The sequence below is a fragment of the Panthera tigris genome, chromosome F2 (assembly GCF_018350195.1).
Source record: "Panthera tigris isolate Pti1 chromosome F2, P.tigris_Pti1_mat1.1, whole genome shotgun sequence".
NCBI classification, from domain to species: Eukaryota; Metazoa; Chordata; class Mammalia; order Carnivora; family Felidae; genus Panthera; species Panthera tigris.
The window spans coordinates 16,240,436-16,528,793 of record NC_056676.1 but is presented as its reverse complement, the minus strand read 5'-3'; the positions used below and the strand labels follow the sequence as shown (position 1 = coordinate 16,528,793).

General features: G+C 37.9%; 3 protein-coding genes and 1 long non-coding RNA gene across 17 annotated transcripts in view; 3 read left to right on the top strand and 1 right to left on the bottom strand.

The window, feature by feature from the left end:
- Positions 1 to 102,726, top strand: part of PDE7A (phosphodiesterase 7A) — a 122,626-nt gene extending 19,900 nt beyond the window's left edge. For 2 of the 4 annotated variants that reach the window (XM_042972709.1, XM_042972710.1), the window contains exons 2-13: positions 42,759 to 42,819; positions 46,337 to 46,420; positions 72,399 to 72,550; positions 74,519 to 74,582; positions 85,245 to 85,340; positions 87,399 to 87,499; positions 92,017 to 92,148; positions 92,336 to 92,427; positions 94,367 to 94,511; positions 96,494 to 96,590; positions 97,273 to 97,353; positions 100,916 to 102,726. In XM_042972709.1, the coding sequence (XP_042828643.1) occupies positions 42,759 to 42,819; positions 46,337 to 46,420; positions 72,399 to 72,550; positions 74,519 to 74,582; positions 85,245 to 85,340; positions 87,399 to 87,499; positions 92,017 to 92,148; positions 92,336 to 92,427; positions 94,367 to 94,511; positions 96,494 to 96,590; positions 97,273 to 97,353; positions 100,916 to 101,124 (1,314 nt within the window). In that variant the 3' untranslated portion in view covers positions 101,125 to 102,726. Of the gene's footprint in view, positions 1 to 34,603; positions 34,679 to 42,758; positions 42,820 to 46,336; positions 46,421 to 72,398; positions 72,551 to 74,518; positions 74,583 to 85,244; positions 85,341 to 87,398; positions 87,500 to 92,016; positions 92,149 to 92,335; positions 92,428 to 94,366; positions 94,512 to 96,493; positions 96,591 to 97,071; positions 97,192 to 97,272; positions 97,356 to 100,915 lie in introns of those variants that run through there. The other 2 variants (XM_007085015.3, XR_006212801.1) reach the window with 2 other exon arrangements.
- Positions 102,727 to 111,791: 9,065 nt separating this feature from the next.
- Positions 111,792 to 174,568, bottom strand: MTFR1 (mitochondrial fission regulator 1). 8 transcript variants are annotated; one of them, XM_042972714.1, is made up of 9 exons: positions 173,708 to 173,789; positions 151,837 to 151,979; positions 146,533 to 146,638; positions 145,664 to 145,762; positions 134,863 to 134,978; positions 117,079 to 117,311; positions 115,149 to 115,407; positions 114,197 to 114,365; positions 111,792 to 113,229 (listed from the first exon to the last, which is right to left on the bottom strand). In XM_042972714.1, the coding sequence occupies exons 3-9, from the start codon at positions 146,557 to 146,559 to the stop codon at positions 113,161 to 113,163; spliced, it is 972 nt and encodes a 323-aa protein (XP_042828648.1). In that variant the 5' UTR covers positions 146,560 to 146,638; positions 151,837 to 151,979; positions 173,708 to 173,789; the 3' UTR covers positions 111,792 to 113,160. The 8 variants fall into 8 exon arrangements, with proteins under 8 accessions (XP_042828648.1, XP_042828647.1, XP_007085074.1 ...); XM_042972713.1 differs by lacking the exons at positions 146,533 to 146,638; positions 173,708 to 173,789 and adding an exon at positions 174,177 to 174,568; XM_007085012.3 differs by lacking the exon at positions 146,533 to 146,638.
- Positions 173,769 to 241,648, top strand: ARMC1 (armadillo repeat containing 1). 4 transcript variants are annotated; one of them, XR_006212802.1, is made up of 10 exons: positions 183,314 to 183,515; positions 188,760 to 188,980; positions 194,435 to 194,526; positions 208,414 to 208,603; positions 221,708 to 221,824; positions 221,908 to 221,982; positions 222,954 to 224,306; positions 235,077 to 235,113; positions 239,515 to 239,634; positions 241,262 to 241,648. XR_006212802.1 is itself a non-coding variant. In XM_042972719.1 (7 exons), the coding sequence occupies exons 2-7, from the start codon at positions 188,798 to 188,800 to the stop codon at positions 223,143 to 223,145; spliced, it is 849 nt and encodes a 282-aa protein (XP_042828653.1). In that variant the 5' UTR covers positions 173,769 to 173,851; positions 188,760 to 188,797; the 3' UTR covers positions 223,146 to 225,119. The 4 variants fall into 4 exon arrangements, 2 of the variants coding, with proteins under 2 accessions (XP_042828653.1, XP_007085073.2); XR_006212803.1 differs by lacking the exon at positions 235,077 to 235,113; XM_042972719.1 differs by lacking the exons at positions 183,314 to 183,515; positions 235,077 to 235,113; positions 239,515 to 239,634; positions 241,262 to 241,648 and adding an exon at positions 173,769 to 173,851 and having other exon boundaries at positions 222,954 to 225,119.
- Positions 241,649 to 249,857: 8,209 nt separating this feature from the next.
- On the top strand, positions 249,858 to 261,704 carry LOC122235003. Its single transcript, XR_006213049.1, has 4 exons — positions 249,858 to 250,380; positions 252,540 to 252,778; positions 261,342 to 261,477; positions 261,598 to 261,704. It is a non-coding gene; the product is annotated as an uncharacterized LOC122235003 (long non-coding RNA).
- Positions 261,705 to 288,358: the final 26,654 nt, after the last annotated feature.

Sequence of the window (288,358 nt, the reverse complement as noted above, 5' to 3'; positions counted from 1 at the left end):
TTGCTCTTTTAGTCTCATGCTGCCATGTCTGATCGTATGTCACCATATCTCTCTTTGGGATGAATCTCAAATTGTATTCCTGTAATTTCAGTTTATAGTCCCACCTACACCCTCCCCTTAAAATTCCACCTTCATCTTTATACTCTTTCTGAGCTGCCGCTGTGGTATGGAGCTATCTTAATCTCTAAATTTATGTAATCTTATTTAAAGATTCACTGAGGTTTAGAAAAGTTGCCCAAAGTAACACAACTGTAAATGGTGTTTCTGGGGTTTGAACTTAGATCTGTCTTTGACTAGAGCCCCTGTCTGCTGTACTGGAGTAGGCTGCTGAATGCTTTTTGGTGAGGGGGAGGTAAAAATAAAAAATTAGAATAGGAGCCCTCTCCATTTTGAATGGAAATAGCAGACACTTCGTATTTGTTTCTTTAAGAACTAGGTGATACTTGTTAAAAGGAATTCTAAAAAGAAACTTGAATTTTTTCTTTGGATTGAAGTTAATATGTGCTTATTATTTAAAAAATGGAATATATAAAAAAATACAAAGAAGAAAGAGGAAAGTAAACACTGTCTGTAATCCTATCACCCAGTGATAAATAGTTAACATTTTAGAACATTTTCATCCAATCGTTTTCTGTACCGATATAAAATACTGTAATGTCATTTTCATATACAAGTCTTTCTCTAAATTTTGAAACAATTTCCTGATGTAATTACTAGATCAGAGCATACTGTCAAATTTCTTTCCAGAAAGAAGTGATAAAGTGATACCAGTTTATATTTCCATGAGCAGCATATGAGTGCCTTTTCATAAGTTGCTGATATTTTTAGTTTCCATTTCTTGGATTTTTGTTGATATTAAACTTGTATTAGATGTTTATTAATTACCTGATACCTATCTTCTGTGACTTGTCTATATCCCTTGCCTATTTTTCTAGAGCTGAGAATGTGACATTGGAGGAAGAAATTTTATGCTTAGAAAAGTATATTGAAAATTAATGACTTGAAATCTTCTGGATGTACTACTGAAGCATGCTCACTGTTAAAAACTATCAGCACACAATCTCTCCCTCAAGTAAATATTTTAAATTTAGTGATACTTGGGCATCTGGGTGGCTCAGTCGGTTGGGTGTCCGATTTCAGCTCAGGTCATGATCTCACAGTTGGTGAGTTCGAGCCCCACATTGGGCTAGGTGCTGACAGCCCAGAGCCTGGAGCCTGTTTCAGATTCTGTGTCCCCCTCTTTCTCTGCCCCTCCCCTGCTCACGCTCTGTCCCTCTCTCTCTCTCTCTCTCTCAAAAACAAACATTAAAAAAATTAAAAAAAAATTAGTGATACTACCTCAAATTTTGTATTAATAAGAAAAATTGCACATAAGACCCATTTTACATAGCTTTTCTAAAATCTCAATTTTTAAAGATAATTTCTGTCTGATATTTAAAAGGTTTTTTAATGGTTTAAAATATTAACATAAAAAAGGACAATTGGAAGATAAAAGCAAAATATATATTACATGATATGTGCAACCAACCTTTTCATTTTTCCTTTGTTTCATAGTGAAAATTCTCCATTTTCAGAGAAAAACTTCCTGGAAGTGACCAAGAATTTTTGTGGTTGGCCCCAGCTCATTTCTAGTTGAGGGGTAGTTTTAATAACTGTCGAGGTTTCCACACTAATTTCCCCATCAGTGGCGTTTTTTACGTTTCTTTAGAGTAGGATTCAGGTGGTGGGCTATGAAAGAAAAACTATTGAAGATATAGAAATAAGACTTAGGACTTTTATTTATATTTATTTCTAACCTTACTTTCTATCCTAATTTTATTCATGTTGCATAGAGTACATAAAAGTAAATGTGTATAATTCATAAATAAATGCATTACAAGTTTGGAGACCACTACCTCAGAGCATCTGTCGATTGCTGTGAGTTCTTTTACACACACACACACACACACACACACACACACACACACATCCCCATATGTAAAATTTCAAAGGGTTCTTAGAGTCCATTTTCACCATGAGACCTATTTAACCATAACCTTCCTTGTCTCCTGAGTCTACTTTGCTGCAGCTTTTTGTCTAGCGATTTGACTTTATTAGCCAACTCTGATTTCAATCCTTAAGGTTGAAGCCCAGGATTAACTGTCAGAACAGCTGGCCTTGTACGCTGACCTGTCCTGACTTCAGTTTGATTAGACTGTGATCTCCTTAAGAGTGCACATTGCTTATTTAGCTGTGTTAAACCCAGTGCTTCACACAAAGTAGATACTCAGCAGATGTAAAAAGTGTGTTAGACCTTTATGAGGTCCTGTCTGTGACCCAGTGCTAGTGAGTCCAGCTTTCTGCTTTACTCACACTCCCTCCTCTCTCTGCCTTCCCACAGTGCGGCCTCACACCCTGCTGTGCAAGCTAGTCCATTCTGTCTTAAATCCTCTTAAACCATCTCAAGGTGGTCACTTTTAACTCTCTGATGACTAGAGGATTTGTGGAGAGCCTCTTGAAGTGGTATTGGTATTCATATCCCCTAATATAAAGCTGATAATGACATTGTCAGAGTGAGGGACTGGTTTCCAGCCTGTTTAGAACTTTATAAACGTCTCTGGATTTCTCCTGGGGCCTTGGTTGTGATAACAGGTTAGACCCCTGTTGTTGAATAACCAGATGACTATAGGCGGCCCTTATCTTCAATACTGTGTGGTACATAATCCTAGGTCAACATACCCTTTTTGTTTTTAGGATAAAAGTGTAGAACTATAGAGTACTACACCAAAAGAAACTGGTTGTAAAATTTTGCTTGTTAGAAACTGGGCTGGTTTGCTCTGGTGTAACACCAGGGATATCCAATAGAAATATAGTGTGGCCACATATGTAAATTAAAGTTCTCCTGGAGCCATATTTTAAACAATAAAATGAAACATGAGAAAGTTTTAATAAACTTGAGCAACTATATCCAAAATAATAACATGTAATCAGTGTTAAAATATGTTGATATATTTTTATATATTTTTGGAGAGCACATCTTGATTCTGACAAGCACTATTTCAAGTACTCTGTAGCTACAAGTGGCTAGTGATTCATTGAACAGTGTAGCTCTAGAAGTAATGTTTTGTGGTACATCTTGTTAGAGGGAGTCAGGGCCATCTCTTTTTAAATAATTAGACATATGTGTAGTTATAGTTTGTATAGTTCGGTACATTTCCCTTGTTCATACCTTTAATTATTAGGAAGCTTGGAAATCTCAAGATACTGTATAAATTAGCTGCACTTTTGGAGATACTGTATAGTTTCAAATATGAGAGGACAGCAAAGTTTTTAGCCGCTCTATTTTGCTTTCTTTGAGCTGGGCTGTTTCAATTTCTTGTGTTTTTTGGGGTGGGGGGAGGGGCTTTAATCTTAAAAGCTGTGCTTTTCATAGTGAAGCCACTTTCATCCTTCTTCAGAAAAGGCATAAAGCTTTTTGTTGGGTCAGTTTCCAGTATATCCCCTTACATGGAAACTTTGTTTTCTCTTAAGAAATACAAATATAAAAGATGAAGCAAAAAGTTTTTCTTTAAGTAGAAAAAGTTTATTGAGTTATATGAAGTCAGTCTTATTTAGCTAAGTTTCCTAGCTAGTAGTGCCCTTGAGGCATACGAATAGGTAGTTTTTCATTTATTAAAGAAAGAACACAATGGCTGGATTACAGACCAGGCCCTATGGATTTGAACTTTGGCCAGAGGATCCATTTTATACCAGTATGAAAGTGGATAGGATAAAGGTTCCTTAAATTTGGATTTCAAAATATTTAATTAACCAATTTAATTAAACAGTTTCAACCTTTGAAATTATCAAAGTAATTTAAACAGTACTTTTGGAAGTTTGAAAAAGAAAAGTTATAATCCCACCATGACATTGTTATTTTTATGTATTTACTGTGTTTACATACATATTTTAAGGTAGCTGTGATGAATCAGTATATTTAATTTTATAGCCTTTTGGAATGTATTTCTTTTAAAAGCATGCATTTGTAATGTCACTTAGTAATATAACGTTTTATTTTGTTGTGATATAATAGCCTGGAAATAGGTACAGGCTGGTGAAGTGATTCTATTCCATGAAGTAATACAGGAATCCATTTGTCATGGTTGTCTGTGAGTTGCTACCAATGCAAACTTAGGCCTTTGGGAAGGAGAAAGACCAGAAGTTCAGAGCTTTTTACTCTGGAGTTGATGAGGAGGAAGTTGTGGTATCTCTTCCACTCTGATGGCATTGGTGAGAACTTAGTCACAGGGCTCCATCTAGCTGTAAGGGAGGCACAAAAAGAGAACTGACATTGTTAGGAACATGCTGTACACAGCTTTTTTCATATTTTGGCGGGGGCAGGGGGGAGTTCTTTTGGATGGTGTTGTATAACTGGGATTACTGGTTCAAACAATATGAATATTTGAATAGAATTTTTATTTCTACATTACTTTTCTAAAGCAATCATTTCAGTACTTTGGAGATTGACCAGAGGCCAATTGTATAAAACTTTCAAAAGTGTTACACTGTTGAACTTCAAGTAAGAGAAATGGGAACCTGTGGCTTTCTAGCTTGGGACTACTCTCCACCCCACTGACCCAGCTTGATTGGCTTGGAGTTTGTGCCAGCAAGAAGCAAGGCATAAAGACCTCAATTTGAAGGGAGGGTCAGCTCTTTAGAGTGGCCAGTGGTGCCAGTGGCATTGTGTGTGATGAGAATTTTCAGAAGTGTGAGGGAGGGCCAATGGCTCCGCTTGCATGGCAGGGGCTTGCAGTACTATCTGAGGCAAACATTCCTGGTTGAGGCTGCACATAAGCACAGGAAAGACCTGGGAAGGCCCAAGGTATTCACATACTTTTGACTGACCCTGAAGTTGCTTGCATTCATGCACCTAGGAGACTTGAAAGGGCTCTAATGGAAAGGTAAACCTGGGGCAAACTTGAAAAAAGACTGAACTACAAATGAGTTTGTCTTACCCACACACATACCCATTGGCAAGGGGAGGAGCCTTAGTGGCTTGAGGTATTTGAAATAAACTCTGTCTCCTCACAAACTGACCCCTAAGTGATGCAAAGGGGTAACCTCTAGGAAGCTAGGCCTAAAAATAAAAACAATATATTTAAAATAAAAGTGAACAGAGAGATCAGTGACTTCATACCACAGGGAGACAGATTTTGCATATTTATTACCCTAGGCATGATACTAAACAAAATGAAAGAAGTAAACAAAACAGCAACAGTACCTTTAAGTGGGAAAAAGTAATCCTGAGTTGCTGTGTTTTATAAAATCTCTAGGTTTAACAGCAGCAACAAAATTACAGGCCATGTAAGGAACCAGTGATGTGTGAGTCCTGCACAGGAAAAAAAAAAAAAAAGCAGGAGAAAAGAATTGTCTCTGAATGTCCCCAAATTTGGATTTAATAAAGACTTCAACAATTATAAATTTGTTACAAGAACTAAAGGGAACCATGTTTAAATAAAGGGAATTACAACATCAGTAAGTTAACAAATGCAGGTTCTCCATAAGGGTATAGAACTAATTAAAACAATAACTAAACCCAAACAAGACAAAACAAAAGCCACTCTTGATACGATGTCATGAGAGGGTACTTCACCTCTGTAGTAGTCTTTCTCAAGACTTACAGCCTGAGTCTGATCATGAGAAGAAACAGACAAAGTACAACTCTGGATCATTCTATAGGAGCACCTGATCAGTACTCTTAATCTGTCAAGGTTATGAAAAACAAGGAAAAACTGAGAAATTATTACAGATCAGAGGAAACCAAGGAGATGTGATGACTGAATGCCACGTGGTATCCTGCATTGGATTCTGGAACAGAAAAAGGAAAAATTAGTGGAAAAACTGATGAAATCTGAATAAAGTCTGCAGTTTTGAACCAATGTTAATTTCTTACTTTTGACACATTGTACCATGCTTATGTAAGATATTAACATTAGGGAAAGCTGGGTGAAGCATAGGAACTCACTGTACTGTCTTTGCAACTTTTCTGTAAATAAATCTAAATTATTCCGAACTAAAAAGTTAAAAAATCAAATGGAAATTCTAGACTTGAAGAATGCAATGCCTGAAATGAAACATTCACTAGAGGGATTCAGCAATAGTTTTGAGGTGCCAATAAAAAGAATCAGCAAATTTAAAGGCCGACTAATAAATATGACTCAATATGAAAGGCAGAAAAATGAAGAAAAAGGAAGAAAGTCTTAGAGATCTATGGAACACATCAAGCATAGAACACATCTGTAATGGGAGCCCTAAATGCAGAGAGAGATAGAAAGGTACAGAAAATAGCCTTTTGGAAAATTTTCCAAATTTGATGAAAAACTTACTACATCCAGAAGTTCACTGAACTTTGGTAGGATAAATACAAAGAGACCTGTGCCTAGAAACAGGCTAGCCAATCTGTTAAAAGACAAAGGTAACATCTTGAATCAGCAAGAGAATAATAATTGGCTACATACAGTGGAGCATCAGTGTGATTAATTACTGCCTTCTCATCAGAAACACTGGAGGCTAGAATGGGATGACATATCCAAAGTGCTGAAAGAAAAATAAAAGTCTATGAATAATTCTATATTTAGCAAAACTATCTTTGAAAAATAAAGGTGAAATAAATATATTCATATGCAAAGACTGAGAATTTGTAACAAGCAGACCTGCCTTATAGGAAATACTAAAAGAAGGAAATTATACCAGATGGTAACTCAGATCCATAGGAAGAAAGGCAGACACTGGAAATGTAAATAAATATGTAGGTTAATATGAAAACTTTAAATACAGTTTTTCTCATTTCTTAAAAAATACTGGAATTCTATCTAAAAACAAATTTAGTATCTGTGACATTTCATTCTCCCCACCCCCACATGTTATAGGGCATTCATCCTTATTGTAAACAAATTGTTTGCACTGTTTGCCTTTTGGTCTGTAGGATCTCAAAATTTTGGGTGTCGGAACTCCTTTCCATTCTGAAAAGTTATTGAAGACTCCAGAGAGTTTTTGCTTAAATGGGCTTTATGTATTGATATTTTTTGTATTAGAAAATAAAATTGAGGGATCCCTGGGTGGCTCACTGGGTTTAATGTCTGGCTCTTGATTTCAGCTCAAGTCAGAATCCCAGGGTTATGTGATTGAGCCCCACATTGGGCTCCGTGCTGAGCTTGGAGCCTGCTTAAGATTCTTTTCTCCCTCTCTCTCTTCCCCTACTGTTTGTGCGCACATGCTCTCTCAAAAAGAAAGAAAAGAAAACTGAGAAAAAAGTCAAATTCTACTTATTTAAAAATGACAATACCAGTTCCATGTTAACATAAGTGTTTTTTAATGAAAAAAATTACATATGTATTTCAAAGTAAAAAAGATACAAGAATGGCATTGATTTTACACCTTTCAAATCTCATCAGTGTCTGGTTTAATAGAAGACCACTGGATTCTCGTATAGGCTTCTGCATTCAAGTTATTGAAATAAATTGATTTGGCAGAAGTATGTGAAGAAAATCTGGCCCCACTCAGATGTGGTTGGAAAAATGAGATGTCTAACAGTAGCCTTTAATTATAATTGTGGATATTTTTCTTTGATATGATGCCAGAACTCAAGAAGTGGTAGTTTTGTAAAAGTTAGTTGCAATGTGGAATCTGAAACATACATATCTGTGAATTTTTTTGATTCATTGTTTAAGCAGTATACTTTGATACATCAAAATTATCATTCCTGTTTATCTCTAAAGGATAATGGAACAAGTTCTGTCTGAAATAATTTGGGGAAAAAACTATTAAGATAATTGAGTATTGCATAAGAATGTTTTTTGAAATTTCTTTTATTAGTGTTTGAGATTTCTAAATTTAATGCCTTTTAGATGTTAGGGTTTAATTTAAATTACTGGCAGCTGGAATTGCAGATTATTATTATTATGTATTTAATTGAAAACCTAGTTATATGTAGCATCATCATCATCATTGTAAAAGTTACTATACCTCCTTATGGGAAAGCTAAATAATTCAGAAGGGTGTAAAATGTAATTAAAAGAAAACTCTCCTTTTGAATTCCCGAGAGATAAGCAATGTTAATAGTTTCTTGAATGTTTTTCCTGAAAATTTGTTCACATATAGGAATTGTGATATGTGTTATATATATTATATGTATACATATGAAAATCTTGTTAAGCAAATGGAATCATGTTTTCTGTAAATACATAAATCTTGGATATTTTTGTATTAGTATAATGTCATCCTTTTTTAATGACTGATTAATATATACATTACTAGATTGGTCATTAGGAAAAAAATTTTTAATAATGAAAGCACACCTTTTAAAATTCCTACTCAAATGTTGCTCCTGATCCTTTGTTGTCAGTTTTATTGCTCAAAAATAATAAAATCACTTGCAAACTGAAATTGCATGTCTTGCAAAGTATGTAGGTTTTATGATGTTCATGGATGTGATCTTAACTCCAAGATACAGACTAAGTTGAAAAAGAAAATTCTCAAGGATGACATACTAGCTGCTTTTAAGGGAGCTTAATTTGATTACAGTGACTTTTGATGCAAATGATTAGAGAAGGCTCCTAGGAAAAATGGATGAAGCCATTCAGTATTTCTGAAAACAAGATCTTTGTGATCCTCTCTAAAGAGAAAAACATGAAAGATGTGGTATGTTGTGTTATATAATTTTGTTGAAAAGATTACACTAAAAAATAAAGTCAACCCTTGATTTTTTTAGTCTAAGAAATTTGTGCATAGTTGAAATTATAACTTAAATCTTGTCAAATGTAAGATAACTTAAAACTTTTATTTTTTTTATTTTTCAAGTCAAAATCTTGAAAATCAATTATTTTTAATATTTACAATTACATTTTGGCCCTTAGTTTAAGAGAATTCATCTCAGGATCAGTTATGTTTAGAAAACTAGGAATTCATGAATTCCATAGAATGGATGTACTATATTTAATTTAATCATGTCTCTGCCAATCAGGATGTTTAGGCTCACGGTATTTGTGTGTGTGTGTGTGTGTCCATGTCTGTCTCTCTCTCTCTCTCTCTCTCTCTCTCTCTCTCTCTCTCTCTCTCTTACGGACAGTGCTTTAGATAATATCCTGTACATGTAGCTTTACATTCCCATGTGAGTGTGTCCATGGCATACATGTCTAGAAGGGGAAGGACTTGGGTCAAAAACTATGTGTGTTTACAATTTTGATATCCCTAAAAGGATTACATGAATTTACAATCTCACTACAAAACTCTGTATACACTTCCACAGTGTATTCCTTGTCCAAACCTTTTCTTGAATTAGCGCAGTGAGAATGTGTAGTGTGAGAGTTTGTACAGTGAGAGATGTGATGTTATTTAAATCTCTTTACTTCCTGAGATTTGGATATTCAGAGTGGGGACAGTCCAGATAATGAGGGGCTCATTTGAAAATTCACTGTAACCTGTTTAGTTCCTGAGCTGGGCAGGGAGAGTTTGAATAGCACAGATTACCTGTTGTCCTCACTGGTGCAGAGGTATTATCAGTCTCTGTAATCTTTGCCAGTGTGATAGGTTAAAATAAAAATGTCTCATTAGGTTTGTTTTGCTTCTCTTTAAATATAACTCATATTTTAATTTTAGTGGCATTTATATTTAAACATGTACCTTCCAGTTACCTTCTTATTGTATTACAAGAGTGATACTCCAATATTAGGAAAATAAAGACGTGTTATAGTATTATTTTATCTGATCTCTTCTAACTTTTTATGGTAAATTTTTATGTAGCAGTTTTGTATTTATGTAGTGAAATGTCTCATTTTCCCCTTATAAGGCTTTTGATTCTATGTCATAGTGTATTATCTTCTGTGTTTCAAGATAATAAATATATTCTTTCTTGTATTCTCCTACAGTCTTTTACATTTTTCTCATAATTCTATTTCCACAGTTAATTCCTCATGTTTTGATCTTTACTCCATCTGGAATTTATTGTAATGTAAGGAATAAGGCAGAGATCTAGTGTCTTTTCCTCCATTCACCATCCAGTTTCTCCTAAATCATTAATTAAATAATGTATGTTTTCCTTGTTTATTTTTTAAAATAGATTAAAACATTTTTTTTTAATTTTTAAAAAACTTTTATTGATATTTGAGAGAGAGACACAGAGAGAGTGCTCGCATGCCCACGAGTTGGGGAGGGCAGAGAGAGAGGGAGACACAGAAACCAAAGCCAGCTCCAGGCTCTGAGCTGTCAGCAGAGTCCCACGTGGGGCTCAAACTCACTAACTGTGAGATCATGTCCTGAGCCTAAGTCCGACACTTAACCGATTGAGCCACCCAGTCTATTTAAAATGCCACCTCTATCATATGTGAAAATTTTGCATCTACTTGGTCTGTTTCTGGATTCTAATTTTGTTTCATTGATCAGTCTGTTCATGTGCTAGGATTAAGCTTTTAATTATTATAGCTTAATAGCCTGTTTTAATGTTTTTTATTCCCTACTTGATTTTGCATATATGTTTATTATTCTAGAAGAACTTAATGACAGTCACAAACTCCCCTCTGCCCTCTCACTACCTATAAAATATCCTATTGGTATTTTTACTGGGATTGTTTGAATTTGTAGTTTGGGCAAATTGACCTTATTAGAATTAATCCAGAGTAAACAGCTAAGCGACTAGCGGTTGTGCTGGATATTCTTTTTGCCTCTTCAAATATGATCTTCACTTTCTCCATCTTGCTCTGTGCCCCAGCAGTCTGACCTCTGTGGAATGCATTTTCCAGGCTCTCTAGCCTCCTGGCTTCTTGTTGCATTTGGCCAGTAGAAGGTCTAGTAGGAGATGGGTGGGTAGGAGGAAAAAAGGTATATTTCCAAGCCTCTTACCCTATAGGGTTGTGATTGTCTCCCTAAGGCCACACCTTCCGTTGGGCTGGGTCCCCTCTCCCATGCTGAGAGCCCTCACCTCAGGTCTCGCAGTAAATTGTGGTAACAGCTCCCTGCTGTTGCTAGCCCTCTGTGCCATCATTTTCCTGTTGGGCGCCTGACTGATGAAACTGCTCTCCTCTTCCCCTTTCTCCTTCTCCTCACCCTCATTACTACTAATATTGAATCTCCTTATTCCAGTCTTCTTTGAGATCCTTCAGTAGAGATTAACATTTTCTTTATAAAGGCCTTTATCATTTGTTGTTATACCAGGGTTTACTTTTATTCCATTGGAATTATAAATAGAATCTTTTCTCTCATTATGTTTTCTAACTAATTAGATATAGGCAAACTATTGATTTTTTATGTTAAGTGTATGATTAGCTGTATACGGAGTTTTCTTATTGTTCCATATTTTTCCATATTATTGTTCCATAGTTTTTGAGTACCTTATTTCATAATCACCTGTAGACAATGCATCAGTTTCAAATCATGATAATTTTGCCTATTTTTTTCTTCATTAATATTATTTGGGAATGGTTATATTATTTAAATACATTTTTGGGCATCTATTGATGCTTAAAATGTTTTCCCTTTGATCTACTTCAGTATATTTTCTTAGAGATATGCTAATATTAACTTTCCCTTATGTTCTTGGGATAATTCTTACTTGGTTAAGATATATGATTCTCTTCAGGATTCTACTTGCTAATATTTTGTTTAGGACCTTTGCAACAATATGTCTTACTAAAAAATGATCTAGGGCTTTCTGTCCCCATCCAGTATCATGTTGTGGTAGCAGTACTTTTGTTTACATCATCCTAGTATTTTTAGAGGCAAGTTAGAAACAGTAAAGCAGCAAAGAAAAGAGATTTTACACACTGCACACAAACATCTTTAAAACATTGAGGAAGTTAGCTTGTTACCAGGGAAACCTGGCATCATACATTGCTATTATAAGGCTGTCTTTTGTATCAAAGTGGTACAAAGCACAGTTGTTACAAGACTTAAGATGTGTATGTAATGAAGTGGTGACATATAATACTATCTTTCACTTGACGTTTCATTTACTTTACCTCATCCTATGAAGAGAAAAGGGGTAGGTCTTTGCCCCATTTAATAGATGAGAAGGTTTAGATTCAGAGAGATTTCTGCTTCCCAGAGTTCATATGGCTAATAAGATTTACCTCTAGACTTAGAAAACAAATCTTGTGACACATGGTCAATGCTCCTTCATTATCTTTAGGAAAAGAGTCAATGCAAATCAGATCACATGTATATTTCAAAATAGGAGAGACCTTGGCTCAGATTTTATTTTCAAAGTGATTATGTGTGAAGAATTTAGCACTCTTATAATGCATATTATAATTCAGTTTATGACTACAACATCTTCTTGAAGTAGTCAGAGAATAGGTTCATAACTTAATACCCTAGATGGTAGCCAGAATCACCCAATTTAAAAACTGGAGCTACCTTCCAGTAGGTTTATATACAGCAAGGTTTATATAGACTCTTCCCAGACACAAGTGGAAGAAAAAATAGTGTGGCTTCATTTGCTCATGAACAAAAAATATTGAACTTTTTCCTCTTAAAAGCATGACTTATATTTTTTTCTTTATGACTGAGTTGATACATGTTTATGAAGGAAAATTTGGGGGGAAAAAAACAGGCAAAAATATAAAAATCCTCTGTAATCCTACCACCCAGAGCTAACAATGTGAATATATTGGTGTTGAGCTCAACAATTCTAGTATCTGTCTGTTTAAATATATTCTTTTTCTCTGCCTCTTACTGTGCATAATGTTTTATAGTCAGTTTTTTAATTTACATAGTAATTTTTCATATTATGAAATATTTTATAGCAATACTTCAGATGCTAGAGACTTTTTTCTAAATAAAGTCTTATTAGAAACCCAAATTTATGCAGTGTTTACTGGTAAAAATTTTTATATTACTTTTACTATGGGAATAAAAAGGTTGGTTTCATGAACAAAAAAATTTGAAAGAGTCTTGTATCCAGTGGTGTTCTTGTAAAATGCTTATTGCCTACAACTTGGATGAACCTAGAAAATATGCTAACTGAATAAGCCAGACACAAAAGATCATATGGTGTATGATTCCATTTGTATGAAATATCCTGGAATATATTTCCACAACGACAAGATTCCTTTGGGTCTGTGAAGGAGAAATAGATCTGATTTGTGGTGCTTGCTGATTTCTTGTAGTATGCTTACTATTACTGTGGTTGATTCAAAGCTACCAGTGCAATGTTACTGAATGAGTTGTTAGGAAGAGAGGTGCAGAGTTGGCTCTTCTGAGCCAATGAGAGCAGCCTCCTGCACACAACTGGTTTTACCAGCTAGAATATTTTTAGTTGCAGGTAGCAAAAAACTTAACTCCAGTGTGCTTAAACAGAAGATTTACCAGGAAGACTCAAGGTTGAGTGTTTCCAGGTTTGGTTAATTCAGCAGCTCAGCAGCAGCATCACTGACCCATATTCTTTCTTTCTGTTTTGCTATCTTCAGTATGTTGGAGTTGTCCTCACACCAGCTTTTATCATGGTTGCAAAGTGGCTTTAACAGTTCCATGTATTCAGACGTGACAACTTCCAGGGAAAGAGAAAGGCTGTCTCTTAACTTTTGTAGCATTTTAAGTGCACAAAACTCATCCCATGGGGCTTCTCTAGCAGATTTCCATCACACCTGATTGTTTCACATTGCCATTTTCAAACAGTCTCTGGTAAGCAGCGTGGAACCACTATGATTGATTTGGACCAGTCAGGGTCCACTCTTCAGGTCTGAGGCTGCAGCCACATACTCTGAAACATAGGGCTGCCTAGACATCTGAACAAAGCTCTGCTTCTTTAAGGAAGAAGCGGGGTAGATGTTGGTTATATAATCAACAGTGTCTGCTGCACATGGATTGGGGATGGCACTTCCAATTGTATTATCAGCCTCAATATTCATGTTTCTATTTTGATTGGTAAGGTTTTCCTTTATTCAGAAAAGTTGTGTTTACAGTATTCTTCCCACCTCATTCTGAGAGACCAGTATTACTCTGATACCAAAACCCAACAACAACAAAAAAACCCAAAAAACAAGGAGACTGTAGAACAATACCTGTTATGAATATGGACACAAAAATCCTAAACAATATACTGATTGAATATAGCAACATATAAAAAGAATTATACACTACAACCAAGTGGGATTCATCTCAGGAATGCAAGGTTGGCTTAACATCCAAAAATCAATTATTGTAATCCACCATGGCAACAGAACAATAAAAGCCACATGATCATCTCAATATTCAAAAATAGCACTTAACAAAATCCAACATCCTTTCCTAACAAAACACTCAGAAACCTAGGTATAGAAGTGAATTTCCTCAACCTGATAAAAGGCATCTATGAAAAACCCACAGCTAACATCATACTTGATGGTAAAAGACTGGTTGCTTTCCCTCATAAGAGCTGGAACAAGACAAGGATATCCACTCATGCTACTTCTGTTCAACATTATATTCAACCTAGAGGTTAGAACCTCTAGGTTCTAACCAGATCATTTAGGCAAGAAAAAAGAAACTCATCCAGATTGGAAAGAAAGAAGTAAAACTCTATTCACAGATGACATGATCTATATAGAAAATGCTAAGGAATCTACTAAAGAATTATTAGAACTAATAATATATTATTAATATACAAGATCAGTATACAAAGATTAGTTATGTTTCTGTACACTTGAGATGAACAACCCCAAAACAAACTTAAAACAATTCCATTTCTATAGCAGTAAAAGGAATAAAATACTTAGGAATAAATTTAACAAAAGGAAGTACAAAACTATTCTCTGAAAACTACAAAAGATTGTTTAAAGAAATTGAAGATCCAAAGAAATGGAAAAATACCTGATGTTCATAGATTAAAAGACCTTATATTGTTAAGGTGTCAGTACTCCTCAAGTGGATCTCCACATGCAACATAGTCTCTTTCAGAATCCCAACTGATTTCTCTGTAGAAATTGATAGGCTGACCTGACAATTTAAATGGAATTGCAAGGGACCAGAGTAATGAAAAACAATCTTAAAGAACAAAGCAGGAGGACTCATACTTTCTGATTTCAAAACTTCCTGCAAAGCACCAGTGATCAAGACAGCATGATACTGGCACTTATGGTCCTTAAGTACTTACCTCGGGGACATAGAGATCAGTGGAGTAGAACTGAGAGTCAAGGATCCATGTGTCTGTGGTCACTTGGTTTTTGACAGGAGTGACAAGCCCATTCAAGGGGGAAAGAATGGCCTTTTCAGTAATTGTGCTAGAACAACTGAATAGCCACACAGAAAAAGATGAAATTGATCTTTAGGACTTAAAATGGATCCAAGAACTAATTATAAGTACTAAAACTATAAAACTCTCAGAAGAAAAAACAGAGTAAATTTTTATGACCTTGAATTGGGCAATGGATTTTTAGATATGACACCAAAAGCATGAGCAACAAAAGAAAAAAATAGATGCCTTAGAATTCGTCAAAATTAAAAACATTTGGGGCACCCGGGTTGCTCAGTCGATTGAGTGTCCGACTCTTGATTTCAGCTCAGGTCATGATGCCAGAGTCGTGGGATCAAGCATGATCCCACGGATCCCATGGATCCCATGGATCCCATGGATCCATGCTCCATGCTGAGCATGGAGCCTGCTTGGGATTCTCTCTCTCTCTGTTCCTATCCCACACTTGCACGTGTGTGTGTGCTCTCTCTCTCTCTCTCTCAAAATAAAAGAAAAAAAAAGGTGTTTTTTTTTTAATTAAAAACTTTTGTGTTTCAAAGGACACTCAAGAAAGTTTTAGCCCACAAAATGGGAGAAAATAGTTGCAAACATACATCCAATTAGGGACTTACATCTAGACTATACAAGGAAGTCCTACAACTCAGTAATAAAAAAAGACAACTCAATTTAAAAAATGGGCCAAGGATCTAAATAGGTATTTTTCCAAACAAGATTTATAAATGACCGATAAGCATGGAAAGATGCTCCAGCATTTCCATCAGAGAAATGCAAATCAAAACCACAATGAGAGACAGAATAAAAAATCATAAGTGTTGGCAAGGATGTGGAGAAATCGGAACCCTCATACACTGCTGTTTGGAATGTAAAATGGTGCAGCCACTTTGGAAAACAGTTTGGCAGTTCTTCAGAATGCTAAACATAGAGTTACCAAATGACACAGCAATTTCACTTCTAAGGGAAATGAAAACAGGTCCACACAAAAACTTGAGCATTTATAGCAGCATTTTTCAAATAGCCAAAAAGTAGAAACAACCTAAATGTCTGCCACATGATGAGTAAATAAACAAAAGTGGTATATCCATACAGTAGAATGTTATTCAACCATAAAAAGGAATGAATTTCCGATACTTGTTATAACTTGGATGTACCTGGAAAACTTTTTGTTAAGTGAAATAAACCAGACGCAAAAGGTCACAGTGTGTTATTCCATTTATATGAAATGCCCAGAAAATGTATTTCCATAAGGAAAAAGCAGATTGATGTTTGCCAAGGGCTAGGGGGAAGGGAGAATGGAGAATAACTGCTTATGAGTATGAGGTTTCCTTTAGGATGATGAAATATTCTAAAATTAACAGTGATGATGGTTGTACATATCTGTAAGTATACTAAACACCATTGTGTTGTATATTTAAATGGGTGAATTGTATGGTTTGTGAACTATATCAAGAAAGCTGTTTAAAAAATGTTATCAGTATTTAAAGCTTCCCTTATGGTTTCAGAATACTTTTAAAGTAGTGATTCAGAAGTTTGAAGAAAAAAGTCCACAATTTTTGTTTCATGGTGGAGTCAGTCATAATTATCTAAAATTCTATCCATCTTCTTTGTCATGAATATAAAAGTTAGAAAAGTATGCCAGAATTGCCATAAGCATTTAAAATTAAACCGTCCCAATAGTTCTCTTACATGTTGATCTGTTAGTATAAAACTGCTTTGTTTTAGTGAAATATGTGAACAGATGCATGTGAGCTTTGCCTTGCATTTGTTTTTGGAGTTCAGTTGCTTTAGTAGAACACAGTTTTACATGAGGAATCATGCACAGGCCTAAATGAAAAAAGAAGGTCCATTCAGAGCCCAAACTTGGCTTATTAGTAACACGTATATAAAACATTCAGATATATGCAGAGAGATGCCAACTGATGGCCTACTTTAAGATTTGTGTAAATATATTTATAATTTATATCTAACTTATAATAGTTAACATTTTTTAATGTTTGCATATGTGTACTTTGTGAGAAATAATTATCATTAAAATTCACTCGTTTAAAGTGTACAGTGTGGTTTATTATATTCACACGGTTGTGCAGTATTGCACACCTTCACTACTGTCTAATTTCAGAATACTTGCATCACCTAAAAACCACCTGTTAGCAGTCACTCCCCACTGTCCCCTTCCCTAGCCCCTGGCAACTGCGCATCTGATCTCTATCTCTGTGTATTAACATACTGGATATGTGCATTATCAGTACTATAAATTTTAAATAGTTAAAAGTATCCAAGAATTATAATCAGTTTCAAGACAGTTTGAACATGTATGTTTTACAGTATTCACTTCAAATGATTAAAAATTCCATGTTTCTAATTTTATAATCAGTCAACTGATCAATCCCTTGTCAGATATTTAGAAAGTTTACAGTTTTTCACTGCTATAAACAGTGTTGTGATGAAAATCTTTGTAGCTTAAATCTTAATGCTTATCCATGATAATTTCCTTAAGATTAATTCCTAGAAGTGGTATATAGCTAGTTAAAATGTTAGGTTTAGGGGCGCCTGGGTGGCTCAGTCGGTTAAGCGTCCGACTTCAGCTCAGGTCACGATCTCACGGTTCGTGAGTTCGAGCCCCGCGTCGGGCTCTGGGCTGATGGCTCAGAGCCTGGAGCCTGTTTCAGATTCTGTGTCTCCCTCTCTCTGACCCTCCCCCATTCATGCTCTGTCTCTCTCTGTCTCAAAAATAAATAAAACGTTAAAAAAAAATTTTTTTTAAATGTTAGGTTTAGTTTTAAGTCTTGATACACGTTGCCAAATTACTTGCAAGAACGCTTATATCAATTTACACTCAAACAGTAATGTAAGAAAAAGGGACACCTGAGTGGCTCAGTTGGTAGATTGTCTGACTTCAGGTCATGATCTCACGGTTCATGGGTCCAGCCCCATATTGGCTCGCTGCTGTCAGCCTATCAGAGCCGGCTTCAGATCCTCTGTCCCCCTCTCTCTGCCCCTCCCCTGCTTGTGCTCTTCCCAAAATAAATAAATGTTTAAAAAACTCAAAAAGTTGTAAAGTGTAATAATACAATAAATAAATATTTTTATGTATAGGGTGATATCTGTCTCCCAATTAAATGTTGACTAATTTTGAAAATTGTTTTCTACTTGACACTTTAGAAGCTTTTCAGTGAACAAGTTATTTAAAAATCAACTGTTCTTGAAACATTGTCTCTCATAGCAAAGTTAGTATGGTAACAGTCTATATTCTATATATATATGGTACCAGAACTTATATTCTAGGTTCTAAACAAGAGACTCTTTAAGTATATTTTATTTGTCCATTGTAAACTGACTGGATTACATCTAACTGGTTCAAATTGTCCATAGAATTAAAACTTTCAACTCTATCCAATTATCTATTTTAGGTGTTGTTTTTTTTTTTTTTTTAAGTTTTCCCAGGAAATCTTGAAATAAGCCATACTAATAGCTAAAAGTGACTGGATTTTATTTTTGTCTTTATACAAATACATGTTGGAAGTGTCAAAACTGACATAACTTTCTGAGAGGGGGGAAATTTAGTCTAGATTGAGGAAATGAGTTGGGGACAAGTGTGGTGGCAATAATGTCTAGGCTGTGTTCAGGAAATCTTGAGTAATTGGTTGGAATTAGAATATGTATAGGGGGAAATGATATTAAAAGTTGTTTGTGCCATAAAATACAAATATTAAGTGGTTTTCTATATCTTCTTGGTAATAAAGCATGCTATAAGATAAGGAAAGATGTATGATAAAGTGCTGTGTTTGCAATTTGATGAGAGGGTTAAATGTTTTTGTGCTCTTTGGTGTGTCCCCCTTTTAACATTGATCATATAGGTTTTTTCTTAGATCAGTTTCTCTCTTTTTTTTTTTTTTTTAATTGATTTTTGAGAGGGAGGGGAGGGGCAGAGAGCGTGGGTCCTTAGCAGGCTCCATGCTGTCAGTACAGAGCCCATTGTGGGGCTTGATCTCACAAATTGTGAGATCCTGACCTGAGCTGAGATCAAGAGTTGGACGCTTGACGTCCGACTTCGGCTCAGGTCATGATCTCGCGGTCCGTGAGTTCGAGCCCCGCGTCGGGCTCTGTGCTGACAGCTCAGAGCCTGGAGCCTGTTTCAGATTCTGTGTCTCCCTCTCTCTGACCCTCCCCCGTTCATGCTCTGTCTCTCTCTGTCTCAAAAAAAATAAATAATCGTTAAAAAAAATTAAAAAAAAAAAAAAAACCAACTGAGCCACCCAGGTGTCCCATATCGGTTTTTCTTAGATCACCTAACACCTGCCCCCCCCCCCATCTTAGCAGCTTTTTAGAGAGATGATGGTATATTGAATGGGGCATCTCTCTTTCATAAGTGGGGGGGGGGGCGGCGGGGAGAGGAGGTTATGCATACACACACACCTTGTCTTGTTCCTCTGGCCAGTGGTTCCCAAATGATAATTGTGGGGCTTGATCTCACAAATTGTGAGATCCTGACCTGAGCTGAGATCAAGAGTTGGACGCTTGACGTCCGACTTCGGCTCAGGTCATGATCTCGCGGTCCGTGAGTTCGAGCCCCGCGTCGGGCTCTGTGCTGACAGCTCAGAGCCTGGAGCCTGTTTCAGATTCTGTGTCTCCCTCTCTCTGACCCTCCCCCGTTCATGCTCTGTCTCTCTCTGTCTCAAAAAAAATAAATAATCGTTAAAAAAAATTAAAAAAAAAAAAAAAAACCAACTGAGCCACCCAGGTGTCCCATATCGGTTTTTCTTAGATCACCTAACACCTGCCCCCCCCCCCCCATCTTAGCAGCTTTTTAGAGAGATGATGGTATATTGAATGGGGCATCTCTCTTTCATAAGTGGGGGGGGGGGGCGGCGGGGAGAGGAGGTTATGCATACACACACACCTTGTCTTGTTCCTCTGGCCAGTGGTTCCCAAATGATAATGGCAAATCCCAGGAGAATCTGGGATTTTGGCAAGGGACTCAGGAATATACATGTACTCAACACAGTAAACTTAAAAATATAAATCTCATGTATGTACTAGTGCTTTTCAAATATAAGGAGATACTGTTGTGATTAAGTAAAATTATTTAAACATAACTACTGAACTCACAATAATTTGTATTTTCTCAATCAGTGGATATGTTTTGCATTGTTTGCTGCAATAGCCAGGTGCAGCCACAAGAGGAGACACAGGAAAGGTTCAGGAGAAAAAACAGAGTTTATTATACTCAGAGATCCTAGAGACAGGAGACAGGGCACACCATGCAGGGCCACAGGGGAGAGCATTAGGCCACTGTCTCTGTTGGGGGTTCTCAGAGAAAGGCAGGGCATAGTGAACAGTTTTGGATTGGCAGATTTGAATAATTTGGGGCCTTGGGCATTTGGAGTGGTCCCTAGTTACCTAGTACCTGGCTCTGGGTGATTACTTTGGGGTACAAGGATCTGATGGAAGAGGTCTGGCTCTGGATAGTTTGCATATCAAGGGCATCCTCCTGGCTGGGCCCTTTGCTGTCTCCAAGAATTGACTAGCTCTAGGACTGGCAGTCTCTTCCCAGTCAGGAAGGTTTTCTTAAGACGTAGGACATCATAATATACAGATTTTCAAAAAATACACACAATACAGGCTATCAGAGAATTAACTTGTATCATGTGGGGGTTTGCAAAGTATTTGATACTTAAGGAAATTAAATACCATGTATGCCAGCCAGGTCTGATTTCTTAAAAGTAAAATTATGATTTAGACTCTGAACCACTTGGGCAAATTCCTGACTGGTTTAATATTGTGAGATGCAAGCCTGTTGTTCATGGAGGTGACTGCAAATGGACTATTGCCATTGGGTGGCAGCCGGCAAAAAGTTGAAAAGGAGAGAGCATTAGAGTATAACTTCTTTTACTTAATGATAAATTGTTTTGTTTTTTTAATATTCCTGACTGTTTCATATTGTAACTTAGAGAAACTGGTAATTTAAGTTAAGAGCTGGGTTGATAAACATAGGGAAAAGCCATTTTAAAGAATTTGAATCAAGTTTTGTATGCCTGAATATATTATCAAGCACTGGCTAAAGGGTGGTAGATGATTTTAAAAGGTTAGTAAATTTGAGTTAATAACTTCATTTAGTTAATAACTCTTCATATGTCACAGAATTTAATAAGAACACCTTGGTGTGAAATTCCTGCATTATCTTTCTGCATACCATAACTATCTGTTTTAATCCTAACTACAATTTGTGTCCAAGTACTTGCCTGTTTTTCAGGTGGAGGAAACGGAGACTTCCAGAATGTAACTTGTATCAAGACTCCGTGGGTAGGAAAGGTAGACCTCAGATTTAAATCTTTAATCACATAACCCTTGGGGTGCCTAGGTGGCTCAGTTGGTTAAGTGTCCGACTTCAGCTCAGGTCATGCTCTCAGGTCATCCGTGAGTTCGTGCTGACACCTCAGAGCCTGGAGCCTGCTTGGGATTCTGTGTCTTCCTTTCTCTCTCTGCCCCTCCCCCCCCCTCACACTCTGTCTCTTTCTGTCAAAATGAATAAACATTAAAAACATTAAAAAAATCTATGATCACATAACCCAAACTCTGCTCCTTTAGTCCAGTTTTTACAGGATACTTATTTGCATGAATTTCAGACTTAAGAGAATTCCAAACTTTAAGGAAAATTAGATATAGTTTTTTGTATGTAATTTTTTGTGTGCTAAAATGCACCTAACATGAAATTTACCATTTTAACCATTTTTGATTGTACCATTAAGTGGCATCAAGTACATTCACAGTGTTATTCAACCATCATCACTATCCATTTCCCAAACTTTTTCATCATGCCATACAGAAACTTAGTAGCCATCAAACAATAACTTGCTATTCCCCTTTCCCCCCCACTGGTGGTAACCTCTATAAAGAAAATATTTTTTAGTGAGAGTTTTGTTGGTGTTAGATAAGTTTTATATTTGTAGAATGTTGAGTATAAATGCATTTCTTTTGAATAAGTACTATGTAGTTCAATGCAAATTAAGTTATTTTTGTCCTTTTAATTCTTTGTCTATTCTATTTTAAACAAAGCATTATAATTATATATGCTAAGTACAGAAGCCTTAGTGTTCTCTTCATTTTATTAAATATAAACAATTGGTGTTTATTTAAGGGAAAGTGGCTCTTTTTTCTGAACCTTAGTAAACTTTTTTTGTACGTTGTTGTAGTTACAGCTCCTTAAGGTGGCATTAATTAATCTTAACTGCCTTCGCTGTCAGGTTCATCAGAAAGGTAGCAAATCCAAAACATGGCAATCTTTTTGCTAGCCTACATAAATTTGTATTCTGTTCTCCTAGCTGATGGTTGTCAAATTGCATATGGTTTGATTCAACCTATATCTTTAATGAACATAAAATGTAATATTGCCCATTGTGTATTACATTAGTAATAGTTACTATTGGTGCTTTGTACTTGGCCAGACCCTGTGCTTTGGTGGGTTTTTTTATTCCATACACCCGTGAGGTTGTGAATAATTCAAAGCTCAGGTTCACCCTCTCTACCTTGACCTTGAAGTGAAAGCCAGCTTCAGTACTCTGCTTACCTTTGTGCATTCCTGCTTTTACTTAGGTTTTGCCTGAGTGTTCCTTAAATTTCTTACCAGCTCATGGATTCATTGCAGTAGATATTTTCTATATTTTCCGCTATTTTCACTTTTCAGTGGTAGGATCTGTTCTCTGAACTAGTCCACTGTTGGAAATGAAAGTGATCTCAGAGACTTTGATAAGAGATTCATTCATTCTACCTTGTAAATAGTATAATAGAAACATGGATTTTGTCCTGGTTAGCTACTATTTACCTCAACGACTTCTTCCAAATCACTGTCAGTTACAGAACTAGATAGAAGTTTTAATATTAGCTGCTGTAACTTGCTTTCATCTACTAAAGGAGTGTAGACTAGGGAGAGCTAAACCAAAAATTCATTCTCTGGCCTAGGTCTGGAAGAAACTTTAAGCCCAAAAGATTTGGTTTGAGATTTGTTGAGCAGTGGCTTTCTTGTCACTTGATTTTTGTATTGTATTCAAAGCTGTTTCTTACTGGTTTTAACATTACTGAGATGTAAGAGAAAGGAATGTTATTTGCATATATGTGTGCTGGGGTGGGGCGGGGCACCAGGTAGCTGGGGGGTGGGTGCTATTTAATTTGAATTTTACCATTTATGAGATTTGGCCTTTTGCCCTCCCAGTCCTCTCCTGCTTGTGAGCCTTTAGATTTTGGTTTTAACCATCTTATCTCATTTGGTAATCCTACTATATGGTCTTGATTAGTAGATGACTACCCCCAAATCCCTTTCTCCAGCCCACCTCTCCTTCAAGGCCTTGAGACCCACAAGCCCAGCTACAGAAGGTATACTTCCATTTAGTTGTCCCTGGACCGCTTAACCCTTCACCGAAAGATTAAAGCTAATCAGTCTCTTGAATCTCATCATCTTTCTCCATTCCCATGACTATCCCCCTGTCCTAATCTAGGGCATCATCTCATTCTGGTTTAAGGCCTGGATTAAAAGCCTTCTTACGGATCTCTGGAAGACTGAAGTCCACTGTGCTAATCCATTCCACACACTGGGACCCAAAGTATTTTTTCCAGAATATAACTTATTCATCACTCTCCTATGTGAAATCTTTCAGTGCTCCTCCTTTATCCTTTGTGTACGATTCAGATTCCTTAATACCATTGACCAAAGTCTTTTATTACCTTTCTGGTCTCAGCCTCTTCACCACTCCCAACTTTACTTTATACTTTACCTGTATTAAACTTCTTTTGTGAGTGGGAGGGAGTAGATTTTGCTCCTCTTTTTGAAATTCAAGCTGAAGTACAATTTCTACTCAGTTTGAGGAGTTTTAACAAATGCATACACCCATGCAACTAATACTCCAAACGAGATACTGTACTTTGCAATCACCCCCAAAAATTCCTTTGTGCCTCTTTGCATCAGTTCCCCCCAGCCCCTGCTGTAGACAGTCCCTGTTGATTAGTTTTGCCTTTTCTAGAATGCACTTTTTTTTCCCTGATTTCTTTCACTATCACAGTGTTTTTGAGATTTATCCCTTTTACTGCATGCATGAATCAGTTTCATTTTGTTACTTAGTAGTGAGTAAGTAACCCATTGTATGGATATATCACAGTTCATTTATCCATTATCAGTTGACGGATACTTGCATCATTACCAATTTCGACTATTATGAATGAAGCCACTGTGAACATTCATGTTCAGGTCATTTTTTTGGACATACATTGGATTTGCGGAGTTCAAATTGCTGCACATCCATGCCATCACTAGGTATTGTCGGTCTTTTTAATTTTAGCCGTTCTTGTGGGTGTGTAGTGGTATCTTGTGGTTTCAGTTCTCATTTCTTTATTAAATATGTTCAGCATCTTTTCATGTGCATATTAGTTATTTATCTCCTATTGTGACTTATCTGTTGAAATCTTTAGCCTATACTTTTAATTGGGTTGTCTTCTGCTAAAGCTATGAATTTTTAATATCTATATAATATATTCCAGATACAAGTTCTTTGTCAGATATATGTCAAATTTATGTTGTTCCCCCCTCCAAATTTGCTTTATGTAATTAGGTGGATATAAATTAATGAACACAAACTTAAGGTATGTGTAACAATTTAACAGAACCTAGTGGTTTACAGGGTGACTGGGTGGGTCAGTTGGTTAAGTGTCCAACTCTTGATTTTGGTTCAGGCCATAATCTCATGGTTGTGAGATCAAACCCCACATTGGACTCCACACTGAGTGTGGATCCTGCTTGGGATTCTCTCTCTCCCTCTCTCTCTGCCCCCTCCCCGCTCATGCGCATACTCTCTCACAATAAATAAACATTAAAAAAAAGAAAAAGATACTCGACAATCAAAAAGAATGAAATCTTGCCATTTGCAACTATGTGGATGGAACTAGAGGGTATTATGCTAAGCGAAATTAGAGAAAGACAAATATCATATGACTTCACTCAATGAGGAATTTAAGATAAAAAATAGATGAACATAAGGGAAGGGAAGCAAAAATGATATAAAAACGGGGGGGGGGGGAACCAAACGTAAGAGACTCTTAAGTATAGAGAACAAAGGGTTGCTGGAGGGATTGTGGGAGGGGGGATGGGCTAAATGGGTAAGAGGCATTAAGGAATCTACTCCTGAAATTATTGTTACACTATATGCTAACTAACTTGGATATAAATTAAAAAATATTTACACAGATATAATGAGAAAATGCTCTTTTGACAAAGGAATAAAATATTGTTTTTAGAATATTTGAATTATGATTATTAGGGGCCATGAAAAATATAAGCAGACTATGATAAAATAAAAAACCTGGTGGTTTGCTTTTTCATATTTGAGCACTGTCTTTCAAAGAGCAGAAGTTTTTAGTTATAATGAAGTCCAATTAACATAAATTTTCTTTTATGATTACTGTTTTTGTATATAGAAATCTTTACTTAACCCAAGATGATGAGTATATTCTCATACTTTTTCTTAGAAATGTTTAGCCTTTATGTTTAAATGTGTGATCTGTGTTAATTTTTTACATAGTGAGAGATTGCATGTTGAGGTTCTTTTATTCTCATATGTTTATATGCTTTCTCCAATGCCATTTTTTGTTGGAAAGACTACATTTTCCTTTGAGTTACTTTGGCACCTTTGTTGAACATCAGTTGGCCACAAAAGTGTTGATCTGTTTCTGAACTCTGTTCAGTTCTATTGATTTTGTCTGTCTGCGTAATAACCACTATCTGGATAACTGTAGCTTTGAAAGGAGTCTTGAGATCAGGTAGTATAAGTCCTTCCATGTTTTGTTTTCGTTTTTCCAAAAAAACTTTTGGCTATTTTAGGTCTTTTGTATTTCCTTATAAGTTTAGAATGAGCTTGTCATATTCTCCCCCCTCTCCAAAAAAAAAAAAAAAAAAAGGAAAAAAAATAGCATGCTGAAATTTTAATTGGGATTGCCTTGAATTGATAGATCAACTGGGAAAATTGATGTCTTAACAATATTGAGCCTTTCAATCCATGTTTATTAGTTTACTAGGTATGCTGCCCAAACAAAACATCACAACTGGGTGGCTTACAACAACAGAGATTTATTCTCTCATAGTTCTAGAAGCTAGACATCACAAATTAAGATGTCAGCAGGGCCATGCTCTCTTTGAAGTCCCCAGGGGAAGAATCTTTCCATGCCTCCTCTGGTGGTTGCTGGCAATCCTTGGCATTCCGTGGCTTGTAGATGCATTATTTCAGTCTCTGCCTCCATCTTTATATGGCCTTCTCCCTGTGTAGTTGTATGTCCGTGTCCAAATTTCTCTCTCCTTATAAGATCACCAGTTATATTGGACTCAGAACTCATTCTAACCCGGTATGCCCTCATCTTAATTACATCTGCGGAGAACCTGTTTCCAAATAAGGTCACATTCACAGGTATCCAGAATTAGGACTTTGACATGTCTCTTGAGGGAACACAATTCAGTCCCACAACAACATATGGTATATTTGTCCATTTATGTAGCTCTTCTTTAATTTCTCTCAAAAATGTTTTAAATAGTTTACATTGTATAGCGCTTATTGCACACATTCTATTAAATTTGTCCCTAAGTATTTCATGTTTGTGGATGCTATTGGAAATAATATGTATTTGTTTGTTTGTTTGTTTGTTTTTTGAGAGAGAGAGAGAGTGAGTGAGCATGAGCAGGAGAAGGGCAGAAGGAGAGAGAATTCCCAGCAGGCTCCACACCAAGCACAGAGTCTGACCCAGGGCTCGATCCCATGACCATGAGATCATGACCTGAGCCGAAATCGAGAGTCAGACACCTAATTGACTGAGCCACCCAGGTGCCCTGGAAATAATATTTTTTAAATTTCATGTTGCAAACATTTTTCATTGGTATATAGAAATACAGCGATTTTTGTATATTGGTCTTATGTCTTGTGACTTTGGTAAATTTTAGTTCTAATAGGGTTTTTTTTGTAGAGTTTTTAGGATTTCTGCATAGGCAAACTGATTGTCCTGCAAATAAAGACAGATTTTCTTCTCCTTTCCAATTTGTATGCCATATGTTTCTTTTTCTTGTCTTAATGCATTAGCTATAACTTATAATACTATGTTGAAGTGGTAGAACAGACATCCTTGCCTTGTTCATGATGTTTGGGAAAAAGCATTGTTTTTTGTTGCTCAGTATGATAATGGTTGTAGATTTTTCATAGATCTTCATAAGGTGAGGAAATTTTTCATTTATTATATTATTAGTAGGAGTGTCTATCATAAATGGGTATTGAGTTTTGTTAAATGCTTTTTCTTTGTCAATTGAAGTGATTGTATGATTTTTTCTTTTAATATGTTGAATTACATTTAATTGTTTTTTCAAACATTAAGCCAATTTTGGATTCTTGGGATAATTTACCCTTAGTCATAATGCATTTCCTTTTTATATATTGTTGAATTTGATTTTCTAATGTTTTCTTAAAGACTCTTGTGTCTTATGAGGGGTTTCATCTGTGGTGTCTTTTTCTTATAATGTTTTTGGTTTTGGTATCAACTGATTTTCAGCAATTTTGTTGTCATATCTTGGTGTGGTTTTGTGTTTTTCCTATTTGAAGTTCATTGACCTTCTTTGATATTTGGATTGGTAGTTCTCATCAAATTTGGGAAATGTTTAGGTAATTTACACTGCTCTCTTTTTCTACTCTCTTTATTCTGCTGTTAAGCCCAACTGTGAATCTTTTAATTTAGATACTATATTTATCAGCTACAAATAGTCCATTTTTTTTAAGTTTTAATTTATTTTTTCATTGTTTGCATGTTTTCCTTTAAATCTTTGAAAATATTATATATAATAACATTTTAGAAATTATTTTCTACTAATTCCACCATCTTGATCATTTCTAGGTTTGTTTTTATGACTTTTTACCCCTTGGGTTGGGTTACCTTTTCCTGTTTATTCTCCTAATTTGTAATTTTGTCATTCTTAAAAGAGTGTTGAATTTTGATCTGGCAGACAGTTTTGTGTTACTTGCTGATCAGCCTGATCCTTTTCGGCATATTATGAGTTTTGTTAGTGTGGGTCTAGAATGGTGTTGTTCAATAAAATTTGCTGCATTGATGGACTAGTTTTGCCCTTCTCCTAAGGTAGGGCATTTCTGGGGTCTCTGTGGAATGTCCCAGATATTCTGTGAGAGCTCTTTACAGTGGTTGGTTGCGACTCATGTCTCCTTTAGTAGTTCTTCCCTTGGTTATTCTCCTGGCCTCATGGAATCTCATACTGTACATAACTAGCTTAATATTTAGCCAAGGAGTCAAGAAGATTCACTTTCAGAATTTTAGAGCCTATTTTCTTCACACTTTCCCTCTTTGGTACTCAACCTACAAATTTCAAGCACTTCAGCTTCCCTGAACTCCAGTGTCTGATTCAATTATAGTATTATGGAATCTTGGAATTGGCAGAGAGCATGAAGATCATTTGTCCTAGCCTGTCTCATAACCTCCTTGACAGAGGCTTGTTTGAGGCAGCTCTTCTCAATTTACATGGCTCAAGTTGTAGAAAGTTCTTAGATAGTAATATTGAATCAAATTCTATTTTCCACAAACTTACTGCATGTTAGTCTTATTTCTACCTTCTGTAATTTCACCAAAAAAAAAAAAAAAGCCAAACTGCCTAGATTATTTTACCTTATAGCTGTTTAATACCAATTCTGCCCCTCTTTATTTCTTTGCCAAAAGCATCTCCGTTCATAATACTGTTATCCCTTATGTATATTATTCTTATCTGCATTTTAAAATGCCATGTATGGGGTACCTGGGTAGCTCAGTTGGTTGACCATTTGACTCTTGATTTTGGCTCAGGTCATGATCTTAGGATCATAGGATTGAGCCCTGTGTCAGCCTCTTCACTGAGCATGGAACCTGCTTAAGATTCTGTCTACTTTCTGGCGCCTGGGTGACTCAGTCGGTTAAGCATCCGACTTCGGCTCCGATCATGGTCTTATGCTCTGTGAGTTCAAGCCCCATGTCGGGCTCTGTGCTGACAGCTCAGAGCATTGAGCCTGCTTCGGATTCTGTGTCTCTCTCTCTCTCTCTCTCTCTCTCTCTCTCTCTCTGTCCCCCATTCATGCTCTGTCTCTTTCTGTCTAAAAAATAAACATTAAAAACAATTTTTTAAAAAAAGATTCTCTCTCTACTTCTCCCTCGGCCCCTTCCCTGACTTGTACACTTGTACACATACTCTCCCTAAAATTTAAAAAAAAATTAAGATATAAGGGGTGCCTCAGTGGTTCAGTTGGTTAAGTGTCTGACTTTGGCTCAGGTCATGATCTTACAGTTTGTGAATCCAAGCCCCACATCGGACTCTCTGATGTCAGCACAGAGCCTGCTTCAGGTCCCTTGTCCCCCTCTCTTTCTGCCTCCCACTCACTCACACACGCACACTCTCAAAAAAATAAACATTTTTTAAAAAATAAATAAAAAATAAAATGCCATATATGTATGCATCTTCCAGTGTGATACTCAGACTGAACTCAGTCTCATAAAAGTGGTCTGTATTGAGAATAATGGAACATCCTCTATCTGGATACTTATTTGACTTTCAATGTCTCCTAAGATTGCCTTTAATTACTGTCTCTTATTTAGAGATTAAACATTCTGACTTTTTTTGTTATTTGTAATTAAGCATGCTGTTTTATCCTTTGCATTTATATGCAGATTTGATATGCATTTGTCTGATCTGCACCCCAATAAATGAACTGTGGAACTGGACGAGGTCAAAAGCAGAGTTCTGTTAGTTACCTCTAGAATTCTTCCACTAGTTTGATATCAAGTACTTAATCTCTGGGTATGTTTTAGCCAGCTAGGAGTCTGCCTAAATGTAGTGTGGGGCTCACATTGCTCTGTTTTTTTTTTAAGATTGCCACTAGAGACTTCATGTTCAGCTTTGCTGAAATTAAGGTGTCCCCTGTTTGTGACATTCTCCTGGTCTAATAATATACCAGTAGTCTTACACTTACAGCATGCACGTTGATGTTCTTTTTCTAAGTTCGTACTCTATAGATCTGCACTACTGTTTTTTCTTCTAAAAATTGCGACCACTTCTACTTTTCCATAATTTTTAATATATCATGAACAATGGTTCAATATGCAAATCTCAGTTCTTTTAGTATCATAAGACAATTGTCTGTAACAGAAGACTTGAATGTTTTGTAAAATGTCAGGGTGCTTTTACTGCTTCCTCCATACTCTAGGACTAATCGCATGCCCATTGTCATCAACTACTGAGATACTATGTAACAAAAAACTTAATTCGGAGCTGTAAATCAATATGATACAAAGGTCTTAATTTACTGGTAAAATTCCCATGTTACCATAGTTCTAAAGTATTTTTGTTATTGAAGCTTCATTTTTTGTCACTTTCATATCTCTTGAAATTCATACCATTTGAAGAAAAATAAGCCCTGATATGTGGATTTGAACAAAAAACCTGCTTTGACACATTATTTGCTATGAAAATTGGCTGGAATTCAAAATGATAAAAGCACAATTGGAAGGTTTTGACTATAGTGTTTATATTTTTCTATTATAAGTTTCGTTATAGTTTTCCACAGACACAACATTTGTATAAAGAACTCTGGGATAGGCTATTTCTGTCCATGAGAATCCAAAATTATAGACGCTGATGTCAATGCAGATGAGGGTAGCCTAATTTGGTTAAGGGAAGGACATGCTGAGTCTCTATATGGATAGCTAAAGGCTATTGCCAAGATTGACAGGTGTCCTGTGGGTGGCAGAGAGCCCCAGGGATAAAATTTGCACTTGGATTACTTCTCTAAAACACAATGATCAAAGTCAATGTCTTTTCTTTCTATTGATCACAGTTTTAAACTATTTTAAAATAGTCTGCCTTTAATACTTTGATTTTTCAGATATTAGCCCCAGAAAGTTAAAAAAAAATTATACTTTGTTCTTAAAGTATCAAATTCTGTTTTTGGAAGCTTAGTTGTATCCTGGGCCTTAATTTTTCTAGTATAGTCTGATTTTTTTGTTGTTGTTATCCTTCCATGTTTCACTAACGCTTTGGGGTGAGAAAAGTTCATGTAAAAGGTTACATGTGTCATTAGTGTAAAAGAGGTAGCTTTTTCTTTATGGAATAACTTACATGATTCAATCTGGAAAGATTAATATTTAGAAGAATTTTCTATGAAATAAACATAATGTAAAGGAATATTCATACTAATTTGATAGCAGCTTTTGCTTTTATTTCATCTTATTGAATTTTTTATTAAAAGAAGTCTTGTAACTTATAAATTAGTAGTAAATATCTCATATCTCACAAAAAGAAAAAAATTTAAACCTAATAGGTGCATGCCATTAAGAGTGTTAAGGGTACTGTTTTAAGAAAAAAATTACATTGCCTAAGATTTTTGTAAGATTTGAATGATGTACATGTATCATTAACAATGAAGGATCTATGGGTTTTTTTAGGCATAAATTCAATACTGTTTCTATTCAAATAGAGAATGTTCTAATTTGGGAGGCTTGTGTCCTGATTATCTCTGTATTTTACTGTTAGACATACAGTAGAAATTTAAGAAGAGGGTGCTGGGAAAACCACTTTAGGGAGCCAACCTATTCACTAGTGTGAACAATGAAAGCCAAGACCCTAGCTCTCCTAGGCCCTAGACAAGCACAGTGCAAGTTGCCCTCATAGATCCGTGTGACTTCAGTTAAGTCTTTTGTTGGGTTGAAGCTGGAGTGATTAGGTCAGTATCCTTCTTGGGTCTTAAATATCTAATTCTGATTTGGCAAAAATTTACTGAGAGCTGCTATAAGCGAAGTATTCTTGTATGACACTCTTGTAAGTCCTGTGAAGGTGAGGAGTAGAAGGGCCCACGAAGTGGTGACTTGCCCTGGCTCACTCAGCTCTTGGGAGTAAAGATGCAAAATAAACCCAGACTCTTGTCTCTAAGACTAGTAGAGTTTTGAGATGGTGGAAATAAACTCTTGACAGAAATTCACTTAAATGAGAGAACTGTTAGGACTGCCTTTATTACTGTCTTTTTTTTTTTTTTAATTCTGTATCTCAATTCTGATTCTTGCCTTTTTTTCCTGTTCGAGCCTTCCTTTGTAGACTAAATGAAAGTGCAGATTCTTGAGCTCACCGTTAACCAAAAAGACATTTATAAAAATATTTAAGTACTGTACTGAAAACAGCAATCTTGTATTTGCTTCTCAAAATTTGACTCTTTAAGTAGATGATTGGAAAGGAAGTATGAAAATGAGGTGTACTCCTGGACTGAGCATCACGGTGTTGGGCTAATTCAGAGTGTGCAGCATGGGCTAGAGTGGCAGATAATGACCTCAAGTCTGTGGTAGCCACTGGCGCAGGCTCCACGGCCCCTTACCCATGGCCACCAGCATTTCTCCTGAGACTCTGGTGAATACGCGTTCTGCTGCTCTGTCCTATCCCTGGGCATCCTTTCGGTTTGGTTACTGGAACCCTACTAGAATGCAGAGAGTAATGAAAGACCCTGACAATCTCATGTCACGCTTAGGTTCCTGACAAAAAAAGTCTTCTCCATTTGTTCAAGGATTGCATTACAGCTTGTTAGTTCAGTAGCAAGAAGAGATATACATAATGTATAAGGTAGAGTGAGAAATTTATGACCATGTGTTATAAACGGTTTCAATTTAGGAAAATTTTGATTTAGATCTGCTAATTTAATTTATGCTTCATTTTGACAGGTCTAGAATTAACTTTTCTTTTAAATAAACTCTTCGTACTGAGGATTGGATCATGAAAATAGCATTAGTATTTGACCCATTTGGGCTATTTCAAATATTTTAGAACCATCCTTTGTGTGGTGTTGACATGCAGATGCCTCTGTCTTGTCACGGACTGCAGTCTGGCAGTACTGTCACGTCCTCAGTATTTCTCCCGCCAGCCCCCTCTCTTCATCTCTACCACCCAGCCTAGGCTCATGTCCTCTCGCCTGGACCTCTGCAGTGGCCTGTTAACTGCCTGGCCAGCTCTACCCCACAGAGCTGTCCTTGACCAATACCTGCTGAAGCTCTTTAGGGTAGCTTTCAGGATGAAGACCAAACACCTTCACATGGCCTCCGCTTTCACTCGCCCTGGGTTCTAGCCGGCCCTGTTCTTGCCATCTCTTCTTACTGTGCTTTGTTTCATCAGTTCCTTGGCCATCATGTGTTGTGGTGTCTACACAGATCACTCTTCCTGTCCTCTTCATGTTCTTGCCCCTTCATTTCAGCTCAGGGACATTTCAGGAACTGTGGGAAGAAGACCCTCACCTCTCAATTAGGTCAGATCCAGGCTGTGTTGGCAGTTCTTACCTCCACTTCATTGTGGACACTTGTTACATGTGCAATTTTGCACTTATTTTTGTAGACTTTGGTTACAGGAGACTCTGACGAAACTGTAAGCTTCTCAAGGGCGGGAGCCATTTCTGTTTTCATTGGGTGATGATGCCCTTGGCATCTAGCACAGGGCCTGGTGCATAGGAGCAGCGTAGTAACTATTTGTAGAATACTTGGATGAAAGTTTCAGGAAAGACTTTCTCAGCAGTACTACCTGCAACCTGCTGGCTGCTATGAGGTCATGAAGGTGGATGAATATAGGCACACTTGGCTAATAGAGAGTTCACTCACCAGCCAAGAAAAGGCGACATGTACTGAAAAATATTGTAATTATAAACAAGATGGCATTTAGGACGTAGAGATAATATACTTTTAATTGTCTGAAAATGTGCTGTTAGACTGGCCTTTGTCAATAAATGCTAAATGAGTGAATTATAATGTTAAATAGGGCCGGCAATATTTATGAAAGACTCTAACATTCATAAAGTAATCCTAGCCCTAAAGGAAATAAAAAGTCAAACAAATTCAGTGTTAAAAGTTGAAAAGAAAGAATCAAATGCGTTAATATTTTTAAATGCCAGGACATTATACTTGTGAAGCTTGTCTATGTGAAAGAAATTAGGAAATTTTTTGTATTGCTAAGCATTTTTGGGAAGTTGTGTCAAAGCACTCTGTTTAGTATTCAGATGTAGAAGTCTTTGGGGGTAGCCCGAGACCTCTTCTGTCTACATTTTGTGAGACTTCTGTCTACATTTTGTGAGAGTGTCAGCTCTCACTAAGGTTTTTCCTTTCCTCTTCCAACATTACTTCTGCTCTCCCCCAACCCTGGGGTTGTGGCATTAAGCACGCGCTGGGTAGGAAGGCTGGCTGGCAGCGCCTTCTCAGAGGAGTCAGGTGATCGTTGTTTGAAGGCAGCTGCTTGAGGTTCAAGGCAGTCAGTGTCCCCTCTCTTCTGCCTCCGGACAGCTGGTTATTATCAAACTCATAATAAGTCTTCCTTACTCATTGCCTGCTGGAAGAGGAGGGAGATTATGCAGTGGGCTTTTGGTTGATCCAATGGGAATTACATTGATCTGGTGTCTGGCTGTGGTTCTTATCAAGTGGATCGCCTCTAAGGTAGGCCATCTTTATTTTTAGGATTGTGACGTTCATCATTAGTTTATATATTTGATTGGAATAGAATTACTATGAATTTCTTTTGCTTCAGTTTTTATTTTTCTGATTAAAAGAGCTATGAGTTTTACCTGTCAGCTGAAAAGCTTAATTGTGGTTAAGCATGTAATTTTTATTCTTCCCCCCACCTTATTCCTCCTTTTAAGGGCTTTTTATGGTATCATTCCTCGGTATTGAAGTAGCTTCCCTCAGTATCATCCCCTTAAAGAAGTTTTTATAGTTATAGAAATATACCTTTTAAGATTAAATAATTATTAAACAATTTATAGTTTTGGTATACATATTTTAAATACTTTTGGAGATAAGAATTTCCTAATACTTACGTTTAATGTATAGTTGTTAAGAATTTCTGAACAGTTAGGAACTTTTTAAACACTAAATAATAACCTCTCATGTTCTCTGTTAAAGTGTTACTGCTACTAAGATGTGTACCTAACTTATAATATGTTGGAAAAAATGTAAGATTTATTATGTGTCTGTTGTTTTTGAACTTGAATTCTGAGGATCAGGATTCAGAAATGCTTCCATCTAGACAAAAGTCTCAAACTAAAGTAGGAAATATTTAAGATGACACTATGTGAAATTATTTTTTCTATACTTGTCTAAAAATGATTATATCTTTCTTCCATCATGCAGCTTTTTTCTTCCTGTATTAAATTGAAGAATATTCACTTAAGATTTATAAGGCCTATCAGTATTTGCTGAGTAACACAAAGCTTCCATAAAGTTAAATTTCTTTTCCAACCAGGGTTTTAATCCTTGATACATAATTTTTCACATTTAAGCATAATGTTTTGAGCATAACTAACTGTCCCTTATGTGAAGTAGTCTTAGTGAATATGATTGAAGAAATCTCTTTTTAAAAAATCTCTTAAAAAAAAACAACAGTGTACTCAAATTTTTAAAATCCTTGTGTTTTGTAAGTTAAGAATTAATTTTGTTGCACTGACAGCTGTTTACTCATTGTTTTTAAAGGATTAGTTTACCAAGTTATTGAATGAAGGTCAAGTTAGTACTAATAACACGTTAATTGAGTTGTGGATGTTTTCAAAGACTTTTTACTTTTTTTCTAACCAGCAAAAAATTAAGTTTTTAAACAAAAAGAATGTTAACATTTTAAGTTTGTGTTATTTTTTGAAAAATATAATGTTTGCATAGTCCAGAAGAATGGGAAGGATACTAATTATTCAGTAGATCGATGCAGATAGACAAACACCAGCATGTTTCTCTAGCGCGTGTAAGATGAATATGCCCTTAAAAAGCTCATTTTACTACATCAGAGAAAACTGCTTTTAAAACTTTGACTGGACTTGCATCTTTTGTAGTCTGGTGCTGTTGTTTGGTAATGTTACCAAAAAACGTATTTAGTGCTACTGTTGATTGAGCCCTTTGACCAGTGGTTTACAAATCCACAAAACGGAGCCAACAAAACCTACCTTGTGAAGGTCTTGTATGGATTGACATTTTGTATGAAAGCACCTGTAACAGTTCCTCACCCACAGTAGGAGTCCAGCAAGTGTTAGTTAATGTATTATTACTTTTTCCATGTAAGGGAAATAAACATACTTTTGCACAGTAGATCATGTTAGTGGAAAACTTAAACAGGATAAAAACAGATAAAAATATCTTTGCTCGGTTTTTTAAAAGGTCTGTCTTTAAAAATTATGTATTAACTAATATTGGAACAATTTTTACACCTTTTGACATTCACGTCATAAGTCAGATCTTTGGTGGAAGAGAGATTCATCCTGATTTAAGATGAGCAAGTGTCTAACCGGACACTCAGAAGTCCTGTTGGCATGGCAGTGGATACTTTGGAACCTTAAAATTTAACTTGTTTATGCTGTGGCTGTCAGTTTCTGATTAGCTCAGCCTCGCCCATGTTTTGACCTATACTGGTTTGCTTTACAAGCTGTTCCCAGGATGGCTAAATTAGAAAAGTCACGAGTAGAAGCTTCTCAGTTATTTCCATTCACTGGTGAGGTGAGGTGGAAATGTGGATGATAGCTCAGAGTGTTTTATGACTGTCAGTGACACAGGATTTGGATTAACTTTGTTTTATTATTTTTATTAAAAATAGAATTTTACTAGCAGATGACTTTAAAATGGTAATCTTTAAAAAATATGTGTTACGTCTGTGCTGCAGTGTTGGTGTATAAAGCACTCATAACTATGGTTTAAAATAACTAATTCTAACATGCAAATCAAATTTTTATTGTTCTTCATGATTTACAGTATATTTTTCAAAAATGTGTTACTTTAGATTATTCTACCTCAATTGCTTAGTGAGAGAATTTAATAATATTTTTAATAATAATATTTTTAATCTTGGTCTGTGAGGAGATAAATGAATGAATTATCCCTGAGGATATATTTGTTGATGGGTTCAGATAGATATATTTTAAGGTCCATTCTTTAAAATTGTCTTATTTGAATTTATTTTATAAGAGTTATGTGTGGTTTAATGTAGCATTTAAACTATTTTTGGATAAAACTTAAATTAGTAATGAATAGAATAATTTGAATAATTTGTACTTCACCAAGTAATTTAACATATTTAAAATTCTATTCTTTTGCCAGGTTTTTATGATTAATATAGACCTTATCACTCTTATTTCTAAATTAATGCCTTTATAAATAAGTCTAAAGGGATTACCTTAAAAGAAATTTAGTATGCAATAGATATAATTTAGATTCTGTTAACTAACTAGTTTTTGACTTACATTATTTTAACAGAGAACTGATATTAGTCTTTCTCAGTCCTTATAATGAGATTTTACATTCCTAATTAGTGGCTGTTTTAGTAAATAGTCATCCTATATTAAAGAAGATAGTAAGGCCAGTCACTTTCCTAAAGAGGGCTGTTAGAGATAACAAGTTACAATTCGTTTTAACAACCTGTTTATCCAAGTTGTTATTGGACACTAGCAGGTTAATAGGTGATGGCCATGACAAGCATTCCATAGTGATATCTATAGTTTCATTAATATGTCCTGGCTGATAGAAATATTTATTTCCACATGTGTGCTCTCTAGTCTACTAGGTTTTCCTCTAATATGGTGGTATTAAGGGGAGGCCTGTAATCTAATAAGCTAAATGTCTTAGGGGAGGATCGACAGCAAGTATGAGAGGTGCCTTTTCATACCAAGTGATTACAGTGGCTGTTTGCTCCAGAATAAATAGTTTACCCTGAAACTGTTTTAATTTACACTGCAGTAGGCTTCCTTCGGATAGTACTCTGTTGGTAGAGGACACTTTAAGCATGATGCTGCTATGAGTGTATTCTGTATGATTTAGTCCCTTGGGATTTTAGATCAAGCTTTTTTTCTTTATAGCTTTCTTTGTAGTAGATTTTTATTTTACTTTTTACTTTTAATTTTATTTTGTGAATATATAATAACTGCACATGTTACAGAATTCAACAGGGGAGTCTAGGTGTCTCAGTCAGTTAAGCATCCAATTCTTGGTTTTAGCTCAGGTCATGATCTCACAGTTTTGTGGGTTCTAGCCTTACGTTGGGCTCCGTACTGTCAGCGCAGAGCCTGCTTGGGTTTCTCTGTCTCCCTCTCTGCCCTTCCCCCACTCAGCTGTCTCTGTCTCTCTCTCAAAAAAGAGAAAGAATTCAACAGATAAACATTGAAAAGTCCTCCTATCTCTGTCCCTCAGGCTCCCTGGAGATAATCAGTGTTAGAAATTAGAGATTTATCTTTGTTTGAAGCTTTTTTTGTTTTTGTAAGGATACCTGAAATTGTGTTAAGAGTTTAATTGACATTTTTCTCTTACATGATAAGCATTATAAGGAGATGATAATAATGATTTGGGGAATTATTTTGCAAACTAAATCCAAGTAAGGGCTATAGATAAAAGTAAATTTCTTTATAGTGATAGTGGTAAAAAGATTATTTTTCCTTGAGATTTCTAGGCATGTGTTCAGGAGTTGTAAATCTCATGCCAGAATTTTGTGAGGGAAGAAGATCATTAATCTGATTTGTAGAAATATCTCATTGCTTTAATGTTTATTACTTTGGTTAATGAAGTCAAGCATCTTGTGTTTATGGGCTTATTATTTCTTTTCCTGTGAATAATATGTTTATGTCCGACCTGTTTTCCACACTATTATTCATCACTTTCTAGTTGATTTGTAAGGCACTTTTTTGTTCCTTCCATTTTTGGATATAGTAGGAGGAAATTTGCCCTTTGTCATGTCTATTGAACTCATTTTGATCCATCTTTCATGACTTCTAGACATGTCTTGTAGATAAGTTAGAAAGGTCTTTCCAATAGGTGGTTTGATCAGTTTTTTTTTCTAGATTTTGAAATCTGTCTTTATATCAATTCTGGTATTCATGAGTTTATTCATCAACTTAATAAATTCACTAATTTATTTAGAATCTACTAAAAGCTACTGTTTTAGGGGTCAGGGGTACCATGGAAAATCAGACACAGTTGCTGCTCTTGTGGAGCTTCCATTTTAGAACGAGCAAACAAAGATAGCCATATACCAGCTAAGTGTCATACAGAGCAGGAAAGTAGGGCTATGGGAGAAGGTGGCTTTCAGGTGACTTTTGATTTGGTAGTCTTGGAATGCCTCTCTGGAGAGATGACATTTCATCTAGAACCTGAGAGATAAGAAGAGAACAGTGATGCAGTGATTCTGGACGAGAGAACAAGTATAAAGGCTGCATCTGTCTGTGGTGCAGTTGAGGAACAGCAAGGAATCCAGTGTGGCTGGGTCGTGGTGGTGAGGGTAGGTCAGAGGACACAAGGACCGAGAGGTAGGCAGAACACGGAGGCCTTTAGAAATCGGAGCTTGTGGCACAAAAACAGACACATAGACCAATGGAGTAGAATAGAAACCCCAGAACTAGACCCACAAACGTATGGCCAACTGATCTTTGACAAAGCAGGAAAGAACATCCAATGGAAAAAAGACAGTCTGTTTAACAAATGGTGCTGGGAGAACTGGACAGCAACATGCAGAAGATTGAAACTAGACCACTTTCTCACACCATTCACAAAAATAAATTCAAAATGGATAAAGGACCTGAATGTGAGACAGGAAACCATCAAAACCCTAGAGGAGAAAGCAGGAAAAGACCTCTCTGACCTCAGCCTCAGCAATTTCTTACTTGACACATCCCCAAAGGCAAGGGAATTAAAAGCAAAAATGAACTACTGGGACCTTATGAAGATAAAAAGCTTCTGCACAGCAAAGGAAACAACCAACAAAACTAAAAGGCAACCAACGAAATGGGAAAAGATATTTGCAAATGACATATCGGACAAAGGGCTAGTATACAAAATCTATAAAGAGCTCACCAAACTCCACACCCGAAAAACAAATAACCCAGTGAAGAAATGGGCAGAAAACATGAATAGACACTTCTCTAAAGAAGACATCCAGATGGCCAACAGGCACATGAAAAGATGCTCAACGTCGCTCCTCATCAAGGAAATACAAATCAAAACCTCATGCCAGTCAGATCCACACTCAGATATCACCTCACGCCAGTCAGAGTGGCCGACATGAACAAATCAGGAGACTATAGATGCTGGGGAGGATGTGGAGAAATGGGAACCCTCTTGCACTGTTGGTGGGAATGCAAATTGGTGCAGCCACTCTGGAAAGCAGTGTGGAGGTTCCTCAAAAAATTAAAAATAGACCTACCCTATGACCCAGCAGTTGCACTGCTAGGAATTTACCCAAGGGATACAGGAGTACTGATGCATAGGGGCACTTGTACCCCAATGTTTATAGCAGCACTCTCAACAATAGCTAAATTATGGAAAGAGCCTAAATGTCCATCAACTGATGAATGGATAAAGAAATTGTGGTTTATATACACAATGGAGTACTACGTGGCAATGAGAAAGAATGAAATATGGCCTTTGTAGCAACATGGATGAAACTGGAGAGTGTGATGCTAAGTGAAATAAGCCATGCAGAGAAAGACAGATACCATATGTTTTCACTCTTATGTGGATCCTGAGAAACTTAACAGAAACCCATGGGGGAGGGGAAGGGAAGAAAAAAAAAAAAGAGGTTAGAGTGGGAGAGAGCCAAAGCATAAGAGACTCTTGAAAACTGAGAACAAACTGAGGGTTGATGGGGGGTGGGAGGGAGGGGAGGGTGGGTGATGGGTATTGAGGAGGGCACCTTTTGGGATGAGCACTGGATGTTGTATGGAAACCAATTTGACAATAAACTTCACATATTGAAAAAAAAAAAAAAAAGAAATCAGAGCTTGGTGCTGGACTTTATTCCAAGTGTGTGGAGAACCATTGGAGGATTTTGAGCAGGTGCTGAGTTGTTTGCTATTGCTTCTGTGTGAAGAGTGGACTGGAGGCCAAGAGATGTATCAGAAAAACTAGTCAGCAGCCCACTGCAAGAGTCCAGGTGTAGAGGTGTTCTCACCTGAGATGGAAGGAAGAAGTAGGGATAGAGAAAGGGAGATGAGAGTGAAGGTAGTGTTGGCAGAACTCGCTGAGTGTATTTCAGCTCTTAAAATTTATTTTGTATTAATATATATATTTTAAATTTGTAATATTTGTTTTTTTTTTAATTTTTAAAAATGTTTATTTGTTCCTGAGAGAGACAGAGCATGAGCAGAGGAGGGGCAGAGAGAGAGGGAGACACAGAATCCGAAGCAGGCTCCAGGCTCTGAGCCCTCAGCACAGAGCCTGACGTGGGGCTCGAACTCACAAGCTGTGAGATCACAACCTGAACCAAAGTTGGACACTTAACCAACTGAGCCACCGAAGCACCCCCTGTTATTTTTTATAATAGTTTTATTGAAGTACAATTCACATATACCATACAATTCACCCATTTGAAGTATACAATTCAGTAATTTTCAGTGTATTCACAGAGTTGTGCAGTCATTAGCACAGATAATTTGAGAACATTTTCATTACCGTAGATAGAAACACAGTACCCATTAGCATTCACTCTCCATTTTTCCCCAGCTCTCCCAACTCTAGACAGCCACTAGGCTACTTTCTGCCTCTATGGATTTGCTTGTTTGGGACATTTCATATCAATAGTACCATACACTGTATGGTCCTTTGTGACTGGCTCTTCACTGTTCTCAAGGTTCATCTATGTTGTAGCATGTATCAGTACTTCATACCTTTTATATGTCTGAATAATACTTCGTTGGTCTAGATATGCCACATTTTATTAATCCATTCATTAGTTGCTGGATATCCAGGTTGTTTTTAGTTTGGGGCCATTATGAATAATGTTGCAAGATACATTGCCATATCTGTTTACTTTTTTAAATATATTTAAAAATTTTTTGTTTATTGTTTTAAAGATTCAGTGTTTTCTCAAATCTCTTTGAGTAAACTAATTACATTTTAAAAATTCTCAGGGCATCTGGTGGCTCAGTCATTTGAGTGTCTGACTCTTGATTTCAGCTCAGGTCATGATCTCCCAGTTTGTGAGATCAAGCCCCGTGTCAAACTCTGTGCTGACAGCACGGAGCCTGCTTAGGATTCTCTTTCCTTCTCACTCTTCCCCTCCCCCCACCAAAATAAATCAAGAAATATTTAAAAAATAAGAAAATAAAAAATTCTCTTACTTCTTGCTAGCCTCTGGGCCGTTAAGTTGGTTTTTCATTTTGTTTCGTTTATTTCTAGCTGATGGGTTTTTTTCAAATGATGATTCTTGTTTGCTTATTCATATGTGTTTAAATTAAGGGCATAGTAAATAGTTGGACCATATCTCTTCTTCAGTTCTGTCTACCTCTGCAAAATGTCTCTCACCAAGTGGGCTTATCTGACTCTGCCATTAACTTTCTACCTGGTGCGTGTTCCTTACTCTGTATTCACTTGTATGGTATTGCTTAATCATATTACAGTTGTCTTCCTCACAACTAGAGATTTTGAGAGCAGATGCCATATCTAATTTCACTTTGTATATTCAACTTCTTTTGCACAGTGCTTTACAAATAATAATGTCTGTTGAATTTCGTATAACATTACTTGTCATGCATTAAAAATGTATGTTTTTTTTTCCTAGAGGCGTGGAGCGATTTCCTATGACAGTTCTGATCAGACTGCATTGTACATTCGTATGCTAGGTAAGCATTATTTATTTTGTACCAATATCAGTTAATTTTGTTATCATCCAGTGTTATTTGAGATTGAGATAGCTTTCATTTGGTTACTTTTCATTACTATTTGCCAATAGAAATAATCTATTATTTTGAAGTTTAAAAGTCTCAAAACCAATATTGAATGTGATATAAATGAAGAGGCATTTTAGAGTAATTGAAAAATCTCTGGCTTAATAACTGGGACTCTATCTTTAGTACAAAATTTTAAATTGAATTCTAGGGGCGCGTGGGTGGCTTAGTCAGCTAAGCTTCTGACTCTTGATTTCAACTCAGGCCATGACCTCACAGTTGAAGAATTTGAGCCCTGTGTGGGGCTCTGTGCTGAGAGCACGGAGCCTGCTTGGGATTCTCTGTCTCCCTCTCTCTCTCTGCCTCTCCCCCACATGCACGCTCTCTTACCCCCCCCCACCCCCTCCCTCTCTCTCTCAAAATAAACATTGAAAAAAATTTTGAATTCTGAGCATTCTTCATAAAAAGTGTTTCAGATTTGTAGAGTTGCTAAATGCTAAAGAGATGTCCATGGACAAAAAGGAGGCCATGAAATACCTGATCACATAGTACTGTCACTGCATGAATTTTGTTGTCACGTGGCTGGCAAGGAAGACCATTTGTCTTTGTCCAGTGTCTGTTCCTAAATTTTTAATATATTCCTCAAGTCCGTAAGGTAAAATGAATTTAGATTATATGTGTATAATTTTCTTTCTCTCTCCCTCTCTTTGCCAGATTTCTCTCCTCATCCACACACTCGTCAATCCCTTCTACTTTAATTCATACTATTAAAAACATACTATTAAGATTCCAGGGACACCTGGGTGGCGCAGTTGGTTAAGCGTCCGACTCTTGATCTCGGCTCAGGTCACGATCTCACAGTTTGTGAGTTCAAGCCCTGCATCAGCCTCTGCACTGATGTTGCAGAGCCTGCCTGACATTCTGTCTCTCCTCTCTGACCCTCCCCCGCTTGTGCTCGTGTGCTCTCTCTCTCTCAAAATAAATAACAAACTTAAGATTCTAGTAGGCAGGTTTACTTTGCTTTTCTTAAAGGAGTCTTCCGTGACTCCTTTCCTCATGCTCAGAATTCCTCCCTCGACTTCTAAGATATTGAGCCATTCATGTTCTTCACCTTTTTCTGGTTTGTTTGTTTGCTTGCCTTTTTCACGAATCCTTTTTCTTCCTCTTAAGCCTAAGTGTTCTCCAGTGCCCCATTTTTGCTCTTCTTCCTTTTTTCCCCTCCTTAATTTACCTTGGATGTCTGCCTCAGCTCCATTCTGCTCTGGTACATATTTTTTTCCTCACGACTGTGTGACTTTTTCCTCCTTACAGTCTCCATCTCTCTCAGCAAACATGTTTAGGATTCTGCTCTCCTGAAAACAGACCTTTAGACTCATTTTTTTTTAAACTCTGTAGAACATTTCCACATGAGTGTAATATGTCTATTAAACAAAACATTTGTGTTGCCCAAGTCTGTTCATTTTTCAGTCTTTTGCCATCTCAGAACATGTAACTCCATTCTTCTGGTTGTCACATCAGAAACCTTCAGGTCCTTTTTGTCTCTTATTTCTTACCTACTCCATGTCTACTTTATCAGCAAATCCTCTTTGCTAATACCTTCAAAACATATCCAGAATTTCACCAGCCACTGCTGTTACCATCCCGATCTAAGCCATAGTTATTTTTTTTATTGTTAATTATAGTTGCATTGTTGTACATTAAACCTCCAGAACTTATCATGCACATCCCTTTGAATGACATCTCTCCATGCCCACCCCCCACCAAGCCATAGTTATTGCCTTGTTTCTTACGTTTGCTCCTTAGCCAGTCTCCCTGCCTCTTCCTCTGTGCCTCTTGTCAGTTATAGTCTATGTGGTCAAAGTGAACATTTTGAGACATAAGTTAAATCAGTCTCACTCCTCCCTTCAAAATCTTCTGATGGTTTTCTGTCTTAGATAGCCAGAGGTATTATGATGGTCCACAAAGGTCCTGCGTGATCCAGCCCTGCTACCTCTCTGACCTCACTTGACACTCACCTCACTCTAGTCATGCTGGCCTCTTTGCTTGACCTTGAACATACCCCTTCTCAGGATATTTTATTTGTTCTTCCTTGTGCCTGGAAACTTCTTCTTCTGGATAGCCACATGGCTCACTGCCTCACTTCCTTCAGGCTTCTCTGCTCAGATACCTCCTTTCCAATGAGGTTTTCTTTGACCACACTAGTAAGTCAGTCCTCCCCTACTTCTCCTTCCATATTCCTTTTTCTTGCTTTAGTTTTCTCCAGGTTAGTTATTGCCATCTTCCATAGAATGAAATTATTACTTGTTATGTTATTTGTCTCCATGAAAGCATACATTTCATGGAGACAGGGACTTTATGTGTTTTGGTCACTGGTATATTTGCAGTGCCTGACCTATAGTGGATGCTCAGTAAGAGCTTAGTTTGTTGCAGGGTGAAGGAATCCCCACGTGAGGAAGATGATTAATCATTGTGGGGTGAACTCAGATGACATGAGCCTTGTTGGAAATGATGGCCTTATTTAGAGAAACAACAAGTGAGCAGGAAGTCCCTCTAGGCAAGCAGAATTCAAGGGACTGAAGACCTAAAGGTTGTGCAGTTGGAGGCTGTGGAAGTATAGTGGGGAAAGTGCTGCCTTTGGAGCCCACAGAGCAAAGTTTAAATCCTGACTCACCCTTTACACTAGCTTTGTGGCATGAGCAGGCAACCTCTCACAGTCTCAGTATCTTCATCTGTAAAATGAGGACTAAGATTCCTACCTCTCAGAGTTGCTTAGAGAATTAAAATAATGCCTATAAGGAGCAGAGTGTCTGGTACACAGTTGCATTGGTTATTTTGCTCTATGGAGAAGTAGATCCGAAAGTCCTATAGACACATGTAGAAACAATTCTGGGCTTATAAAGGTTGAAGTTTAAGTTAAGACCCAACTAAAGGCCTTGGGTATATCCATAGTCAATGAGAAAAGAGAAAAGTTATATCAAATTAAACATTTATTGCAAAGTCTTTAACACTTTACTTTTCTGTACGTTTATAAAATTGTAAGGTACTTGAGAATAGGTAATATATTTTCTTTCATGTCTCTTATAGTCTATAGGATGGTGCTAGACACTTAATATTTTTCTTTCTGGATTTTTAAAGTTTTGTGCTGAGGATTTTTTAAACTCCTTGTGAATAATAAGATATCAGGTTGGATTGTTATATACTTGTCATGTTTTCAAATGCTAACTTTAAAATTTAGATTGTAATTATTATTATTGTAAGGGAAGATGAAAAAAAACCTCATCTAGCCTTACAACTCAATATTGAAAATTTGTAAACCCCTTCACATAAATCCACTCTCAACTACTTATTCCATATATATCACTAATGGGTCATTACTTGTGAGTATGATACCACATAAACCTTTGCTGCATATGGGAGCTTCTTCCCAGATGGCAGCCTTCTAAGCTTATGTTTTATTCTCGATTTTGTCCAGGAGATGTACGTGTAAGGAGTCGAGCAGGATTTGAATCAGAAAGAAGAGGTTCTCATCCATATATTGATTTTCGTATTTTTCATGGTGAGTGTTGGCATATATGGTATTTCTCTTAGGCTTTCAGTAAACTTCACATTTTCATAAAATTATATACTTTTTCAAAAGAAAAAGAATACAAAAAAACAGTATGTTTTGAATGTCTTAAAAACACTGGGTCATGATAAATGACACTTTATTTCTAGCTAATGTTAGTAAATGCTTAGAGACAATTAGAATTGGAAAGTATAAAATACGAAAGCTGATATAGTTTTTCTTCTTTCCAATTTAAATGTGAAATACTTTGGTACATTTTTTTTCTTTCATATAAGATATATATGTAATCTTTTAAGTTGTTTTATTCCAAATGTTTTGTCTTCACTACCCTAGATAAAATGTTTTTGTGCAAATGACATTTTGTAAGGTATTTTCATAGCTAACAACGTGTATACTGATTTATTTGAAAATACATCTCCAGGCTTAAAGGTTTTTGGTAGAATGCATATTTTGAAAACAAGTGTTGTGTGGGTCAGGCCCATAATGGAGAAAATGGAAAAAACAGAACTTCTAAAACCGTTAAACATTAAACACGTCTGGTTTTGGAGGAGTTCCATTTTTGGTAATATTGGATAAATTATTTGGATTAACACTCCAGTTTTAAAAATTAGAAAAACTGGACAAAGTGTGGAAGACATGTATTTGAGTGTATTGGAATGCTGGGAAGGCAGAAATGAACCTGGCATTCAGGCTACTTTTCCTCTGAGTAGCATCTACTGGTTCTGGGAAAGGTGGATGAGAAGCTGAGCAGAGCTTCTGATGGACACTTAAGGCTAGAAAAACAAAAACAGGTGTTAATACTCCACCAAGGTTGGAGCATCAGTCCTGGTAAACCCTTTATGCCATTGGAACCCCAAAGTGCTATCCCTTAGAAATAAATCTGGCTTTGAAATAGCTCAATCTGTGATTAGATTAAGGTAATCTGTGATTTGAGTACCACTAGCCACCTACTTGAAGTAAATGTTAATCTTTGGAGGAAGGTAACATTACCCTAAATCTCAAGTTAACTCTAAATTTTTCATAAAACACTGAATTAAAAATAAAAAGGCAAAAGGAGGTAAGACAGTGTGACCAAAAATGAAGAGGAAATGATAGAAACATCCACAGGAGATTCTAATAATGGAATTCTTTCACATGAGCTTCAAAATGACTATTATATTGATGGGAGAAAAAAAAAAGGAATGAGAATTTCAGTAGAGGACTGAAAATTGTGAAAAAAAGAATCAAATAGACATTTAAGAATGAAAAATAACATACCTTAAATAAGAACTCATTGGAGATGGTTTTAATAGCAAATAAGACCCCAAATTCAGAGAGAATTAGTGGACTGGAATATTAGGTCAAAAGGAAATCATTCAGAATGAAACACAATGAGGCAAAAGGTAGAAAATATGGAAAAGACGCATGGAATATGTTCTAGTTACCTATTGCTCTGTATCTGTCAAGACTTGTGGAGAATCTAAGATTTTACCTTATAATTGAACAAATAAGTTAGCCTATTACCGCTTCCTGGATGCTGACAGAAGACACAAGTCTCCTGGGTCAGAGGCAAAGGACTTCTTATTCATGGCACAGCAGGCAACATGAAAATCATATTGTGTCAGCTCCTCTAGCCCCACCACATCCCATAGTGGCAACCGGGAGGATTTTATGTGGATACTGTCACACAGTGAATTTTCATTACATCTGAGCAGTAATGAGCTTGGGGAGGATGCCCTTTTTACAGTAATACTTCTCTTTGTCCCAGAAAAAGATATTATTTATTCCTCAAGGTTGCTAGCTGCAAACACAACCCTGAGAAATGGCCCGGGTAAAAATTGGTCAGGTCTTGGCAGGAAGAATGTACAGGGACACTCAGAAGTATCCTCTGTGGAGGATTATCTCTCCCAAAAGTAACAAATGACTCCAAAACTTATTGGCATAAAGCAACTTTTTTTGTGTTCATGATTCTAAGGTTCAGGAATTTAGTCAGCATATCAGGTTCGATTTGTCTGTGATTCACAGTGCTTTGATTTTCAGCTGGGGTAGTTCAAACAGCTAGAGATGGCTGGGATGGCTCCACTAGCTCCATAGTCTGGGGCCTTGCTTTATCTCCACATGTCCCCTCCTGGAGCTGGAACATCTAAGATGACTTCTGCATTCTTGTATGTGATGCCAGGGTAGGGTAGCTGGTATTTCTGGGGCTGGCCAGCGTTTCTTTCTTTCCATAAATGGCAGTCTCAGGGTAGTTGGCCTTCTTCCATGGCAGCTGGCTTCACCCAGAGCAAGCATTCGAAAAGAGAGGAAGTATGGGAACACCTGGTCTCTGACCATGTGGGCATGGACACTGGCACATTTTCGTATTCTGTTGATCAGCTGTGTCACACAGCTTGCTCAGATTCGTGCACAGAGGACATAGACCCCACTTGTCAAAGAGAGTAAGGTTAAAAGTTTTTTAATCTTCTATCCTTAATCTGGCACAAAATGTGTTAAAAAGGTTATTAGGGTCCCAGGAGAGGAATGGGAAAATATAGCAGAAGTAGTCTTTGGAAAGGTAATGGCTGAAAAATCTCTAAAGCTTGATAAAACACATTAACGTACAGATTCAAGAAGCATTATGAATCTTAAGTACAGTAGCATTACAAGAAAACCACAGTAGATTAGCACAGTATAAGTAGAAACCAAAATCAAAGAGAAATGATTTCGCTCATATGTGAGCAAAAACAAATGACCAATGGGGGAGTAAAAAGAGAGGGAGGGAGGCAAACTAACAGACTGTTAGCTATAGAGAACAAACTGATGGTTACCAGAGGGGTGGTGGGTGTGAGTATGAGTGAAATAGGTGATGAGGATTAAGAAGGGCACTTGTTGTGATGAGCACTGAGTGTTGTGGGGAAGTGTTGAATCACTATATTGTACACCTGAAACTAATATTACACTGTATGTTAACTAACGAATTTAAATAGAAACACACACACACGCACACACACACATCTATATCTATCTATGTATATAGGGCATTTTAAACCTGAGAGTAAACTCTTTTCCAAAATGGAAAAGAAAAGGGGTGCCTGGCTGGCTCAGTCAGTAGAGCATGCAAGTATTGATCTCAGGATAGTGACTTCAAGCCCCACACTGGGCACGGAGCCTACTTAAAAAAAGAAAGAAAAAAGACATGCAAAATGGAAAAGTAAACCAAATAAATAAGTAAAAGTAGTGAGAACGGGAAATAAAAGTAGTGACAGAGAAAGAAAATCATTATCTTCAAAGGAGCAGCCATGAGATTGCCAGAAACAGATTCTGTTTCAACAGAAACTAAGAAGCTAGAAGACAAAGGAAAGTTAGCTTCAAAGTGATGGAAAAAAATAAATAACTATCAAACTAAAATTTCACCCACAAACTCTTCCAGGAATAAGAGAAAAAAGGACACACTTCACAACTTATTATAGGCCAGCATAATCTTGCTACTAAAACCTAGCAGGGATATGACAAGAATAGAAAATTACAGCCAGTATCACTCACGAATATAGATGAAAGTATAACATACTATCAAATTAAATCTGCAATTTTTAGGAAAAAGAATATATTTTGACCCAATTTCTATTTTCCCAGAAATATAAGATTGGCTTAACATTCAAAAACCAGACATTATAATTAGCCTTGTTATTAATAGAATAAAGGAGAAAAGTCACAGAAAGACCAATATATAAAGAATGTCATTTATCACCTTTTCTATTCAGTATTATTTTGGAGTCTCTAGCTAGTACTGTAATTTAAGAAAAAGAAATAAAAGGTATAAAGATTAGGAAAGAAGTATAAGTGTCACTATTTATGGATGACATGATTATGTACTTAGAAAACTATTAGGAGTAATAAGTGAGTTTGCAAATTTGAAGGGTGCAAAGTCAATATGTAGTTGTATTTCTGTAAAGCATCATTGGCAAAAATTGAAATAACAATTTAAATTTACATCAATGAAAGATCAAATATGTAGGGATCAGTCTAACAAGAGATGCATATGACTCTGCATAGGAAACTATAAGATATTATAGAGGAAAAGAAGACCTAAGTGAACAGAAGTATATACTATTGTTCATGGATTGGAAGATTGAATATATTTTAAAGATGGTAGTTTTTCTTGAATTGACCTGTAGATTTAGTGAAATCACAATAAAGATCCCAGCAGGGTTTTTTTTTTTTTTTTTCCCTTTGGTAGAATCGACACACTGTAAAACCTACATAAAGATTTAAAAAGCCCAGGGGCACCTGGCTGGCTCAGTGGGTGGAATGTGTGACTCTTGATCTCAGGATTGTGAGTTTGAGCCCTGCATTGGGTGTAGAGATTACTTGAAATAAAATCTTGAAAAAAAAAGAAAAAGCCCAAATTAGTCAAGACAATCAGAAAAAATAAGAACCATGTTATAGAAGTTTTATATTCCTCCCAGTTCTAAAGACTTGTTATAAACTATAGTTATAGTTAAGGTAGTGTGATATTGGTTCTCAAGGACTGAGAAATAGGCTAATGAAACATTGTAAATTTCAGAAACAGATGCACACATATTGGGGATGTTTGGTTACAAATGTAGTAATGTAGTGGAAAAGATTATCTTTTCAATAAATGGTCCTGCAGTTGGTGAGATCGAGCCCCAAATCAGGCTCTGCGCTGGGCTCTGGGATTCTCTCTCTCCCTCTCTCTCTGCCCCTCCCCCACTTGTGTGCACACTCTTTCTCTCTCTTTCAAATGAAATAAGCATTGAAAAAAAATTTTTTTAAATAAATGATGCTGAATCAATTGGCTACCCATATGGGAAATCACGAATCTTGACCCCTTATTCACATCATAACAAAAAAAAATCAAATTTGGGCGTATTTAGTTTTCCAAATTATACTGATAAGTCAAATAAAATGAGCAAGAAGAATTGATTTAGTGATGTAGATAGAGGTGGTGATAAGGGAAACCTGATGATTAAATGAATTTAAAAGAACAGGAAGATAGATGTAGCAAATACAGACAAGTGAAAGTCCTTTAGAGACTTTTCACTGCGAAGAAAAGGAAAGAGAGAGGCAGCTGTCAAGGGAAGTAGGATCACTAAAGACAGAAATTAATAGCAAGACTGGGAAACAAAAAGACCTGGACACCTGGAAGTTTTTTAAATTCTAAAATAAACGCTTGAGTCAAAGAGGAGATGAAATCTGATTTTGCAGACTATTAAAAAATGATCATTAAGACTACACATGAAAAAAACGGTGAAATTCAGTTAAAGCAGTGCTTATGGGAAAATTCATGGCATTAAAAATATTTACATTTATAAACAGGAAAAAATGGGGCACCTGAGTGGCTCAGTCAGTTAAGCACCCAACTTCGGCTCAGGTCATGATCTCACGGTTGGTAGGTTCGAGCTCTGCATCGGGCTCTGTGCTGACAGCTCAGAGCCTGGAGCCCGTTTCAGATTCTGTGTCTCCCTCTGTCTGCCCCTCTGCCACTTGCACTCTGTCTCTCGAATTGTCTCAAAAATAAATAAACATTTTAAATAAAACGTTTTAAATAAACAAATAAATAAATAAATACAGGAAAGAATGAAATAAGTGAATTAAATAGTCAAGTTCAAGAAGTTAGAAGAAGAATAACAAAGTACACCTAAGGAAGGATGAAGATAGCAGTTAGTAAAGATAAAAAACAGAAATTAATGAGTTAAAACCTAAAATAAAAATAAACTAAATAATTACTCTTTGCAACAAAATCGATAATGCCGGCTAACTCAGTCAAGGGATTAAATTAAGCTATGATGAATACTTAAAAACTAAGGGGAGGGGGGAATCCTTAACAGATACAAGGGAAATTAAGAATAAAAATAGACTGCTTAAGAATAATTCTGATTTGGGGCTCCTGGGTGGCTTCGTTGGTTGAACATCCAACTGACTCTTGATTTCAGCTCAGATTGTGATTCCAGCATCATGGGATCGAGCTCAGCATGGAGCCTGCTTGAGATTCTCTCTTTCCCTCTGCCCCTCTCCCCTGCTTGCTCGCTCTCTTTCTCTCTAAAATGAAAAAAAAAAAAAAGGAATAATTTTGATTAATTTTTTGTTTAAGAAAAAACATTTTTTAAATAAAAATGTTATTTATGTTAACATGGGTTTATTATATTTCTTTAAAAGACTATTTTTTAGAACAGTTTTGGGTTCAGAGCAAAACAGAGAGGAAGTATAGAGATTTACCACATACCCCCATACCACAGATGCATAGCTTCCTCTACTATCAACATCACCAACAAGTGTGATATATTGATTAGAATTGATGAATCTATATTGACACATCATAATCACCCAGAGTCCATTGTTTACATTAGAGTTCACTCTAGGTGTTGTACGTTCTATGGGTTTGGACAAATATGTAATGACACGTATCCATTGTTATATAGAGAATTTTTATTGCCCTAAAAATCCTTTGTGTTCCACCTATTTATCCCTCCTTTCCCCAACCATTAGCATCTAATGATCTTTTTACTTTATCAATTGCTTTGCCTTTTCCAGAATGTCATATACGTGGAAACATACAGTAGGTAACGATTAAGTGAATTTAAGAAAACAGGAAAACAGATGTAGCAAATACAGGCAGATTGTCTGTATTTTCAGATTGGCTTTTTTTAACATGAATAATACTCATTTTAGATTACTCCTTACCTTTTCATGACTTGATAGCTTCTTTCTTTTTAGCACTGAATAATATTCCATTGCCTGGATGTACCACAGTTTATTTCTCCCCTACCTACTGAAGGACGTCTTGGTTGCTTCCAGGTTTTGGCACTTACGAATAAAGCTGCTACAAACATCTATATGCAAGTTTTTGTGCAGATATAAGTTTTTGACTCCTTTGGATAAATACCAAGGAGTGTGATTGCTGGATTATATGGCAAAGAGTATGTTTAGTTTGGTTAGAAACTGCCAAACTGTCTTCCAGAGTGGCTGTACCACTTAGGATTCCTTCCAGTAATGAATGGGAATTTCTGTTGCTCCACATTCACATCAACGTTTGGTGTTGTGAGTATTCTGAATCTTAGCCTTTCAAATAAGTATGTAAAGGTATTTTGTTTTAATTTGAAATTTCCTGTGGGTCATCTTTTCATAGGCTGAATTTGCCATCTGTGTCTTCTTTGATGAGGTATCAAGGTTTTTGGCCCATTTCTTTAATCAAGTTGGTTATTTTCTTGTAGGACATTAAGAGTTCTTTGTGTACTATGGATAATAGTCCCTTATTAGATATGTCTTTTGTAACTATTTTCTCCCATCCTGTGGCTTGTCTTCTTATTCTCCTGACATTGTCTTGCAGAGCAGAAGTTTTTAATTTTAATCAAGTCCATCTAATCAATTTCTTTCATGGATCGTGCATGTCTTTGGTGTTGTTTCTAAAAGGCATTTCCATACCTAAGGTTGTCCAGATTTTCTTCTGTGTTATCTTCTAGGAGTTTTATAGTTTTTTATTTTATACATAAGTCTATCATCCATTTTGAATTAATTTTTGTGACGGGTGTAAGGTCTGTGTTATATTCATTTTTTTGCATATGGATGCCCAGTTGTTCCAGCACCATTTGTTGAAGAGACTTTCTTTGCTCTGTTGTATTGCTTTTGTTCCTTTGTCAGAGATCAGTTGGCTATTTTTATGTGGGTTTATTTCTGGGCTTTCTACTTTGTTCTACTGGTCTATTTGTCTGTTCTTTTGCCAGTACCACACTGTCTTGATTTTTGTAGCTGTATAGTAAGTCTGGAAGTTGGACAGTGTCAGGCTCCCAACTTTGTTCTTCTCCTTCAATAATGAGTTGTCTAGTCTGGGTCTTTTGCCTCTCCGTGTAAACTTTACAATCAATTTGTTGATATCCACAAAATAACTTACTGGATTTTGATTGGGATTGCATTGAAACTAAGGATCAAGTTGAGAAGAACTGACATCTTGACCATATTGAATCTTCCTATCCATGAACATAAAATATCTCCATTTATTTAGTTCTTTTTTTTATTTCTTCCCTCATGTAGATCTTGTATGTATTTTACTAGATTTATTAATAAGTATTTCATTTTGAGGGGTGCCAATGAAAATGGTATTGTGTTTTTCGTTTCAAATGCCATTTGTTTATTGCTGGTACATAGGAAAGCAATGAACTTTTCTATATTAACCTGTATCCTGCAACCTTGCTATAATAATTGCTTATTGGTTTCAGGAATTTTTTTGTTTATTTTTTCATGTACAGATAATCATTTCTTCTGTGAACAAAGAGGGTTTTCTTTCTTTCTCTCCAATCTGTATATGTTTTATTTTCTTTCTTATTGCATTAGCTAGGACTTATAATATGATGTTAAAAAGAATGGTGAGAGGAGACATCCTTGTCTTCTACCTAATCTTAGTGGGAAAATGTCAAGGTTCTTACCATTCAGTATTTTAGCTGTGGGTTTGTTTTTTGTTTTGTTTTTGTTTTTAAGAGGGTACATGCACGTGCACATGGGAGCAGGGGAAGGGCAGAGGGTTAAAGAGAATCTTTTTATTTTAAAATTTTATTTATTTTTATTTTTTTAGAGAAAGAGTACAAGTGGGGGAGAGGGGCAGAAGGAGGGAGAGAGAGTGAAGCAGGCTCTGCACTCAGCATGGAGCCCAATGTGGGGTTTGGTCCCATGACCCTGGGATCATGACCCAGGCCAAAATCGAGAGTCAGATGCTCAACCTACTGAGCCTTCCAGGCACCCCTAACTGTGGGGTTTTTATAGATATTCTTTATCAAGTTGAGAAAATTCCCAATATTCCTAGTTAACTTGAGAGGTTTTATCATGAAAGGGTGTTGGATTTTGTCAAATACTTTTAATGCATCTGTTGGTATGATCGTGTGTGTGTGTGTGTGTGTGTGTGTGTGTGTTTAAGTCTGTTGATGTGATGGATTACATTAATTTATTTTTTAATGTTGGACCAGCCTTGCATACGTGGTATAAATACCACTTGGTTGTAGTATATAGTTCTTTTAATACATTTTTGTATTTGACTTGCTAATATTTTGTTGAAGATTTTTGCACCTATATGCATAAGAGATACTGGTCTGTAGTTTTCTTAGAATGTTTGTGTCTGGTTTTACTATTAGAGTAATGCTAGCCTCATAGAGTGCATTAGAAGTATTCCCTCTGTTACCGTCTCCTGAAAGAGATTGTAGAGAATTGGTATAATTTCTTCCTTATGGGTTCAGTAGAATTCACCAGTGAACCATCTGGGCCTGATGTTTTCTGTTTTGGAAAGTTATTAATTATTAATTCCAATATTTTAATAAATATAGGCCTATTCAGATTGTCTATTCTTGTGTGAGTTGTGGCAGACATTTACTGTGGGGTTCTGGTCAGACCTGGAGGTAAATCTCACTAAATTGTTGGGATGCCCCATGACTGGGTCTCAGAATTGGTCACACTCAGCCTCCAGAAATTCATCAGTTATTCATCTGTGCTCCAGTAAATTGTTATTCTTTCTCATCATCTCTTGGTCTCTCACATCTTGAGGGAAGTGGTTTGCCCTGTGTCCTCACCTCTCTTACAGATCCTAGAAGAGTTCAGTCTGGTCAGCTTTTTATTTATTGTTAGGACAGAGTGGCAGCTTCCAAGCTTCTTATATATGGATACAGAAACTGGAAGTACTATTGTGTTATTTTTTAATGAAATGACAAACAAGTATTTACAAATTTCGTTTTAATTTCTATCATGGTGAATATCAGTAGCTGTAACTCATATAAGCGAGAGCTCTTTGGAGCAGTCAGTAATTTTAAGTGTAAAGGAGTTGTGAAAAGCAGCATGTTCGGGAAAGTTGCCCAAGAGTTACGTCAAATCATGAGGTCTAGAGATTTTACAGGCAAATTCTTCTGGATCTTTAGAAGACTGATGATTATTTTTAAGAAGAAAATACACTCTTATTGTACGTGTCTGTTAAAAAAAGTTTTTGAAAAAAAATTTAGCAAAAGAGATTCCAACAGCATAAAAGAACAATAGTCCAGTCTTAGTGGGTTTAAGGAAGAACGCAAGCATAATTCAATATCTAGATTTTGTGGGGGTGTTTTTTTTGTAACAATATATTGACAACATTGGTTGCTTCCAGGAAGAAATGGGTGATTGAGAAAATGAAAGAAAAAGAAGTGTTTTAACGTAGAGCCTTTTGAATTTTGATTCATGTGAATTTATTATCATTGAAAAGTTTAAATAAAATTATTTATGAATATTGTAATATTCATGAATTAGGATGTGAATAAGGATATCAGTAAAAAGGTTAATTCTGAATATTGATATTATAAAGAAAGGTGCAGTTATATTGGGAGTCTCTAGAATAACCCCTTATCTTTCACTGAATTTACTGAAATGGAGGATTTGAAACGTGTAATTAATATTGGGATTTTAAATAAGGACATAAGAGACCTTTTGGTTGGGAGAGTTGAAAGTACTCCCTAGTGGAATTAAAATAGGATCGATGACTTCTAATCATAACAAAGCCAAGAACAAATAATAAAAATTCTAAAGGACAAAACAAGAGTAGACCAAAGATATCAATGATAGTAATAAAGGTAAAGGATGAAATATACCTTCTAAGAGATGAGGAAGCTCAGATTAGGTAAAAAATGAAACCTAATGACAAACACTGGTTAAAAACAATATGAAGCAGTACCAAGCTTGAAGAGGTTACGTTGGGTTTGGAGATCTACACTTGTATCCTGATCTACTGATTTACAACGATTTAGGGTGGTGTCTCAGAATGTATGGAAGGGTGTCTTACAACTCTTGACCTCATCATGCTGCTGTTTACAAAAGGTGAAGACTCTAGGTTGGAAATTGACTGTCACTGTAGGGTCGGTCCTGTAGTTTCTGCAAAACAATATCTCTCTAAACCAAAAAGATGATACAATTTGGAGAATTCCTTTTTTTTTTCATAGAGAAGAAATGAATCATTGTTTCCTACTGGTATAGTAGCTATTGTTCATCACAGAGGTCAGAATTCTTAAAAGAAAAATCTTAATCTTATGTTTTATGAAATGTGATCTAATCAGAGAGTGAGCACATGCTCCTGCTATGACCTAAACCTCCCATGAGCCATTTTCAGGAGCCTTCTCTTCTTCAGACTTGGCAAAGGCACCTACCTGCTGTTAAGCAGCTCTCTGGGTTAAGTTTAAGCCTTCAGAGGGACTGAAGCATTTGAAAGACTTTAGTAATGTGTCCTCTCCCTTATGTATAATTAAAAATAAGATTTTGTTTTTCACAATGACATAACCTTGCGTGCTGAAATTAAAATAGTTTCTACATGCTCAGGTTGCAAACTTCTAGATAGATGTATTAAATGGATTGAAATTAGAATGTCTACAGCTCCTTAACTCCCCTCTTCTGTGTACCTCTGTGGTTGTAACTTAACCTCACTCTTAATTTTCCTGTTGTCAAATTCCTGTCTCTTTCTGCTCTTTCATTGCTTAAATCCAGTCTGCATTAAATTCCTTGTATTTTGTAACCAAAAATAGCTGCCATATTTCTTTCCTCTCTGTCCTCCTTATCTCTTATCCTACTTGATTCAGACCTTTATCACCACTGTCTGGGATTATTCTGGTATTATCTTAACCATTGTCCTTACTTTTAGGATTTATGTCTTGTAATATAACCCGTGCTCTGTACCCAAAGTCGGATCTTTCGAAAGAAAGGAAAAGCTTAAAATATAGGGGAAAAATGCATCACAGCAGGTAAAGACACATAATACACTATCAGCATATTAATTAAAACTTATTTTTTTGTCAGTTATTTTGTGTTCTATCTGTTGTATCTGTGAGGTGCTGATATTTAAGTGCTAGAATAGTTTTAACTCATTTCTGGATTATGACTTTCTCCATGTTGATATATTATCTTTACTACAATATATTATCTTTACTACAAGACATCTGCATTGCAATATTGAGCTTTTCTTTTAAGGTTTTTTTTGTACATACAGTTTATAATAAACAGTGTTTGGGTTTCCCCTCAAGATAGCTGGCCAGTTAGGGAACAATCCCAGGCTCCAAAGATAATAAGTAGGGCCTCAGCAATAATTTTTTTCTATAGGTATTACAGTTTTTCTGCCTTGAGTTTTTGTCATTTGGATTGTCTGTTATCATAAATCCTTCTCTTAGGGCCCCAGTATGATTTGTCATAGGCCTTATACAAGTTTTGACTTTGAGTCTTTCTGAAAGAGTATGAAGAAGCCACAGAAGAAAATCAGTTCAACACAGAAATACCTTAAATATGGAAACAATGTCCAGCCTCACTACCAATCAAACAAATTCCTATCAAATTTAGGAGCTTAAACTATCAGCTAAAGTGCTGATGATAGTTACTTTGTTAGAGACTCTAGGGGGCAATTCCTCGGTATGCATCAAGAATTTTAAACATTTTTTTCTTTGTTTTCACCACTGGAAATGTATGCAAAGGGAATAATCATTGGTAAATGTTAATGTATGTACAAAGATGTTCACTTTGGTTTTGTTTATAATAGGGAAGTGTATTAAATTGTGGTATTAGCGACTGAAATATTTAGGAGTAAAAGACCAGAATGTTTATAATCTACCCTCAGATGTTCAGAAGAAGAAACGTCCATGCACACTCTATGCAAATATTAAAGCAATGGAAAAAAATGTTAACAATGGCAAATCTGAGTAAAGGGTATTCCTTGTACTATTTTTAGTTTAGTTTACAACCTTTTGTATTTTATACCTGTATTTTGAAATGATCTCCAAACAAAAAAGGTTGGTAATTAAATTATATGTAAGCTTATTAAAAATGAAGGGTTTATAATCAGAATATATATGTTAATTAACTGGTATTGGACCAGTTCTGTGGTTGCTTATTACAGAACTGTGGGAATTCAAACTTTGGGAAGATGATTAAAAACTTACTTGTACTCATGTTACAGAGGGATTTTGATGGTCGCCAGTCGTCTTTGCCAAGAAGTGTTTCCCAAAGATCTGGTTTTAACCTGTAATCAGGGTTAGTCTGGCATGTTTATTGCAATGATTCTACTTTAATCAATAAATTCTCCTACATTTTTAAGTTAAATCTTTCCTGAAATGGATGTATCATACAGAAGCCTTGTTCTCAACTAGATTTTTTTCCTTTTTCTTTTGTCTCTAATGCTTTTAGTGGGCTGTTCATGCTAAGTTCTTTTGTGAATTTATCAGGTATTATCTTGGTTCTGTGGGGGAAGAAATCAAAAACTTTGCCCAGATATCATCTCTCACTGAAGAGATTTTTCTGAAGCAATCTTTTACCTTTGTTTTTGTTCTTATTAACTTCTGTGTTATATAGCACATAAGGTAATATGTATCATACATATGAAAATGTTGGTGCTAACACTTTTTTGAGACCCACTGACAAATTTCAGCTTTCATCCCATTCTTAAACGATCCCTAACTTTCAGACCTGTTCTGTCTGGGAGTTACTCCTACTAAGGTACAGATTTCTGGTCCTCCCATTTAAAAACTGATTCTTGATGTCCTTCATTCAACTAATTTGAACCTGTTTGGTCTCCCAGTTTTATGGTGTGAAAATTCTATGTTTGAGGCACCTAGTGACAATGAGCAATGTATAGCACTAACAAATTGGGAGGAAAAGATAAGGGGGGTGAGAAGGAGGGAGAGAGGAATTGTTTGATTAGAGAGAGCAAGGGGCTGATGGAGACATGGGGCTGACAGGAGAGTAGTTTCTGCTGAAACTGTGTGTCCCTGACATGAGCTCCTGTGCTCTGGAGCATCATTCCTTGATGTGATGGCTTCTCATGTTTCTGCTTTCACTCAGCTCTAAAGATCACCAGGAGACTCCTCATTTCACTTGCCTCCTTGTGAGTAAGGTGGCTTACTTTCAGTAGGCTGGATTAAAAGCCCCAAATATTCCTACAAATATTTTTCTATACCTGGTCTCTTGAAATACAATATTTTGAGTCTTCAGTTTATTGGACTTGATGAAATGAATTCTGTATTGACATTTTGTCAGAATTTGTCCCTCGTTTCCTCCTAAAATTGTATGTCCCTCTATTTAATAAGTTCTTTTAGTTACACCTTATTTTTAGCTTATATAATAAATACTAATATCTTTAAAATGTAAAAGAACTATTAAAACACTGCATGTGCACTCAGAAAATCGGGTGTGTCTTTTTAAAGATTCTGGGATGATTATCAACTAGTAACAGAAGCTGCCAGCTTGACAGTTACTTCTTTTCATGGAATTCACCAAAGCTTACTGACGTCATCCAGACTCGAAGGCACGGTCTCTCTGCCAATATCAGACAAGAAGTAATACAAGGAATATGGTTGTTGGGTTTTTTTTACAGCTTTTTTTTTCATGTCTACGCAAATGCAGTTTTTTCCATTTTCTTTTACTCCTGGCACATGGTAATGTTTCAGTCCATATAAATGTGTTTTACCCATTATCTTGAGCTTTTTATTCATTTTAGCACTTTACTCCACCCGATAATAGGGCAGCAAGGGAACTTGTCAGGATATTTATATTGTAGTCTAAAAGCTTTTAAATTTGTAGGCTTTTAGTCATAATTAGTTTTTTTTGTTCCTGGCCTCTGGCAGCTTCTGGCTAATAGTAGAGGGTGAATATAATTTTGTTGCATCAAATTGACTAAAACTGTATCTTCTACCAGTTAGATTTTATAGGGTCCTACTTATAGCTCTCTAAGTATGATCTGAACTATTAACCAGATTCAGGCTGGTTGCTGACTTTCTGTTGAATCAAATGTCTCATGTTGTCTTTATTGTAATGACTTTCTATGAAAAGATATAAAACGCCTTAAACTTTTTCTGAGATCCTCATGTGTGTTTGATTTGGGATTGTTTCCTGTCTTCCTAACAGGACTGTGTTAGACCTCAGTACCTGTTTTATACTGAGTTATATGATCAGAAAGAACATCTGTTTGTATGTGTTTTGAGTTTAAAAGCTTGGGTCTCACTAATTTTATTGTCTCAGATGATCTCAGTCTTTAATGTGTAATAACTCCCATACAAAGGTAGATCCTGTTATATTTGGTAGCTTTTTCTGCTTCTTCCCTTTAAGTGTAAAAGTTGTTGCTTGGTGTTTCCCTCAGCCATGACTTTGTCTTTGTTACAGAATTTTTCTCATTATCTTTCCTATTGTACCACCTGGCCAGTACTTTACTATTTACAAGCATATTTTCTTCAGCCATTATTTGTTTGATCTGCTAACACAGCTATTCATCACTTGTAATTTAGTCTCATTCCAAATGAAGGCAAGCCAGCCTCTACTTATAGCTGTGGTGTTGTAGACTGAGGTCATCTTTTGCTGAGGTTTCTGTTAAATTTTAGTTTGTTCCCAATCATTCATCTGTCTTGAAATCACATCTGTAATATGTAACATAAACAAACATGTCTATGATAGTTCACAGAGATATCACAAAAAACAATCTTATGTCTTTTTTCCCTGTCTTTTTCATCATGAATGTTCCTACTTCCAATCCCCTGTACCACATGCCTATATTTAAAAACCACTGATTTTTGTTTCTTTGTCTCAAGTTGATAGAACATTCTGTCCCCCAGATGTCTTCTCTAACTTCAAAGCATAAATTAGGGAGCTGATATGGAATGGACATTAATCTTAATACATTTTAATGGTCTAATTGTACCTAGGAGAACTGGGGGAATAGGAGATTCAACTTTAGGCTTTATTTTACCTGTTACACTTAAGTCTTTGTTCTTTCCTTTTTTTTTTTTTTTTTTTTTTTTTTTTTTTTTTGTCTGTCTTTCTCAGTTCACTAATAAGGTAATTAAAAATGTAATGAATAAGGAGCTATCTTCAAGTCCTGAGTTTGAACATAAGAGGGATCCAACATATCATATATCCCGTCTCTGAAGGGGGGAAATGCCTAATCCATAACAATAATAACAATAATCTTATAATCTTTTAAAAGAGTTTTATACCAATTATTTTATCCTGTCAAAGTGAACATTGAATTCCATAAACTAAGCTTATAAGAATTGCTTAAGGGAAAGAATATTGATTGTACAGCTTATTCTCATATTAACATTGATCTGGTTTTAGATTATGAGTAGCTCATTTATTTCTTTGATTTGCATTAAAGCTTGGACTGTTTATATATTCATTTTAAAATAATAACATTTTACATGCAAAATATGCATATTTTGAAATCTTTTAAATATGTGCATTTATTTCTATAGTACATAAAAGTATGCTGTGGTCTTCAGGATGAAGTATGCTATCATGAAGAATAAATTTGGTTTTGTTAAAATAAGTAGTGTGAGGTCATGTGTTTAAAAATATTTGAACTTGAGGGACGCCTGGGTGGCTCAGTCAGTTAAGCGTCCAACTTCAGCTCAGGTCATGATCTCATGGTTTGTGAGTTCAAGCCCCGTGTCAGGCTCTGTGCTGACAACGTAGAGCCTGGAGCCTGCTTCGGATTCTGTGACTCCTCTCTCTGCCCCTCCCATGCTCATGCTCTGTCTCTCTCTGTCTCTCAATAGACACTAAAAAAATTAAAAATATTTGAACTTGAAGCTAATACAGTGTTATAGGTCAATTATACCTTAACTAAAAACAAATTTGATATCTATGATAACTATAGCTATTAAGTGTTAATTGTTTATTCTTTCCCAAAAAAGACATATTGCAGGTATTATTTAATTTTTACAACAGTCCTGTGACGACTATTTTACAGTGAGGAAATGGTAAAGACCTTAAATAGCTTTCCTAATGTCACGAAACTAGTAGAAGTGGCAGAACTGGGATTTAGACTCAGGTGTGTAACTCCAAAGCTCATGGATTTATCTACTCTGCTGTACTGCCTCTGCATATCAGCATGTACTGCTCTACTAAAGGCCATTGCTTTATGCACCTAGCTATTTTCTTCCTCATTTATCCACACATGCCAAGTGTAGATGTTCTTCCAAGAAAATTTGTCCCATAGACACAGATAAGTAATTATTCAGTATTTTAACAATAACCTTTCAGATATGCAGATATGGCTTCTGGTGTGTGTGTGTGTGTGTGTGTGTGTGTGTGTGTGTGTGTGTGTGTGTGTTTAGGAAAATTAAAGGAGAGGTTAGAATATAGAATGCCTTCAGGTTTTTTTATTCCATTACCATTCCACATGACATTGCCCTAGACTACAGTTAAAACTGAATTTAAAAAACATTGTTTAAATAGTCTCCAAGGGTAATTCATGATTATATGCATCTAAGTGATTTTTAGGATTTTAAGGTGGCAGATATAGTGACTACAAGGCTCCCTCTTGTGGACCATTAAAGCAAGTAGCCGTCAAGTCTCAAGATCCAAAGCCTTTCCTGTTAAAAACCTCTTTTGTATAACAACTGTTGGTGACATCTTTTGCCATGCTACTTGAATGATAGAGAAGTGAGTCTGGGACTGTCAGGAGTACTACTGCTGAACATGTGTGATTCTCCGGCCCTTTTGTTTCCTTAACCTATTGCCTGTATCTCCTTTCTCCTTTCTAATATTAGGGGAAAACATTGTTTCTAAATTTGCCTGCTATCCCACATTTCATTTTTTTGGCTCAGAGAATCTAAGAATGGATGGCTGGAAGTAATTCCCATGATCATCAAGTAACAACACTCATTTAATTTTTTGGAAGTTGATTAGTTTGTTCATGGTCACATAGTGAGGTAATGTTATATTTTAGAAGAGAACCAACAGAGCTAACGGCTCTTTAATAGTAACTTGATTAATTCGCTGAGCCCTGTTGGCTTTCTAAGCTGGTTTGGAATGTAGGTAACCATGTAAACTAGAACAACCCTGGGACTTACAATAAATAGTCATGGCCTGGTGGAAGCTGGGCTTTAATAAAGACAATTTTAATCTACTGTGTATTATGCTTTGAAATAAATAATGGCACACCTCATGTTACAGAGAGAGCCTGTGACACTATTGGTAGTAGGGTCAGATTTTACATAATATGGTTAGAGGGTGAGCTTTTCAGTAACAGTCTGAATGAGGGTACTAGTCAAATTCTCAGTCACTCATTCCTGTTTCCAGTTCCCCATGTATTCTTTTTTATATATTCCTAAATGATATCTACTTATTCAACTTGATACTCTTTTTTTCTCTGTAGTGGTCTTTCCTTGTTTCAATATAAGACTTTTCCTTCTAATCGTTATAGGGAATCTGTGTATGTATGTGTGTAGAAGGGGGAAGAGTGGGAGGGAAGCAAACCTGAGGAAACTAAAAATTTCCATCTTAAAATGATCTCATCATGCTTTATCCTTGATTTATAGTTACTGATCCCTTAGATCATATTTTGGAAGCTATTCTAGGACAGTTTTGGAAGGCTCTCTCACTTTCTTTTAATGTTTACTTATTTTTGAGAGAGAGAGAGAGAGACAGCATGAGCGGGTGAGGGGCAGAGAGAGGGGGAGACACAGAATCTGAAGCAGGCTCCAGGCTCTGAGCTGTCAGCACAGAGTCCAACGCGGGGCTCAGACCCACAAACCGCCAGATCATGGCCTGCACTGCAGTAGGATGCTTAACCGACTGAGCCACCCAGGCGCACCTCTAATTTTCTTTTAGAAAACTTATTCTCCAGTTTGGCAGTGTGTTTTAGAAGCCATTGAAATGTGCTCCTATGTGTTTGTTCTACTTCTGAGGGTGTATTCCAAGGGAATCAACTAGGATATGTGGAAAGGTATAGTTATAAGAATGCTTATTACAGAATTGTAAGAAAAATAAAAGAAACAGCCCAGAAGCAAAAAGAGTAAGTAATTATGATAATTTCATACTTTGGAATAATGAGCACCTCACAGAAAAATGTTACTTCAAATTGATGAAAATTGTGACTGATTTTTTTTTTTTTTTTTTTAATTCTCAGGTTAGCTAACATACAGTGTAGTCTTGGCTTCAGGAGTGGAATCCGCTGATTCATCACTTACATATAACACCCAGTGCTCCTCCCAACAAGTGCCCTTCTCAATGCCCTTCACCCATTTTCCCCACCTCCCCACCCCCATCAACCCTCAGTTCTCTGTATTTAAGAGTCTCTTCTGGTTTGCTTCCCTCTCTGTTTTTATCTTGTTTTTCCTACCCTTCCCCCATGTTCATCTGTTAAGTGTCTCAAATTCCACATGAGTGAAATCATGTGATATCTGTCTGTCTCTGACTAAACTTATTTCGCTTAGCATAATATCCTCCAGTTCCATCCACGTTGTTGCAAATGGCAAGATTTCATTCTTTTTCATCACTGAGTAGTATTCCATTGTGTGTGTGTGTGTGTGTGTGTGTGTGTGTGTGTGTGTGTGTGTTTGTGTGTGTGTGTGTGTCTGTGTCACATATCACATTTTCTTTTTTTTTAATTAATAATTTTTTAATGTTTATTCACTTTTGAAAGACCGAGAGAGTGGGAGACACAGAATCTGAAGCAGGCTCCAGGCTCTTGAGCTGTCAGCACTGAGCCTGATGCAGGACTCGAATCCAGGAACTGAGATCATGACCTGAGCCACAGTTGGCCGCTTAACCAACTGAGGCACCAAGGCGCCCCTATACACCACATTTTCTTAATTCATTCATCAGGTGATGGACATTTAGGTTCTTTCCATAATTTGGCTATTGTTGAAAGTGCTGCTATAAACATTGGGGTACAAGTGCCCCTATGTATCAGCACTCCTGTATCCCTTGGGTAAATTCCTAGCAGTGCTATTGCTGGGTCATAGGATAGTTCTATTTTTAATTTTTTGAGGAACTTCTGTGCTGTCTTCCAGAGTGGCTGCACAAGTTTGCATTCCCACCAGCAGTGCAAGAGGGTTCCCATTTTTCCACATCCTCGCCAGCATTTGTTGTTTCCTGAGTTGTTAATTTTAGCCATTCTGACTGGTGTGAGATGGTATATCTCAGAGTGGTTTTGATTTGTATTTCCCTGATGATGAGTGTCATTGAGCATCTTTTCATGTGTCTGTTTGCCATCTGGACATCTTCTTTGGAAAGTGTCTGTTCATGTCTTCTGCCCTCTTCTTCACTGGATTATTTGTTTTCTTGGGTGTTGACTTTGATTTTTGATTTTTGATACCAGCCCTTTATCCAATCGATATGTCATTTGCAAATATCTTCTCCCATTCTGTCAGTTACTTTTTAGTCTTGTTGATTGTTTCCTTTGCAGTGCAGAAGCTTTTTATCTTGATGAGGTCCCAATAGTTCATTTTTTTGCTTTTATTTCCCTTGCCTTTGGAGACATGTCAAGTAAGAAATTGCTGCAGCCGAGGTCAAAGAGGTTGCAGTCTGTTTTGTCCTGTAGAATTTTGATGGTTTCCTGTCTCACATTTAGGTCTTTCATCCATTTTGAGTTTAATTTTATGGTGTAAGAAAGTGTGACTGAATTTTGTACCACTCACTTAAAAAATTAAATGAAGTGGGGCACCTGGGTGGCTCAGTCAGATAAGCATCGACTTCAGCTGAGGTCATGATCTCACGGCTCGTGAGTTCGAGCCCCACACCAGGCTTTGTGCTGACAGCTCAGAGCCTGGAGCCTGCTTCGGATTCTGCCTCCCTCTCTCTGCCCCTGCCCTGCTTGCACTCTGTCTCTGTTAATAAATAAACATTAAAATTTTTTTTGATTAAATGAAGCAATAGCCATAAAGAACAAATTGAACTCAGGGAATAGATAATAAGGCAGGATTAAAAAAAGTGGTTGAAACATGTACATTCAGAATCAAGAAAGAGTAGAAACAAGGGGTACCTGGGTGGCTCAGTCAGTTAAACATCTGACTCTTTGGCTCAAGTCATGATCTCACAGTTCATGAGATTGAACCATGCATGGAACTCTGTGCTGACAGCACAGAGCCTGCTTGGGATTTTCTCTCTCCCTGTCTCTCTGCCCCTCCCCTGCTTGCTTGCTCGCTCTCTCTCAAAATAAATATTTAGGAGAAAAACAATAGAAGCAAAAGTCCAAATATATCACAGAAATGAAGGCATTTGGTAGGACCAAAGGTGTAGAATATGCAGTAACCAAGATAATGAGCATAGGGGATAGAAATGAGAAAAGCAGTCTGCAGTCACACCACCCTGAGTGCACCCAATCTTGTCTGATCTCAGAAGCTAAGCAGGGTTGGGAAAAATAAGAAAGCAAACAAAACAAATAAATGATTAAAACGAATTGGAGAGGAAGTGAGATAGGTAAAGTCGTTTCAACATAACAGTTTAGTCTCTGAATAATAAAGCTAAAATAGTGGAATGCAATAAATATTTAGTGATACCATTCAAGAAAACTCTTCATAAGTAACAGAAGAGTTAAAATGACATATTGAAGGAGCACACCATGTATCAGGGGAAAATGATCCAGAATGGTTCACAGTGGGGTATATCTTAGCAAAGTCATTGGACTTTAAGATCAAGAGAGTTTCTGTGGGTGGCCATGGCAAAAGACCAAGTCACTAAAGGGGGGAAGTAAAGGGTTTGCCTCAGACTTTGCAAACCTCAATGCCAGAAGATAATGAATCAGTACTTTGAAATACACTCCAGGAAGGAAAATGAAAGACAAGAATTTATATTTAGTCAAGCTGTCTGTCAAATACAAAGACTACCATTCAAAGATACATTGTTTGTGAGATATATTATTATCATGAAAGAAAAAGTATATACTCCATCAACTAACAAACATTGGGAAAGGGAAAGTAGGATATAGAGTCATTTCCTTGCGTGTAATAACAAATATTAAAGGATGATGTCTTAAGCTGACAAATCAAGAAGTGGAAATATAAGCATATTTTACAAAATGAAGGTATTTTTTGTAAATTGTAAAGTTGTAGCAATGCTCTTCAGGGCAGTACTGGTTAAACAGATTATGGTTCATCCATATCATGAAATACTTGATAGCCTCATAAAAAAATGAGGAAGGTCTCTATGTATAGGGAAGGAGCACCAAGATAAAAAGCAAGATGTAGAACATATAATGGAATATATGGTACCATTTATGTAAAAGGAGTAGAAAAATAGTATATAAGGATTTCATACATTTGATCAAAAAACTCGGGAAAAATACACAAGAATCTTTAAGAAAAAAATTATCTTGGGGGAAGGCTTGGGAGGTGGTTGGATGGATGACTGGGTAGGGGTTAGGTTCGGGTTTGTTCTTTTTTTTTTTTTTAATGTTTATTTGTTTATTTTGAGAGAGAGCATGCACATGCATGAGTGGGTCAGGGGCAGAGAGAGAGAGAGGGGGAGGGAGAGAGAATCCCAAGCAGGCTCCACACTGTCAGCATGGAGCCTGATTTGGGGCTCAGACTCAAGAACACGAAATCATGACCTGAGCCAAAATCAAGAGTTGGATGCTTCACCAACTGAGCCACCCAGGCGCCCTTCCTTTTCATTTTTGAAGTGCAAATGCATTACATATTACTAATTAGACTAATGGAAATATCAAATATTCTCTTCCTCCTTCCCCCAAATTCTGGTCCCATATTGTCTTAAGCAAAGGTCTGAGGTAGTTTTAGCTGCTATCTCTACAAGGTGTCATGGAATTTTCATTCTTTCCAGAATGTAATCTTCTTAAGTAATCTTCCCCAGGCCTTCTAGGTGCAGAAAACACTGTTCTGTGATTGATTTGCTATTTCATCTGGACAGGTTCTCTGTCCTTTCTTAGGTTGTCTGCAAAATAATCAGTACTTATTAAGGCTGGTTCTGTCATTAAATGAAACTCTGTTTCTTATCCTTTGTGTAGGTTATTTATGGGATTGGTCTTGCTGGATGCATTGGGCTCCTATGAGTGAGCATTTCCCCTTGAGTTAGTGTCTAATATTCATTCTCAACTTAATATGGTCAAAACAGAACTCTTGATAACATGTACCACCTTTAGAACTCTATGAAATAGGAAGATACGAATTACATTTAGTTTTTGTTTTTTTCATTTAAGGAAAGTGAGACATTAAGAGGTTGTGACTTGTCAAAAATTACTCAGAAAATAGGAGTAAGGCAGGGGCAAGGAGGGTGCTGCCAGACTGCCAGATGTCTTAACCATTGATAATGTGAATCCTGCCTTGTTGATACGAGGATTTAGCATGGTGGACTGAGTTATTGGGGTTTTCCCCTCAAGTGAGGCTAATTTGTTTTTTGGTCCTTGTGCAGTTATGCTCCCAAAGAGATTCTCACACTTATTTCCAGGGTGCATGAGTTTGGATATATAATTGGAAAGCAGTGATGCTACTGTTATTAGTGTATACATGTATGCACACACATATATTCACATAGTGATTCAGTATAATTGCCAGTGACAAAACTGTTACCTTTTGTGATTTAAGATCACTTGAAGGGAATGCTCATGAAATCATGCTCATGACTTTGAACTCTTTTCCATAATGAATAGAAGACATTCTGCAACATTTTCTAGAAGTTTTCTAAATGCTTTGGTTCTAATGCATTAATTGTATTGCATTTCTACTTTGGTTTCTAAAGTTGTGTGTGTAAAATGGGGGCGATAGTCTTGTCATCTTCACAGGATTGTTGTGATTACTAACTGGGATAGCTTTTGTGAATGCGCTTTTGTAAAACTGTAAGGTGCCTTATCAAAACAGAGATGGTGGTGCTAGTATACGCTAATTAGTCTCACCTGTTCCTCATATGTTCCTACCATTCAACTCTGTCCCTTCCCGATTCACTCTTTTCTAAGAATAGGACTAAAAGGATCATATTAGACTTAAATTCGTGTACCTTAGCTTTTTCCCCCTCTGTGTTTCTTTTTCTGCACACGTTCATCTACGTAAAGACAATTTTGAATAATGTCATACACAGAATCTTACACTTAATAATTAAACAATAGAGATATAATAAAAACCTATGCGTAATAGTGTGGACACAGGCTTTGTAAACAGTTCTGTGTTTTAAAATCCACTTGTCCTATGTTGGCTGTGTGACCTTGGGCAGGTTACTTAATCTCTTGTAGACTCAGTGTTCTCATGTGTAAAAATGAATGATAATATTTATCTTTTGACATTGTTGCGGACTAAATGAGGTACTTTTTGCAAAGCACTTTGGAACATTGTTTTCACAGAACACTTAGTCTACCCTCATGTCCTCAAACATGCAAATTCTAGTTCAGACATAATCACTTGATTAGTAGTTTTACCATCTTTGTTGTACTCCTTTTAATGTAAGTTACATTGATAAAGATCAGAAATTTAACTCCACAGTTGCTCTAAAAACTTTCTATTTTAGATTCACTGGAATGAAAAATGAGTACATTATGAAAAATGTACATAACAGTGTATATTATTTTATTTCTGGCTTATGTGAGTATATGGGAGCCTGAAAACTCATCAGCTATTTCAAAACGAGGATCCATTTATTCATTATGTTTTACATATACCTAGCTGGTGCTATTATTAGCATTTGGAATAAAGAGATGAAAAATAAAAGTAGTTCTTGGCTACATTGGAGGTCACCATTTGTCAAAGGAGACAGGTAAATAAGTGGTTATAATCCAGTATCAGAAGTAGTCTGATAGAGGTCTGCACAGGGAGCTTTGAGAACCCAGAGGAGGCACCTCCCACTTCTACATGGGGAGTGTGCGTGCAGTCGTTCAGATGTGCCTCCCAGGGAAAATGACATCTGAGTCACATCTGGAACGAGCCAGAACCTGTAACATGAAGCCTTTTCTTCAGACTAAGGACGTGAATTCATTTTAAGATGATGTGGAGCCAGTGACTACTTTTATTTAAAGCAACATGAGGGGCGCCTGGGTGGCGCAGTCAGTTGGGCGTCCGACTTCGGCTCAGGTCACGATCTCACCATCAGTGAGTTCGGGCCCCATGTCAGGCTCTTGCTGACAGCTTGGAGCCTGGAGTCTGCTCTGGATTCTGTGTCTCCCTGTCTCTCTGCCCCTCCCCTGCTCATGCTGTCTCTCAAAAATTAAAAAAAATAATAATAAAGCAACATGAATGGATTGGGAATTTAGGATAACTACCTGGAAGCATACCTCCAAGCAGTGGCATCACATCAGTTTTATCATCATCTACATTGCAACCAGTTACTTAATATATCCAGCTCATGGATACGTTATCTCACTCAATCCAGCACCCTTTGAACTGCATATTAATTGCCATTATTCTATAGATATGAAAACACAGGGTAATACAGGTTAATAGAGGAGTTAGTGACTGGATGCATAAGGGAGAGTATGTTTGATCACCTGCCATTCTTCCTGGTGGGTTTAAGTTAACAGAAGTTAAGAGATGATAATTGTTGATCCTTAGTCTCCTTTTTCATGTGTTTTATATATTATGAGCATTTCACTGAATTTAGTTTGATTCTAGAGTTTAAAGATAACATGTGTTCCCTAGAAGATGGCTTTTAACCCAAGTCTGTTACTTTGTCTGGTACTTAAGGAAACTGGTTTGTTCTAACACTAGAGGAAAAAATGGTTGTGTTAAACTTGCTCTTCCTTAGAATTTTTCATCTTACAGGATTTTTGTCCCTATTCTTTAGAATTCTTAATAGAATATGTTACTTAATTTTCCAGTCCTTCTCCTTTTCCTCTAAATAAAATTATCTTAATATTTGAAATGATATCTCCTTAGGATTTGAGACATTGTAGTTGTGTAATTGTTAAATAATTCTCATATGTAACTGGGGACCTGGATTCTCAGTATGAAGGGTAGTTTGAAACTAGATTTTTGTCTTTCTTCATAATGTCTATCGAGTATATTCAAGCAATAGAATGAGAGGTGATAATTCTTCAGAGTTAAAAACAAAACAAAAAACCTGATTATTAATCCAGCCACATTCCTCATTAGCTTTCCAAATCCTGTCAAAATTGACCGTTTACCCCTTCATTTTTAGTTCTTTAGTTGAAAATACAAATGAAGTACTTCTCTCCTAGAAATGTGGTATAATGATTCGTTTTTTTAAAAAGGGTTTGTATGTAACTAGAAAGGAGTATAACAAAGATTGTGTGTGCACAGTTTCAACTTGCTATACTCACCTTTTACTTCTTTTATTTCAGCTCAATCTGAAATTGAAGTTTCTGTGTCTGCAAGAAATATCAGGAGGTTACTAAGTTTCCAGCGGTATCTTAGATCTTCTCGCTTTTTTCGCGGTACTACTGTTTCAAATTCTCTAAACATTTTAGATGATGATTATAATGGACAAGCCAAGGTGTGTATAACTTTTTCAAGAAAACATTGATTTTTGATAAGTTTCATGAAACCCTTTTTTTCCCATATGGGATTGACTTATTAGAACCTTTTTTTGTATGCAAAAATTAGTTAAGCCCATTATTCAGTTTTTCCTTTAGAGTGGGTGTTCATTTTATAATTAGGTATTACAGAGCAAGGGAGATCTCTGAAGTAACTAAAAGAATGAAAATGTTTTTGTTTATTGTAACAGTAAGTAACAAGTAGATCAGTAAACATTAAACTATAAGATCACACTGAATTTTAACTCTGGGAAGAATATTATGGCTATTCCGATCTAATGTCTATATGCTATACATAAAGAATCTATGACCTAAAGAGCATCAGGGACTGTTTGAGCTCACCCACTGTTTAGAGGTAAACCCAGCATAGGACATTAGGTCTCATGACTTATAGTCAAATGATTTTTTATAGTCTCTTGCATCACTGAGCTATTTTGAGGGTTTATACATTTTCTAATTAAACCCAGTGATTGTAAGCATTATTTATATAGTTTAAAAGAAATGTCTTAATGAAGGTGGAGCTCAGATGAGCTTGTTTTTGACCAAGTGAGAGTTTTTAATGATCTTACGTTTCTGATATTTTTAAAATTATTTTTTACCTAATATTTACAGGCCAGATTTTGTAAGTGTGTGTACATAGGGCTAAGGTACCTTCTTTACAATTACATTAAAGTGCAAAAAAATTGTTTCCCTGTTTGTGAAAGAAATCTATAGAAAAGTGTTCATGCTTTCTTTAAATTGTAAAAAGTTTACAGGTTCTGCTTTTTAACATGAAAATATCGGGGCACCTGGGTAGCTCAGTCGGTTAAACATCTGACTTCGGCTCAGGTCATGATCTCATAGTTCCTGGGTTTGAGCCTCCCGTCGGGCTCAGTGCTGACAGCTCAGAGCCTGGATCCTGCTTCAGATTCTGTGTCCCTCTCTCTCTCTGCCCCTCTCCCGCTTACACACGCACACATGCTCTCTCTCAAAAATAAACATTAAAAAAAATTAAAAATAAACAAAATGAGAATATTGATCTGTGTATGAGTGGTTGTTAGTACTATCAAATAATCACTATTAGTAAGAGTATTTCTTACGTCAATTTATTGATAGATGTGTACAACAGTGAACTTTCCACAAAAATTTCAGGTTACAAATATATAGTGTAAAAATATCATGAATTTGGTTTGGTTGTTGTGAGATTTATTTGCTCAACTGAAATACACATCAACTTAAATGTAATAAAGGCTATTAATTATTGTATAATGATATTTAAAGAATATAAATAAATACCTGTAAGTTGGGAGTGTTTTTTTTTTTTTTTAAGAAAAGGAATGACAAATAACTTAAGCATAGTGTAGTATAGATTCAAGTGCCTAGGTTCCAGAATCAGACCGCCTGAGTTAATTAATATCCCAGCTCTATTACTTTCTAGCTGAGCAAGTTAGTTACTTTTAGCCTGTTTCCCCATATATAAAGGAGGGTTAAAGACAACTCCTACTTCATAGTCTTGGTATGAATAGTAAGAGTAAGCAAAACACTTTTAACAGTACCTGGAATATAGTAAGTACTCAACTATTATAACTTATTTTTAAAATCTAATTTCTAGACCATGCCATGTATGAACCATATATGGCTCATGGTGTTAAATTATGTTAGAATTCTTGAAAAGTTCATGGGAGTATAGGAATGAATTGAAAGAAACAATAACCTTACTTGTACATTCATTAATTGGAATACAAAATATTTGGTTTTCCAAATGGAGATTACCCTTTGGACACTTTTTTGGAGCCAGTTGGAAAGGTCATGATTAAAAGGAGAATGATACTTTGAATTTCTTAAAGTAAATCACTTTCCATGTTCACTAACTTCACTATGGACTATCTGTAAAAGACAGACTGTTATTGAACTTAAATTACAGTAGGAATGTTTGGTTTTCATTTCAGTGTATGCTGGAAAAAGTTGGAAATTGGAATTTTGATATCTTTCTATTTGATAGACTAACAAATGGTAAGTGAAGAGTTTGACTTACTCAAATTAATGTGTACTCTAGATTGCTGCATCGATGGTACAGTTACTCGGGGGTTTATTGCTTTCATTTACTTAGGTTATGAGCCCTCTGCTGCCAACAGAACATCATTTTGTCCCTTCTTTAGTGACTGATCTATAAGCTCAAAGAATCACTCTCATAATTTTGTCTTTTCATTACTCTTGGTTAGCAGTAATCAAAAGTCATCATCATCATCATCATCATCACTTGGCCATCCATCCCTAATTAATGCTACTATTATAGATAACCCAAAGTGAAATTGTTACCTCATTATTTCGTTTCTCTGTTTTGGTTTCTTTTGGGTTGTGGTCATTTATAATGACATCTTCTGATATTGTATTTCAGCTTTGATAGCCACAGATATGTGGTAGATTAATGACATTTTAAAGATATCCTTTCTTTTAACTTCATGGTTCTCAGGCTTTTCTTTCTCTCTACACTTGAGAGATATGACATATGATCAACAGTGGTTCCCTATGACATGGCGTCTTCATGGTTGGGTGGAGATGAGCTTGTAGCTTCTTTAGGAGTCTTATCAGAATCTACAGAATATGAATGGTTTGAAAACACCAGGTGATTCTCATCTGTTTACCCCCTCCTGTGTTTTGTTTGGTTTTAGGGGCAAGGGTCATGTTTCCTTATTGTCTTTGGAACAGGATAAGGATTTCTTTTGAGAATCATTTTTATTTAGGGTAAAATTTTTGGCATAAAAAAATGGTACAGGTTATTCAACTAGACCGTACTTGTCTAAATATCTTTTTGCTTCTCTAAATATCCTTTTAATAAGTGAAACAGGGGGCTCCTGGGTAGTTTAGTTGGTTAAGCATCTCACTCAATTTCGGCTCAGGTCATGATCTCATGATTCATGAGATAGAGCCCCACAGTGGGCTCTGTGCTGACTGTGGAGCCTGCTTGGGATTCTCTCTCCCTCTCTCTTCCCCTCCTGCGCGCGCACACACACACACACACACACACACACACACTCTCTCTCTCTCTCTCTCTCTCTCTCTCAAAATAAATAAATAAACCTTAATAAAAGTAAAGTAGATTGGAAAGTACACTGAGAGGAAGCCACTTCTGAGTGTTTAGAATGAAGTGGGCCACCTGGGTGGCTCAGTCAATTGAACATCCAACTCGATTTCAGCTCAGGTTGTGATCCCAGGGTTGTGGGATCGAGCCCTGCACCAGGCTCCACTCTGAGCATGGAACTTGCTTGAGATTCTCTCTCTCCCTCTGCCTCCCCCTCCCCTGCTCATGCATTCACATTCTTTCTGTCTGTCTCTGTCTCTGTCTCTCTCTCTCTCTCTCTCTCTCAAATTAAAAAAAAAAAATTTTTTTTAGAGTGAATTAAATATGTAGTTCACTGCTACGTACTTTGAAATCGCCTTTTTGTTTTCTTTTTTTTCTTTGGAATGAAGCTCCTTTCATAAGGAAGCTAAATATGGGAAACGGGCAAGCAAGCAGATACAACTCTAGTCATCTTGAGAATCAATGTGGGTCTAGCTTTTTAGTATCACTACATTATTCCCTGTAAGCTGTGTGACCATGTAAAGTGAAAATAGCTTTGAGATCACCTTCTATTTGTCTGTACACTGTTGACAGAAAATAAATCGGACTGATCCTCAGCAAAATTGAAAAACAATGAATTCTGTTTTATCAGCACAGTCCCCCTCCTGCTTCCCTGCCATTTTGGGTTTTTTTTCCTTTTCTCTTTCTCTTCTACCTCTCCTTTGCCCTCGGGTGACTGTTTTCTGCCTTTCTCTGGCCCCACTTGGCATGTCCACACAGAAAATGCTCTAGTATCTTTACACAGTTGTCTTTCCCTTCAGCCTTCCCTTTTTAAAACATGTAGATGGCAAAATATCAGGTGACTCATCTTCTTCTAGATCTGGGAAATTCCTTTTTTCTAACTTAATATGAATATTACTTCAGTTATTACCCAAGATAAATGTAGATCAAGCCATGCCACCCTTCACACCTTCCAGGCTTAGCCTTCTATAAACTGTAATTGCTCCTCACCTACTGTTAGTCTGCTGGGACACTTTTACTCATTGAAATAGCTGTTTGTTCTCTAAATTCCATTTTTAAAAAGCACATATCTGCTAGTCAGGAGTCTTGGTGATGAAAGTAGAGTGAGGTTGAAAGTGTGGGATGGGCAGAATAGCTTTCATGTTAATCACCTCATTACTTTTTGTGAAGATGATGGCTGAACGATTTCTTCTTAGGGTTGGTTGTTAGCAGGTAACTACACACCTGTGATTTTACAGATGGTGATACACATATTCATGTAACGAGAGCCACCCAAAAGTTACAGGAATTCTATACATGAAGAGCGAATGGGCAAGAAAAATTTTTAAACTTTCATTATTTTATTAGAAATGCTTTCCTTTTAAAAGTGCTTAGCCAGAAATGAATTCTGGATAATATATATGTATGGTATCCAAGTGTATAGTTTTCCTTTGTTGCTTACCGATCCCGTGCTTTCTGTATTTCTTACTCTGGCAATTCACCAGATGACATAGTAGGGGGAACGCAGAGAAGAGGTAAAACTCAGTGATTCCCACCAAGACAAAGGGTCCCACCTTGTCCACTGCAAGGAGGAAAATACGTATCATCTGGTAGGATATATTTGGCATTCCTTTTATAGGAATGAGAGGTTGTGTGTAAAATAGCAAGATAGGGTTTGTCACCCCTGAGATCTACCTGGCATGTGAGGACCCTCATTGCCAGGTGTGTGTCATGGCAGCCTCATCCTCCTGGCTGCTGTCTGGAATCACATCTAAGAACTATCAATGACCCTTACATATACCTTGAGCAGTTCTATCTTTGGATACATGTTTATGAAGGAGGCTCTTCTATAAGCACAATTTTCTTTTCCAAGAAAGTGTTTCCATTTTTGTATAAAGTAAGTTCTTCTGTGAAAGAAGAACAGGTAAGCATTACTTGTTTTGAAATGTTTGACTTGTGTTCTTATTCACTGGTATTAAAATAGTCCGTTGGTATCTTAAAAACTAGAAATAAGAAACAATGTTACACGCAGTTTTCCAATTAGCTATGGGTAGTACACTTTGTTAGACTGGTTTTTGTCTGATTCTTTTAAAGTTCTTGGCGGAAGACATTATATGTATTGCAGATTGCCCGAATTCCAGAAGATATTTTACCATTAGATTGCAGCTTTCTTAAAACTTATTCAAGACCTAGAAATTGGTAATTTGTTTCATTAGGTTTGCAAAACAAGTTTGGGAGAATGCTATCATAGCCTAAACATACAGAATAAATATACATTCTTTTTTACTGAGATATAATTGACATATGATGTTATATTAGTCTCAGATGTACAACATAATGATTTGACATTTATATACATTACAAAAGATTACCACAGAAGTAGTTACCATCCGTCACCATAAAAAGTTATTACAATATTATCGCCTATATTCCCTATGCTGTACTTTACATCTCTGTGACGTATTTATTTTATAACTGGAATTTTGTACCTCTTAATCCCTTTCACCTGTTCTGCCCATTCCTCCACCTCCTTGGCAATCACGTTTGTTCTCTGTAAGTCTGTTTCTGTTGTTTTGTTTGTTCATTTGTTTTTTAGATTCCAGATATAAGCAAAATCATATGGTGTTTGTCTCTCTCTGTCTGAATTATTTTACTTAGCATAATGCCCTCTAGGTCCATCCATGTTATCACCAATGGCTGAGTAATGTGCCATTACAATAATGTTCCATTGTTTTGTGCTTTCAGCTCTCACATTTAGGTCTTGAGTCCATACTTTGTGTATTTTTGCACATGGTATGGGAAAGTAGTCAAATTTCATTGTTTTACATGCAGCAGTTCAGCTTTTCCAACACCATTTATTGAAGAGACTGTTTTTTCCCCATTGTATATTCTTGCCTCCTTTGTTATAGATTAACTGACCATTAAAGCATGGATTTATTTTGGGCTCTCCGTTATGCTCCACTGATCTGTATGTCTCCTTTTGTGCTGACACCATATCGTTGATTACTGTAGCTTTGTAATGTAGTTTGAAATCTGGGAACACGATACCTCAGCTCTGGTGTTCCTTCTCAAGATTGCTCTGACTATTGGGGATCTTTTGTGGTTCCGTACAAATGTTAGGATTATTTTTCTAATTCTGTGAAAAATGCTATTGGTATTTTTATGGAGATGGCATTGAATCTGTAGATTGCTTTGGACAGTAGGGACATTTTAACCATATTATTCCAGTTCATGAGCATGGTACATCTTTCCATTTCTTTGTGGCATCTTCAATTTTTTTCATCAATGTCTTATAGGTTTTCAGATTACAGATTTTCCAACTCCTTTGTTACATTTATTCCTAGGTATTTTCTTTTCGATGCAATTATAAATGGGATTATTTTATTAATTTCTCTTTCTGGTAATTACTAGTATATAGAAGTACAACATATCTGTATGTTAATTTTGTATCCTGTAACTTTGCTGAGTTCATTTGTAGTTCTAATAGTTTTTTGGTAGAGTCTATAGGGTTTTCTTTATATATAGGATTATGACATCTGCAAGTAGTGACAGTTTACTTATTCCTTCACAATCTAGATGCCTTTTATTTCTTTTTCTTTTCTGATTGCTGTGTTTTGTACTTCCAGTACAGTGTTGAATAAAAGTGTCAAGAATGGGCATCCTTGTTTTGTTCTTAGAAGGAAAGCGTTCAGCTTTTCACCATTGAGAATGATGTTACCTGTGGGTTTGTCATATGTGGCCTTTTTTATATTGAGATATGTTCCCTCTGTACCCACTTTGTTGAGGGTTTTTATCATAAATGGATGTTGAATTTTGTCAAATGGTTTTCCTGCATCTATTGAGATGATTATATGCTTTTTATCCTTCATTTTGTTAAGGTAGTATATCCTGTTGGTGCATTTGCAAAACCATCCTTATATTCCTGGAATAAATCCCACATGAACATGGTATTTGATCCTTTCACTATATTGTAGAATTTGGTTTGGTCATATTTGGTTAAGTATTTTTGTAAATATGTTCATCAAGAATATTGGACTGTAATTTCTTTTTTTGTACAAAGTGTCTTTGTCTACTTTTGGTGTTGGGGTAATGTTGGCCTTGTAGAATGAATACAGAAACAATCCTTCCTCTTTAATTTTTTGAAATACTTTGAGAAGGATAGGTACTTACTCTTCTCTCAGTGTTTAGTAGAACCCACCCGTGAGAAGCCATTTGGTCTTGGACTTTTGTTAGTTGGGAGTTTTTTGATTACTGATTCATTTCATTACTAGTAATTGGTCTGTTCAAATTTCCTATTTCTTTGTGATTCAATCTTAGAAGATTATGTATGTAGGAATTTATCCATTTCTTCTAGGTTGTCCAGTCTGTTGGCATCTACTTGTTTTAGTAGTCTCTTACCAGCTGTATTTTTATGGTGTCTTTTGTATCTTCTCCTCTTTCATTTCTGATGTTGCTTACTTGAATCCTGCCTCTTTTTCTCTTATTTTTTAAGTCCTATTTCATTTATTTCTACTCTTTATTATTTCCTTCCTTCTACTAACTTTGGGCACTGTTTGTTCCTCTTTTTTCTCATTCCCTTAAGTGTAAGCTTAGATTGTTTATTTCACATTTTTCTTAATGGTTTGGTAGGCTTTATCACTATAAGCTGCTTCTGCAGAGCACCTGGGTGGCTCAGTCAGTTAAGTATCCAACTCTTGATATCAGCTCAGGTCATGATCTCTCAGTTTGTGAGTTTGAGCCCTGCATTGGGCTCTGCATTGACAGTGTGGAGCCTTCTTGCGATTCTGTTTCTGCCTCTCTCTATCTCTGCCTCTCTCTCTCTTCTCCCCCCTCACTCTCCCTCTCACACTCTCTCTCTCCCTCTCAATAAATAAATAAACTTAAAAAAAAAAACATTTTTTCTGTGCATCTTCTATTTTGGAACATTATATTTTAATTTTCATTTGACTCAATTCAATTGTTTGAATTCCTCTTTCATTTCTCCATTGACGTCTTGGTTGTTTATTGGCATGTTGTTTAGCATCCACATGTTTGTGTTTTTTCCAGTATTTTTTTTCTTGTAATTGATCTAGTTTCATACTGTTGTGGTTGGAAAAGATGCTTGATGTAATTTCAGTTTTAAATTTATTGAGACTTGTTTTGTGGCCTAACATGTGATCTCTCCTGGAGAATACAATGTTTCATGTGTGTCTCCAAAGAATGTGTATTCTTTTTTAATTTTTTGTTTTTTGTTTTTGCTGTTCAGTTTGGATGATTTCCACTACCCTGAAATCCCAGATCACTGATCTGTGCTTCTACATCATCTCATCTGCTGTTGATTCCCTTTACTGTGTTTTTCATTTTAGTTAATGTATTCTTCAGCTCTGATGCATTCTTTTTTATATTTCTTATCTCTGCTGAAGTTCTCACTGAGTTTATCTACTCTTCTCAAGTCTGGAGAGCATCCTTATGACCATTACTTTGAACTCTTCATAAAGTAGATTGCTTATTTCCATTTCATTTAGTTTTTTTTTTTTTTTTTTGAGGTTTTGTCTTGTTCTTTCATTTGCAACATGTTCCTCTGTCTCCTCCTTTCCCTGCCTATTTTTGTTTGTATATATTAGGTAGATCAGCTGTGTCTCTGGGTCTTGAACATGTAACCTTATATAGAAGGCATCCTGTGAAGCGTAAACCCCACCCCACCCCCTGGTAACTATACCCAGGCACTCCAGGGATATCCCCTGTGTGGGCTGCATGTCCCCTCCTTTGTGGCTGGATCACAACTTATGTGGGCACACTGGTACCACTTTTGTGGGGTTCCAGTCCCAGCTGAGGCGACTCAGTGTGGTGGGACAGTAGCCACTTTTGGAGGGACAGGCACCAGTCTCAGTTGAGGCTCTCTGCTGAGTGCAACAGGAGGGGAACCACTTTGGAAGGGTATCCCCCAGGAAGGGAAGGTTGGGCTGGACAGGTCCACAGGTTGACATCTGGTCAGGGTAAGCAGTGCTAGAAAGGTAAATGGATAGTGTCAGAACTGGTGCCCGCCAGCATCAGCCCAGCGAGGCAGAAGGAAGGCAAGAAAAATGGTGCCATTCAGTGCTTCCTTCCTGGAGAAAGTTCCTACAGAGCCCTGACCCTACCTACTGCACAAGCCCTAAAATTAGTCAGTGAATCTCCTTCAGTTATGGCTTAGGTGCTGTTGAGACTATTGCTTCTGTTCTGGTCTCAGCCAAGTGAGTTTATACGCAGGCCTTTTAAGAGTGGAATCTTGGCTTCCCACAGCCCGCCAGCTCTCCTGAAGTTAAGCTTCACTGATTTGCAAGGCTTCTGGACATAAGGCATGCTGATTTCCAAAGCCAGATGTTATAGAGGCTTTTCTTCCTGGTACAGATCCCCAGGGCAGTGGGTACCTGATGTGGGGCTCAAACCCTTCACTTCTCAGGGAGGATCTCTATACCTATGATATCCCTCCTGCTTGTGGGTTATCAAGCTGGGCGTGTGGACCCCGACCAAATCACATCTCTGCTTTCTTGATGTGACTTTTTCTTTACATCTTTAGCTGTGGAAGAGCTGTTCTGCTAGTCCCCAGATTGCTCTAAGAGTTACTCTATATGTACTTGCAGTTTTGGTGTGTGGCCATTGCTTGACATGCTCAAGCATGAGGAGGAGGAGCTCAGAATCCTCCTACTCTGCCATTTTCAGCAATTCCCACCCACTTTTTAAAATTGAGGTATAATTGACATATAACATTATATTAGCTTTAGGTGTACAATGTGAGGATTTAATATATGTATATATTTAAAACAATCACAAAAAATCTAACATCCATCACTATACATGGTTACATTTTTTTTGTGAGAACTCTTTAAGATCTATTCTCTCAACAACTTTCAAATATGTAATACAGTATTATTAATTATAGTCACCATGCTGTACGTTACATTCCCCAGACTTATTTTATAACTAGAAATTTGTACCTTTTGACCCTTTTCACTCATTTTGTCAACACCTCCAACTCTTGCCTCTGACAACCACCATTTGTTCTCTGTATCTATGAGCTTGGTTGTTTTGTTTGTTAAAGATTCCACGTAATAGTTAGATCATGGCATTTGTCTGTTCTCTGTCTGACTTATTTCACTTAGCATAATGACCTCAAAACTCATCCATGTAGTTGTAAGTGGCAAGATTTCCTTCATTTTTATGGCTGAATAATATTCCATCGTATATGTATACCATATCCTCTTTGTCCATTCATCTGTCTGTGGACCCTTAGGTTGCTTCCATTGGAAATAATGCTGCGCTGAGCAGAGGAGTACGTATATCTTTTTGACTTAGTGTTTTCTTTTCTTTGGGTAAATAGAGGTCGAACTGCTGGATAATATGTTAGTTCTCTTTTTAAATTTTCGAGGAGCCTCCATTCTGTTTTCCATAGTGGCTGCACCAATTTACATTTCTACCAATAGTGCATTTTTCTCCACATCCTCACCAACACTTGCTATTTTTTGTCTTCTTGATAATAACCATTCTGACAGGTGTAGAGTGGTATCTCATTTATGGTTTTGATTTGTATTTCCCTGATGGCTAGTGATGTTGAGCATCTTTTCATCCGGCTCTTGGCCATCTGTATATCTTCTTTGGAAAAATGTCTATTCGTATCCTCTGCCTATATTTAAACTGGGTTGTTTGTTTGAACTTACATTGTGAAATATCTACGTATATATCCAAGGAAAAGTGCGTTGTTACAGCAATAATAACAGGAATATAGCTCACTTCTTCACAAATGGTTCTAAACCAGATGGGCTCCTGTTTGTATCAGTATAGTGTTATCAGGATTCAAATACATTTTAACATTTAATTTCTTAAAAAATAAAAGATTTGAAAAAGTTTCTTTTATTTAAGGTGCTGTCAGGTTTTTAAAAAAGAATCTCTTTTGGTCTCCTGCATCTTTTCCAGTGTTTCTCATGCAAATATTGTTCAATTAACTTATATTTTTCCTTAGCTATGGGCTTCTGTTGACAATTGTGTAGGCAGTTTTGGGTAATGAAGTTAGCCCAGTGGTCCTTTAAAATTCTCCATAAATGTTATTACTATAAATATGCGATGTGAGAATAGTTAAGTCTTTTGTAGATTTTTTTAAGAATGATAGTTTCTTTAGAGAGATGGTTTCTTTAGAATCATCTTTATGTTATTGTCTAAATTCTGGCAGTAATTTTTGAGCTCCTAACTCTTTAAAACGTACAGTTTTATATCATGTGTCCTAATAGAGGAAATGCACAAAACTTTGAGAAATATAATAGAAGGTATAAAAAATGGAGAGTTACATCTTGGAAGACAGACTAACCATTATAACAATGCTAGTATTTCCAGATTTCATGTCTATACTCACGTGACTCCAGTTGTCAGTGACAAAAGGGTGGAAGTTGAGGGTGAGATAGTCCTCACAGCAGGTAGCAGCTCTTTCGGAAAACTTAGCTTAGGGGAAGAGACAGGGTGGCAGCTGGAGGGAGCCAAGAGAGTCAAGTATTCTTTGTTGTTTGAAAGATAAAATCTAGAGCATGTCCTGAGTGCTGATGCTTATTGGAGCACTAGAAGGAGGGACTGAGGAGGGATATTTTGATTCAGGGGGAAGGAAGAGGCATGGGGGGGGGGTGTTGGTAGGTGGCACAGTTTCTGAGACACTCTGGAGGGATGGAAGGATTGGCTTTGGAAAGAAAAGGAAATGAGGGCTTGTATTTTTTCTGTGAAGTATGAGGCTGTTGAGAATGAGGGGGGAAATTTGAGAAGAATAGAGAAAGCTTGAAAATAGGCATTTAAAGAGATAAAGAGTGGCACCTGGGTGTCTCAGTTGGGCATCCGACTTTGGGTCAGGTCACCATCCCCACATCGGGCTTGCTGCTGTCATTGCAGAGCCAGCTTCGGGTCCTCTACCCACCTCAATTTCCCCTTCCCCCACTTGCGTGCATGCTCTCTCGCTCTCTGTCTCTCTCAAAAATAAATAAGCATTAAAAACAGATAAAGAACTGTTTCACTAGAAAAACATAGTAAGATTGCTGTATAATTGTTGACTGTGAACTTAGTGTTAGAATAGAATTCTATTTAGTTTTGTGACCACCCGCCCCTTCCAGCTACTCAGATTTCTTGCTACAAGTGTGAGGTAGACAAGTGGTTGAGTTCAGAGTTTTGATCTTGAGGTCATCGATCCCTCCTCCTAGCTCTGTACCTTGAAGAACAAACACAACCTCTAGTGAACAAGGTGCAGCTACCACAGTTGACTTTGATTGGACATCCTCATACAGTTAGTGATGTGGTTGAGGGATGTCTAGGTGGAGTTGGTGCAAAGTTTTCTACTGATTCTAATTACTTTGGTGTCTTTCAAAAAAACTGATTCGAAAATGCTTATCTTCCAGTTATTTGGTTGTAGAAAAATGAAACAAAGCCCATTTTTTTCCTTAGAATGGAAAAAAGATATAAGAATTAAAGTTCACAGCTGGTAAAATTAAGGATGTATGTTTTAGAAAGACAAAACATAGGAATTTGTACTCTCTGTGTTTTATATTCAAAACCCATATTTGGAAGCACAATGTAATTATGCTAGTCTATATTTCCTACTAATATCTCTTCTTTTTTCATTTTAGGAAATAGTCTAGTAAGTTTAACCTTTCATTTATTTAGTCTTCATGGATTAATTGAGTACTTCCATTTAGATATGATGAAACTTCGTAGATTTTTAGGTAAGTGATTCTAACCCATTTAACAGAAATAACATTTGAACAAGAATCTGTTTTAAGTTTTCATCAGTTTTTTCAGTTAGCTATGGCTCTAAAACAGACTACCCTAAATTTTTGTGGCTTGGAATGACACACACTTACTCAGCTCCTGAGTCTGTGGGGCTGTTGAATGCTGCTTGTAGTCTAGCTGAGTTCATTTATGTACCTGCAGTTGACAACAGGCAAGCTACTCTGTGGGCCTGGACTGGGACCTCAGCTGGGACACTGGGCTTCATGTGGCTCAGCTCTACATGGTCCCCCATTTAATTCAAAGGAGTCAGAGGAGTTTGGCCCCTTAATAAATTCACATTAAAAACAAAAAAAGAAGGAAATATATTTTATGACAAACTGAGCTTGTTCAGAGTGATGGGCAGTCTCCAAGGGAGCTGGTGTACCCGGACCCCTGAGACTGGCTCTCCACGTCTGGCTCTCCATCACTTCCACCCCATGCTGTTGGCCAAAGCAAGTCTGATAGGGGTGAATGACACCTCTCGTCCAGGTAGCTTTGAAGGTTCAAAGCCATGAATGGAGGGCATGGTGAAGAAGTGGGACACTTTTGCAGTCAGTCTCTTAGGTTGACCACAGCTTTGTCACAAAGATGACACAATTTCTGTCCTTTTTCCAAACTTTGAAGGCTCAAACTTTAAAAGATTAGGTGCATTGCACTTAGGTGTTCTCTTTTTCTGATCCCAGAAATCTCTTTACGTTAAACTTAAAGATTATTTTTAATATGTTTAAATGTGCACGGTGATATTTGTGTAAGACTGTTTTGCTAGGGAAAAAGCTGAACTTTTTTGCCAAATAAATATGTTAGAAGAAAATTAGCATGAGGATTACTTTTTTTAAAAAAGAAGGTAATATTTTCTTTCCTCTTAAATACTGAACTAAGATAAATTTATTACCTAGGACTTTTGAGAGACTTTTCCTGCATATTTATTTCTAATTTGTATACCCGTAATACTCCACTAACAAATTGTGTAAATTATAAAACATATATAAAAATAGATATTAACAAGAGTAATTCAAAGGCTATTTGAAAGGATGGGTTAAAGTAAATACATAATTCTAATGCTCTTTCCTTCTCACCAGTGAGTCATGGTTCACCACTGTGGAATTGGCTCACTTTACTAGTGACCAGTAGATTACAGTGTTATGCCCTTGGGGCCATCCTGCAGGCTTGATGGCAACAGGGATAACTCCACCCCTAATCCTAGTCTCCTTTTTCATGAAAGCCTAACAGACATGGAGCAGAGACAGTAGGATTAAGAGAAGGTCCATCCCTACTACTGAAAAACTAATTCCAGTTCTGAAACGAATGCCTCACTGATGATGCGCCCATGGGATCACCTTCATATGCCCTAATAACTATAATATTTTAGCTTCATAAAGTTTTTTGTTTACTGATAAATTTCTAGAGTCTAAAACAGTACTTGGCACGATAAGTGTTTGTTGAGTGAATTGCAATGCTTTTAATGAAACCGAGAAACTCTTCTTAAATTACATTTGAAAGAGAGGAGTTTGGTACAATGATAGGTTCACATTTTAAAAGAGAGGCACCTGGGTGGCTCAGTCAGTCAAGCATCCGACTACCGGCTCAGGTCATGATCTGATGGCTCGTGAGTTCGAGCCCCACATCAGGCTCTGTGCTCACAGCTCAGAGCCTGGAGCCTGTTTCAGATTCTGTGTGTCTCCCTCTCTCTCTCTGCCCCTCCCCCGCTAGCACTCTGTCTCTCCCTCTCTCAAAAATAAGTAACACTTAAATAAAAAAGAAAAATAAACAAAATATTTATTGTTTTGACATGAATACCTTCTGATAATTTCAAACAAGTTAGCAGCCACAGTGGTATGGATTCTTTGGACATACATGTGAGTTCTGAGTGATTGTCATCCATCTGAATCTGAACAGCTAGCTGGTAGCCACATGAAGATTGTAAGTGGAAAACTCATAATTGTCGCGGTTCTTGTACTTTGCACAGGCCTCCCACGTACAACTAAATTTGAGATCTTTTTTCTTTGATGCAGTTATGATTCAAGAAGATTACCACAGTCAGAACCCTTACCACAATGCGGTCCATGCTGCAGATGTTACTCAGGCCATGCACTGTTACTTGAAAGAACCTAAGGTAAGATGCTGACATTTGCAGGGGGTGCGAATCCTAAGAAAATTCCTTGACTTACTTTCAAATACTTTTCCTTAAATGAGTGATTTGACTCAAAATCAGAGGCTTCCTTCACTAAACTGAGATCTGGCTGGATCAAGTTTCCCATCCTGGTTATATTTGTACAGCAGTTGGACAACTGAGTGATTGTTGAGAGAGGAGCTGGAGAAGTCCAGGTGAGGTCTGGATCCGACGAAACCCCCAACTCTGTGTTAAGACACCGGCATTTACACCAAGCTCCTTGTAACCTCCATGAGGGCCGCACAGCATTAGTCCAATTCAGAGAATGAACGGGGAGCTACAGAAGGGGAGCAGGAGACTTTCCCACACCTGTCAGAAGCTGTTTTGTTTCGGTGCACCATGAAAGAGCCTGGTGGCCCAAGCTAGGCAAGGGGCTTTGGGGAAGGAGAGAGGTAGACGGTCTGTAAGATCTCTTGGGAGTTACAGTGCCTAGCCTATGGTGTCTGCATCTTTGGGGAATGAAGCAGAGAGAAGAGTCAATGAAGACTGCGTGGGGCAGCTGAGTAGAGTGTGGAATTCTGTGAGAGAAAGTACGTAGAAAAGGGAGCAAGTTTTGGGGGTGAGGCTGGTAGAGATGATGACCTCCACTTTGGACATGTAGAGTTAAATGTGTTTGTGTGGTATCCAAGTGGAGATGTTGAATAGAGAGTTGGATAAGAGAGTCTGGAGCAGAGAAGAGAATCTGTTGGAGATACAGATGTAGGGATCAACTGTAGATGATAACGGAAAGCCGTGTTTGTCTTTGGATGTTTCCTACCCCTGATGGTCCTGAAATCACATTTGCTTACCCTCAGCCCTGTTTCTAAACTCTTCTCCCCCTGGGATCTGAGTTCCCACTAGATGTTAGAAGGGAAAGCAAACTGACTAAATCAGATTGTGCTATTTGATGCCAGTTCTGAGAATATAGCCATGTGGTCATCAGTCTTGTCATTTTTCAAGAGATTGTGGAATATGTGAAATACCCCAGTTTTTAGAGTATATATATACATCATGGCTTTTTTTAAAAAGCAACTTCATTGTGGTATCACTTGTATGCCACAATAAAATATATACATTTTATGGGTACATTTTTGACAAATGTATACTCCTGAGTGCCCGAATTTTCTAATTGAGCTTTTAAAAAAAACTCTGGGCCAAGGCTGAAGCCTCTGTTGAGAGTTTTTGGGAGAAACTGATAATCACCATACAGCCAGGTAAATGGAATGATGAAGGTAAGTGTCACGTTCTGTGAGACACAGAGGAGGTTAATTAAGCTGGTGCACAGGTCTGTGAAGGTGGCTCCCCTCCCATCTTCCACTGGCCACACCCAACCAGAAGCCAGGGGCGTGGAAGGTAAGGGCTGATGCCAGGCACGGGGCAAGGCGAGAGTGGGAAGGGTGTGGTAAAAATGAATAAAAATGCTGCCTTACCTGTGCAGCTCTGGCAGCACTAATTTTAAGCTTTTTTTTTTGCCTATGTATCTGATATTTCTTATTTTAAATACTTTTTGCCTTATGCAGCTTTGATTACACTTATTTGAAATACTTGGCTCCTAGGTGGCTCAGTCAGTTAAGCGTCTGACTCTTGATTTTGGCTCAAGGTCACGAACTTATGGTTTGGTTCTGTGCTGTCACAGAGCCTGCTTGGGATGCTCTCTCTTCCTCTCTCTCTGCCTCTTCCCCGCTTGTGAGTGCGTTCACATGCGCTCGCTCACACTCTCTCTCTCTCCCTCTTTCCTTCCCTCTCTCCCTCCCTCCTTCCCTCCCTCTCTCCCTCTCCCTCCCTCTTTCTCTCTCAAGTATTTTTTTAAAAAATACTTTTCATGGTTAACATACTTAGTGAACTTAGTCAAAGCTTCAGTGAAGGAGATAAAATCACTAAGCCCTAAAATGCAAAAATTCCTTTCTCCTTTATTGTAGTTTACATTTTAAAATAGATTCATTCAGTTTTACAAGTACATTCTAAAAAAAGCCTTAAGATTGTATCTCTTACTGCCTGGGCTTTCACAAGGCTTCACACTTTCAAGTGCTTTCATTCAGTACATTTTCCTGGTGCTAGGAATCCAGTGGTAAACAGGACAGGAAAGGTCCCAGTGGGGGAAGCAGTCATTAGACAAATAAATAGAATGTTGACATATATTGTAGTAATTACTGCTGTGAAGGAATCTAAATCGAGGAATGTGCTGGAGAGTGACCAGAGGATGGCAAGCATTTACAGCTGTAGATAAGGTGGTCAGAAACCACGTAAATTTAAAGGAAAAATTTGAGAAGGAGTCACCTATAGAAAAATGCCGGTGCAGAGGGAATCAAATAGAAAGGCTTAAATATAGTATTTAGTGAGAAACCTGCTTTCCGGGCACCTGAGTGGCTCAGTCAGTTAGGCGTCCAACTTTAGCTCAGGATCTCATAGTTTAGTCAAGATCTCATAGTTCGTGAGTTCCAGCCCGGCGTCTGGCTCTGTGCTGACAGCTTGGAGCCTGAAACCTGCTTCGGATTCTGTGTCTCCTTCTCTCTCGGCCCACCCACCCCTACTCACGCTCTGTCTCTCTCTGTCCCTCAAAAAATGAATAAACATTTTCAAAAAAACAAAAGAGGGGCGCCTGGGTGGCTTGGTCGGTTGAGCTTCCGACTTCGGCTCAGGTCATGATCTCACAGTCCGTGAGTTCGAGCCCCGCATCGGGCTCTGTGCTGACCGCTCAGAGCCTGGAGCCTGTTTCAGATTCTGTGTCTCCCTCTCTCTCTGCCCCTCCCCTGTTCATGCTCTGTCTCTCTCTGTCTCAAAAATAAATAAACGTTAAAAAAAAAAAAAAAAAAAAAAAGAAATCTGCTTTCAGTTTTTATATATGATTTCTGTGTAAGAGTTAATTCCTGGACTCTTAAGTGCAAAAAGAAATACTCAAAGCCCCCCCAAATTGCTAGAAAGTTAGGGCAAAGTGCCTTCTTTCTGTACTTGACATCAGCCCTAACTTGAGTGTTTACTTTCTGTGTTTTCATAGCTGAGCTTACACAGATTATAATTGTGTTCGAGTTGAGCCTATTAGCACCTAATAGCAACAATAAAAACAGTGACTTTTTTGTTGAACACAGGAAAACTCAGCATTACTAGTTTTTTATTTGGAAAAGGGTCCTGATGATAGCTTTGCAGACGTCTCCATCAAATGGTTTGCAGTTTCTTCTTCACACACCTTGTTGTTACTGTCCGGCATTACCAGATACAGTTAAAGGAATGGAAATAACAGTAGCCTTGTTTTGTTTTGTTTTTTTAATTTTTTTTTTACATTTATTTATTTTTGAGAGAAAGAGAGAGCACGAGTGGGGAGAAGCAAAGAGAGGGAGACACAGAATCCGAAGCAACAGTTGCCTTGTTTTTAACCCACTTTAAAAATTGTCTTAATATCGTTGGCTTCTTTGTCTTTATTATAAAGGTAATCATTATTTTTTTTTTTTTTTACTACTGACAGTTTGTTATTTACCATTGACCGTTTCAGTCAGGTAATTAACTTACCCCTTGTGATTATTTTATTGTATCAGCTAAGATCTGCAATGATTATTGAGAGTAACATTATAATTGCTCGCTTACACGATCACTTTTTCTGAGGTGACTATATTGTGAACGCTGTTCTGACTATATCCATCTGTCGGGAGAGGATTTTCATAATAAAGTGGATGTAGACTGCCCCAGGATTACTCAGCTTCCTTAAACATTAAAGACCTCAGAAGTAATGGTACAGTTTGGATTCTAATTTTTTTTTTAACGTTTATTTATTTTTGAGACAGAGAGAGACAGAGCATGAACGGGGGAGGGTCAGAGAGAGGGAGACACAGAATCTGAAACAGGCTCCAGGCTGAGCTGTCAGCACAGAGCCTGACGCGGGGCTCGAACTCACAGACTGCGAGATCATGACCTGAGCCAAAGTCGGCCGCTTAACTGACTGAGCCATCCAGGCGCCCCTACAGTTTGGATTCTTAATTGAAGTCTAGTAACCAATTTGTTGATGAATAAGCGCCTTCAGTCATAGGTCTTATGTAATTGTACACTTAAAGCTCTGATAATGTGAGCGTAGATCTCACATTAACTGTTCTTACTGCAATAAAAAAAAGTTGAAAGACCTCATAGGTCTTCTGTTGGTAACAACTATGGTAATAAACATACAGAAACCTGTGTTTGTTTTAAACCCATTTCTCAAAAAAGATCATTTATACTTTGGCTGTCATTTTGAGTAAGTCTGTCTCAAATGAACACAGTGTAAGGACAAGGTCTGTAAACTCTGTGTGGACGGGAACACACATCATATTCTACCTCTCCCTCGTGTCGTGATGAGGACAGCACCTGGCAGGTGCTTGGTGCCCTTAATGAACAGTCTGAAAAACATGAAGGGGGAGGAGACGCGACACTACCATTTGAGGCAAATTCAAAACTACTGTAATGGTACAGAGTTTATTTCAGATATGTCTGTAATTAATTCTTTTGTCCCACTTCAGCTTGCCAGTTCTGTAACCCCTTGGGATGTCTTGCTGAGCTTAATTGCAGCTGCCACTCATGATCTGGATCATCCAGGTGTTAATCAACCTTTCCTTATTAAAACTAACCATTACTTGGCAACTTTATACAAGGTCAGTGCAATTTTATCATGAGATTTAATATTCTTGCATTCTGGAGAATGTTTTAATGGAGTCAAAGTAGTAAACAGATTGTCCATGAACATTAGAATTTTAGCCAGATTAATATTACCTACAGATAATTCTTTATGTTCAGAAAGAGACTCGCTATTAAATAACTCAGATATGCCCCTTTTTGTAGAATACCTCAGTACTGGAAAATCACCACTGGAGATCTGCAGTGGGATTATTGAGAGAATCTGGCTTATTCTCACATATGCCATCAGAAAGCAGGTAGGTTGGATTAAGACACATTTAATTTGTTATGAACAATGGAAATTAAGTTGGCAAAACAATTTCATAAAGGTTTCAAAATTATTCAGGTGTTCCCACAGTTTTCAGTTTTTGTTTAATGGCTGAACTATTTTATCTTAAAGGTTTATATCAAAATTCTAGTAATTTAAACCTGTTCTGCAGTGAAGACAGTAGTATTTTTTTAGTGATTTTTTTTTTATGGATCATTCCGTAGATTTGAGTATTATAAATTCACTCCAAATACACATTGCCTCAGTCATAGTTTACTATTTATGTAAATAGTGTTACATGTTTCCATTTTATGCTCATTTGAATAAAACCTTATGTTCTAGGTATAAAGAAATTAATTATTCTGTATCATAAATACCCTCATTAAAAGTTTCAGGAAATTTTCAAAATCTATAAGTAAAAAAAAATGCTTTATACCTCAATAGCATAGCCCTGGAGTCACTTTGGGAGCATAGGATAAAATAATGATGGAAAGAACAGGAAATACTGATTTTTTAAGAAAAGACCATTTAATGTTAAGCAGGCCATTTGAAAGCCTAATAAGCATCAGTGCAAATAAGCCCGATATGATGGTGATTAACAAAATCTCTTCTCACTGATCCACAAACAAAAGCTTTTAATAATGTCTCACTGAGAGAAGATGCTCTTAAGAAAACCATGTAAGTGGATATAAACCATCTAATTCTAGAAACAAGGTGAGGCATAAAAATAAGTTTGGGTACTAAAATTTAAGTTACTATTATTGTTCTTTCCTTTTTCCATTTCATAATTTAAAACAACTTTATTTTAAAAACTTAAGTATTTTGTGTAATGACCATAAGAAAAAAGCTGGACTTTATTTTTTATTTTTTAAATCTTTATTCATGGATACCATTTGGAGTTATGACAATACTTCTGGTAAGTAAAATTGTTTCTTGCTGTAGTACAAATAGAAAAATTGCTTAAACCATAGTTTTTGAATATATAAGTTATCTTTTTCTTGATTAAAGCAGATTAAAATGTTTGCTTTCTTCTTTTTGTCATGTTTTACATTTGATGATTAACCCTATCGATAAAAATTGACAGTAAGGAATACTACCTAATAGCATTCTTTTATGTTTCCTTTATTTAGGATTTATTTCATTTAATATCCAATATTGTGAGCCTTTTAATCTGTTGACAGCTCTTTACTGATATTTATACAAAGATAATGTTCGCTACAGCCCATTGAGGGGAAAAAAGGAAGGTTTTTTTTTGTTTTTTTTTAAGTTTATTTCTCTTATTATTTGACTTGAGACAGTCTTAATTATTTTTTTACTTGAGACAGTTTTAAAAATGATATGATGTATTTGCATTAACATGTTACCTTTTCCTTTCCAGAAAAGTTGGATATTCATGTAGATAATTGATTCTAGAATTTGACCTTGAAAATACAGTTACATCTAAACTTTATCAAATTGTTTGGTGGGGTTTTGTCAGCATATAATCATGCATCTTAGTCAAAATATCTACCAGACTTAGTTGTTGAATGGGCTGTTCTTTCTCCGTTTGAGCCAACCATCTGACTTCCAGATATCAGACACCCAAGAAAGAAACCAAAGTTGTGTACCCTCAGCACATCCCAGCCAAAAATTTTATAAAATAACGTATCAGGCTCATATGGATTTGTTTTTAGACAACTAATTCCTCCTTGGCTGGCAAAATAAAGGCATTCTTTTGGGAATGTACACATATTTGTACTTTCCTACAAACTCCTTTGGTTTTAGTTTTGATGATTTTAGTAGGTTTTTAAAAATGCATTCTTTAAAATTCATTTTTTATGATAGGTTAAAAGTTGAATGGCAGAATATTAAGTTTAAGAAAAAAAAATCAAGAAGTAACTATTTAATTGAAAGTCTTGTATTTTCTTTTTATATTTCTCTAATTCCAGGCAACAAATGGAGACTCAGATAGGTGCTTTGATACTAGCCACAGACATCAGTCGCCAAAATGAGTATCTGTCATTGTTCCGGTCCCATTTGGACAGAGGTGATTTACGCCTTGAAGATGCCAGGCATAGGCATTTGGTTTTACAGGTAAAATGGGGTTGGGAAAGATTCTTTCTAGGGTAAATCACATGACTGTTAGAATAAAAATGAAGTAATCTAGTGTAGCTTTCAGAGTGGTTAAATTTTGAGGGAAAGCTGTGGGATTTCCTTCCATTAGTAAAATATCTTACAGAAGGTGAATCTTCTCCTTAGGAAAGCACCGTTGTTTTTGTAGTTTTCATACTCGTGATTTCTTTTTTTTTTTTTTTTTTTTTTTAACGTTTATTTATTTTTGAGACAGAGAGAGACAGAGCATGAACAGGGGAGGGACAGAGAGAGAGGGAGACACAGAATCTGAAGCGGGCTCCAGGCTCTGAGCTGTCAGCACAGAGCCCGATGCGGGGCTCGAACTCACGGACCGCGAGATCGTGACCTGAGCCGAAGTCGGCCGCTTAACCAACTGAGCCACCCAGGCGCCCCCATACTCGTGATTTCTAACAAAAACCATTTTTGTGAGATTAGGGTACTGACCAACAAACAGTAATTTATTTTATTTTATTATTTTTTTATGAATTTTTTTCAAATTTTTACTCAAATTCTACTTAGTTAACATACAGTGCAGTATTGGTTTCAGGAGCAGAATTCAGTGACCTACATACAACACCCAGTATTCATCACAAGTGCCCACCTTAGTACCCATCACCCATCTAGCCCATCCCCCACCCACCTCCCTCCATCAACCCTCACTTCTCCTTTGTTAAGAGTCTCTTATGGTGGGGCACCTGGGTGGCTCAGTCGGTTAAACTTCTGACTTTAGCTCAGGTCATGACCTTGCAGTTAGTTTGTGGGTTCGAGCCCCACATTGGGCTCTGTACTGACAGCTCAGAGCCTAGAGCCTGCTTTAGATTCTGTGTCTCCCTCTCTCTCTGCCCCTCCCCCACTCATGCATGCTCACACTTGCTCTTTCTCAAAAAATGAATAAACATTAAAAACAAAATTTTAAGAGTCTATTATGGTTTGTTTCACTCTCTTCTTCACCCCCTTCCAATATGTTCATCTCTTCCATTTCTTAAATCCCACATATGAGAGAAATCATATGGTATTTGTCTTTTTTCTGATTGACTTATTTTGCTTAGCATAATACACTCTAGCTCCATCCATGTCATTGCAAATCGCAAGGTTTCGTTCCTTTTGATGGCTGAGTAATATTCCTGTGTGTGTGTGTGTGTGTGTGTGTGTGTGTGTGTGTGTGTGTAGGCATATTTTATGTATATATAAAATATATATATATATATATAAAATATGTATATATATATTCCATATCTTCTTTATCCATTATCAGTCAGTGGACACTGGTGGTTTCTCCATACTTTGGCTGTTATTGCTAATGAATGCTGCTATAAACATCAGGGTACCATGTACCCCTTCGAATCTGTATTTTTGTATCCTTTGGGTAAATACCTAGTAGTATAATTGCTGGATTGTAGGGTAGTCTGTTTTTAACTTTTTGGGGAACCTCCATCCTATTATCCCGAGTGGCTGCACCAGTTTGCATTCCCACCAGCAGTACAAGAGGGTTCCTTTTCTCTACGTTGTCGCCAACATCTGTTGTTTTGTTGTGTTGTTAATTTTAGCCATTCTGACGGTTGTGAGGTGGTATCTCATCATGGTTTTGATTTGTATTTCCCTGAGATGAGTGATGTTGAGCATCTTTTAGCCAAGTGTTTTATTTTCACAAATTAGTTCTTGGATCTAAAAATGAGCGAGAATACAATGATTTATTTGTAGCTTTATGTTTAGTCCAGTCCTTATGCTTGGCTCTTGGGTATAAAGTGTCATTTAGCATTCCTGAAGACATGATTGATAGACATAATAGCATCATAGAATTAATATAAAAGACAGTGAATTTTCTGTTGCAGCATTTTTCTTCATTAAAGTGTCCTTTTTTCCCACTATTGGAGTATACTTAAGCTTAGTACAATTGAAATTTTAGTTTTTTCTTTAAAGAATTTTAATATTTTGCTTGCTAGATGGCTTTGAAATGTGCTGATATTTGTAACCCATGTCGGACCTGGGAATTAAGCAAGCAGTGGAGTGAAAAAGTAACAGAGGAATTCTTCCATCAAGGCAAGTTACAGTTTTGAGTGATAAGTAGTCTGTTCAATTCATTTTTTAGCATCATTTGAATAAACAAACCCAGACATTTACAGGAGTCAGGCAATAGATGCTTGTTGGTATTTTTAGTGACAACTCAGCGTAGATGTACATACAGGCAATAATGTACAAATTGAGCATATTTTGGGAATTACCAGATCTCTTTGGAAATGATGAAATGTGAACATTTGCATTTATAAATAGACATAAGTCAGGTTAGAAATTTCGCTGTCCAGAAAGATTTCCCTGACCTTGTACCATCCTCATCCCTTTTGGAGGGTCCCATGGCCCTGTGAACGTGCAAGTTGGTTTTAGTAATTTAAAAACAGGAACCAAGGATCTTCATTGCATGCACCTTCCTTTTAGAAATCTAAGTTTTAAATTAAAATGCTGACAGAATTATAGTCTTGGGGTAACACCTAGTAAAATTCTTCATCTCCTCCATTTAAAATAGGATATCAGCTTGGCAACCTTTTCTATGTGTGAATAACTTAAAAATTTTAAAAAGAACTAATTTAGAAGCCATCCTCTCTTGAGGATTAAGTATGTCATGCATTTTCTAAGGAATTTACAGGTAAGATGAAGACTTTAACTGTATACTTAAGCAATAGTTATGTTCCACATGAATCATTCTATCTTGTTTTTATCATTTTAGGAGATATAGAAAAGAAGTATCATTTGGGTGTGAGTCCACTTTGTGATCGTCAGACTGAATCTATTGCCAACATCCAGATTGGTAACTATACATACTTCTAGCTGGTTAGAAACATGCCGCCAATTTTAATTTTGCCAAGAAGAGATCTACATCTGAAATATAAATTATTAAAATTGTGCTCATTTCTATTTTTTAATTTAAGAAATTTTACCCATTTTTCCTTTTTGGGGCTCTATCTATAATTTACTCTCATTTAATCTTAGGTCATAAAAACCATGATATTTGCAAAGCAGGTAGCAGTAACTTTGTTTTAAAACTGACAGAATACGTGATTTGCTCATGTGGAAGCTTCTTTTGCATAATTCTGGGATTGCATTCTAAAATGAAAACAGTGACCACTGAGCACAATTATAATGTGAAGTCCATTTTCCACTGTGGCTTACTTTTCTCTGTCACCGCCTGTGGATTAATTCTTCAGCATCCTGTACAGGCCTCTTGTAAGCTTCCCTCGAGTAGTCTCTTCGGTTCTCTCCCCGGCAACTTCCCCTCACATACCCGCGGCAACCTGGGACTCTGCAGTGTTCCCCAAATCCATGGCACCCCTTTACTCTTTCCCCCTCGCCACTCCTCCCCACCTGCCTGATGGACTCATTTTTCTTGAAGATCCACCTCCTCCAGATGCCACCTTCTGCTCTCTCCAGGCAGAGTCGGTCGTTCCTTTTCCAGGCCTCCAAAGCACTAGATGTATGTCTCCCCTAGCTCCCAGGTCCTTCCTGCAGCGATGCATTCCTGAGGCTTTGCACTGCACCTAGAAGCAGGAGGCACTAGAGAACTATTGATTAAGTGAGACATAATTGTAACGGAAAGCACAGGGAAATTTGCTGATTAAAATAGGGGCAGCTTATTGTAAAAGAGCACAGGAGTGGGTGTTGGGGTTTTGAACGTAAAGTAGGAGGCCAGCGTGGGGATGGGTAAGTCAACAAGGTATTGCGGGATGAATGTGATTTTGGTAGCTGGTGTTGAGTAGGGCCTTTGAGGATTGGGTTGAACATAAAGAAATGGGTGCACAAACTTCAGAAAGATAAAGTTTCTAGAAATCCAGAAGACAGCACATGTCTGTGGCATAGTGCTTTGAAAAGAGGCTTGTAGGGGTCAGAAATTCAGAAATCTGATACTTACGTAGTAATTGCAAGACATTGTCATGTGGAAGGCTGTGGGTAGTAACCGACTTGATGGCAGACGAACAGGTAGGAAAGATAAAGAGCCAGGCCCAGAAGAGTGTGGCACAGACCTGCGGGAATGGCGGGGGCAGGGGAGGGTGGTGCTGGGGCTCAACCAGCCAGAAGCCTGGAGAATTTTGCAGAGGGGGAAGCTTTCTTTGGGGGGGATAAGAAGACACTTAAGAAGCAGATCTGGGGTACCCTGAGTCTCAAGTAGAAAAACCTTCAAATGCAAAAGAACAGGTGAAATATGGGCAAAGGGAATTAAATTGAAGATAGGTGAATGAGTAGCAAAGTCATTGTAGCTACTTTTAAGTTCTTTTGCTGGAGTCAGTGACTCTCTAGATTAATTTGACAGTAGGTTTTTAAAAACTACAATTTCTAAAAATGAAAGGAAGCTAGATCCCTTAAATTCTTCACTTCAGTCTACAGATCTTGTCAGTGTCAGCACTTCTAGGTCAGGCTATCTAAGGGACAAGGATAAGGGAAATGATGGTAAGAGCTGACATCTGCCAACTCCTCACAACAACCCTAGGAGACATGGACTTCTCGTAGCCTCCTTTTCAGATAGTTTGCCCAATTTATAGTTATAAATTACACAGAATAAATACTGTGCTAAACAGTGGTTATTCAGAGCCAGCATAGGGTCAGTAAGTAGATGTCATGTGTAATTAATACAGTTTCCTTCTTTGATAGAAATAATGGTTTTGTTAAACAAGAAAAGAACACATACTGGGGAAGTAAGGCATTTGACAAGGTGTCCTGTGGTATCTGTGGGGGTAAGAGAGAGGCACATGGGCTCGTACAACAAGTGGATTCACAAGCAGCTAATGAATAGAGCCCCGCCCTCCAGGAGGGTGCTGTGTGGCTGTCTCTGTCCATGACCCCAGCCCATCCATTTTTGTCGGGTGCTTAAGACCTAAAAGAATGAGGTTAACTTAGAGCCACAAGTAATACTAATTTGTTGGTTGTTAGAGGCAAGATCCAAAAGCTCTCAACCAGTTGGAATAACGGGTGAATCAAATAAGATGAAACTCATGTAAAAGCATGATAATAAGGTTCTGCATTTGGGTATAAAACTCTAGCGATTCACCACTTAACTGTGGCACCTGGAAGCGACAGGGCTCTGGGTGACTGGTTCAGCCTGACACTGTGGTGTGAGGATGGCTACCAAAAAGCTGCCGTGTTCTTTGACCGCAGAGGTGACATTTTCCTCTATTTGTTATGTCTTTCTCTTCACCAGAATGTAACTCCTTGAGGGCACATCTTGTCTGTCCATTCACTGCTATATTCCTGGCCACCCTAGAACAGTGCCTGGCATAGATAGCAGGTTCTCCGTTAATATGCGTGGAGGGAGTGAAAGGCCTTATTTCCAATATTAATTACTATTTCAGATACCACAATTTGTACACTTTTCTAATTAAAAGTAGTGGGTGCTGATTGCTTTAACTCCAGAATTTTTTGTTGCCTAAATGAAACCTGTGTGGCCTGTGGTCTACATGGTCTTTTGCTGAAATGAAAAAGTTTTTAGAGATGAAGAAAATTTTAAAACTGTTACATAGCAATGATAGAATTCGAATGTACATGCTCCTCCTCCTTAACAGATCAAAAGTTGAGGAAATAATGCTAAATGTTTCTCCAATATATGTGATTTGACTGACGAGGTATTTTCTAGGAGTATAAGATACACTGTAGTGTTAAATCAGGCATAATGTCCGCATGAGTGCTGTACAACCTAAAGGTACAGACAACCCAGAAATCACTCATTTTCCCTTTCTGACTACAAATTAAGAGAGATCAGTTATATGAGTTGTTTAAAAAGTAGGACCCTGGTACGCTTTTGGTGTTCATTTTAATAATTGCTGAAGCTAATACGCTCTGTTCTTTTTAGGCTCGTAATTTTTGTCATGAGTTTTGGTTCCGTAAATTCTGACTTAAATAAAGTGGCCAAGCGTAACCATGACCAGGTGTGAAGATGCCATCCCTGAGGGGGCGAAACCCAGCAGCACGTCACCAGCCCCACTTCAGCTCAGGCCTCATCACCCACAGGCTTGCAAGAGACCCCTCTTAGCCTCTAGCTGTCTCACTGCAACTGTCTGCCCTGCTTTCTGCAGAGTTGAGAGGACCGCTGAGTGTTTGCTCATATAGGATGTAGTGGTGTAGCTGAAAGGAACCGTCAGAAAAGAGTTGATGTGTTTGTCAATTCATCTTGACTTAAAGTTCCATTGAGCTACTAAATAGATTCTTCAGAGAAGTTATGTACATTTACACACACACACACACACACACACACACACACACACACACACTGAAAACTTAGGTGATATTAGAATAGGACTTAAGAGAATAAACACTGGATAGATGTTCTGAAGACAAAGTTTCAGAATATATGTTAAGACCTTTTTTTCTCTTATTTTCTCCAGGTTTCATGACTTACCTCGTGGAGCCTTTATTCACAGAATGGGCCAGGTTTTCCAATACCAGGCTATCCCAGACAATGCTCGGACATATGGGGCTGAATAAAGCCAGTTGGAAGGGGTTGCAGAGAGAACAGTCCACCAGTGAGGACACTGATGCTGCGTTCGAGGAGTTGAACTCACAGCTATTACCTCAGGAAAATCGGTTATCATAGCCCCCAGAATCGTCGGAACAGACTGCCTCCTGCAGGTTTTTAGAAATGTGAAATGGGGTCTTGAGGTGAGAGGACTTTCTTGACTGCCAACGTTTCCGAGGGAATGAGGCCAGCGTTATTTATTCCCAAGGTGTCCTCTACTGGATCATGCGACCCCACTTTTTAATTATAAGACCTGAACATACAGCAATATGCACTTGGCTTTCGTGTGAAACCTTGAATATGCAAAGCCCAGCAGGAGCGGATCCGAAAGGAGTAACGAAGGAAGTTTCGCAACGTGCCACCAGTTTTTCAAAGCATTTGCTCCTCGAACCGTGAAACTTGAACTGTAGCTTTCAGCAGAAATCTCTTGGAATTTAACCAGTCTGACGCAACGTTGTGTATCTGTACCTTCCACTAAGTTCTCTCTGAGAAAAAGGAAATGTGAAGTGCCCAGCCTCTGCTGCCTCCTGCAAGACTCGATGTTTACAAATCAACTCTGAAATATTGGTTCTAAATTGCCTTGGAGCATGATTGTGAAGGAACCACTAACAATTTTAAAGATCAGACTTAAACTGCAGCTCTTTCCCCCTGGTTTGCCTTTTTCTTCTTTGGATGCCACCAAAGCCTCCCTTTTGCTATAGTTTTATTTTGCGCACTGGAAACTGAGCATTTATCATAGAGTACCGCCAAGCTTTCCCTCCAGTGCTGTTTGGCAATGCAATTTTTTTTAACTGTTAGTTTCTGATTTGGGGCGGGAGGGGAAGAACACCAGTGTCCTAGCTGTATTATGATTCTGCAGTGAAGACATTGCATGTTGTTTTCACTACTGTACTCTTGACCTGCACATGCAAGAAACAGGTGGAATGTTTAAAACACCATAAACAGCTCAGGGTATTTGCCAATCTGAAATAAAGTGGGATGGGGAAGTGTGTCCTTCAGAGCAAGGGTACTAAAGTCCCTTTCGCTGCAGTGCGTGAGAGGTATGTTGTGTGTGGATGTGTGGACGTATGTTTGCGTGCATGTTTGTGCATGTGTGACTGTGCATGTGTTATATTTATCCATGTGGGAAAGGATTTGAAACGTAAGCTTTTATTTATTATCTTAGAATGTGACACGGTGCGCAGCCACACTGGGGGAGGGGAAGGTAGGCGAGCTGTAACAGACCGCTCCAGTTGCCTTAAACTATGCACAAAGCTAAGTGACCAAACTTCTTGTTTTGATTTGAAACAAGTGCATTGTTTTCTTGTCCCTCCCTTTGATGAAACGTTACCCTTTGATGGGCCTTTTGATGTGAACAGATGTTTTCTAGGACAAAATCTAAGGACTAATTTTAAACTTCAAACATTCCACTTTTGTAATTTGTTTTAAATTGTTTTATGTATAGTAAGCACAACTGTAATCTAGTTTTAAGAGAAACCGGTGCTTTCTTTTAGTTCAATTGTATTTCCCTTGTTACTGTAAAAGACTGTTTATTGATTATGTTTACAGTTCGTTGCAACAGCCATTTTCTTGGGAGAAAGCTTGAGTGTAAAGCCCTTTGTAAAAGGCTTTGCCATACTCATTTTAATATGTGCCTGTTGCTGTTAACTTTTGATGAATAAAAACCTATCTTTTCACATATTTATCTTTGATATTTACCTTATAACTCAATCTTTTGGAAATCTTAATACTAAATTACTAGGAAATCCAAGGTTTAGCTTCTTGGTTCTAGCATTCACTCATCAGGTATTTATTTAGGCAGATGCAGGTGCTGGCCAAGCCCTTGGGGTCATCTGTCATTATCTGCACCTCACGAGTGAGTGAGTGGCCCCACTGTTTGTGCTCAGAGTTCTGACTAATACATGGTACAAGTCAGCTTTGAGCCCAGGCCTCTGGACTCCACAGCCTTTTTTGTCCCCACAGTTGGGAATTGCATAAGATATCAGCACTCTTACAATACCAAAGTACTAGCTGTAATTGCTTTTTTAAAGTAAAGTAATAAGAAATGGCCACGTAATTCTCCTTGGTTGGTATCAATGTAAGAAAGGCACCACTGGGCCTCTCCTGTGTCTTCTCAAGTCCAATTCATTAGGAAGGATATAGTACAAGTTTTAAAGTCAAACATACTGTCATTATTTGCACAGAAGAATGATGTCCAATAGAAATAAAATGTGAGCCACACGTAAGTGAATTTTCAATTTTCTACTAGCCACATCTACAAAAGGGAAAAGAAACCAGTGGAATTAATTAACTTTTATTCCAATATATCCAAAATATTGTTTCAATATGTAGTCATTATCTTAGAGAACAATTATTGAGATGTTTTACATTCTTTCTTGGCCAGGGGGCGGGGAGGAGGGGGGGCGGATACCAAGTCTTTGAAATCTGGTGCGTATTTTACACTTACAGCACATCTCCGTTCAGACTAGCCACATTTCAAGTGCTCAATAATATCCGCATGTGGCTGGTAGCTACCATATTGGACAGAGCAGGTACAGGAGTTTGATGGTATAGAGCGGACTGTCCCTGGGGAAGGTCAGTGACCACTTAAGGTGGCATCATCCTGGCAGATCTGATGCATCTAGTTGTCTGATTAGATCTTTACAGACCTAGTATGTCAGCACATGCAGAGCACAACGGTCTTAGAGGAAACTCACATTAACCAAGCTCACAGTAACTGATAGTTGTTAAAAATGTTAGTACTTTAATTTACAATGAGAAATGTAACTATCAATCATTCTCTCCCTTTAGGCAAATCTTCTGGGGAAGTCCATTTATGATCAGCCGGTTACTTGGTGAGCGTGGATTCTGAGCAAGGGAAGCAAGTTACCTCATGCATCCATCTCCCTATGGGGACTCACCTGCTGATTTTCATGTTTGTGGACCAGGGTACGCTCTTCCCCCGGATGATTGTAGAGATTCTCTGCCAGTAGTTGCCTCTCCACATCAGCTTCTGATGGGCACATCCAGTAAATCTGTCAGTACCTTCAGCCTTTGTCTCAGTTGAACCTGCCTGGGTTCCATCTGCCGGTGTACGATTGCTTACTTCTGCTCTGATCCATTTCTTATTGTTTGATAGTCAAAGGATTATCTTATTTCCTTTCTTGGGGGAGACACCTCAATGTTGCTCCCATTTCCTGCCTACACGTAGAATAAACCCACTGACAGATTATGTTTTGTTACATATATGTGGAAGTCACCATCTATAGCCCTGCTCCTTAAATATAACCTATATTCCTTGAACATTGGTTTTCTAGAAAAATTTGAGGAAACAGTTCAGAAATTTAGAAGATTACATTTCAAATAAGTAAATGTTATGGAACAGAAAAATTCACATGAACTTTTAAAACAGGAGACTTCAAAGAATTGTCGAGCATGTCGCAGCCCTGTGGGGCTCTACCCAACACTTCAGTAGTAGGGGGGCATCTCCTCTGCTCTGGAGGTAAAGGTCCTTGGAGAGAAAACTTTGGCAAGCCGTAGCTTAATGAAAAACCAATCTGGTACCTGGTCAATATTTCTATTCTGTAAATGTGATGATTTATAATGATCCTCTTTGTATAAAAGAAGCAAATATTTTATGTCCTTTGCAAACCTGGAAAATATATTTGTACCTGAGGTACAGGTTAGAGGTGCTAGTAATTCTTTGAAGATTCCTATAACAGTTTCTTTTCCAAAATGCTTTCTTGGCTCTTAAAACTTTGAGTTTTCTTAAAACTCTAACTTTCACATCAGGGGTTTACAGTGTTTTCATGTGTACTTTTTTTAATGTATAAATATTTTGTTTAAATCCTCTCCTGATCAGTGTCTCCTGCTTGAGAAAATAAACAGTGACCGACAGCTACTATGCATTCACTAATGTTTTTAAATAAATGTGCATACTACTCACCATGGCATCAGCACACATCTGAAACATACAGTTGTACAGTTATGTGCAAGACTTAGTCTGAGCCATTCCTTGCTCGCTACGGATCTGCAGACAACCTGTGTCTTTGGAAGGCCCCCAAGGATCCATGGTCTTTTCCTCGGAGGTGAGCTGACAGGGGGCGCACAGCAGGTCTCCTCCAACTTCTAGGCTCTTGTGCTTATTAGCACAGGGCTAGCTTCAATTGGGCCATCGATGTTTGAACAAACTAATTCGGTATTAATGTGTTTTCTCTTTAGCCATCAATCTATAACATTGAGAAATGATATTGAAACTAATCTGTCTGTGCTGAATCATGTGGTCAGCAATATCTGGGTTCCTGTTGTGTGCAGAGTACTGCACTGGATATAATAAAGGTATTAAAAATTACAAAACCCTCGTCTCTGTTCTCAAAATGTTTGAGTGACAAAATGATGTGTGAAAAGTGTTCTGTTATATGGCAGGTTTCTTTATTTTATGAAATGAGTGCACAATGTTGGGGTGTGGGTTCAGAGAATGGTTTAGTTTGGTCGATGAAAATGACACCATTTCTAGTAATTCTTGAGTTTTTTGGTTTTTTTTTTTTTGTTAATATCCATGACTGGTAAAACCATCTAGCTTTCAAATTTGATTCTAAAGTATAGTCTCCACATCCTCACCAACACTTGTTATTTTTCCTTTTTGATAATAGTCAATCTGATAGGTATGAAGTGATATTGTGGTTTCAGTTTGCATTTCCCTGATGATGGATGAGGCTAAGCATCTTTTCATGTGCCTGTTGGCCATCTGTCTGTCTTCTTTGGAAAAATACCTACTCAAGTCCCCTGCCCATTTTTTTAAAATCAGGTTGGTTGTTTTCTTGATACTAAGTTATGTGAGTTTGTTATATATTTTGGATATTAACCCCTTATCGTGTATGATTTGCAAATACTGGCTCCCACTCAGGAGGTTGCCTTTTAGTTTTGTTGATGGGTTTCCTTTGCTGTGCAAAACTTTTTAGTTTGATATGATCCCACTTGTTATTTTAGTTTTTATTGCCCTTGCCTGAGGAAACTGGTCCAAAAACATATTTTAAGACCACTGCCTAGGGTTTCTTCTAGAAGGTTATGGTTTTAGGTCTTATATTCAAGTCTTAATCCATTTTGAATGTATTTCTGTATATGGTATAAAATAGTCCAGTTTCCCAACACCATTTATTGAGATATTGTGCATCCTTGGCTCCTTTATTGTAGATTAACTGACCCTATATGCCTGGATCTATTTTGGGGCTCTTTATTCTGTCCCATTAATCTATGTCTGTTTTCATGCCAGTATTATACTGTTTTAATTACTAGATTTTGTAATAAGGTTTGAAATCAGCGTGATGCCTCCAGCTTTCTTGTTCTTTCTCAGGATTGCTTTGGCTATTGAAGGGTCTTTGGTTGTTCCACACAAATCTTAGGATTATTTGTTCTAGTTCTCTGAAAAATGTTGGTATTTTGATAGAGATTGCTGTGGATCTGTAGATTGTTTTGGGTAGTATGGACATTTTAACAATATTAATTCTTATAATCCATAGGCATTGGTATGTGTCATCTTCAGTTTCTTTCAACAGTGTCTTTTAGTTGTCATAGTATAGGATTTTCACCTCTTTAAATATTCCTAGGTATTTTCTTTGTGATGCAATTACAGACGGTATTATTTTCTTAATTTTTTTTTTCTGATAGCTCTTTCTTAGTGTATAGAACTGCAACTGATTTCTGCATGTTAATTTTCTATACTGCTTCTTGACTGAATTCATTTATAGTTATGATAAATGAATCTTGGTGGAGTCTTCAAGATTTTTTTTATGTATACTATGTCAACTGCAAATAGTGACTTTTGCTGCTACTTTTCCCATTTGGATGTCTTTTCTTCTTCTTTCATGATAGCTAGAATTCCCAATACTCTGTTGAATAAAAGTTGCAAGAGTGGGCATCCCTGTCTTGTTCCGATCTTAGAGGAAAACTTTCAGGTTTGTCATACGTGGCCTTTATTATGTTTAGATATGTTCCTTCTACGCCCACTTTGTTGAGTTATCGAATTTTGTCAAATGATTTTTCTGCATCTGTTGAGATAATCATACAATTTTTATCTTTTTTTTCTTAATGTTTATTTTTGAGAGAGAGTTCAAGCATGGGAGGGGCTGAGAGGGGGACAGAACATCCGAAGCAGGCTCTACACTGACAGCAGCAAGCCGTATGTGGGGCTCGAACTCAGGAACCGCGAGATCATGACCTGAGCCGAAGTCAGATGCTCAACTGACTTGAGCCACCCCCAGGGCCCCCTATGCTCCTTTAGTGAATGTGGTGTATCACCTTGATTGATTTGCAAATGTTGAACCATCCCTGAAAGAAATCCCATTTGATTGTGGTGTATGATCTTTTAATATACTAAATTCTGTTTGCTAATACTTGGTTGAGGATTTTTGCATCTCTGTGTATTGAGGATATTGGCCTGTAATTTTCTTTTCTTGTGGTTCATCTGCTTTTATCAGGGTAATGCTGGCCTCTGATTTTTATTATTTCCTTCCTTCTACTAACTTTAGATATGAAGTTAGGTTGTTTACTTGAGATTTTTCTGGTTTCTTGAGGTAGGCCTGTATTGCTGTGAACTTCCTTCATAGGACTTTTTGCTGTATTACATGGCTTTTGGAAAGTTGTTTTGGTTTTCACTGACCTCAAGGTGTTTATTTCCTCTTTGATTTCTTCACTGACTTCTTAATAACATGTTTTTTTAGTCTCCATGTGTTTGCGTTTTCTTCTTGTAGTTGATTTCTAGTTTTATACTGTTGTAATCAGGAAAGTGATGCCTGGTATGATTTCAGTCTTCTTGAATTTATTGAGAGTTGTTTTGTGGCCTAACATGATCTGTCCTGGAGAATGTCCTGTGTACACTTGAAAAGAATCTGTATTCTTTATTTTGGGGGATGGAGTATTCTGTATATATCTATCATGAAGTCCATCTGGTCTAATGTGTCTTTTAAAGCCAATGTTTTCTTATTTTTTTGGATGATCTATCCATTGATGTGAGGTATTGATGTCCCCCACTATTAAAGTATTACAGTCGGTTTCTCTCTTTATGTCATTGTCTGTTAATACTTTGCTTTATATATTTACATGCTCCTATGTTGACTGCGTAGATATCTACCAATGTTATATCCTCTTCTTGGATCAACGCTTTATCATTAAGTAATGCCCTTTTGTTACATTTTTGTCTGTTTTGTGTGATACGTATATTGTTACACCAGCTTTCTGTTTCTCTTTCTATGGAATAACTTTTTTCATCCCTTCACTTCCAGAAGATATGGGTCTTTAGATCTGAAATAAGTCTCTTGTAGGCAGCATATAGATAGATAGATCTTTCTAAAATTCATTCAGCCACCGCCTGTGTCTTTTGATTAAAGTATTTGGTTCATTTACATTTTTTCCAATAACATAAAATATTTGCTACATTCTTTGCTAACAGTGGGTCAAATGAACAAACTGATCACAAGTGAACTTCATTTTAGTGAAAATCTAATGCAGTCAGTGGGGGCTGACATTGTTTTGGAAAATACCATGCATGTGCTTGGTGGATTGAGCATCTCTATGTTTCTCATCTTTAAAACTACTTCCTAACAGAATTTAGCGATTCTGGGATGCAACTTCTGGTAGCCAAAGAAATTAACATTCTAACTCACCTGTTTTAGGTTTTAAGTTCATTTGCATTTAAAGTGATTATTGATGAGTACTTATTGCCATTTTGTTCATTGTTTTCTGTTTTTGTAGTAGTTCTCTGTTCCTTTCTTCTCTTGGTCTCTTCCCTTTTGGTTTGATGGTTTTCTGTTATGTTTGAGTTCCTTTATTTTTTGTGTATCTATTGTAGGTTTTTGGTTTCTGGTTACCAGGAGGTTCATATATATTGACCTATATACATACTAGTCTATTTTAAGCTGGTAATTGCTTAAGTTGAAACAAATCCTAAAAGCACTAATTTTTTTTAATGTTTTTATTTTTGAGAGAGAGACAGAGTGTGGGTGGGGGTGGGGGAGGGGCAGAGGGGGAGACAGAATCTGAAGCAGGCTCCAGGCTCTGAGCTGTTAGCACAGAGCCTGATGCAGGGCTCAAACTTACCAACTGTGAGATCGTGACCTGAGCCAAAGTCAGACACTTAACCGAGCCACCCAGGCACCCCAAAAGCACTAATTTTTATTCCCTACCCCCCACATCTTCTGTTTTTGACCTCAACTGACATTTTTGTGTATCCCTTACAATACTATTTATTGTAGTTCTAATTAATCTCACTAGTTTTGTCTTCAGTCTTCATACTAATTTTTTAAGTGCTTAATAGCCTTTACCAGTGACATTTTTTTCCTTTCACATATTTTTTATTTCCAGTTATGGACTTTTCTGCTTAACAAAGACCCTTTAACATTTCTTGTAAGGCTGGTTTAGTGGTGATGAACGTCTTGCTTTTACTTGTCTGGGAAACTCTTATCTTCCCTTTAATTCTGAATGTTACCCTTGCAGGGTAAAGTATTCTGGTTATGTTTTCCCCTCTCAGGATTTTATTTTAAATTTTTTGTGTTTGTTCATTTTTGAGAGAGTATGAGCAGGGGAAGGGCAGAGAGAGACAGACACACAGAATCTGAAGCTCCAGGCTCTGAGCTGTCAGCAGAGAGTCTGACAAGGGGCTTGAACCCGTGAACTGTGAGATCATGACCTGAGCTTAAGTTGGCTGCTTAAGCGACTGAGCCACCCAGGCACCCCTCCCCTTTCAGCATTTTAAGTATTACCTTGCCACTCCTTTCTTGCCAGCCAAATTTCTGCTGGAAAATCAACTGATAGTCTTATGGGGGTTTCCCTTGTTTATGGCTCTGTTTTGCTGCCTGCAAGATTTTTCTATCTTTACCTTTTTCTATTTTAATTATAATACGTTGTGGTGTGGCTCTCATTGCACACTTTTTCCTGGGTGTCTGCTTTCTTACCCAGATTAGGAAAGTTTTCAGGTATTATTTCTTCAAATAAGTTTTCTCCCCTTCTATGTTCTTCTGGGACTCCTATCATGTGCATGTTAGTATGTTTGTTGTCCCAGTAGTTTCTTAACCTATCCCCACTTTTTAAATTCCTTTTTTGCCGTTTGGCTTGGATTCTTTGTTGTACCCTTCCAGATCTCGATCCATTCTTTTGCATCCTCTAATCTGTTGTTAGTTCCTCCTAGTGGATTTTTCATTTGTTACATTTCTTCAGCTGACCAGTTCTTGTTTAATATTTTCTCTTTGCTGAAGTTCTCCACTCTTCTCTCAAGTCTGATGAGCATATTTATCATTATTTTGAACTCTTTTACAGGTAGATTGCTTATCTCCATTTTGTTTTGCCTATTTCTATAAATTGGGCAGAACAGCTTCCTCTCCCAGCCTTGAAGGAATGAGTGGCCCCGTGTAGGAATGCCCGCGTAGACCGCACATGCTTGACAACTTTGGATGGTAAGCCGGAAAGGGAGCAGGCATAGGCCAGGGGTAGCCTGTGCACACTATGCCAGGGTCACCTTTGGGGCGGGGGATGGGGGGAATGGCTCAAGCTCATGGGGGCCTGAGGCTCACTGAGGTGGTCCTAGCAGGCTGGCTAGAGTGCCTGGACCCTGCTCCAGTCTGCACGGTCAAGATGGAGGGGGAACATAAACAGTGGTAATCACCAGTGCTTCCAACCTGAGTCCCAGCAGTTGCCTCACCATTTGTCTGACACTTTGGGGTTAAATGGTAAATGGAGTAAACAGGTCTCCTTCACTCATAGGCTAGTTGCCCTTTAAACCACTGTTTTGTTTTGTTTTTTTTTGCTGTGCCCCAGGGCATGCAAGTCTATACACAGTCCCCTCCATGAAATCTTTCCCTGTGTAGTCTGTTGTACTGGGGGTGGGGTTCCTGTCATTACTGTGTTGGGTCTCTCTCCCACCTGTCTCTCTGCGGTCCTGCTGTCCTCCGTGTACAGAAGCTGTTCAATCAGCCCTCGGTTCTTCAAGAGGAATCGCTTTATACGTAGATTCTAGTTCCGCGAGCTCCCTACACCGCCATCCTGGACTACCTCCCAAAAATTTAAACTTGTATTTGCCAGATTCTATCCCCCAAGAAGAAAACTTTTAATTTTGGGGAAGTGGTCTCCTCGGGTTGTCGTCTTCACCAATGAGACACAGACTCGGGAATTTAATACATCAAGACGACAGGCTTCTTGTACACAAGGGCTTGTGACTGGAGACACAACAGGAACTACAGTTTTCCTGCTCTACCCCAAGCCTGTGCAAGTAGGTATACAGGAGGACATCCAGCAGAAGTCAGTCTGCTGGAAACTACAGTGACCTCACGTAAAATGATGTGAGTAGTAACGTACTTGGCTCTCTACCACTCACAGGATGTATTCAGAAATCATTATTTCATTTAATCCTCAGCAATTTTTGGACCGGAGCATCATTCCCGTTTTAAAAACAGAGGTATGATTTGTGTAACTCCCAAGTCCAGTGCTGACTCCTATTCACTATGTGTGTGTAGCGAGTGCCTGGACCACTCAAATCATAGGAGACGAAACATACCGGTTACTTCACCTTCTTCGCCTCAGCTATAAAATATGAAATTTATTTTTATCATCTTTCACTTCAGGTACTGTGTTGAGTGGGAGAAACTGAATGAGACCGGTGGTGAATAAGTGGCAATAGATTTCCACGCTAAGAATGCAGAAAACAAAGTATTCTAAAGAAGCTACATGTACAATATTAGAGAATTTTATCCACTAAAATAATATACGAGAGCTTATGGTCCAAGGAAAATACAAATTTGCTTTATTTCAATACAGTAACTTCCTTCAGTTGGAGCACTGGCCAAAATTCAATACTGATACAAATATAAATTGCTTAGGAGGTCAAAATATATATTTAGGCAAATTTTCTGAATTTCTTTTAAAGGCAGAATTTTTAAATCATATGAAACAATTAGAAACCATGTAATGTAAATCAACAAACATGTAAAATAAGCCACAGTTCAAATTTAAGCTGAATAACATTTCCTAATATTGAGAACATTGCACATATTTTCAATAACTTAAAGGTCTACTCTTCCCATCTCCACTTTTTACTAGATTTAAATAAATCCAAGTATTTACTCATGGTAGAAGATTCTGCGTTAACTACAGCTGAGTTTAGCAGAAATACAGAAAACCATAAAGTTTTATTGAGCATTCCCAAATGAGCATGTACAGCATTCCTCAGAAGCCCTCCACAAGAACGGCTTTTCTCCTATGAGCACCTAAGGGTTGCTGCGTGGTGTAATTCAACAGAATAGCAGACCAATGATAACTTACAGGAAATTCTTTCACCTATTAAGTGTTTCATTATAAAGCTACTACATTCGACCAATATTTAAAAAAATTTCAACTCCATTATGCTGCCATTTATATTACATATTAACTTAGTAACAAGCCATCTTTACGATGCCTTTATTAAACTGGAATAGAAAGATGGTACATTCTGGTTTTCACTTGTTATAGATTTGATCCAATAATTTGAGTTCTATCTAAAAACTACATTTTCTTTCTCAGCACTGGAGTGAAAGCAGCTTTTGTGGTCTTTGACTTTCCTTTAAATGAAAGCATTATGGAATTTTCAGCAGTAAACATTATCAGGTTCCTACTTGAACCCCCATCTCTAAGGAAATGTGAGAGGGGATCTAAGGTAAAAGTCCTATTCAAGGCAAAAAGGTTCCAATCCCAAATATTTCACTCGAGCAGCTGTTCCATCACTGAGTAATAAATCACTGACAGCCTCACTGACGTCATCATTACATTTTATGTACTATTTTATACCCAAATATATGCATATAAAACATTTGCACAGATAAATTAGTGTCAAAAATTAAAAACTCTACATCTACAATGTCCTTTCCTCTGAAATCTATATAATTGTTCTTAAGACTAGAAACCTTAACATCCTGGCTACACATTAAAAACCTGTTATGGAAAACTTCAGAACCTTCTCATAAAAACAAACACAGACTTAGAGTGCTTTTTTATTAGACCTAAAGGAGACTACTGAATACTAAATTCAGGTATTTACTAACTAGTGTTGATTTCTACTAGCCAAATAGCCCTAACAAACCAACAGCTGGAACAAAGATAGTTTTTCTTCAGCTATTAGGAAGTTGAAACATTTTCAATCAAAGCCTTCATTTTTCCTGTAGACTTCAACATGTGCGGCCCAAACTAAGAAGGAAACAAAGCATAAATAAAGATAGTGCTTCAGGTAACAGTAATGATACGTCCCCCTCCTAATCATGGAGCAAAGGCCTGGGCGTGTTCTGCATGAAAAACCAAGGAGCTAGATGATATTAAAACCTTCATGAACTGACAAACTGTCTTATAAACATGACACATCAACAGAATGAAAAGCAAAAAGGTAACCAAACTACTTCACGGAAAACTATAATCATCTTAAGACCATAAGCTTTAGGCCATTTTTACTTCTCTGAGTAAAAGAATGAGGTACAAAGTTTCCTTTTTCCAATGTCTAAAAACTCTGAAAGATGCTAGAATTTCTCAGATACCTGCCTCCCTGGAGTAGGTAAGCACATATTCCACACGACAGTAAATACATTTTACTGTATTTGGTAAAATACAGTAAATTTTTTTATACATTATACTAGATAATGTATACTAGATAATTTATACAATTGCATAAATTGTATAACTTAACTGTATAATTTATAATAATATATAAATTAATATTTGCAAGTTTCCCTGATCTGCTCAATCTCCACCTATGACCTGAAACATCTTGTTAAGACCCAGGTCAAATCTCATCCTCTTCAGAGAACTTTCACAGGACACCCTAAGGGAAAATTATCTTTCTTTACTTTGAATTTCTCAATCACCACATACATACTGTCTTAAGATATAAATTTTACTGTAGTGAATTTCGCTTCGTTGTGCTTACGTATAAATAAAACACAGCATGAAAAATTTAACACTGGAGATGCTAAGTAGCGAAACCAGGGTTTGGCTTTTGCTTCCTTTTTTTACCTTCTTCTATAATCTACTTGTGGGGAGGGGCTAAATCATGTAGCACATTCTTCTCACAGAGCCACAGCTCAATGTCTTACCAAATGCAGGTTCTCAGCAACGGAATCAACTACCATGTTGTGCTAAGACAGAAGTGTGACCTAATACTCACCAACACTGTTTCTGAGGTGGCCTCTGATTCAGACTTTGGAATTCCTTTTCCAACTTCACCTTGACTATCGCTTCGATATCGAAAGGCAAATTTCTTTTTCAGAGCCTCTGCTATGAGGGCAGCAGGGTCGGTAGCATCTACAGGTTTGGGCTTTAGATCCTGTTCTGACCTTAGAGAGATGAATAGAAGCCAAGAGAACTTTTCAATATGCTGACATCCCTTAGAGAAGTACTTCGCGTGCCTTTACATGCACTTCTCTAGCATCACTGATACCCAGGAAAGTTCCTGACGAACACTGAGAGACACGAAACAGAAACCCTAGATGTAAGGCTCAGTAAAAGAACACAAAGATGCCCAATGAATAGCCACTCGATTCAGCACAGGAGCACTGATCATGCTCTCCGTCAGGGCAACTACAGTTTCATTCTTCTTCCAAAGCCTAGTGATTAACCTCAGTAGGTCTACAACACAGCTTATTGAATGAATGACTGGACAATAACACTGAGACTTCCCATAAAAGGGCTTTAAATGCAATTGGAGAAAAACCTGAAAATGTTTGTTAACTTCTTAGTTATATAGGAGACACTGGGGCTCATCTTTTTTAAACTAAAACTGGAACCATTCATGGTAATCAGGTTATAAAACAAAGTTCTCGGGCGCCTGGGTGGCTCAGTCAGTTAAGCATCCGACTTTGGCTCAGGTCATGACCTCCCTGTTGTGAGTTTGAGCCCTGTGTTGGGGGCTCTGTGCTGACAGCTCAGATCCTGGAGCCTGCTTCGGATTCTGTGTCTCCCTCTTTCTCTGTCCCTCCCCTGCTGGCGCTCTCGCTCTCTCAAAAATAAACATTAAAAAAATAATAAAAATAAAACAAAATTCTCAAAAAGTCTAATACTTCATTTTACAAGACATAAAAAAGTAAGGGAAGTATGAAATACGGTAAATGTATCCTCACCTTTTTACTGACCGAAGTTTTACACTGTTCATATCTTTAAGGATCTCTAGCATATTTGGCATATCAGGTTTCTTTGGCCTGGTCTTAACCTGAGTCTTTCCAGCACAGGCTTTTTTCTCTCTTCGTTCTTTTATCAGGTCAATAGCAGATACGCTTTGGTGGAGCCCTGGTGTGGGGAGGGGCGGAGGAGGTGGGGGCGGGGGAGGTGGTGGGACAGAGGGTGGGGCCGCAGTAACAGATGTGGTCGAATCTAAATCACCTACAGAAATAAGGAAAAATCAATTGAATCTTGATGGTAACAGGCAAATAAAATAACCTTTAACAGCAAAATTATGTTAAGGACTTTTGTATACCTGAAATCAATATGCTTAAAAAAAAAAAAAACAAAACTCCATTATGTAAGTAAAGGAAGTTTCAGTTACTTGGTTAGAATCTTAAATACCCATATCTAATCCCAAACTCTCCAAATGGAAAAGTTCCATTTAACTTAACAGGGGGTGTTTTTGTGATATCAAATGTTGCAGTCTGACCGTTGCACAGTTTGTAACTACTTTTAACTTTTAAATGAAATATGAAACAGTGTGTCCTACCTACACACCTTCAATACAGTCTGACAGTTCAGGACTATAGTAACTATTTGAAAAACCCGATAGATTTGTGGTTCACCTTAAGAATATTTACATAAAGGACTTATTAAGCATTAAAAGTTTTACATGTATTATTCAGCAAATTTCTGAAAGAGAAAAGGAGGCATTGTACTTAATTTCCAAAACATTAAGTAACTAAGAGTTAAAGTGGTTACAAAATAAGGACCTAAGAATTCATCTTTCTGCATACTACAACAGTTGTTCATTGGCTGATCTATACTGATTATGGGGGCTCAATGCAAAAGGAATTTTGACTATAAATAGAGCATCTAACATAAATCTCCAAATTATCTATTTACAGCAGTTTTCCAAGTCTGCCAGAAGAGGGAGGTAAAGCAAAAGAGAAATGCAATTTAAAAGCTGAAAGGAAAAAATAAAAGAAAAGGCAGGACTTCTGGTTTTTAAAGTTACGTGGAAATTTCATTTAATTAACAAATTACTTCTCAAGCACTCGGTGCCAAGTGCATTCGTCCTCTGTCCATCTTGGCCTATCTTGGCTGTACCCAGGTTGGATGAGGTTTCCGTGCCGGATTACATTAAACTCCGGGAGCACAAGTGGCTCAGAGGCAGAATAACTGTCCTTATCTTTTAACCTTTAGAGTTGGCTAATATGGAGTCTAGCCAGGACTCAGGAAGAACGCTAGGAAAAACAACTACTACTTGCCAACAGGTTAATGGGCTAGGATTTCAAGGCTATGGTTTCTTCTCCAAAGTAACAAGGCACCCGAATAAAAGCAAACAGTATTAGACCAAGAGTCACAGGACCTGTATTGAGTTTCTACTCTGGGCAAGAGAAGAGAAGTGACTATTAAGAAGCTACTTTGTGCTAAAGGCATTTTATAGAATCTCCACTTTTACTCCCATAATTACTCTAAGATATAAATACTATTACCCCATTTTAGAGCAAGAAGGGAGTTAGGCCAAGAACTTGCCTCAGGACATGCAGGTAAGTAAGCAGCACTCAACCCTGTCAGCACCATTTTGAGATTACTTCATGGCTGATAAAATTGGTGCCATTATCACAAAGTTTCCCAGTGCATTCATATGAGCACTAGTTCAACTGTAGGAAATTCAGTATTTTCCAAACTCACCCTTTCTGATAGCATCAAAAGTGTTCAACAAAAACCACTTAAACCTGACTGGGTCCTGTACTGGACTACGGAGAGGACTGACCTTTGGTTTTCTAACAACCCCATGGCTGTTATTTGCTAACAGATTTTAAAATTAGTGGCATTCTCCTAATTTCCAGCTCAATGGTTAAAACAAACGTAGGATTTACAGACCTGCAATGAGATTTTGCTGTTCTTGCAGGGTCACAATTTTGGCAATCTGAGCTCTGAGAGCAGCAAGTTCATTTTCAAGGGCACAGATCTTCTGTAGTGCTTCCTCATTTGCCAGTGCTGTCTTCAGTTGAGGCTCTTCTGGAGACAGGTTTGGTAAGGAAAGCTCCCTGCTTGGCGGCTTCTCAAAGAAAGGCAGGCCATCCTGAAGGGGCTGCCTTGATCTGACCTCTGTCCTGCAAGAAAGACAGAAGGTTGGCTGTCACAGGTTTTGCAAGGAAATACAAAAAATCATCACTGTACACAGTATCTGAGAAATACTTTTCAGACTGACTTTACATAAATCCCCTCCTGTAAGTTTCAAAATAGCAAAGTACTTGTCAACCTGATGTAGATACATACCAAGCCAGGTTTCTTACTGCCATCATTCTTAATCTCTATATAATATGCATAAGCCCACACTATCAGGAGGCATCACAGATTCCAACGTTTTTTTCTACTTCATGTTTTGTTTTGAACTAAGGTAAAAAAAACTTTTAATGCTCCTTAAAAAATGGTGGTTCAGGTGATTAAGCTCACTGAGCATGGCGCCTGCTTGGGATTTTCTCTCTTCTTCTCTGCCCCTCCCCCACTCGCTCACGTGCACTCTCATTATCTCTCAAAAGTAAATAAACTTTATTTTTAAAAATGGCAAACTAATTACTGGTTATATTTGACAACAAAATCAAACCAGTAATACATTAGCCTTTCACCAGGGTTTTGGCTTCTGCATTTCACTGTTCTTGTTTTCCGTGTATGACAATACAAATCGCAAGACACAGTGTAACAATATGGGCCAAATACAGCAGCAGAAACCGAAACGGAGAGAGAAGAATCAACTGAACCCATGCAGTAACTATACACACATCCTCATTTTCACTTGGGTGTAAAGGTTTTTAATATGCATTTCTCCATAGTTCCAAATGTTAAGTCTTTTGAGGCTAAGAATAAAATTCAGATGTCTTTTCAACTGTCAATTTATATACTTAGCTATTTCCTACAATTAGATTTTCCGGGCCTCTAAGCCCTTTTTCCTTCCAACTTCATTGAGCTAAAATTGACAACTGTATTTATTTAAGGTGTGCAGCATGATGACTTACGTACACACTTGGAAATAATCACTACAATCAAGTTAATGAGCATATCCCAGTTTCCCTCACAGTTTCACGCGGTCATGTCTGAGTTCTGGCGAACAAGATGTCGGCAGATGTTGATAAGCCATCTAGGAAAGCTGTTTACAAGGAGAGGACTCCAGGAGAAAGTCCTTTCATCTGTAGCTCCACCCATTCGCCCCTCCTGAGCCTTGAGTACAAGGTGATGGCTGGACTTGAGAGTCACAGACAACCAAAAGCTAACCTGAATGCAGAAGTCAATGCTAATGACGGCAGGGAGCCTGGCACGGTCCCTGTGGACACTGTAGAGCCACTGTCAGCTTCAGACTATCTACTATGGAGGTGTTTGATTTGAGAGAAATAAACCTCCATCCTCTAGAAGTCACCATTTTGGGGGGCATCTCTGTTAAATGTAGTTGAACCTAATCCTGTTATACAACCATCATTAAACTCCATTTTATCTTCTATTTTAACTGGACATTGGTATTTTATTTTTGGTGGAGAGCTGTTACAATTCTTCATTCTACCTTATGTTCTAAATGAAGGAATTCTTGGGGTGCCTGGGTGGCTCAGTCAGTTAAGTGTCTGACTGGATTTCAGCTCAGGTCATGATCTCACCATTTGTGACCTGAGCCGAAATCGAGGCTCTGTGTTGACAGTATGGAGCCTGCTTGAATGGGATTCTCTCTCTCCCTCTCTCTCTCTCTGCCCCTCCCCCACTTGTATTCACTCACTCTATCTCAAAATAAAGAAATAAACTAAAAAAAAACATAAATGAAGGAATTCTTGGACCTTTACCTTTTGGTATTCACTGAATTCTGATGTTTTTCTTCCTATCTAACTTTGCTCATACTCTTAATTAAATTTACTATATATAGAAAATGCTTATAAATTATTTACCTGTAATATTATTTTTTTTAAATTGTCCAGAACTGACAGTGTTGTTTTTTTTTTTTAATGTTTATTTTGAGAGAGAGAGAGAGAGAGAGGGAGGGAGGGAGGGAGGGAGGGAGGGAGGGAGGGAAGGAAAGAGAGAGAGGGAGACAGAATCCCAAGCAGGCTCCACACTGCCAGTGCGGAGCCCGATGCGGGCTCAAACCCATGAACCATGACATCATGACCAGAGCTGAAATCAAGAGTGGGACGCTTATCCAACTGAGCCACCCAGGCGCCCCTACCTGTAATATTACTAAAGAAAAATATTTGGAGAATAAAGGTCCCAGTTGTTACCTCACCTTAGCTTAGATAGCAAGAAACTTTAATAATATTAACTTTATTAATTTAATTTGGAGTATCTATGAGCTAGAGAAAATGTGTGGCTTACAAAGCTTCAATTACCACTCCCTTTCTTACTGCCACACTGGGAAGAAACAGGTGATGAAATTTTTTAAAAAGTACATGAAGGTTGAACAATAGTAAAACCTTCTCTCAGGAACACTCTGTTCTGATTAAACAGATTAATATGCTCTTTCAAAGATTATATGTTACATAAGTTACAGATTAGATGCATGTGCTCTAATCACCTGGAATAAAGAAAGTAATTAAGACATTAAAATTTTTAAAAATCACTGTGGCTTTCTGTTGATACCACAGGCTAAATTCTGATTTCTGCTTATCTTTCATAAAGTAGGTCAAATAATTTTGTTAAACAGCTCCATATAATAAATAGAGTTTCAAGTAGACAGAAATTAACCCAGTGAATGAAGTTTTTGGGGGGAACATTTACATGGAGGAATTATATTTAATACCAGCATAATGTCCAGGATTCTTATTTAACTTAATATGTTTCCTCAACTATATTCCTGATAACTTTTTATGTTTTTAATAAAAAAGAACACGATGATGAATTTTTAAAAAACTACTCCTTGGAAGAACTACGGAAACTGCTGATAGGTAAGAGAGTGGTACTGACAGAATTCTAGTCCTTGGAAGAGATTTGGACAAAATACAGAAATCTCAAATGTAGGGGCACTTGGGTGGCCCAGTCAGTCAAGCATCTGACTTTGGCTCAGGTCATGATCTCAGGGTTCATGGGTTTGAGCCCACGTCTGGCTCCGTGCTGACAGCTCAGAGCCTGGAGCCTGCTTCGGATTCTGTGTCTCCCTCTATCTCTGCCCCTCCCCCATTTGCTTTCTGTCTGGCTCTCTCAAAAATAAATAAAATGCTTAAAAAACAATTTTTTTTTAAATAAAAGAAATCTCAAGTGTAGAATTCGAGTATCATACTCGTTCAAAACAAGAGTATAGAAAGATCGAAGAGTAGTAGTAACAGACTGAGTTTAAAGGAAGAGAATGACCAGAAGCACAGTGTCTCAGGACAGGAAGAAAGCCACTGCCATGGGATGGGCATCAAGGGAGGGGCATCTAACGGGTGACAACTGGAGTGGAATTGAGAAGAGAGGAGAAGAAACACAGAGCCTGTGGACTCATCTCTATCCCCATATCGTCCATTTTCTATCAAAGTTCAGCTTTGCTTTAATAAAATGAACCTAAAAGAATGAGTATGTTCAGGGCGCCTGGGTGGCTCAGTCGGTTAAGTGTCTGACTTCGGCTCAGGTCACGATCTTGTGGTTCACGAGTTCGAGCCCCGCGTCGGGCTCTGTGCTGACAGCTTGGAGCCTGGAGCCTGCTTCCGATTCTGTGTCTCCCTCTCTCTCTGACCCTCCACCCATTCATGCTCTCTCTCGGTCTCAAAAATAAATAAATATTTGAGAAAAAATTAAAAAAAAAAGTGTTTAAAAAAAAGGATGAGTATGTTCATATCTGGGGGTGGAAGTAAGAACAGTGGTTTGTTTTCCTATTATGTACGAGTGCAAACATTTCAGGAAGTTGATACAATAACAGCAAATAAAGTAAAATTTTGGATACCAGAATATTCAGTGCTACTAATAAAAAAATGACATTATAATACTGTTATTCAAGAACTAGTGGTGGGGTGCCTAGGCGGTTCACCTGGTTAAGCATCAGATTCATGGTTTTGGCTCAGGTCATGATCTCATAGTTCATTAAGATCGAGCCCCATATCAGGCTCTACACTGATAGTTTGGAGCCTGCTTCGGATTCTCTCTCTCCCTCTCTCTCTGCCCTTCCCCCTGCTTGTGTGCTCTCTCTCTCTCTCTCTCTCAAAAATAAACATTAAAAAAAAAAAAGAGAAGAAGAACTAGTGTCTTTGATTTTTTTTTTTTTTTTTTAAGTTTTATTTAAGTAATCTCTACACCCATCCTGGGGCTCAAATTCATGACCCTGAGAATATGAGTCACATGCTCTTCTGACTGAGCCAGCCAGGCTAGGTCACTTTAGTAGAGAATGTATTCCTCCACGGGAATCTACCCCAAAAACCAAGAGCACACTTTACACATTGTATGTTAGCTAATTTGACATTAAATTATATTTTTAAAAAAATCTTGGCAGATAAAAAAAAGAATATATTCCCACCTCAAATCCTCCCATACATCTCAGGATCCACAAGTATTATTGTAAGTTTGTCTTAAAATGTTATTCAAGTAAGCCAAAGTTCAAATCCCATGAACATTTACTCTTCAATATCCAGAATTAGAACAAGATAATATGGCAATTTGGATTAAGAGATCAATTTATCAACTACAAGTCATTTTTGAACAGCTTACTTTCTTTAAAATATCCTCCTGCCAAAATAAATTGTAAGAGAGAATGAATGTTGAACAGCAACCACAATGTTAAAAAAAAGAATTAAGTTATTATTACATCTACCCATAACTCCTAGAGATGAATTTTTCCATTTTGATTTTCTATCTACTGAAAATTAAGGACAAAGCCCTCATTACTATTAATCTTGAAAATCAGTGTGCCAGAATAAGAGAAAAAAAAGTCTAGGCCTTTAGCAAAATGATTTAAAAGTAACAGTGCCAGATAATCTGTATTTTATATCTGTCCTATTTTTATAAATTTGATGATATAGATTCTGCATTTCCTGTTAACAGTAATACTAATACTGTTAACAGTATTCACAAAGTTCAAGCAAAGTAATTATAGGAAATGTGGAAGTTTAAGTGTGGATTTTTAGAAGCTGAAAAAGGAAAGTAATCCTGAAGTCATCATGTCTTCTCAAAGACACAGAAAGATTGGACATTTATAGGAACTTAAGAATCAAAAACAAAAATAGAACATGTCTGTGGGAGGGGCACCTGGGTGGCTCAGTTGGTTAAGCGTCCGACTTCAGCTCAGGTCATGATCTCACAGCTTGTGGGTTCAAGCCCCGTGTCAGGCTCTGTGCTGATGGCTCAGAACTTGGAGCCTGCTTTGGATTCTGTGTCTCCCTCTCTCTCTGCCCCTTTCACTGCTCATGCTCTCTCTCTCTCTCTCTCTCAAAAATAAACAAACAATAAAAAAATTTTTTTAAAAGAACATGTCTGTGGGAAAAGGCTGTGTGTATTTTTAAAGGAAGGGACATGTCTGAGAATTTCATAAAATGTAAATCTTTTCCACACACAAGAATATTACAGAGAACTTTTTGTAAGACATTCAACAAATCATTCTCAGAACCACTATGTTTTGCCTTATTCAGAGGGCTATTAAGAGCTAGAATGTAGAGACAGAATGAATCCAAACAAAGAGAAATAATCCCTTATAAAATCTGTATGTATAATTCTGAGACACTTTTAAGAAACAAAAACAAAAGAAGCATCAAATGCCCCAAAAAGCAAAAGACAGACAAATCAGGATTGTCTCTTAAAAACCATTTTCTGCATCCCAACTTTTACAGGTCAGATTTCTACCATTTTGTTTGATACGGGCTCCAAAATGCCTTATGGCAAAAAGGAACAGGCTCCTGTTCAGAGTGGCACTGCACAAGAATTTTCTCTCTCTTTTTCTTATCCCAATGATATTAACAAGGGCAGCCACTTTTGGAGTACAACTTAGATGAATATGAAGGGCTTTTTAAGCTCCACTGACCATTTCAAAGAAAATTCTAAATTAAATATAATGCACCTCTGAGGTCCTTTTTCTCCTTATCACACAGTAAAAGCTCAAAAGTTGAGATCATTTTAAATTAGCTCAATGCTGTATGAAAGATGGTATTCCCAAGATGATTTTTACTAACTCTCCCTCACCATTTGAGTTTAGAAAATAGCCCAGAAAGGTTTAAAAATACACTCTATTGTTGGAGCACCTGGCTCAGTCAGTTAAGTGTCCAACTTCAGTTCAAGTCATGATCTCACAGTTTGTGGGCTCGAGCCCCACGTGGGCTCTGTGCTGTCAGTCCAAGGCCTGGAGCCTGCTCTTCATTCTGTGTCTCCCTCTCTTTTTGCCCCTCCCCCACTTGCGCTCTGTCTCTCTCAAAAATAAACATTAAAAACAACTTTTTAAAATATACTCTAGGGGCGCCTGGGTGGCTCAGTCGGTTGAGCGTCCGACTTCAGCTCAGGTCACGATCTCACGTTCTGTGAGTTCGAGCCCCGCGTCGGGCTCTGGGCTGGTGGCTCAGAGCCTGGAGCTACTTCCCATTCTGTGTCTCCCTCTCTCTCTGCCCCTCCCCTGTTCATGCTCTGTCTCTCTCTGTCTCAAAATAAATAAACGTTAAAAAAAAAAAATTTAAAATATACTCTATTGTCAATAGGATCCAGAGAGGGAAAAAGGCAGCAATTTAGTTCCCTGAAAACACGAAGTTGGGTAGAAACCTAAGTCTTTTATTTATTTTTTTTAATTTTTTATGTTTCTTTATTTTGAGAGAGAGACACAGAGGAAGACAAAGTGAGAGAGAGAGAGAGAGAGAGACAGACAGACAGACAGACAGACAGACAAAGTGCGAGGGGGGGAGGGGGCAGAGAGAGAAGGAAACAGAATCCAAAGCAGGCTCCAGGCTCTGAGCTGTCAGCACAGAGTCCAATGCGGGGCTCGAACTCACAAGTGTGAGATCACGACCTGAACCGAAGTCAGATCTCAACCAACTGAGCCACTCAGGCGCCCCAAAACCTAAGTCTTTTCAAAGTGAGCAAGTAGTTGGATAAAGACAACTGGACTCGGGAAATTACTTTGATACAGGGAAGTAATCCATGGAAGGATTTATAGCGGGGAGTAAGGTGGGACTTTTGTAAGGCTACAGACCCAGAAGACTGGCAGGATTCATTGCATTAGCTGTTCTAAGCTCGGTTCTTGTTTTGTCATTTTAAAAGCTGGATCTTCCTAAAAGTGAGATTTAATGAGAATGACATTATATCCATGTATTTATGCAGTACGGACTGCACTGTTTTATTGATATACATTATTGGGTTAATGTCTAGTGTCAAATAATTAAGATTAAAATGATAATAGGGGTGGCCTGGGTGGCTAACTGAAGCGTCCAACTTCGACTCAGGTCATGATCTCATGGCCTGTGGGTTCGAGAGCTGCACTGGGCTCTGTGCTGACAACTCTGAGCCTGGAGCCTACTTTGGACTCTGTGTCGCCCTCTCTCTGGCCCTCCCCCATGCTCTTGCATGCACGTGTGCTCTCCCTCTCTCTCAAAAATAAATACTAAAAAAAGTGTATTATGATTAAAATGGGAATGAATAACACCTGCTTTCTGTGCCATGAGTAGGAAATGGTCTTGCCCTAATCCACTGAGCTTCCTGGTCTACCCTCACATCTGTGGAGCTGTGACAAGCCAAAGTGTTGTGTGTTGATTCTCGTTTGGAATCTTATTACTCACTCGCTGTCCTCTAAGAAGTCAGGGTTCCTCCCCAACACTCCCTAAATAGAACATTCCATTATACACTTATATTCAACTTTGAAAAATTAAACTGGATGAATTTAGTCAACCTCAGTCTTACTTAGGTATCCTTAGATCATAGAATTTTTATAAATACATTCATCTTAGTCATTAGATTACAGACATTCTGGTCTAAGAAAAAGGGCTACCTGAAATACTTTCAAGTCCTATGAACCTATAAATTTGTATTTAATACATACTCATTTTGATAGGTATGGGGCACTCAGAATTAAGAATAAGATACAATTAGGAGCACCTCGATGGCTCAGTTAAGCATCTGACTCTTGATTTTGGCTCAGGTCATGGTCATCATGGTTGTGGGACTGAGCCCGGAGTCATGGAGACTTCTTGGGATTCCATCTCCCTCCGGCACCTCCCCCACTCACATGCACACGCTCTCAAAAATAACAAAAATTTTCAAAAAATAATAAATATTATTTAATATTTCAAAAAATAATAAAAATTTAAAATAAAATTTTAATAGGGCACCTGTGTGGCTCAGTTAGTTAAGTGTCTGGCTCTTGGTTTCGACTCAGGTGACGATCTCATGGCTCATGAGTTCGAGTCTTGCATTAGGTTCTGCCCTGTCAGCACTGTTTCTCTCTTTCTCTTAAAAATAAATACTTAAGGGGCGCCTGGGTGGCTCAGTCGGTTAAGCGTCCGACTTCGGCTCAGGTCACGATCTCACAGTCTGTGAGTTTGAGCCCCGCGTCGGGCTCTGGGCTGATGGCTCAGAGCCTGGAGCCTGCTTCCGATTCTGTGTCTCCCTCTCTCTCTGCCCCTCCCCCATTCATGCTCTGTCTCTCTCTGTCTCAAAAATAAATAAAAACGTTAAAAAAAAATTAAAAAAAATAAATACTTAAAAATTTAAAAATAAATAAAATAAATAAAATCTTTAAAAAGATTCAAGTTATAGTTTTTTAAATTATTTTTATTAAGGCATCTCTGTGCCCAATGTGGGGCTCTAACTCACAACCCTGAGACCAAGAGTCACATGCTCTACAGACTGAGCCAACCAGACACCCCAGAAGTTATAGTTTTAAGTTGTAAGTCTACACTGCAAAAAATTCCCATAAAAATGCAATTAATATCAAAGTGACAGATCAAGGGGCGCCTGGGTGGCTCAGTCGGTTAAGCGTCCAACTTCAGCTCAGGTCATGATCTCACTGTTCATGAGTTTGAGCCCACCATCGGGCTCTGTGCTAACAGCTCAGATCCCAGAGCCTGGAGCCTGCTTGGGATTCCACGTCTCCCTCTCTCTCTCTCTCTCTGCCCCTCCCCTGCTCGTGCTCTCTGTCTCAAAAACAAACAAACTTAAAAAAAAAAAAAAAAAAAAAGGATGACAGATTAAAAAAAAAAAACAACCTCAAACTGCCAGGTGAGGGTACTAGTATTCAGTAATTCAAAATAAAGCAAAATTGCATCAACTCTCATTCTTCTACTCTGCCCTCTTTAAAATACATGGTAATACCTCATCAGTCTGACAATACACTTTATCTGGTATGTGAAAATGAGAGGGCTTTCTCAAAACTCCCTTGTATGATGAGCTGGGAAGATGATGAGATTTAGATACATCAGCCTATTTATCAGGATACTGGCCATAGGAAAATAACACTGAGAATACCCTTCCCAACCATCTACATTTATGTACATCTATAATTTGTCAAAATCAATGTAAAGAGCAATATGGCACCATACTGCAAAAGAAAGTCTGCCAAATTTTTCTAATCATGTGGTGCATATCATTAACTCTGAAACTATGGGGGCACTTCACTGCCTATCAACTTCCTCCTTCTAGAGCACCACTCAAATTCAACTGGGTTTCCCGTTTCCTTTCACTTTGTTCAATTCAGATTATCTTTACCTAAAGTACTTCCAGACACTCTTTCACAGACCCTTTAGGCAATTATTTTCAACAATGCAAACCAAATCCATTATTCAGATCCATTATGTCAATTCATTCAGTATCATGACAATCCCCCTTATAACTACCTCATGTCAGTCATATCCTCTGCAAACATGGCCATTTGTTAAAAGTCCTTTAGAGGCTTCTCTTTCCAGGAAGATGGGACAGACTAGTTTTCCTTATTCTTCCTCTTAACTAAAACTAAAAACCCTAGACATACATAAAACAAATAGGACTCTGAAAGGTGGGGACAAGACAGAATGGCTAGAACTCTGGGATCCAAAAGAACGACACAGGAGTGAGTTTCCTGTTTTTCTTTTGCTTCATATATCTGACTGGTTGCTGGAGTTAATGGGTAAAACTCAGAAATGTCAACGAATGCAGGGCAGGGGGAAAAAGCCCCAACAAAAGTCAGCTCTCCCAGCCAAAAAGGACCAAGAAAAGGGTAGGTTCCCAAGATAGAGAACTTATGTAAAATAACTACTCTACTCCAGCCAAATACCACAGAAAGCACTGTGGCCCCACTTACACCATGCAGCAAAGACTAACTCCCATCCTTATTAGGCTATAAAGAGATGCCTCACACTCTGCAGGATGCTGTCAAAGAAGGCAGGGAGAAGGGACTTAACAAGGGTACCTCACTCCTTGTGGTATAGTGGGGACAATGTGGGGAGCCTCAAATTACACCCCATCCAGCAGTAATGAGGCACTCACACCTACCTGCTGGGATAATGTCACAAGAGGCCTTGTGGGAAGCTGGAGCTCACATCAGTACCCTCAGGAGTGAATGGAGGCTGAATGAGAAACCTGGATTTCTGCTCCCACCTGGCAGAAACAAGGTGGCACCCACTCTTCTCCTGCCAGAGTGCTATTCGTGGAAAACAACTAAAAGAAAAGGTTTAGATCCAGAGTCTTCTAAACCAAAAATATCTAAGTTTTAGTCAAAAATCACTCCTCATACCAAGAACCTGAAAGAAAATGAACTGAATGCACAAAGACAATTGATGCCAGCTCTGAGAAGACAGAGATGTTAAAAATTATCTGACATGTTTTAAAGAGGCTATGGTCAGAAGGCTTCAGGGAACAATTACCAGCACTCTTGAAACAAATGAAAAAAATAGTCTCAGCAAAGAAACAGAAAATATAAAGGAGAATCCCAAATGAAAATTTTAGAAAAAGTAAAATAACTGAAAAACACAGCAGATAGGATCAAAACAAGAATGGAGAATGTTCTGTCTTTGGAGACAGAACAACAGAAATTATTCAATCTGAAAAACAAAAAGCAAACAGACTAGGAAAAAAAAAAATCAACAGTCTCAGTAACCTGTATGACTATAAAAGATCTCATACTTGTGCTATCAGGGTTCCAGAAGGAGAGGAGAAAGAGGGCCACACTGAAAAAGTACTTAAAGAAATAATGGCACACAAGTTACTTAAAGAAAATATTTACAGAAATAATAACAAAGACATAAACCTGAAGATTCAAAGAAACTGAGTGAACTCCAAACAGGATAAACCCAAAGAAATCCATGCCAAGAAACACGTGACTCAAACTTCCGAAAACCAAAGGCAAAGAAGAAATTTTTAAAGTAGCTACAGACAAAGGATACCCCACCTATAGGGGAAAAACTCATTGAATGACAGATGATTTCTCATCTGAAACCATGGAGGCTTGAAGAAATGGCACACTGTTCAAGTGTTAAAAGAATAGAACTAACCGGGGGCCTGGGTAGCTTAGTGGGTTAAGTGTCTGACTGTTGGTTTTGGCTCAGTTTGTGATCTCATGGTTCATGAGTTGGGGCCCCACATTGGCTCCATGCTGTCAGTGTGGAGCCTGCTTCGGATTCTCACTCTCTCTCAAAATAAGTAAATAAACTTTAAAAAATAAAATAAAATAAAAATAAAAAATAAATAAAAACTATGAACTCATAACCTCATGTCTAGCAAATATATATATTTCCCTCAAAACTGGGGAAATCAAGAATTCTCAAATAAAACAAAAAACAAAAAACTTATAGCAAGCACACCTATACTAAAATAATGGCTGAAGGAGTTCTCCAAATAGAAAGAAAGCAATAAAAAGAGAAAGTGCATCAAGCAGAAAGAAAAACACAGCAAAAATGTGGGTAAATAGACTTATTCTCTCATCCTGTTTCTAAATTATGTTTGAAGGAAATATCATACTGATGTGATTCCAAATGTCTGTAAAGAAGGTTTTTAAGAAAATTATAAACAGGGAGGGTACTGGGACATAAAGAAGTTCAACTGGTAAAATGACAACACCAGTAGAATGTGGTAAGCTATGTATATATAATGTAATACCTAGGTCAACCACCAAAAGAACTTCACAAAGAAAGACACTCAAAAACACAGATAAATCAAAAAGGAAATCCAAAAAAAATGTTTAAGTCATCCACGGTAAAGCAGAAAAAAGAAAACAGAACAGAGGGGAAAAACAGTAGATTTGAACTCTAACATATCAAGAACTACATAAATGTAAATGCTTTATATGCACCAAGTAAAAGACCAATTGGCAGAGTGGGTTAAAACAGACATAGCAATTCTAAATGTGTATGCACCAAAGAGAAAGAGAAATACACAAATCCACAAATATAGCTGGAGATCTCAACACTCTCTTTTGAACAACTGTTAGAATAGACAATCAGAAAAGATGGAGAAAAATTCAACAATGGAAACTCTTCGACATTTATAGGATACACCTTTTTTTCAAATAACCACAGAAAATAAATCAAAATGGTTCATATCAAGGACCATTAAAATAACTCAACAAGTCTAAAAGAAGCATATATAACATCTGTTCTCTGACCATAACAGAATCAAACCAGAACTCAATAATGCAAAGATAACAACAAAATTTCCAAATATTTGGAAACTGAACAAACTTCTAAATAATCCACAGATCAAAGAAGATATCTCAAGGGAAATAAAAAAATATAGTGAGCTGGATTTTTAAAAAATACAATATATTGAAACATGTAGGGTACAGCTAAAGCAGTGTTGAGAGGGCAATTTATAGCACTAAAAATGGTTTTACAGTAATCTCCCTTTCAAATAAACAAACAAACAAAAAAAACAGTAGTCTCCCCTTATCCACGGAGGAATACGTGCCAAGACCTCCAGTGGATGCCTGAAACTTTGGATAATACTGAACACTATATATACTGTGTTCCTGCCTACACCTACATATTGACAATAAAGTTTAAGTTATAAATTAAGCACAGTAAGAGATTAACAATAAAATAGAACAATTCTAACAATCTACTGTAATAAAAGTTATGTGAATGTGATCTCTCTCAAAATGTCTTACTGTACCACACTCATCCTTCTTGTGACAAAATACCTACATGATGAGATGAAGTGAGGTGAATGATGTAGGCAGTGTAAGAGTTAGTACTGACCTTCTGACGATATGTCAGAAGGAGGATCATTTGCTTCTTACTGCAGTTGACTGTAGGTAAATGAAATCATGGAAAGACAAACTGCAGGCAAGAGGGGAGGAGTACCATATTAGAAAAAAAGGAAAAGTCTAAAATTAATAATGTAAGCTCCTACTTTAAAAGCTTAGAAAAATATGAGCAAAATGAGCTCAAAGCAAGTAGAAGAAAATAACAGGAGGAGAAACCAATCAAACAGAAAAACTGAAAACAGAAAAGTCAACGAAAAGAGTGTTGGTTCTTTGAAAAGATTAGTAAAATTGACAAGTCTTAAAAAAAGAGAAGACACAAATTACTAATATTAGGAAATGAAACAGGATATCACTATAGCCTTATAAACTACTACAAATACTACAAACAATGCTACACACATAAATTTGACCACTTAGATGAAACGGACCAATTCCATGAGAAGCACAAACTATTACATCTCACCCAACATGAAACTGATAAAACAGTCCTATAACTTTATTAAAGAAATTGAATTCACAGTTTTAAGACACAACAAAAAGAAATCTCCAAGCCCAGATGGTTTCATTGGAGAAAACTATAAAATAGTTATAAAACAATTAACACAAGTTCTATATAATCTCTTCAGAACACAGAAGAAAGGCACTGTCCAATTCATTTTATGAAGCTAGTATTACCTTGACACCAAAACTAGACAAAGGATCACAGACTTAAATGTAAAACAGAACTATAAATTTTTTTTTAAAAAACATGTCCCAACAACATCGAGAAATCGAACAGGATCTACCAATGTTCTCCTCCACACAGAGTCTCCTCCAATAACATTGAGATAATGAAAGAAATCATGCAAAATGGCCCAAGTTCAAGCCATAATGCAAGTCAATGAGGATTTATTCCATTATAAGACAGGGACATACAGATATGTCACCAGAACAAATGAAGAATCAGAAAAATATCAAAGCTTTCAGATACATGCTGTCAAACTCACTGGATAGGGCACACTGAAAGGAGCAGCACAAGGACAGAAAGAACAATCCTGGATTGCTGCCAATTCCTGGGGAAATTCATGGGGAGAGAATGGCTATTTCAGGATTCTTTGAGGAGTAAATGATCTGACATTGAGAAGGTGATTATTGCAGCTTGGGGCCAACTGACAAGTTCAGATGAACCATAACATATCATTTATTTTCCATAATGCCATGCATTTAAGTGACCCCTTAAATTGAAATTAAGCAATGTAAGGTTCTCGATGAGAGTGGGATCTTTATCTCTTCACCTTCTTACTATAATGTGCCTCTTGTTTTCTTGTTTCACCCCAGGCTCCGTGCTTCTGCTTCCTTTCTATCACTGAGCATATAAAAATACTAATAGAGAACAGCAAAGTAGCTAAATGCCTTTAAAGTTCTTTGGTTGTCTTTATTTTTCTTTCATGATAATGTCCTTTTTGACTTTGATAGTTCACAAAAAATGTGATAGCACATGTCTTAAAAGTTCATAGCATTACTTTGTAGAAATGAAGTAGTTTGTCTTTAACCAACAAGGATTTCAGACAAAAAAAAAAAAAAAGCTATGGAAACACCCATTTATCATCTTTATGATTTTTTTCAAATAATGCTTTCTTAATTCAGACCTTGCTTAAGATTTGCCAAAAGCAATGAAAAATATATTATTGTTTCTCTCAATAAGCTAACATTCTGGGTTTTTCTTCATTTGTCTTAACCTAACTTGCAATCTGAACTCAAAAAGAAAGTAACTCTCCACAGGAAATAACTATCATTTATGGTAGTTTTCTCCTTATACTGTGTAATGGTCTGTCCTGTAAAGAAGATGGTGTCTGGGAGGGAAAATTTCCCACTACCTCTCTTGGGTCTTTTGGCTCATGTAATAATTAACAAAGGACAGGTTTAAAAATAGAGTACAAAAATCTGCAGGCTATAACACTAAGTCCAGGGTTCCTACACTGACAGCAAAAGCAATCCATAAGAGAAAAAAATTGATAAATTGGATTTCATCAGAATTAAAAACTTTTGCTTTCTGAAAGACTTAAATGAAAAGACAAGCTTTTGCTTGTCCCATTATATGTGGGAGGAAAGATTTAAATAGTACTTATTACTACTTATCTGACAAGGACTCCGATCTAAAATATATAAAGAACTCTTGAAAATATCTCCAATTAGAAAATTGGCACAAGACATGAAGAAACACTTTATCCAAAAGACGGCAAATAAGGGGCGTCTGGGTGGCTCAGTAGGCTGAACATCTGACTCTTGATGTCAATTCAGGTCATGGTCTCACAGTTTGTGAATTCAAGTCCCACATCAGGCTCTGCCCTGACAGCACAGCACAGAGCCTGATTCTCTCTCACCCTCCCTGCTCACACACTGCCTTTCTCAAAATAAGTAAACCTAAAAAACAATTTTAAAAAATGGTTAAAAAAAAAAGATGGCAAATAAGCTCTTGAAGAGATGTTCAATATCATTAGCCATTAAGGAAACACAAATTAAAAACCACAATATCACCACACAACTACTAGAATGGTAAGAAAAGAAAAAAGAATGATGACACCAAATACTGGCAAAGATACAGCTAGATAAGCCATACATTACTCTGGGATTGACAAATAGTATAGCCACTCTAGAAAATGGTTTGCCAGTTTCATAAAACATAAACATGCAACTATTTCATGACTGAGATGACCCAGCAACTGCACTCATGGGCATTTATCCCAGAGAAATAAAAACTTATGCTCATTCAAACTTCGGTACACAAATGTTTGTAGCAACTTTATTCGTAACAGCCAAAAACTGGAATCAATCCAGATGTTCCATCAATTGGTGCATGGTTAAACACAATGGTCCATCCATACCAAGGAATACTACCTCAGCTCTAAAAATGAAAAAAACTACAGGTATATGTAACAATCTGGACAAATCACTAGAGAATCGTGCTTGGCAAAAAAAGCCTGTCCCAAAAGGTTACATACTGTATGATTCAATTTGTATAACATTCTTGAAATGACAAAATTGTGAAAATGGAGAACAGCTAAGTGCCTGCAACTGATTAAGGAGAGACTGGAGAGGGAAGGGGAGTGGGTGTAGCCACATGAGGGATAACTGCGATAGAGAAATGTTCTGTACCTCGACTTTTAGCAGTATCAACATACTGGTTTTAATATTATACCAGTTTTGCAAGACGTTACCATTGGAGAAAATGGGGTACAGAGTACAGGAAATGTTTCTGTATTATTTCATACAACTGTATGTATGTAATAATTATCTCAAAATAAAAAGTTTAATTAAAAAAAATGAACATCTTTAAAAAGAAAGGCTCTATACCTGCTAATCTGCAATATATGGTCTGTGTTCATTTACCACTATGTCCTCACTTCTACTTGTCATTCAAATCATCCATAAGCAATGAATTTGCCAAAAGCAATGGAAATAGATTACTGTTTCTTGGATTGATTCTTATTTTATGCAGCTAATACCACTCAAATGAAATTACTCTTGCTAAAGTCAATGATAATCTTCCAACTACAAAACAAAATTGAAACTTGCTAGTTTTTTGATTTACCTAGCCTCTAAGTATTTGACACTGATAATTAGTTTATTCCCCTTCCATGAAATTCTCCTACCTCTGCTGGTTATCCTTGTTCCAGAATTCCCTTCTCTGAGAAGCCTTGCCAAACCTCTCTCATCCCACAGTGGCCTTCTGGATTTACTTAGTAAACTTTATAATATCAACATCATTGATTCCCTGTTTAATCTCCTCTAGCACACCAAATATTCCTAGAAAGCAGTGTCTTATTTTATCTCTGTATTTCTGAGGCCTAACAAGAATGAAGAGTTGGGGTGCCTGGGTGGCTCAGTCGGTTAAACGTCGGCTTGTGGGTTCGAGCCCCACGTCGGGCTCTGTGCTGACAGCTCGGAGCCTGGAGCCTGGAGCCTGGAGCCTGCTTCGGATTCTGCATCCCTCTCTCACTCTGCCCCTCCCCTGCTCATGCTCTCTCTCTCTCTCTCTCTCTCTCAAGAATAAACAAACACTAAAAAAATTAAAAAAAAAAAAAAGAATGAAGAGTTAAATATGCTGCATGACTTGTTTATTAGACTGAAAGTGTAGTCAATAATTTATTCAGGCTCTTTGAAATAAATGAAAGTACCTCTCTAACTCTTACACATTATGTCCTCTGAATCAAACTCATCTTGACACAACTTTTAGGAAGCATTCTCCAGTGATTACACAAAGTCGCTAATGTGACCCACACTGATTCCTCTGCCCCAATAATATCATTTTAATTACTTATCTAAACATATTTATGATAGTTGCTTCTGGTTTCATATTAAGCTTCTGAAGGGCAGGCAATTCTATAACTCATAAGCACTTAAGACACAGTTATAGGTCTCTAGGAACTTTATAATACTTGAGTGTTTAAAATAAACAGAAAAGAAGACTACTTGTGAAAAATAACTGGGTTAGTTACTAGAAATCAAATTAGGCTACTAAAAGAAAATATTGCAAATGTATCACCCTTTAAAATCATAAATACTGCATCTTAGCTCTGAGAGCCTTCCAGACTAACCTTCGTCTTGTTGAACACTCTTCTTCTTCGTTGGCTACCCATCCAACATCAGCAAAAGACACCACTGCATCCTCTCCTGGATGGCTAGGGCTCCATTCTGTTGTAGGGCTGGTAAGCTATAAGTTATAAACAGGAAAGGTGTTTGTCACCAAAATGTTAGAATAAAACTTTTTAATCACCCAAAGGAAAATCATCAGCTCTGGTGTTACAAACACATGGACAGTTTCTAACATCTCCATTGAAGGTCCCCACAAAAGAGAACATCAGTTATGTTGTATCATTGCCTAATAGGTTTATGACAATCTCTGAATTATAACTTAACTTTATTCAATTTTTATTTTACAGGTCAAATGAGATTGGCTTTAAAAACAAGCCAACAGGGGTACATGGGTGGCTCAGTGGGTTAAGCATCCGACTTGTGATTCTGGCTCGGGTCATGATCTCACGGTTTGTGGGTTCGAGCCCAGCATCGGGCTCTGTGTTGACAGTGTGGAACTTGTTTGGGATTTCCTCTCTCTCCCTCTATGCCCCTCCCAGCTTGTGTGTGCATTCTCTCTTTCAAAATAAATGAACTAAAAACAAAACAAAAGTCTTAAAAAAAAAAAAAAAAAAAAGCCAACAAATACCTGTGTTCATCCTAAAATATTATGAAAATTTTTAGAATTTAAGCATTAAAAAAATCAATTTTTCTGAAGAGATTTAGTCAAAAAAAGTATAATAATAAGAACAAGCAAGCAATACATGTGCTAAATTTGGGAATATTTTAAAATGGATTCGTATATAGAGATGCTGTTAAAATGCTGAAAATAACATTTTTAAAGATTTTTTTTTAATGTTTACTTATTTCTGAGAGAGAGAGACAGAGCATGAGCAAGGGAGGGGCAGAGAGAGAGAGAGACACAGAGTCCGAAGCAGGCTCCAGGCTCTGGGCTGTCAGCACAAAGCCCGACGCAGGGCTCGAACTCACAACGTATGAGATCATGACATGAGTTGAAGTCAGACACTTAACCAACTGAGCCACCCAGGTGCCCCTGAAAATACATTGTTTTAAATCATGATTTTTAAAGTATTAACTATATTAAAGAACAAAACAAATAGAATTCTCTAGCTAAAGTTTAACCACATAAATGACAGAATATTCTGAAATACAAAGAAAAAGCATGCAAGTTCTGAAATTTACCTTGGAAAGTAGATGGAAAGATAATTAAAGTGTTGTTATAAGTGTAATGCCTCAGAGACAGATGACCAATGACTAATGATTTTAAAATAAAGTTATCAGATTAATACTTCCTAAAAGTGAGTAACACTGAGGTTTAAATAAAAAAGAAAATGCAGACTTTTTAAATGAAGAAAAAAGTTAAAAAGGCCAAAGAGATTTACTTATTGACATATTTATCAGAAAAGTTGTGCTGTAACCCATGCTTTGTTTGAACCTTCTCAATACTATCGTTGCCAGATCAGGCTTTTGAAGCTACACTTAAATAATGCTTCTTCCTCAACGGTAAAATATACCACGCAAACACATAATACTGAAACAGTTAAATGTCTTTAATATTACGAATAAAATTTTAATTGAACACACTGGCTACTCATATGTACACCCATTCTGGTACCATAATTACCTAACATTATCAACTTAATAAAGCACCATTAGAAAACTGACATTTTAATAACACACTAAGAATATCAAGTATTTAAAATGCCTTAAATTACAGCTTTTGGGCAGGACAAAGGTACAGTCAAGAGGGAAAACAGTTGTATTAAAGGAGTAAATATTTAAGAATCTAATCCCATGCAAGAACAAAAAATAAACAAGAATAATGGAATTAAGATGAAAAGCCTTTCAAAATTCAAATGTTTTAGGGGCACCTGGGTTGTTCAGTTGATTAAGCATCTGACTTCAGCTCAGGTCATGATCTCATGGTTCGTGGGTTCAAGCCCCACATTGGGCTCTGTGCTGACAGCTCTGGAGTCTGTTTGGATTCTGTGTCTCCCTCCCTCTCTGCCCCTGCCTCGCTCATGCTCTGTCTCTCTCACAAATAAACAACAAAAAAAAATTTTTTTAATACAAATGTTTTAAAGCATGTACTTGAATAAGTGGCCATAAGAGAAGAAAAGTAAACACTTTAGGAAGTACATTACCAAGGGATACGATCAAAGAAAAATCGAAAGGATTTTTATACTTCTCCCCCATTCCATTTTAGATATTTATCCAAATAAGTCAATAAACACACAGATATTCAGTCAGTGGATATCTCATACAACTTAAATTAACATAACTCAAATGGGCATCACATTTGATCTTAAGAGCCAGAGAAATCTGGCAATATTATTCCTATCCACTACTGAAAAGAGAATGATGGGGTGCCCAGGTGACTCAGTAGGTTGAGAGTCCAACTTCGTTCAGCTCAGGTCATGATCTCGCAGTTCACATGAGTTTGAGCCCCACATTGGGCTCACTACTGTTAGCCTGTCAGTGCAAAGCCTGCTTCAGATCCTCTCTCTGACCCTCCCCAACTTGTGCTTGCTCAAAAATAAATATTAAAAAAAAGAAAAGACAAAAGAAAACAGAATCCTGTATTAACATTCCCATTACATTGTATTAGGGAGATTCCAAGTGGATTACATGGAGATACTTAAACAAAAAGGTCTCCAAGCCCTGTGGAAACTCCTCGAAGGAACACAGTAATGGGCTATTCTGTACAAGTGAAAGATCATAAAAGTAAAACCTGAATGATGAAGATGCTAGTTCATGAAGATCAGTCTGTTTATAACTATTTTAGAAAACAAAATAGTAGGGGCACCTGGGTGGCTCAGTCGGTTAAGTGTATGACTCTTGATTTTAGCTCAGGTCATGATAATCTCATGCTCATGAGATCGAGTCCCATGTCAGGCTCCACCCCGAGCATGGAGCCTGCTTGGGATTCTCATTCTCTCTCTCTCTCTCTCTCTCTCTCTCTCTCTCTCTCTCTCTCTCTCTCTCTCTCTGTCTCTCCCCCCCCCTCCCCTGCTCATGCTCTTAAACTAATTTTTAAAAATGATAGTAAATAAAATTTTATTTCAATAGTTACTAGTTTGTTGGAAGTGAGGTATATTTAAGACAGGTAAAATGAAGTTTTGACCTCAAGACTTCTTTCCCACAAAAGTTAAAAAAATTAGTTTTCTTCCTAGATATTTTTGTTTATAAAAGGAGAAAAATGATACTTTTCTAAAAACAAATATTTAAAAACATAAATCAACACATTTTTGACAGCTTTTCAGAGTATTTTATAATGTAAAGATCAAACAATGTATCTAAATTTTACATCTGTAGTACCTTCAACATATTAAACATGAAATGTTGCTTTCTGCATAAACTTAAAAAAACAACAATTTTCCATTGACTTAGTTTACAATCTTACTAAGAAATTATTCTAGGTAATCACCAAAATAATACCCTGTCTATATAACACATGTTCAATGAGATGAAAATATTGATACTTTCAAGAACCAATTCCAGAATTGATCATATCTGTATCATTACTAATGGACATCCTGCCCCACAGAATAGTCATCTTAATACTTAAGTCACATATCTACATAACAGTGATTTATGCCATTAAAAAAGAAACAAAAAAAAAGGCTAACAAAGTCCCTGGGGAAACCAAACTCATCCAAAAGACAAAATAAAACTGAAAATACAGTAACACTGATCTTATTTTAAAGATTTAAAGTTGTTGCTGAGGGGCGCCTGGGTGGCTCCGTCGGTTAAGCGTCCGACGTCGGCTCAGGTCATGATCTCACGGTCCGTGAGTTCGAGCCCAGCGTCGGGCTCTGGGCTGACTGCTCAGAGCCTGGACCCTGTTTCTCCCTCTCTCTCTGGCCCTCCCCTGTTCATGTCTCCCTCTCTCTCTGGCCCTCCCCTGTTCATGCTCTGTCTCAAAAACAAATAAACGTTAAAAAAAATAAATAAATAAAGTTGTTGCTGAAATGCGCACTGAGTAACAAGAATGGAATAGGAGGGGCGCCTGGTTGGCTCAGTCAGTTAAGCATCCGACTTCAGCTCAGGTCATGATCCTGCGCTTCCTGGGTTCGAGCCCCGTGTCGAGCTCTGTGATGACAGCTCGGAGCCTGGGCCCTGCTTCAGATTCTGTATCTCTCTCTCCTCTCTCTGCCCCTCCCCAGCTTGCACTCTGTCTCCCAAAAATAAATAGATATTTTAAAAAATTTTAAATAAAAAAGAATGGAATAGTAAAGACAATTCACTTAATTAAGTACCAGTTAAGGTAACATCAGCGCAGGCAAGGGGGCTGATGGCATGGAACTGTTGGAAGTACAATTTAGATGGCACTACTGACATGCATGGATGACCAATGGGAAGTTTGAAAAAGACAAAGCCAACTTACTGAAAGTTCCAGCAAGGTCCTGTCCTATCATAGCTATCGTTGTGACAGAGGAAAAAAAACAAAACAAAACACACAGTGAAGAAAGAATAGAAAAAATTTTTTTTCCCAAAATCAAGGGCATTATAAAATTTTAAATTAAAATTAGTATTTATTGATTTGTAAGTATCCAAATTCCTTCCAGAACGTATGAAAAGTATTTCATTCAGAGCAAAAATTCAGTAGCAGCATTATTATTTTTACTGATCTTAAGTTTAATTCAACATCTGGTACAACTTAAATTACCCAAAATTCAATTATATTTCAAAAATTTTACTACAGTTAACTTTAGATAATTTTTAATATTCTGATAATGTAAAACTATACCAACTATACCAGGACAAATGATTTAATAAAATGCATGAAAGAAAAATACACAGCTTGTATAAAAGTTGAAATACTTAGAATAAAATATTAGAAGAGCTAATTTTGTCCTAATGTGACTTTTCATAAAATAAATACACTGGTACTAGGAACCAGGATTCTCTCAGTTTCTTGCCAAAAAGGGTATAATAGTAAATAGACTCAGTCTATTTTCCACCATTTGTTTATATTCCAATGCAAAACATGTATTAAAAGCAGCACAGCAAAATAATAATCTTTAACTTTTTAAAATAAAAATCTCTACACTTTTACTAACAGATTTAATTCTTTTTCTAATTCTTGCCATAATTAGAAAAACTGAAAGCAAAATTTCTATATTTTAATATAGTCACATACAGTGACACCAACAGGCCACACAATATACCTGTGTAAAGAACACTAAATCCAATATTCTGGCCAAGACTCAGCCACTCATGTTTTTGAGTAGAATGTCACTTTTTAAAAAGCGAGCATTTATTAAAGCTTTCTATTCATGCACCTAAATTGAGGCAGGGTAGGAAGAGAAGGGGAGGAGGGAACAGGGACAGGAAAGACATCAGAGAGACAAAGGGAGAGAAATGTGTCTCTCTCTCAAAATAACCTAAGAAGGTAAGTAACAGGATCCCCTGGAGAAACTAATCTTTAAGAAATCAATTACTGAGAATGAATAAAACATCACAATCGTTCATTGTTTAGAGTTACGCTTCAAATTACAGTGCCACACTACCAAATTTATCAAACATAATACTGTATCTGCATCTCGTTCTTAATGGCCATTTGAGAGCGAAAATTACCAAGAAGTTTTAACATCACATAGAGTATGACATCACATGCTAGCATATTCCAGAATACTGCAGAGTAACTGAACAAAAAAAGTGTTAAGTTTAACAGTTAGTTTTAGTATTAATCCAGGCACTTACCTTCACATGGCTCAGACACCAAAGACCACCAGACCACATGAAGTCCCACCAGCCTTCTCTTAGCTCCTCAAACTATAACTTCTGTCTTGCCTGTTCCAGAACCTATGCACATATTCTCTCTTCCACCAACTCCACCCCTTACCCCAACTGTGAAGAGCTGGCTCCTTCTAATCTTTACCTGTCATTCCTCCAAAGGCACCTTCCAGACAAACCACCAATTATTATCCTGCCCCATGCTATACTATGTTTTCCTTCACAGCATTTAGTATAAATTATATGTGTATTAGAATATTTACTTGTTAAATATCTCTCCCACTGAATCAAATCCCAATAAGGACAGAGATCACGTCTTTTTGGTCCACCATTGATCAACAGCCCCTAGAATAATGTAGATTTCAAGTTTATTTGCTAAATAAAGATGGGCTGTGACAAGTGGCTATTTTACTTCCAGATTTCATCACGGGGTGTGAACTTTAGTAGAATTTCATTCATTACTTGTTTGTTTACAGAACATTACCTCTACAGTTCCAACAACTCCTAGCAACCCCAGAAAACAGGAGTGGGCAGGGTTTCCACAAGGAAAAAAGGTGGTCCAAGTTAAATTACCCAGAAGTCTGTCAGTTACAAAAACTGAAAGTCCAACTTCTATACCCACTGCCAAGTGGCCCACCCCACTTTTTCTGGTAGTACTCAAGATAACCTTTAATTTTTTTTGCCTTAAGGTTTTTTCATATGTAGTATTTACCACCCCAATAAGCTGCTTTTGGTTCCACATGTTTAACTCATTCAATTTAAAATTTATAAAAATGCACCCCCAAGGTGCTTTTGTAACAATTACTTTTGTAACTGTCAATAGATAATTCTGTTACTGCTTTAAGGAAAATTTTCCCTAGCAAAATGCTAAAATACAATATGTGCCTGAAGTTTTCAACCTCAGCTGCATAAGAAGCTCCTCATAAAACAAAACAAACAAAAAAACCCACAAATGTATGAAATTCTGATTTAGTGAGCTTTGAGTAGGACCTATATTCTTCAAAAGCTCTGTGTTTTTGCAGGGAAGGCGGGCATACAAAACTACTTAGCAAGATGGGGCCGGAGAATGAATATTTTTAAAGCTCCTGGTGATTTAAATATGCAAAAAGTATCGAGAACCACTGCAAATTATAACTTCTGCACCCCATTCCTCCCAATCTTCCAGAGTTCACTGCTTTCTCCAGTTCCTCCATGATCTGAATTTTCTTTTGGTTTCATGAAGCTGGAATAAGTACTAGGAGGAAAAAAAAAAAAACAAAACAACCTACTCTCTCTTTGTCTTAATCTGGGTTCCTACCCCCAAGGGGGCTATAATATCCAAATATACAAAATGCTTATGGCCAGAAGTGTGTAATTGTGACTCAAGGTTGAAATTTACATATCTGAAAGGTATAAAAAGGCCAAGGAAAGTTTATTTTTCTTCAATTAAAAGTAAATGTGAAGGGTCTACCAGAATAAAATAAAAAGATTCTGCACAGCAAAAAGAAACAAATAAAACTAAAAGGCAACCCAGTGAATGGGAGAAGATTTGCAAATGACATATCCAATAAAGGGCAATCAAAATATGTAAAGAGCTGATACAACTCAATAACCAAAAAACAAATAATCTAATTAAAAATGGGCAGAAGATGAGCGCCTGGGTGGCTTAGTCAGTTAAGTGTCCGACTTCAGCTCAGGTCATGATCTCACGGTCTGTGAGTTCAAGCCCTGCATCGGGCTCTGTGCTGTCGGTTCGGAGCCTGGAGCTTGCTTTGGATTCTGTGTCTCCCTCTCTCTCTGCCACTCCCCCACTCAATCAAAAAATGAATAAATGTTAAAAAAAAATTTTTTTTTTTAAATGGGCAGAAGATATAAACAGACATTTCTCCAAAGAAGATATACAGATGGCCAATAGACACATGCAAAGATGCTCAGTATCACTCATCACCAGGGAAATGAAAATCAAAATTACAATGACGGGCACCTGGGTGGCTCAGCTGGGGTTAAGCGTCTGACTTTGGCTCAGGGGGTGTTAAGCGTCTGACTTTGGCTCAGGTCATGATCTCATTCGTTCGTGAGTTTGAGACCTTCATTGGACTCTGCACTGATGGCTCAGAGCCTGGAGCTTGCTTCAGATTGTGTGTCTACCCCTCCCTCCCTCCCTCCCTCTCTCTCTCTCTCTCTCTCTCTGCCCCTCCCCCGTTTGTGCACACACTCTATCTCTCAAAAATAAATAAATATCAAAAAATATATAAAAAGCTTAATTTAAAATAACTAAATTATGAAGGGTCTAGAGATCTTGTTTTGAGTCTAAAGTAGCCAACTCATGTCTAGCACTCACAAAACAAAGGACTGGGAAAGGCTACGGGGTTACAGGCAAGTCTCCTTCAAGTAACAAAGCAAAGCAACACTTTGCTTTTTACACTTATTACCATATTTTATTCCCAGCCCCAAATTTATTGTGCCCATTAACTGGATTAAGGTGTAAATAAATGTGTTGGTCTCTGTTCTGATTTGTGACTCTGTAAGTCTAATTTATAAAATCAGGAGGTGAATTATTTGAATAGCAAGCAAGTTAATTTGCTATTCAACTGTCAGGTGGCAATAATAATAATAAAATCACCACCACTAGCACACTTTTTCTGTGCCCTAATTATGTACCAGTTATTATATTCAGAGCTTTATAAGGATTATCTTGTCTAACCCTCACGACAAAAAGTAATGCGCCCATCTTGCCTATCATTACTTGTCTACAAATATATGGGTCAGCTGGTAACAGTGAAAAGATGGTATGATGTGGAAGGAACTATACTGAACTTTAAGATTTCGGAGGTAAAATTGTTTTGAGGGTGACAGAGTCGAGGTGTTACCTATGAGTGTGGGCGGTAGAAAAGAAATGGAACTCAAAGTCAACAGGAATATAGGAAGTAAAGAATATACATTGCTAAGTTTCAGACAAATCCTCCAAAAGACTGAAATCACCCAGAACGTCAGAGGGACTGGTTTTGACTACCTAACTCCTGCTTCTGAATTGACCCAGGAATGCCCTATTCTCAAGTTTAATCCATTTCAATTTTTGTCTCCTGAATATGGCCCTAAAATGGTGTCTACTCTCCTGGGGTCCAACTGTGGTCCTCAGTTCCAGACTTTCTATAGAATTTACTCATGCTGGGCTCCTAGACAGTCCAAATATATTCCCTATCAAATCCTCAAATGAGCCAGAAAAATAGCAAAAATGCATTTTCAACTTTATTACTCTAAATTGCATGGTTTTTAAAATTCCACATTTTTACATTTCTGATAGATGTAGTTAAAAAATAATAGAGGATACAAAAGAATAATAGCAGATTTAAAATATCTAACTAGCACATAAAACACTCACTTTAATATTGACCTTGAATTTAAAAAGACTCAGTATGCTATAAAACCACCTGGAAGTTAAAATCTCATTATAAACAAATGTCTTCTGTCTTCCATTATATTCTCAAGTAGGTCACCAGTATTTCTCTGATCTTATTCTCCTATGTTTATCCACCTTTACTCAAATTCAGCTCCTGTACTAAATCTAGTATTCTTAATCCTGCTCATACCCTTTAAGCGACTAATAACAATGAGAAAAAGAATCTCTCCAAGAAACTATACTTGGCTCTGGGGGAAATTTCAGCCCAGTAACTATCAAGGCAGATTTGGGTTGTTACTAAAAAATGCTAAATTATCTTCATCTCCTTCTATATATCTCTAGCTACATGAACACAAATGCTGTACCAAATTCTCCTGCAACTAGGTTAAGTAGACACATAAATGGACAAAAATAAAATTTTAATAGAACTGAGCAATCGGAAAAAAGTGAATAAGCCTCAGTTAACACAACAGTTATTTGAAGGAAGTTGGCAAATGAAGCAATCAGCAATTTGTGTCTAACTGAATTCTCAGAAATTGTGCCTGAGAATTACCACCAGAGATTTCTTCATTTTATTTTTTTAAAGCCTATAAATTGATGAAAAAAAAAAATTACTTCTTGGAAAGTTCCAATCTGTCAATTTCTAGATTGATGCACAAAAGTTTTGCCAGTCAATATGCAAGCAGGATTATGAATGAGCACAACAATGAACAACCTTGTTAGTCAACCTGAACAAATGCTAATTTCTACCACTTACTTAGGAACAGATTTTTACCTCTATCTGCCAGGAGTGCTGATTTATGAGTAAGACATAATATCAAATAAGCTTTCAGGGGGCACTTCTGAGCTTTGGATTATGAATTAAATACATCTTCCACATTTCGCATGCTAATCCATCATTATTTAAAACTGGTGTAGATATCTGCTGAACTTTATATTCTTAAATGTCAAACTGAAAGGTTTTGTAGTATTACTGTTGTGAAGAATTGCTGAAAAACAAGAACATGTCTAACACTATTACAACAAAAAGGAACAAAGCCCAAATCACGAAAATAACAATTTGTCTCCAAGCAAAGAGCAGAGTTGCTCTCAATTTGGTGCTATCAGAGGTTACTAAGACCTAAGCATTCTAAAGTATTCCCAATTCAGGGTTTCCCTGTTATCTCATTCAGAGAACCACAATTACCTCTTTGTCTTGACACTGTCGTTGTCCAGGCAATGGTTTCTACAATTAATGCTAAGCTTTAAACCTAGGATGGAGAAAGCACCTTACAAGGCATCCACAGATACATCTAAAAATAAACTAGGGGAACAGAGTGGCTGTCCAGATAAGAAGGTATAATAACTAAAGAAAACAATGGTGGAACCTGAAGCCCCTCTAAAGTTACATAAGGCCATGTCCAAGGTCACCTGGGAATTAACAACTACTTGGCTTATGATATGCTTCTAAATCTTAGTATATGTATTCTTAAGAAGGATAAATGTCTTAAAGAGCTTTAAAAAGCTTGAATAATCACTTCACAGAGGAAGTAAAATCAGAAAGACTTTACTATAGTTTTATTGTCTTTTATTGGTAGCAGCATCAAAGGGGGAAAAGTTCTAAAATACTTTTAAAGCTGTCTTGCCTACTTGTATTTCTAATGCACATATTAATATAAAGTTTTGAAACATATAAAATATAGTACCTGAAACTGAACTCTTGGACACTGGATCAGAGATAAATTAGTACCAATTTTCCTTACGATACTTCGAGATGAACCATATGGCTTCCCAGACCAAAGTACCTGAGGAAATAGGAAAAACCAAAGTTTAATTACAAAGGTAATAAAACTGTTACTACAAAGCACTGGACAGTTAATTTAACAAAATATTCACACATTAATTATGGAATCAGAATGCTTTAAATGTTATGGGAAATGAGCTAATATTTCTCAAGTAAAAGTTAAAAAAAATATATATATATAGCTGGTTATAATTAACACAATAAGGTTTAATTTAAGGCATTATATAAAAAATACAGAAGAATAATAATTGTAAAACAGAATTACATTTGGAGTAAAAACTTCGCATTTTCACTATGTTTTCATACTATTCTGCAAAGGAAACAATTTTTATCATCTCTGCTATATTTTTTAAAGTTTTAGAATTTTAAATACATATACATTTTTTTAAAACCGTGAGTGTTTGTTATAATGGACTTTTCAAAACAAATCCAAATCAGTACAAAGTTCAGAATCTGAATTTATACCATTCAGGGTGCTTCATTTTTTGCTACACAAGAATGTCTGGTCAAGGGGGAGTGTGGGCTAAAATTTAGCTACACTGCATCTTCTTGTGAGGCCTTATCGCCAGGGAAAAGGTGTCTTTTCCCAATTTACACAAAAGTACTAAGTGGGCTTGTAGTGAGTGACCCTAATGAGCAGAATTTCTCACATGAAATCACAATACGCTCAGGACATTATGCTATGCTTAATGCAAAAACAAAAACAAACTCCCAAAGCAGAAAGCAAACAAAAAAAACACACATGTAGAATGTTAAATCATTATAAAGTACCTGGAAACTTCTCCCCAAGTATATCATTTTTCCTTAAAGAGAAAAACTATCCGTTTTGAGTGCTATACTCGAAAGCCTGGGCAGAGAGGCAAAGACAGGTGGTATGCTATTAAAAGCAATTTAAAAAGAAAAGAATGAGAATGATATGATCATTATACTTAATTCATTAAATTTTAACATTCAATCATATCCTTAAACTAAATAATACCAAATCAGCTGGCATGTATTCTGAGCAACAGACACTGACCCCTTTTTAAAGTCACTCCATGGCCATTCTAATTTAAAGAATGGAATCACCTTAACATATGCAATATGACCAAGGAAGAAATAAAGTAAACAGCACTGGCTCCAACACATAACCCAAATTAGACATTTAAACCATTCTAAAAGCATGCACAACTTGTAAAATGAGCATAGAAGTAACCTGACTTCTTAGATTTTTAGCAACCAAATCCAATTACAGATAACAGTGACTCAATGTGAGGATCGTGGGGGTATATATAATACCTCCAGAATATGCCTCAGCTTTTATATAATTCACCACTAATATGTTCAGAGTTTCACTATCACCTGAGAGAGTTCCAGAAAGTATTAGAACCTACACTGGCTACCACAACCAGTAAAAACTGTAACTCTTGCTTTGGAAATATAAACTGAAAAGATGGCACAGACTGGAAAATAGGTCAGTAGAAAGATAAGACTAGATCGATATTGAAATATGAATATTAAATAAAGAATATAAGAGGCGAAGCTACTGTGAAGCTTAGAAGAGAATTACCTGTAATTCAGGAATCCGAATCATTCACACCAATGATCATACAGAGGATTATCATACGAATAGTGTTAATAACACAAGAGGGCTAAGAGAAGAAAAATATCTGACTAGAGAAAAATGGGAAGCATCACAGTTTTACAAATTCAACATAAGAGGCCAAGGAAAAATAAGTTCATGGACAAGTAATTCTAAAACCATATTTAAGCAAACTCTACCTTATACATGTTCATAGGTCTTAATCTTATAAAAAGAAATCCACAGGGCAATAGCAACTATACCATTCAATCATTCTCCTCTTGAATCTTGTATTTAGTCACAAGTCAAAACTCTCCTATGATGCCAGAGCCGTGGAACACTATTTATGCATCACAATGTGACAATTAAGAGTCTAAAGTTAATCTCCCACACCTCCAGTAAGCAAGATCTTAACTGGAGATGAAGAGGACAAAAAGCTCACAAAGAAAAATTTGAAAAGGATTTGCCAAGGTCAGGGACTAATGTTTCTGCCAACTTTTAGCATTCCTTGCTATGCATGCTTCAGGGCTAAGTTTCAACTATTATCTTCCCATCTGCTTAATATCAGGAGGAAAGAATACCAGGTGACTTCTACAAGTGAAGGTGGCCAGAGATTCAGCTTTTACTTATAAGGACTAAGTAGACTACTCAGGATTTTTATACAAAGTTAAAGGAAATAAAAACAGATCGCTTTATGTGATTTTTTTCAAGTATATGCAGTTGACTAACAATGCTTTTCTGTTACCTGGGAATTGCATGGCACGTAGCACCAGAGATATGAAGAAGGGTCTATGTAAGCTAATGACTGGAATATTGAGAAAGAAGAAGAGTCATAAAACCTTTACTCAACTGTAGGAAAAAGTGAGGGGAAAGAGCAGCTAACTTTCAGGAACTCTAAAACTAGGTCCTACTTTATTTTTTCTATTCAGCCCTCATGGAGTGGGAGAAATTGTAAATGGCTGTGAAGAAATAATGAACAGATGGTACTGAAAAGTCACCATCTGTGCACTGGGAGACTGTAAGGCCCAAGTGTATCTCCTACCCTAACTGGTGGCTGAACTGTTGTCTTGTCAGTATACTGGAGAAGGGAAGACTTCCTCTAAAGATAAATTGCCATTAGTATTTTTTCAGATGTAAGAGAGGGGGAAGGAGAAAACTGCCACTGCTAGATACTTTAAGAAATAAAAATTCAATTCCATTAGAAAATTATTAAATAGTTATTAAACAGAAAAGCTCTGCTTTGCTTTATTTATAATGACTACTGACAAATAATCTAATCATGAATCTGTGTGCATGTGTGTTTGCATGTCTGGGTCTAGTAATGACAGTCCATAACATTTAGCAACAGTGTTTGAAAGTGATGACAGCAAGGAGGAGGATGACAACAAGAAAGCAATTTGTTCTTTTTTAACATTGTGAAATGCTATTGTAGAAGTGTTGAAGTGTGAGCTTGGAATCTGAAGCTATCATCTGTCTCATCATGATGACTGTACTCAAATTTTATGTGGTAATTCATCTGTTATAGACTAGTTTAATCTATATTACTATTTGAGAAGTAGCATTTAGTAGAAAAAGTACAAATTTAATTCTAAACAAACAGATTTTTCTCAAGATAAGCTATTTCATATTAACACAAAGGTCATTATTCTGAGGGCCACATATCCCTGAAATTACATGCAAAATTTTGTGCATACACAGTATTTTTCTGGAAGAAAGTCTGTATCATTAATCAAAATTTCAAGTAGTCTAGGATCCAACAAAGTACAAATCCTTAACTCCAAGGGAGCCAGTGGAAAATCCAAAGCGTGTATTGGGGAGAAGGGGTAGAGATGAACAATTTCAAAATCCCCAATTAAAGATAAGACTTTCCTCAAGTCTCTTCTTCCTTACTCTAAACTCCTAGCCACATTCACCTTCTTCCTCCACAGCACAAAAGGAAAACAAGGTTATAATTCTTAAGTTATTACTGGAAATATACTACTAATGCAAATCAGTAATCTGCTAGAACTGTGGTTATACCTGTAAAACAAAAAATGTTTGGTGAACGTACATAATTTATGCAAAAGAACTATGTATAGTAAATCAATCAGTGATAGCCATTGCATACAGTGGTGCTGATATGTACAGTGAAATACAAAGAGCTAATCATCACCGGTTGTTCTAATGGCAAAAACAAATCCCTAGTCTCAAAGCTTCTTTTTTTCTTTTTAAGAAGATAAAACATGTAAAGATGAAGGTAGTTTCCGCTCTTAGAATACTTTGATTAGTATCAAGTTCATTATCCAACCAATGGGAAAATATGTATTTATTACTAAAAGAGGACACTAAAAAGTTTTATTTTCAGATGTCCAAAAGCAAAATCTTGGTAGACTATACACTTCCTTACACTTAGGCAGCACACTAAGAGATCTTAGAAACTAAATAACTCCCAAGGATCAAATTGCTTTATGTTAGAAAAAAGACTTGTTTTTATATAGATTTTCAATTAACTCATTAAAGTTGATGATTATACACTACATACAAAAACAATTTTGGGGGTCTCCAGGGTGGCTCAGTCAGTTAAGCGACTCTTGATTTCAGCTCAGGTCATGATCTCACGGTTTGTGAGATCAAGCCCCACATCGGGCTCTGCGCTCACAGCACAGAGCCTGCTAGGGACTGACTGACTCACTCTCTCTCTCTCTCAAAATAAACATTTAGAAAATAAAATCTTGTTCAGTTACTATTAATAGGAAGAGCCCTTAACTGTGATTACAATACAGGGAATAAGTTAATGCTCTGTTACCTGGTCCATTTTTTGATGAAAGGCACACATTTTACCCCTCAAATGAACAAAGCTAAATTAAAGGAACGAGCTAAAGAAAGTGTGTTTGTTATCTGTTCCTGAAACTAAACACTTTGGCTTCATCAGCATTAGTCACATTCACCTGACCTGGGCCAGGAATGGGGGTGAGTGACAGAGCAAAACTATGGAAAATTAACCATTACTGAATGTAGCTATAGTACGTACAAGCCACTGAAGTAGCTGTTTTACATACAGTCCTTTAATCCACAGGCTGACTCTAGAGTAGTGGTTCCTATCTGTAATTTGTAGATGAAGAAAGTAACTGGCAGAGACCAATTTCAGACCCGGAGTTGTTTGAATCAAGGACCTAGATCTTTCCTCTAAATTACACTTTTTAAAAAAATTATTATTTTTAAGTAATCTCTATGCCCAATGTGGTGCTTGAACTCATGACCCTGAGATCAAGAGCTGCACGCTCTTCTGACTGAGCCAGTCTGGCACCCCGCCACTAAACTGTAATTCTTACTAAAATTGGAAATAAATAAGAAACATAAATTATAAAGCGTGACTTCTTGGGAATTATAAGTTACGAAAGCCTCCCATCTTTCTGAAAGCAACAGAAATTATTTTGCTGTTGGTACTGAAATGTTAATCTACTCTATACAGCCAAATGGTGGTAAATAACAAATGAGAAACACAGTATATAGCTACTTTAAGTGAAGTCCAAAACAGAGAAAGATGTAACTGAAAAAGATGAAAATAGTATTAACTTCACAAACCATTTTCCTACTGCTTATCCTCAAACTAATAATCTTAAAATTATGCAGATATTTAAAAAGGTATTTTTATTTGGTTCTTTGCTTTTTATCTCCAAAGAAAATAGATGTAATGTTGAGGGGTTGGGAGATTTAAAGTTTAACTTTCTCTTAATAAGACATGAGAAGACACAAAATAAAAACAGGAGCAAAAGTAGTGTATTAAAAAGTATACCCATAATCAATTTATGTAACCTGCCTATATCTTTAACAAACAAAATTTAATTTCACATTACAGATGAAAAACATTGAATTTGAAAATGAAAAACAAATATTCCACAAAATACACCTAGCAGAACTACTGCTCTAATAACTTTACACTGGATCTAAAAATAAAAAAATATGTATCAGTAGAAAACACTTCAAAAATCAAGATCAGAACTAACATCTTTGGCATAGAATATTATACTAATTTTTTCTTCATATCTATAGTTGTTATATTTTCAGAGACATGACTTACCTTTTACTTTAAACAGTTGTATGATAAACCACATTATAACAGCATTCAATATTAATAGTTCTACACACAACATTCAGGGTTGTCAAGTGTTAGTCAAACATATTTTATTCAATGATTTATATATATATATTTATATATATATATAAATATATATATATATATAAATATATATATGTATGTATGTATGTATTTCTTTCCTCACCACTAACAAATGCATTGCTCTTAACAGTCACATGAATATTGGTACATTTTCAATAAAATTTCAATAAAATTTTCACTTTAACCCAGAATGTTACTCCATACTTAGGATGCTAGGTAAAGATTCACTTCTATGACTAAAATAAACATACTGAATTTAAAATGTTGGTCATATATAGATTTATTTCACTTTCTCAGAAAAAAATCTTAAAACATACAAGTGTCTGGATTTTAAAAATTAATTTGGAGCACTCACCGATTGCATGCTTACTCCAACCTGTTGAAAAACCATCCTAATTAGGCGCTTAATCCAGCCAAGCATTTAGATGGCAAAGTCTCTCCAAATTTGCATTTCAAGTACTCCAGGCATACATAGCAGCACATGGCCCAATAAGCACACTAAAATTTTAAAATGCAAATACTAAAATGAAATAATTGTTATTTAGAATCTTTGCTGTCTGCAACATGTCTCACAAAGTCTAGTCTAAAACATTTTAAAACTTTGCATGTAGTTTACTTAAGAGAAAACAAATTTTGTTGTGATCAGCTTTAAATAAACAGCACAGTATTTTTTTAATGATTTTTTTTTTTTCCCAGCCAGGTTTCTTAGTTGGAAGCAATAAAAACCCACTATGAGTAATTTAAGTAGAAAATATTTTTATGAAAAGATATATAGTAGATAATAATGTATATAGCTGATAACTGATATATAGGCTACACAGAGCCAGGAAAGACATCCAATACTGGGGCAGAATTGGTCCTGAGAAGACATCACTGCAACTGCTACTGCCCCCCCCACCCCCGCCCTCCCAGAATAGAACAGTCTGCCAGTTCTCACTTTTCTGCCTCACTGGCTCCTGAGTTGCTGTCCATACTGATGGCATTTGCTTGGCCAAATCTACCTGACTATAGTTACAGATTCTGCCTCCTACCAAAGCCATAAAGGAATTCCAGAAATATGGAACAGGAATTCAGATGCTACAGGGTCAAAAATGACAAAAGTCCTTCCACACTTCTGGCACTATATAACCCCTGCCACTCACCTCCTTCTTCCCCATCAATATACTATATATCTGATAGAATTAATTTTTCAGAGAGAGCAAAGGAGTAGGGGAGAGGGGCAGAAGAAGAGAGAAAATCTTCAGCAGGCTCCACGCTGGCATGAGGCTTGATCCTACAACTCTGGGATCTTGACCTGAGTCAAAATCCAGAGTCTGATAATCAACTGACTGAACCACCCAGGTGCCCCTCTGTCTGACAGAATTAAATTGTTAAATCGTCATACAGCCTAAACCAGTCTGCTGAAAGTGTTGGTCTCCAATGAAACAGAGTTTGAACAAAACTATGTCAATGTACTGCTTCCTCATCAAAGCAGTCTTAATTAAAAACAAAATGGCTGAACAAAACAGTTCGGTGTACTTATTATTACTAAGTACTTGGTATTACTAAGTAGACTTAGTAATATATTTGATTTACATTCTGATGCAAGCTCATCCCATTACGGACCACAAAAAGAGTTTATGGTCTACACTTTGAAAAAAACTTTATGAATAATTGGGGGAGGGGGAGATAAAAGGTGCCACAAATATATCAGACATTGGGTGAAACATGAACTGAAAAGAGCCAGGTCCTAATGACAGATGAAAGTATGTGATAATTCTAAGCACTGGCAGAAATATATAATTTATTGATAACTGTGAAATGGTCATAACTAGAACTTTGGTGAGACAGAGACACAGATATATTTTAATGTTACCAATATCTATTACTGCTTGTAAGAATGCCATACTCTGAGAGTTAATGGGAAGAAAAACAGCAAAGGTCCAAAAATAATGTCAAAGCTGGAAGAAAAAAAAAAAAAAAAAAACCTGGGAGAAAAAAAGATGGTTTTATGTCAGATTTGAAAACCTATCACTTTTATATATACATACGTATTTTTTGACCTTTTTTTTTTTTAAGTAGGCCTCATGCCCAATGTGGGGTTTGAACTCACAACCCTGAGATGAAGAGTCACATGCTCTACCAACTAAGCTAGCCAGATGTCTCTAAGATGAAATTTTTTTAAGTTTTACTTATTGGGGCGTGTGGGTGGCTCAGTCAGTAAAGTGTCAGACTAGATTTCAGCTCAAGTCATGATCTCATAGCTCATGAGATTGAGCCTTGCTGTTAGCACAGAGCCTGCTTGGGGTTCTTCCTCTCCCTCTCTCTGTCCCTCCCAAGCTCACACACACATTCATCCACTCTCTCAAAGTAAACTGTTTAAAAATCCTATTAAAGTTTTATTATTTAAGTTATCTCTACACCCTTTGTGGGGCTCAAACTCATAACCCCAAGATTAAGAGTCGCACACTCTTCTGAGTCAGTCAAGCAACCCAGCCTATCACTTTTTTAAAATGTAACTTACACAGAAAAGTACACAAATTTTAAGTGTCCAACTTGATGAATTTTTATGTATATATAGACCTGTGTAGCCACCACTCAGATCAAGAGCCCCAGAACCCCAAAAGCCCCCATTCTAATCACTATTCTGACTTTTAAAAAAATGTTTACTTATTTTGAGAAAGAGACGAGGTGCCTGGGTCCCTCAGTCAGTTAAGCATCTGACTTCAGCTCAGGTCATGATCTTGGGGTTCATGGATTCAAGCCCTGGCATCGGGCTCTGTGCTCAGACCTCAGAGTCTGGAGCCTGCTTCATATTCTGTGTCACCCTCTCTCTGTCCCTCCCCCACTTGCATGCACAAGGAAGACAGAGAAACCCAAGCAGGCTCTGCCTTGTCAGCACAGAGCCCAACGCAGGGATCATCAGTCTCACAAACCTCAAGATCATGACCTGAGCCTAAATCAAGAGTCAGACGCCCAGCTGATTGAGTCACCCAGGCGCCTCTACCACTATTTTAACTTTTATGAGCATTTATTAGTTTTGCCCACTCGATGTATTCTTTTGTGTCTGACTTCTTTCATTTAACAATGTCTGTGAGATTAATTCACATCCTTTGTAAATCAGTTATTTTTCGTTGTTGTTATGTACTATACCACAATTTACTTACCCAATTTACTGTTCATGAATATTTGGGTTGTTTCCATTTTTTATCTATTACAAATAAAGGTGCTAAAATAATTCTTGCACATAGCATAGAAAGGTACACGTAAAAACTCATTTCTCTTGAGGATATGCTCAGAAGTAAAACTGCTACATCACAAGATATACAGACAGTCCCAACTCACAAATGGTTCAACTCATAATTTTTTGACTTTACAATAGTGTGAAAGCAAATACACATTCAGTAGAGAACACATTTCAAATTCTGAATTTTGATCTTTTCCTGGGCTTTCAATATATGGTCGATACTCTCACGTGATGCTGGGCAACAGCAACTAGAGCTCCCAGTCAGCCACGTGATCACAGGGAAAACAACTCATAGACTTATAGCCATTCTGAAACCATACAACCATTCTGTTTTTCACTTTTAGAATGGTATTAGGTGATTTTGCCCATCTGTAGGCTAATGTGTTCTCATCACATTTAAGGAAGGCTAGGGTAAGCTATGACATTCAGTAAGTTCTGTGTACTAAATGCATTTTAGACTTATGGTATCTTCAATTTATAATGGGCTTACTGGGACAGAACTCCATCATCAGTCCAGGAAGATCTGTATAAATAAAATATATGGCTACATCTTTAATAGAAACTAACATCTTTCCAAAGGACACTCTCATAAGCAAGTAAATGAGAGAGTTCTAGTTGTGCTACAATTTTTGTCAATACTTGCTTCGTATTGTTGGTATTTTAAATTTTAGCCATTCTGCTGGGCTCTTTACATGTCTTGGGAGCATTTTGGTATCTTCTCCAAAGTATCTTTTGCTCATTTTTCAAATGGAAAGGATTTTTTTTTTAATATTTTAAAATTATTTTTGCCAAGAAGAGATGTTTTGCAATCTGAGCCAAGGATTGGAGAGCACAGGCTTGGATAAAGAAGATGAAATCTAAGAGTGAATGACTAAGAAAAGAAGCCAGAATAGAAACCCCAGGAAATACTTAAGGAACTAGCATAAAAAATAAAAACCCCTGGGGGGAAAATGATCAAAGGGTAGTAGAAAAATAATGACAGAAGTGTTGTCAGCAAAGAAACAAAAAGGAAATTTCAAGAAAGGAAATGGTCCTTGTTAAATGGAAACACACAGGAAAGAGGTCACATAGTCAGTTGGTAGCCTCCTACTGCCAACCTTTCCTCCAAGCCTCTCCACTGTGCTCTCTAGAACGCTTCTTAAAGATAAATGTCCCCTCCTTTCCTGAACTGACACTGGGCTCTCCCTATTTATAATACTGCTTCAAAGCCTTCTCAAAGGGTTCCTCCTTGCTTACTCTCTCGCTTTATATCAAAGCTATTCCTAATCAACAACTTCTCTGCATTTTGGCCCCCTGAGCACTAGTAAATCAATAAATGTATCTTCTATTTGCCAGTGCTAGGTGATTTTAATATTCAGACATGACACATCCCAGAGACTACTGTGTAAGCCCATTCATATAAAGAACCAAACCAGGTAAAATTAAAAGTAAGCTAATCACAGATCAGGTTTTTTTTTTTTTTTTTCCAAGTTTTGTTTTGTTCTGTTTTGCTGTTGAAGACAGGGGTCCTGACTGGCAGGTCTGAGAGGGATTTCTAAGGGTGCTGGCAATACTCTGATCTCTTAACATAGACACTTAGGTATGTTTATTCTATGAAACTGTAGGAGAGTTGAAAATACTGACTCTACCTTTAGTCTTTCATCTTGCTCATATCTGCTCGCTCAATGATCTCTCTTGGGGCTATGTGTTCCTGACCCCTTGGAGATTAATATACATCCCTCAGAAATGCCCACCAAGGAGGCTTGCTTTGGCCTCCCATGAATCTGTTAGAGGTAACAGTCATTCCCTCTCCTGAAGTACAGATGGCACCACAAGGTCTGTTAAAGGTTAGCTGTCAATTAAATGCCTGCAAGCCCTCTGATCTCACTAAAACTAAAATGCCCTCCTGCACATTCTATAAAAATCTGTAGGCTAAGATCCGGACTTTTCAGGGAATAGCTGCACAGATGTCCAGATTATCATCCAACCAACACTGTCAGTAAGATACCCAGAATAAAACTCTGTGTTAACTGTATGGAGTTGCCTGTTGTGCTTTTCAGTCTTAAGTGTCTTCTCAGTTTGGAGGATACTTTGTAGTCCTTCCTCCACCTACCAACAGAAACTTACCAAGATGTATCCTTACATACTTTCCTTAATGTAAGTTATACCTCAAATAAAAGCTTTAAAAACATACATAGCCTTTGACCAACTTATGCAACTTCCAGGAATTTCTCTCAAAAGCATTGTATGTAATAACACATGTGTAAAGATATTGTCTACAGTGCTTTTTCTAACCACAAAACTGGGATCAACCTTAATGTTCACCAATAAAACAATTGTTAAATTACAATATACTCATATTAGAAAATATTATGCATCTATTAAGTGAGTGAAGTCCAGATGGTAATTACACCTGTGATGAGCATAACACAATGTATAAACTTATTGAATCACTATGTTGTACACCTAAAAGTAATGTAACATTGTTGTGTTAACTATTCTCAATTTTTTTAAAAAAGTAACAGTCTATATAATGACTCGCTGGAATATACATGATACAGCAAGAATAATGTTTTGTTTTTTTAGGGAGAATATGTTAAGTATGATCTTATTTCTGTAAAAAACAAAAATCTTCAACCATTTTTTTTTTTAATGTTTATTTTTGAGAGAGCCCAAGTGAGGGAGGGGCAGAGAAGGGGAGACAGAGGATCTGAAGCAGGCTCTGCGCTGACAGCAGCAAGCCTGATGCAGGGCTCAAACTCACTAACTGTGAGATCATGACCTGAGCTAAAGTCAGATGCTCAACCAACTGAGCCACCCAAATGCCCCAAGCCTCAACCTTTTTATTTATAGAAAGATACACATCAAACTCTTAAAAATGGCCAGAGCAGGTAGAAGTGGACTTTTCTTTGTATGGTTTACTTTTCATTTAAAAACAAAATCTAGGAGCACCTGGCTGGCTCGGTCAGAAGAGCATGCGACTCTTCATCTAGGGGTTGAGTTCGAGCGCCACCTTGGGTTATAGAGATGAAATAAACTTTAAAAAAAAAAAAATCTAGAAAAAAAGAATCTCACCTTCTAGCTTTCCCTCAGATACTCCTCTGATCTACCCTGTCCATACTGAGACCTTCGGTCTATTCTTCCCTGCAATTTTCATCAACCTAATCAATCCCTTTCTACCTTCACTTTCTTCTACCCCCATGCAGCCAAAAATCACTTGAACCACTCTGTGTCAGTATTTTCAACTCCTTACTCTACTGCTCTATTTCTACAAACCACAACTTGATTAATCCAACAGGCTTCATTTCCTACAACTGGACCTTAGAAAAATTACGAAATCTCACATTTTGATGTTGCTACAAAAATGTGCTACCTCTGACATCAAACGGGCCCTCACTGCTGTCTAGCATTCTAGGCAAATATTTTCTTACTCTTCCCCCTCTTCCATTCCCCAAGCAGCTTTTTCAAGCATTCTCCATGCTATCCAAATCTCTCCAACCCTTCCTCCATCATTTCTCAGCAAAAATGAAGCACACTACTTCAAATAATAGAGAAATCATCTAACAGGAAATCCCTCAACATCTTGCCACTCCACATGCCATACACTTACCTACATCCGCACCTATTCTGTCCCCCATTCTCTCCTGTCCCTCCTTCCACCTAAGGGCTCAGGATTACACCCCTCAACTCACAGGTCTCATTACATCAGCTCCACTCTGTATAGATAAATCCTCTTTCCTGTCCTATGTCAGCTTCAATCACATGCCACCTTCTGGTTTCTCCCATCTGCTCTCAAACCAAAGATCCAAAACCAAGCTCCTTAATTTTCTTCCTGAATCTGCTACTGCCTCAGAAAATGGCACCCATATCGTCAATCATTCCTTCTTTCTCTTTCATTTTCTACAATCAAGATGTAGGTTTCCTCCTAAATAGATCAGATTCCATTTACATTGCTATTCTATTCCAATCCAGTTATCCAAAGCCTACACTATCATAAAAATCTATTAACTAGACTATTACTAGTTAATAGTCCCCCCCACCAACTTTGCTCTCCCCTTTTATTCATTCTCAATACCGAAATAAGTCCTTTATGATCTGGTCTCTGTACTTTCCTATCCTCTGTATCTTTCATACTCTACTCTTCGATCTGGTCACACAGATAATTCTAAAAACTCAACAGGCTCTCTAGACTTTTCTTTTATCCAGTATTCCACCTCCCTATAGTTTCCCTGTATCAAGCTAGGTCCTACTAGTCCTTTATTTCAGCTTAGCTATCACTTCCTCCAAGAGGTTCTTCCTGATGGACCAAAGTTTTTCCTGATGGACCAGGATTAGGGTACTCCTGTAAATATTATCCTATACACCACATTAAAACAATGTACCTAAACTGCTTATCTCCACAGCACTTTAATCACCAAAAACTATCTTATTCACCACAGTGACCTCAGCACTTAGTATACGGAATATAACAGTTGCTAAGTTAATATTAAAATATTAAACGAAGGACATCTAAGATGCAAGCCAGTATCTTTTCTACATTATCTCAAATGTGAACAGATTATGTAAGCACTTTGCTTCTACTTATTGGTGAACTAGGTAATTTCAGACAAATCATCCTCCCAAGAGGATAAATAAACTGGACAAAATATAAAAATCATCTATTTGAAAGCATCAGAGAACTGTCAAGGCAGAGAAGTATATCCAGGCCAGTAGTTATTTCCTTGGGGAAAAATAAAAAATTAAAAAAATAAAAGGGACTTCTGATGAAATTTACTGAGAGAAGGCACCTATAGCAAGTACAAGGAATGAAAAAGTAAACATCACTATGGATCACAAAGGTGCTAAAAATAATAATAGTAAAGGGAGAGGCGCTTGGGTGGCTCAGCTGGTTAAGCATCCAACTCTTGGTTTCAGCTCAGGTCATAATCTCACAGTTCGTGAGTTTGAGTCCCAGGTTAGGCTTCACACTGACAGCTCAGAGCCTGCTTGGGATTTTCTCTTCTCTCTCTGCCCCTCCTCTGCTCATGCTCTCTCAAATAAATAAATAAACTTTAAAAAATAATAATAAAAAGGAGGCACCTGGCTGGCTCAGTCAGTAGAGCATATGACACTTGATCTCAGGATTCTAACTTCGAGCCCCATGTTAAGTGTAGAGATTACCTGGGGCACCTGGGTGGCTCGATTGGTTAAGCATCCAACTTCAGCTCAGGTCATGATCTAGTGGTTCACAGGTTCAAGCCCCGCGTTGGGCCCTGTGCTGACAGCTCAGAGCCTGGAGCCTGCTTTGCGGATCATGTCTCCCTCTCTCTGTCCCTCCCCTGCTTGTACTCTGTCTCTCTCTCTCTCTCTCTCTCTCTCTCTCTCCCACAAATAAAAACATTAAAAAAAGAGTAGAGATTACTTAAAATTAAAATCTTTAAAAAAAAAGAAAATAATAAAGGCAAAACAAAGCTACGTAAGAAGTTACAATGGTGGTTACCTTTGGATGGGAGTGGGTAATAGCTGGTAGAGAGCATAAAGGAGCTTTCTAGAGTGCATACAACTTTCTATTCCTTAATGTGGGCGGTGATTACATGGACATTTGCTTTGTAAGAATTTATTGAGTTATATATTCATGTTTGTGCATTTTATATTACATTTTGTGTGTGTCATACTTCAAAATAAAAAAGGCTTAAAAAAAGATGGCTAAGAATCAGACTGCATTTTGTTTTCTAGGTTCTGTATGAATACATATATAATTTAACTTCAAGAATTTTATGATGATGATATAAGCTTATAGTCTAGTCTACTCTGACATAGACTATAAGAAATAGCAAACTATTTGGGGGAGGAGGAGAACAGGTCATTGGCAGGGCAGTAGACAAGACTAAATGAAAATAGATAAATCTTGAAAACAGACTTTCTCTTCCCTCTACAAATACTATGAAAATATATAAGAGTGTACAGTTACACCAATTAAAGTTTATGGCAATCAAATCAAAGATAACACTAATACTGCCATCAACAAATGCAGTGTATGCTTTTGAGATAGTTATGATAAAAAAAATTCATTACCAGTAAATAGTTTCACAATAACCCTGTTAGTAATAATAGCAAAGTTGTTATTAATTTATGTTGTCATTAAATTTAAAATGCCAAAAACGTTAAAAGCTACAACAGTACACTGGAGCTTATTTTTATAAGGTCTTTGGGAACTATTCAAGAGAATGGCCATTTAATTATCTTTACATTATGAGAGAGGAGTATGACCATTTTATAGCAGAGGTGGAAGGAGTCTAAAATGATTAAAAGGACATTCTTATTCAGTTGGTTAATTTATTAGAATAAGGTTTCCTGTTCTCAGAATACTAAAAGATTAGATAAATCAATGCACCCCAATGACGCTCTACATTCTAGTGCCAAACAATGATGCAAAAGAAAAATAAGGACCATGAAGTATTAAAACAAAACAAACAAACAAAAAAAACTTATTCAATTTGAAGTTACTGTCCTTTATTTTGAGACTATATCCTTCTTACATTTCGGTGTAAAAAAGCCTTTTCTGTTAGGATATGGGGACAGCAGATGGATGTTACTTGATTTTTTTTTTTTAAATGTCCTTACTCATCACAATGAAAAGCTGTCAATCCTATGTCAATGCCATGCCCTCCCTACTTTCTGGAAATTAAACTTGAAATTAAAATCTAGTGACCACTGCTATACTTCAGTCTGGTTGAGACTTTAAATCAGAACACTTTCCCATACTATAAAATAATGATATAGTATTTGACCCTTGGGTACAATTTAATGGCAATTATTCAGGATTAATATTCTACACTGTTCATGCAAACTTAAATACACTGCTATATTCCCAGTGCCTAGCACAGAATCTAAAGTATAAGTCACACTTGTTTCAGTCCACAAATGAATAAATCTCATGACCTAAACTACATCTCTCAACAACCAAAAAAAAAAAAAAAAAAAAAAAAAACTGTTCAGATAAAAAGTTTAATAAGACAAATTACAACTTGATGATATTTCTTTTAAGGAAACAGATTTTATATACGAAATTACATTTCTGAAGGGCATTTTCTGTAACATTTTTAGAGGTCAACTTTTCTGATATAAAAGAGATTAGAGGGGGATCCTGGGTGGCTCAGTTGTTAAGCGTCCAACTTTGGCTCAGGTCATGATCTCACGGTTTGTGAGTTTGAGCCCCACATCAGGCTCTGTCCTGACAGCTCAGAGCCTGGAGCCTGCTTCAGATCCTGTGTCTCCTTCTCTCTCTACACCTCCCTGCTCGCACTCTGTCTCTCTCTCTCAAAAATAAATAAACATTTAAAAAATTAAATAAATAAATAATAAAAGAGATTAGTCTTATATATTCATTTGAACTAAGAGTGCACTATTTTCATATGAGGATCTCTGAAATATAACTATAATGAATGACATAATTACATATCTTCTTCTTGAACTATTTTTATTTTAAGCACTCCCATGCAAATGAATTAAGTACTATGGCATCAATTTTATTTTATTTTGTAATATTTATTTATTTTTGAGAGGGAGAGGGAGGGAGGGAGGGACAGAGGGAGGGAGGGACCGGGGGAGGTGCAGAGAGGGAGGGAGACAGAGGATCTAAAGCTGGCTCCAAGCAGACAGCAGAAAGCCCAATGCAGGGCTCGAACCCAGGAACTGTGAGATGATGACCTGAGCCAAAGTCAGATGCTCAACCGACTGAGCCACCCAGGCACCGCTTCTGGCATCAATTTAAAAACAATCTTTTGAAAAAACTGTTCAGGGGCACCTGGGTGGCTCAGTCAGTTAAGGGTCCAACTTCGGCTCAGGTCATGATCTCACAGTTAATGAATTCAAGCCCCGCATTAGACTCTGCTGACAGCTCAGAGCCTGGAGCCTGCTTCAGATTCTGTGCCTCCCTCTCTCTCTGCCCTTCCCCTGATCGAACTCTGTCTCTCAAAAATAAATAAACATTAAAAAAAAATTTTTTTAATAAAAAAATTTTTTAACGGTGATTTTCATAAGTTGTGTAATAATTACTGCCCCCTGCATATTATGTGTATAAAAAATTGCCTGAGGGGCAAAACTCAGTAAATTAGACCTTTGTAAATAAACATTATTAGTTTATAAAACTGGAGAAGGTATTTACTGAGCATCAGTGTAAAAAGAGAAAATTTAGAAGCAAACTCAATGTCCATCAACAGAATAAATTCAATATATCCACTCTAAGTTTATGGCCATTAAAACAAAAAGTTATATACAAAAATGTTCATAATAAAAATACATGAAAGAAGTTGCAAACTACCATATACCTGTGATTCCTTTTTGTGTGTGTGATTCCATTAAAAAAAAAATTAAAAAAAACCATACAGGGGCATCTGGCTGGCTCAGTCAGTAGAGCATAGGACTCTTGATCTTGAGGTTGTAGGTTCACATCCCACATTGGATGTAGAGATTACTTAAAATCTTTTTTTTTTTTTTTTTTAACATTTTATTTATTTTTGAGACAGGGAGAGACAGAGCATGAACAGGGGAGGGTCAGAGAGAGGGAGACACAGATTTTTTTTTTTTTTTAATTACTTAAAATCTTTTTTTAAAAAGTATAGCAATAATGGTAAAATAGATATTAGTTTAAATAACTAACTAAAACAAAAATAAGTTTTAATTTCATCCCAAGCAGTAATATCTATGCAATCACTGCTTGTTATTTCAGGATATTTTTCCACATTCATCTTAAAAACCTTCACTATAGGGATGACTGAGTGGCTCAGTCAGTTAAGCATCTGACTCTTGGTTTCAGCTCAGGTCATGATCTCATGGTTTGTGGGTTCAAGCCCCTGCTTGGAATTCTCTCTCCCTCTCTCTCTCTCTGCCCCTCCCTTGCTCATGCTCTTTCTCTAATAAATAAACTTTTAAAAAATAAATAAATAAATAATTTCACTATAGGCTGTACTTCCTGTCAGTACCGAAACGGACTGGGATAAAGAGATATCTTACCTTGGGGCACCTGGGTGGCTCAGTCAGTTAAGCATCTGACTCTTGATCTCAGCTGAGGTCATGATCTCATGGTTTGTGAGTTTGAGCTCCACATTGGGCTCTGCACTGACAGTGTGAAGCCTGCTTGGAATTCTCTCTCTGCCCCTCCCCCTCTCTCTCACTGTCTTAAAATAAATAGACCAAAAAAAAAAAAAAGGCCCATTAAAAAAAAAAAAGACACGTATCTGCAACTTGCATATAACAAGTGATTACTATCCCAAATGTATATATAGTGTTTGTAAATCAACAAGTAAAAGATCAGAAGCCTAATGGAAAAACAGGAAAAGGACATGAGTAAGCATTTTATAAGTGGAAATACAAACGGACAATCAACATGAAAAAATGTTAATGACCTAATAATCAAATAAACCTTAACTAAAATATCTCTTTTTCCCTATCAAATTGGCAAAGATGAAAAAGGAGACAACCCAATATTGGCAGAGGCATATTGTCCAATATGTCTGATGGGCAACCTGACAATATGTACATACTAGCAATTTCACTTCTAAAAATTTATCCTATAGAAATAATCTGATACTGACAAAATTCTGAATAGAAAAGCTGTCCTAAGTATTGTAATAGTTTAAAAAAATGGAAAAGAAACCAAAACATCTAACAAAAGAGAGTTATTTAAATACACAAAAGTACCTCATGCATACCTTGAAAGACTAAGCAGACATAAAAAGATGAATTTTAAGTCCCGTGAGCTGGACTCTTGGCAACAGGAGGCTCCTCACCCTCTCCCACCCTTGCAGTGTGCACTCGAATTGCTTCCCCCCCCTCCCAGAAGTTGCCCTAAAGACAAACCCTTGAGATAGTGATATGGTGTTAAGACCATCTGAGGAGTATATGTGATTGAACCCAGTTAAGGCCCCTATTGAAACTTTTAAGATTTGGCAGGCAGGTGTGGAGATCTGTCCTGCGGCTTCTCAAGATAAGCCTAGTGAGTTCCCTTGTTTATTAAACCTGCTACCTACCCATCCAGAACGGCTTGCCTCTTTCTTCAAGTCTCTCCCAGCTGTCCAAGAACCATGTCAGGTTTCAGAACAACCAGGAAGCTCCTAAGGAGCTTATGAACCAACAATCACAAAATAGTCCATTTAAAATTTATTTCTAACTCCTTACAAATGTAAAAACCACTCCTAGCTCACATACAAAAACAGGCCTCAGGCCAGTTTATGCTATTGGGCCATAGTTTGCCAACCTCTTCTCTAGGACTTAGGCTAAAACTTGAGGCTAAAATCCTTAAATGGTGGGATTATAGTGACATTTTATGTTTTTTATCTAAACTGTGTAATTTAGAGGTGCCTGGGTGTCTCAGAGGGTTAAGTGTCCGACTTCAGCTAAGGTCATAGTCTCACGGTTCATGGATTCAAGCCCCACATCGGGCTCTGTGCTCACACTGCAGAGAGAGAGGGAGACAGAATCCAAAGCAGGCTCCAGACTCTGAGCTGTCAGCACAGAGCCCGACACGGGGCTCAAACCCACAAGTCGGGAGATTACGACCTGAGCTGAAGTTGGACACTTAACCAACTGAGCCACCCAGGCGCCCCCAAATAAATAAACTTTAAAAAATAATAATAAACTGTGTATTTGTATAAATGGTACACAACAAACATACAAAAGAATAGCTGAGTAGCTGACAGTAATTAACATTTCAAAGAGCACCTAAATATATAAAGCAAATATTAACAGATATAAAAAAGGAAATAACATATATAAAAGGAGAAATTGTACAGTAACACAACAGTAGGGGACTTTAACACCCATTTACATCAATAGATCAGTCAGACAGCAAATCAATGAGGAAACAGTAAATGACACATTAAGCCAGATGGACTTAACAGATACATATAGAGTATTCCATCCATAAACAGAATTCATATTCTTTTCAAGTGTCTATGGAACATTTTCCAGAACACCACATTAAGCCACAAAATTTCTCTCAAATATAAGTAGACTGAAATCATATCAAGCATCTTTTCTAACCACAACAGTATGAAACGCGAAATCAATTACAAGAAAAAAAAGTAGAAAAAACCACAAACATACGGAGGCTAAACAACATGGTACTGAACAACCAATGGGTCAAAGAGAAATCAAAAAATACATTGTGATGAATGAGAATGAAAACAAAATATTCCAAAATATATGGGGCAAAGAAAAAGCAGTTCTAAGAGGCAAGTTTATAGCAATATAGGCCTATCTCAGGAATCAAGAAAAATCTCAAATAAACAATATAATCTTACACCTAAAGGAAATAAAATACGGAAAAACAAAGCCCATGGTAGAAAAAAAATACAGCTGACTCTTGAAGAACATGGGTTTGAACAGTGCACGTCTACTTTTATGTGGATTTTTTTTCAATATGTCCAGCACAGTATTGTATATGTATTTCCTCTTATAAATGTTTTTAAGTGTTTATTTACTTTTTGAGTGAGAAAGACAGAGTACAAGCATGGGAGGGGCAGAGAGAGGGAGACACAGAATCTGAAGCAGGCTCCAGGCTCCAACCTGTCAGGACAGAACCCGATGCGGGACTCGAACCCACAAGCCATGAAATCATGACCTGAGCTGAAGTCAGATGCTTAACCAACTGAGAGACTCAGGTGCCAGGTGCCCCTCTCTTATAATTTTCTTAACAACACTTTCTTTTTCTAGTTTGGTAGTTACATTTTTGGGAAATCAAAAGTTATAGGGAGATTTCCAACTGCATGGAGGGATGTCAGGACTTCAACTGCCCCCCTCTGTTCAAGAGTCAACTGTAAAAATAAATGAAGTATATAAAAATAAAATAAAATAACAGAAAAGATTAATGAAACTCAGAGCTATTTTTTTAAAAGGTAAACAAAATTGATAAAGCCTTGGCCACATTAATCAAGAAAAAATGAGGAAGATGTCAAAGAAATACAATCAGAAAGAGAAGTTACAACCAATACCATAGAAATACAAAGGATTATGAGATTACTAGAACAATTATAGGCTGTCAAACTGCACAACCTAGAAGAAATGGATAAATTCCCAGAAACATACACTCTTCTAAGACTAACTCAGGAAGAAATAGAAAATCTGAACAGACTGATTACTATTCATTTCAACTGGCAATCAAAAAACTCCAAACAAACAAAAGCCCAAGACCGGATGACTTCACAAGCGAACTCTACCCAACATTTAAAAAGTTAATACCTATCCTTCTGAAACCATTCTAAAAAATAAAACAGAAAGAAAAACTTCCAAATTCATTCTTCAAGTCCAGCACTGCCTTGTTATCAAAACTACAAAAAAAAAAAAAGAAAAGAAAAGAAAACTCAGGCCAATATGCCTTAGGAACACAGGTGCAAAAATTGTCAACAAAGTATTAGCAAAAACGAAATTCAACAATACCTTAAAAGAATCGTACACCATGATCAAGTGGGATTTATTCAGGGGATACAAGAATGGTTCAACAGCTACAAATTAACGAGTGCGGTACAGCACATTAACAAAATGAAAGATAAAAATCATATGATCACCTCAATAGATACAGAAAAACCATTTGATAAAAATCAACATTCATCATGATAAAAAAAAAAAACAAACTCAACAGAATGGTTATAAAGGGAATGTACCTCAACATAATGAAGGCCATATATTATAATCCCACAACTAACATCATACTTAACAGTGAAAATCTGAAAGCTTTTCCTCTAATGTGAGGAACAAGACAAGGATGCCTATGCCAGCCTTTTATTCAACACAGTACTGCAAATCCTAGCCACAACAATCAGAAAAGAAACAGAAGACACCCAAGTTGGTAAGGAAGAAATAAAAAACGGTCACTATTTGCAGATGACTTGATATTACATATTGAATACCCTAAAGACTCCACCAAAAAACTATTACAACTAATAAATGAATTCAGTAAAGATGCAGGATACAAAATTAATATACAGAAATCTGTTGGCTTTCCAGACATGAATACAAATTATTAGAAAGATAAATTAATAATCCCATTTACAATTGCATTAAAAAGAAGAAAATACCTAGGAATAAATTTAACCAAGGAGTAAAAGATCTGTGCTTAGAAAACTAGAAGACACTGATAAAAGGAAACTGAAGATGACACAAATAAACGGAAAGATACACTATGCTCATGGGTTGGAGGAATTAATATTGTTACAATGTCTCTATTATCCAAAGCAATCTATAAATTCAATGCAATCCCTATCAAAATTCCAATAGCATTTTTCATACAAAAATAATCCTAAAATTTCTATAGAACTACAAATGATCTTCCAATTGCCAAAGCAATCTTGAGAAAGAACAAAGAAGAGAGGCTCCTGGGTGGCTCAGTCGGTTGAGCATCTGACTTCAGCTCAGGTCATAATCCTGCGGTTCATGGGTTTGAGCTCCGCGTTGGGCTCTGTGCTGACAGCTCAGAGCCTGGAGTCTGCTTCAAATTCTGTGTCTCCCTCTCTCTCTCAAAAAAAGAATGTTAATAAAAACTAATTAAAAAAAAAAAGGAACAAAGCTGGAGATTTCATGCTCCCAGATTTCAAACTATACTACAAAGCTATAAAAATCAAAACAGATGATATTGGCATAAAAACAGACAAAAAGATCAATGGAACAGAATAGACAGCTTAGAAATAAACCATACATGGTCAATCAATCTACAACAAAAGAGGCAAGAAAATAAAATGGGGAAGAGACAGTTTCTTCAATAAACAGCGTTGGGAAAACTGGACATGGGAAAACTGCATGCAAAAGAATGAAACCGGACCACTTTCTTACACCATATACAAAAATAAGCTCAAAACAGAATAAAGGTCTTAAATGTAAGACCTGAAACCATAAAGCTCCTAAAAGAAAACAGGCAGTAAACTTGGACATCAGTCTTAACAGTATTTTTTGGCACAGCTATCTGTCTCCTCAGGCAAAGGCAACAGAAGCAAAAACATATAATTGGAACTACATCAAACTAAAAAGCTTTTGCACAGCAAAGGAAACTATTAAAGGTAATCTGTAGAATGGGAGTAGGTACCTGCAAATGATGTATCTGATAAAGGGGTTAATGTCCAAAATATATACATAAAACCCCACACCAAAAAACCATAAACTGATTAAAAAATGGACAGAGGACCTGAATAGATATTTTTCCAAAGAAGTCATATAGTTGACCAATAGACATATGAAAAGATACTCAACATCACTAATCATCAGGGAAATGCAAATCAAAGCAACAATATCAACCTTACACCAGTCAATAGCTAGCATCAAGATAAGAAATATCAAGTGTTGGCAAGAATGCAGAGAAAAAGTAACCCTCATGCACTGTTGGTGGGAATGTAAATTGGTGCAGCCACTGTGGCAAACAGTACAAAGGTTCCTCAAAAAATTAAAAATAGAATTACCATATGATCCAGTTTGAGCCCCAAATTGGGTGTAGAGATTACTTAACATATTAAAGGGCATCTGGGTGGCTCCCTTGGTTAAGTGTCTGGCTCTTGGCTTTGGCTCAGGTCTTGATCTCACCTTTTGTCAGTTTGAGCCCCACACTGGGCTCTGCGCTGACAGTGCAAACCTGCTTGGAATTCTCTCTCTGCCCCTTCCCCATTATTTGTTTTTGTGTATTTTGTGTCCTTAACAAATCAATCTCTGTCTATACCATGATCATGCAGATATTCTCCTGTGTCTTTTTCAGAAAGTTTTGTTTCACGTTGGGTATTTAGCTTTAGATACACCAGAAATGCATGTTTATGATTAGCATGAAGTTGGTTGTTTTCCATATGGATATTCAGTTGCCTCAGCACAGTATACTGGAAGGACATCAGAATCTAATTCAGAATACTTTGCTTTGTACCACTGTTCTATTTAATTATAGCTTTGTATTAAGTTTTGATATCCAGCAGTGTAAGTTCTCTGGCTTTGTTTTTCTTTAGAACGTTATTGCTTCTGGTCTTATACATTCCCATATAAATTACAGAATCACCTCTCAATTGCCATAAAACCAAACCTACATTTAATGGGAATCACAGTAAATTTACAGATAAATTTGGGGAGAATTGACACCATAACAATACTCAAACTCCCAATTTACCTTCATTTGAGTCTACTTTAATTTTTATCACATTTTGTAGTTTTCCATGTAGAGGCTTTGCAAATATTTAAATTTATTCTTCAATATTAGGAGCTTTTTTAAAGCTACTGCAAGTTTTATGGTTTGTATAACTTTACTATCTAATTTGCAACATGTACTAATTAGTTCTAATAAAGTATATTTTCAAATTTTTGTGACAACCGTATCAGCTGTTTCCAAATTTTGAACCTCCTTGTCTTTTTCCTGGCTTTACTGAACTGTTCAGAAGTGTTGATAGCAGTCATTTTTGTCTCATTTCTTAACTCATGGAGGGAAATAATATTTCATCATTAAGCATGATAACGATACTGTAACTTTTATGTAAATCCTCTTCATCAGATCAAAAGTTCCCTTTTAATCTGAGCATGCCTGAGTATTCAGTGGCCTTAGCATAAGTGGATACTGAATTGTATCAAATGCTTTTCTTTACTTATTGGGGTGGTAATTTTTCTCGTGTGCATGTGTGTGTGTGTGTAATTTTGTTCTTAAATTTACACTGGCCTCATAAAACAAGGGAGTGTTTTATCTCTTTTCTGTAAGATTTTATACTATAAAATTTTAAACAAAATATTAATGATCATAAAAAAAGACATGAAACAACAGGTGTTGGGAAGAATGTGGAGAAAAGGGAACCCTTCTACACTATTGGTGGTAATGTAAATCTGTACAGCCACTAAGGAAAAGAGTATGAAAGTTCCTTAAAAAATTAAAAATAGAAATACCATATCATGCAGCAATTCTACTTCTGGGTATTTATCTGAACAAATGAGAACACTAATTCAAAAAGATATATACACCCCTAAGTTCATTACAGTATTTACAATAGCCAAACTATGGAAGCAATCTAAGTGTCCACTGATAAAAATGAATGGATAAAGCTGTGATATGTATATACAGTGGAATATTGCTCAACCATAAAAAGAATGACATTTTGCCGTTTTCAACCAAATGGATGAACTTAGAGGGTATGCTAAGTGAAATAAGTCAGAGAATGTATCATTTCACTTGTATGTGGAATCTAAAACAAAACAAAACAAAACAAAAAACAAGCAAAGCAAAACAGAGACTCATAGACTGAGAACAAATTGGGGGTTGCCAGAGAAAGAGGTGAAATAAGTCAAGAGGTACAAACTTCCAGTTATAAAATTAGTCATGGGGATGTAAAGTACACCATAGGGAATACAGTCAATAAAACCACAATAACTTTGTATGGTGACAGATAGTAACTAAACTTACTTGGTAATCATTTTGTAATACATATAAATATCAAATCACCATGTTGTACACCTAAAACTAATATAATATTGTATATCAACTACAGTTCAATAAGAAAAATTTTTAAAAACTGCCTAGGAAAATAAACTTGTGGAAACCGAAATTTACCAGCACTTCAGAACCAAACTATCTTTCCATCCCCCCTTTTCAGGCTATTTTTTTTTTCCTATTTCCTGCTTTATATCCATAAATTCAAGTTACCCCCATCTTTTTCCTATATATTCACCGGGTCTGGTCACTAATCTTTTCACATCTCAGGTGAAGCTGTCCATGATAGTGCCACCTCACTCTTCCTAAGGGATGGTTGCAATCAGTGAGTCACTGTTTTGCTCAAGTTCAAACTCCTTAAACTTGGCACTCAAATTACTTCACATGTGAGCCTAACTTTACCTTCTAGACTTCCTACAGTAGGAATCCTAAACTTCAATTTAACTGGTCTAACCTGCTGTCCTCTGAAAAAGTCCTGCTGTCTCTAGTTCCTTATTCCTCTAACGTTATTTGAATAAAGATGTTGTCTTAGAAACAGTATAAGATTGAAGGGTGCCTGGGTGGCTCAGTTGGTTGAGCATCCGACTTTGGCTCAGGTCATGATCTTGCGGTTCATGAGTTCGAGCCCCACATCTGGCTCTCTGCTGTCAGAGCCCGAATCAGATCCTCTGTCCCCCTCTCTCTGTGCCCCCCCACCCTTGGGTACTCTCTCCCTCAAAAATAAATAAACATTAAAAAAAAAAAGATAGCATAAGACTGAGAAGATAAAAGATATAGTTTAAAGTATTCAATATAAATATCCAGTACATGCTAAATGCCAAAGGAGGTAGAGACTATTCATTGAAGTATATTTTCCCTGGTTTCTTTTCCCCTTTAACTGGCCATATACTATAGAAATTTTAAACACTTGTATTTATTGATCTGTATTTACATACTTCGATTTTAAAATCAATTGCAGGGGTGCCTGGGTGGCTCAGTCAGTTAAGCGTCCAACTTCAGCTGAGGTCATGATCTCATGGTTTGTGAGTTTGAGCCCCACCGCAGGCTCTGTGCTGACAGTTCAGAGCCTGGAGCCTGCTTCAGATTCTGTGTCTCATTCTCTCTCTGCCCCTCCCCCACTTGTGTTCTCTCTCTGCCTCTCAAAAATAAATAAATGTTCAAAAAAATTTTTTTTAATCAATTGCATTAACCCTTTACCATTTGAAACAAAAATACCTATTTTACTGTTATACTCAAATTCCAGGGTTTTTTTCTTCCCTTACGTATTTACATTTACATCATGCAGTTACATTTATTCCACAATTCTTATTCAATTATGGTTAAAAGAGCAAGAATTTGACACTGACCAGGGTTAACATCCTAAACCACAGGCCCCTCTGCCCTCCCCCTTATTTACATCAGTGTGACCTTGGCCAAGTTGCTTAGTGTCTCTTTTCTCTCATCTGTAAAATGGGATAATACCTACTTCACATGGCTGTTGTAAAAATTAAATGAATAGGTGGAAACAATTTCACAGTGCTTCATACGTACCAAGTGCCATATAAATAGAAATTATCAATATTAACATTACTGCTCAAAAGCAATAATGTTACTGCCAAGACTACACTGGTTGGTACCTTTGTTTTCAGTGATTTTGAAAACCTGAGCTTAGGGTAGTGAAAGTGCTCTGTCGGAGAACTGACCACATTCTTGCAGTGCAAACTAAATTTCCGCTGTCTACACCTTCAAGTGTGCCTTGTTTTACTGAACCCCTCTTAAAAGCAATTGATTACAAAAAACTATAATTATTGACCATGACAAAGCTGAAGAAATTTCTAAGAGAAATTAAATGTCTGGGATTTACTTGGGGGGGGGGGGGGGGCAAGCCGATCATATGTTGACAATTGTTACAATCGGGTGATGGGTTCGCCAAGTTCGTTATACTAACCTCTCGTCCTGTGTATTTAAAGACTTCTAAAATAAAGGGTGTTTTTAAATGTCAAAGGATGATTTTTCTTTGGGGCTTAACGCAAATCTTGTTACGGTCAGGAAGCTACATTGGGAAGTTCTGGGAGGCGAAAAGTGAAACAGCAACACAAGCCAGGTGAGGCTGGTTAAACCTCCCAGGCCGAACAGCAGGCGTGCTCCTCCTCCCAGAATCCCCGAGGTCCGGCCCGGAGGTGCACCCGCGAGTCCGACCGGTCTAGTCTCAGGAAAAAGTGCAACGCCCAAGGGAACCACCGCAAAGGGCGGCCTCCCAGGGACCTGCGGCTGGCGCTCCTACTGTGGACCCCGAAGGATGCACCAGGAGCGGAAGGGAGGGGGCAGATGTGCGTGGGTGAGTCCCAGCCTTCAGGACAAAGTCGGCCGACTTCCCTCCGCTCCGCCAATGCTCCAGCCCCACCAGGGCCCTCAGCCACCCCGGCAGCCCGAGAACGTCTCCGCCTCTCTTCAGCCGCGGCGCAGACACCCAACCGGCCCATGGAGCCCGCGGTCCTCCTCGAATGCCCGAACCCACGGCTCCTTCAGCTCCTACTCTGTTATTAGGGCTTCCCACCGCCCTCAGACCTGCTGACGCTTCCTCGACTCCACGCCAACCGCTTTCCCGAGTCCCTAGCCCCCACTTACCTCGGCCGCGAGGCAGCCAGGAGCCTTCTTGAGCTTCCCCTGCTTCCAGCTTGGCTACCCCGGGCGTTACTGCCAATCACCCAATCTCCGCCCCGAGTCCGGACCAGACTGACCAATCAGCTGCTTCCTCCGGCCCAGAGGCGGGTAGGCAGAACGGGGAGGGGAAGAGAAACTACCGCCCCACGCGCCTGCCCCCACCTTTCACAATCAGTGTGCGCATGCGTGGAGCTTGGAGGGAAGCGGGTGCTATCGCGTGGACCTAGCTTTGTTTGTGTCTTCACTGCTCTGTCCTGGAAAGTACTTTGCTAGTAAACCCCATTCTGTAAATGTGTAGCAAGATCCACATTCTGAATGTAGCCGTAAATGTGTATCACCTGGAAAGAAGGTGGGAGTCTTAAGCCCTTGTTAACCTGACTTATGTCGAGCCCTTTTATCCCTTTTATCCCACGCTGTTGGGACTTGTATTTACCTGGCAGATCTTCCCACGTGAGCTTTATATCCGGGGTGTGTTTGTGTTTAGGGGGTTTGAGGGCGCGGGGTATACAAAGAGCATGGATGAGGATTTTACTGTCTTCAGTTACACCATCTGTTTGGTCTGATTCATGGGGACACATGCTTTTTAACAGTTGAATATTCTGTGACACTAGATTTCAAATAATTCTGCCATGAAATTATCATTACATTATAGCTAAGAATAAATTCAGCATGGTAACGTGTGTAGGCCCCGTAAGAAATTCATATGTAGAGTAAAAATCTTGTTTCTGTATGGCCTTTCAAAAGGCTGTTGCTGATTGGCTGTCTCTCTCACCCTCCCTCTGTAATAGATTCCACAGGTCACTGGGCAGGCACCAGAGCTATGATGGTTTTAGCCCTGGTGCCCAAGTCCCTTCCTGGCCAGGGCTTCCCAACTTCAGCAAGGGTGTTAATTCGTTTAGTCAACAAGGGCTTGTTGGGGGCCCATTATGACAGTACAAAGTCTTTAAAAGCCTTGAACCATGCCCTTGGTGAGCCTACAGCCTAACAGAAAGATAGAAACACAAACTTTTTTAGCCTAATGCTATAATGGAGGAATGTAGGGAGCCTGGGAGACCTGCCTAAGCCAGCTCAGGGGCTCAAGAAACACATTCCAGATGTGCGCTTCAGCTGAGGCTTGATGAAAGTTGATGCTCCTGAGCTAAAGGAGTGGAGGCAAAGGATACTGGTGTTTCTGGCAAAGTTTAATTGTTTCTTGTGAGATCTTTAAAGGGTAGATTTACTGAGAATCTAATAAAGTTTGTGCTCAGGCCCCTTGACTTGGACCAGCCCTTTCTAAGACCCAAGGAGGGATGCTAGCGCTGAGTTCACATGGTTATCTGTTGTTTTCTACTCTGTAATAAGATGTCTTAAAGAACCCTTCAAACAGAGACTGGTTAAGACCTACATTTTCTCCGTTCCAGCTTCCTTCTCTTCACACTTCTCTGCATGCTATGTGCCCATTAGTGACGTGGGCATTTGGGGGATCTGCGTGAGGGGAGGAGTTGAGCTAGGCTACCTCTGTGATAAGTTATTGCTAACTTTCATGGTGTTGTAATGTAGCCATATTATATGCCATCTCACTCACAAAGGGCCTATGATTGTGTCTCATGGCACCTGGCACCAGAAGTATGTGGCTGGTGGAGGAGAAAGGATGCAAAATGTGCTGAGCCAGAAAGTAGAGGAAAATCTTCCAGTCATCACACCTGAAATTATGAGCACGTTGTTTCACTTTTTGCTTTTAATAAACTTTATTTTAGAATAATTTTAGATTTACAGAAAAATTGCAAAGATAGTTAAGAAGTCCCTACCCCTCACCCAGTTTCCCCTAATGCTAACATTTTATATTAGCATGATGCATGTATAAAATTAAGGAGCCAACATAGGTACCTCACTATTTACTACACTCCAGGCTTTATTCAGGTTTTATTTATGTCCTTTTTCTGTTCCAGGATCCAATCCAAGATGCTACTTTGCATTCAGTCAGCATACCTTCTTACTTAGACTCCTGGTCTGTGATGGTTTCTCCATTTTTCCTTGTTTTTCAGAATCTTGATATGGCTATGACAGTTTTGAGGAGTGTGGTCAGACATAGTATACAATTTACCTTGATTTGAATTGGTCTGCTGTTTTTCTCAGAATTAGACTGGGGTTATAAGGTTTGAGGGAAATACCACACGTTGAGATGCCCTTCTCATCACATCATGAGGGTACATGATATTAGCATGATTTATTTCTGCTGATGTTAACTGTGATCACCTGACCAGGTTAGTATTTACTAGTTTCTCCACTGTAAAGTTGCATTTTTTACCTTCTTTCCATACTCTCTTCTTTGGAAGCAAGTCACTAAATCCTACCCACCCTAAAGGGTCATAAGAGATTAAGCTTCATCTCCTAGAGTGGAATAGCTATGTAATTTAGAGTTCTTCTCTAAGTAAGATTTATTATTTATTTATACTCAATCATTTGTTTATAAAGAATCATGTATATTTATATTTTGTTTATATTTTATATTATGATTTTTATTTTTTGCTCAAGTTGTTCCAGCTTTAGCCACTGGGAGCTCTTTTCAGTTGATTCCTGTGGTTTTTTTGGTTTTTGGTTATCTTCTGTTTTCTTGAACTATAAAAGGCTCCAAGCTAATCTTGTATTTTTCCTGCCCCAGCATTAGAGTCAGCCATTTCTCCAAGGAGCACTGGAATGATACTTAGAAGCCAAGATCTGGGCACTGGGTATACTTGTGGCTACTGGGGTATCATTGAATCTAACCTCGCTTAGTGGACAGAGCTAGGAAATATATTTTTTGTTTTTGTGTGTTGTTTTTGTTTGTTTTAAATTTTTTTAATGTTTATTTATGTTTGAGAGACAGAGTGTGAACAGGCAAGGGGTAGAGAGAGGGAGACACAGAAGCCAAAGCAGGCTCCAGGCTCCGAGCTGTCAGCACAGAGCCCCATGTGGGGCTCGAACTCATGAACCATGAGATCATGGCCTGAGCCTAAGTTGGACGCTTAACTGACTGAACCACCCAGGCTCCCCACCTCCTTGTTTTTTAATTCTTTATTTACATCTCTGTGATAGGTAACCTCTAAAATGGCCCCCAGTGATCCCTGCCTCCTGATATTCACAGCCTTGTGTAATCCCCTCTTGATGAGGGTGGGTTTGACCTAAAGTCCTCCTTCTAATGAATAGAATACAAGATAGATAGGGTGGCAGTTCCAAGATTAGGCTAAAAAAGAGTGTGGCTTCCATCTTGCTTGCTTTCTATTGGTCTTTCTTTTACTGTCTCTGAGAGAAGCCAACTGCCATATTGTGAGCTGCTTTATGGAGAGGCCTATGTGGCAAGAAACTGAGCGAGGCCTCTGGCCATCAGCCAGCAAGAAACTGAGGCCCTCTTTTCATCACCCTTGAGAAACTGAATCCTGCTAATGGCCATGTGAGTGAATTTGGTAAAAGATCCTTTCCCAGTTGAGCCTTGAGATGACTGGAACACCACTGACACCTTGATTGCAACCTTGTGAGAGACCCTGAGCTAGACACCCTAAACTAAGCCACACTTGGATTCTGCATGCAAAGAAACTATGAGATAATAAATGATTATTGTGTTAAACTGCTAAGTTTTGAAGTGATTTGTTTGAAAGCAATAAATAATACAATTTCTATCTCAGCAAGATTGAGGGTTCTTAAATTTCACCTTAGGGCATATGTCCAGGCCCCTTCCCAGAATTTTAGGTAATTATTTTGCATAGCTAAGTTCAGAAACTAATGTAGAAAGTTACAGGACAATCTATTTGAGAATTTTAGAAGAAAATGGACTTTTCTTTTTAGTGTGTCTGATCCTGGAGTTCTTTACCCAAATAAATGCCTCAGCTCCCTGGGCAAAATCCAGAATAATTTAAACTTTGTCTGGCAGATTGGTTGATTGATTGATTGATTGATTGATTGATTGGAGGAGAAAGAATTGGTGCTCTCTCTTACTCACTGTGCAGACTTGAAAAAGTCCCTCGACCTTTCTATGCCTTCAGATTCCTAACAGATTAAAGGATTATAATGCCATTGTCTAGGCAGAGATTTATCCATTATTAAGTGTGTTTTCAGCCAGAGAAAGGTGACCAGGGCTAGTTGTGGGCCAGATTCCTTGGAGAAATTTAACAAGAGGTCAGATTCCCATTTGTTCACATTGGTAGATGGTGAGGCTGACTTCTCTTGTAGAAGGAATGTGGGCTTCCAAGTGAGACAGACCCATCTTCAAAATATCCTCTGCCACTTATCAGCTGTGTGGCCCTGGGCAAGTTAGCCTCCCTAGGTCTCAATTTCCTGACCCGCACAGTGGGAAAGGAAAATAGCCACATGACAGAGTGGCCCTGAGGACCAATTGTGTAATATTTGTAAAATACTAAGGGTAATGTCTGGTTTATCACAAGGGCCCAATAAATGATACCCCTGAATGACAGTCAGCTGTGTGTTTGTGATCCAGTGACTAGTAAAGTAGGGGACAGACAAATGTCAAAATATATCCATCAGCCTATCTCATATTAGGTCTAATGACAATACCATTTGATGAGATAGGTTGAATAATCTGCAAGTTTTAAACAGTATCTTCCCTGAAAATCAAGACTCTCGCTAGTTCTGCATTTTCTCTAGCTCTGATTGCCTGTCTATAGAAAATAAAACACATTGAAATGTGCCTTAGAAGGTTCTGAGTTAGAATCCAGAAAAACCTAACTGGCAAAAGACCATTGGGTAGGACAGTGAAGAGCCCATGTAAGGGGGATTTTAAGACAAAGTGAGGCTGTATGTGTCATTTATTAGCTAGCTGGTCACCTTGAGGCACATTTGTAAAGAAAAGCAAGTTGAATGCTTGTTTCTTAATATTTACGAGTTTTCAGAATAATTATCACACATCAACTATTTTGTTACCCTGAAATATAATACATACAAGAAAGGCAGGTTTAATGCTTTGTTTGATTCTCATCATTACCAGTTTTCAGAAAAATGAGTTGGTTCCTTCAAATTCTCTGAAAGTGACGAGTGATGTTTCTTTTTTTTAAATTTTTTCTAGTATCAGTAAGCACTCAAGAATTTACCATTACAAATTAGCTCTTATCAGATCTTTTCTGGAGAGCAGGTTTTTATACAGAGAGAAGTGGGACTAAATGTACATTTATGAAACATCTTCTAGACAGTGGGCTAGGTGTTCTCACACTATTTAATTGTTGATTTCTATGGCAGTCGTGGAAGGCAGGTTCTATGATCTGTTTTTTAGAGGAGATTGATATCCTCATAGCCAGGTGATTAGTACAAAGTCATAGAGCCAGCATGTGGTCAAAGTTGATTTGTTTGACCCAAATGGCACCAGGTAGCTTTTCTGAATGAGGTCCTACAGACACTGAGTCACTGGGTAAGGCTTATTGGTAACTTTACCAGTCTCCTGTCTTATTTCTTACAATGTATCCTCCTCAGATGTAACTGTTTGGTGACCCCAAGTTTATCACTCTACTACTTGCAGAAGAAATTCCTTGAAACTACAAAATACCACCTAGATTTTTGTTGATTACATTTCATTTCATTTACATATGGTTTTACTTAATGAACATTTATCAAATTATGTATAGAACTAGATTTACACACACCCCCAGTAAAGCTAATTTATTTTTAACTTTTTTGCATGTGATGAGCACCTAGTCTCCAAGATCCTATCCCACCCATTCAGGTAATGTATGCTGAAAACTTAGAGTGTATCTTTCTCTATGTTTTCCATGCTCATAGAATAATGTATAATGGTACACATTTATATAAACGTGTAGGATATTATTTGTTATTGCTTCCAAAAATAAGATCATACTGTGTGTCTATTTTATATATATATATATATATATATATATATATATATATATACTTCAAAGCAACTTTTGTCAACAATGTGGAAATTCCTCAATGTCTCTTTCTAATATATTTTTCATAATGGTCCATGGCCTGTAGATATACCATCATTTACTAAAACATTCCACTATTGATATGTATTCATTTGATGTTGGGGTTTTTTTCATTGGCTTTTTTTTTTTTTTTTTTTTGCCTATGTGAACAATATTGCAACAAACCTCTTTGTTCTTACGTCTTTATATACTGATGCTTTTTATGTTTTAGATTCTTGAGGATTTGCTGGGTCAAAAAATACATTATTTTTTAGAATACATTTTGCTGGGGGGCGCCTGGGTGTCTCAGTCTGTTAAGCATCTGACTTCGGCTTAGGTCATGATTTCGTGGTTCCTGGGTTTGAGCCCTGCATAGGACTCTGTACTGACAGGTCAGAGCCTGGAGCCTGCTTCAGATTCTGTATTTCCCTCTCTTTGTCCCTCCCCTACTCATGCTGTCCCTCTCTCTCTCTCTTTCAAAACTAAATAAACATTTAAAAAAATAAAAAAAATAGATTTTGCTGGATTCTTTTTTTTATTATTATTATTTTAATGTTTATTTAGTTTTGAGACAGAGAGAGAGAGAGAGAGAGAGACAGAGCGTGAGTGGGGGAAGGCAGAGAGAGGGAGACACAGAATCCAAAGCAGGTTCCAGGCTCTGAGCTGTCAGCACAGAGCCTGACATGGGGCTCGAACTCTCAGACTGGGAGATCATGACCTGAGCCGAAGTCAGACACTCAACCAACTGAGCCACCCAGGCGCCGCTAATTTCTTTCTTTTTTAACTTTTGAGTTTCTAGTCTTGTCTAAGGTCTCCTCTACTTCTATATTGTTATATGTAGTCACCAAGATTTTCTTAAAGGGTTTTCAATATTTTATTTTTTATACTTGTGTTTTTAATCCATCTGGAATATCAGTTTTTTGGTATATAATGTATATGGACGCAATTTTATTTTCATTCAGATACATACAAATACATTTATAATTATTTCTCATCCTTTAAAATTTTCTATTTTGATATGTTTTAAGTCTACATATTAGTTTTATAGTATGTGTATAGAATTTATGAATAAATAATATACATATAACCAAGCTGCGTGCTCAAAACATTTTTTTAAACTGAAAGAAGTACTTGATCAATAAGTTTTGGAAACCATAACACTAGACCATAAACTTGAGGGCAGTGATTATGTTTTCTTGTATTTTTGAATCCATCGCTAAGACTGTCTCTAGCACATTGAATGTGTTCTGAAAATAGTTTTAAAATAAGTGAATGGGGTGCGTAGATGGCTCAGTTGGTTACGTGTCTGACTCTTGGTTTTGGTTCAGGTCATAATCTTACGGTTTAGTGAAATAGAGCCCCACATCGTGCTCTGTGTTGACAACATGGGGCTTGCTTGGGATTCTCTCTCTTCCTCTCTCTCTGCCACTGCCTGCATGTGCATATGTTCTCTCTCACTCTCAAGCACTTTAAAATAAACACTTTAAAATTATTAAATAAATAAATAAAATAATTAATTAAATAATTGAATAAATGAAACTACCTTTATCTGATTCCTGGGTCTTCAGCAACACAGCTATTGAGAAACTTAACATTCCAGCTGTGTCCTGTGGAAAGATATCTGAGGCTCAGAACTAGCAATGACTCATAATGGCAGATAGTATAACTTTACTGGTGTCAAGTTCATAGATTTTTAACATAGGAATATAAATTCTTAAAATCTTAAACTTCCTGGGGCGTGTAGTCCATAAGTGCTTATGAAATTGTTAATTATTTTTTGTGACTACATCCTGTTTTTAAATGCCAGTCATCTAACTCTGTAATGGCAGTTTGCGAAGGATTAGTCTTCTCACTACTTTAATGTCAGAGGTATGATTATATTTAACTTTAGATTTTGAACTTCTAAGAAAGACTCTATGTAATATATATTCTGACCACTGCCAAAAATCTATGTCATCAATTATTAGTTGGGAAAATCCCAATTGTCTTCTCTCTTTTTGATAAATTGATTTTAGAAAAAATAGCAAGTTTACTTTCCTGGGCTATTTCATTGTTTTTAATAACAATACTGAACAAAATTTCATTTACTCAATCAAATGGATTATGTTTAACCTGTCTGTGCCCTTTGGACTTCCTATATTTACTTTTTTACACCCTTTTTTCTTACTGTAAATGTATCACAATCTCCTTTTTAACTTTTCCTTTTCCCCCCTCAGTTCCAGCAGTTGGTTGGTCTGGTTGATTATTTAAAATGAGGCTGGTGCTTCTACTGCTGGACATTATGCATCACTTCTCACTTGTTTTTGCTATAGGTCAAATGGTGTGAAAGGGACATTTTTCTATTCTACTTTGCTCCTGTTTTCTTCTTGAGCTTGTTAGAAGAGGAAATTAAGAATAAGAAAGGGCAAAGTAATTTGAGAAGTAACTGGATTTTGAATTCACTTAGGAATCAAAGTATTGGGGACAATTGCGTAGAACACAGTCTGAGGTGTTTGTTTAAAGTAAGCTCTATGCTTACTTAACCTGGGGCTTGAACTCAGGACGTGGAGATCAAGAGTAGCAGGCTCTGCCCACTGAGACAGCAAGGCACCCCAGGGAGGTGCAGAGAGAGAGAGAGGAAGACACAGAATCCCAGGCAGGTTCCAGGCTCTGAGCTGTCAGCACAGAGCCCATGAGGGTCTCCAGTCCACGAACCCTGAGCCCTGAGATCATGGCCTGAGTTGAAGTTGGAGGCTTAACCGACTGAACCACCCAGGCGCCCCGCCCGGCGACATTTATTCTTAACCACACTTTCCCTGTTAGAGGCCTCTTAAATTCCTTGAGACTTTAATACATGAGCTATGTGGCAAAATCAAACCGAAAGAATCTAGATTCCTTTCAGTGAAGTTATTGCGTGCAATGGATGCATTATTCTCAGACTGACCTATATAATTTAGATTACACTTATATTTAGAGAAAGCCTCAAAACCCAAGATTTATACCTAAACAAAACCGGTGCCTGTCATCGTTAAAGGTATATAATCTTTACAATGATAAACTAAATAGAAGACAGTATTTAAAAAAATACTTCATGACAAATTTGAGAACGTTCTAATTAGAAGTCCCTTTCCCTTACCAAAAAAAAAAAAAATCCTTCAGAAAAGACGTTATTATTTAAAACAAAAAACTGTACTTTGCAGCTTTCCCGGTGTTAGGAAGACAGTGGACACTAACAAGAAATGAACGAAACGCCTAATGTGCTAATATGTTCTTACCAAAAACGCCAAGAAACTTTAAAGATTATGAATTAAGGGTCACAAAAACGAATGAAATACATGAAAATCCTTTATTAGAACTGAAAGAATTGCCAGAACGAAAAGTACGATTTGAATCTCCGAACGCAGGAGCAGAGAGAGATTCCCCTCAGCGCCGGAAAGCTGGAAATTGTAGTTGGGAAACCACGACGGTTTCTCGGCCGGAACCAAGGTTCTTTCCGTGCCTAATGCTTAGCGAACGGAGAGTCGTTTGGTCCAATTCAAGTGTTCCTGGACTCTCATTGGACTCTTCCGTTCAATACTGAGTGCATTTCCCTAGGTCACCAATGAACGCTTTAGTCTAAAAAGGCCTTCACGTACTGGATGTCTTATCCTCACGTTGGAATGGTTTCAGCCAATGAGAGGGCAGAACTGACGGATGTTCCAGGGTCGTGGGGGAGAGTCTGTAGAGCCTTTCCCCGCCAGCGTCCTCGCTCTTTGGCTTCTAGAGTTAACCTGGTTGTTTGCCGTCGCTGAGGCCGGCGGCTGCGAACGGAGGGACCGTCTTTGCGCCTCCCGGGTCCCTGTGCTCCATTCGTTGGTGTGGCCCTGATGGTGCGGACGGCTCCGGACTCCTAAAGCTCTGGCGTGGTATGTAAGGATCCAGGGGCGGCAGACAAAGCGGTGGAGCCCGGAAGGCCGCGGAAAGCGGCCCCTGCACCATGTCCGCAACTCGGCCTGGGCCGAGGCGCTCCGCTGGCCTTCTCCCGACCCAGCAGCGCGTCCCACCAAGCGCTTTATAGCGCCAGGCTCCAATGTGCCCTGTGAAAATGTTAGCTTTGTTCAGTTCCTCTCCGTCCCCCACATGTCTGATTTTTACAAACCGTGGTATTAATAGATGTCATCTTCACCTCTCCAGCTTGTTCTTTGGTAACTTTATCTTTTGTGCACCTGCATGTCTGCTAAGAATGGAAGGGCATCGTTGTGTTTGTCTCCATTCAAGAGAGACCAGCATTCACATCTCTGTATTTTCCTAAGTTCTTGGGAGACCTTCGTGCAGTTTGCAGCTCCTTTCGTGATAGTGTACTGATGTATTAGGGCAGAATATACCCCAATAGCTGGTGGAATATAAGTACCCACAAGATTAAGTTCTGTTCTTGTTTGGTAATTGCTGGTGCTCTGTTGTATCGTTTCAAGTTTTATATATTTTTGTTTTGTTTTGTTTTTGATCCTATCACTCAAGGTTATTACGAGAGGAAACTGAGGCTCAAGTGAGGTAACTAGCTTCTGAAAGAGTTGATTGCTAATTAAGGGAAAGCCAGATAGGAACTCCATGCTTATGATATTTTTAAAAACTTGCTTAACTGAATATGGATTTAGGTTGTGGGTGTGTACCCTCTGCAGCTCATAGTTGTTAAGAGACCTAAACCATTCTTTGAGTTCAATGGTAAGCTTTGGCAAAAGAAAAAATCTTTCAGGCATCTGCCTAATTATAGTCTCACGTCTATCACCTAAGTTCCCAGTTCCATCAAGATAGGCCTCATCTGGGAGCTTGCTGGAAATGTAGAATCTCAGGCCTCCCTCCATCTACTGAATCAAATTTTTTTTAACAAGATCCCTTGGGTAATCAGAGTTCCTTAAAGTTTGGGGAGCATGCAGTATTATCTTAGAATGATCTGTTTGTCCAAATTGAACTAAACAAAAGAGGGAAAAAAAGGTATGTATTGTATCCATTTGTGTTCTTTTATATATATATATATATATATATACACACACACATTAACATTTATTTATTTTTCGAGAGACAGAGTATGAGCGGTAGAGGGGCAGAGAGAGGGAGTCACAGAATCTGAATCAGTCTCCAGGCTCTGCGCTGTCAGCATAGAGCTGGATATGGGGCTCCAACTCAGAACTGCGAGATACATGACCTGAGCTGAAGTCGGTTGCTTGACCGACTGAGCCATCCAGGCACCCCATCCGTTTGTATTCTAATGGACTAGGAAAAAGTTCCACATTTTTCTCATTTACTAGTGAGACTTTGATTTTTCTTTAAGTATGTCTGTGTTGTCAAGTTTAGCTTACTTAGAAAAGAATGTTTAAAAATCAATTAAAAACTAACTTGTAAGGTGTCAGGTACTGGTCTAAAAAATAAAATGAGACAAGAAAGATGTTAAATACTACTGCTAATACAGTCTCAAGAACTTTCTGTTTACTCACACATCATCAGTACACAAATTCCCCACCATAATTCCCCCCCACAATTTTGTTCCTTTGATCAGGAACTTTTCGGTCATTTTCTTTGGAAGGAGCCTGTAGGTTGGCTACCGCTAGTAGTTTTTTTAGTTTATTCATTTGGTTATCTTTGGCAATAAAACTGAAACATAGTCCCCAAATCACTTACAGGGATTACTGTATGTTGCACAGGAATTAAAGTATGTAGAATTTTAATGTTTAAGGTTTCATTCAGATGTCTCTAGCCATATTAAAAAGACATGTACTTATCAACCACTGTAAAGTGTTAATTGCTTTTATTTGTACCAGGAATCACCTGGAATGATGCTTTTGGGTCCTGCCTCCAAGGATTCCTGGTGAGGGTTGGGTACGGGCCTTGGAATCTGCATCTTAATCCCAGTTTATTCTGATGTAGGCTATCCGGGTCCACATTTCTTGGCATTGGTATTTTAAATGAAAAATGCAACTAGAAAGCAAGCTTATTTTCTTTTGAACTTAATACGGTACTCTTTGTAGAAGAAAGGAAGAGAATTTTTAACTTACATTATGGGTCATAGGTTGCTATAAAATTGTTCAGATCAGTATATTTAAAGGGTTATTTAAAAATTATTTTGAGATCTGCCAAATTTGGGAATAAGAGAGGGTAGGATAGAATGAATACCAAAATATATCCTTTAAAAAACACTTTCCAGCCTATGAAGGCTAACATTTTTATCAAACAGCCTGTGTGAAAATGATACAGTTAATATAGAAAAACTAAATGTATCTAATACATGAATTGGGGTTAAAGTTCTAACTTATCTGTTTCCATTTTCTTAGCTGTTCATAGCTATCTTGTAAAAGCTGCTATGTGAAATCTGCAATACACAAAAATATTGATCATTTAGCAGGATTCAGGCAATTCTCAGAGTAACTTGATATTGGCAATATTAAATAAGGAAAGAAAAATGAACTTTAACCCTGAGGAATTCTCTCTTGAAGTTTTATAAAAACCCTTCTAAGTTGGGGGAGAAATCATAGCTCTGTCTACCTTTCTTCCCTTCAGTTAAGTGCCATAAGAAATGCAGTGCTTGACTACAATTTCTGCCTCTGTTATGTCTGGATTTTTGGTGCCTTGTGGTATTCCTGATCCTTTCCTTGGCTGATGCTGATTTGAGCGCTCTCCTGGTCTGTGGGCTCTGAAGATTGAAAGTTTTAAATGTTTTGACTTTTATTCATCTCTAAGGAACAGGAAAGGCCATAACTTTTTCAGAATCATTCCCACTAAATAGTTAACTAATGCCTTTTTTTTTTTTATGTTTATTTTTGAGAGAGAGAGAGAGAGAGAGAGAGAGAAAGTAGTGGAAGAGCAGAGAGAAAGGGGTCACAGAATCTGAAGCAGGCTCCAGGCTCTGAACTGTCAGCACAGAGCCCAATACGGAGCTTGAACCCAGGAACTGTGAAATCATGACCTGAGCGGAAGTCATCTGCTTAACTGACTGAGACACCCAGGCACCCCTCAAACAACTTCTTAAATAAGAATGGAGCTCTCCTGTTCTAAGGTCCTGCAAAGGGACCTCATCCAGAGTATTTGGTTCTTAAATGGGATTGGGTCTTAGGCCTTTCAGCCAGTAATTGGTTCTTCAGGTTCCAGTTTTGGATAAGATTCATGCTGGTAACAGCACATAAAGCTCAATGGTAAGCTGGTTTATAAACAGGGATATTCAGGATGCCAATCTCTATAGAGGCACCTAAGAGGCAACATGCCCCCAAACGTGTTAGTCTTATCTGTGTGTTCAGTCTATTGCTTTTTTTCTGAATCCTTTTTTAATTGCCATAGTAACAATAATATTTTCATTTTTTGAAAATAACCTGCCAAATACTATTTTGCTAAAGCCCTATTTTCTCTGAGTCCTTTAATTTTGCATTTGCTTGCATACTTAAAAAATTTAATGTATATTTAGTGATTTCTTTTTGCCATGTGGTATGAATTAAAGCTTGCTTAGCAGTGGTTTTAAATTGCTCAGAAGTCATTCCAACACCATTTATTGAGTAATCTTACTATTTTTGATGGAGTTTTTTGGCTCCACGTAACTTAAAACTGTTACTTATTGAGCATTTACAGTGTCAGGCACCAGTCTAAACCCTTTTCTGTGTGTTATTTTATTTAGATAGTACACCATTTGGTAGCTGCTATGATTAGCCCTATTTTATAGATGAAGAAACTGAGACAGAATAAAGGATTTGCCAGAAATCAGGTTTACCAAGTAGTGGAGCCTTGGTCTGACTCTCTGAGAGCCCACTTTCTTATACTGAATGTATATAAGTAGCTTTCCTGGGAGAAGTATCTCTCTACTGCTCTGTGCCCCACCCCCCTTTATTGTTTATAGCTTTGTATATTTCAACATATGGTAAGGCTAACTCTGCTTTATTACCTTCTCCGCGCCCCCCCCCCCCAAATAATCTTTAATAGCCTTTTTGGAATTAGAGAAAAATTTTATCCCTCCTCTCCCGCCCTACTTGTTACTGTTTTTGAAATTGGAATTAAACATACTGATTGGGACGTATGGGTGGCTGTTGGTTAAGCATCTGACTTCAGCTCAGGTCACAATCTTGTGATTCATGGGTTCAAGCCCCCCATTGGGCTTTCTGCTGTCTGCCTCTCCCCTGCTTTAGCTCTCCCTCTCAAAAATAGATATTAAAAAAAAATAAACATACTGATTGATTTGTGGAAAGTATTTACACCTTTATATTCTTACTGATAAGGAATATACTGTGTAACTTGCTTAATGGAAGTTATTTTTAACTTTCTGCATATATGACTATTATTTCTTGATATTTTTTTCTTTGACTTTTGTACGTTTAGCATGTTGTATTTTCTAAAATACTCTGTTTATTTTTGTGGGAAAAAGTTTTTGAATTTAAAAGAACTGTATGGAAAGTGGAAAGACCTGATTAGTTTAGGAGATAAGATTTTAGCCCACTTCTGTACTTTTGTCACCTGGGGCAAATTATTTAACTTCTCTGTGACTGTTTCCTTATCTGTCAAGTGAAGTACCTCAAATTCTGTGTCATTCTTCCAAGTGTGGCACAGGTGTGCTTAGATTCAGTTCAGCTTCACCATGGTCTCCCCAACTCCTGGGGCCTCAGACACAGGGTGAGGCTTTTTTGTTCACAGCTTTCTTTGACTCCTTTTTCCTAGGGGATTTTATCTTTTGTAAATCCAGTATGCTGGGTTTTGTTCATAGATAAATAAGAAAAAAAGCTTTCAGCTAGCCACCTTTCCCTGAGGCACTTGTTTTAGGCTCCAGAAATGTTCTAGAGGAAAATAGCGCTAGCAGTGGTACGATTGGAGAAGTATAGTGAAGGTCGTGAGCTTGAACTGTAAAGATCTTGTTTATTGTGACTTTAGTGTTAAAATATGTATTGCTAAACGGAATTTATTGGAATATTGAAGATGACATATGTTCTTTAAACATTGTGCACACAGAAATAACTTGATTTTTTTTTTTTTTAGTTAGCTTCTTATGTTCATTTTACTTAAACTGGGATTGCCAATTCTCAAGTTTTTGTGTGATTTAGATTCATCTGTTTCTTTCTAAGGGTGTTGTGATCTTGATTATTTAACAAATGCCATAATATACCTCAGCAGCCTTGAGCTAATTTTGCAAACCATTTCTACAGAATTTAAGAAGATTTTGTTCATGTGTACGGCATAGAAGATGAATTCTTCCTCCTCCACCATGAATGAAGAACCTGATGCTCTCTCGGTAGTTAACCAGCTACGGGATCTAGCAGCAGATCCATTAAATAGAAGAGCCATTGTTCAGGATCAGGGATGTCTGCCTGGCCTTATTTTATTTATGGACCATCCCAACCCCCCTGTTGTCCACTCGGCTTTGCTGGTAAGTTGCCTGTAGTAATTTCAGTCTTGGTGTTACAATTTTGCAATTCAGGAGAACTTGAAAATGTTAGATGATGTGGTAAAAAACTTAAAATTGACTATAGAGCAAATAGTCTGTATTTCTATATACGCAAACATATATGTACCTTTGACACAAATGGTAGCATATTATATGCATGAAATGTTCTGCAACTTCCTTCTTTCACTTAACAAGAAATCTTGAGGATTATATCAGTATGGATAGACACATGAAGAGGAAACTTACTGTTTGGGTTTTTTTTTTTTGTTTTGTAATACCTTTATTAAGGTCTGAATCACATGCCATACAAGTCACTTATTTAAAGTGTACCATTCATTGGTTTTTAATGTATTCACAGAGTTGCACAGCCATCACTACATTCCCGTTTTACAACATTTTCATCACCTCAGAAAGAAACTCCTCTACCTATTGCTCCCTGCCCCCCAAACCCTTTCCTAAGTAGCTACTGTATATATATTTGCCTATTTGGGCAAAAATGCCTATATATTTTTTACATAAATGGAATCATAGAATATGTGGGTTTTGTGACTGGCTTCTTTCACTGTTCCCAAGGTTCATCTACATTGTAGCATATAATAGTACTGGCCAAATAATACTCCATTGTAGGGGAATGCCACATTCTCCTTATCTGCTTCTCAGTCGATGGACATAGCACTTATTTTAGCATAAGATGGGAGGGAAAGGTAAGGAAAGGGGAAGACCAGAAAAAACATGTAGGATCATGGCTGATAGCGTAGAAGGAACTACTGTGTTATGAGAAATGCAGGAGCTAGAGAAATGTGAAAGAACATTGCAATCAGGCAAGTCCAGAATGTGATCATTCCTCGAGGACAGATAATCTGGTTGTGTGAACAGTAAATGGCATTAAAAAGAAAGGCAGTTGGCTGGAGGAGAGGAATAGTGGTAACTGTTAAAGATTAAAAGTGATTTAGCCTGGGTGGCTAGTCAGTTAAATGTCCAACTCTTGGTTTCGGCTCAGGTCACGATCTCACTATTTGTGGGATGGAGCCATGCTTAGGATTCTCTCTCTCCTCTCTGCTCCTCCCCCACTCATGCTCTCTCTTTCTCTCTCAAAATAAATAAATAAACAAACTTTTTTTTTTTTAAGTGACTGAAGAGACAGATCAGCCAAGGGTAATATGTGGACCTGATTTTTAGATTCTGATTTGAACAAATCAACCATAAACATATGACAGTGCGGAGCCGACTCAGGATTCTGTATCTCTCTCTCTCTCCCTCCCCTGCTTGCTCTCTCTCTCAAAATAAATATAGACTTAAAAATTTTTTTTTTAAAAATCATAACAAAAATGTTTAAAAAAGAACATTATTGTAAAATAAATCTTAAACTCCTTGCCCTCCTCTCCTTTTTTTCTGAGAGAGAGATAGAGAGTGAGCAGGGGAGGAGCAGAGAGAGAGGGAGACAAATCCCAGGCAGGACCACGCTGTCAATGCAGAGCCCAACGTGGGGCTGGAACTCACCAACTGTGAGATCATGACCTGAGCTGAAACCAAGAGTCAGATGCTTAACCGATTGAGCCCCCCAGGTGCCCCACAAACTCCTTGCCCTCTACCTAGAGACCCATTTAGTCTAATTTCACAAGTTTGTACAGAGCAATAATATATGCATTTTCCCTTCCAAAAATCAAACTTCATAATACAGATTTTCTGTTTTACCTTCATAGAGTGAAGTTTAATAGGCAAAACAGACATTGACAAGTGAACATTAGTAACAAATGGGAAAATTTGCATGGTCCCTAGATTGGTTTTATTTCAATATGAATAGCAATAAGGATAAGAGAGAGCAATAAGGATAAGACCAACACCAGATAGGTCTTGGGATAGGTCTCCAGATAGGGACTTGGGGTAGAAGGAAGAAGTGGTTTTTTTTTGTTTTGTTTTTTTTTGGTGGACTAGACTTGGACCTATTTAAATTTGGAAGGCTGGGGGCTAAAAAAGAAGGAGGAGGCTAGGGGCTGCCAGAGTGGAAGAGGTTTGAAGAGGAGGCCCTGAGAGTTGCTACAGAAAATGGGACAGGTTGCTGACTGAGGAGAAAGGTGGGGTTGTTCAGCAGTTTTGAGGTCCTGACTAGTTTGGTGACACTGGATTGGTAAGATGCTTACAGCTCACAAAATCCCTTTTCACCTCCTTCAGGCCACTACAGGCCCTGAGGGCCAAAGAGTCAGATTTGTTCAGGGTTGATTTTTGGCCAGGTAAGTTACACAGAAGGCTAGCAAAGGGAGTTTAGGATTTTGGCAAGAGAGTGGTTGAAATGATAGACTGTAGATGCCAGGCTGAACAGGAAAGGAAGTCAAGTCATGGAGGGACAGAGCTAGAGAGAAAGTAGGAGGGGGGATACATGGGTGCAAGTTCCCACTGAAGTTGAAGAGCAGGTGTGGTGGTTTTTAAATTTTATCTTCACTATTGGCTTATTAGCTATACTCTTGTTTCATATGATTTCTAATAACACTGCTATGATTCTTTGTTCCTCTCTACATAATTCTTTTTTCTGGCTTTTTTTGGTGACTTTATTACTGTTTTTCAGCAAATGATTATGATGTGCTTGATATGGATGGTCGCCTTTGTGTCTTGGTTTTGTTCTTGTGGGATTTGTTGAGTTGCTTGGTTGGGTCTGTGGCTTTATAGTTTTAATTAATTTGGGGAAATTGTCATCCATTGTAATTTCAGGGTTTTTTTAATGCCTCCTCACTCCGTATGTTAGGTACTTCATGTTGTCCTACAGGTCATTGTTGCGCTGCTGGTTTTTTTTTTTTTTCCTTTTAAGTCTTTTCCCTCTCTGTGCTTCATTTTGGATAGTTTCGCTATATTTTAAGTTCACTGATCTTTTTTTCTGTAGTGTCTAATCTCTTAACCCATTCAGGGTTGTTTTCATTTCAGGTATTATGTTTTTGTCCTCTAGAAGTTACATTTGGGGATTTTTAACATCTTCCATTTCTTTCCTCATCACACTCATGTTTTCCTACTCATCCTTGAGCATATGGAGCATATTTACAATAGCTGTTTTAATGTCCTTATTTTCTAATTCCATCTCTGTCACATCTTGGTCTCTTTCTATTGATTTTTTTCCCCCATCCTGGTCAGATCCCTCTTCTCTCCTATTCTGTTCTGCAAATTCTAGCCACCTGGGGTGTTTTCTGACACCAGCCAATTCTATTTCCGTGCGGACACCAGCTCGGTGTCCAGCAATTCAATTCAGTTCAATTCAATTCTGAAACTACCCAGTTGGAGTTAAATGTCAAACTCCCTCAATTTAAGGCTCACTCCCACAAGACTACATTCACTTCAAAGGCCAGTTGCCAGTATCAGGTCACCTGTATTTCTGACTGAACAGCTATAAATTAGGTGTTCTGGTGTCCCCCTCCTCAGGTTTGATAATTTACTAGAATGGCTCCAGAGCTCCAGAAGCCACTTGGCTTACATTTACCAGCTTATTGTAAAGGGTACAAATGAATAGGTACATGGGGCAAGGTCCGGAAGGGTCCTGAGGGCGGTAACGTTTGTCCCTGTGGAGTTGGGATGTTCCTGGCAGACGGTTGTATTCACCAATTCAGAAATTCTGAATCTCCTTGTTCAAGAGTTAAAATTTTTTTTTTAAGTTTACTTATTTTGAGAGAGAGAGTGTGTGAGCAGGGGAGGGGCAGAGAGAGGGGGCGAATCTCAGGCAGGCACTATGCTATCAGCACAGACCCTATGCAGGGCTGAAACTCATGAAACTGACATCATGACCTGAGCAGAAAAATCAAGAGTCAAACGCTCAACCAACTGAGCCACTCAGGTGCCCCTGTTCAAGAGCTTAATCTTCAGCACCTTCCTACTCCCAGTCAGTGGGTGGGGCTGAAAGTTCAGCCTCTAATCTCTTGGTCTTACTAGTGACCAGCCCCATTCTGAGGCTATCTTGGGGCCTCAGCCTACCTCACTTCTTTTACATAAACCCAGGTGTGATCAAAAGGGCTGCTTTAGGAATAACAAAAGAAACTGCTATCATTCAGAAAATTCCAGGGGTTTTTAGGAGCTCTGCACCAGGGACTGGACAAAGACCAAATATTGATTGTTATTATGCTGCACCATCCTAACCTCCCCGCCTCTGATATCTGCATCCTTAACCCAGCAAGACCCCTGGGCTCCATTTGGGTTCCCCATCCCTGTGCTAGTCTGAAAACTGCCTCCAAAGCAGTAAGGTGGGGCACTTACCGGGCCCCCCTCATATTTCTCTTCTCTCAGGGGTTACAGTCCTATGCCACCTCTTGTTCAGTGTGTTTAATATATGTTGTCCTATTGGCTTTTTGTGGATGGAGGTCAGTTCCCATGGCAGTTAATCCTTTATAGACTGAAGTGAATGTCAAGGTTGGGAGGAGTTGCAGAAAGAATAGGAGATTTCGTAGATAGTACCATTTTCAGTAATCACCAGGCACTTGGGAAATGTACTACAGAGGACCAGTAGCAAATGTGAAGGTCAGCAGGCTGAGATGGCAGAGTTGTGGATGGTGTAGTTCACAGATCAGAGATGTATTCCTAAAAATCTGGTACCAAAGTATTTGGTAAGTGATGAGAGATTAGGAGGTCTGTAGAACAGCTAAATGAAATCCTTAGAGAACCAGCATGTGAAATACTTGAAAACTATACTTTTTTTAACATTTATTTATTATTGAGAGACAGAGAGCGAGAGCAGGGGAGGGACAGAGAGAGAGGGAGACACAGAATGTGAAGCAGGCTCCAGGCTCTGAGCTGTCAGCACAGAGCCCGACATGGGGCTTGAACTCACAAACCGCGAGATCATGACCTAAGCCGAAGTTGGACGCTTAACCAGCTGAGCCACCCAGGTGCCCCCAAAATATACTTTAAATTTTAAGAGAAAAGCACCCTAGAAAAGTAAAACTTGACAAAGTAGAAATCTGTGAATTCATCTTTTGTTTTTCAATAAAAAGGACACTTTAAAGGTGAATTGTAAAATTAGAAGCAGTTCATTCTGTAAAGGTATTTTTATGTTTTGTCTCGCTCAGCAGTTTATTTTAATTAATATGTAAAAAGCATCTAGGGGGAAATGGTAGCTATTGAGACTACTCCCTAAAATTAATAAATGGAATGTGGTTTCATGTATCTCTGTCAAGATGAAGTTGTGAAAATAAAGCCAGAACAACCTAATTTTGACTTACAGATAAGTTAGGGACCATTATTTCAAAGAGCAGATTCAGATACTTTAGCTAAAAGGATCATTTCTTCCCTAGGGGTCTGCTGTGATCATCGCATTTAAAGAAGAGTTTCTAAATACTTCAAAACCAATTGATTCTAAAAACAAAAACTTATTTTTCATCTTTTTCCTCTTGCAGTAAGTTAGTAATGAGTTTAGTTTTGAATAGTCTGGAGTTGTAAATTAACCTGTCACTGTTTTTGCTGTAGGCTCTTCGGTACTTGGCAGAATGCCGAGCTAACAGAGAGAAGATGAAAGGAGAACTGGGGATGATGTTAAGCTTGCAAAATGTTATACAGAAGTAAGTACAATAGATGGTGTCTCCTAAGGCAGTGGAAAAATGGATCTTCCTGTTAAATGTATGTTGTAATATACAGTGAAATGTAATACATCATTTCACTGAAATTTTTATTCTAATATGAAGGCATACTTTTATGGGTTTTATGTCTAGGAGTGTTCTGATTGTCAGTCTTCTGATTATTCTTAAACATTGATATTAATAGTATTTATGAAAATGCTCAAATTTTATTTAAAATGTTGATAAACATGGTTCTTATGAATCATATTTTTAAAAAGAGAAAATCCTACCTTTAAGTTTTGTGAGGTATATGTAAACAAAGCAACATAGGTTACTAATCACATTTGAAAGTAAGCAGTATTATAGTACCTTACAAAGTTCTTTTGCTACTTCATCCCTGTCTTACTCAAAAGAACCATCAGGAATAGACAAAGATGTGTGTGTGTGTATATATATATATATATATATATAATAAGTATATATGTATATATATGTATATATATGTATATATGTATATATGTATATGTATGTGTATATATATGTATGTATAGGCATATATATACATATAAGGGAATATTACTCAGCCATCAAAAAGAATGAAATCATGCCATTTGCAACAGCGTGAATGAAGCTAAAATATATAAGTGAAATAAGTCAATCAGAAAGACAGATACCATATGATTTCACTCATGTGGGAAGGTGGGGAAAAAGGGGGGAGGGAAACAAACCATAAGAGACTTAACTATAGAGAACAAACAGGGTTGATGGAGGCAGGTGGGTGCGGGATATGCTAGAAGGGTGATGGGTATTAAGGAGGGCACTTGTTGTGATGAACCCTGGGTGTTGTATGTAAGTGATGAATCACTAAATTCTCCTGAAAACAATACTGTATGTTAACTAAAATTTAAATTAAAAAAAAAAAAAAAACTTTGTCAGTATCATGGCAAAAAAGGGCTTTTGATAAGATTTTTCTGAGCATTATTAAGACATTTCTCAGAGACTTAGAGGTATTTGAATTTTAGCAAATGGGTGGTTTTTAATTGCACCTTTCAGCTTACTATGGTTTTCACATCCATTATCTTTTTATGTTACTTAAAACTTTTTGAGATAGATTTGGCAGATAACAATTTTATGGGTGAGGAAGATACAAAGAGTCCATGTTACTTATCTGTAGTCCTTCAGCTCTCTTGCCCCTGGGAGTGTCTGGTTTTGTTCCTTTCTTAGTCTTTGCCGATTTCCTGTTAGAAGACTAGGAACTGAAGATTAAGTGTTTTGATATTTCCACTTTGTCTGAAAGCAAAAAAGCTATGCTTCTGAGGCTTAATCTTAGTTTACTTTGTATTTTGATCTTCTACTAGACATGACTGCCTTTAAAACTATGAAGGGTAACCATTTAATTTATCTGATTTAAAGTGAGTAATCACCAACACAACTGTCTTCTATTGGCATTCCATTTCCTGCCATGCAGTAGTGAGAAATAAAGTGTCCCAGTACAAGGTATACAGATGAGGTATTTTACAACAATACAGAAGTTGTTACTCTCCCCACCCACCTGCCCAACTGCATCTTTTTTTCATACTTCTTAAAAATTTTCTATTTATTTTAAAAGGCTTTGGGTGCCATTTCAGAGTCTGTATTCACCTTTAGTTTCTTGCAAGGTCTGATGCAGCTCCCCACATCAGTCTCAGTCACAGCTAGCTTCTGAGCTACAAGGGTGGGATATGAAGTCTCCATTTACAACCTTCCACCTCACCTTGAAAGAATTCATTAGTTGTAAGTGTCCTGTTCACATCACAGTTCTAGTGCAAACCTAATCTCACATTGCATCTTTGACACATCTGATGGTTTAGCTTATGCATAGATTCACCATGGAAACCCCCACAGCATTCTAGGGCATAAAAGGGTCAAGAATAATAAATATCCACTGTAAGGGACCACAAGAAAGAAATCTTGGAGTTTCTTTGGCTCGAGTGCTCACAAAAGTTCTGTAATTCCCAAATGCTAAATGGTTAAATTATATCAGTGAAGAATCATCGAAACTGACTTCCAAGACAGTGTGCTTTTTTTCTTGGTGTCCTTAGCTTCTGGATAAACTTTATTTTATTAATCTTATTTTTCAGAAATCTCTAAAATATTTGTTCTTATGGGGTCAGCTGCCTGATAGGATAGTTCTGTGGTGCCTTGATCTTTGATAATGACCAGATAGAGGCTGAAGTTTTTTTCTTGTTTTTATTGAAGTGATCAGTTAGGAATAAGTAATAGAAAGTATTAACTGTATCAATTGTGTTAATTATCTCTATGATTTGAGGTCAATTCCACCAGCAAAAATCTGGATTCTAGTTCTTACTTGAGACAATCTCTTTGACCCTAAGTTTCCTTATCGAAAGCCTATAGTAACACCTGCAAAGTGATTGAGGATCTAATGATCTAATGGATAATATATGTAGAAACGTTTTGTATATCCTAAAAAGTTGTATAAAATAAAAGGTTTCATTATTGTTTCTAGTATGCTTCAATGCCATATAGGTAACAATTTTGTTTTAAATGTTTACTTTTGAGAGAGAGAGAGAGCAAGAGAGAGCAAGAGCCAAGCGGGAGAGGGGCAGAGAGAGGGGAACAGAGAATGCGAAGCGGGCTCCCTGCTGTCAGCATCGAGCACAATGGAGGGCTTCAACTCTTGAACCACAAGATCATGACCTGAGCCAGTCAGACACAAAACTGACTGAGTCACCCAGGCACCCCCATATAAATTAACTATTTTTACTGGCATATTAGCTCTTTTGGAAAGCATAGCATGGATGCTTCTGTAGTGCAGTTTTATTCATATGATGAACTTAAGATTGTGTTGTCCTTTAACAGGTATAGTTATTGAAGTTGAAAATTTATGTGGTAAAAATTATTTAAATGTAAGAAATTCCATGAAAAAATTTAATGTTAATATGTTAAAATGTACTTTAAATCTGAACTTTAAAGATTTAGAGCAAGTTTTAGAGGTTGCATAGATTAAACCTGTAAAACAATTTTTTTTGATTGGCTAATGTTCTGGTAGATATGTGTATATGTGTGTGTGTGTATATGTGAGAGAGACATTTATAAAATAGTAGGGAGACTACTTATATTTTTGTAAGAGAAGTGGTGTGTCCATTCAGGTCATTATCTTGGCTTATCATCTGGAAAAGAGATCTTGAAATGGAGTTAGAAATGGAAGAGGTTTGTTGTGGGGTAAGGCCTGTAAAGATAGAGGAGGATGAAGCAGGATTAGACTCCAGTCTTTAGACTTCAGTGCGGATCTGTCATCTGTAAAAGGATAATGGAGAGGAAACCGAGTGAGGCAAGGAGAGTCTCAGATTGCAGTGCAGATCTGATAGTCAACTCAAAGGGGAGCTCACAGCAAGGATTGCCCTGTGAATGAGACTTGCACTGGGCAGAAATGGCCACCTAGTGTCCCCACTGCTCAGTCGTTGGCTGGGGACTGCCTGTGAAGAGCCAGGCCTTGGTATAAAAGCTTGAATGGTGTGATGGATCTCAAAGCAATGACAGCTGCTACTCCACTTTCTGCACCCAAAGGGCAAGCAAGCTTCTTTTCTTTTCTCTTTTCTTTTCTTTTCTTTTCTTTTTATTTAATGTTTATTCATTTTTGAGAGAGAGAGAGAGAGAGTGCGAGCCAGGGAGGGGCAGAGAGAGAGGGAGACACAGAATCTGAAGCAGGATCCAAGCTCTGAGCTGTCGGCACAGAGCCTGATGCGGGGCTCAAACCCACAAACCGTGAGATCGTGACCTGAGCTGAAGTCAGACACTTAGCTTAACCAATTGAGCCACCCAGGAGCCCCAAGCAAGCTTCTTTCTTAAAGGGAGATCCATGCAGTGTATCTCCTTGGCTGCCACAGTGACTTAGTTTTATAACTCAAAGTGTGTTTTTTTCGGACAGTGTGGTGATCATCTTAGAAATTTATTGCTATATTTGAATGTTTTTAGAAGGTTAATAAAAACTGAGTTTTGGCTCGTAAACATTAAGACTGTGAAGTATTAGAGAAGTATTGGAATCAGGTTTTGGCTCAGCATGTTTAACTTATGAACTGTCTCATGGCATGGACTTGATTTTCTTTTAGGAAATTAGGTTGGTCAGGCATTTTTCTTATCTTTTCATCTACTTGGTTCTTTTGGGTACCTTTATTAAAAATCAGAACGTGGGGCACCTGGGTGGCTCAGTCAGTTAAGCGTCTGACTTTGGCTCAGGCCATGATCTTGCGGTCTGTGGGTTCGAGCCCCGTGTCAGGCTCTATGCTGACAGCTCAGAACCTGGAGCCTGTTTCAGATTCTGTGTCTCCTTCTCGCTCTCTGCCCCTCCCCCACTCGCACTCTCTGTCTCTCAAAAATAAATAAACATTAAAAAAAATTTTTTTTTAAATCAGAATGAAAAATTCTCATATATGGTAGGGTGAGTTTTATATGCATAACTGCTTTGGTAAATGTGTGTTCTTTAGACATTTTGCATTGTGTCATGTGTGTTACTATATACAGATGTCTGATCTATTGATATCCTAACTTAACTAGTTTATGAACGAATTGGCATCCCATTATTATATAGATCACTTTGGTAAGCCATAGCACAAGAGATTTATATTATATACCCTAATTGCTTTCTTTGATATGGTTATCCCATGAAAGCCAGCCAGTTAGGATGTGATTCCAATCAGTATTTCTATTTGGGAGTACTGAGTTAGGGAGAGTTTTAGCTATGATTCTATGGAACTCTGCAACTAAGGAAGTGTAAAAATCTCCCCATATTCCAGAAAGACCCATGGAACATAATATGCTGCTCTATTGACTGAAGGGAAACCTTTCACTTGGCAGTGATTGAAAGGGAAACCAAACCTCAAAAGTAGGTGTGGAAAGTGGACATTATTCTTCACATGGGAAGCTGAGAAAAATGTTTTATAAACTAGGAGAAATTCTGCATACTAAAATTTTGAGCCTTAATCACTGTCTTATGTTTTGTTACAGAATTTTGCTGAGATTTTAACATTTATTTAACAGCAGGTTTCCTTGTGTTTATTGATGCTTATGGATTGATAGTTGAATTGACTCCAAAGTCGCTATTACTTTCAGTTCTCTGTCATTGAGAATAAATCTGGCATTATGTTTAATTTTAATTTCTTCCATAAATAACATTTCATTAGAGGTTAGAACCTTTTTACATTTTATTTTTTAGTTTTGGATTCCTTTTTTGGAGACAATTTTCAAAATGTTGACTCAGGAGAACATCTAAATCAGGTTAAGACAATTTGTATTGGTATTTATAGGACATTGTAGTTTGTATTTTAGGAGTAATAGTTCTGCTATAAGATGCATTTTATAAAAGTGCTTGTGAATATCTAGTATGAAATATACTATAAGTAAAAGCTGCTTCAATAAAATGTGGCATCTCAACTTTAAAATATCTCATTTCATCTGGAGAACTTCCTAAAATCCTAGATTTTGAAACAGTGCCATAATAAACAATGGTCTATTCTTCTTGCTAAAATCTTGGGTGAAAAGTTTGTGCTTTATTGCTTTGTGTTCTTTATTTCCTTATGTGGTTTTTGCTTCTTGTTTCTGTGTTCTTTTTAAAAAGTAGTTAAAATTTCTTTCATTTCATTTATTTATTTAATGTTCATTTTATTTTAGAGAGCACAAGTGGGGGAGAGAGGGAGAGAGAGAGAGAGAGAGAGAGAGCGCTCGCGCGCGAGGGAGTCTTAAGCAGGTTCCATGCTCAGCACAGAGCGTAGTGCAGGGCTTGATCCCATGACCTGAGCTGAAATCAAGAGTCAGATGCTCAACTAACTGAGCCACGTAGGCACCCCTTACTTTGTTTGATCAGTATGCAAGCCCTGTTCTCATTGTTTCTATTTGCCTGGTCAACATTTGCCCATTCCTTTATTTCTGAATCACTTTGTTTTAGTTGTGTTTTGTTTTTTTGAGCCAAATGGAAAATCTTTTTGTTTTACTTGGTGAACTAAGTCCATTTATATTGAGTGATTGATATATTTAATCTTCATTCGTTTTTGTGATAGTTACTGTGTATGTTGTGTTGCAATAGTTGTGTTTTTTTCTCTGCATGAGGTTTTCTTTTACTTTGAAAATTTCTTTTTTTTTTTTTTTATTTAGAGTTTATTTATTTATTTTGAGAGAGAGCACACAAGTAGAGAAGGGACAGAGAGAGAGGGAGAGAGAGAATCCCAAACAGGCTCCACGTTCAGCATGGAGTCCAGTGCAGGGCTCGATCTCACACGCCATGAGACCATGACCAAAGCTGAAATCAAGAATCAGAAGCTTAACTGACTAAGCCACCCAGGTGATCCTTACTTTGAAAATTTCTTCTCATACTTAAAATGGTTTGTTTTACTGTTACAGTGGTTGCTCTTGTACTTATACTTTTAAAAAATATTCTAAGTTGTCTGTTTTCTTATTTAAACTTCCACTATCTTGATTGTTAGTTTTAATGGTAATTTTTTGATTCCCACCTGTTAGGTGTTCCATAGTCACTAAACTTTTTCTACTTTAGTCTTTTCTTCTCCCTTGTCCTTTTTTTAAAAAATTGTTTGAGTATAGTTAACACATAATGTTACATTAGTTTCAGGTGACTCCTTTTTTTTTTGAAGTTGGATTATTTCTGCTTTGTCAAACATTGATGTGTTCTTTCATTCTCTTTCCCACCTTTGTTTTAAACTTAGATCCACAGTTAAACATAGAAAATGCTCATTGTCCTTTTGCAAAACTTTTCTGGTCATCTCTTGGTTTAAGCTCATTGTCTAGTAGATTGTTCAAGAAAGGCTCAAATATTCCTTGACTTCTTTCATGTTTAAAACCCTTTTTCTGTAACTTTAATACTTAAAGGACAGCTGGACTGGATCCATGGCTCATCTTTTGTTTTCTTGAGATTCTTGAAAATGTTGCTGTGCTTTGCCTTGATTTTTATTCTCTTTTTTTTTTGAGAAATCCGATGCCAATACATTTTATAAAAGGTAAGGGCAGTAGTGGTAGTTAATATATATTATCAGGAGCACTCTTCCATATAACCATTTACCTGCAATATCATTCTTTTTTTTTTTATCATGTTTATTTTTTATGAGAGAGAGAGAAAGAGAGAGAGACAAGAGCATGAGCAGGGGAGGGGCAGAGAGAGAGGGAGACACAGAATCCAAAGCAGGCTCCGGGCTCTGAGCTAGCAGCACAGAGCCTGATGTGGGGCTTGGACTCCCGAACCATAAGATTGTGACCTGAGCCGAAGTCAGATGCTTAACCGACTGAGCCACCCAGGTGTCCCTTGCAATATCATTCTTAATGGCTGTGGTTACATTCCACATACTTTGTAGTTTTTTTTAAGTGTCTTTTTGTAATTATTTAGAACAGAGGTTGGCAAATTTTTTTCTATGAAAAGCCAGTAAATGTTTTAGGCTTTGCTAGACATAACAGTCCCCGTTGCAACTACCCTGGTGGGTCAAAACAGCCATGGTTAATATATAAATGAATAGGCTTTGGCTCAAGGATCATAGCTTCCCTGCCTTGGATTTCATTGTTACCTAAACAGAGCTGTTGACTTCCTTCTTAGAACCCTTTTTAATTTAGGACTGTTTTTTGCATTGAAAAATGAGGGATAATTTTCTGGGTTGCATAAATGTTACCAGAACACTTCTTAGCAAACAACACTGAAAAGAAAAGCAAAAGCAACTCCTAAAGGAAAATTTAAGAGGTTTTTCAAGATGATAGATAGCAAGTCTTCAACAGTAAAATGATATATTCATTGATTTTATGTAGTATGTGGAGGTTTTAACTGGCCTTTATGAGCAATATGAAATGTTTATAGCGGCATCTAGAATTAGAGTGAATTGGTGTTTATGACCAATAAGGATATATATTCAGAATTAAGATTATTTTTGATATATAATAAAGGTCAAGTTTCTTGTAGTTGTGTTTTATGAATAACATGAACCTTTTCAGTATGGATAACTAATTAGAAAAAGTGGTGAGGAATCAATATACTTCATTATTTAATAGTGAATTACTGAGAACAAAATTCCAATTACTTAGATGAAAGAAATTTTCAAGATAGTCTTTTTTTCTGATGTCACATTTTAAAGACTGAACTAAATCCAGGGCATTAATCAGCTCTTTCAATTTGCAATTGCCTAAGAAGATGAGGGCAATTAATTCTTGTTTAATTATACAGTCTCTCATATTTATGGCCAAATATACCATAAAACTCTAGACTTTTTCTTTTTGAATGTTTTGAATGATAGTATTTGAACAGTAATTTTTTTTTTTTTTAAGACTAGCTTCCACATCTGTAGACGGTCTTGGATTTTTCTTTTTGGTTTTAAAAGCATTTTTTAAAAGTAAGGAAATAATTATTTATAATTGATTTGTTGGGAAAAAAAAAGGTATAATTGATTTGTTGAACGGGTACTTCATAGTGCCCTGATCACGAAGTAACTGTAATTAAATTTGCTTATATGCTTTTGTAAATTTAATTTTGCCTAAGACAAAATTTTACTTAGTTTTGAGAGGGATCTGGGCCTGTAAATAGATCCCTTAACCGTTTCATAGGAAGGGTAGCAATAAAATTAGTCCTATGAGGTACACCTGAAAACCATACTTAACAGTGAGGCCATCGTGTTGATTTGATTATGTTATTCTTTTAAAATCTTTTGGTTTTATGTAGGTAGAAATTGAAAATCTTCCAGAAGGGAATTTATTAGTGTGAAAATGATGAGATTTTGGAATTATGAAACAAGTTAAAAATGGTGGTCATAGGAGTATTTATTTCATAGAACCATTTTTCTAATTATCTGTAATTGCTTTGTTTAAGCAAACATAAGATGTGTGACTATAAGTATAGTTTTGTTGTAAATCCTTAATTTTCTTTTTTTCTGTTTTTTGGTAAATCTGTAATTTCTTTTTTTTTAAGATTTTATTTTTAAGCAATCTTTACACCCCATGTGGGAGTCGAACTCACAAATACTAAGATCAGGAATTGTGTGCTCTACCGCCTAAGCCAGCCGGGTGCCCCAAATCCTTAATTTCCTAAATGAAAGTTAGTACGAGTAGCCTCTGTAGCAGCACAGGCAATTGTAAATGCACACGTATCACCTTTGCAAATTGTTCTTATGAATAAATGGAATTCTCTTCCCTCACTCTGTTGCTACTAATGTGGAAACTGGTAATACAGGTGTATGAGAGAATTAAGCCCCAGAGCCCTAAGGAATCCAATAGATGTACAGATTATCTTCTCTCCTGTGAGTCTAGAATGGTTTTAACTCTATACCATCCTTTGGAGAATTAAGAAAATTGTCACTTATAGTTTTTGTAGAGCTAATTTCTTTTGCAGGACCTTAGTCAGAAAACGTGTTAGAGAAATGGTTTGTCAGACGTATGGGAGTAATAATCAGGAAAAGGAAGGTTAACTTAAAGAAGTTAACAGCAGAGGTGATCTTCCCTTTTTTTCTAAAAATTCTGTCTCATATGGTAGTTGTTAGCCACATGTGGCAATTTAAATTAAAATTAAATTTAAAAACCAATTTTTCACTTGTACCAACCTTATTCCAAGTATTTAATATTCATGTGACTAGTTTACTACATTTCCATCATTTCAGAAAGTTATGTTGGTCAGTACTGTCCTAACACTTTTTGGGTTTTTTTTTTTTTTTTTTTTTTTTTTTTTTTTTTTTTTTTTTTTTTTTTTTTTTTTTAGAGAGAGGGCACAAATGAGTGAGGGCAGGGAAAGAGAGAACCAGGGCTCACTCAATGCGAAGCTTGTGTTCGCCCAAAGTGGGGCTCGAGCTCACTTCAAATTGGGGCACAAGCTCATGAACCGTGAGATCATGACCTGAGCCGAAGTCCAATGCTTAACCGACTGAGCTACCCAGGAGTCACAAAACTTCTTTTTTAAATTTTTATTTAGGGGCACCTGGGTGGCTCGGTTGGTTAAACATCTCTCTTTTTTTAATTTAATTTTATTTTTTTTTAACATTTATTCATTTTTGAGAGAGAGAGACAAGAGTGCAAGTGGGGGTGGGGCGGAGAGAGAGGGAGACACAGAATCTGAAGCAGGATCCAGGCTCTGAGCTCTCAGCACATAGCTTGACAGGGGCTCAAACTCATGAAGCATGAGATCATGACCTGAGCTGAAGTCGGGTGCTTAACTGACTGAACCACCCAGGCTCCCAAACCTCTCACTCTTGATTTCAGCTCAGGTCATGATCTCACGGTTTGTGGGTTCAAGCCCTGCATCGGCCTCTGTGCTTACAGCAGGGAACCTGCTTGGGATTCTTTCTCTGCCCCTCCCTAATGCTTTCTTTCTCTCAAAATAAATATTTTTAAAATTTATTTAAAAAAATTTATTTTTATTGTAGAGAGAGTGAGCGAGCACAAGGCGGGGGGTGGGGGGAGGGAGAGAGAGAATCCCAAGCAGGGTCCACTCTTAGCATGGAGGTTCCATCCCATAGCTCTGGGATCATGACCTGATTCAGGATCAAGAGTCAGGCCCTCAACCAGCTGAGCCACCCAGGTATCCCTAAAACTTCCTTGCCTAACTGTTTAAAAGGCTATTCTTATGTTTTGGATTACTTTTTTTTTTTTTTTTTAATTTTTTAAATGTTTGTTTAGTTTTTGAGAGAGACAGAGCACGAGTGGCAGAGGGGCAGAGAGAGGGGAAGACACAGAATCCAAAGCAGGCTCCAGGCTCTGAACTGTCTGCACAGAGCTGGATGTGGGGCTCGAACTCATGGACCATGAGATCATGACCTGAGCCGAAGTGACTGAAGCTGCCCAGGTGCCCCTGTTTTGGATTACTTTCATTTCATAGATTATTTTCTTAACAAGTTCCAGTAGAAGAATTACAGAGTCAAAGAGTATTTGGAAAACAATATTATTCCAGTATTACCAATTATATTCTTACCAGTAGTTTACATTTTATTGAAAATTCTCAAACATTGGATGGATCACTACATTGCTGTTCTCCTATTCTACTCTCTCCAATTCTAGATCAGTTTAAAAAAAATGTTAAACCATCTCTGTTCTTTGAGGTTGACATAAGATGGATGGCTTGGGTGGGTACATAAACTCACTGAAAATGTAGAAAATTTTTATATTTGCATTTTTTGTGAAACATTCTCTAATTTTACACCAGATTGTCAAGGGGTTAGTAACCCTGTATGGTTTAGAACTACTCTTACAGTTGTTATTCTGCAGAATAGGAAGATAATTATTTGATGTTACTGTGTTTTAATATTTTATGTCCCTACTGCTTCATCTGGAAACAAAGTTTTTGAAATAGTGTATGTGCATTTCAGAAATTTTATAGGAAGCTCATTAGTTGAATCTTCTATTTGATGATTTTTTAATTTGATGCAAACACTTGAAAACAATATTGGTGGTGAAGAGGGGTAGCAAAGACACTGTTTTTTTTCTCTTTTAAATTCATGAGTATCTGTAACCACTGTCCTCATATTCTACAACTTTTGGTTGGCTAGTATTTAAAATATCTCAGAATTAAAAAAAATAAAAGGGGGCTCCTGGGTGGCTCAGTCGGTTGAGCGTCTGACTTCGGCTCAGGTCATGATTGTGCCGTCTGTGAGTTCGAGCCCCGCGTCGGGCTCTGTGCTGACAGCTCAGAGCCTGGAGCCTGCTTCGGATTCTGTGTCTCCCTCTCTCTTTGCCCCTTCCCCGCTCATGCATGCACGCGCTGATAAATGTTAAAAAAAAATTTAAAAAAAATCTCAGAACTGCAGTGACCTTTTCAGTACTGTGAAACAGCTATCAGAAGAGTGCTGAGACATTTCAACCCCCCACCTGAAAATAGTCTTTTTGATAGCTTCTTGCAATACACAGTCAAAATCATTCAAAGTAATTGATCTCTTTGGTCAACGGTAGCCCAGAAAACCACCTGGTATAGTAAATTGAGTGCTTGGAAAATTGCCAGATTAGTACCCCTGGAACTGAAGCTCTGTATAGCTTAGAAGGTTTATAGTCTGAATATCAGAAATTGAAGTGTTCTTGCTCATTCAATAAACGGATGGCAAAAAGTTTTGTGAGGCTTTGTGGAAGGTAAAGAGAGAATACATATCCATTCTTCAAAAGAAAAAAAGAAAATTATGATCAATAGTATAAGTACAATCATAGTACTTTAAATGTAGAGGGTGGAATGGATTGTTGGGGTGGGAAAGCTTCACAAAGAAGATGGTGGTTGAGGTTGAACCTTCAAGGAAGGAGGAAGAGTTAAAAAGCTTATGTCTTTTGGTTGAGGAAAAGGCATCTGTAAAAGGTGTTCATAAAAAGACAAAATGAGCTGATGTTGGCAGAGCTGAATGGGGACAGATTTAAAAGCCTTGAATGTGTGTTATAAGGTTTGGATTAATTAAACTTATCTGTAAGTGAAATGAGGGTTATTTTTTATAGTTATGTATATTTACTGTTTATTCAACTAATAAGTGTTAGATCTGTGCTGTCCAGTATGCTATACACTTGCCACACGTGGCGATTTAAATTTAATTCAAAGTAAATAATCATTTTTTTAATTGTGGTTGGTCAGTAGCCTCATGTGGTGAGTGGACAGTGCAGCTATCAAACATTTCTATCAGTGCAGAAAGTGTTTTGGACAGCATGGCACCAGATGTTTATTTGAGGACGTATAGTAGGATTTAAGAGTTCAAGAATGGAGGAGCTCCTGGGTGGCTCAGTGGGTTAAGCATCTGACTTTGGCTCAGGTCACGATTTGTGAGTTCGAGCCCCCCATCATTGGGCTCTGTGCACTCTGTCCCCCCCTCCACCCCGCTTCCCCTCCCCTGTGTGCCTGCACTCTTTTTCTTTCAAAAATAAACATTAAAAATTAAAAAAAGTTTAAGAATGAAAACTTTTGTTTTTAGTTGTGTGTTTTTTTTAAAGAATTTTGTTTTTAATGTTAATTTATTCTTGAGGGAGAGAGAGAGAGAGGGTGTGAGTGGGGGAGGGGCAGAGAGAAGGAGAGACACAGAATCTGAAGCAGGCTCCAGGCTCCGAGCTGTCAGCACAGAGCCCAATGCGTGCCCGAACTCACGAGCCGTGAGATAATGACCTGAGCTGAAGTCAGACGCTTAACCAGCTGAGCCACCCAGGTGCCCCAGTTGTGGTTTTATAATATATTCATGCTTTGTAAAAGATAAGTAAAAAATGTAAATTAAGAAACAATTTGAATTTATTAAGAAATCTCTTTTTTATAATGATTCTAATATGAATGATCCTCTCCTAATTTGTTTTCTCCTTTTGGTTTTTTATGTGTTGTACTTTCTTGAAGGTCAGGGGACCTTCAAATTATATTAATGTTAATCCAGGGACAGGTTCTAATCTAATCTTTTTAGTTGATTTCCTGTTTAATGATTTTGATTAAATGTGCTTTTATTTATTTTTTTATTAAAAACTTTAAGTTTTTATTATTTTTTTTAACATTTATTTATTTTTGAGAGAGACTGAATATTAGCGGGGGAGGGGCAGAGAGAGGAGACACAGAATCTGAATCAGGCTCCAGGCTCTGAGCTGTCAGCACAGAGCTCGCCGTGGGGCTCAAACTCACAAACTCTGAGATCATGACCTGAGCTGAAGTTGGATGGTCAACTGACTGAGCCACCCAGGTGCCCCTGAATGTGGTTTTATACTATTATAGTGATGAGTTTTGAATCTCAGTAAACCATGGTTTTAAAATTAGAAGACCTTATTGTCAACTAACTGCTTTTTCAATGTTGGTTATTCTAGGTATTTCCTTTAAATTGAATGAAACATCAGAATGAAGAAAACAAGGCTCTGCAAAGTTGAATAAAATTACAGAATCAATAGAGGTGACCGGACTAGTTTATTAATTTATATGTGTTTCTTTTCAAGGTCTACAACTCCAGGAGAAACAAAACTGCTGGCTTCTGAAATTTATGACATTCTCCAGTCTTCCAGTATGGCAGATGGTGATAGTTACAATGAAATGAATTCACGTAGAAGGAAAGCTCAGTTTTTCCTGGGAACTACAAACAAACGTGCCAAAACAGTGGTTTTGCACATAGATGGTCTTGATGATACGGTAAGACTTTTATAAACACGTGGTTCATAAGGTAGGGTCAGGAAGCAGATGATCCTTCTGACAGATCATCAGAAGGTTGTAGTAGCCTAAGGCTATGTAACAATCCCTATGTCATTTACTTTACTTCATCTCATCACATAGACATTTTATTACCTCACATCATCACAAGAAGAAGGTGAATATAGTATGATATTTTGAGAGAGATCACATTCATATAACTTGTTACAATGTATTGTTACAATTGTTCTATTATTTATCTCTTACTCTGCCTAATTTATTTATTTTTTAAATGTTTATTTTAGAGAGAGAGAGAGTGAGTGACCATGAGTAGGGGAGGGGACAGAGGATCTGAAGTGGTCTCTGCACTGACAGCAGATACCCCCGAACTCATGAACCACAAGATCATGACTTGAGCTGAAGTTGGACATTCAACTGACTGAGCTGCCCAGCACCCCTGTGTCTAATTTATAAGTAAACTTATCATATGAATGTGCAGGAAAAGAACATAGTATGTATAGGTTTGGGTACTTTCTGCAGTTTCAGGCATCCCCTGGGGGCCTTGGAACAGATCTCCTATGGATAAGGTATGGGTGGGGTGGGGAACTACTGTAAATAGTTTCTTCACTGACACCAGTGATCTTTTTTTTTTTTTTTTAAATTTTTTTTAATGTTTATTCATTTTTGAGAGACAGAGACAGAGCATGAGTGGGGAAGGGGCAGAGAGAGAAGGAGACACAGAATCGGAAGCAGGCTCCAGGCTCCGAGCTGTCAGCACAGAGCCCGACACGGGGCTCGAACTCCCAGACCGTGAGGTCATGACCTGAGCCGAAGTCGGATGCTCAACTGACTGAGCCACCCAGGCATCCCACCAGCGATCTTTTTATTTTTATTTATTTATATTTTTTTTCAGCAGTCTTGAAGAATAAATTCCAGAGGGGCATTTTGTTCTAAAGGTGTCAGTTAATCAGAGGATGTAACAAGAAGAAATAGACACATCCACAAGTAGAGCTGGAGATTTCAACACCACTCTCAATTAATAGAACAAGTATACAGAAAATCAGTTAAGGATATAGAAGACTCAAATAGTACTAACAACCACCTTAACCTCATCGGCATTTATGGAACACCCTCCAGCCACAAGGTAGTATCCATTCTTTTCACATACACACGGAACATTTACCAAGGTAGACCTTATTGTGGGTCATAAAACAAGTCTTAATAAATTTAAAAGAACTATGCAAAGTATGTTCTCTGAGCACAATGAAAAGCAAGTTAGAAATCAATAACAGGTATTTGGAAAATCCCCCAAATATTTTGGAAACTAAATAATTTATTTCTAAAATAATCCCTGAGTCATGGGGGTGCCTGGGTGGTTCAGTCAGTTAAGCGTCCGCCTCTTGATTTCAGCTCAGGTCATGATCTCACGGTTCCATGAGTTCAAGTCCCACATCAGGCTCTGCACTGACAACTTGGAGCCTGGAGCCTGCTTCGGATTCTGGGTCTCCCTCTCTCTCCGCCCCTGCCCTGCTCATGCTCACTCGCTCGCTCACTCTCTCTCTCTCTCAAAAATAAACATTAAACAAATTAAAAAAAATAATCCCTAAGTCAATGAGGAAATCAGAAGAGAAATGATAAACATTTTGAATTGAATAAAAAGGAAAATGTAGTATCAAAATTTGTGGGAAGCCACCAAAGCAGTGTTTAGAGGGTAATTCATTAGCACCAAACGTCTAATTATTTATATATAAGAGAGATAAGGTCTCAGTGACTTAAGTTTCTACCTTAAGAAACTAGATAAAAAAAAGAAAAAGCAAATTAAATCTAACTTAAGCAGAAGAGTGAATGAACAAATCAGTGAAATGAAAAATGGAGAAAAACTAATGAAATCAAAAGCTGATTCTTTGACATGATCAATAAAATTGATAAATTTGTAGCCAAACTGATCATGAATAAAAGAAGTCACAAATTATTGATACCAGAAATAAGAGAGAGAAAACATCGCTATAGATCCTGTAGACACTAAAAAGAAAATAAATGGGAGCGCCTGGGTGGCTCAGTCAATTAAGCATCCTACTCTTGATTTTGGCTCAGGCCATGATCTCTGGGTTTGAGAGTTCAAGCCCCCTATTGGACTCTGTGCTGCCGGTGTGGAACCTGCTTGGGATTCTCTCTCTCTTTCTCACTCTTTACCCCCTCCCCTGCTTGCTGTCTCTCTCTCTCAAAATAAATAAAGAGACTTTAAAAAAAATCTAAAAAGAAGCGCACCTGGCTGGCTCAGTTGGTTAAGTGTCTGACTTCAGCTCAGGTCATGATCTCATGGATCCTGAGTTTGAGCCCCACATTGGGCTCTGTGATGACAGCTCAGAGCCTGGAGCCTGCTTCCGATTCTGTGTCTCCTCTGTCTGCCCTTCTCCTGCTCACACACTCTCTCAAAACTAAATAAACATTAAAATAAAAAAATAAAAAATTTAAAAAGAAAATAAATATTTTAAATAACTTTATGCCAATAAATTTGGTAATGTAGATGAAACAGGAAAATGTTTTTAAAAACACAGATTGCCAAGGTTTATTCAAGAAGAAATGGATAACATGAATAGCTCAATATGTATTAAAGAAATTGAATTTGTAATTAAAAACCTTTCCATAAAGAAAACTTCTGTCCTAGATAGCTTCACTGGTGAATATATTCAATGTATTCTAATATAGACTATTTTAATAATAGAATACTGTAATACTCCTACAGGGTAGTTTCTTCTGAACTCATTCTACGTTGTCTGCTTTTAATATTAGCTACTTCTGCTTGCTTCTGATTAGTGTGTCTTCTGTTTGTGTCTGTATTTCAAGTAGATTTCTTACAGGCACCATATAGTAGGGCCTTGCCTTTTTATCCATTCTGAAAATTTCTGCCTTTTAACTGGAGTGTTGGAGTTATCTTTAATATGATTATTTGTATGGTTGTGTTTAAAACAACCATCTTGCTAATTCCTTTCTTTCTTTCTTTTTTTTTTAAGTTTATTTATTTAACTAATCTCTGCATCCAGCTTGGGGTTTGAACTCACGACCCTGAGATCGTTTGGACACTCCTGTGACTGAACTAGCCAGGCACCGTGCCCTTGCAAATTACTATTTGTCCAATCAGTTCTTTGTTCCCTTTTCCTGCCTTTTGGACTATTGGATGTTTTTTATGATTTCATTTTATTTACTTTGTTGGCTTATTAGGTACAGTTCTTCCTTTCTTTTTGTTGGTTGATGTAGGGTTTATTTTATGTATCCTTTTTTTTTTTTTTTTTTAATGTTTTTATTTATTTTGGAGAGAGAGACAGAGCACCAGCAGAGCATGAGAGAGAGAGAGGGAGAGGGAGACAACAGAATCTGAAGCAGGTTGCAGGCTCTGAGCTGTCAGTACAGAGCCCGACATAGGGCTCGAACATAGGGATTGAACAAGTTCGATCAGGTCAGGCTAGATCATGACCTGCGCGGAAGTCGGATGCCTACCTGACTGAGCCACCCAGGCGCTGCCCCTATTTTATATATCTTTAACTTACTATAGTGCAGCTTCAATTAATATATCACTTCATGCATAGTATAGGACACTTAAAACATTATACTTCCATTTCTCCTTTCTCTGCCTCTATGCAGTTGTTAACATGTTTTGCTTCCACATATGTCATAAACCCCAAATACATTGTTATTACTTTAAATAGTCTTTATTTTTTTTATTGTGGTAAAATACACATAGCATGAAATTTACTGTCTTTTTAAAAATTTTTTAAAATTTTTTTGATGTTTATTTTTGAGAGAGAGAGAGCGCCAGAGAGAGCACATGAGCGGGATAGGGGCAGAGAGTGAGGGAGACACAGAACTTGGAACAGGCTCCAGGCTCTGAGCTGTCAGCACAGAACCCGACGCGGGGCTTGAACCCACGAACTGTGACATCATGACCTCAGCCAAAGTCAGACGCTCAACCAACTGAGTCACCCAGGTGCCCCCAAATTTACGGTCTTAACCATCGTTAGGTATATAGTTTGGTGGTATTAAATACATTCATAATGTTGTGTAACCATCACCTCTATACTTCTTATGAATGTACAACTTTTTTGTTTTGTAAAACTGAAACTCTGTACTCATTAAACAGTCACTCTGCTTTCTTCCTTTCCCCCAGCCCCTGGCAACCACTGTTTTACTTTCTGTCTCTATGATTTTGAAAAGTCAGTTTCTTTTAAGACATTTAAAAATAAAAAAAGTATTTTCTGTCTATTTACATTTTTGCCGTTTCCAGGGTTCTTTTTCCTTTGTGTAAATACTGTATTTTTCATCTGATACTATTTTCCTTCTGTCTCAAGGACTTCTTTTTTTTTTCTTTTTTAAATTTTTTTACTGTTTATTTTTGAGAGAGATAGAGACAGAGTGCGAGCAGGGGAGGAGCGCAGAGAGAGAGGGAGACACAGAATCTGAAGCAGGCTCCATGCTCTGAGCTGTCAGCACAGAGCCCGACATGGGGCTCAAACCCAGGAGCCGTGATATCATGACCTGAGCTGAAGTTGGACACCCAACCGACTGAGCCACCCAGGCGCCCCCGTCTCAAGGACTTCTGTTGACGTTTTCTTATAGCAGTACAAGTCTGCTGAAGTTGAATTCTTTCAGGTTTTTTTTTTTTAATTGAAATAGAATTCACATACTATAAATTTGCCATTTTAAAGTGTTCAATTCAGTGCTTTTAGTATATTTATAGGGTTGTGCAGCCATCACCATTGTCTAATTCCTGAACATTTCATCACCCCAAAAGGAAGCCTCATACCCATTAGCAGTCACTAATGGGTTGCCCGTGACAACCACTAATTTACTGTCTGTGGATTTGCCTCTTCTGGACATTACACATAAATGGAATCATAGGATATGTTACCTTTCATGTCTAGCTTTCACTTTGCATAATGTTTTCATAGTTCATCCCTATTGTAGTGTGTATCAGTACATCATCACTTTTTATAATATTCCATTGTATGGATTTACTATATTTGTTTATTCATTTATCAGTTGATGGACATTTGGGTTGTTTCCACTTTTTGGCTATTATGTATAATTCTGTGAAGATTTGTGTATAAGTTTTTGTGTGGATGTATGTTCTCAGTTCTTTCGAATATGTTACTAGGGGTAGAGCTGCTGGGTGATACAGTAACTTTGTTTAGCTTTTTGAGCAACTGCTAGAGTGTTTTCTACAGTGGCTGCATCATTTTATATTCCATCAGCAGCAGATGTGGGGTCTGGTTTCTCCACAGCATTGTCAACATACATTTCTGTTGTTGTTTGTGTGTTTGTTTGTTTTTATAATTTAACTTTATTTTTTATTTTTTAAAATTTACATCCAAATTAGATAGTATATAGTGAAGCAATGATTTCAGGAGTAGATTCCTCAATGCCCCTTACCCATTTAGCCCATCTCCCCTCCCACAACCCCTCCAGCAACCCTGTTTGTTCTCCATATTTATGAGTCTCTTTTGTTTTGTCCCCCTCCCTGTTTTTATATTATTTTTGTTTCCCTTCCCTTATGTTCATCTGTTTTGTCTCTTAAAGTTCTCATGAGTGAAGTCATATGATTTTTGTCTTTCTCTGACTGACTAATTTCACTTGGCATAATACCTTCCACTTCCATCCATGTAGTTGCAAATGGCAAGATTTCATTCTTTTTGATTGCCTGAAATGATTTGATACTCCTGAAATGATTGCCGAGTAATACTCCATTGTATATATATATACCACTTCTTTATCCATTCATCCATTGATGGACATTTGGGCTCTTTCCATACTTTGGCTATTGTTGATGGTGCTGCTATAAACATGGGGGTGCATGTGTCCTTCGAAACAGCACACCTGTATCCCTTGGATAAATGCCTAGTAGTGCAATTGCTGGGTCGTAGGGTAGTTCTATTTTTAGTTTTTTGAGGAACCTCCATACTGTTTTCCCGAGTGGCTGCACCAGCTTGCATTCCCACCAACAGTGCAAAAGAGATCCTCTTTCTCTGCATGCTCGCCAACATCTGTTGTGGCATCTCATTGTGGTTTTGATTTGTATTTCCCTGATGATGAGTGATGTTGAGTATTTTTTCATGTGTCGGTTGGCCATCTGGATGTCTTCTTTGGAGAAGTGTCTATTCATGTCTTTTGCCCATTTCTTCACTGGATTATTTGTTTTTTGGGTGTTGACTTTGAGAAGTTCTTTATAGATTTTGGATACTAACCCTTTATCTGATATGTTGTTTGCAAATATCTTCTCCCATTCTGTCGGTTGCCTTTTAGTTTTGCTGATGGTTTCCTTCGCTGTGCAAAAGCTTTTTATTTTGATGAGGTCCCAGTAGTTCATTTTTGCTTTTGTTTCCCCTGCCTCTGGAGACGTTTTGAGTAAGAAATTGCTGGGGCCAAAATCAGAGAGGTTTTTGCCTGCTTTCTCCTCGAGGATTTTGATGGCTTCCTGTCTTACATTGAGGTCTTTCATCCATTTTGAGTTTATTTTTGTGTATGGTGTATGTAAGAAAGTGGTTCAGGTGAATTCTTCTGCATGTCGCTGTCCAGTTTTCCCAGCACCATTTGCTGAAGAGACTGTCTTTATTCCATTGGAGATTCTTTCCTGCTTTGTCAAAGATTAGTTGCCCATACGTTTGTGGGTCCATTTCTGGGTTCTCTATTCCATTGATCTGGGTATCTGTTCTTGTGCCATCTGTTGTTGTTTAGTACTGGTGTGAAATGGTATCATATTGTGGTTTTAATTTGCATTTCCCTATGACTAACGGTGTTGAGTATCTTTTCATCTGCTTTTGGCCATTTTTCAGTGGTTGATACAGGATTTATTGTATATATCTTTATCACAGATATCTCTTTTGGAGAAAATCCTATTCATTGTCTATTTAAAAAAAATTTTTTTTAAGTTTATTTATTTTAAGAGAACAAATGAGTAGGGCAGGGTCAGAGAAAGAGGCAGAGAGAGAATTCCAATCAAGTTTAGGGCTGTGAGCACAGAGCCCGATGTAGGGCTCAAACTCATGAGCTGTGAGATCATGATCTGAGCCAAAAACAAGAGTCGGACACTTAACCGAGTGAACCACCCAGGCACCCACAGCCACCTGGGTCCCCCTTCATTGTCTGCTTTTAAATTGCTTATTATTTTTCTTTTCATTATTGAGTTGAATTCTGTTAATACCGTGTATTACATTGATGATTTTCATACTTTGAACCAACCTTTCATTCCTACGATAAATCCCAATTCGTCATAGTGTATAATCTTTTTAATATGCTGCTGGATTCAGTTTGCTGGGATTCTGTTGAAGCATTTTGCATATGTATTCATACAGGATATTTTATAGTTTTATTTATAATTTTCTTTCATGCGATGTATTTTTCTGATATTGGTATCCGGGTAATACTGGCTTCATAAAATGAGTTGGGATGGGGCACCTGGGTGGCTCGGTTGGTTAAGCCTCTGACTCTTGGTTTTGGCTCAGGTCATGATCTCATGGTTCTTGAGATTGAGACCCAAGTCAGGCTCTGTGCTGAGCCTGCTTGGGATTCTTTCTCTCTCTCTTTCTGTGCTCCTCCCCTGCTTGTGTGCTCTCTCTTTCTCTCTCAGAATAAATTAACATTAAAAAAATACTTAATAAATAAAATGAATTGGGAAGTGTTTTGATGACTTTGTTGAAAGATTGCTATTGATTCTTCATTAAACATTGGTAGTGTTAACCAATGAAACCATTTGGTCCTGAGCTTTTCTTTGTAGGTTATTTCCTGATAATTGATTTAATCTCTTTAATTACTGTATGTCTATTCAAACTCCCATTATTTTCTTGAGTCACTTTTGGTAATTTTATTTTTCTAGGAATTTTCCCATTTCATTGAGGTTATCTAATGTGTTGGCATACAGTTGTTCATAGTATTTGCTTATAATCCTTTTGTTTCAGATTGGTCATAATGTCCTGTCTTATTCCTGATTTTAGTAATTTGAGTTTTCTTTCTCTTTTTCATGGTCAGTCTAGCTAAAAGGTTTATCAGTTTTGTTGATTTTTTTTCAGAGAACCAATTTTTAGCTTCATTAGTTTTTTTTCTATATTTCCCCCTTTTCTCTATTTTTCTTTTCCCTGCTCTAATCTTTATTGTTTCTTTCCATCTGCTTGCTTTGGGCTTTCTTAGAATGGAAATATAGGTTACTGATTTGAGATTTTCTTCTATTTAATATAGTTACTACAGCTAGAAATTTTTGTTCAGTCATTCTTTTCTCTATATCCCATAAGATTTGATATATTCTCATTTTATTCATCTCCAAGTATTTTCTGTGTGTGATTTCTTTTTTTGATACATTGGTAATTTAGGAGTTTGTTGTTTAATTTCCATGTATTTCTGAATTTTCCAAATTTCCTTGTTACAAATTTCTAATTTCGTTTCATGTGATTTGACAATATTGTGTGATTTCAATCATTTTCTATTTACTGAGGCTTGTTTCATGGTCTGTCTTGGGGAATGTTCCATATGCACCTGAGAATGTATATACTGTTGTTGGGAGTATTCTAAGTGTTTATTACTATTAATTGGTTTATACTGTTGATTAAATCCTCTTTTCCTTGCTCATCTGTCCAGCTATGCTGTTCAGTTTTTTTTAAGATTTATTTATTTGAGAGAGAGCTAGAGGAGGAAGTGGCAGAGAGAGAGAGGGAGAGACAGAATACCAAGCAGGCTCTGTTGTCAGCACAGAACCTGATACAGGGCTCGATCCCACGAAATGTGAAATCATGACCTGAACCAAAATGAAGACAAGAGTCAGTTGCTTAACCGACTGAGCCACCCAGGTGCTCCAGCTATTCTTTCATTTTTGAAAGTCAGATCTTGAAGTGTAACTCCTTCAATTTTGTATGTCTGTGAGAGTCCTTATTTTATTTTTTTTGAAAGATATTTTCAGTGCATGTGAAATTCTAGGTGACAGGATTTCTTTTCTTTCTTTCTTTAACCATACTTCAAGGCATTGGTCCACTGTCTTCTTCCTTGCATTGTTTCTGTTTAGGATTCTATTATTTGTGTTCTTCTTAATAGATCTTATTTTTCCCACTCTTCCTGCTTCTAAGAGTTTCTCTTTTATCACTGTTTTTGAGCTGTTTATAATGTGCCTTGGTATAATTTTATTCATGTTCATTCAGCTTCTTGGATCTCTGGGTTTATCATATGCAGCAAATTTGGACAGGTTTCTCCATTATTTCTTCAAATATTTTTTCCGTCCCCCTTTCCCCTGGGTCTTTCAAGGATTCCTGTTATACATATTCAGCCGTGTAAAGTCTCACAGCTCACTGATACTCTGCTCATTTTGTTTTCAATTCCTTTTTTTCCCCCTCTGTTTCATTTTGGATAGTTCCTGTTGCTATATTTGTTGAAGTTTTCTTTTATAGGCATTTATTTCCTGTTAATCTCATTCAGTGTATTTTTTTTTTAACATAGACATTATTTTATTTCATTTCTAGAAGTTTGATTTGGGTCTTTTTCATATTTCCGTAGCATGGATCTACTGGAACATAAAAAAAGAGGGGTGGAATAACCATAATGTCTTTATGTACTAATTTAATCATTTCTGCCTTTTGAGTATGTTTCTATAGATTGATTTTTGTAATTACAGATTGACTTTTATAATTACTGGTTGCATTTTTTTTTTTTTTTTGCTTCTTTGCATTCTTGGTAATTTTTGATTAGATGCCAGGCATTGCAAATTTTACTTTGTTGGGTACAGCACGTACTTATTTGTATGTACATCCTTTAAAAATATTCTTGAGATTTAAAAAAAAATTTTTTTTTAACATTTATTTATTTTTGAGACAGAGAGAGAGAGAGCATGAACAGGGGAGGGTCAGAGAAAGAGGGAGACACAGAATCTGAAACAGGCTCCAGGCTCTGAGCTGTCAGCACAGAGCCTGACACGGGGCATGAACCCACGGACCATGAGATCATGACCTGAGCCTAAGTTGGACGCTTAACCGACTGAGCCACCCAGGCGCCTCTCTTGAGATTTGTTTTAGATCACAGTTACTTACTAACAGATCTTTTTGAGGCTTGCTTTTAAGCTTTGTTAGGCAGAACCATAGCACCCTTTATCCTAGGGGTAATTTTGCTACACTACTGGGGCAATACTCTTCTGGGTTCTTTGTTCATACCCCATGTTTATAAAAGTTTTTGTACTCTGTCTGATGGGAACATGAAGTATTTTCAGCATGGTTTGAGCCTGCAGAACTGTTCCTTCTATTCCCTTCCAGTCTGGTTATTCATCCAGCCTCAGGTTCTTTGTTCACATGCATGTACAGATAGATCATCATTCAGCTGAAAACCTGAGGGGATCTCATTGCAGATCTCTAGTACATGCTTTGTCTCTGTGGACCCTCTCTGCACAGCTCTGCCCTCTCCTGTGCTTTGTCCTGCGAATTATAGTTGCCTTGACCTCCCTGAATTTTCAACTGTGTCCTTAATTGAAGGAGACTGCAGGTTCCCCTTGAGTTCTCCTTTCCTAAGTTATAGCCTGGAAACTTTCTAGGCAATATGTTGATGACCTTGTGGAGCTCACTTTATTTTCCTTCTTTCATCGCTTCTCGGCCTTTTGGCTAAGATCAAGTGTATTTTCCTTCTTTCAGGGATGTTTGTTTTCCACTGTTTGGAAATTGTTGTTTTATTCATTTTATTTTGTCTCTTTGTAGTTGTTTAAGCCTGAAGGCTAATTCCAGTCCCAATTTCTCCATCTTGACTGGATTTAGAAGTCTCCCTGAAGTTATTTTGAGCAGTGATAAGTCATATAACTTTACATATTTAGTGGTAGCAACTGGTAAATTACCACTTATCTCTTTAGCTATGCCTGGTAGGTTACATTAGATTATCCACAGCTTTTTCTGGTTGTGCTGTTGCAGCATTTAGGCCTCAGGATTTAGGATTCAGTAAATAAGGGTGGGGGGGGGGAGTTTTTCATATGCATATCATCCATGACATTGCCAAATAAGATAGTTCACAACTATCTTACTGCATCTGGGGCCACAAGATCCTGAAAAGTTTCTAGAAAGCAAGCTCAGTAAATGTAAATTGATTAAATGTAAGATACTAAGATACATAAAATACCACCAATGCCACCTATTTAATTTTATTACTTTTTAAAAGATTCATTTCTTTATTTTTGAGAGAGAGAACACAAGTTGGGGAGGGGCAGAGAGAGGGAGACACAGAATCTGAAGCAGGCTCCGAGCTGTCTGTGCAGAGCCAGACGTGGGGCTTGAACTCAGGACCTGTGAGATCAGGACCTGGGCTGAAGTCAGACACTTAACTGACTGAGCCACCCAGGTGCCCCACCATCTGTTTAACTTTAATGAATAAGGATAATATAGTTGCTTTTGAAAGCTAGCTGAAACCAAATAATAAAACTCAGCACAGCACACACAAAAATATAGGCTGATATATTGTATGGAAATGATTGCTGAAATCTAAAATACAATATTAGCAAGTTGACTTTAGCACCCTCCTATAATGCTAGGAGGGAGATAAGCAATGATAAGAGTTCTTTTGAAGGATTGTGGGAATGAGTTTGAAGACTCATAATATTCAATGGAAGAAAAGAGTGAATCAAATAATTTGAAGATAGTGTTTCTCAGCGTGATCCAGAGACTTTGGGTCAATTGCAGATTCTTGTCTCCTAAGAAGTACTGAATCAGACAGAACCTGGTCTCAATACAGACACAGGAAAATATAGGGATGGTGATAATATGTGAGCGAGAGGTGGAAGGAAGGATATGGTGAAACTAGTTACTTTTTAATCCATTTTTGCTTTGGATCTTGTGTTTGAGATGACCACTTGATATCCAAGTGGATATATCTGATAACAAGTGAAAATAAAGTCATACTAGAGATGTATGTCCCTTTTCTCCATGGTGATGATGACTAAAGTGATGAGAATAGTCTACTGAGAGATGAAGTAGAAAGAAAATCACTTAGTTTAAGGCACTGGACCTTGGAGGTAAGATGAGACAGAGATGGAATAATCAGTGTCTAAGTAGTGTGTTATTAGTGTATTATTAATAGTGTATTAAAGAGACATTGAAGGATATGTTATATTGTGTTATCAGAGGAAAATGAGAACTAAAAAGAGGGTATTAATAACCCTTGAGAATGCAGTGGTAACCACTGAGAATGCCATAAATAAAGGGTACAGTGATGTTTATAAATACCAAGTGCTTTAAGAAATATAGTGACTCGGGGCACCTGGGTGGCTCAGTTGGTTAGGCATCCAACTTCGGCTCAGGTCATGATCTCGCGGTTTTTGAATTTGAGCCCCATGTTGGGCTCTGTGCTGACAGCTCAGAGCCTGGAGCTTGCTTCAGATTCTGTGTCTCCCTCTCTCTCTGCCCCTACCCTCCTCATGCTGTGTCTCTCTGTCTCTCAATAATAAATAAGCGTTAAAAAAAATTTAAAAAAGTGACTCAAATACTGAATACTAATTGTGACATCACAATTTAACCTTAGAGATTTTTAAGAGCAGGGTTCAGCAGATGTTTTTGTTAAAGGGTCAGATAGTAAATATTTTAGATTTGGAAGGGCATATAGTCTATTCTAACTACTAACTCTGCTATAGTATGAAACTAGCCTCAGTCATTATGTAAACAAATGTGTGTAGCTGTGTTCCAGTAAAACTTTATTTATAAAAACAGCTGGCAGACTATAATTTGCTTACCTTTGAGCTAGAGGAACCTCTGCTTTTCAGCATTTTTTTCTGTATTATTCTTCATTCCATTTGCATTGAGATATAAATCAACACTGGCTAACTTATTTCTGATAAAAAGGATTAAAACTAAGTATTAGTAATGAAGCTTGAAAAGATCCAGAAGAAATTACTGTTCTGTTGATCTTATAAAATTTAGTAAGCTTGACTAAATAGCACCCCCAGTATGCCCTCATGTATGAGATGGTAGAACTGAAATAGGGACATTTGCTCCCTCCCCCCAACCCCCCCCACCCCCCCCACCGTTCATATAATGACTAATTCAGTGTGGTTTGAGTTGATTTGTTTAACATTTTGTCAATTGTAATAATAATTTGCTTTTACCTTTTCAGTCTCGGAGAAATCTCTGTGAAGAGGCTTTGTTAAAAATTAAAGGTGTTATTAGCTTTACTTTTCAAATGGCTGTTCAAAGATGTGTGGTGCGGATCCGTTCAGATTTGAAAGCAGAGGTTAGTATTTTAAATGGCTGAATATGCTTGAGGTTATAGGTAAACAAATCAGTGTTCAAATTTCCCTTTTTATCCTGGCCTAGGCTTTGGCATCAGCAATAGCATCAACCAAGGTTATGAAGGCTCAGCAAGTTGTGAAAAGTGAAAGTGGAGAAGAGGTAAATGCTTTTTAATTTAGTTTTCTTTATACCTGACTCTTGATTATTCTTTATGGCTGGCAGATTGCTAGTATTTTCAGGCTGTTAGTTGCCAAATATATAGGAGTGTGGTTGGGTCAGATTATCTTGTTTCTTGGCTAACAGCTCTTTTCTAAAGAGATCTATTGTAGATTTCAGGGTCTGTTCTTAAATTTTGTGGATTTCAGAGTCTATTCTTTTTCTCAGTGGAGATGTCTTTCTAATTTTACATGGAAATAAAGGATATATAGGTTCCTTGTGTTGGTTTTATTTTATATATGTTATGTTATTTTAGAGAGAGTGAGAAGGGTAGAGGGGCAGAGAGAATCTTAAGTAGTTTCCATGCTTAGCGCATAGCCTGATACAGGGCTTGATCCCAAGACCCTGGGATCATGACCTGAGCTGAAATCAAGAGTCAGGTGCTCAACCGACTGAGCCACCCAGGCACCCCTGTGTTGATTTTTAAATACTTCTTTCTAACCTTAATTAGTTTTTGTCAATCCAAATAATAAAGCTGTATTCCCACAATTGGGTAGGTAAGTACAGTGAAAAGCTTTGCCTCTTACTACTTTTGCCACCAGCTTTGTGATAGGGAAAACAAATCTACATCCCCTTAACTTATTTGTGTCCCCATAGAAAGGTTCAGTGGCCCTTCGGGGCCCACAGTAGCCAGGTACTTGCTTTTGTTTTCTTTAAATGCAGAGAGGTTGCACATTTATTTCTGGAGCCTCAGGAGAAAAGCATCTTACTTTTCATGTGTCTTTCTGCCTAATGCAGTGCTCAACAGTTGGGCCTACCTTCATGTAAGAGGAAAATTTTTAAGTGACTATTGTCACTGAGAATAAATACGGTGATTAGAGTGAGGTGTATAGTTGACCTTTAATTTAGGACTTAATTTACCTGTGTCGATTGGGTTGATTTTGTAATAACTCTTAACATGTTGTCTATGTCAGATGCTGGTTCCATTCCAAGATACGCCTGTGGAAGTAGAACAGAACACAGAACTGCCCGACTACCTGCCTGAGGATGAGAGTCCCACAAAAGAACAGGATAAAGCAGTGTCCCGGGTCGGCTCACACCCAGAGGGTGGAGCTAGCTGGCTGAGCACAGCGGCAAACTTTTTATCCAGATCGTTCTACTGGTGACTTCAGTTTGGGTCTCAAGGACTGTGTGAACTAACAAGGGGCCAGTTTTCCATTGTTGTGGTGAACTGTCAAGTGCAATTTGCAATAAGTTATCATGAAGAGTTTTTAGATTACATGATTGCGTATGCTGCATTTTACATTTTATTGGACGTTTTGCCCTGCTCAGTGGTAAAAAGGACAGAGGCTACAGGTGGAGTTCCTTTGTTTATGAAGGTATTTTGGTTTTGTTTTCCTTTAATTGCCTCACTTTTTAAAAAACATGGGTCCACTGTTAAACCAAACACATATATGTGCAGCTTTACATTTTATTTTACATGGAGCACGTGATTAGGAAAACTTGTTTTCTCCTCAAGCCTCAGGACCTATCTGAAGAGAAGTTTTTGTTTGTTCATTTTGGCTCAAGTTGTGCATGAATTACTGAACATTTTTCTCTGCTTTTCTTCATGAAAGATACTTGCTTGGGTACTCTTCACTGAAAGTTGAAAACATTTGTCATTATCCCCCTCTTGTGCCTTTTTTATTTTGCCAACCATGTTTATAGAAAGAACATTACTATAAAGACATTTTGTGAATTACAGTATATTCATATGAACGTAGGAGTTCTCTAAAAATACAAGCTGACAAAAACTTTGCAATCTTATTTGTTGTAATTTTAATAAGACTAACACAAAATCAGTCAAGAAGAAGGAAACCTGTATATTAGCAAAGTACTATTGGAGACTATTTGATTGTGACCAGATGTGGTTCCAGTTGACTACTCTTTAGTTTGGTTTATATCAGCTCTTGAGATTTCCGTCCAACGTAATATTGGGAGCAACTATAAATGGTCTCTAGGCCTGACTTTGTGATTATATACCATCCTTGCTAGAAAAAAAATAGTAAAGAACTGACAAACTTGAAAAAGAAAACAAAAGTCAAATGCCTATGTAATGCCATAGTGCCACTTGGTAGATAGAGTCTAACCTTGAAACGTGAATTGCTTGGCAGATGCCTTTTCAGTAGGTATTTCCTTGTATTGCCTTTTGTGAATTTATTATGAACATCCAGTCGTACTGAATGAAAAAAAGACTCAAATTATTGCTTATGAAGAAATAAAGCCAGCATTGGTCCACTTAATCTTGTTTCTCATATCCAGCCAGAAAAAAAAGAACTTCAGTGAAGGTAAGAGAAATAAATATAAATATATATACATATATATTTTTTGGTAGATAAGAGCTAATTACATATATGTAATGCTTTATTAAATTCCTGAAATATTTGGCACATAAAATTTTCCTTTTGGAAATCCAGCTAAATCCGGATAAATTTTAGTGCTAATATGATTAAGAAGAAACTAATATGGAGAAATTGAAATTCTTTTTCATCAACATGTAGAGCTGCTGTTTTACTACTTGGGGAGAATGTGAAGTGAAAGTTGGACCCTGGAGGGTTTCCTTGCATTTTCATTGCTTCTCTTTTAGAGAAAATTAAAAGCATCCAGTGTCACTGTAAAAAAAAATTCTTGTAAAATACTTCACCAACAAGAATCTTGAGTTCACGACCTTCTGGAGGGAGGGGTATTGAGGGTATTGGAATGATATTTTTCATGTGTCTGGGCTCTGATTCAGATGACATACACAACTGCAAATAGAAGCTTTCAGGGCATGGATTGCTTTAAATGCATAATACAGCTTGCTGCCAGAACCAGATGTGTTGAAAAATGAAAACAAAACCACCTCCTTTCTATAGCCATTAAAACAAAGTTTACTGTTCTAACAAGTTTGTGTTTTATTTTGCATTGCCACACATCTGCCTGTTTAAAAAACTACATCTCTTGGTAGCAATGGTTCAGTACAAGTAGGTATTAACAGCTTGATGTCTGTGTGTTCTAAGTGTTCTTTTATTCCAGGTCTTATAGAGCAGTTAAGGCAACTGTAACGGCATTTTTTTGAAATATATTGTAAAATAATAAAAGGTAACACAATTAAAATTGAATGGATATTGCATTTTTGTGATGGAAACATTATTGTTACTCTTGAGCCTGTTTGTATTCACACTGCCTGGCACCTTCTCCTAGCTCCCTGCAGGTGCGTTACCCAACTAATTCCCATGCATCTTCGTTCAGCTCCTTCCCAGCCCCACACCTGCCTCTCCCTGGGTTTGGATCAGCCGCTCCTGTACATGCATTCATTGTAGCATTTATCATATTAGATTGAAATTATATTTACCAGTCTTTCTCCCCAGCTTAACTCTTTGAGAACCGAGAAAGTCTGTAGCTGTATGTGGCTAGTAGTAAGTGCTCAAATATTTTTTTAGGAGGATGAACAAGATTTTTTTTTGAATCTGTAAAAATAAATGAAAGATAGTGATTAACTTGGTGGTCAGATAGGAAAAATGTCAGGTTGTTTCTTTCTTTTTTTCTTTTTTTTTTTTCATGGCATGTTTGTTTCTGATTTATTGGTTATTATTAGCAAGTTTCTTCATTTGTCATTTGTTTTTCATTTTTCAAAAAAGTAGGAGAGAAGCATAATACATGCTCTGTTGAATGAAGTTAAGATTAATTTATAATATCCTAATTCTTATAGAATTGTCATAGGAGAATATTTATTTATTTATTTATTTATTGTTTTGATTTCCTGTTTTATAACTTACTGTAATTTTAGGTAATAATTTATCTGTGAGGTTTTTTTTTTTCATTGATGGAATGGAGATAATTCTACTTTATGGGGTCATTATTTGAATGCGGTGAGATCATCATGAGTAATGAAACTAAAATCTTAAAATTGTAAGATGGAATTATTGTTTCTAGAAGTTTGACACGATTCTATTCTTGTCCTGAATTCCAAGTGGGGCTCCTCATCTTTCTCTGTCCAATCAGAGGGTAATGTTTGAGAGTTAGTTCACTGCTACGTGATTTTTTTCTGAATGTCCCTTGAAGAATTCATCTGTTGTCAGGATTTCAGTTACCTTTGTGTCGATAATTTCTGAGTCTCCATTGTATCATCATCTTTGATAGCTCCCCTTTCCTTTACTATCCCTATCAGATGTAAAGTCTGTGAATTTTTCTTTGTCTTAGAACCAAGCTCATGGTAGGCATGGAGTAGACTTAAAAACTAATTCTGTGTCCGCCACCGTGCTAAGTGCTTTACAGATACTTAGTCTTCTAACCCTGAACAACTATGAGGTAGGTACTTTGGTGTGTTCATGTTACAGATAGGGAAAGTGAGGCAGAGAAATAGTAAGTAGCTCATTAGTCCCAGGTGACAGAGCTGGCAAATGGTGAAGCCAGGACTCCAACTGAGGCAGTCTGGCTGCCGAGTCTGCACTGTCGCAGGGCAGCCTGCATCTTGGGTCCTGCTGCTGTGCCTCTCCTGTTCTACCACCGTCATTCCCATCCAGACGCTTGTGCCTGAATCATGTCAAGTGACTTAACTCGGATGTCTGTTAGCAATCAGAAACTCTGGACACTAGGAAAGTTAGGTACATGAAAGAAAGAAGTCTGGTTAGGCCACAACAAAGGAAAATACATGTAGAGCAGCTGGTCTGTCTAAAGAGGGAAACTATTTTTGTCATGTGGATTGTGGGCTTTTAATAATGCCGAGCTTCTGGACTTTGTGGCTGTTCCAGACCTCTAAAATACTACCTGTTCCACATAAAACATGTTTGGGCCAGAAATTGGCTACTTCTAGAGTAGCCACATTCTAATCTATCAGATTAATCTTAACAGTATTTTTGTCATTTTCTGCTGTGATGTCAACAAAGGCTCATGGCTTAGTTTAGACTGCTTGGCTAGCACCAAAAATGCCATGAGAATTTAGCTACCAACCTAGTCTTTCATACATTCTATAGCATTATTACAGATTTTTCTATATGTAAGGCATAGTTGTTATTCTGTTAGAGAAGGTCTGCTTTAGTTAGTCTTATCTATTTATTGTAACCTAAGTATTTTGTATTCATCCTACCCTCTAGATCTTTGCTCAGATTCTTTCTTATCTGGAATTTCCTCCTTTATTTCTTTTCTTTTTTTTTTTTTTTTTAATTTTTACTAATTTTGAGAGAGACAGAGATAGCACAAGCTGGGGAGGGACAGAGAGAGAGCAAGAGAGAGAATCCCAAGCAGGCTTTGTCAGCACAGAGCCCCATGTGGGGCTCAAACTCACGAACTGTGAGATCATGACCTGAACGAAAACCAGGAGTTGGACGCTTACCCAACTGAGCCACCCAGGCGCCCCATGGCATTTCCTCCTTTATACTATCATCTCCTTTAAAATATTTTATTATGAAAAAGCTCACTATGCATAAAGAAATGCATAAAGAAAACAAGTCCTCTGTCATCCTACAACACAAATAATATCAATAACTAAACATTTTGATTTATCTCATTTGTTTTCTTTTAATCCATTTCAGTTAGTAAGAAGTATACACTTGAATTTTCATCTCTTTTTTTTTTTTTTTTTTTTGTAAGCTCTATGCCCAGCATAGGGCTTGAACTCATGACCCTGAGATAAGGAGTTACATGTTCTACCAACTGAGCCAACCAGGAACTACTACACTTTAAAGTTTTATTTTTTTAATTTTTAAATTTTTTGTTGTTTATTTATTTTGGGTGGGGTGGGCAAACTAAGGATCCCAAGCAGGCTCCAGGCTGACAATGGCGAGCCTGATGTGGGGCTTGAACTCATGAACTGTGAGATTATGACCTGAGCCGAAGTTGGTTGCTCAACTGACTGAGCCACCCAGGCGCCCCAACACTTTAAACTTTTTTTAATGTTTATTTATTTTTGAGAGACTGAGCATGAGCCATGGAGGGACAGAGAGAGAGGGAGGCACAGAATTGGAAGGCTCTGGGCTCTGAACTGTCAGCACAGAATCCAGGGTGGGGCTCGAACTCCCATTGTGAGATCATGATCTGAGCTGAAGTTGGACGCTCAACCTAGTGAGCAACTCAGATGCCCCAACACTTAAAATTTTTTAAGTGTTCAAAATAGGTATACAGTGAAAAGTGATTCTCTTTGAACCACTGTCACCTAGTTCTCACCAGGGATAGCCATTGTTACTAATTCTGTGTGCCCATCAAGGATATTCTATAAATTTACCAACTTTTTCATTTTTTTCCCCATACATGTAATAAAATGCCATGCACCTTAGATTTTTCATTTGAAGTATTATCTTAGAAATTATTCTATATCCTTGCGTGAAGCAGCTTTCTGTTTTCACAGCTTCACAGTATTAATGTTACACCATTTATTTAACCAGTGGTTTGTTTGATTGTAATCCTTTGCTATTACAGATAGTGCTGTATTTAGTGTATCTGTAGAGTGGATTTCTAGATGTAGAATTGCTACGTTAAAGCCTGTAGAGTGCCTTTAATTTTGATAGTTCCTACCTCCTTAGAGATTATTCTAGTATCTTCTCTCATCAGAATGATATGAGAATTCTGTTCTCTTCAGCCTCTCCAAGTGTATTATCCTACATTTAGCCCTTTGTGGTCTAAAAAAAGGGATATCTTCTGAATAAGAGCTTTTTTATATATATAAGAGCTGTTTGAGTATTTTTTCTGTGAACTGTCCTTTTTTCATTTTTGGCAGAGGAGAGGGGAGATTTGAGTTTTCTTACCTGATTTATAGAAGGCCATTAACATACTAAAGAGATTTGTCCATTTCTTTAATAAAAATATTTGCAGTTCACACATTGTAACAGCATTTCCCAACATTTCTTATACAAATCCTGTGAACAGTTTTCACCCCACGATTCCTTCTTCCTCTTCTTAAAAAATGCTCATTTATTTTTATTTTGAGAGAGCGAGAATCCCAAGCAAGCTCTGCACTGTCAGTGCAGAGCTGGATGCAGGGCTCAATCTCACAAACCATGCTATCATGACCTGAGCTGAAATCAAGAGTCAGATCCTTTGTCCAACTTCGGCTCAGGTCATGATCTCGTTCGTGGGTTTGAGCCCTGCATCAGGCTCTGTGTTAACAGCTCAGAGCCTGGAGCCTGCTTCAGATTCTGTGTCTCCCTCTCTCTCTGCCCCTCCCCTGCTTGCACTCTGTCTCAAAAATAACCATTAAGAAAAATTAAAAAATAAAAGATGCTTAACAGATTGAGCCACCCAGGTGCCCCTCCTTCTTCCTCTTAACTGCTGTGTCACTTTTCATTTGGGATCTGTCTTTTATGGTCCATTACTTTCCCAAAGTATATTCCTACTGAGATCAAGATCCTTAAGGGGAGGGAGTCTGTCTCATGTTTTAGTAATTGCCACACTACACAGCATAATGCTGTGTGTGCCGAGCATTTGGGGAGTGTTTACGAATGAGTTGTGGTGGTGGAGCGATTACAGTAGTATTTCTATGTTGAAGGGATGGGTATTTGGTACTTTGGTTCAGATCTTGTCTGGATCTTAATTATTGCACATCTAGATTACTGCTACCTCCTTGTTAGTAACATTTAACATTACTTGAGCACTTACTGTGTTTCAGGCTCCGTCAGCACTGGGTCCTTTACTTGTGTTATCTTTGATCATCACAGTGGTCCAGTGAGCTAGGGTGTTTCATAGTCATTTTACAAGAGAAAATAGATCGGTGGAGTCAGATACAATTGATGAGCATCAGGGTTGGGATTTTCCTTCTTAGTGACCAAATAGTTGCCTGAATAACTGTTAGATATTTTTATTTTCTACTCTTCTGGTTATAAATCTTTAGTGACTTTTATTGTGTCAAAACCAAATTATTCTTGTTTTCAAGATTCTCTGTAACCGGTCCTACCCTTCTGATGGACCCGACGCTTTTAGTTCAGTTTTACATTTTTAGTCTTCAGTCAGTGCATTGTGAATTTGTCCTCATCTGGATTGCATTCTCTTCTTAAATTTACCAGATTCTAGTTTTCTAGAACCAGCTATTCCATGGAGCCCTCTTTGTCCATTTTGACCCTTGCCATTCTGTCTCCCAGTTCTTTAAATTCTTTCAGCATTTAAGATGTCTCCTGTACACTTGACCACTCATTGTATCATTTGTCTCTTCATTCCCAAATGTGTTCATTTTGTATATTATGACAGCAGAGATCGCTTTCAAAACCCAGGCTTCCTCTTTTGCACTGCCCCTTACTTAAGCCCAAACTGAAGGCCAACCAAGTCTCCTCATTACTGCTGGCTTTGGGACCAGCCTGTTTGCTGAGGTGCTTTCCAGCCCTTTAATGGGCCCAGAAGCCCTTTTCTGTTTTAAGTTTTTGTTTTTGTTTTTTGAGAGAGAATGACTGGGGGAGAGGCAGAGAGAGAGAGGAGGACAGAGGATCCAAAGCGGGCTTTGTATTGACGCAGAGAGTCCAATATGGGGCTCGAACTCATGAACCGTGAGATCATGACCTGAGCATAAGTCAGGACGCTTAACTGACTGAGCCACCCAGGTGCCCCTCAAAAGCCCTTTTCTAACCTGTTCTCTGCTGATAAGGAGTTTCATGTTAAAATGTAAGTTGTGTAGGTACCCATTTTTTCCATGTTTAAATATTTCAGGTAGGAAGATCATTTATTAGGACACATAATAGTGTGTAGTCTGTGCAAACAAATATTTTGAGTTATCCAGTAGAAGAAAATTGGACAATATAAAATATACTTTCAGAGGAAAAAGTGATTTTTGCGATTGGTAAGAAAAAAAGGGAAATTTTAGCTTAAGATAAGTGAATTAGAAGACTGATCGGTAAGAAAGTACCATCGAATGAGTTAAAAATGATAGTATGAAATGAATGAAGATGGAAGAAGGGAGGAAATACATGGAAAATCAGCCATACCGACCTTACCAGTGAATAAAATAATAGGGTTAGAGCAAATGTAGATGAAAACCCTAAGGCATCCTGTGGAAGTGTTGAGCCAGAAGTCAGGACTCCGTTTTAAGAGAGAAACTTCAAAGGAAAAAGGAATCATTACCTCTCAGTGCAGAACATCAGAGGAAAAGTATAGTGTTTTAAGAAAATTTGTATGTAAAAACATAAGTTTGTAAAACAAGCTATTTGCATAGGCACCTACACTTTTAGTTTTGATTTTATTTTTTTAATTTATCACGTTCCTCCAGGCAACAAAAATGTGTTTTTTGAAAATTAGATTCATGTGACCCGTAGCATTAAAGCAAGGTGTATCTAGTGGGAACAAAACCAAGTGTTTCTGGTCCCACTGAGGTAAGAGAACTAGTTTAAGTTAAATTCAGTAGAAAACTAGCTTAAGCACAAAAAAGCAATGTTTAAAGACACATGTGAAGATATTTATAGTGCTTGACACAGGGACTACTAGTCTTACTAACTTCTTGTGGAAGCAATATGTAGTAAAATTCTTGGAGATGACAGTCTATGGGAATCTTCTCCCCCTGTGACTGGATAGTAAGTAACAAGTGTAAACTGGTGTAAAGTAATGAGTTAAAATGTATTCCAAATTAAGACCCTGATCACCAAGCTATTAGTAATAATCCAGGATAGGAAAGCAGATCAGTGTTTTTTCTTCAGTACATGATTTCCTAATACTGTAGTAGCAAAATAAGCCAAGGAGCTGTTGTTAACCTCCACAGAAGTCACGTTAGACATCTAACTTTTATATTCAAAAAGTTATGTTAGAAATAAAAAAATGAAGGTATGTTCCTTACTCTTTATGGTGTAGTATTTCTGGTTGGTGAGGCTCAAGAGACAAAGTGAATGCCAGCAATCACCCACTCCTGCTGAAGGGAGCCACAGCTTGGAGCACTTGGGGGTGTTTTCCAGTTATGTCATTAAAGTCCGTTACTAAGTATTTGAAAACCTATATTCTCCCAGTCACGGTGCTTGTTAGAAGGATTACAGACATAATCCTTCATGAGGCACACAGGCTAGTGGGAAGGAAGGGCATGGAACAGATAATGGCAAATGTGATGTATCAGGAAGTAGTACAGAAGGTTTGGGAGACCTGATACTCGTGGGGAAGGGAGGTGGGGGAATCAGGGTAGGTTTCTTGGAGAAATTAAGGTTTAAGTCAGAACTTGAATGATGAGCAGGAGTTAGTTGGCCAAGTGGGGCAAGGAGAGCATTCCAGACAAAGGAAACAACTTTATGAGGCTGGTGTGTGGGGTCTAAGATGAGCCTGGAATGTTGGTGGGGGCAAGATTAAACAAGACTCTGTAGGCCTTTTGATTTAGTCCCTGAATATTATATTTCATATCCTGATGTAAGTTGTTTAGTTGCTATTAAGTATTTGTACATTCATAAATATAATAGCTACCATTTATGGCTTGCAGTTGCCAACTGCTTTTGTCTAGTATTCATTTGATCTTTACAATAATCTTATAAAGTCTGGGAGGGCGGGGAGGACGTTACATTTGAGGAAACTGAAGCTTGGGTTTGGTAATTTGCCAAAGTGAGCTTACTTCGGCTACAATGTGGAGAAGGGACCTGGGAGGAGAAAAGTGAATCTAAGAATACCAGATTACAAGGCTATTTCCATACTTGCAGTACAGGGGCAATGGTGGCTTGGAATTGGGTAAGTGGCAGTAGGCATGGAGAGAGGTGACCTGTTTGAGAGACTTTTTTAGGCAGTATCAAAGAAGAACTTGGTGATTTCATAATGAGAGGGGATGCCCAGGACTGTTAGCAGCTGCTTTGAGGAGCTGTGCTGATGCATTCATGGGCAAGGATGTCAGGGATCCAGTCACGTGTGTTTTAAGACAGGAGAGTCTAAAATGTTTAAATATTAGTGGGGTGGATTCAAGAGAGAGAGATGAGATATGGAAGAGAGAGCATTCAATGTAGAATAGGTTCAGAAGCAAGTAGAACCCAGAGTAGGGGTGGAAGGACTGGCCTTTGATAGATGAACCCCTCTGGGTCCTTCTGTACAGCTGAATGAAGCTTACTGGACTGACCCATTAAGACATTTCTTCTATTACTCTTCTTACGTTCCTCGTGGATTAAAAAGGCAGGGGGAATGATTTTCTCTTGTCTATTTAAAATTAAATCGGAATGAGAATGTGCTCAGTCTTATTAATCTAGTCAATTGTATTTTTTGTATTGTCGTGGATGAGTCTATTTCCATGACAGATGATCAGACTCCAAGATCACCATCAGCTTTCTCTCATCCTTTCATTTGATTTTTGCTCTAGTTCAGTGGGTCTGAGCCCTGTCGGTACATTAGGATCACCTGCATGCTTGTAATAAATAGCATTGTTTGTGTCCCCACTCCAAACACTTGAACCAGAGTCTCTGGGGATAGGGCAAGGGCATGGGTGGGGATTTATTTGGGGGAGGGGAGTTGTTTGTTTGTCTGTTTAAACAACTTTGTAGTAATGCTAATACGCACTCAAGGCTGACAATCAGGACTTCATTCTTGTACTTTTAAGATCTGAAGAACTTGTGAGAGCTGTTATCTTAAGCTTTTGCTCAGTTTAGGAAAGCCCTCTTTCTCCAATTGGTTTCAGAAACTGCACACACTGAAATCGACAGTGAAAGCTTACATACAAAAATTTTAGTTGTTAGTTGAATATCTTTGCTATTTTACTAGGTACGTGGCTTTTTATGTTTTTTGGTGTGCTCATTTTCCCCTTGCACTTATGTCTCGTGTGTTTCCTGTTTTAATTGTCGGGGTACTCCGGCCTCCCTAAATAGCATCAAGCATCATGCCACCTATTTGATGGCAAATATTCTTTATAGATTTGGAGTTTCTTAACCTTGAAATTTTATTTATTTTAGCTCCAAATAGTATCACCTGTTCTGAAATATTTCAATAACACATATACCCCCAAATGTTTGGATTTTCCAGATATCTACAATCTAGACCATGATCAAAGTAAAAAGATATTAAAAAGTCAAGAATATAGTTTAAAAATTTCTCAAGGCACTGATGGACAGAAAGCTTAAATTTAAGCAAATGAATACTTAAAATGGATATAAAAATTTTAGAGCTAGCAACTATTCAAAACATAAATGTTTTAGGATGAGGAAGCTTTTGATACTTGTAACAAGCTTGCATTGTATTTGGTATCTGTTATAAATTACAACTCCAATTATTATATAGACATGGGATTATGTTCGTCTATGGGTCTTGGTTAATGGGTATCACACATTTCCTATATATTTCTAAATTCTCCAAATTAAAAGTATTAATCAAAAACTAGAAGCAAGAATGGCAGGTATTTTATGACTTTTTTTTTTTAGCAAGTTATAGCTATTATTTTTCTTCCCCTGATTCAAAGAAATGCATAGGGTGTATTCATGTATAACACACCTATTAGTGCTTACTGTAGAAGAATGGTATTGACAACTTAATTTCAGTTGTCTACATTTTCAAAACAATGAAGACATATCACTGACCATAAAATAGAAATAGCAACCATTCAAAATAGTTGAACATTTATTGTATCATTTACTCTATAGAGGCAATCTCATTATTACAGTAAATATAGCCAGTTTATGTGCATATGTAGACACAGGGATCTATAATGTACATGGCAATTTGTAACAAATACACAAATGTAATGGATATTTTGGATTATTTTCGATACAAGCTTATATAAAACAGATTCTATGGCTGTGTGCTAAGGAGTGGTTTCGATTTGAAGACTTGAAAAATTTTTAATGAAATTTTGCCTCCCTTCCCTTTTTTTTTGGCAGATGAATTTTTGAAGAAAAAGTGTGAAAGCAGATTGATTCTGTACCCACTTTTTAGATTTCAGATTCACATGCGTTGTAATAAAGTTGCCTCCATGCGGTCTTAATTCAGTTAAGGCTTTCTGGTTTGGAGTTCATATACATAATTGTGCAAAGGCTCTGTAGTGTAATATCTTTGTGATATGTACAGGCATAACAAAAGTAAGTCTGAAATTGATACATAAATGTGCTCTATAAAATCAATAATATTAATAAATCTGAATTGCTTTAAAGAAAAATCTTGGATGATATGTGAAATTTATAAATAGAGATAACCTGATTTTCCATTGTATTTTATTCTTTCAGGTTAAAAAGAGGACCAAATCCTACGTGGTGCTTAGGGGTAGGTAGCAGCCATGATAGGAAGAGAGGGGTACAATTCCTGAGTTTAGAGTTCTGACTCAGAACCCTTCTTTGGCTTAGATGAACACAAGTATCTACTAGAATAAACAGTGTTCATTATTCATAATATCATATGGATGTATTATTCGAGAATCAAATGCAGCTCAATAATAAAGAAGTCAGCAAAAGTAAGCTAAAGCTTGCATTGAACCTGTCTAGTCTCCTAAAGACCTTTTCCAAAGAACTGGCTCTTTGCCAGATTTGTCCACGTCTACTATAATGTCTGTCACAGTGGTTCTCGAAAGGGATGAAGGGAGTGGTAGGTAGTGTTTTCACAGCATCTGGGGACACATTCATGGATTGTGCCCCCACACTGCTTGGGTTATAGAAATGCAGTGAACTATTGGCACTTAGTGAACTGGAGCCAAAGATGCTACATGTCCTCCAGTGCTCAGGACAGTCCCAAATGTTGACAGTTTTTCTGTCCAAACTGCAAGTAGAGAAACACAGATAATAAATATATTGAATGCATACAAGCAATAGTACCATAATTTTGCTGACTCATAAAATATGTAAATTTAGATCAGATATTTCACAACTTTTTTTAGTGTGAATCAGTAGTGGGCTCAGATTTTAAAACAAATTGGGGCAGAAGATTTTTTATGTTATATGTTCATTAACTTTCAAAGCAAAATTCTGGTAGCCATTAGAAAATAATGAAGTCCTACATCGTTAATGGGGAGATGTTTCTTTAATCATTGACAGATGTTCTAATGGAAGATGGATTGGTCAGTCTAAACAATCTCCACCCATAAGCACAAAATTTAAGCAACAATTACATTTTATTAAACTGAATCAAATGAATAATGACTTATGAGTAAGTATACTGAATTCTTTACATTAATTTTGAAAATTTTAAGCCATCCATTTTTCTAATGAACCCAAGTTGCCTTAAACTTTATTTCTGATTTTTTATACAAAAACAAGAAAAGTGTACAATTCAGTTGGTTCACTTGACCATAGATGAATAATATGCTAAGGGAAAGGTAGTGTTACTAGGTACAAGAACCTTCTAAACTTTTGTTATCCTATTTTAGCAAGATAGAGATGGCATTCCTCATTTTCACTAGCCCTGTAACATGAATTGTTGAAACTGTAAAATTTACATTTCCTGAGGCTGGAGGCTGCTCCAGTCACAGACTGTTTTACCTTATCCTATTTTGGACTTACACATCCAACAGTTAAAATAATTGTAAAGTAATTAATTTATATTATTTTCATGTTCCCATTATGATTACACCAACATTAGCTGTTGACTTACCTATCAGTTCAGCTTCTTAGAGTACCAGGAGATCTCGGTTTAGGGTCCAGCTCTAGCTTAAAACCTGTGTGACTTAACTGTGCTCTTCAGTTTCTCATATGCAAGATAAGGTTAATATCTATCTTCACGTGATTTGTGTGAGGCTCAGCTTAGGTAGCATTTTAATTTTATTAAACTTGGACTTAAGAATCTTTAAAAATTTTTTAACCAAGGATTTATTGTCTTTCTAAAAACAACTTCATGTGAACTTACCATGAAAAGTGAATAATGCCTTCAAATAATCTTTGTGATCATTTGGAAGTGCTTGGTATTTGGTATTTGTACTAAATAAGGATGGAGCCTTAAAGTGACAGCCTGTAAGTTGCCTTTGTCAGAGGAAAGTAGCCCAAGGCAGCTTTGTCTATGTGGAATAGGAGTGTTTTCATTTTGCCATGGTTTTTTCTTTTTCTTTTTCTTTTTTTTTCTTTTTCTTTTCTTTTCTTTCTTCTTTTTTTTTTTTTTTTCATTTTGCCATGGTTTTGACTCAGCCATGGCCATGACTCTTTGGGGGTCAGAGATGATGGATGGTGATGAAATGACCCAGTCAACTTTCAGCTTGGATTTTTTGGAGCTAACAAGCCCTGACATAAACAGATAAAAATATCAAAGTACTAGTGCCATTATTGATGCTGATATATCTTAAATCTTTGTCCTTTAAGTTTACCTAGGATGTTTCTTATTCTGAGCCAATCAATAACAGAAATTGGTACCAGGAGTGGGATATGAGCCACCATTTCAACACCTTTATTTCATTATCAGAATCTTCATGAACATAGGGGAGTCCCATACATTCAAATTTTATGACTCCAACTGGAGTGCTGGGCCAGAGAGGAATAATAGAGAATAATGAGAATTTAAGTCATGCAGTCACTTCCGTCTACCATTTCTCTCGAGTATTCCCCTAGACTGAGTGTTAAAAGGGAGATGTTAATCTATAGCTCCCTCAATTGGTCATAGATTCTCTGCCTTACAGTGTGAGCTTCTCACTGTGCAGGGTGTGATTCTAGTGTTTAAAGATAAGTTTTTTTATACAAGATGGCCTCAAATACAAGCCAACTACTTCATCTGCTGCTCACCCAAAGAATGAGCCATCTGTTTGAATGCTGAAGGAAAAATTGGCTGTGTTGGACATATTGAGAGTCTGCCTCCAACATGGTCTGTAAATGTTGTATACTGTATTTTAAAGGTGACTTAGATTTCCAAGCATAATTTTGACTTTATGATGTTTTTTTTCCTAGTATGTACATTTCTGTATGAGAAGTAAACTCCTCTATAGTACATGTTGCATCCTTCCAGTGTCCCTCTGTTACTGGATAACATAGGTAATTGCAACATTTTTTTATCCTCCAAGGTGTATGGAGACATTACATTTTTTTTTCATTAAAGGAATTAAAATAATGACCTGAATATAAAGCAAGGTTTTGAGCAAATATTTTAAAGTTTGTAGATAGCTACAAGTGACCCATACAAAGTCAAGGCTATTGTACAATTTAATCAAATTGTATAATTAATGAAATAAGCCCTAGTCATGGCAGCAGCCTTGTATGGTTATCCTCTATAATCCTTTGCCCAATCCAGGAGGCTACGTGGCAGAGTTGGCTATGCACTCGTAGATGATACTCTAGACCAGAGATCAGCAAACTTTTCCTATAAAGGACCAAATTCACCAAGAGTGAATATTCTGCAAGGGACCAGAAAAAGGCTTTGCAGGCCATAAAGTTTGTTGCAGCTACACAGCTCTGTAATTGTATCAACAAAGCACCCATAGACAATCTGTAGACAAATGAGTGTGTCTGTGTTATAATAAAACTGTATAAAGAAAGGACGGATTGGGCCCCTGGGCTGCCCTGAGCTAGAAAATGATGTGCTAGGCAGTGGTTCTTTAAGTTTGATTCCCAGACCAGCAATATTGACATCACTGGAGACTTGTTAGCAATGCAGATGCTGACACCACCCAACAGGAGCTACTGGGTCAGAAATGGGCTAGCTACGGTCCAGCAATTAGGGTTTTAATAAGCCCGCCAGGGGACTCTGATGCATGCAGGCTGAAATTTAAGAACCACTGCTATAACGATCTAGACCCTTCTGAGGCCAACCCTAAACTACACAAAATGATATTTTTGTTAGTATCACCTTTGATGCACAGGACAATAAAGTAATTTGAATACTGAAGTAACTATAAGCACTCTATTAAGTCAGAAAACAGTTTTATAATTCTAGTAAGGAAATTTTTGTTTTCCCAATTTCTGAAGTTGTCTTTTCTGTTTAATATGTTTGAATGTATTATAAATTTCTCTTGAAAAAAAGTTTGCCTTAAATTTGAGACCAGCTTTTGTTTGTGCTATCATCATATATACTAAAGCCTATGAAAATAGTACAAAGTTTCCCATTGTGGGATTTATTTTAGAATGGAACCTAACAATGTTGCAAAGTTGTCACATATGATCGTTTCCAGTGTGTTTAAAAGATCCATATCCTAGGGGGTTCTTGGCTGGCTCAGTCAGTAGAGCATGTGACTCCATCTTGGGGTTGTAAGTTCCAGCCCCATGTTGGGTGTAGAGATTGCTTTAAAAAGACCCACGTCTTTAATCATGTCCATGAATGTGAGTGTGATATTCAATAGGAATTTTCCTGTTATTCAAGAATTGCTGGCAAGGCCCAAAGCTGAGAGCAAAGGGTACTAAATTCTCCCATATTCTACTGTCCAACACTGCCAAATTCTGAATGTATTGTATTAACCACTTCCTTCACCCACAAGTTTATGTAAAAAGAAGTCTGAGGAAGGGGGAGTGAAATTTTGACCTTAAGGGGAAGCAGTGTAGCAGAGGACTTCTTCCTCTCCTTCTAGTGGTTTCTTCCAAGCCTGGGGAGTGGGATTGGTGGCTTCAAGACAATCAGTCTGAAACCAAAAGTCCTAACAGGTCCTTCTGTTATTATCACTTCAGTGGAGCATGAACAAAGCCTAGAGAGAGCAGGAAATACATCCCATAGAATTTGGAGCAGTCTGTGTACGTAGAAACTACTATCTGCTTCTGTCTACAGGTCTCTGAAGGCAAGAGGTCGGCAAGAGAAGCCTGTGTCAGCAGAGTATGAAAGGACCTTGATGTGGATGTGGAGCGAGTGCCTACATAGAAGAGGGTTGGAGCCACCACGCTGCTCTAGGTTTGCACAGCCCTCAGGCTATGGAAGAGTTCTCTAGAGATTCTTTGGGCTCCTTGAGAAGGAACTTGGAAGTTAAAGGAAGGACAGGAACTGTACAATTACCTAGGTCAAATGAGAAGACAACCCACCTCAAGAGGGGCTTTGAGGACATTTATCACATATGGGTCAAAGGGACAAGCTCCTCCTCCCTTAAGGGGCTGAGGTGAAGCTGACAGTAGCCCAAGAAGACCACCAGCATGAGACAGAACCAAGTCCAGTCAATAGAAATGAGGGACCCTTCCTATCACCACCACCAGGCAAGCAGTTATACATTTCTGCCTCCCTCATTCTTCCTCCTTGCCCCCAACACCAGACTTAAAGAAGGAAAGGGAGAGAGTATCACAAAGACAGACGATACTGTTACGAGTTCTGGAGTTGCCATCCAGCCCATGATTGAGACGGATTTAGGGGTAGGGATGCAAAAATGGGGTTTTGCATCAGATATGAATGTTAAGAACTATGGAGGGTCTGATTTTACCTTGCAAGTTAACAGGTTAGCCTCCGTGTCTGATGGCAGAAGACATTAGACTCCTGGGTCAAAAAAATTGCATATGTTACTCACCACATAGTAAGAGCATGAGCCTCAGCATATTGGCTGGTTTCCCTTTGCCCCCAGGTCCCATTCGGGGTAGGGGTGATTCATGGACTGAGATAATATGAATATATAGAGTGGGTTATGCTCCAGGAGAAGCCAGGGCCAAGAGCCCAGTGCTTTTTGAGCAAACAACAAACGTAGAAAAGAGCAAGCCAGCCAGTTCCCCTCTTCTTAAGACTGAGCAGTTAGATGGTGGTAGTCTGTGCGGGAGAAGGATGAGGCAAGGGATGGCATCATGGTGCAAAATTTAGGGAAGCACTCAGTGCTAGGTTTGTACAAATGCAGGATTAGCACCTAAGCACGAGAACCCCCTTAACTTTTGTGTCCTGGGCACCTTGCTTTCCTCACCCTGGTCCTGGCTTTGGTAGTCATGCTGGACTACCTCGACTTACTTAATTGTCTACGTGAGTAGCTTCAGAATTTGCTCAGTGTCAGAGCACACATACTGGTGGTCCAGCACACTCGGCAGGCACGTGCCTCTCCCAAAATGAGACTGAAGCTCAAAACTGAACTGTTTTAATAATCCATGGGTCAAATCCAACTCCAGTCCATGGTTTTGACATTTTTCTAAAGGATTGCAAAATACACAAGAATATGTAACAGAGATCACATGTGACCCACAAAGCCTAAAATATTTACTATCTGGTTCTTTTCAGAAAAAGTTTGCTGACTCCCATAAAAACTGAAAGGAATTTAATTTGTGTGTATCTTTAAAAGATGAGAGAGAGAGAGAGACTAAAAGTAGTATAGCTTCAGGCGATACTTAAAAAAAATTGTTTTACATTTATTCCCCTTAAGAGCTGTGTTTCTTCAATAAACTATTTTACACAGATGATCGACAGTAAGCCTCTTTCAAGCGACAAAAACCCAACTTTAGTTAAAGCTAAAAGAATGCATCGGTTCATATAGAGTCAGCCGCAGGTCCGGCTGCATCTGGGGATTTGAATGCCATTGGAACCTGTGTACACACTGACTTCATTTTTGCCTCTGCAGACTGCCTCGGAAGTCCTTTCCCTGAATGGCAGGGAACAAAGCTCAAGCCACTCCAGAATCCTCCCCTCGCCACTCTGAGAGGCAATATGAAGTCTGCATCCCAGCTACAGGTTTGGCCAGTGTCCAACCCTGGACCAGCATCATGGCCAGGGTGGGAGAGGAACTATGTGAGTAAGCCAGCTCCGTGCTACCTCTGGGGCCAGCGGGAGGCCAGAGCTGTTAAGAGAGCCGTGGAGAGCAGACGTGACCCTGGGTGATCACTGGCAGCTGCCTCAATTTGTGTCTAACAGTGTCCTTTAGTTTGGAATAACATGTGAGATTTTTAGGCCCTGTCAATGTCTGCCGTTGAAGCTCTTAGCCTATAAAATTTTCATGTGTTTAAAATTAGCTGCTCCATTTCTGATTGATGTATCAGATTGGCCTCTCTACCCTTGTTTCTACAGTTTTATCACGTTGTTTGGAGCTGTGCTTTACTGTGACTATGCCTTGCAGCTCTTCCTCTTTTACTGTGGGCTTACCATGGAAGAGTTGCTCAGGCAACTTTGATTAATCATCCCATTATGGTCAGGCACTCCTGTCTTTCTGGCCTTTCTAGCCAGAAAGCTCTATGGCAAACATTACATTCCCGACTCTAGACTCTCTGTGTCCTATAATCGCAGTGATGAATCTGTTTTGCTAATTAATTTTTAGTGCAGCTTGTAGATGATGCTCATGAAACGAGTGGAATGTGACAGGCTTACAATCCATAAAGAAGCCTGAGTAAAAGCAACCATTCTCTAGATGGTTAACTCTGTTTGGGACTTAATGCCAGATTGATCCTAGGGCCCTAACAGACTTGTTAGGCTAACTCAGTTTTCTTCTGTTTTGTCTGACACTTTGTGGCAGCTTGGGTAATTCCTACTGTCCACATTGGGTCAAATATTGTATGGAAAATATTTCCCAGGTGTCTACTTTCCCATCCTAAATTTTGGAAGCAACTGCTTCCCTGTTATACCTACATGTCAGTGCTGGGCTGTTCTCTCTGGGGTGAGGTCCAGTAAGCTGGCTACTCTATCATCCCATCCACTCTTCTCCCACCCAAGAAATCAACTCACCAGGTTCATTTAATTATTTTATTTTTATTTTATTAAATGTTTTTATTTTATTTTTGAGAGAGAGAGATACAGAGTGTGAGTGGGGAAGGGGCAGAGAGGGGGAGACAGAATCCGAACCAGGCTCCAGGCTCTGAGCTGCTGGCACAGAGCCCAATGCGAGGCTCGAACTCACAGACCGTGAGATCATGACCTGAGCTGAAGTTGGACACTTAATCGACTGAGCCACCCAGGCGCCCCTCACCAGGTTAATTTTAGTTAAAGATATGTTTGACAGAGAAATTTCTATTGGGCGATATACTTTCATTGGTTTTCTGCAATAAACTAGTTTCTATTTCTTATTCGGGTCCTAAAATGGTCAATAGCCCCTAGCACCACATGTTTAAGAATATAATCTTTCACTAAAAGTTTTTATTTTCAACTGCATTTTAGGACTTGCAAAACATGAAAAAGGACATTTCTTAAAGAAAGTGAGTGTGCATTTGGGGGAAGTAAGCAAATTCTTAAGTTCTGAAACAAATCGTTGTAAGAGTTGTTTTACCCTAGAGCATAAAAAAGTCCAAACAAGTTTACTGTTTGCACAGTGTTTTATTTTACAGCATTAAAAGCTGTATTAAGCATATGTCAGTGTGACCATTTAGCTATGGGGCAGGGGAAGTATTTTAACAGATTCTTGGACCTCAGCATACTGTTTCTGGGTTAATCCTAGCATGTGTACCGTAGAAAAAACATGCTTACGTCCTGAAGATAAAATTATACTTTTTAAGTCATTATTATTAAATAAACATACACATAGTTTTAAGAAATAGATTGGTATCAAAAAAAAAATCTCCCATGCTATTCTTAGTATCACTTTTTTGAGGCAGTCGCTTCTTAACTGTTCTATTTTTAATGCTTTTTTTTTAATGTTTATTTATTTATTCTGAGAGAGAGTATGCAAGCGGGGGAAGGGCAGAGAGGGAGGGAGACACAGAATCTGAATCAGGCTCCAAGCTCTGAGCTGTCAGCACAGAGCCTGACACAGGGCTCCAACTCATGAACTGTGAGATCATCACCTGGGCTGAAGTCAGACACCCAACCAACTGAGCCACCCACATGCTCCTATTTTTCATTCTAAGGATGGCTATCACCAGAGTAAATAATATTCATATTTCTCCATTTTTAAAAGTGTTTATTTATTTTTGAAAGAGAGAGAGTGCGCATAAGCAGGCAAGGGGCAGAGAGAGAAAAGGAGAGAGAGAATCTCAAGCAGGCTCCATGCTGTCAGCACAGAGCCCAGCAATCCCACGAAGCGTGGGATCATTACCTGAGCTGAAATCAAGGGTCTGAGTGACTCAACTGACTGAGTCACCCAGGCACCTCTTCTCTGTTTCTTGATGTATCAACTTTAGGCTATGTTAATCAATGTCCTCATGGGGAAGATGACTCCCCCCTTCTCCCCATTCCCACCTCTCCCCTTGAGTTTCTTAGTTATATGATTTTGTGTTCTTTTGGAGGTGGTTACTTTTAGAACTTTAAATAATATACTTAAACATCTATTCTTTATTCCAACAACCTTAGTTAGAAAGTATCCATTAATACCCTATGGAACCAGCCATTCCTTGCTCCTAGTGATTCTCACCTCCTTGTATTCATGGACTTTCTGACATTGAATAGGGTTGATCTGTGTAACCATTGCCAAAAAATGGTGTGTGACTCCCAAGATTAGGTCAGCGTAGATGTTGCAACTTCTGCCTTACTGTCTTTTTGATCATTTGCTCTGGGGGAAGTCAGTTGTCCTGTCATGAGGACATGCAAGCAGCCTTAAGTAGAAGTGCATGTGGCAAAGAACTGAGACTTCCTGACAAAAGTCAGCACCAAATTTGCCAGCCATGTGAATGAGCCATCTTGAAAGCAGATCATCCAGCCTTAGTCAAGCCTTTAGATGACTGCAGCTTGAAACCAACTTCTTGACCACAACCTCATGAGAAACCTAAGTCAGAACCACTCAACTAATTTGCCCATAGACATTCTATGAGATAAGAAATGTGTATTGGCCTTTAGGCCACTAAATTTGGGGGGGATGTTTCTTATGTAGCAATAGGCAACTGATGATACATACCTTGTAGGTAGGATGATGTCATTTTCTCTTTCAGAGTAACCTTCACCCTTTTCCTAACCCCTTCATTTATCTTCCAAATTCTGTCATCTATTTCACTACTTTTGTCATTAATTCATTACATGGTTTATTATATTTACATTGGTTTTTAACTATGATCACAAAATGTAATCATTCATGCTTTGTGTCAGTTCTAAAATTAGAAATAAAAATAGGATGTAAATTATTATAGTTATGAAATATGAATATATAATCTTATTATAAATCATGTAATATAATTGTTATTAATTTTTCTAAGTTTATTTATTTATTTTGAGAGAGACAGAGACAGCACGAGTGAGGGAGAGGCAGAGAGAGAGAATCCCGAACAGGCTCTGTGTAGGCTGCTAGCACAGAGCCTGATGTGGGGTTCAAACCCCTGAAGATGTGAGATCATGACATGACCTGAAACCAAGAGTCAGACACTTAACTAACACCCAGATGCCCCTGTAATATAATTATTTTAGGCTTCATTTTATTTTTTATTATTTTTTCCAGTTTTTATTGAGGTAATAATTGACATACAATATTGTGTAAGTTTAAGGAGTACAATATGATAATTTTATATATATAAATGATTACCACAATAAAGTTTTTTTTTAATGTTTATTTTATTTTTTGAGAGAAAGACAGAGTGCAAGTGAGGGAGGGGAAGAGAGAGAGGGAGGCACAAAATCTGAAGTAGGCTCTAGGCTCTGAGCTGTCAGCACAGAGCCTGATGCGGGGCTCAAACTCACAAATGGTGCAATCATGACCTGAGCCAAAGTCAGACACCTAACCGACTGAGCCACCCAGGCGCCCTCACCACAATAAGTTTTGTTAACACATCCATCACCTCACATAATTACCTTTTTTTTTTTTTATAGTAAGAGCTTTTAAGATTTACTCCCTTAGCAACTTTCAAGTATTCAAAACAGCGTTGTTAGCTATAGTCACCATGCTGTATATTATAGCTCCAGAATTTATACATCATACAACTGGAAATTTGTGCCGTTTCACCACATTCATCCATATCCCCCACTAACCCGTGGTCCTGGTAACTACCAGTTGACTTTACCAGTTCAGTTTTTGACTTTACAGTTCAGTTTTTTAAGATTTCATATATAAGTGAGATCATATAGTATTTGTCTCTCTTTTGTCACATAGCATAATGCCCTAAAGGTCCGTTCATGTTGTCACAAATGGCAGGATTTCCTTCCTTTTCATGGCTGAATAACATACCATTGCATATATACACCACATTTTCTTCACTTGATCTTAGCCAAAAGGCCAAGAAGCATTACACCACATTTTCTTTATCCATTCATCCAACAGTGCACACTCAGGTTGTTTCCATGTCTTGGCTATTGTGAATAATGCTGCAATGAACATGGGGATATCTCTTCAGCATATCTCTTCAAGATAGTGATTTCATTTCCTCTGGATACATACCCAAGAGGGGAATTGCTGGATCATATGGTATTTCTATTTTTAAGTTTCTGAGGAACGTCCGTACTATTTTCCATAGCGACTGTACCAATTTACATTCCCACTAACAGTGTGTCAGTGTTCCCTTTTCTCAGCAGCCTCATCAGTACTTATTATTTTCATCATTTTGATAACAGCCATCCTAACAGGTTTGAGGTAGTATCTCACTGTGGTTTTGATTTGGACTTCCCTGATGGTTAGTGATGTTGAGCACCTTTTAATGTACCTGTTGGCCATTTGTGTATTTTCTTTGGAAAATGTCTTTTCAAGTCCTTTGCCCACTTTTTAATATTTATTTATTTATTTATTTATTTATTTATTTATTTATTTATTTCAAGTTATTTATTTATTTATTTAGTTAGTTATTTTAAAGTAATCTCTGCACCCAGTGTGGGGCTTGATCTCACAACCCTGAGATCAAGAGTCACATGCTCTTCCAACTGAGCCAGCCAGGTGCCCCCTTTGCCCACTTTTAAATAGGATTTATTTTTAATTTTTGTTGCTATTGAGTTGTATGAGTTCCTTATACATTTTGGATATGAAACCCTTATCATATATATGGCTTGCAAATATTTTCTTCCATTCCATAGGTTGCCTTTTCATTTTGCTTTCTCCTTTTGCTGCATAAAAGCTTTTTACTTTGATATAGTCTCATTTGTTTATTTTTGCTTTTGTTGCTTGTACTTTTGATGTCCTATCCAAAAAAAGTCATTGCCCAGACCAATGTCAAGCAGGTGTTCCCCTGTGTTTTCTTCTAGGAGTATGATAATTTTAGATCTTACATTTAAGTCTTTAATCCATTTTGAGTTAATTTTTGTGAGTGGTACATGTAATATTATTTAACACAGAGCCAGTAGAATTGGGCCAATAAAGAAAGAATCATACACCCACCAAATCAAATCTTTGCCACTTGAAAGAGGATGCTTCCTATTTGGCCCATGATTTTTTTTTTTTTTTTTTTTTTTTTGCAGTTTTCTAAAATTTTTCTCAGGGATTCCAAAGTTGACTTTTAAGTTTTTGTTGAGAGAAAAAAATATACAGTTCTTTGCCATATCAGTAAGTTCTTTGAGGCTCTTACTCATATGATTTGCTGAATAAAATCCATTCCAACATTCTGTTTGACGACATTTTTTCTTTACACCTTCTAATGTCTTGTTTTAGCCACATAGCTGTTATCATCGGATTTCTTTTCATAGTAATCTGCGTTAATTTCATTGTTTTCAGATTCTACAGAAGTTTTTTCCAGAAGGGTGTGTCCAAGGAGTCCTTGCATATATATAAAATTTTTTATTTTTCTTCACACTTGGCTTTGTTGCTGCTCAGAATGGTATCTTAGTTTCAATTATATTTTCTAATTGGTGAGTGTAGAATAATGCTACTCATAAGTTAATCTTTTACCTGGGAAATTTGCTCAACTCATTATTTCTAGGAGTTGACTGATAATCAGTTTTATCTTTTTTCCTTCCAATCCTTATCTTTTTCTTACCTTATTTCCTTGACCAGGATGTCTGGTACTATGTAGGCTAGAATTATAGATCCATACCATTTTTTCTTCCAAATTTTTAAGATACTATATCATTTGGGCACTCTGTTGACAAGTTTAATATTACTTTGAATCCCATTTTTTTTGTAGGGAACCTGTTTTTTCTCTCTACAAGCTTTATGGTCTTACTTTCTCCTTAAAATTCTGCAGTTTTATGAGAATATACCTTGGCATAACGTATACCTTGGTATATATATAGATCTATACCTTGGTGTCAATCATTTTTATTTATCTTGCATGGCATTTCATCCTGTAGACTTTTGTTTTTTCAGCTCTAGGAATTTTTTTCTTTTAATTGTCTCTCTCCTACCCCCACTCCTATTTGACTAATATTGGACTTCCTCAATTGATTCTCCATTCTGCAACCTTTTTCTCATATTTTTCACTACTTAGTTTTTGGTTTGCACTGTGGAATTTTCTCAACTTTGACTTCTAGGCCTTTTATTGAAAATTTTATTTAAGATATCTTTTTTTTTTTTTAATTTTTAATGTTTATTTATTTTTGAGAGAGAGAGAGACACAGAGCATGAACGGGGGAGGGTCAGAGAGAGGGAGACACAGAATCTGAAAACAGGCTCCAGGCTCTGAGCTGTCAGCACAGAGCCCGACGCGGGGCTTGAACTCACGGACCGTGAGATCATGACCTGAGCCGAAGTCGGCCGCTTAACCGACTGAGCCACCCAGGCGCCCCTAAGATATCTTATTTTTGATTTTTAAGACTTTCTGGTTCTATGTCCCTTTTTTTTAAAAAGTAGCATCCCTTATTTATTGTTTCAGATATTCCTAAGTGTACTAATTACTTTCAGTTCTTTTGATTAAAAGTGATAGAAAATCTAAGCTGCATAAGGAAGGAGCTAACTTACTGCTCACAAAACTGAAATGTTGGCAGTAACGCTGACTTCGGGTGCAGTTGAGTTTTCTATGGGAGCTTACATGGTAACACCAGCACCTGGTTTATATCTTTCTAAACCTTACCTTTGTTTATTCTAGTTCCATTCTCAGAGTCTTCGCTTATGGTAGAGAGAGACAGCAGCAGCTCAGCCTACTTAAGTTAAAGTTCAATGAGAATGAGTGAGGGCCTCTTTCCTAGAGTTCCTAGGAGTTCTCTTTCCATGACACCCAGTAGTTGTCTCATGGTACCTCACCGGTTCTGACTGGGCACATTCCTAAACATACTCCAATGGCTGTAGGAGCAGAACCTAGGAATTTTGCACTAGGGGAGCTATAGCCATCTTTCTCCCACATGGTCTGTCTGACCATAGATTGTAGGCCTAGATTGTGGATTGAACTCAAACGCATTTGAGACGTGAGAGCTCAGTGTAGTGAGGTATAGATCAACAGAGCAAAATGGGGTAACCACAAGGAGGAGGGGTCCTAGGCACAAAATATAACAACTATTTTTTGCAATCACATGACTTGGAAAAATACAGAAGTTTTGAATATGTGGGGGCAAAGGTAGATGAGTGTTGGGCATTTTACTGAAATGTAGGGCAGTAAGCCAAGGACTGGCTAGTATGTAGCATACAGAGTATCTGTCTAGAGATATTTATGTCCCACTGTTACGGGTTGGGGGGAGGGGGCAGAGAAAGAAAACCATAGTGAGTAAAAATATCTCTGTGTTTATGCCTGAAGTTTCATCAATTTTGTAGGAACAGGGAAATATTGGGTGGATTGGGAAGATTAGAAACAGTAATCATTTACATTTTAATGGGAAATGTCCTAATCAGTTTTCCTATTTCTAGAAGAGATCACCCTATACTCACATATCTAGGAACATAGACTATTTCTAGGAAGATGGAGACAAAACTTCCCCACACCACATCAAGGACTTCTGAGAGGAAGATGCCCTAAATAAAGGAGTATTTGAAGAAAGAGAAGTTAGAGGAAGAGGAAGACAAGTACTCCCACCATGCTGTTGTCATTTTACCCTTCTCTCTTAGAGACGGAATCTCAGCTCTATTCTTCTTTCTCCTTCTTCCCCCTCCTTACTTTTCTAAGTTAAAGTGACAAGCAGAGGAAAGAAGGCAATAAATAACTAACATCGGCAATTAATAAGTCAATTTCTATACTCTATCTGCTCTGTAAACAGTTGTCAACACAGCGTGAATTTTCCTAACCAGTTTGTTTCAGTTAAGTCCAGAGATAAGCCCTTTGACTCATCCTCATGAGGACAAAGAATGGAATGAGTGGATTTTATCTGCTGAATTAGCTGGACGCGTCACATTTGACTTTAATAACTCTTTCTGTTTTCCTTCCTAAACCCACCGTGCACTTTGTTCTAATTGGAGTATTATTACAGTGTGGCAGCAGGCCATCTTGTAATTCTTTTTAAAATTCTCTCTGCTTTGACAGCTTTGGTGTCTGGAAGCACAAATTTATTTGTCATTTGGAACCTGAGATATGGATCAGTCTTTCCTCATGGCCAGACCTCACCTGAAAAAGCAGCGACCAGGACAAGACTCTGGACAAAGTCTGCTGGTTAGGGGGCAGCTGCTCTGATGGCCACAGATACGGGGCTGTATGTAGACTCGTTTTGTCAAATAGACATGCTGGATGAGATCTCTAAGGTTATTTCCAGCTTTGACATTTTATCATCTGACAATGTGTAGGTTTTGATATTAACCAAGAATCAGTTCTGCTCCATTTGTTTAAAATAAATCTCTTCACCTGTTGGTCACACTTCTTTAGTGATGAGACCAGGTTCTACCGAGGGCAGAAGAGAAGGTGAAATCTGCAAGTCCTCTAGATTCCTTTCTACATTCACATGTGTATCAACTCTGCTTTCTCTTCCTTCTACTAGACCATGAGTTGTTTGGGAACAGGAGCTGTGTCTTGTTAATCTTGCTTTTCCCAATGTCAAGCATGGTGCCTGCGTTCAGGGGTATGTACTAAGCGTCCGAACTACGGAACTGAATAATTCTATGTGACCTTCAAGTCTACCTTAAATTAGAACCTTTATGTAATTTGCTTTACTTTTTATCCCCTTACATTTGGAAAACCTGTTACTCAGTGTAATCTTATGCTACTTTATCTTAATAATTAAAAACATTAGCTTTATATTAAAGAGAAATTAGTTTCTTTTTTCCTAGTTGAGATGTCAATTTTCTTTAATATTCCTTTTGGGGAAGGGGAAGATTAGGGTTGCTAGATAAAATTCAGGATGCCAGTTGGGAATTTGAATTTCAGGTAAACAATGAATAAGTTTTTAACATAAATATGTCCCAATTCCTTTTTTAAATCTGAAATTTTAATTTAACTGGGTGTCCTTTTTAAATTTTCTTTCCTAAATTTAGCAACCCAGACTCTCATCCTGGTCAATATAATATTCTGTCTTGAAGTTCCCAAGTATAGATTCCATAGAACCTAAGGGAGAAGTGGCATTTTAGAGCCAGGATCACACTCAGAAGATATGACCTGTCCGGTCAGAACCTTTATCTTTTTATGGAATTATCTAAATTACAACCAGAGGTAAAAAATAGCAACTGAGAACACATATTAGTACCTGCTCTCCCACCTTTCTTTAAAACTGATTTACTATATTTATTATGCCCAAAGTACCAACCTGCTGCAAGGTGGTGATCTGACAATGAGTGTAGAAATACAAGTCCTCCTCTTTGTTCATGGGATTCTAAAGCACAAATTTGAAGGGTCTCATAAACGTTCTCCTAATACATTCTTTTAAGTTCTCAAGTGGGAAAATGCTATACTTTCTCAGGTTTACTGGGGAATGAAGTTGGGGAGGGCCAGGCAGCAGAATTTTTTCCAGTTTCTTCTTCAGTTCTCCAATATATACATTATAACTAACAAGAATTTCTATTTTTTTCCCCTGTATCTCTATTTTTTCCCCTATATCCCTTTCTGGATTTATTGCTGACCCTACAACTTGGGCACTCCAAGGAATGCCTGCAAGTCCAGAAATGGTCCGAGACATTGCAGCACGAACCAATAACAAACGTGACAGTGGGTTTGGCAGCCATATAAGAAATGTATCCCCACATATCACATTAGCATTCACCCTCTAGGACTGCACTCAGAATCTGACGAGGAATGGTATGCACGGTCCCGACACCAATTCCATTATGTGTGTTTTCCAACATCACCAAGCAATTCTCTGGCACCAGTTGGGAGTCCTACAATTCAACTCAGTTCTGACACTACCTGGAGATAGTGCCTCCTACCACACACTAAGGGCTCAGTTCCACAAGACTGCTCCCTCCACATAGTTCAGATGACAACTCCCAAGTCCAGGTTGTCACTAGTGTTTCTGATTGACCAGCTATAGATTGGAGGTTCTAAGGACCCCTTCCTTGGGTGCGATTGATTTGCTAGATTACTGGTTTATTATAAAAGGATGTAACTCATGAACAATTAGATGGAAGCGTTGCACAGGGCAAGGTATAGGAAGAGGGTGTGGAGCTTCCATGCCCTTTCCAGGGTTGCCACTCTCCCTGAAAGGCAGCTCACCACTAAGCCACCAATGCTGCATAGTTGCCACTCTCTCTGAATCTCCATGTGTTCACTTGGAAACTGTCTGAACCCTCTCTCTCTCTCTCTCTCTCTCTCTCTCTCTCTCTCTCTCTCTCTCTCTGTGTGTGTGTGTGTGTGTGTGTGTGTGTGTGTGTGTTAGAGAGAGAGAGCATGAGCAGGGGAGAGGCACAGAGGGAGAATCTTAAGCAGGCTCCATGCTCAGTGTGGAGCCTGATGTGGGGCTGGATCCCACGACCTGAGGATCACAACCTAAGCCTAAATTAAGAGTCTGATGCTCAACTGACTGAGACACTGAGGTGCTCCTCTTTTTGGGTTTTTAAGGAGGGTTCTTTACACAGGCATGGTTGAATAAAGCATTGGCTATTGAAACCCAATGTCACTTCATTAACATAACAAAAGATACCTTTATTGCTTTCATCATTTAGGAAATTCTAAGAGGTTTAGGAACTCTTGTGATGGGAATGGAGACAAAGACCATGTATATATTTCTTATAATGACAATATCATATTCCCATTTCTCCTTTCCCTGTTTCCTCCTTTCCTTGCTCCCAGTTTTGTGAAGCGGAAAACCTCTGAAGTTATCCTATTCCTAGTTGACCTAGTCAAAATCAGGCTGGCGGTTCTTGCAGTGGGTGTTCCTATCTCTACTGCATAGTCACATCACCAGGTGAGCTCAGGCAGAAGACCTTGAGGGCAAGGCATCCGTTGATGGGAACCCAAGCAGTAAGGACACCCTGCCTGTGATCGACTCCAAGACAGTGATCTATTTGATCTTCACTGCCTACCTGAAGGTACCCACCCACCTTTGTCCCACATTTTCCTTATAGAAACCTGGAAGTATTTTTGGCACTTTGGAGACAGTCTTTGAAATGATAGTCCACTGTCTTCTGTGTTGGCCTCACTGAAATTCCTGTCTTCTTTCACCACCACTCATTTCTCTGTCTTTGGATTTTGTCAGTGGTGAGTGACTGAACCTGGTCTGTTTCTATCCCCAGGACCAGGTGCTCTTGTACCTCTGTGCCCCAACTACAATTTCCCAGTGGAGGGACTGGGTTTGGAGTGAGGCCAAAATGCCATGTATATTATCTTTTAGAAAGGGGATTTTAAATTTCTCTCTCTCTCTCTCTCTCTCTCTCTCTCCTTTTTTTGTAGTGAATTTAATTTATTTAAATAATCTCTACACCCCGTGTGGGGCTCGAACTCATAACCACGAGATCAAGAGTCTCATGTGCCACTTACTGAGCCAGCCAGGCAGCCTGGGATTTTAACTTTCCTTTCTAAATTTTAGTGTAAGGTGGTAGAGATGATGCCAATGGTGTATATTAAAAAATTAGTTTTTTTAAGTGACCAATGCCTTAATATAGGATATTTATAATTTCTTTTATACTAACTGTTGCCTAAGCAGTGACGAAAGCATTTGTTTCCCTACAAGGTAACGTTTGAAAGCTAAAAGATCTTAAACTTAAAAATAAATCTGACTCTTAGATGTTTAATATAATATGTTAGAACTAGTATGCCATATAAATTATATTTGTCCTGTCAAATAAATGGCCTTAAACAATCGATAAGTTCATATCCGGCATAACTTTGGGGGAAGGACTTTAGATTTGCCTGTTCCTGAGCTTTGACTGAATTACCTCAGTAATCCACAAGATGGCAGCAGAGAAATGTTCATTTAAATTTATCATCCACAGAAAGGTTGTTAGAAGTTCACTTTAACAAAAAATAGACTAACCTTTGTCATGTGGTTCTTTCTGAGCCTAGAGTAGCCAGCGAGGGTTTCCAAATGACTTCTCAGGTTTTTTTATGAGAGAAATACTGAGGATTTTCTTTTCTTTATTCATCTTAAAGTTGTTCACCATGCTCGCCATCTTTTGCAGTGTCAGGTCTGAAAGTGGTGCAGTCAACACGCTGGACGATGTGTTTCTGTCACAGCATTCTCTGAAGTAATCTCAGGAAATCTGGGAACAATATACTTTGGAATCTTGCTGTGTTCCTTGTGGTGATTAACAACCCACTGTCATTAGAGCAAGCAAGACAATGAAAGAACGTGGCTTTCGGGTCTTGGGGCCTGAGCTTATCTTGGGGGGTATTGTGTGGGTAGGGCATGAAGAGAGAGAGTACTTTGCGGAAAGAAGGTATTTCCATCTAGGCTGCAGCTTTCAACTAAATTTATGTTTACATTACTGGCTTCGTTTTCACTTATTTGTTTGAGTGGGTAATTGGAGTTAGCAATAGATGGTTGCAGGGGCTTTTGAGTCAGAAGGAAACAAATTGTTTTCCTGTGAATGACCTCTGTTTTCTCATTCTAAGATCACGTATTTCTTATGAAGTGATAAAAGGCATAATGTGAATCTGTTCTATAGGCGTCATTAATAACAAATTAATTGTTATTACCCTGTACCATTTATTACTTTGGATTTTATTATGTCCAAAGCTTGGAGAACTTAACTACATGTACACGTGCATACACACACATACTTATGAATGTGGTTTTTGTTCGTAGTAATAATAAATGCTTGCTGCAAACTTTTAAAACATATGAGAATATGTGACGTAGAAAATGAAGTCTCCCATAATCCCCTCAGGTGGTTTGTTAATATCCTCCTAGGTATTTCTTCACGTATAAGCAAACATTTTTAATGAAAATTTTTAATGAAATGAGATTGTGCAGCACTGGTACTGTTTTGCAGCTTCCACTTTACATTTACTTTATCATGGACATCTTTCTATGTTGAATTTTTATAGGCTATATATCATTCCAAAAGTATGTTGGTGATGTAATTTTTTTAAAAAAATTTTTAATGTTTACTTATTTTTGAGAGACAGAGCATGAGAAGAGGTGGGGCAGGAGAGAGGGAGACAGAATTGGAAGCAGGTTCCAGGCTCTGAGCTGTCAGCACAGAGCCCGATGCAGGGCTTGAACTCACAAACTGTGAGGTCATGACCTGAGCTTAACCGACTGAGCCACCCAGGTGCCCCTGTAATTTCTTAAACTATCTCAATGGATGAATGTTGTTTTCCATGTTATTCTTGTTGCTACAATGACAATGTTATATGTTTATCTTTGTGTCCTTAAAATCTAAACTTTTGGCCAAACAACATTTTCAAAACTGGAACACCACCTTTGAAATTAGTAATAAAATCCTACAGCTACCTTGTAGCCAGAATGGGCAGAGCCTGTGCAATAGACATAGGAACAGGTTGATAAGGTCTCCTCTTTTTTAAAATTTTAAGGTGAAGCCCATGCTTGAACATTGGCAGCAAAGGACAGAAGAGGTGCTTTCCCAAGTTTTTAATTTTTTTTTTTAACGTTTTATTTTATTTTTGAGACAGAGAGAGACAGAGCATGAACGGGGGAGGGGCAGAGAGAGAGGGAGACACAGAATCGGAAGCAGGCTCCAGGCTCTGAGCCATCAGCCCAGAGCCTGACGCGGGGCTCGAACTCACGGACCGCGAGATCGTGACCTGAGCCGAAGTCAGCTGCTTAACCGACTGAGCCACCCAGGTGCCCCCCCCCCCCCCCCAAGTTTTTAAATGTACTATATAGCAGTGATATTTATAAAAGCCCTCCTCTTTCCTTGGAATGTCTTTACACCTGTGCCGCCCTGACATTGCAGGTTCCCCGTGTAACTAGTGGAGCAGGTGCTGGCTTTTATCTAAACAGCCAGGTAAAACTGAAATGTGCTCTCCCCAGGAACCGTCCTTTCTGTGATTCCTCCATGGTGCCAGAGATCAAGATGCTGAAGGCTTGAAGTCTGGGAACCCAGGGGCAGGGTATTCTCAAGGAGAGAGACAGGACCCTGGAATGCACCCCCTCCCGAGGTCCAGCAAAGCCGGGTCTGTTTGCCTTCAGGGCACAGCGGAAGACCCATCTGTTTACTCAGGCATGTTTCTGAGTGGTCGCCTTATGGTGGCTCCCCTCACCCACCAGCCCGGGGAGTAGCAGCATCCTCTTGTCATCTTTGCCTCTTCACACGGAGGGGCTAATGCTGGCAAAGACGGTCTTACAATAGGGGTTCTCTGCCAAAGGATCCAGACTCTTATTTATTCCACGTGGCGTTTGATCAACATTGTACACAAATGGTAGGAACTAAAATCGAAGATGCTGATGTTTAACATTTCAAATTCGGAACTCTTTTTCAAGTCCGATTGTTATTTTTATTATTTATTGAATCGTTTATCTCACTAGTTTCATAAGCTGAGGATCTAGGGCCTTAAAAAAAAATCTGGTTTCTTATGAACGGGGGAAAAAGACCTTGACACTAGACGATTCTAAGATTTGCAAGTAAGATCGTTAGAAACAACTTTTTCTTAGCATATAAGGCAGCATCTTGTCATTATTCTTGCACAATAACTCATCTTCTTGTTCCACTTTTGAACTGTGTCTCGTTCTATACTCTGGACTGCTCACTGTGTGTCTGGTGTCTCAGAGTCCCTTTTAGGTTATGAATGCCCTGAATACATTGCTGTTTGTGACTTTACAAACGAAATAGCGCAGCTCTGCTGCTTATGAGTGAAACATATGAAAAAGGCAACGGGGTGCCTGGGTGGCTCGGTCGGTTGACCGTCCGACTGGCTCAGGTCGTGATCTCACAGTTTGTGAACCAGAGCCCTGCGTTGGGTTCTGTGTCAGCATGGAACCTGGAGCCTGCTTCAGACTCTGGGTCTTTCCTCACTCTCTGCCCCTCCCCTGTTCATGGTCTGTCTCTCTCTTTCAAAAATAGATAAACCTTAAAAAAAAAAAAAAAAAAAACAGGGGCGCCTGGGTGGCTCAGTCAGTTAAGCATCCGACTTCAGCTCAGGTCACGATCTCGCGGTCCGTGATTTCGAGCCCCGCGTCGGGCTCTGGGCTGATGGCTCAGAGCCTGGAGCCTGCTTCCGATTCTGTGTCTCCCTCTCTCTCTGCCCCTCCCCCGTTCATGCTCTGTGTCTCTCTGTCTCAAAAATGAATAAAAAAACATTAAAAAAAAAAAAAAAAAAGAAACGTAATAAAAAAAAAAAGGCAAAAAACCCATGAAGGTGTACTTCTGCTCCATACAGCCTGTGTTTTATATATCCTGTATCTCTGTGAATTAATGCTTTGACTTCATTCATTCAACAAGTTTGCTTTGAGTGCCTGCTATGGGCCAGGCACACCGTTCTTGTCACTGTTTTGTGAAAAAAAATAGACGAAAGTTCTTGCCCTCAGGGTACTGAATTAAATTTTTTTTGAATGTTTATTTTTGAGAGAGACAGAGACAGAATGCAAGTGGGTTAGGGGCAGAGAGAGAGGGAGACACAGAATCCGAGGCAGGTTCCAGGCTCCGAGCTTTCAGCACAGAGCCCGATGTAGGGCTCAAACTCATGAGCTGTGAGATCATGACCTGAGCCCAAGTTGGATACTCAACCTACTGAGCCACCCAGGCGCCCCCCAAAATTTTTTTAATGTTTAGTTATTTATTTTTGAGAGAGAGAGAGACAGAGTGTGAGAGGGGGAGGAGCAGAGAGAGGAAGATACAGAATCCGAAGCAGGATCCAGGCTCTGAGCTGTCAGCACAGAGCCCCATGCAGGGCTCGAACCCATGAGCTGTGAGATCATGACCTAAGCTGAAGTGGGATGCCTAACCAATTGAGCCACCCAGGTGCCCTCAGGTACTGGATTTTTAGAGACAGCTAATAAGCAAATAAACCAGTCTTAGTATATTAGACAGTGATCAGTGCCAAGGAGAAAAACAAAATAGGAAAAGGGAATGAGTTGTGTTTTTAAGTCAGGATATGCCTTGCTAATCGGATGAATAAGATGGCATTTGAACAATGACTTGAAGGAAAGGATAAATGGGGAAAGAGGGCTCCAAGCAGGAGGGTTAGCACATGCCGACACTCCAAAGCTGTAGCCAACCTTGCGAATATATGGCTGGAGAGCACTCAGCAAGGGGGGGAGAATATGATGTGAAGTTAGAGAGGGAAGAGGGCAGACTGTAGTCTAGGCTCCGGAGGACTTTGCTTTTACTATGAGTGACTTGGGGAGCTGCTTAGGGTTTTAAACAGAGGAGAGAAGTGATTTGATTATATTTATATTTTTATTTATTTATTTATAAATGTTTATTTTTATTTTGGAGAGAGAGGGAGCGAGTGTGAGTGGGGAAAAGGCAGAGAGAGAGGGAGACAGAGACTCCTAAGCGGGCTCCACACTGACAGCACAGAGCCCAATGTGGGGCTTGAACTCATGAACTGTGAGATCATGACCTGAGCTGAAGTCGGACAATTAACCGACTGAGCCACCCAGGCACCCCATTTGATTATATTTTTTAGAGGATCAGAGGAACTCCTGGTTGAGAACAGAGTGCAGTGGGACAGCTGAGATCCTGGAGGTGACTGTTCCAATCTTAGAAAATGGGGTGCTGGCCCACCCAGTCAGTGGCACTGAACATGGAGATTCTGTATATATTTTGAGGGTCATGCTGACAGGATTTCCCGATAGTATGGGATCTAACTAATAAGCCTCCATGGGAAGGGAGAATTTCTGAAACTATTTGAATAAATGGAGAAACAGAAGAAGAAACTGGAAGGTCAGAGTAGGGAGAGATCATTAAGGAGATAAGCCTGGCAAGAATGGGAGACTTTGAAACACAGAAGGAAGCTAAAGAATTCAGCTAATTCATAGCGTCTTGATCAAGTATACAGTGAAGACTTCTGACAGGATCCAAAGGCCTGTGAGACTATGTTATGGCTTAGAGAGTGAAATTGTCCCATTTAAAGCAAAACACACCAAAAATACCTTTGTCAGTAGTAATATCGATAATATAAAGGCAAAGAATGTTGAGAAAATTATAATAAATTCAACAAGCCTGTAGTGAGTAAGAAATAGAAGGGAAGGCATGTCATGAACATTTTGGTACAGAAGACATTGGCAAAATTTGGTGATTTAGTGTTGAGAGTATGGGATAGAAGATAAATTCAGTACTTCTCCAAGTTTCCTGGTTTGTAGTTTTAAAGAGATGTTAGCAGTTTTTCTAATACTTGGAAATTAGAACAAGGGAAGGGTCATGAGTGAAGAGTAAATAACGTGTCTTTTGAGAAACGTTTAATGGAACAGACCTTGTAGAAAGAGTAGGAGGCAGAGTATATAAAGTCAGAGGAGGAAAATACAGGGTCAAAGTAGACTGGGGGTTTACCAAGTTTAGGTGAAATAATAGGCAAAGAGCAAATGATCTTCTCTTATTGTAATTAGAAAAAGGAAAGAAAGGATCACCAAAATGCTTTTAGATGATAAAAAGCTCCAGGATGGGGCTCCTGGGTGGCTCAGTCGGTTAAGAGTCTGACTCTTGATTTTGGCTCAGGTCATGGTTTCAGGGTTATGAGATCGAGCCTAAGTTGGGCTCCCCACTGGGTGTGGAACCTGCTTGAGATGCTCTCTCTCCCTCTCCATCTGCCCCTCCCCAGCTTGCACATGCTTTTTCTCTTAAAAAAAAAAAAAAAAAAAAAAAGCTCTAGGAGTCTAGGAGAGGAGAAAGAGAAAACAGGCAAACTCTGCTGGAAGCCAATTCAAATAGGACTCTGAGAAGCCCTGTAACATCACAAATTATATAGTGGTTTTAGGTGGGGTCTCTGGACCGTGGGAGATAGAAACCCAATTGGCAAGGATGCTAGAATATCATCTTCAAGGATTGGAGATGGTGTTTTTCTATTTATTTATTTATTTATTTATTTATTTATTTATTTATTTATAAATTTTATTTTTTTAATTTACACCCAAATTAGTTAGCATATAGTGCAACAATGATTTCAGGATTAGATTCCTTGATGCCCCTTATCCATTTAGCGCCCACCACCACCACCACAACCCCTCCAGTAACCCTCTGTTATTTAAGAGTCTCTTATGTTTAAGAGTCTCTTATGTTTTGTCCCCCTCCCTGTTTTTATATTATTTTTGCTTCCTTTCCCTTATGTTCATCTGTTCTGTGTCTTAATGTCCTCATATGAGTGAAGTCATATGATATTTGTCTTTCTCTGACTAATTTCGTTTAGCATAATACCCTCTAGTTCCATCCACGTAGTTGCAAGTGGCAAGATTTCATTCTTTTTGATTGCTGAGTAATACTCCATTGTATGTATATACCACATCTTCTTTATCCATTCATCCATTGATGGACATTTGGGCTCTTTCCATACTTTGGCTATTGTTGATAGTGCTGCTATAAACATGGGGGTGCATGTGTCCCTTCGAAACAGCACACCAGTATCCCTCGCATAAATGCCTAGTAGTGCAATTGCTGGATCGTAGGGTAGTTCTAGTTTTAGTTTTTTGAGGACCCTCCATACTGTTTTCCCGAGTGGCTCCACCAGCTTGCATTCCCACCAACAATGCAAAAGAGATCCTCTTTCTCTGCATCCTCCCCAACATCTATTTTGCCTGAGTTGTTAATGTTAGCCATTCTGACAGGTGTGAGGTGGTATCTCATTGTGGTTTTGATTTGTATTTCCCTGATGATGAGTGATGCTGAGCATTTTTTCATGTGTCGGTTGGCTATCTGGATGTCTTCTTTGGAGAAGTGTCTATTCATGTCTTTTGCCCATTTCTTCACTGGATTATTTGTTTTTTGGGTGTTGACTTTGATAAGTTCTTTGTAGATTTTGGATACTAACCCTTTATCTGATATATCATTTGCAAATATCTTCTCCCATTCTGTCGGTTGCCTTTTAGTTTTGCTGATGGTTTCCTTCGCTTTGCAAAAGCTTTTTATTTTGATGAGGTCCCAGTAGTTCATTTTTGCTTTGGTTTCCTTTGCCTCCGGAGATGTGTTCAGTAAGAAGTTGCTGCGGGCAAGATCAGAGAGGTTTTTGCCTGCTTTCTCCTCGAAGATTTTGATGGCTTCCTGTCTTACATTGAGGTCTTTCATCCATTTTGAGTTTACGTATGTGTATGTGTTTGTGTATGAGTTGTGTATGGTGTATGGTCCAGGTTCATTCTGCATGTCGCTGTCCAGTTTTCCTGGCACCATTTGCTGAAGAGACTGTCTTTATTCCATTGGATACTCTTTCCTGCTTTGTCAAAGATTAGTTGGCCATACGTTTGTGGGTTGGAGATTGTGTTTTTCAATACTCCTGGGAATAAGTTTTGGATGGAACAGGAGAAGGGAAAGGTGCAAGCATAAATTAGGATGAGGGAAGGGACATCCATGAAGCTCATGCCTATTTTTAAAAATTATTATAAATAACCAGTTGATGAATAAAGTCCACCAAATATTTGCTGTGACAGGGCATGCAATGAACATCACTGCTATGTGGAAAAACATTTCACCTCCACAGGGAAAGGAACACCTTGCCTCAATAACTGCTTGCCTAAAATTTATTTATTCACCCATTCAACAGAAATTACATAGGCCCCACTGTGTGTCTGTCATTGAACTAGATTCTGAGGATACAAAATTGAATGAGATGTGAACCTTATCCATAAGATATTTGGAGTCTCACTGGGGACAGAGACATCAAATAATCAGTAATCAAAGTAAGTAAATCACTTGGTCTTTGAAATCAAATAGACAACATTTAAACCCCTCTTTCACCACTTCCTGATTCTCAACCTCCTTATCTAGAAAACTGATACCATTTCTGCCTTGTATTTCAGGTGCAGGGGAACAACATATGTCAAGGCAGGTGGCCACAGAACAGCGTGATCAGTAAGAAGTTTTTTTTTTTTTTTTTTTTTATTTGATCAGTAAGAAGTTTGAGAAAATCAGATAAGGGCTGTTCTGAAAGAGACCTTTGACTTTTTAATTTTTTTTTTTTTAATTTTTTTTTTTTTTCAATGTTTTTTTATTTATTTTTGGGACAGAGAGAGACAGAGCATGAACGGGGGAGGGGCAGAGAGAGAGGGAGACACAGAATCGGAAACAGGCTCCAGGCTCCGAGCCATCAGCCCAGAGCCTGACGCGGGGCTCGAACTCACGGACCGCGAGATCGTGACCTGGCTGAAGTCGGACGCTTAACCGACTGCGCCACCCAGGCGCCCCGACCTTTGACTTTTTAAATCTGTGGAATATACTTATTGAAAATACTGATATCTGCTAACCACATTATTGCCTATCATTCCCAGCCCTGGCTCTATAAGACCATTTTCATGTAATCTTTATTTCAGCCAGACTGTTAATTACTGTTCCTCTAAACACTCTGCTCTTTCCAGCTTCTGAGCTTTCCCTAGGGCGTTCCCACCTTAGCATCTTCTTCTTCTTTTTTTAATGTTTATTTTTTATTTTGAAAGAGACAGAGTGTGAGTGGGATAGGGGAGAGACAGAGGGGGAGAGAGAGAATCCCAAGCAGGCTCCGTGGAGCCTGATGCGGGGCCTGAACTCATGAATCGTGAGCTGAAATCAAGAGTTGGACACTTAACCGACTGAGCCCAGACGTCCCTGTCTCATGCATATTTGTATCCCCTCAGCACTTACTCAATGTCTTATATGTCTTACACATAGTGGATGACATCTAAATATTTGTGAAGTTGAATTTGGTGAGGCAAGCCATTCTTGTCTTATAGCTACAGAACAAGAGCTAATCTGTAGTTGTAAAGGTTCTGGATCATTGAATGAAAGCTGCTCTTCCAGCAGATCATAATTGTGCAAAGCTGTTAAGTGTATACTTTTGAAAAACAGGTTTTGCTGTGTTACTGAGTTCATGTTGCCATGACAACCTTAACTTTTGGCACTTTCTGAATTTAGTGTCCTACTTAATTTCCTGTGTTTGGCTCTGAGAGACCATATTGTTCTGTCCTTTTCGTTTGCTTTCACGAATCTTTGAACTGAAAATCATTTATAAATTTATTTTGTTTGCCTTATTAGGTCATTAATAGGATCCTAAGACTGGGGACTTGGTCTATTACCTTTGGGATCCCTGATAGCACCCAGGAATGCCCTATACTTTTTAGACATTGTGTGTGTCAATATACATTGTAGATGAATTGAGAAATTGTTGGTGCAGTAGGGCAGAACAATGTTTGTCCCAAAGATGTTTAAATCCCAATCCTTGGAACCTGTGAATATGTCACCTTACAAAGCAAAAGGGGCTTGCAGAGGTGATTAAGAATTTTGAGGGGCTCTTGGGTGTGGCTCAGTTGGTTGGTGTCCAACTTCACTTTGGCTAAGGTCATGATCTCGGGGTTTGTGAGTTCGAGCCCTACATTGGGCTCTCTGGCTGTCAGTGCAGAGCCCATTTGGGATCCTCTGTCTCCCTCTCTTTCTGCCTCTCCCCCACTCACCCTCTCTCTCTCTCTCTCTCTCTCTCTCTCTCTCAAAAGTAAGTAAACATTAAAAAAAAAAGAAAAAAGAATTTTGAGACAGGGAGGTTATCCTGGATCTTCCAGGTGGGCCAGTGTAATCATAAGGGCCTTTGTAAGAGGGAGGCAGGAGGAACAGGGTCAGTAGCAGGAAACTGATGATGGGAGAAAGGGGTTGGAGTGGCATGAAGGAGCCATAAGTCAAGGAATGTGGGAGTTTCTACAAGCTGAAAATGTCAAGGAAATAAATTCTCCCCTGAAGTCTCCAGAAGGAATGAAGCCCTGTGTCCACTTTGATTTTAGACTCCTGACCTTCAGAACTGTAAGACAATAAATAAATATGTTGTTGTAAGCCACTTCATTTGTGGTACTTTGCTGCAATAGCAATCGGGAACCAGTACAGTTGGGTTACTGCTTTTAACAGGTTTCTAAGACCACTTAGTGGAGTGAAGTGAAAATCCATCTGGATGTATTTTTTGGCTCAATTCCAGACAACACTACTTCTAGTAGTACAAAAGGGTGAAGTAGGAAGGAGGCATGGAGATGATCTTGTTAATTACAGTGTAGTTAGTATCAGAATTCCAGTAATATATGAGATGGCTATAGAGTTATCTTTAACCAATTCATTGAGTTTAAAACTGTCATTCACTGGGGCGCCTGGGTGGCTCAGTCGGTTGAGCGACCGACTTCGGCTCAGGTCATGATCTCATGGTTCGTGAGTTTGAGCCCTGCGTCAGGCTCTGTGCTGACAGCTCAGAGCCTGGAGCCTGCTTCCGATTCTGTGTCTCCCTCTCTCTCTGCCCCTCCCCTGCTCATGCTCTGTCTCTCTCTGTCTCAGAAATAAACATTAAAAATATTTAAAAAACATAAAACTAAAAATAAAAGTGTCATTCACTCAAAAAACTTGTATTGGGTGTCAGTGACTGCTAAGCATTGTGCTCTATGCTGGGCCCCAGGTCAGACCTCACAGGGGTCACAGTAAGACCTCCTGGGGTTAGCAAGGCCTTGGAGTCGTGAGTGTGTAGGGCTTCAGAGGACGATATGACTCCGTTTATTGTGAGGTGGGAATTTACATGTCAAGCCACCTGTCGAAATCCAGTTTTCAGGATCCATGCAAACCTTCACAACAGGTCTTTGCAATGTTGAACAGGCATTGCACCCTTTAATGGAGCTTTTTACAGATACTGATGCCAGTGCCCCATCCTTGGAGATTTTGACTCAGTAGGTCTGGGGTAGGTCTGGGAATCTATGTCTTAAGTCTATGGTGTCCCAAAATGTTGAACATGGCTTATGTGTTAGCGCTTAAAACTACTCAGTCCTAAATGGGCAACATACTAGTGATCGTACTGTGAGCAGCATTTTTAATGTGTATTCCTGAGAACACATGTTCTCTAGCATGGTACGCCCGCACCAGTTTGATGACCTTTGCAAAACAATGCATAGTACATTACTTTTCTGGAGGGTCATGATGGATATTTGCACATTAAAAGCTCTAAGTTGGGGCACCTGAATGGCTTAGTGGGTTAACTGCCTGACTTTGGCTCAGGTCATGATCTCACAGGTTTGTGAGTTCAAGCCCCACGTTGGGTTCTGGGCTGGCAGTGTGGAGCCTGCTTGGGATTCTCGCTCTTCCCTCTCTCCCTACCCCTCCCTAGCTCGCATCTGCTGTCTCTCAAAACAAATAAATAAACTTAAAAGTTTTTAAAAAAAAATGTCTAGATTTTCCTAGATTAAAAGAAACTGCTTAACTCTTTTTCACCCATATTTTCCAAACTTACTTGACCATTGAACTGCCTCATCATGTACTTTTAATTAAATATGCTGTGCCATGAATGCTTTCCAGGACACACCTGAGAAAACACTGATCTAGAAAAACAGAGGTAATAATGGCATTTGCCTCATTTAGAAAGTACCAGTTTATGTGTGGGGATCTCTGCAATTATCATAAACATACATATGATGCATCAATTCACAGGAAAAACAATGGCCACAGTATTTCCTAACCTAGAGAGTCCATTTAAAAGTGTATATTTTAAGTCACAGAATCATGGAACTTCCATCCAGATGGTCTTTTCCGTATTGATCATGGGTGGGAGGTTGACATTCCCAGAGTGCTCTCTGCTTCCCACATACTCTGCATGCTTTATCTTACTTCCATTTTATTGCTACTCTATGTATTACCACTACCATTTTAAAGATGAAAAAGCAGAGACAAAGAAGTTAAATGGCTTGACTGAAATAGACACTTATTAATTCCACTCCTGTTCTTTGCACAGTACTGTGTGTTTTACATGCAGTGTCTCATTTAATCCTCCCTCAGAACCTATAGGGTAGGCATTAGTGTGAATAAACTTGTCCAAAGTCCCTCAGCTCATATGTGACAAAAATAAGACTGTCTGCATAGACCATAGCCTCCCCACTACAACAGGTTATCTTCCTAACTCCCAGGGTACCCCATTTTTGTCTTTTCAGGGTGTAGCTAAAGATGTAGATGTTGACATAGTATGAGATCGATGAGTTAGGGCAGAAGCAAAGTGTACAATTGAGCAAAAGAAGTTTAAGTCCTAAGAGGAGTGAATGCCACCAGCAAGGAGAACAATAGAGATATTAGAAACTGAGTCTTAATCAGGAACAAGGGGAAAAGTAATATCACACGTAAAAAATACATTATGTCAGGAGATCCAGTTATCTGGATTTTAATTAAAATCTTTCTATAGGGGCGCCTGGGTGGCTCAGTTGGTTGAGCATCTGACTTCGGCTCAGGTCATGATCTCATGGTCTGTGAGTTCAAGCCCCACATTGGGCTCTGTGCTGACAGCTCAGAACCTGGAGCCTGTTTCAGATTCTGTGTCTCCCTCTCTCTCTGCCCCTCCCCGACTCGTGCTCTGTCTCTGTCTCTGTCTCTGTCTCTCTCTCAAAAATAAACATTAAAAAAAAAATCTTTCTATGTGTTAAAAACAGTGCCTTTTTTTTTTAAGAGTCCTTTTTCTGAGTCATAGTTTCTCAAATTCAGTTGTTAGAGTCAACATCTGAACAACTCCGAAAAACACAAGTGCTTGGTGACCACATGGACAGTTGTCCCGAGGCATGTCAGACAGAAGTATGGGATCTTCTTGTGACAGCAGCATTGATTCAGAGCAACAGGAACAGCCAGCAAATGAAGCAAGTCAACAAGAAGGCTAGACCCTAAAGTGAAAAAAAGGTCTGTGCAAAGTTTCACAAAATTCTGGAGTATTCGTGTGAGGAACTAATGAATTTGTCATATAACTTCTTTCCGCCAGCCATTCACACGTGAAGTAACCACAAAAAGCAGTAGCAATGCTCAGTTAGGAAGGGTAATATTTCAGGTAGGACTGCTGGAGATTGACATAAGCGTCTTCTTTCTGCTTCTGAAATTATTCGGATGTGTTCTGGTCCTCACAACTTCCCAACATCCCCAAATTATATTTTGTTACAACTTTTCTGAAGAATCATTTGCAGAGAAATGAGCATAACATTTTAAGGCAGGCTCCTCATGTTTCCTTTCACCCATAACTCAGGCTCACAATTGGGAAATTGTTTTTTTGTTGTTAGCATTACTACCAAAGAGAAGAAAGGGAACAAGTTTTAATATTTTTTACTTTTGTAGTAAAAGGACTGAAACTGTGAGATGCCTCCTTTCCTGATCAGAAGGGGTTTTCATAGTCCTTCGGATTGGGTGACTCAGGGTTTCTCCTCACATTTATCTTATAATGTGAGAGAAAGATCATTTCTGAAAAATGTTACCCTTAGGTGTCTCCTTAAAGAATTCCTTAGAGAATCCAGTGTGCATCTTCTTTATTGCTTTACGAAGGACAGAGTGAAAATGAGCAATGCTCATGCATCAGGTACTCTGGTGAGCAGGACACAGCTAGAGACAGTCAGTCAATGTGAATTCTCACTCTGCTGTGGGCTTCTTAGGGCAAGTAAGTCAGCTTTCCTGCTATCTCTCTATATCATCCTTTCTGTCTGTAAAATGAGGTCATGCCAGTAATCCAGCTCACAGAGCAGTTGTGAGAGAAATGAATAAAAGCAACAGTATTGTTGGGTCTTTATATGAAATGCCTGCATCCTAGATTTTTAGCAAGACTTATTATTATGGTCACAAACAAATGTACATTAACATACTACCAGGCACCTGTCACTAAAAGTTGGTAGGGAATGGAGTGCCTGGGTGGCTCAGTCAGTTAAGTGTCCAACTTCAGCTCAGGTCATGATCTGCTAGTCTGTCGATTTGAGCCCCGTGTCAGGCTCTGTGCAGACAGCTCAGAGCCTAGAGCCTTCTTCTGATTCTGTGTCTCCCTCTCTCTCTGCCCCTCCCCAACTCATCCTCTGTTTCTCCATCTCTCAAAAATGAATAAATGTTAAAAAAAATTTTTTTTTAAGTTTGTAAGGGAATAAAACTATTTGAGTTTCAATCAATGGTGCAGAAAAAACTGGGCATCCAGATGTTTAAAAAATGAATAAAGATACAGATCTTGTATCCATCATAAAAGTAACTCAAAATGGATTGTGGACCTAAATGTGAAATGTAAAACTATTAAACTCCTAGAACATAACATAGGAGAAAAATCTAGATGACCTTGGGTGATGACTTTATAGATAAAAGCACTGAAGGCATGATCAATGAATGGAAGAATTGATAAGCTGGATTTCATTAAAATTAAAAATTTCTGCTCTGCAAAAGACAGTGTCAAGAAAAAAAAAAAAAGCCACAGACTGGGAGGAAGTATTTGCAAAGACTGTTGTCCAAAACATACAGAGAACACTTAAAACTCAACAATAGGAAAACAAATAACCCAATTAAAAATTGGCCAGAGGCCTTAATAAACACCCCGGCAAAGAAGATATACAGATGGCAATGATGCATATGAAAAGATGCTCCATATCGTATGCCATCACAGGAATGCAAATTAACACAACAATAAGATACCACTACATACCTATTAGAACGGCCCAAATCCAGTACACCAACAACAGTAAATGATGGTGAGAATGTGGAGTTAATAGGAAGTCTCATTACTGGTAGGAATGCAACACGGTACAGCCACTTTAGAAGACAGTTTGGTGGTTTCTTGCAAAATTAAACATACTCTTATCATATGATCCAGTAATTATACTCTTTGGTATATACCCAAAGGAGTTGAAAACGTATGTCCATACAAAAACCTGAACATGGATGTTTGTAACACTTGTATTCATAATTGTCAAAATTTGGAAGCAACCAAGATGTCCTTCAGTAGATGAATGAATAAATATGTTGTGGTACAACCAGACAGTAGACTGTTATTCAGCACTAAAAAGAAATGAGCTATCAAGCTATGAAAAGACATGGAGGAAACTTAAAAATGCGTATCACTAAGTGAAAGTAGTCAGTCTAAAAAAGCTGCATATTGTATGGTTCCAACCATGTGACATTCTGGAAAAAACAAAACTATGCAGACAGTAAAAAGATCAGAGGTTGCCAGGGGTTTGCGGAAGTGAGATAATGAGCAGAACACAGAGAAACTACATTTGTCCAAACCCATAAAATGTACAATACCAACAGGGGATGAACCCTAATATAACTATGGTCTTTGGGTGATAATGATGTGTCAATGTAGATTCTTCAATTGTAACACATGTGTCACTCTTGTGGGGGATGTTGATAGTCGGAGAGGCTATGTATATACCAGGAAAGGGAGTATGGAACTCTGTACCTTCTACTTAATTTTGCTCTGTACCCAAAACTGCTTTAAAAAATAAAGTTTATTAAAAAACACCTTTTGTAAGTGATAGCTTCACATCTTTCTTTCTTTCTTTTTTCCTCCTTTGCTCCCTCCCTCTCTCTCTCTTCCTTTCTTTCTTCCTCCCTCCCTTTCTCCCTCCCTCCCTCCCCCCTCCCCCCTTCCTCTCTCCCCTCCCTCCCTCCCTTCCTCCTTCCCCTTCCTTCCTACGCTTCCTTCTGTTCCCTTCTCTTTTGTCTTCCCTTCCCTTCCCTTCCTCTCTTTCTCTTTCCTGTAAGCTCTAGGCCCAACATGGGCCTTGAATTCATGACCCTGAGATTAAGAGTCACATGTTCTACCAACTGAACCAGCCAGGAACCCCCACCCCTTAAAAAAAAAATCACATTATTCTTTAATATAAGGACTTCACTATTCACACATATTAAGTTGTACATAAGCAGATACAACTCTTAGTAAATGACAAAGCTACCTCTATCTGTCTGTCATTTAATCTGTCAATTCCCTAGTTGTTAGAATAGTTCAAAATCACTCAATGAAAATTAAAAAATATTAAACAATTGGTATACAGGTTAGTGTGAAAACCAGGAAACATAAAACTTAGCTTATCCTACAATTTCAGATTTCTTAACCCACGTGTATTGGACCATTTGCTGAGCTAGGGCTCTGCTAGGCTCTGGCAGTAAGTCATAAGGTTCTCCTTACATATTTGTCCCATGTAAATATATATCATAATCGTATACGTTGCCTATAAATTCATACTCACTTAGCTGAGTTATAAATGTAATTATACACTACAGTTATTCATTGCCAAATGTTGCTATCAGTGTTCCAGAAGGACTGGGTTTTAGACGTTATAAAGACTATGTCCATTCCTATGTGATTTTCGTGTATCTTCTGTGTTGATAATCTGTCTTACCCAAATCTCAGTTACTGTTTGCCACTTGCTCTTAGTATGTGAATAGTCTTTTCTTCAGTAGGATTCCTCCTTTCAGCTCTACCTCCTTACATTCTTTCTTCACTGTTCCTGCCAAAATAATTTTCTCTGCTTACCAATTGATTTGACAAATGTACTTGTTATCTACTACTGTGTAACAAAATATCACAAATTTCAAAATGTGCTTCAAAAAGCACTGATTTATTAACCCACAGTTAAAAAATTTTTTTAATGTTTATTTTTGGGAGAGAGACAGAGTGCGAGTGGGGAGGGGGTACAGAGAGAGGGAGACACAGAATCTGAAGCAGGCTCCAGGCTCTGAGCTGTCAGCACAGAGCCCAACATGGGACTTGAACCTGTGAACTGGTAGATCATGACCTGAGCCGTGAGATCATGACCTGAGCCAAAGTCGGACACTTAACTGACTGAGCCACCCAGATGCCCCAATTAACTCACAGTTTTATAGGTCAGAAGTCCAACACAGTGGAGCTGGGTTCTCTGTTTGGGGTGAACTCAAAGCTAAAATCAAAGTGTCAGCTGGACTGAGTTCTTGTCTGGAGACTCCGGGAAAAATCAACTTTTTTTTTTAATGTTTATTTATTTATTTTTGAGAGGCAGAGCAGAAGCGGGGTAGTGGCAGAGAGAAAGGGAGCCACAGAATCCAAAGCAGGCTCCAGGCTCTGAGCTGTCAGCCCAGAGCCCAATGCAGGGCTCAAACCAAGGAACTGTGAAATCATGATCTGAGCCAAAGTCTGATGCTTAACCGACTGAGCAACTCTGGCACCCTGAAAAAAATCAGCTTCTAAGTTCATGCTTATTGTTGGCAGAATTCAGATATTTGCAGTTGCAGGGCTAAGATTTCTGCCTATCTGGGGCGCCTGGGTGGCTCATTTAGTTAAGCATCCCACTTCAGCTCAGGTCATGGTCTTGTGGTTCACGTTAGTTGGGGCCCTGGAACAAGGTCTGTGCTGACAGCTCGGGGCCTGGAGCCTGCTTCAGATTCTTTGTCTCCCTTTCTCTCTGCCCCTCCCCTCTTCACATTCTGTCTCTCTCTCTCAAAAATAAATAAACATTAAAAAAAACTATTTCTGCCTACTTGCTGGATGTCAGCTGGCACCTGCTTTTAGCAACTATATCCCACCCATATTGCCCCTCTGTCTTCAGGCCAGCAATAGTGAGTTGAATCGTTCTCATACTCCAAATCTCTGATTTCCTCTTCTGCTGCCAGCTGGAGAAAACTCCAAGCTTTTAAAGGTTTCAGGTCATTAAGTTATGGACATCTTGATAATACTCTTTTCTTACAGTCACCTGTGTCATATACCATAATCTAATCACAGGAGTAAAAGCCATCAGATTCATAGTACTGAAGATTATGCAGGGTGGGTGTGGGGGTGAAGGGAAGAGGCAGGGCATCTTGGGGGCCACATAGAGTCCTACCTACACTCACTCCTCCCCTCCATAAACTCTGCCTTCTGCAGAGTACCATGGGCAACCTCAATTTCTTTCTGTCCCAGTCTGACTATCACATGTCATTGTTCTATTTTCAACCCTATCTCAAGGCAACATCTCATGGTGCAATTCCCAAATGTTCCCAAATGCTCACTGAACTCCATTGCATCGGAGTCCTCAGAAGCTCCAGCTGCTCAAAACTTGCTCCTTGTGGATCCTTGGCCTGTAAACAATCCATGTTGTCAGACACAGGAGGCACCCTGCAGGGTTTCTCTGAGGATGGGTTATGAATATTAAGATACGTTACACTTACTAAAAACAAAACAAAACAACAAAACTGAAGACAGCAAAACTCCCAAACATACAGTGCCTGTAGTCACTTGACTGAATTACTTAAAATCTTAAGAGCTGATGGTCCTAAAATTTCTACCAACAGACCAGAAATCAAGTGTTTGCAGGCTGCCATCTGGGCCTTGAATGAAAAAGAAAATTGTATCTAATCTTCAATTCCAGTTTTATTCAGAGACCAATAAATAAATAAATAAATAAATAAATAAATAAAATAAAATAAAATAAAATAAAATAAAATAAAATAAAATAAAATAAAAAGTAAAAGACGTCTTTTGTAGGCAGGAACTGAGAAATGGTATGGTGTCTTATTCTAACTGATCACACTTGCTCATTTGTCACAGCTCCTGGGTGGCCTGGTGATGAACATTGTATAAAGTTCTAGACCAAAACACTTTAGTTTTTGACCTGGTGCTTCCTGATTTAGATTTTTAATAAATATAATTCATTTTTTTCAGTACTTGTTTTATTGTTGTGGCTAACTGAAAATTTGTCTCAAACCCCCTTAAAATTAAAAGAGGTTGATTTTTTTTTTTTTTTTGTCACTGAAAAATATTGGGTAATCCAGGCTTGGGGACTTCATTTGGAGCTTAATAATGTTATTAAGGGCCAGTTTTTTCCTTTCCGCTTTACCTGCTAATACGTGATCTTTATGCCAGGTCTGATGCCCCCTCGTGGTTCTAAGGTGACTTGCAACAACTCAGTACAGTGTGCTGTTACCATTCACATCCAGTAGGAGAAAGAGCTGGTCTGAGCCAACATGCTGAATTTCATGTGTACTGGATGTGGGTAACGTCCGTGGCCACTGCTGATCAGTGACATAGAGAAATGGAACGTATTGGTGTGTTGTCGTCAAGATAGGATACCTGGAGAGGAGTAAGATGCTTGGAAACAAATCCTGATATTATGTACAAGATACCAAATGCTATGTGAATACAATCTCTGTTTTTTGTTTGGTTTTTGTTTTTGTTTTTTGTTATTTTTTTAGAGAGAGAGAAAAAGGGCACAAGTGAGCCAGGGGCAGGGGGGGAGTGGGGGAAGTGGGCTTACCCTAAGCAGGGCTTGCGTTCACCCAAAGTGGGGCTCAAGCTCATCCAATGTGGGACTCGAACTCATGAACCATGAGATCATGACCTGAGCCCAAGTCAGATGCTTAAGGACTGAGTTACCCAGGTATCCTACAATCTGTGTTTTGAGGAAATCTGTAAAAACCTTCTTTTTATATTTTAAAAAATTTTGGCATATATGCGGTCACTCTAGCTATATTTGGATGTACCATTTATTGGCATTGTGTATTTTTTATGGTTTTTATCTAGTTTATAGACAGTATAATTCCCAACGGTTGAGAGATACGAAAAGGTTGTTGAAATAATTTCACACTCCCTTAATAAATAATGGGTAGATGCTGCCCTCAGGGTAGTCCAAGAGCATTTTCCTAAAAGGCTTAAACTCCTTAAAGACATGGCAGGTGGAAAGGAGGGACTTGAAGTTGCTGGGAAGCAATGGGAGAAAACTGGAGGGGGAACCATTTTTTGTCTAAATTCACAGTTGGATTTTTTCAAACTAATACAAATAACAGTATTCTCAAAATGTCTCATTAAGTTGATGCTAATTGCAGAGAATGACATTTTAAAAAAATGTTTATTTTTGAGAGAGAGCGCACACACACGCAAGCGGGCCTGAGTGGGGGAGGGGCAGAGAGAGAGAGAGACACACACACACAGAATCCCAAGCCGGCTCCAGGCTCCCAGCTGTCAGCACAGAGCCCAATGCGGGGCTTGAACTCACGATCCGAACCACGAGACCTGAGCTGAAGTCTGACACTTCACTGACTGAGCCACCCAGGCGTCCCAAGAATAACTGTTAATAGGCAGAAGAAACTATACTGTGTTGTGAATACGCCAGTTCTCCAAATGGCAAAGTTATCCCTTTCTTGGTATGGGAATGGAAGATGAGGTCTGTCTCTGATCTCAGGATTCTCACAGGTTGGAGATTTAAATACTGTTGTTGCTTGGAAAGGATAATTCAATAAAAAAAGGTCAGTACCTCAAATAGGGTTGGAATAGTATATATGAAAAGGATCTTTCATGACAGCAGGTTTCTCTTTCTATTTTTGATTTAGCATAGATACAGAAACCTTTAAACTACTCTGCTGACACCTGACAGTAAGCAAGACCTTTCCTTAAAACTTAGCTGTCAATTCAAATGTTAAAAAAAAAAAAAGATCAAACTAGTCTCACCTCTGTGCTTTGCAAAGCTCCAAAAATCAGGGAATTTTCTCACCAAATACCTGAGCTTTGGTGTGGTTAGGATTTCCCCCTGAAAGACATTAACCCCTTCATTCCCCTTCAGTGGCTCCAACATTCCCATTATGCTGCATATTGTCTGTGGCAGCTTCTGCAGAAAAATAACGGCCAGTGAAGGCCGTGGCCTCACACCCAGGGCTGATAAAACCACAACATCAAAGGTATGTATTCATGAGGGAAGATGATTTCTCCACATTTTGCCCTCAACTCCTAGGACTTCCTCTTCAGTGCTTCTTGGAGGTCTTATAGAAGACTCTATCTCCTCTATTTCCTCCAGTGGGATATTTTACCTGGATTATTATCACAACTATTTTGCTACGTGCAATGAAATTAGTAGTGATTCCATTTGTTGAAATCATATGTAGACGGCAGTGCTCTCTGCCTTATTACCAAATGAGTACAGCGTGCCCTTCAATAATTCTTTAAACTCTCAAATGCCATGGAAATAATATGCTGGAATATTACTGAGCTGTGACTGAAGCACCATTTGTGCTAAATATGACAGCACACAAATGATATTCCTCTATAAAAGTTCAAACTACATTAATCTTTTAGGGAGGTTCATTGACTGGGAAGATGGCTTAGATATAAAATATATAAAATAAAGACACTGAGGGCTCACTGAGGAGAGCTTTTCTGGTCAGGATTTCTAGGAACAAGTGTAATGTAAGGTCCATAAGTTTAACCCTTTCTGATTAGAATGTGACCAAGAGAATGCAGTTCTGAAGGGGAGAGATTCAAATGATATTGCACATATTTCAGCATGAGAAAAAATGGGCTTTCAGATCTGAGAAATATAAGTTAAAGGACAGGGATTAAACAACCGAGATAAATACACAATATTATTGTTGTGGGAATCTGGAGACAAATGTGATGAGGATTCCCAGGTTGGTGTTTATAGTCCCAGCCCTTATCCATTTGCTGTTTAGAAGAACTGCAGGTCTTCCTATGCAGTCTCTCCAAAGCCATTTGTCTGTCATTTCCCCTTATCTTAGGGCCACACAAAGAGAAACAATTGCATGAACATCGTCTTCTTTTCCTGGGTTTCTAGAGGTGGCAGTAAGTCAGCAGGGTAGTAGTATACATATCAAGAGGTGAAAATGGGTAAGAGATTTAATTAGCATTAACAAAAGTAGTTTCAATGTAAATATGATATACAATCAAGTTTCTAGATACTAGTTTTTCTAAAATGTATGGAATGAATAAAAACAACATTGTCATTTAAAAAAATTATAAATGTAATATATATTTATTCAATGCATAAAACATGTACCAGTATAGAAACACACAAAGGGAAAGTCACCTGTCATCAGTGTTCAGAGAAAACCATCACTAACATGCTGGCATGTATCTCGTAGTCTCCATTCTGTAAAGACAGAGACACAGTATCCTTTTATTTATTTTATTTTATTTTATTTTATTTTATTTTATTTTATTTTATTTTATTTTATTTTATTTTATTTTATTGTATTGTATTTTATTGTATTTTATTTTATTATTTTATTTTATTTTATTTTATTTTACTTTATTTCATTTTATTTTGCATTTTATTTGTATTTTATTTTTATTTAAATTACAGTTCTTTCGGGCACCTGGGTGACTTGGTTGAGTGGCCAACTTTGGCTCAGGTCATAACCTCACTGTTTGTGAATTTGACGGGCTCTGTGCTGACAGCTCAGAGCCTGGAGCTTGGTTGGGATTATGTGTCTCCCTTTCTCTCCACCCCTCCCCTGCTTGCACTCTGTCTCTCTTTCTCTCTCAAAAATAAATAGGCATTTAAAAAATTTTTAAAAATTTGAGTTAACATACAGTGTAATATTAGTTACAGGTGTACAATGTAATTATTCAGTACTTCCATGAAATACTTAATCCCCATCACCAATTTAACCCATTCTCCCACCCACCTCCCCTCTGGTAACTATCATTTGGCTCTCTATAGTTAACAGTCGGCTTCTTGGTTTGCCTCTCTCTCTCTTTTTTACAGTATCATCTTATATATTGACTTTTACTCAACAATGTATTTCCCCATGTCAATAAATAAGATAATCCCCAGAAGGAGTTTATTATTAACATTTAAAAATTTTTTTTTGAATGTTTATTTATTTTTGGGAGAGAGAGAGAGAGAGACAGAGCATGAGTGGGGGAGGGGCAGAGAGAAAGGGAGACACAGAATCCGAATTAGGCTCCAGGCTCCGAGCTGTCAGCACAGAACCTGACTCCAGGCTCGAACTCATGAGCTGTGAGATCATGACCTGAGCTGAAGTTGGACGTTCAACTGACTGAGCCACCAAGGTGCCCCTATTATTAACATTTTTATTAAAAATTTTTATATTATTGGAGCGTCTGGGTGGCTCAGTTGGTTAAGCATCTGACTTCGACCCAAGTCATGATCTCACGGTTGGTGCGTTCGAGCCCCATGTCGGGCTCTATGCTGACAGCTCAGAGCCTGGAGTCTGCTTCAGATTCTGTGTCTCCCTCTCTGCCCCGGCCCCACTGGCTCTCTCTCTCTCTCTCTCAAAAATAAGAATAAACATTAAAATTTTTTAAAAATTTATTATAAATGTAATATATACTTTTCCAAAGAAAAAGTAAGTAATACAAAAAGTTCTAAAAAGAAGTAAATACCAGGGGCACCTGGGTGGCTCAGTCTGTTGAGCATCCCACTCTTGATTTTGGCTCAGGGTCATGGTTTTAGGGTTGTGCGATTGAGACCCACTTTGGGCTCTGAACTGAGGGTGGAGCCTGCTTGGGATTCTCTCTCTCTCTCTCTCTGTCTCTCTCTGTCTCTCTCTCTCTCTCCCTCAGTCCCTCTCCCCCTGCTCATGCTCTCTCTCTCTCTCTCTCTCTCTCAAAAAAAAAAAAAAAACGGTAAAGAACATTTAAAATCCTATCACCCAGAGATAATCCCAGTTAACATTTTAGAAAACATTCTTGGATATATCTTTATCATCAGTGAGATAATGGGTCCTCCCCACTTTCCTGAAGTGAACAACCTGGGTCACTTCTGAGGCATTCCTGATACTCACAGGTATGCAGTTTGAAAACCAGTGGATTGGAAGATAGCTAAGACCTACTTCATCTATCTCTATAAGGAATGATGACAGTGTAAAATAAGTCAGAAGAGACACTGGAGGGGTATTTATGAGGGAAAAGCCACATGATACCATGATGGCGTTGATGGCCATGGGAAGAGAAGAGAAGTCTGTGGTAACTCCTACATTTCTGACTTGAGTCCTGCTGCTGAGGAGAAGAGAAAAGAACCCAATGTCACTTCTACCACTTGCTTCACCCATTTTAGCTAACTAGGGCTCCTTGCATTTTTGGCCTTGGGCTCTTGCTCTGGCTGTTTCCTCTGCCTGGAACAGTTTCCCCACAGATCCTGCCTCACCAGCTCCTCCTCCTTCGCCAGGCAAATGTCTGTTCAGATTTTACCTTCTCCATGACGGCTTCCTCACCAGATATCCCTGTCTTATTACCATATTGATTCCTCCTTACTTTACTTTGCCTTGTCTTTTTGTTTTTTTTTCATAGCATTTACCGCCTGCTACCATACTATATAATTTGTTTACATACATGTTTCTTGTTTGTGTGTTTACCTCAGGAGAATTTAAACTCCTTAAGGACAAAGATTTTTGTCTGTTTGGTTCGCAAGTTTGGTTCGCAAGTACCCAGAATAGTGCATGCCATATAAATAGCTGCTCAATTAATATATGTTGACTACATTAATTAAATAGCATTGGAGGGTGAGATCATGAGAGTGGGTAAGAAGAGAGGAGGGGAAAGATCTGAGAGCTCTTATAGGGGTAGAATCTTATAGGGGTAGCTCTTAGAGAAAAACAATGAACCAGAGATATCACTAAGATCCCATACAAAAGTGATTCCCTACCTTTTCACTATTGAATTATCCTGTCAATTATTTTTAAGTCTTTTCCCAATAACCTATAACTTACTAATAGAGATTCATAGAACTGGCTCAAAAGAGTCTATTATTTTTAGGTTAAATATATATTGAATACTTGGAGCCAGAACCAATTGACCTATTGATTTGAGAGCCAGGACAGAAAGTCCATTTACCTGCCAAGTTCTGATTTTCCATGTCAGAAAGAATCCCTGCAGTATTGATTAGCTGCTTCTGGGTACCACCAATGTATTTCACAACTGGATGTTTCTAAATAAGGATTAAGGCAGAGATGGTGACTTTTAGATACCAATTAATACAGTAACAGAGACCAGCATTGTAAATAAAGGTTTTATATTACCTGAGCTATGGGACAGGATGTTGACTTTGCCATTCAGTCTCATTTATTACAGGGAAGTCATTTAATTTTCCCCCCAAAGCATTTCTGTTTGCCTTTCAGTCTTGCCTGTGGCACTAAGATGGTAAAGAATATCCCTGCCTAGACTCTTCACTGTCAGTGATATGTGGTGTAACAGTGCTAATAAGCTACTTGATGATGGGTAAATATTTTGTAATGTTTTTTTCTGGCGTGTATATCAAAGAATCTACTCAGCTTCAGTCTGCAAGCTTTGCTCTCTCCCTGCCCACTGAAACCCCTAAAACTTGCGCTTGGATGCAAAAAAAAGCCAATAGATCAAAGCCCTAAATATTCATATCCACCCTACACTGGTGGATTCCATACATCTGGAATCTCTGATGAAGTTCTATTACTTGACATTTGAGATACCTTTTCTTGCTTACACCCCCAGTCAGAAATTCCCTAATAAAGTTTTCCTTAAGAGGTTTGTTTTTTCCCTTTAATTTCTATTCCTCCTGCCAATTTCCCATGTCACAATAAAAGGCATCGCAGACTTCTTATTGCTTAAACCAGAAACATAACAGTATCCATGATGCCACCATTATCCTCACCACATATCCAGTCCAGTCAGGAGCCCTATCGGATATCTTAACATTAACTCCTTTACATGTCCAATGAGACCACCTTCATCTTCCCAGCTGTCTTTGAAGAAAACTTTCCTCTTTAGCCTATGATCCCCTTCAACTCATTTTCTGTAGGACAGCAAAATGACCTTCTTAAAAACATAAATTGGATCAGATCAATCTCAGTTTAAGCCCTTCAGTGACTTTTTTGCATGTATCCTCTTTAGATACAGGCCCAATCAGACAAGGAGCTGTCTTGTTTGCTATTGTGTTTTCAGGGCTTTGGACAATGCCTTGTATATAGTTTGTGCCCAGTAAGTACTTTTAGAATGAAGGAAGTTTGATGACCTACATGTTTCTTAAAAATGTGAGGTCCTCTTCCATCTTTTTTGGAATCACAACAGTAAGAGTTGGAATGGACCTTAGAGATTATCTGGTTCAACCTCCTTTTGTATCTAATTTCACAGCTCCTCGTGTTTACCTCAGTAGAATGTAAACTCCTTAAGGACAAGGAGTTTTGTCTCTTTGGTTTCCAAGTACCCAGAATAGTGCCTGTCATATAAATAGCTGCTCAATTAATATATGTTGACTTCATTAATTAAATAGCATTTCACAATTAGATGTTGCCAGGCTCACCATTTTGGAGCTATTTTGATGCTAGATTCTGCTTCAGGTTCCTGTCTGATCAGTCTCTGGTCCTTATCATTCACCATCTACAGGGCCTCTTAAATTGGGTTCTTTTTCATTGCTTCTACAGCTGGACCTCATCCTGTCCCTCATCATTGAATATAATTATTCAATAATTTGAATTATTGAGACAATCTGGTAGCTCAGTTTCTTTCTGACTTATTTTCTACCAATTTTTAAAAGGACACATTTTCCCAGATAATTACTTGTCTGCTATTCTTCTCCTCAGTTGGTTAAGCATCTGACTCTTGATTTCGGCTCAGGTCATGGTTTCACAGTTTTGTTCATGGGATTGAGTCCTGTGTTGAGCACCCTGGCGTGGGATTCTCTCTCTCCCACTCTCTCTGCCTTTCCTCCACTTATGTGCACACACCTGTGCACTCTCTTTTTCAAATAAATAAACTTAAAAAAAAAGTGTACCTGCCAAATCAAATCTAAATTCCTTTGCTTAAAACAAAGGGGTAGGAACCATCTTGTCTTCTCTCCACCTATTCATGCCAGTTCTCAGTCACAGCCTCTCCAGGTGAGCCTTATAATAAAGAGGTGCTTGTTCCTACTTTTTTTCAAGGCATTACAACACTGTCCTCAGGATCCAGGTCATAACTTTGTCTCAAAGACCTAATTCCTAACTAATTCACTTCACATAAGTAATTAAAAAAAAAAAAAATAGGTCGGGGCACCTGGGTGGCTCAGTCGGTTAAGTCTCAGACTCTTGGTTTCAGCTCAGGTCATGATCTCATAGTTCATGAGGTGAAGCCCCGCATCGGGATCGACACTGATGGTGTGGAGCCTGCTTGGGATTCTCTTCTCCCTCTCTCTCTTTCTGCCCTTCCCTTGCTCATGCACTCTCTCTCAAAATAAATAAATAAACATTAAAAAAATAGTTCATAATACTTAATATGACTTATTACTTACTTGCGTTTTTTATGAATTTCCTATGCAACAAGGGTCATGGGTGGGGCCTCATTCACAAGTGTACCTTACAAAATCTGACATAACTGTGTAAATAGAAGAAAACTTATTTCCATAAGGAGCCTAAGTCTCCTGTGGGATGTGTTGAAGAAAGTTTTGGACTTATTATTGGGCTTCTGAGATACTAGGATAAACATGTCTGTAGAAAGAGAAGAAGCAAAGTTGATTTGTTTTAGAAACTAAAAAAAGCAGTTGTCCTAGGGACAACTCCCTTAACTAGGAAGTTAAAGTGAGACGCACTGTCTGAGATTTGGTCTTGATTGGCCTCAAGGCAATGTATTTGTCATCTTTTCCCAAATAAGGAATAAAATTCAGGAAAGTTTAGAGTATGTCATCACCTCTTTAAAAAAATCTTATAAAAATGTTGTGTATATTAAATAAATTATAATATTTGCACTGGCAGATTTAACATTTTTATATGGACTATGTGCAAGTAACTCCTCAACTTGTAGATTTGCTAAAGTGAGAATGGAAGTCAAGGACATTGTGAAACTAATTTGGAGGTTTCTGAGCTATGAAAGAAAGACCTCGATAAACATTTGCTATGTGAATGAATTGGCTTCATCCAAGGAATGACTCTCTTGGAGTGATAAGAGTGTTGTTACTTTGTGAAAATATCCTTCAAAACACAGTCTATTGCCAGTTCTGTGTTTACTATTCCTGAATATTCTTAAGATCTGGAAGGTCACAGGACACATCCCATATGGATGTCAAGCCTCTACTGTGTTGGGTTTGGTAATTAGTGTTCAGCATGGCAATCAGCCAGTGGTGATATTTTGGCTTAAAGAAAAAATGATGCTTGGGCTTTATAAACACTTTGTCTTCATGGCCTTGGGACTTCCTGATTGTATAGCCGTTTTGAGGAACATTCCTGTTAAAACTCATGATAGTTCTCCAAATACATGGAAACATGTTCTCCCTTTGCCCCTCTTTTTAAAAGACCAATATGGGGCACCTGGGTGGCTCAGTCGGTTAAGCTTCTGCTCAGGTCATGATCTCATGATTCATGACTTTGAGCCCCATAGACGGCTCAGAGCCTGGAGCCTGCTTTAGATTCTGTGTCTCCCTCTCTCTCTGCCCCTCCCCTGCTCATGCTCTGTCTCTCTCTTTCAAAAATAAATAAATAAATATTTAAAAAAAATTTTTTTAAAGACCAATATTATGGGAGTAAAAGAGGCAGCATATCCAGGAAGAATCTGAATCATTCTTTGTAATCAAATCATTTCCTACTTTGATAAGTCTATGATTCGGTTCTGATCATAGAAACAGCAACATAAAGTTCCTGGTTCATATATTGAAATTCTGGGTTACCCTTGAAATACTTCAAAATGGTCTTCTCCTGTTGTAAGACTGGGTTAAATTTTTCTGGACAACTTATCCATAGTGTTTCAGGGAAATGTATCTTAAAATGCTAACATTTCAGCACATTTAGGTGGATCTGTCCACTGGCAGGGCAAAATAATCACTTTCTTTAATCTTTAAAACCAGCTGTTCACAGACATTAATTGCCATGTCACTTACACTCCTCGAAACAGTGTCATTTGACAAAGACACACATTTTAATTTGTTTGCTGCGTCTGGTCCTATTATACTTGATACCTAGCCATTGTCAGTGGTAAAAGATTCTCAGCAACTTTGGGTGCTTGGCATTATTATACAAGATGTAGTGATTCCAAATAGGACATTTTGAGAATAATTGCATTCATATAACATTAGTTTGGAATATAAGTCTTTTTTTAGTCGAAAACATCACATTTTCAATGAGAGCACAAAATAACCCAGTGCTGACTCATTTTTTTGAGGATGAATGCATTCATTTTTGAAGTCAAGCAAATAGTGATGTAGAAGGCTTTGTATCTTCATCTAACTAGCCTTCATAATGCATTGACATTTTTTTCTTAAAAAAATTTTTTTTTAACGTTTATTTATTATTGAGAGACAGAGAGACACAGAGCGCGAGCAGGGGTGGGGTAGAGAGAGGAGGAGACACAGAATCTGAAGTAGGCTCCAGGCTCTGAGCTGTCAGCACAGAGCCCGATGCGGAGCTAGAACTCACAGACCTTGAGATCATGACCTGAGCCAGTCGGTCGCCTAACCAGCTGAGCCACCCAGGCGCCCCAGATATTTTCATAAGAAAATAAATAGTTGCATACTTAATGTCTGGGTCAGCATATTTTTCCTATTTTCTTTCACTAAGATTTTGAGAATCATGCAATGAAACAAAGAAACTATTTCTTATCAATTACTATCTTTAGACACTTCTATATAAAAATACATAATGTATATAAACCCATATCTCCTTAAATTATAACAGAATCCTACAGAACCTAATGACTGATTGATCAATTGACTTATGTTTTTCACGTATTTTTTAAATATACATATATAGAGGAGTTACCCTTTTCTAGGCAGTGTGCTAGACTTTAGTAATATAAACAAAAATATAACATTTCTGTGCACTATAACCTCACAAGCTAGAAGGAGAGAAAAATTGTAAATATTACAGTTTACATAAAATTACAAAAATTGTAAATTGTAATATATTTAATTATAATACAGCAACAGTGAACCTGTAAAGTGTGGTTAAAGTATGTGAGCCCGTGATTAATTTTACCTGGAAAGCTCAAGGACTGACACAGTGACAACCTCAGTAGTCAGAGTTCAAACTGTTTGCAACTTCTGTTCTTTCTTGATCCTAAAGACAGAAGACAACCTAACACCAAGAGTCTAATGACCCAGGTTGAGAGGTAGAGATCTTATGATGCTCTTAGCGTGCCTTAGCCAGGGGAGCTGGGGTACTGCAGAACACAGGTAACTTCACTGCCCCTGCTTACACAGGAGCATTGATTTCCACTTATATGGCTTTGATTCTCAAATCCCATCCTCCTCTGCATTCAGCGTCTATTGCCGTTCTCATCTCCTGCCATTTTAATGGCCTATTCCTATTCGTTTTGGACTTAAATATCTTCTTTAGCAATACTTTCCTTGGCCCCTTAATTTAAATTACTCTCCTCTCAAAATGTTCATCAAACTCTTTTAACTTTGCTCCATAACCTTTATAGCAGTTTATAATCACAGCTTTATTTGTATGTCCATTGATTCATATGGCAAGGACTGTGTCTGTTACTGGACACTTTTAGTACTTAGCACACACAATAAATATTTGGGGGAATAATTGAAGTATTTGTGATTTATACAGCAACATAATCCTGGATGCAATATACCTCAAAAAAAGGAGACCATACCCCTCTGAAGATGCCAGCATTACTTCCTGAATTCTTTACTCTTTCTTATTCCATGCCAATGGGTTATTTACCTTTTATAGTTGCTCTGAGCTGAATTAATTATGGATCTAATCAATCATGAGGGTCTATACTATAGGGACAACTACTCAGCAGCCTTCCCTATTCTTTCTTCCTTTCTTCCTTCCTTCCTTCCTTCCTTCCTTCCTTCCTTCCTCTCTCTCTCTTTCTTTCTTTCTTTTGTTTGTTTGTTTGTTTGTTTTTTTTTCAGCCTTCCCTATTCTTTACCTAAGAGTTCCAGTCTTGGCTTGTGTGAATAATGACAGCAGGACTGTTCATTATCAGTCACATTCTCTTTTATGATAGTATACGTTTCTGATCCTATGAACACTTGCCAAAGGTACCTTAGCTTATAAGAGTTTAAGGGGTGCGCTAGTTGGGTTGGTGATACAAGTATTCTGGCGTTTTATTTTCATTAGTAGTAGTGACTGTAACTAACATTTGGTAGCAACTGGTTATTGTACGATGTTGTCCGTCATAAATACCCAGGGAAAAGCTTTAGGATAGGGGAGTCAGATGGGTGTAGTTGAAAGGATTAATGAAAGCATTAACACAGTAGTCCCCACTCGTCTGCGGTTTTGTTTTCCGTGGCTTCAGTGACCCATGGTCCGAAAATATTACATGGGAAATTCCAGAATTAAACAATTCGTAAATTTGAAATTACGCGCGCGTGGCTCTGAGTAGCGTGTGGAAATCTCGCGCTATCTGCTCTATCCTGCCCGGGAAGTGAATCGTCCCTCTGCCTGCAGCGCGTGCGAGCTGTGTACGCTGCCCGCCCGCCTGTGTTTTCAGATCTACTGCTCCGGTATTGTAGTGCCTGTGTTCAGTAACCTTCATTTTACTCAGTGATGGTCCCAAGGCACGAGAACAGTGATGGTGGCAATTAGGATATGCCAGAGAGAAGCCACAAAGCTCTCTTAAGTGGAAAGGTGAAAGTTTTCAATTTCATAAGGAAAGAAAAACCATCGAATGCTGAGGCTGCAAAGATCAAAGGTAAGAACAAATCTCCGTGAAATTGTGAAGTCAGATGAGAAATTTGTGTTAGTGTTATTGTTAATCTCTTACTGCGCCTAATTTATAAATGAAACTTTATCACAGGTATATATGTATAGGAAAAGACGGTGTATATAGGGTTTGGTACTACCCCCATTTCAGATATCCGCTGTGGGTTCTTGGCATGTATCCCCTACGGATAAGGGGGAACTGCTATTCCAGGGAGGCAAGGGGCTCCCCCGGAAAAGATAGTCCTTGATAAAGATCAAATTAACATAAGTGTCAGGAGGGGCGCCTGGGCGTCTGGGTGGCTCAGTTGGTTACAAGTCGGATTTTGGCTCAGGTCATGATCTCATGGTTCGTGGGTTCGAGCCCCGCATCGGGCTCTGTGCCTACAGCACAGAGCCTGGAGCCTACTTCAGATTCTGTGTCTCCCTCTCTCTCTGCCTCTCCTCTGCTCTCACTCTGTGTCTCTCTCTCTTAAAAATAAATAAACATTAAAAAAAAAAAATAAAAAATAAGAGTCAGTATTTGGAAATGAGAATCTGAGAAGAAAGTCATTGATAAAATAAGCTGATTCTATTTTTTTCTTATCTTTTCTCTATAATTCTTATGCCACCTTTTTGCAACCATGAGAAAGAGGCTTAAAGTAGCAATATTGTGTACCATAGTGTACATGGAGGTACTTCTCTGGGCAGAATGGGCCCTTTCCTCCTGGTTATGATGGGGCTCCTCCCTCCCTCCTGGTTGTGAATGGCTCCTTTCCCTCTTTATATCAGGCAGACCATGGTCCTCAGCAGCCAGTACTTTCCCTACTACAACATTTGTTACCCATTATTATGAGCACAATATCTAACGTCTGTTTTCCCTGCTAGACTTTGTGTTCTGTAAGAGAAGGGATGATTTTCTGTTCATCTCTATATTCCCAGTGCCTAGGAGGTTTCTGACGAAATGATGGTATACAATGTATGTGGCTAGTGACTGAATATGGACAGAGACCCTTCCAAGCCCTAAAGCATAGACACTGATTATGGCAGTGTGCAGGAGATCCCCCTCCAGTGAGCAGGGACAGAAAATGGCAGGTTACCTCTACACTCAGGATTTGGTGGGCCCCAGGGAGAACAAACTCTTCGCTTAGTGTCTTGGTGAGCAGAGGTCATGGCTCGTCTATTCAACTCTGGCATCGTCCAGTCCGAAACAGCCTTCTTGCCCTCCTTCTGGTTCCGTCCTCACTCTAGTTCCTCCTGGGAACCTAGCTTTAAATCTCATCTCTGTTAGCTCAGAGCTTTGTGCAATGGTCTAGTTTACTTCAACTTTACGTGGAAGTCATGTGACCACCTCCCTCTACCCTGTCCTTCGGATTCTGACACTTAGCTCTCTGAGCTTGGGAAAGTTGCTTTATTTCTCTAAATTAAGTTCCCCTTTTCTCTAAAATGAAGACTACGTAGCCACTTCATTTGTTTGCTGTGAGGGTTAAATGAGTGCATATATGTAGATTATTCAGCACAATGCTTGAGACCTAAAAAGATTCCAGTTGACAGTATCAACATGGCACCAGTAGCAGAGGTTTGTCGAGGATCTGGTGTGAGAAATGCTGTTATGTTTGTGCCTGGACTGGGTGAACCTGGAATTCTCTAAGCCTAAGTCTGAACTGGATTTGGCATCGACTGCTGCTAATTGTTCCCCACCCCGTATCTATTCCCTCCTTCAGTTCTCCTTCCTTCAGTTAAAGAATCCTCGAATTTCAGTAGGTACAGTGGCTGCCCAAGTAGGGACTACGTTCTCCAACCTGTGGCCGAAGGGATGTGAACAGAAGTCACATGTGCTATTCGACTTTCTCCTTCTTGCAGACCATGGTGAGGTTAGCTCTAAAAATGGGGATGAGGGCAGCACCCTTGGACACAGAGGGACAAGAATATAAAAGAAATGTGGGTGCCTGGATGATTTCATGGAGCAGAGCTACCGATCCTCAGAATTGTCTAGGGAGAGGTTGTTGTGGGAGAGACACAAATATCTTCTACAGTGTTGTTTTTGGGAGTCTCTATGTTAAACAGCTTACTACAATGTGACTAATACACCAGCCTGGTGAGAAAATCTGAGAATGTTGTTTGGTTGGACTCCAGGAAAGAGAAGGGGAAGCAGTGGGAGAGAACATGGGGAAGCAATTGGTTTATTGAACACCTGTATTTTATTATCTTTTTTCCTCTTATAGTTATGTTAGCAAATGCAGACATCAAATACTAACACATATCAAATCATTAATACATAAATCAACGAGAAGTCCTGTAATATCCTACGTGTGGAAAATAACCATGGTACACTTTGAGTGTTGTATGTGTTGTATGAGTTTTGTATGTACGTGAGACGTGCATGAAAGCAAAGCAAAGCATGCGGGGCGTTCTTCCAGGAGATAGGTGCTCCCCCACTTGAGCAGCCGCGGCAGTCACCTGGCTGAGACATTCTCTGAGAACTGGGTGTTCTAAGAGAGGTGGCAGTTCTTACTGCCTGAGAGAGAAATATGTCAGGATAGACAGAGGGGGGATAATTGACCTGAATGTGCCAGTTATACTTTTTAGCAGAAGCACACCTCTAAAGTAATTCACCTGCAAAGTTAATGGAGTGTCAACTGAGGAAAACACTTTTGTGTTCTTGAGTGTGGCTACCACAAACTGAGTCACGGACTAAGGCAACTGAGAGGGCGAAGGGGGAGAGCCCTTGAAAAGGACCCTGCAGGAAAACTCACAGTGAGGACAGGTCTGGCCTCAAGGTTGATCTTAACAGAAAGAGAATGTTTCTAGCCTGGTTAAATTAATATAATCTTATGTAGGTTGAAGAGAAATAAGTGTTAGTGACAGAACTGATGTTCTGGAAGCTGTCAAAATCCTGTCCAGGGATGACAGGGAGCTTTGTGACTGAGCCAGCAAGCGACTGTAACTGATGGATAGGACAGTGTCTGGGTATGAACGACAGCTTTAAAGAAGCTGGCTAACTAGAGTCCAGAAGAATAGACTCAACACGAAGTGCTTGCAATTTCCTTCTGCAGCTGCTATGTTGACTCTTTCTTCTTTCGGTAATGAATTTAACACTAAATTTCTTATCGGTTTTAAAATAATGATTTAACTTTTAGTGGCTGCTAGAATTCTGTTTCTTATTTACAGTTTCTCAGCACGTCAACTCTACACAAACCTTGGTTGTTCAGTTACAGCTACCAAATTAATTGGCACCTGGAACAACCTAGTAGAACTTCTGTCTGGGCTAAGGTGCTAACAGCTTAGTTGAAGAGGTTTCCAGGAAGAATAATTATAAAAGAGGTGAAGTGGAGGTAAGGAAAAGGAAAGGGAGAAAAAGGAATATTGCAACCTTGGGAAGAGAAAGGTAGCTGATAGGTCAGTGCAACCTTGGGAAGAGAAAGGTAGCTGAGGCAAAGTGCGTGCATCCGGGCATTTGAATTGTCCTGCATCCCCCTTGGGAGGAGACTACAGCCTGTGTGAGGAGGGCCAATGGGA

Excerpts from the sequence above, each read along its gene's own strand:
- ARMC1 (XM_042972719.1), top strand. The coding sequence starts at position 188,798 with ATGAATTCTTCCTCCTCCACCATGAATGAAGAACCTGATGCTCTCTCG. Across the intron at positions 194,527-208,413 it reads TTGCAAAATGTTATACAGAA|GTCTACAACTCCAGGAGAAA; the intron begins GTAAGTACAATA and ends TTTCTTTTCAAG. Across the intron at positions 221,983-222,953 it reads AAAGTGAAAGTGGAGAAGAG|ATGCTGGTTCCATTCCAAGA; the intron begins GTAAATGCTTTT and ends TGTCTATGTCAG.
- MTFR1 (XM_042972713.1), bottom strand. The coding sequence starts at position 151,902 with ATGCTTGGCTGGATTAAGCGCCTAATTAGGATGGTTTTTCAACAGGTT. Across the intron at positions 134,979-145,663 it reads GTCCAAGAGTTCAGTTTCAG|CTTACCAGCCCTACAACAGA; the intron begins GTACTATATTTT and ends TATAACTTATAG. Across the intron at positions 113,230-114,196 it reads CCACCTCAGAAACAGTGTTG|TTTGGGCCGCACATGTTGAA; the intron begins GTGAGTATTAGG and ends TTTCCTTCTTAG.